Genomic DNA, 288,358 nt, shown 5'->3' on the forward strand with positions numbered 1-288,358 from the left:
CGGGAAAGGCTGCCGCAGTGTCCCCTGCGGGCGGCTTAGCTGGGCCCGGCTGGGCTTCGTCCCCCGCGCCGGTGCGGGCGGCTGTCCCCCTGCTGCCCGTCTTCCCCCGAGCCGGAGCCGGCAGGCGGGGCGGGGGGGTGCCCTGGCCCGGGCAGGCGGCGGTCCCGGGAAGCTCTCAAGGCAGCAGAGGGACCGGGGGCAGGTCGGCGGGCAGGAGCAGCGCCAGCGCGCGGCCGTGCCCTCTCTTCCTCAGCCTTGGGGCACCTTCAGCCTTTCCCGCTCATGTAGTGCCGATTTTTATCTTTTGTTTCACAGTACGTGACTGTCGGAGGAGAATAAAGGTTAATAGAAAAGAAAGCTGCCCCCGTTTTCTGTCTTGTCTTGACCTACACGTTCCGAAAAAGGCTGAGGAGCCTGCCCTAAACAACCCAAACTCTGCTGCAGTCTGAATGACCAACGCCACAGGAATATAGATCAAAAAGACAAAGCAGTACCTGCAAAGCAGAGAAATAAATTACATCTAGTATACCACCTAACGCACAGTATAAATACACTACTTAATCTGATGAACAAAATCTCAAGACCTGCATCCTGAGTTTGCAACCAAATCTCCAACTTTTGAAAAGTACACGCAAACGTGAAGGCTCACAGGGCACCTGCTGGCAGGACTTAGACAGAAATGACTGGAGCTCAGAGGAACATGCTCGCAGGTCAAGGCCCTTTTATCACCTAATTTCTGGAGCAAAGCTGCTGTAAATGAACATATGGCTTCTCCAGAAAATGGTACCGGTATTTTTGCTGCTGTAATTGATATATGAGTTCTCTGCCTGTTTGCGTACAGATGAATAAGTCATCTACATGTAGGAAGAAGCTTAGCAAAGGGTAATTTATGAAGAGGGCATGGGCTCACGAACAAGTCACTGGCATAGGCACTAGCTACCAAGTTACACCTTTTAATGAGAAGAATTAAAATTACCACAGGCAAAATACCTCTCTTAAGCCTGAGGAGATGACAACAATACCGTGACTTCATTAATTTGTTATTATGACTGAAATACTTTATTTCAGTGACTCTTACGGGATGTTTGCGGTCCAGTTAATCAATTAGTAGGCATTCAGCATACAACCGTAGAGGCTACAAAGTTAGCTTAAGCTTCTATCATTGAAGAATTACAGAGTTTTAATTGAAAATTCAAACCATACCCTAAGCAGACATTTATAAAGTCCACTTTAGGTCTACAAAAGTAAGGTAGCATAAATAACACTAGAAAACACTTCTGTAAGTGATAGAAAAGAGAGTGGTGGCTTGTGAAAAACTGAAGTAGTGCACTTCCTACTTCCAACATTCAGAGAGAGAAGACAGGATCCAGGACCAGAGGAGCCAGATGCAGTTTGATTTATGCCTAGCATAACTGGTTTTTCTGCTTGCTGTACTTACATTAACATAGCTACACAGCAGTTACAGAATCATAAACTGGCAAATTTTATGCTGGGAATTGTTTTCTTCTGATCTAAATTCCAACCTCTGCCGAGGGTATCTGGAGTGGATACAGTAAGACCCGTCCTCCTGTAGTTCAGTCTTTAGAAGTGGGGCAAAGCTTGTCCGTGATAAACAAACTGACAGTATTTCTGAAGATGTTATTTTCAGCTATTTTAGGACGTAAAGTGTCCTTTTTCTGTTAAAATACGAGTATTACCATGCATACATTTTTCTTTAGCATTATTTGTATCCCTGCCTGATTTACAAGATGTTTTCTGTAGAGGTTTGTGGAACGTGTGCGTGTGTTTGTTGTTTTTAAATTACAGGCCTCTGATGTGTGTGTTTCTTTGGGGCAGGTTCCCTGATCAGTCCTGTTCTCGGATCATCTCCTGGGAATCAGCTGTGCACACAAACACTGCTTTCCAGCCAGATCTAGCCAGCTCCAGTGGATGGAGTTGTAGCCTCAGAGCGTATCACTCAAGTACTCAAATCTCTAGTTTTTGTAATTATGACATGGTGTTCTCAACTTCTTCCAAAGGAGTTTAAAATATCTTTAAACAGAGAATGATTACAAATGGAAGCCTTGAAATTTTTTTTTCTATTTTTCAGTTTTTGCACTAGCCTTGTGATTTTTTTAATGCCTACAGTTGACATTCTGCAGATTGTAATATGAATGGCAGCTGCTTCCATATATTTTTAAAATTTATTTTTAATCCTAATCTGTTAGTCTTCTCATAATTTAACTTTTGGGATAATTTGTTGCTGAACTAACATATTGGCCTTATACTCAGGGAGAGTAGATTCAAGTGCAAGCTAATTAAGTAATAGAGATTTCTATTTCTAAAATGAAGTTGTTCTTATTCTTTATGAGAAACAAATGGTCTTGACTGGGAAAACTGTCACACTTTTGATGCTGTCTGTATTCCACAGAAAACTAGAGTGGGTTTAACCAAACAGGAACCACTGGAAATCCACATACCGTACACACAACGGTACGTGTACACATGTACAAATGGTGCCCTTTTCCTAATAAAATTCCTATTCTGCAACTTAGACAATATAAGCCCTATGCAGGGTCCCACAAGTCAGGCACATGAACCTGTTCAGAGGATGAGATCACAGAATTCGTGCCTAAATCGTTAATTATTTAGAGTATTTATTAATTATTTAATATTTAGAGTAAGGCTGAGAGCAGAGGCTATGGGGCAGAGAGGACACCGAACTCTTTACAGAATACTACCATCCTCCTGGCTCCCTCCCAAGCTTTGCTTACATGAAAAACATTCCAAACTTTCTGCCTGCCTGGTGGAATTGTCTACAACAGGAGTTAAACATCCTGAGATCTCAGATTGCTTCTCTAACCCTCTGAGCGGGCCAAATCCACAAGCCTAACTTGTCGGAGATGACATTCCCTGTGGCCCTGCCATTCCATTTCTGCATGTCCCAGTCAGCAGACCCACTAATTGGGATCAGAGGCCTGATGTAACAAAGCCCAAGTGCATGCAGTGGGAGCCTGATTTTGCACATACACATGCATAAATGCAATCCAAGTACAGGTTTACTGAGATGTGGGAGAAGGGATCACGGGACACTCCTTCCTCCATCTGCTCATCACTAACGCTGGCTGGTATCCTCCCCTGAAGTCGATTGCTGTTTCTATAGAAGCCTTACATATGTCCAGATGCAGGACTGAAGTGTGGTGCTTCGCTACAGACAGAGCCAAGCAGCCTGATGGTTATGGCCAGACTGAAGCCTAGTGCCTGAACCGGGTGGCATTTTTCCTGCTTACAGTAATCTGCCTCAAAGCCCAATCTTGTTAGCACTTGCACACAACTCTTAATTTATGGAGGTGTTCCCCCTACGTTGTATTTCAATACCAAAACACAGACGCATGCAGCCATCCAAACCTAAAGGCAGGTGCTCAAAAGCGTGTGGGAAGAGTAACTTCAGAGGGACTCAGATGGCAGATTTTTAGATAAGCGTGAGGAAACAGAAGCGAATACAGGGAAGCAATGAAGACAGACAAGGACACGGTGAGAACAGGCCCTGAGAGAGCATGCCCCTGAGAAAAGCTAGGAGGGGATGTACCTCCTCCAGGCTGAACAGTGGCTGAAGAAGGGGGGACTGGAGTGCAAGTAAGCATCCTCACTGTCCCTTGCTGTTTGTTTCCTTTTGCACTAGCAACTGTGCATGTCACCTGTAAACAGGATTGCATCCAGGAATTCCACTGCTCATTCTTCATTTCTGGTTTACTGCTTGAGTAAATAGAAACAGCGCTGTGTTTGCTACTTATTTGTGTTAGCCAACCTAAATTTCAAATCACCCTGACCTCTGTATTGAAATGGATTGATTTCATAAAATTCCGCTGTATTAGTCATTAGTTTCATACTTTGGAATCCAAATATATCCAATATATAAATCCAAATATAGCTCAATTCCTTTGTGGTTTTTTTTAAATATAAAACGTAACACATTTCTAATAAAACCATGGTACTCAACGATTCTACAAGAACTGTGAGACTACCAACGTACAAACCCCCCCTTGTCAAGGTAGATGATTAAACACTACCATGTTTACATACATTGTATGTAGCCAAAAGGTAATAAGCTAAAGTTTAACAGGGAGTGAACCACATCATAAATTGAAACTTAAATAACATCAAGATAATCTGGTATCTAGGAGCCTAGCTCTTGTCAAAGCATAATAATTTCTAATTAGAAGAAAAATTTAAATCTGTACACAAATAATGTTTTAGTCATGAAGAGGTAAAGTAGGTTCACAGCTCACTGGAACATGCTGATGCAATAAGCTATATATTGCATCAGAATTTCAATGCAAAGCGTTTAGCCAGCGTGCCTGGACTGATAGGACAAGCAGCCCATAGTCCTGATCCTGCAGATCAGCTGAGCTTCAGCAGGTCATCGAAGTAGATGTGATACATCAAGGTATTTCTAAGTCTGATTTACTTCATTTAAAGAAAGTTTTATCTACAAACTGCGAATGTCATTTGAAAATGAAACACACACCCCTGCTCCCCCATCTGTGAATATCATATTAAGCAGTAAAACATTCTGTTACTAGCACACAGGTACAGCGGCATGGTTTGTGAAAATCACGGAGCTATAGTAAAGGAGATCCCCACTATGCTGACTGCACTGCTGAAACTGTTCTCAAAGGGTCTATGATCACCAGCTCTATTAGAAGGCTTGAACTTGTGAATTAGCAAAGGTTGTGCAGTCTGCATTCTTGTGCATTAAAGCATTGTAATTCTTACTCTGATTAAAAATCACCCCCATTCTTTTCTTACCGCAGGTAGCTGCTGTTACTGGTGGGATACTGGTGATGGTGATAATGTTCAGGCTGGCTGTGCCAGAAAAGCATTTTGGGATGAGATGAAGCATTGTGTTCAGCTAAGAGATGATCACTGCAGTGATGGGAGAGAGGAGAGAGAAAACAAATACATACATTCAGATTAAAGTTGCAGTTGGGTTTCTCTCACACCTTTACATTTAGCTGCTGCCAGCAAGTTTGCGGGTTTCACCCTCTCCAGAAGAGGCAGGTATCTGAAGTCTTGGCTGGTCCCCATCTGCTTACGTGCTGCCCAGCTGCAGGGCTTTATTGCTAGCAGATGTGACACCAAGCACAGCTCAGACCTCACCAGCATCTCCACTGACATCCTCCCCTCCCTTCACATGGTCAGCGTCACTGAGCAGAGCTGTGTCTTACAGAGCCAGAAGAAAAAACCAATTTCATAGCACTTCTGCCTCAGAGGGGCATACAGCTCCCTCTTTACACAGTCCACACAGAGTACTTGAACACTACAACCTACATAGGCGTGGCTGACTGAAAAGAAAAAGAAAAAAGGTGGAATATACAATGACCTCTCTAAGGCAAGCAGGATGGATGCCTTCTCAGTAGTGTTTAGACTGTATTCCTTCTGCCTGTTCAGCCCGTGCATGTTCAAGTAGCAGCTACTACAGAACACAACTTCATAGTTACCTTCTTTCCATTAAAAGACATTTTAAAAAATTAGAATGCAAATACTGTCCAACTACAGGAAAAATATTTACTCCCAACACCCACCCACACCACCCCTCACACATGTGCTTTACAGAAAAATCACATTCGGATGCAAACCAGCTGCTTGGTGCTCTCATGTCTCAGTGCCATTTGCTTGCCTGGGTTTGCAGCCAGAATTGTATCATCTGCTTTAAAACATGCAAAATAGCACCGGTGGATCCTGCTAAAACCTTGAGGCTCAGAAATGAAAGGGGGCACAGACCCAAACCCCTCATCTGAGAACAGTTACCTGCAGAGGGCACCCATTCTGCTTGAAATAGGAAGGACTACCGACAAACAGTAGCAGTTTGCTGGTGGTTGATTTTTTGTTTTTTGTTTGGTTGTTGTTTTTGTTTAAAAAAAAACACCCGCCCACAAGCACCCATTGTTTGTTCCCTGCAGTTCATTCTATAAAAAGGTACTTTTAAAAGGTATTGCAATATTGTGACAACACGCAGGCTATGAAAATCAGAATATCGAAGAGCAAGGTTCTGGAAAACAAAAAAAGAATTATTTCTTATAAGAGTGATAGTAATCGGCAGCAATTAAAAAAACCTTCCAACAAACAACATGGTTTGTTTTTTTCATAGCATGAGACTATTTTCCCTTAACTTACCATTCCTATTCAACATCAAATACCACAAACAAAAAGCAAAGGCCAGAATAATAGTAGAAGAGGAACTGTAAATACAGAGAGAGAAAGAAACACCTGTGTGATGCTGTCCAGAACAGCAGACAGGAATTGGGACTGCTGGCCTAGTGATGCTAAGAGATTGTTCTCTGCCAAGAGGCACCTGGGTACCACAGGGAGGGCCATCATGACACAAACCAGCCTGTGTACATGAACTGATCTTTGCTCCAGCAAGGACGAGAGGTTAGTTCCATAGTTATTCTAGTTCCGTGTCTGTATGTAACTGTATGTAAGAACCCCCTGAGCAGAGGCAAAGGGCGGCATGAGTCCCAGTGATCACTGTTGCGTTTTTTTAATAATTAATTTGATTTCAGTGACTGCAGGAAGAGTATGTATCCTGCTATGTAGTTTGCTTGGATCTACTAGCAAGCTGTAAAATAAAGTAAGTCTCCAGCTCTAGATTTAGACAAAGGTGTTAAAATGCGTACAATGCATCGTAGTTGGAAGCCCCATTTCCCTCCGCACATCCCAGAAACTGCTTTCACCATCTTCCCTCAGGGCTGACCTGAGCCTTCCCTGTAGAAGGTAGGTGTCTTCTCAGTTCTGTGACTTGTATTTCTATTAAATGGAAAGAGCAACACCACGATTCCCCTTCACTTGTAGAGTTTTCAGTCCCTGCCACAGAGTGGCTCCCGCCTCCACCTGCATCCCACTAAGTTCACAGGGCTTCAAATTACCTGGCAGTCCTCTCTCAAAGTACACTGTTGCTTTTGACAGATGTTGGTTGTCAAAATGCAGGCAGGAACAGTGCAGGTTTGATCAGTCTTTTTTTGTGAAGTCCAGGAGACAACTTGTAAGCAAAAGTGATTTCCCAGACTAATGAGTAGCCTATTTTATTCACATACACACACCTCCCTACATATGTAATACTAAAACCTGCACTCCTGTTTTTCATCTTCAACACAGTGGACTTTGTTACTACCCTATTTGGAATTACTTTTGATATTTTTACATAACACAAACACAACAAACCACAAGTCCTAGATTTGTTCTTATGTCAAGACAGACAACTTGCTGCCATTGAAAATAAAAATAACCACCCCAGGGGAGCCCAGGCAAGCAGCTGCCAAGCAGGCTACTACTGCCCTGGGTTTACCCTGTGTGTTTCGAGCACGGATAGATAGCGAGCAGGAGCTGTCAGCCTTAGGTGCTTCAGTTCTCTGATTTTGGTCCTCTCTGCTGTTAGTTTGCCCAGCTGCTAACAAAGCTGTGACTCTACCAACCACAGCAGTGAGCCGTATTAAAAGACAGGAGAGTTGCAGCAAAAGTGCCCATTCACTCTCTTACATTCCTTTCCTTTTTCAAGTACTTTTAGTCTGTGTAAGCACAATAACTGGCTTATTGGCAATACCCAAAAAGCTACTGCCTCGAGGGGATGGGGTGTTTATTCGTAGAGGAGGGTGAAATGATGAAGGGTAGGCATCCAAGTTTCCAAGTACCGGCTTATAAAGACCTGTGTTACAGGTACCCAAACTCTTTCAAACTTGAGTGTGGCCACAAAAGCTGCTGCTACAAACCATCCCATCCCACTGCCACCACTGTTCCTGACGGCGTAAAAGCAGCAAAGCAGAACCAAATCTTGTGCACTTCCATGCAAAAGCACTGTGCAAGAGGAAAATTTGCCTCTTTTTTTATCCCTTCCAATTACTGACATGCTTAACTTACAGAGGCTTTGAGTTCCTGGCATGGAAAGTACTAGACTGAATGTGTAGGAAAGATGTTATTATTCAAACTGAAATTTAACAGTACAATTAAAAAAAAAAGGAAACCAGGAAATCAGTAATTTTTTTTCTCTTTACAGTCCTGTGTTTTGCTGATCTTTGTAGCCAACAGTATATAGGTAACACTTCAAGTACATTATAACTTAGTTTTTTAAGTCAGGATAAACTTCCCGGGTTACTTTTAATTCTGGTATTTTGACTCATGAAGCACTGCATATTCCCCACACCCACACCTGCTGCCCTTGACTAACCTCTAGACATAAAGGTATGTGGTTACACAATCTTGCAAGTTTGGGGACAAATAAGGTGAGTTTTTTACCTTGTGCTGTTTATTGTTAAGAGGCTATTTTTGTTTCTTGCTTTATGATCTGCCCAGTAAGTACTAAAGCAGATCTCAGCAAAGGAATATTGTATACACAAACAACAAAACATTATTTATTTAAAACAGCTCTTGCTCTAAGGCTTGTGTATGGCATGCAAAGTCCAGCCCAAAATTTAAGGTGGGGAGGCTGTATTGCTAATGCGTGGATCTGCACTGAAGTTAAGTACTTTAGCATATAGTGCCTGAAAATTTTTAATTGTTGGATTTTTCCATGAGCAGCATCCAAGATTAGGTCTGCTAAGGTATCATTCAATTTGATAATCTTTTTTATAGCAGTGATTGAACTCCTCACGTCATTTTCTTACTGCCTGAGAACATCAACAAATGACCTTAAATATTGCCATTATAGCTGGTTATATACACAGAAAGTCATCATTGCTCTTTGCTTTTAGCAAGTAAGAATTATACTACAGACACATGGAAAAGCTCAATCAGGTACCACACAGGACTCTGTAAATTCAGTGTTTATTCTGAAAATTTTATTTAAAGGAAGTTTGTGCTGTTCACGGATGATTCTTAGTTGTTCTTAAAAATACTAGGTCAGTTTTAAATCTGAAGACAGGTCTGTATTTATGCGGGAGCAATCCCTACATACTTCAGCCCTAAAACAGAGTATGGAGAGGAAAGCATTGTTATTTTGATGCATCCTATTTGGTCTTTGGACTCCTTCTGGTTGTGTAACCATTGCTACCAAATGCAAGATAATTTTGGAATGAAAACACCTGTCAAACCAGACATCAGTGGCCCTGTTCACCTAAATCGCTAACTAACAGTGAGGTATTCATGCCCAGATGATACTCTCTGCTTGGATGGGCTATGAATCCATCATGCATTTGTGAGAGGTGCTGACACATATTTCTAGCCCGTCTTTCCATGTACTTCTGAATACAAGCACTCTGTCTGTCCTACACACGTTGTTAGTGGGACACTTCATTGCCAGTGCCGTAACTAACTTAAACCCTGACAGGTAACGATCCCAGGCAAGAAAAACTTCCACAAGTGATCCACTGCTAAACCCGCTGGCAGCTCTCCACACATCTCCTAATGCATTAAGAGCTGACCCAGCCCAGTCCCATTGCTGTCTGGTCACCTGAAGGTGGCAAAAGTACGCAGTCATGGTGTGCTTAGCACAATAAAAGATAAGCAGCAATGCCTGCATGTTCTCCGTGTCCACCTGCCACCTTTATTCTGGATTGTTGGACAGTTTTAAGACACCCTTATCTGGGCCTGCTTAACACTGAACCACTGTAAGGACTGCTGCATCTACCAGTCCTTCCTCGGCGATACAGAGCAGGTCTGGAGAAGCATGGCTACAAAGAAAAGGGGAAATGGGAAAAAACATAAAGAACATTTTTGGTGGACCTCCTAAATTCCAGTAGAAATCTTAACAGCATGGAGACAATGCAGCACATCACCAGGTATCTGACCAGAATGACACTCTGCTTGATGCGTAACATCAAGTGCTGAGCACACTAAGTACTTCAACAGCTCCTTTGATCACTTTGATGAAATACATTAGGTATGTAGCTGACTCTGCTTGGACTCGCTTGAGTGACTCCTTGATATGAGGCACTCTGAAAACTGTATGTAATAAAGGAGAAATACAGATTGCTTCCAATGCTGAAGTGTCAGTTCACAAAAACTATAGGTTTGGCTTTTTCTGAAGAATGCACAGTATGCTCCTTTCCTCATGGGATCGATCCCCTTTTAAAAAACAGCCTGGAAGTCTCCATTGCAGGGTGTTCCTGCTCTGTAATTTATTCCTCCATAGTCATATTCCTCAAAACCTACTTCCAAATCTAAGAGGATGTCATTAAGGTGCTGAGGTATGAACTGAGGTATAAATGTCTTACTGACTTCACATCTTAGGAGACGGAGGCATGGTAGGGACTACCTTTGCTTTCTTCTGCTGCCTTTTAGGAAGACTTTAAGGCCTGCAAAGGAACCTATCACACCAAGATCATTTATAGGCCTAAGGAGATTTAGATGGCAACATTGCCTACAGAAAATTTTGATTTAAACCATCACATCGTACCCAAATCAAAACTTAAGTTAGCAGGTTTTTATGGGTGTGGCAAAGGATGGAGTCACATTTTTGTGTAAGATTTGAAAAGCTGTAAGGGTGAAGAAGTTTAAGTGTTTGTTATTTTGCTGTTCTGTGCTTGCTGTGTGCCTTGTTGGTAGCCTAAAAATCACTATTTCCGCTGCCAGACTGCTGCCGCAATGCTGGCTTCCCACATGTTCTGACATACGAAAGACAGCTGTTTCTCCTCATTCCTAATGGACAGAGTCCCTTTTACCTGAGGCTCTGAGGCAGCTTTTGTACCCTGCCAGACCTAACGTTTTCTAGCATTGGGCCGTCTTGGCTTTGTGGACAAAAATCCTTCAACATCCATGTTTTCCTCTTAACTCCAAATGCAGAAAGCAAGATATTCTACATTCCAAGAAAATCCCCTTCCTAAAAACATTACAAACCATGCAGGATTTTTAAGAACAAGAGCTGCAACCAACAGGGGGTGAAATATAGCATGTACACCATGCCTCTCTTCCCATGTTCTGCAACAACCCTGTTTTCCACTTCCTAACACGGTGGCAATCTCCTTCCTCACACGGTTCAAGCAGCAGTGGCTCACTGACAGGCTGGGGAGAAAGGGCAGCCTCTGATGGTACCAGTAACTACTACAGAGTAAGGTTTTAAACTGTTTCATCTGACTATTTCTGAACAATCAGGTAACATCCAATTAAGATTTCTCCTCTTAGGCAAACACAGGCTGTATAAATAGTGATGTGTGAAAACTCCTTCGGCAAAAGAGACAATTTTGTCTGGGTAAAATAGTTCAGTTGGTTAGCTGACCAACAGGGCCACCACAGCTGCCACCTGAAAGATCGAAAACTGTATCAAACACCTCAGAAAGTTTTCTATATAAAATACAACCACCTGTAATGGTATTTAGTATGGTGTAAAAACCGTTTATCCACTGTTTAAGTTAAGTTGTGCCTAAAGGACAAAACCCAGCAAGCCAGAAATGACCATTTTACCAAATCAGAGGCTTTTGCACTTGCATACTGTTAAAGTTAAATTTCACATGGATTATTTCAGATTAGCAGATAAATTCAGCATTTTAAAACATGCTAACCTATAATTCTAACTGAAACAGACACATCCAGCTCCCATACAGGCTCACACTTCAGCTGTTTAAACCAAGTTGAAATCACAGTTCCCTTGTCTTCCCTGGTATTTTAACATAAGCTACATATGCTCAGGCCAAACAAACTGTGCCAAGGAATGTGTTCCTCTGTCCCCCCTTCCCCATTACAGGCAGACCCTCAAAGCCCAGGACATTCATTCACTTCTACCAGAAGCTTCTGACCACGAGGTGTTCTTGGGGGACCAGTCCGAGATTCTTCCCCAACCTGATTTGTCTGGAATAGCGCAGGGAAGCTCCCACAAGGTACCCATGGGCAGAGAGAAACAGATGGCGAGGGAGTATCTACCCAGTCTAGTTGACTTCTGAGAACATCTGTCTACTGCATAACTTAAATCTACAAGTTTCTGGTTTTAGTGGTGTACACCTTCCTCAGACAGACACGCACCAGCTTTGAATCTAGCCTGACATACAGTTAACAGAACTGACTCCAGTACCAACTTTAGTATGGCTTTATAGAGGTCCAAAGATTTGCACTGGTGGACAGTAGCACGATCTAGGAAAGGAAGCACAACAAAATGGAGAACTTGTAAAACTTTGGTGCCCAAGTTAAAGTTTAGTTACCTTTCTACCTACTGCCAACAGTAACAAGTCTGGGTATCGAACAGTTATATGCAGGTATGTTGCTCTTCCCACTGACAAAAAAAGTGTTTTCCATGTTTGGCTATCCATAATTTTTTCCAATCTTGGTCCCTCAAGATATGCTTCATTAGGATCACTCATATCTACCTAAAATACATCAAGAGTTACAGAATTTTTATATTTGACAAAAATATTTGAAACTTTTGCAAAATAAGATTTCAAAGTTTCCAAGTGTTACTGTTAAACAGAAATTTACGAACATAGTTGCAATTCTATCCCAACAGAAATTACCTATTAGCAAAATTTCCTCAGCAGGCAACTTCTCAATAAATGCACTTATTATCCTAATCTCTTATGAGCAAATGAAGAAATGTCTTTAACTAGAATAATCCAGGCTGCACAGCTTAAGAGCCTTAAGGTCTTAAAATATACTTACATATATAAACATATACACAATATAGAAAAATAGTAAGTGAAGTGTCATTTTTTTCACTTGCCAGACTAGCACAGTTAAGTTTCTCCACCTTCCCATCTTACTGAAAATCTTCCATGTTTCAACAGAGAAGAAAGATTTTTATCTGTTTAAGAGAACATTTACAATAGACGAAGCAAATCTTTAAAGTAGGTGCTTTTAAGATTTGGAAGACTTAATTACAAAACATAAGGGGGAAAATGTAAGAAGCAGATGTAATATGGACTTCCATCTTACCCAGAAATAGGCTGGCAGCTGCAAAACTGATCAGTTTCCTGCTTTAATTGGGAGAAAACATGAGTTTTCTTTCTCCAGATAAACCTCCAATTCCCAAACTGCCCGTTTATCTATATCACATCTGCTGTGCTCTGTGTGTGTTTGCTATGTCCCAACCCCACATGGCAAGTTACCACCAGCAGCTGAACCATTCTCACTAGTCTATCACAGACAGTAACCGTAGTGTAATTCAGGAGCTTTAGTCCTCAGGATTCTTTTCTCTTTTATGACTGTTTTCAAAGGAACAATGTCATATTTGAATTCTTTTGCTGAAAATTAAAACTGTAAGCAGTTCAGGCTGCATTCTCAATAGGCTTTTTACATAGGTATGTCTGTGAATTTACTCAAACGTTTAAAGATTCATAGAAACTACTGAGAATATGCAAGTGCTTCCAGAAAACAAATGTTTGTTCCTTTTGCTCTGGGACTCAGAACACAAAAAATAAACACAACTCAATCTCTTCCAACCTTTATCTTCAAAGCCAAACAAGCAATCCGATGTCACAAAATTTACTTTATCAGCTCTCCTTTCAATTTACATTTACTACCCCAACTTCCTTACTAAGACTTCAGCTGAACATAATGTGTTACTCAAAATTCTTTAAAACAATTGACATCCAAGTCAAAGACATCCAAAATGTGCATTTCCTATCCTGATTCTCCATGTAGCTTGCTTTCCTTCTTCCTCTTTTTTGAAGCCCAAACCCAACCTTTACGAATATGTTTCAGTATTCAAATTATTGCAATAACCTATTTTACAGAATATTAGAACATAAAGAAACACCCTTTCTAAAAGAACAGCAACTTATAATTGTCCTAATTTTTCCCAGATCTTTATGCCAATCCATGAGAGAAACCACCTCCAGCAGGACCATAAGGCATGACTAATCATCACTCTAATTTAACTGAGCTAATGTCTATTTATAACGTAGGGTATGAAGGCAAGCAGCAGTGCAGTGGATCTGATAACTGGCTGCAGTGGAAATAATTTTGTTGCAAATTCTTGCATTCTGACGGCATGTAATACAAACGTATTCTGTCCACTCTAGCAGACCCATCTTTGTTGGAACTAGAACTAGTCATATCTTAAGTGAAATATTATTTTCAATATATTGCATTTAGACTTTTAATACCTGGGATACCCACACTTGGAACACTTAAAAGATGGCTCAGAAGCAAAACTGACAGACAAACTCTGGGTAAATATATTCCTCCCCCACTTCCTGCGGCAAAATTTTTCAGTCATATAGGGGACACAAACCCATTTCTTTCTTACCAACTTTTGTTTACACATAAACCACATTACGTTAATACAGAATATGTATTGTATGTTTCAATAACTTATTTTTTCAGTATGAAATAGCATCTTCAAAAAGATGACAAACAGCAGTCATCTTGAAATGATCCTCTGAAAATAAATACTGCCTGTAGGAAAAGCAGGAATAAGATACAGGACTATTGAGCTTAGAATTTGCGCAATTTTTTTTTTTTAAGTGACCTTTTGTGTAATCAAAATGTAAACTACAAGATTGTGGACTGAAAAATATTTTTGCAATATTAAAAAAAATAAAATTATAACAGTGTATAACATACAAATAAATGCAACTGTAAACATGAAACTTGCCTAGACGAAGGAAACTGGGTGTTCATAAAGATTCCATTCCATTTCCAAAAAACAGTTTTCTCTAGCATACCTATGTTCACAGCATGTTCTGAAATGCCAAGTCAGGTTTAGCAAGAGTATATAAAGAAACATCATTTGGACACACAAAGCATGAAGATTAAGATAAATTTTTCTTTTTAACCAATGTTGTATCAATCACATTTATAATTTCTTCTTATAGCATGTGATCAAATAAAACAGAAAACCAGAATGTATACATTGCTTATTTTTTAAGTAATGTTATGTACATTTTATTGCCAGTATATGCACAATGGTAAGCATAGAACTATAAATACACAATGTAATTAAACAGTAGAAAACAACAAAGATGTTACACGTACAAAGGAAAGAAAGAAGAGATACTATTTTCTTGATGTAGCTGCTAAAAAGGGCTAGCAACGTGTTATGACAGTCTTGGTTTTAAGTCTTTACATATATTTCTACAACTTTTCCTTCAAATAAATCTCTGCAATGGCATTGCTTCTTTAACAACCATGTTAGCTCTTTCTATTGCATTCACTTCAAACTAAAGTGAAAACAACCTTTCATGTAACTACAAGCATCTGACTAAATTTTTATTCAGTTTTGCTTTTCAGGGTTTCTAGCAAGTAAAGTGTGTAAGTAGTTTCTTATGATATTTGGCTGCAATGTTGAAGAAGAGTTTTGAATACACATTAAGTGATAATTTGGAAGAGAGAAAAAAAAAAAAAATATTTTCTGTAGATAGTTCTTCCACCGGGTGCTATACGCAGCAGCTCAGTCAAAAATTAGTCACCCTGAAGAGGTAGAGAGAATTTTAGCCTAGCATAGATCATCATCCTTGGCACCGCTATTTTCTCTCTTATCAGGATACACTTCCTACAACTAGACAACATCACAGTCAAAGGGGAGGGAAAAAAAAAAAAAGTCAGGAAAAAAAGTGTCACCATTCCTGTTTCATCCCAGTTCTCAGTTAAATTAGCTTGCTACTTATATCCAAGACATAAAAAAAGAAAAAGAAAAAAAAAAGAAAAAGACAACATTTAGGGACACATTTACTTGATCTTTGTTCTCTTTCCATTATCAAGTTCATAAATACAAAGAACCATTATTCACAATAAACTAACTCTTTTTCAAAAATGGAAAAACAAACCCTGGAAACATTTCCACACCTTAATCCAGATGGGTCTTGAGGATGCTATTCAAGAAAACCATGCAAATAATTTGGTGCAGCTTTCCCAACTCATCCAAAATATATATATTTTTTTTAAATTAAAAGGTGGCAAGATCAATAGCATTTGTGACTATTCCCCCTCCCCCCCATTTAAATTCAATGCAGAAAATCTTGGTGCTTTTAGGAAGGTAACGAATAAATAGTTTTCTGCACTGCTGTCAAAATCCCATGTGAGTTACAATACAAGACTACTTGTTCCAGCAATTAGGTTGAGAGGAAACATTCTAGTGATAAAGATAAATACATACTGAGCATGCTTGGGCAGAGCACTCCATTCTGAAGCATCCTGCTTGAAGAACGAAAGGTGACAAGGATGGTTCACGTCCATCAAGTGACCATTAACTCTGCTGCCAGAAAGCAGACTGCCACACTATCACCAGGTCGGCAATGCTACCCTGAAAGGGCTGTCTTCCACATTAAGAGGTACTGGTTGTACCAGTCCTCTGCTGCGCACACTAAATTCTTATTTATGCAACAAACATACAACCAATGAACAATATCACTTTTACAGAACTGGATCAATCCAGCTTTTTTTATAGGCATATTTCTCAATCTCCAGAATAACCCAAACAAGCTGTAAGAAAGATGAGGAACCACCAACACAGTGAACGAGTCTCACTGCAGTTCAGACTAGTTCAGCCTTGTTTCACATCACTTCTTGTTTCACATCACTTCTGGTTTCTAGCGAAGGACATGATACTCAAACAAAACAGCAACAAAAAAGTAATGTTATCTGCAGCTGAGTAAAAGCAACAGAATTTATATTTTAACTTCTGAAGCTTAAAGCATACCTTTTTAATTAGCATTAAAAAAATCTTTTTTTTAATACAATAACACTGGCAAAAGTTAATGGGAAGACACAGAGGATTTTGAACAGGATAACTGATGGATTAGATTATTTTTAGATTTTATTTCTGCTTTGATCAACTGATGTTAATACTGTTTTTCCTTGGATTTGGAATAATTCTATTGCAACAGTCACATGCAGGCTGAGGACAGCCGTTGGTTAAAGAAAAAAAAGAAACAAAACCAAAAAACAACAAAAGAAAGGGAAAAAAAAACCCCAAGGAAAAAAGTTCCAGAAGTTGTATGTTAAGAATTTTCCTTTCACTGAAGAGGGCCTTGCCCTTGCTTTAGGAAACCTGGTTAACTCTTGTCAGCTTCATTAGCTTTGTCCAGACATATCTGCTGTTGTATCCCCTGGTCCCGAGCCTGTTTGTGCACGTTTGATGTAAAGGTTCAATAATTTCATCTGCAAATTTAAGCCAGAAATTCACTTTCAGTATTTGCAAACTACAGACCACAGGAAAAAGTACAACAAAGGAGACATTAAACTATTTTCTTTTTCCCAAAAGCAAAATTGTATTTTACACAGTTGATTCAAAGGTAACATACTTGCCAATGAAAGTATCAAGCACAGCAAAATTTGTCACAAGAAACTGCTCAAGTTTCTTTAAGAATGTAAAGAAGAGAATTATCTAAGCTAGCTAGATAAAAATAGATGGAATATTCTCCTCAAGTTACAATGCTGTTCTAAATAAGGTCAGGTTGGTGTTTTCTTTCCTTTTGAGTTAATGTTGAGGTTTTAAACCTCTAGTTAAGAGTTGTTGGTGTAGTACTTACCAATTCGAACCTGCATGAAAAATGAGACAAGAAATACTGATAGGAAAAGCTATGTGGAGTATAGCCATAATCACTAACTACTACTGGGGATACAACCAGTGACTAAATCCATCGAACAGCAGTAAGAAATGTAATTTAGTATTTTTCTTAATGGTACAGTTCATACACTTGCATAAAGATCTATGGAATATCAGTTTTGAACATTTTATGATGAAGTTATATTAATCCTCATCGGGTTTCAGCAGTAGCCCAACATTCTAATTCAAGTATATACTTTTATGAAACTTCCTGGCAATTCCAACCAGAATGCAAATGCATACATGCAATTACGAAACAAGATCTCTTTAAATGGTATCTTTTACTTACTTTGCTGCCAGTGAGTTGACTGAGATGTGGTTTTAGTTCATCACCAATTACTGCATGAATGGCTACAAGGCAGAAAACACATGCCTTACGAACACTGCTCTCTGAATTATCATAACCCTAGAAAGCAATAAAATTAACATTAATACCTTATCAGTTAATGATTAAAAGCCTCAGAAAGCTATTTACTTATTTACTATAATAAATACATTGAAGTCTACAGTAAATTAATGCTAGTGTAGCCCAATGAAGCATTCCAACAAAAAAACAAACACGCAAATACACAGCATGCACTTAAAAAGCAGGCTGCTTATTAATCACCATTGATAATCATTTTCCAGACTGAAACTAAAACTCACACAATCCTGTTCATAAGTTACACTGAAAACAGAGCTGCTGTCGTGCAATAGGGCTGTACGTAAGAGAAATTGTTGTATATTATACAGATATTTACTTAAAGCAGAAGACCACTCAATTTAAACCTTCCTTACTCTGAAAGAAGCATTCTCTTAACACGTAAAGAATCTTTTGTTAATTCTGATCTCATTCCTTACTGATTTTATTTGTTTTGCCACTCTGCTAGTACCCCATTCCTGGCTGTTTCACTCACACCCGATTCTCAGAGGGCCCCTGCTATGCCTCTGCCTTCCTGCAGATGTACAAATGAATCACACTCATTAGAAACAGAAATCTGCAGAATCCAGCTGTGAAACTGAAGCCTTTATCCATCATGTGCAAAGTAATATATCTTGGCTCTTGATAAGGTGTACATACATTTTTGAAGACAAAGGAAGAGATATCATGATATCTTTCCTGTTTTACTTAACTTTCTCCAATCAAATGCTTTTTTCCTCTTGCCTCCCTTAAACCCCAAGCGATAAAACCCTATAATTATATACAACAGGTACAAAATGACTACAGCTTGGAAAAAGATACAAACAACAAAAAACTATAACTAGAAGTACGTACCAAGCTTAACTATAACCAGTACTTTATATCCTGCTGAGATTTCCTTTGAGTCCTAACTGGTTTTAATTTAGCTACCTGCCACTCAAGAGTTTGTCCCCACTGTCTGAGTTATTCTGGGTCAAAGAAGCCATCAGCTATCAGAGAAATAAAATCCTTCATGAGAGCCAAGTGATATTATTTTTAAAATGCTTTTGCAATTCTTACATATACAGTGTCTTTTTTTCTTTTTTTTTTTTATTTGTTCCTTCCCCCACCCCTTTTCTTTCTTCTCTCCTTACCTGTATTAGACCTGGCACAATCTCTGGTAAAAGCTGAGTAAGGGTTTCTTTAGATACTCTTTCTATGACTTTTGTCTGCATTTTGATTGCAGCCAGATTAATGGGGTAATCTGCAGTTTGGATAATTGGACAGAGAACTTTGATGCACTGATCTGGGCTAATGGAAGTCGCCAGCATGGAGGCAGCTTCTTCAGCAGATCTCACCACCTATTAAAAAGAGTAAGTAAAAGACATGGAAGAATGATTTACAGGAGGCTGTGGTCTGTTACCTGGCAGTAACGGTCTTGAACATAAAAATTTCCTACCAAGAAAGAGCTCTAAAATATTGTAGAAATATGTGAATGAAAAGCCCTTTGAAAATCTGTTTACAAGATTCCAATCGCTGTACATACTGTCCCAAAACAAAGACTCTTCCCAAAATTTTGTGGCTAATTATGACCTCAGCAACAGGCATATCAGTTTTTCAAACCTGCTTGTTGAATTAGATCTGGAGTTTCTCTGTTCTGCAAAACCCTCCAACTACATATTGAAGTATCACCACCTTTGTGAATCTGTAATTTCTTGTGTTGTTTGTTAGTGCTTGTTAGGTTAGTGATAACTGACAAAATACACTTTCACATTCATCTCAAAAACATTTTAAACACATGCCTAGATTGCTACTTCTAGAAGTCAGCCTAGCAGTTTTTCACTAGCCTCTAAGTTCGAAAGGCACTATGTCAAGACAGTACTTTAAGCCTGAAGAATATGCAGAAGCAGCAGAACAAGAGTAATTATGTAGGAAGTCAATAGCTACAGAGGCTTAGGACACAACAGAGAAAATCCACATGTGACCATAGCAGCACAGCTGTGGTGTCTGCCATCTAATAAGACAAACCGCTGTACAAAATCAGTGGCTTGTACTTCAACGGTGTACAAAAACCTCCATAACTGCTTCTCTCCATCCTTGTCCCCTTTACACTCACTCACATACACGAAACCAAGGGAAAGAAAAAACACTGTAACAGAGAAGGAAACACAGGGACAAGACACTGTAATAAATACAGTATATGAAACACATAAAGAGGGTGCAGGGAAAAGAGAAGTAAGTATCAGATAAGTGACAAAAGTTCCTCCCATGAGGAACTGCAGTCGAACTTCAAAACCTGGAACTCCACAGTAAGTTCCATATAGAGTAAGTGCCCTTGCTGGGGAGGGCAGGGAGAAGGATGTACTCATTTAATAATAAACCTGGACTCCTTCCATAGCATCAATGACGCTGATGTGAACTATTTAACATTGGGGTGGTTACTGTATTTGTGTTTCTTATATATACATGCATTATCCTTTATTGCGTACGTACGTACTACAAATACTTCTGAGTAAGATTATAGTTACCCTTCTACTTCTGAATGCCCTCACTGTTCTCAGCAACAGCCACCTCCTCCCTTGGAGATGTTCCTGTGTGTTTTCCCCTAACAACATTCAAAGCCATGCTCTCGGATGGTGCAGAGGTAGCTAAAAATAGAAAGGGTTGACAATTCCCTGCCATGCTCAGTCCCATCTGTCAACCATGAACCCTAACGAAATCCAAAAGCTTGTTGAGGAGCTCCAGGACACCTATATTTGGCTTAAGATAGGATACAAGGAAAAAACTCCATTCACCTATTCCTTGAAGAGCTATAGTAACATATCATATGTTACTGTGTCCTCCTGGATGGCACATAAGGCAATTGTTGTTAGGGCTGATTAAACATTTCAGAGCTCACAGAACTGCAGTTGTTTTGGTTTTGGTGGTGGGTTTTTTGTTTTTTTCATACCAGTGTTAACTAATAACAGCTACATGCTTGACTATTAAATAGATTACTTCCTCAGTAAGATCTGACTAGTTTCTCCAACATTTTTTGGACATGTAACAATTTGTCATAATCTCAAACAAATGGAATAACTGATTACTAACCTCCTTATGAGGATCCTTATGTGCTTCTAACGTCTTCATGATTGTGAGCTCTGCATAATTCTTAAACCTTGCTGGCTGGTTTCTTAGAATTTCTCTTAGAACTTTCAGTGCCAAAGCTCTAATTGCATGCTGAAGATATAATATTAAAATAAATGAGTTACATATCTTTAAACAGACATATGTTTTAACATTTGTTCAGCAGCTGGAAGTCTTTGATAAAAGAAAAATATCATATTATGCACTACACATATATACAATATAAACCTAGTGTTAACAAATAAAGCTAGAAAAAAAAATCTCCAGTTTCTCACTCCTCTTGATTTCTTTTTGCAGATAACTCAATTAAGTTAGCAACATGTTTATGATATACCACCTGAATTATCTGTGCTACCCAGAAGTTGCAAATAATTTTACTCTTCACAAGTGCTGACAAAATCTTCAGCATCACATCATGCACACACTTCTTTGAAAAATTTTTTACTATTTTTTAAGTTCATAAATATTAGTGTCTTTTTGATCCTCAGTGATTTCAAAACCATGACCCTTGTAGAGAAGAATTAACAGAACTCAGTCTCTTCACAGTGAGCATTATGGTATTTTAGAAATGTATTTTTAAATGCTTTACCAGACATGATCATATTTTGATATTATAGATTCTACCAGGGGCTATTAACAGATAAACTTTGGATTCCAGTGAAAAACATTTCAATTAATCTAATGTGTGGGAATCAACAAATAACACTTGAGAACGCAAGTATTACTGTTGATTCCTTTTCACTGTTAGGACACTCAGACTTCATGAAATTTCTACATTTCCAGAGCTTTTTTGTTTTTCAAGACTAACTGGAATTTGTGCCTTTCCTACAACCCATACAAATTTCAAAGATACTCCAAGTAAACCATGCGCTTTATTAACATTCTTAACTAATCTGATGTTACCTCTTTATCTCCAAGTGTTTCAAGCAGCAAAAGTAGTATTGTTTTGAAGTGCTCATCCCAAACACCAAAAGACTCTTCCTGAGTTAACTTCATGAGCTCATACAGGGCAGCCTTTCTTTCCTCAACTCTCTCGTTATGGTTTGATAACTCTTTCAGTAACTCTGCAACCAGATCAGAATGGTCCATGGGAGGCTCTGTCAAAAAGGAATACAGACACACAGTTCTCAGATCATTGCAAGTAAGTATTAGTGCCTGTTGTACAGCTGGAAGGTATTTTCTAGGATAGCTAGCTGGCTTTCTAACATGCTTGGTTTTCCCCAACTTTGTCTGCGAAAATTGCAATCTGGCTACTACTTTTTCAGGGCAGCCAACACTGCTGAACAAGCTTACGACCACCAAAAAAATGCTAGAACGATACTGCAAAAAAAACCCATAAGCTAGTTTATTGCAAGAGTTTTTATGCTTGCAAACCCCAAAGCAGTAAGAACTCTGTATTCTTTTAAATCTGATGTATACACAAAATGCCACCTTTCCCATACAACTCTTCCATCCAAGATGATAAATTTGATTTTCCTCCATTAGTATTACAGAACCGCTTAGACTTTTGTAAGCCATGGTTCCACAGCAATAGCTAGGCTTTTAACACAAACGGGAAAAAAACCCGCACAAGAATGCTGCTTGGTACAAAATAGCTGAAATAGAAGCAAATCAAGGCTGTTAGTCCCACAGAGACTCCCAACAGCAGTCATTATGAGATGGCTCTGGATTTTAGTTTTGATTACAGAGGATTTCATGATGATGGAAAAATGCATTAGTAACATGACCCATGTTTGTAAAAACTGGGCTGCAAATGGAGAAATCTGAAAACAGTCAAGAAACTTAGAAGTGGTCTTAATGAAAACTAAATATCAAGTTGTTTCCTTGATTCCATCATCAAGGCCCATTTAGCCTTTTAAGAAATAAAAGCACATGGCTTCCATCTTTGCACTGAGATTTTTGGATAAATTAACAGAAAGACAGATATATTTTTTTCTTCTGGAAAAAGTAGAAAATATTGGCATAAAATGCAATTGTTCCTGCACTGCATATTTCCTAAAATTATTCTGTTTATTAACATACAAAATATATTCTCCATAATGAATTTATTAGGTCATATACTGAGAAACCATAGCCCTTGAACACCTTAACATTACTGTATTCAATACCGTAACTTATAAACAGTGTACAAAACACCTGTACACAGAAACAAGTAAAAGCTGAATACCACATATCAAGTACTTAAAATCACACATCACTTACCTGAAAAATCACACTATTTTTGAACCCAACATTCTTATTTGCATTGTTTTGCATGAATAATCAGGAGCACAAGCACCTGAAAGCAGCAACTTTCTTCTGCAAGCACTTCTATTGCTTCTATATTAATGCTTTTCAGACTGTCTAAATGGATCATTAATGTTTGACTAAAGGACAGACTGAAATTGCATTAGGCAAGTTATTAATCAATACAGATGAGCAGAATGAACAGTCACTTTTACAGAAGCAAGATCATGACCAAACTGTGAGGATTACAGCTATAGTACATCCTGTTTTGGGGAATGCACATTGACACCTAAGTAGTAAAACTACCCATGCATCTGTTTTAATGAAGTTATTTTCACTATGGAAGTATCAGAATGAAAGAAGCGGCAACTTGAACATATGGAAGGAAGGGGTAAAGAGAGGAGAAGGTAGCAGCCATGTCCGTGCAGGAATAAGGGGAAGAAAGAAGCTCCATTAGTGGAGGATATAGCTGGAATTCCTGAAAAACATGAAGATAACCAAAAGGGATGTGCCTTCACAGCCTGTATTTTCCACTCCTCTGTATGACTTAGCACCCACTGTTTCATTTCCAAACATTCTCCAGATAATGAATAAGTACGAAAGAAGTCATATTCAATGTGTACTCTCAAAATGTCTTTTTCAGAAAGATAACAAACCACAAATGAGGACAAGCAAATGCAACTCCTTCATTTGAATTAATTAAGAATATGCATTAGAGAGATAAAATACTTGATGAAGAACAGCTCTTCTCAAACCAATCGAATAACATACTTTTAACAGGATAAACAGTGTAGGGGTTAAAAGGGAATGTGTAGGTACATCACGAATTTAGTAAAGATTTCCCTGCTGTCACCCACAGCATCTTAATACAGAAGCTATGCAAACATGGCGGCCAAAAAACTCAACCAAGTGGTGCAGACCTTGATGAATCACTTACAGGGTGACTGGATCCTAAATGGCTTTCTAATTAATCTAGGAGGGTATGAGTGATGTCCCTGCTCAGGACTGTGTAGAGCCTGATTTCTGTTTGATGCTTTTGTTAACGCTATCAAATGAATATGGAGACCACGTAAAATCTGCAGATGACATCAATTTAAGAGCACTGGCAAGCATTCTGGAGAACAGGATAAAAACTGAAAGTTATGATAAATCAGAGGAATGAAAGAAAAAAAGATTGTAAGACATAAAAGCAAAAATCTTAAGCCCCATATACAAAGCAGCTGGTAAACAGGAAGATGTCTGGAAAACAAACCATGGAAATAAGCAAGCTTCCCTGGAGAGGAACACTGTTTTTCAACCAGAGACTGTGCTGCTTTTAAGGAGTCTGGAAATGACTCAGAAAGCCAGGTCTCCCTATGCTTCGGATAAAGACCACCTCTCTTGGGGGGGCGGGGGGAAGTGTGCTAGTGGTTGGAAAATTTAGGCTGTTACTCTGAAAATCTGTTCACTGTAAAAAAACAGGCCACGTGGGGTGCAATGTGCCATCTCCTCCTCTGTGAATTTTCAACTGTTACACAAACCATCTGCAGAACACATGCTCATGCCTCAGTGCTGTTGACAGGACTGTAACAGCAGCTAAGGTTTCCCCATCCAGCCCTGTATTTCTGCATCCTTCTCCCAGTAACATGAGAGGATAGCTGGGAGTCCAGTAAAAATAAGGCTTTGTCATGAAGAGGTAGCAATTCTGTGGAGTTTCTGAAAATTAAAATCTTACATCCAATGAGTGCTTCAGGTTTATGGGTATAGCATGCAACTCCTAATTGAGGAACTGTGGGAACAAATTATTTTGCCAACTGTAGCTTTTTTCATGCAGACTTTTTTGAAGTTATCTTAAATGAAATTCTAGAAGTAACACACAAATGACAGAATGCACATGGTATAACTAAATACTAATGGTCAACACAGGAATGAATGCAAGTACTTTGTTAAGATCCATTAAAGAGCAGAACTAAATAATGCATTACCAGCCACGAAAACCTAATACTGGATGAGGATGCTTCACTTCAGCCAGTCATGAGGTTTTTTACAAACCCAGAACATGCTGGCAACAGCACAGACTGCATTTGATTTACTGCAATATCTAGAAATCTGCTGTCGGAAGGTATGAAGTAACTCACACCATGTAATAGAGAATCTTCATCATAAACTGGCTCTGTATGGGGATGCAAAGGTATTTAGTCACTCACATTTACATGACATGATTTGTAAAAACTTGCTCTCCCCTCAGTCTTTTCCAGATGACAGTAATTGCCCATATGCCATTTCACTAAACACTGACTTGGATTTGGTTTTAATGTAAACTTAAAAGCCAATTTGTAGAATATAGCTGAATAGAACACCATGTCAGGAAATAGCTTTGTTCTTCAACAGTTTCTATAACATATCTTTGCTGGATGACAGAAACAAAACAGTCAGAGGAGGGAAAATTCCTATGTCCCTCACTAAGAAATTAGTTTACTTAAAAACTGATTTAAATCTATAACTGAATATGAATTACCAACAACAATGAACACCAGATTATGAAAACTACCCAATATTCAAAATAATGATAGCAGTGATACTGTGGAACCTTCCCAAGATTTAGATACAAGAAATTACCCGAAGATCTACTGAGAAATATTTAAGAGAAGCTCTAAAAGCCTACAAAACAACATCCCAAGTTCCCAGATTTACATGGGCTAAATGAACCACATTCCTAGTAAAAGCTGGTGTTATTTTTTTTAAAAAAGACTGTTTAGTCAATAGAAAAGGCCAATGTCATGTTTCAAATACAAATATATTACTAACAAAATTTTTAATCTTTCACCTAATTCCCAAACTGATCTGATCCAGTTTTACTTTATTGCTGTAAATCTCTCCACCCCTTTACATTTCAATCATAAAGCAATCTGGTAAGTAAATTTACATTGACAGTACCGCTACAGCATATGCTACCAGAAGTACACAATGTAGTTCAGTATTTGTCTCATTTCTACCCTTAATCTCTACAAATACCAGGTAATCCAACAGTGTCACTCAAAAGGCTTACTAACAAAAATACACTAATTTGAAATACAGTATTCATAAAAACCTCTCAAAGAAGTGGCACTGGTGATACATATATTGCTAATAATAAATTTGGAAATGGAACTAAAAGATGGAAAAATCTCACCATTTTTCTTCTAGCACAGACCACAATCTGAAGCTTACCATCAGGAAATTGCTCTGCATCATCATCAAACATGGCTTCTTTCAAAGCAGATTTATTAAATGGACTGATACCATCAGAATAATTGTATGGGTTATAATCTCGTGAACGTGGTGAAGAGTGGGGAGGCATTGTGTTGAGTAATGATGTTTTGTTATCAAGAGCTGTTCGGCCTGTATCACTCACACCACTTCCTGCTCGTAGGTCTACTATTCCAGAAGCACTGCAAATCTGCAGAACAAGTATCATACAAGAATATGAAATACACACTTACACATTTCAATTAACTACATTAGTAATTCATTTATGTAGCAAAAACTTACAAATTCCAACAATTTCAAACTAGCCTTCAAATAAGAAGTCTTAAAACAGTTCCCTAAACTTTGCTTTCCTTCAAAAAACAAAAGTAGTAAGGTGTACATAGTCCAAAAAATATTCATGAACTAGAAACAGCTGTCAGTATTTTATCTCAGGATTGTGATGCTAAGTAATGAAAAAGATGTTTAAGAATGTACATATTTGGCAAGTTCAACAGATCTGAAAGCTGGAGTTTCATAGAAACAGAAGTTTAAAAGACTACATGTAGCACTGAAAAACCCAGAACATGGGTTGTATGGAATAAAATAAAATCTTTAGAAAAACATGTATTAAGGTGCAGACTTCTTAAAAACTGAACTCCAACTGTTTTGCAAGGTAATGAAATTTTTAAATTGCTAACATTTTAAACAAACAGCTAGTGCTATTTAGAATTAGCATTTACATTTCCTAAATGTGGTTCAAGAATAGGAACATATTTTTGTAAAGCTCTGCAGTAATTTAGGAGAAACGTCCCATTTCAGAAGTCCTAACAGACAAACCTACTGAAAAAGATGCTTTATCATCTGTAACAAATCAGTCACTGGCTTGGTTTGCTGATACCAAGATGCACCGAGTTTAAATACTCACTGAATCACCATCATCTTTTTTTGAATCTCGTTTTAAAGGCTCATTCATATCCTCCTGGGTACGAAAACTGAAATTCTGAATGGCTTCAGTGACTCCACGAAGAGAGCTGTATATATCTTCCGAATTCATATTTTCAGTGTCATAGTCAAATGCACTGTGGGCCACAGAGGACACAGGAATTCAGATGGATTTATTTTGTAACCCCTTATTTTTAAATAACATTAGCATGGAACTACCAAGACTTAATAAAACTATTATTTTTCTTGAAATACATGAAGGAGGAAAGCTGGCTCTCCATGTAACAAAACTGTATTACGGTGCATCTTCTAAGTGTTCTGCACTGACAGAGAAAGCAATGGCAGTAGCTAGGTAAGAGAAGGGCTACATTATGTAGCAACAGTTGCCTGAAGAAACAAACTTCTGTTCTGTTTTATGAACGTGAAACAACTAGGATTTTTACACCATCCTTTCATTCTGAAAGAAGTTCCAAAGTAAGGAGGACTGATAAAAGTCAACGGTTTTCAGAGTAAGTCGATTGCTAAAAGCAAAGTCCATTTTGCTGGCAACATTGGTACCACAGAATTAAAGATCAGAACATTTATGAACTACTACTTTTTTTGTCTCCCCAATATTGTCTGGTTTGATGACTTAGTGTGCTGGTTTTGGCTGGGGCAGAGTTAATTTTCTTCACAGTAGCTAGTATGAGGCTATGTTTTGGATTTGTGCTAGAAACAGTGTTGATAACACAGGGATGTTTTTGTTATTGCTGAGAAGTGCTTACACAGCACCAAGGCTGGTTCTGCTCCTCGCATCGCCCCACCAGCCAGTGGGCTGGGGGTGCACAAGAAGCTGGGAGGGGGCACAGCCAGGACAGCTGGCCCCAACTGACCAAAGGGGTATTCCATACCATATGAGGTCATGCTCAGCATAGAAAGCTGAGAAAGAATGAAGGGGCAGATGCTGGGAGCGTTTTCCCAAGTAACTGTTACACATGATGGAGCCCTGTTTTCCTGGAGATGGCTGAACACCTGCCTGCTGATGGAAGCAGTGAATGAATTCCTTGTTCGGCTTTGCTTGTGTGTTGCAGCTTTTGCTTTACCTATTAAAACTGTCTTTATCTCAACCCATGAGTTTTCTCACTTTTACTTGTCTGATTCTCTCCCCTATCCCGCTGTGGGGGGGAGCGAGCGAGTGGCTGCATGGTGCTTAGTTACTGGATGGGGTCAAACCACCAACACCCAGCTGATCTATTCTAACATATGCTAAAGATTAACACTTCCATTCCTTCTCTTGCTAATCCATTTGCCCTCTAAGGTGCACAGCCCTTCCCCACCTGGGGCCAGCCCTGGTACTTGTCAGACCCTTCAGGGAGGCTGAGCGGTTCACTGTATTGTCATTCTGTAGAAGGAGGGAGATTGCTTTTCAGGATCTGCCACCTTGTGCAAAATTCACTCTGTGCTTTTACTGTTGGGATTACAATTTGGGGTAACATGTAATGAAGCCTTAGGATGCATAAATGTAGCAACACCAGCAGACATTACCTTGGTGACAAAGTATTCTGTGATGTATTGGTTGGGGAAGTGAGAGGACTTGACCAACTTGCTGGGGAGCGTGGAGTCGGTCTTGTTAAAGGACTTCCCATTGATCCCTGGAGGAAAAAAGGTGAGAAGATACTGCAGTAGGACTTCAGCTTCCCTTCTAACTTATTATTGTATTTATTTTCTAGTGCCCAGAAACATTTTAAGAGCTTCTACTTAATTTCTTGGACTGGCTAATCAATTACTAGTAACTTCAATCAAGTATACCTTTGAAATTAGTACAGTAAAAGATAAACTACTCTTTAAAAAAGCACATTCAAACTTATTAAGTCACTTGGAAGCAATATAGACTTAGAAAGTATCATTGTCTGGAGGAAAAAGAAAAGGCATTCCATAAGGTGTGATACCTGCTACTAAGACAGACTTCTACATAAGATTTGGGTTGTCTCCGTTCCTCTACCAACCTTCTGGCTCTCACAAATAAGTCTACTGAAATGGACTTATGTTTGAAACACCAGAACTTCAAAAAGAATAATAAGAGAGGTGTAAATACCTGACCACTGTTGCCTGTATTCCGGAGATGATTATGGAGAAGCTTTGTGGCTCCATCCTGAAATGTTTTTGGTAAAGCACCCAACAGCATTGTAAACTCTGGAGTGTTGAGTTCAAAAAGGGAAATCAGCACTGACTGTGCAGCCTAGAACAAGAAAATACAGATTTAAGACATTGGACTTTCTAAAGTAATTTTATCACTAAGAGATGCTATAATGAGTGGTAATCATAAAACATGACTTAAGTCTTGATCAGGCTTGAATAAAGATCTTAATAAATGTGAACAAAATCAATTCGTATTTGCTGGAAAGCTGGAAGTTCAGACGGTGATAAATCCAGGCACACAACAACAAGCTTACACTTTACACAATCCTTTTAACAAGCAGTCTTTCAGAATTGTGCTCCTCAACCTCTGCAAACCCACATCCCTACTTACTACAAAAAGTACTGAAGGAATTTGCAAAAGAGCTTTTAAAGGGTTTGGCAAGTTGAACAAATTTAAAGACAGGAATGGAACACATCAGGCAGAAACAAGCCTGATCCTGAGTTCTGCAAGTGGTAATTACAGATGATGGATAATCAAAAACCCTAGCTCAAAAAAAGAGTATTTATCGCTTTAGAAATTGAACAAAAAACCAAACCAACCCCAAAAAGATAACCTCATTTGGAATGATACAGTCTTGATTCTGACTTGTGATCACAGCACTTCATATTCTTTATAATTTATCCTACAGCCAAACTAGTTAGTTAACATTCCTCCATCCCACTCTGCTTCCTTCGTGTTTTTAAAGATAGGCAAAGGTCATTAGAAATAATTTAGCTGACTACATATTCTAAAGATGAAAACTGTTAAGTATTGGAGTTTGCAGTTTACTGGATGTCACCTCCCACACCCTCAATTTTAATAGCTCATCTTTAACATCATCCTCATCCCACAGCATGCTTTACTAATATATATATTTTTCCTTTTTCATGAAGCAAAAAAAAAAAAAAAAAAAAAAAAAATCAGAGCTCTTTACTGGCAAAGCAACACAGTAAGTTACACAATGGTTGGGTTCCCTCTCGTAAAGGAATGTTGACTGCATGACTTAGTAATGTTTGTACAGTTTGATGAATATTCACTGGACAGTCTAACAAACCTGTCAACATAACAACTAAACACACACATGCAATGACGGGCTACAGATTCAACTCTCCAGAGTTGTTTAATAGTACAAAACTCTGTTTCTACGATTAACCGTGTCTAGTTTATATAGCTCACCATCAAGGTCTGCCATGCACTGGAGAGAACCAGTGCCCCATGCTAGACAGAATGACAGGCAGCTTGCTTAAGCAGCAGTATACTTCAAGCAAGTAGTTTAGAATTCTTTTAGACATTTATTTCCCTCCTTTTGCTTCCAGAGCAATGAACTGTAGCATTTTTTAATTAAAAGTGGAAAGCCAAGGTATGAGCACACATACCAGCACACATCTCAGTGTTAAGTTTAATGAAAAAAATACTAGCATGTTAGATTGCCACAAATTATCTCTGCACACTCGTGACCGGCTGTTTTCTTTAACTTTTATTCCTTTCTCCCCCAACAGCTTTTCCTTCAAGTGAACACCCTGAATGCCCTCTGCAATCTCCCTTTAATGTTTCTCTTTTCCTTGTTACTTCTTATGGTCACTCTTTTCAACAGAAATTTCCACAAAGCAAACCCAAAACAAATCCAGCAACTGAGCAAAGGCTTGGGAATTACCACTTCCCTTTTTCTGTCCTGTTACCCAAGTCTCCACTCCATAACACTGTGTCTATTGAAGCTGCCAATGAAACAACACAATAGACAGTTCAAGGTCGTATCAGGAAAGAAACTGTTAACATCAAGTCTGCCCAAAATGAAGCTCAACCTAAAGAATCAAAATTGATATTGACTCACAAAAGGTTTTCAACTATGCAATTATCTATTTTCTCCCTCTCTTCCTGGCCAAAAAAAAGGAGCATTTTACAGTATTTGCAGGTTTTTCTTTTCCTCAGCATAAGCTCTCTCTTGAGATTTAAGTCCAGTCATACAGATAACATCTTTAAAAGTCTGCAATAAGTATCAGAAATATTTTGTTTTGTTCTTAGAAGAACTCTAAGAACATTATAAATCTTCCCAGAAGAATTCCAATCCTAAGAAGAAATCTCAGTTCTCTAACATAGAATTTTACCTTCCAGAAAGAAGTCCCATATCACTGAACTGCACTAAGAGCGCCCAACTTCAGACTAATAAAAAGGATTTTTCATAATACTTAGTACTGGAAATGTTTTTATTAAAATAACCCCACCAACAAACCATAAATTACATAGAAATCATACTAAATGCTATAAACTTATTAAATAAATAAAATGGAAAAGGCTCTGATAGCAGGCAGTGAAGCCTGTTAAGGGAATGAAAAATTTTATACCATCAGAATAACTCTTGACTACTTATTGGTGAAATGTTATTTTCCAGAGTTATTAAAGGCTTTTGGCAGTCAGTTGCCTCTAACAGCTGTGTTATGGAAAGAAAAAATAAAATGAGAAAAGTTCATATAATTAAGGTGTTCTAGATTATTAAACTCACTGGCAATTCTTTCCATGATTCAGTTACTTATTGACATAAAAATGCTTATTAGAGATATGAACCATCAGATAAGTCAGCTTGCCACGTGTCTGAACACTAAAACTGTACTGATTTACAAGATAGTGCTGCTTCAATTCTCCTCCTGTTTTATGGTCTTATGTATGTCACTAGAACACGGTACTAGGCAAGAGAAGTTCACAGAATATAATAATCTATTACTGCCTTCTTGTATTCATGAACTTATGCAAGAGCCAAAAGACAGAAACATTACCTCTAATATTAACTCTCCTATGTTTTTTATGGCATATTACAAACTTTCCAGATATCAAGACACTGTGGAAGTTATTTTTATTTTTGTTCTTTTCACGTTACATACTTTGTGAGACAGCTCCCACTATTTTCTCTCAATTCTCTCCCACAAAACATCCCTCGCATACTTCATGAGACAGCTCCCACTATTTTCTCTCAATTCTCTCCACAAAACATCCCTCAAAGCAAGGAGGTTTTGGTAATGTTTCCAGAAATGAAGCTACCAAAACGCAAACTTAATTGAAAATAGCAAAGGAAATCTAAACAAATGAATTGTTGCAACTTCTCAAACCGTAGAAATAAACAGAGAAAAAGAAACAGAAGCGTTAGTTCTCTGTGTCAAAGATACTTGCATTTATGAGCCATAAAGTAAGTATGTTTGTTTAGCATTCAAAAAGTGTTAGCATGCTGATAATGGCAGCTAGGACAGAATGACCAGTAACAATTTGAACAGCAAAACTCTATTCCATCAAACTGCAAGCCAAATTCAAAGGTTTTTGCTTTCTGTAATTGTAAGGACTACTTTAAGAGACCCTTCCAAAGACTGCATTAGTACATTTTTCATGGTTACTCTGTATCCCTGGTGTGTCTACATAGCTCAAAATACTAATTTTCACTTCACAGCAGTTATGTGGAAAAGGGAGTTTGCACTGGAACTGCAACATTATAAGAACAAACCTTTGATGCTAACTTACTAAAGCACAAATCTTCCTTTGTTGAAGGGGTCAACAGTTATTTACCTATCTTTTATTAAACACGAAGTATTCAAGAAAATCCTGAGATTGAACCAAGTTTGCTACCAAACTCACCACTCCTGTTACAAATGCGCTATCAGTATCATGCAGCGTGGTCTCTGAAGTAATATTAACTGTATAGAAAACGCCCACTGACGAGATTCTAATACCAGATAGTGCTTGGAACAAAGTTATTCCTTCTATTATGAAGGATAATCTCAACATATTAACATACATGAAAATACAACCCTAACAGAGAGTTTCAAGATACGTTAATTTTAAATTTTTGCTTAAATATTCTTAAACTTATAATTTTTGCCAAACTTTACTTTCTCACTTCTGATACTTTATACAGAAAAATTAGGTGTGTTTGCTAAGAAGGATACAGAATTATCTTTTCTGTATGAAAGAATATGTTCATTTATAAAGAAAAATAGTATTTTTTTTGTTTAGACAAGAAATATTAGCTTCTTTAGTTTGCCAAGACCCTTGGAATAATCTAAGTACACATTAACAAACATACCTTCCTAACATCTGAGCTTTTAGGTTCTGTGGTCCAGGTGATGATTCGAGAAACTGCTAACCTAGTTTCACTTGAATTTACAAAATCTCCTGGATCCATCTGTTGTGCAAGAGTCTCTATGTATTTAAGGATTGCAACTTTGACCTGCAAAGAGAAATAAGAGTCAGGCGGACAATAAAAATGATGTGCTACAAGAACAAGTGTGCTTATAAAGTGTTCATTCTCCAAAATATTTTTTCCCCCCAATAAAACTAAATATCTTTTCAGCATTGATACAAAACTCTACGCAACAAAACAATTTATGAATGGATACAACATTTCAAGGAGGGAGTTATTCCACAGAAATTCAAATAGTAAAAGAAATCTTAGATTTCACTGGTAGTGACTAAAAGACACACAAATCACTGCATACGCAGAAGCTTATATTTAATTAACAGAAAACCAAAATGCTCAGATGATTTAAGAATAATTAGGATTTAAAAGAATTACTCAGAATTAAGAACTTTGAGTACTAAAATAAAAATTAACATCATCTGATGAACCACTATCAGTTCCCACTAATTCCTACTATGTAGTTAACACTCAGCATTCTTTTATGAAACTTCAGAGTTGAACAGTCACTATCTCTGGGGATAAGCCACGTGAATCTTCCCATTAAACATTAAAAACGTATGGAATAGAATTTCCACAAAAGACTTCAGAAGGGGTCACATGCACGCTTTTCCTTTGAAGATATTAAGAAGATAAGAGACACGGATTTACCAGGAGAATGGAAAAGCTGCTTTACTCCCTCATTTACCTGAGCATCATTCTCCTACTCCACTCCCTCCCTCTGCTTATGCAGAATTTGTTTTAATCATCCCAGACTGCAGCCCCCTCTCTAGTTTCTCCAAAATTGCACCACTGCAGAGCCTTGGGCAAAGGGCTATATGGCTGTATCTCCCCTATATATTTCTCTCCTCAACTCCTGCTACTCCAGAGATTTGTCATGCAACCCATCAACAGAGGTAGTGAACATTTATTCAGGCCACCTATTTGTCTTAGCTGCTTTTATTTCTGCTAGTAATTACAGTGAATCAGAAATACCTACCAGGAGGGAGACACCTATGTCCATCAAAACCAGAAAGAAAGAGGAGTTCTGGGTGTATTTTTAATTGTTCAAGGCTTGTTGTAAAACTGTTCTGAGCAGAGCTATTTAGAAATTCCCCTTGGTCATGAAAACTTGCAAGCTATTAAAAACTCAAGATACACTGACACACATATTAGTGACAGCTGATACATGTAGATTAATAATGAGTATTTCATTTTCACAGCAGCTGTTAAAGCTCGACTTCTCCAAAGTTATACAACAACCAACAGATGGAGGCTTTCATCTTATGCATATCAGTATCAACAAATGCAGTAAAACCCACACTATTTGCTAGATTCTTTCCAACAAAAAAAAAAACCCACCAACATTTCCGCAGCAAAAAGACTTAGGCTACGTGGTTTTCTAAATATGAAGTAATTGTTAAAATTTCTAGATTACCAAGTGAAACCACTACAACAGCATTATGTTTCACTGTTCACAATTTATGTATATATAATATCACACCTTACAAAAAATTACGTTTAAGAATTTTAACACTTAGAACATCCAAAGGAGTTTCTCCCAACGAAAAAAATTAAAAAATTCTGGAGTACTGTATCTGACAGCAGTATTATTTAGTGTTTAAACTACTCCCACGGAGTAAATCACAGACTTCTGGAAAGATGGAAGCTCTCAGGAGGCATCAGAGCAGTGAACAGAAGATGATGAACGGAGAGAGTTTGCACTAATACAGCTTTTCACAGTGAGGCAGATACCCAAAGTTTTACAGCTATTTTGAAAGACAGTATTTTTCACTAATTGCTTTTGAGAAAAGAAATTCTGGAAGGGGTACCTTTCTATGCTCAAATACCATGAGACAGTATTTTTATGGATAAAAACCCCCACCCTGAAGTAAAGTCCATGACAGCAGCAAATCTACTTATGATGTATTTCTGTTACTATTTCCAGTAACTATATACAGAGTTGAGGTTTAGAAATAAAATGTCTAACGCAACCCTCTTCAACAGACCACTTAGTCAAAAATTGTTTATCCCCTGTCTTGAAGAGATTGTGATGAAAGCAGCTCCAGGAACTCTTACAATGAGTATTTACTGTTAATTTGAAACCACTGTCTATGAAGTTGTTTAATACTGCCTGGACTTTGTACTCTTCTAGGCTGAATTTTTTGCACATTTGCTGGACTATAAACACTAAGACATTTTTCCTGTAAAGCATATAACACAAGCAGACATTTTGTTTAATAACAGCACTGCTGTAATAAGTGAGTCAAATAATAGATCAAACCTCAACAAGCACTATAACTCACAAAAAAAATAAAGACAAAAGAAACTGAAGTGCTTCATAAACAGCTTTCACAGATACTGAAACAATGAATTTTGGCACAAGAATATGTGCAACTACTTCCAGAGATTCAGGAAAATACTGTGAGGATGCTACACAGTCAGTGCCAGAAAGTAAATTGTTTTCCTGTCCTGTGAAAAATCCACAATTTACAGAGTTTTGTTTGCTGTATCAGATCAAGACAAAAGAAACATTTCACATAACAAGAAAAAAAGGAGAGAGGAATGCAGAGAAGCTACTTTAGTTAAACCAGAAAAAAGTCCATCTCTGGGATGGACTCATTTCCTGGGATGCAAGACACTAACTTAGGCTGAATACAAGCAATCATGTGAAGTGACTTTCAGATTGCCACATCCCAGGTGTATGTCCCTATGTTACCGGATACTTAAGAGTGACTGCCTATGCCATTATTTCACCAAACTATTAAAACATACACTGAAGATTAATTTTGAAGGGCACTCTAATCTCTGTGAATTTGTGTCATGGGTTGGTTGTTGTTTTTCTTAATCCAGAAATTTTAATAAGGACTTAGAAAAAAAAAAAATCTTCTGATCCACTGCGGCAAAAACCTTTGTCAACAAATCACTATTTTCAGAGGAAAAAAAAAAGAGTTCAGAAAGTTTTCATGAACTTTGATCACAATGTTTAAGTCCACTTCTCACTGAGCGTGAGCTGTTTGATATTCAACCCAAGCAAAATGAAAGTGATGATTTTAAGTCTATTTCAGGAAAACACCCATCCTTTGGTAAGCACATGCTCTGCACCTGCAAAAATAAGCTTAATTGATTATATCCTATCTAGAAACTTTGACTCCTATGCCCCATCCATACATTTGACCAAAATAGATATAAGCCTCTGGCACCACTAAACTCTGCTCTTCAGCAGTTCACCACACCTACGTGTAAAATTATACCAAAAGAAAGCAAGATAGAAGACTTCCAGAAATGGAGTAGTGGCCTAGGATTATTAATTAATCTGTTACACATCTTGGTGCACTGAAGATGGGATTTCAAAAAAATATTCACGAATGTGGGTATTAAATAGCTACTTCTGCAACTTATGTTCAACAACTTCACTGTCTGGATCCTGCAGTCACAGTTACCCCAAAAAGGTGGAAGTAGGGGGTAGGTAAGACTTTCTTTGGAAAGCTTACCTTCTCCTCAATGGTTACATACTTTACTGTCCCAAAGATTCATTTTAAATATTCTTGATTTTATTTCGAACTAACAGGTGTACTTCTATGGAGGCAGACATCTTTACTTCAGAAATTTCTCTCAAATACTGGAAATTATTTTCAGAATATCTTCCCAAGTGTATCAAATTTCTTAATTCCTTCTAGGTCACACAGTTAATGTTCTTGAACTTGGCCCCTGACTCAGCCTAGCAGGAGTCCATGTCTCGCTCCCAATCAACACTCTCAACTTTGAAACATGACTGATATGCATTTACCAGCTACACTACTGTATGAAAAAAAAAAAAAAAAAAAAAAAAAAAAAGAACATCTCAACCGTCAAATTCAGTTCCCTGGGAAGGAAAACCAAGTAAAACAAAACCAAGCCCAATTTGTTCCAAGGATTTATTTAAACAACAAACTGATTTTACTACCTCATTTGCTGTCTTCAATAAATGACAGCAGTCCCTTTTTAACACAGCTTACGAAGCAACAGTGGTCAACGTATCAACTGTCCTCAAAAGCTTAAAAATTAAGTTTTACTGTATTGTAGACAAAAAAGGCATATTCATGTGACTTTAGGTTCAACATAACTTGGGAAAAGTCATATTCTTGTGCAGTATCAAACGACGTAAAAATATTTCGTGCAGGATAGAGCAGAAAATGCCAGTTATCATATGCTTGTTATTTCCCCATTCACATCACTTGTAAATCTTCTTAGGATTTGATGCATTTATCCCAAAATCAACTCTCTTTGGAACTGTAAATGTACTACAGAATACATTTTTACTTTTCAGTTATACTGGGAAGCCTATGGACCATAGATTCTTATGTAAAAATGTGTGTAATTATAAAGCTACACACTGACTTCCGAAAAGCATAGCACAAAAGCAGTTGATTTTTAATATAGTAACTTAAGTTTATATTAATATAAAAATAATTGAAATTAATTCAAGACCTATCAGGCTGAACACAGGGGAAAAAAAAGAACTAGAAAACCAGGTTTGGGAAATCACAAACATAAAATTAGAAAAGACTTGATAGAGTGAGTTTGCATAACCAGCTTGATGTTAGGCGGCCACGTCTTTGTTGCTCATTTTTACTGTACTGTGGTTTTATTAGATCTCTCTTGCAGCAAACATTTTCATACTAGTGTAATGTTCAAAATTGAACATCTGCATGCTTAAAAGTTTCTCGCAAAGGTTAGTAGCAGCATACAAATGCATTCAAATAAAAATTATTGGAAACACTGTAAGAGTTTGACATAGGGTTAAGAATAAAGGCAATAATTCAGACAAAAACCTTTGAGCTCCAAAAAGAGCGAAGCTGGTCCTGTAGTGCTGGCTTGACTGTCTGAAAGTTTACAAAAACAAAATCCACTAATTGAAAATCATTTTTTTTTTTTTGAAACAGAACAAAAATAACAATCCAAATTCAAATATTAAGACAAGCAAATGTCTATCAATGAAGGTTTTTGTTTGCAATGTTAAGCCTGAAAAGTCTTACCTTCAAGCTAGGTGTTTGGGTCTGGTCAACAGTAAATCTCATTAAAATACTGAACTGGAGGTCATTTGGGAAAGATTCCCTGTAAGACAAACAAATCACATCGTGTTACGTGAAATTTTCTTCTAATACCTGTTGAGAGGCACTAAATAAACCCTCCCTCTTTTTCAGTAAAGAAAAGCTTTAGAAATTTTTTCTTTTAAAAGTACTACCAGTTTTGTTGATAGCGTATCTGACTTTCAGAAACATTTACCAGAATGTAAAGGACAAAATTCAAGAAATTCCTGCTTTGAAGCAATTATACCTAGAATAAGCGATATAAGTAACGAGGAAAATTATTATAAAGATATAGCAGAATTCCAATTCTAAATTTATGCAACCCTAAAGGTCTAAACCACAACTCTCCTGCAGACTCCTCTGAACAATCCTATTGTCTCTGGGTTGCCTCTGCTCTCCCCCATTGCACACTACAGGTATGACCCTCAAGGACTCTGATGGAGCAGCAAAGTGAAGTGTGGCAGACCATATTCCCTCTCTCCCTACAACATACACCATACCCCTCCCCAGATTTCACAGCAGATGTGCCACATGAATGGGTCCCACACAGACCTAGACTGTTCACACTGTCCCATACTTCAGACAATGGAGGATGAGAAGTACATCCCAGAGCTCCTCCAACTCTACTTAAAAATCCAGCTTCCATTTGGAAAGACAACTGGCCAGGGATGGGCAGCTCTGATGGCCCCCAAAGTCACGTAACATCATTTTGGAATAAAGCTATTAGTGAAGTCTGGGGAGAGCGGAGGGAAGACAGAAAACAAATCCATTACTGCCATAACTCCTTAAAAGCCTGCTGACACTAAGAGAAGAATATTGCAACAATATTTTTTTATCAAAATACTTAAGCAGGAAGGTTTACTGAAGTTTCACTATCTGTTATTGGCTCTGCATTTTTCTAAGAATCACACAGCACAATAAAAAAACCCCAAAACTTTAAAATAACATGAGGTTTGTTTTTTTAAAATAATTTTTTTAAGAACTCATTACCTTGTGACATCAAGTGCCTTCTGAACTTTTGCTTGTACAGACCCAAGCAAATCAGCACCCATTTTTTTCAACAGCTGTGTCAGCAGTACAAACAGCCAGTCCTGCAGATCTTCTTTATGGACCTGGATGAAGTCCACCAGTGTCTCCAAAAACATACTGAACACCTAAAAGGCAGAAGAAGATGGAAAGAGGGTAGGATGGGGCAAAAGAGGAAATGACACTGACATATGCTGAACTTACAAACAAAGAAGAAAGCAGTAAGGGAATCAGAGGCAGAGAAAGGCAGTGTTTTGCAGCCAAGCAGGAAAAAAAATAAAGGAGGAAAAAAGAAAACTCTCTTGCTTTCTCATTGGATTTTGATACAAGAGTACATTGGAAATGTTAGCCGACTTCTGTAGAAGTTTGACAATAAGGTATTCCATGCAGTTTCATCAAGAAAAGAAATGCTTACTGTGATGGCTGGCGCAACCTCAATTTTTTTCACTACAAAATTTTTTCACCCTTTCAAGCTTTATCATTAAGTTCATTTGCCACATTCCTCAAAGACTACAAAACCACTTTCTCTCTGAAACCAGAAAAGCTGCTTCAATTCTTTAGCAAAATATTCATTGTAAATATCTGCATTACTAAATACTGCAAAATCGTGAAAGCTGGCCAAGTCCTTTACACAAAATATTTGTGGAACAGAACAAGATTCTCCTGCTATTGCAGGCAAACACAAAATTATTCAGAGAAGGGAAAAAAAAAAACCCACAACACATTTCAGATTGGCAGGTGTTTAAAACACAGAAGTACTTTCATCTTTTCAAAAACGTATTATCCATTGTGTTCTTTTCAACAAGTAACATTGAATACAGTAAATACAAATAATGTTTAAAAGACTGCATTCAGTAAAGAAAAAAGCATATTATTGTATTTATGGTAACCTCAACACTCAGACCAGGAAAAAGGGCTTTTTGGACGCAAGGTGTGAACCAGGGCATGAGAAATAGGTTAACTTCATTTAATTAGCCTTTTTAGTATCTCACTGGTTTTATCTTTTTTTCAAGACTTCCAGTGAAATCAGGATGTATATGCTCCATACAGTGTGGACCACGAGTTTCCTGTTTCTCCAACAAGAAAAATGGGTGTTTGGCCTGAAAATGCTACCTTCACATCTGATACACACTCCAGCTTCAGCAGATAGCTAGGTACAGGAGCAGAAGTATTGCTATGATGCCAAGAAGGCTGGAGGGATATTGCCTCTTCAGTATTTATGAGATGGGTACGATGTTGGAAATAACTGCCGCACAGGAGGAGCTAGAACCCCACATCCTCCTGCAGCTGACCTGGCTTGTTGTCAAGCCAAGTTCTGCTGCTGTCTTTGAGAGCAGATGATCCCAAACGGCGATCGTACCTCTCACAGCTGCAGAAAGCAGCTCACAGAAGTGGGGCCTTTTCCATAGCACTGATCAAGTGTGGAAGAGTTGGTGCATGCTGCAGCATGCCTTCATTGCCGAGGAAATTAGATCTCTTTTCATGTTGATAATCAAGCCAGGGTAAGCAATTTTATACCATGAAGTGAAAAAAATCCACACAGGTATCTTTAAAAAAAGTACCTTGAAATTCACATTAGAAATAAAAAAAATTCAGGTTCTTTTTGACAAGAAAGATTGGACCAGATGATCCCTAAGGTCCCTTCCAACCTGGTATTTTATGATTCTATGATTCTTTCAGGATCTAATAAAGACCAGGGAGAACGTTTTAACAGGCATCTTAAATATTGAAAAGCTGTGTTAGAAACAAACCAATCCAAATCCTACTCAACATAAAAGTCCATCAGGATGAGCTACTTCAACTTCCCTTTTGGGGCAAACTAAATCAAAAATTGTTAAAAATAAAAGGCATCTAACTCCTCTTCTATCTGTCTAGATTTGTGTTCAAGTCTGAGGTTTACAAATTACCCTCCCAGCAGTAGGAAGAAATTTCTATGCTCAGGATTAGAAATCTCTATTTGGCTAAAGTGAAACAAAACACCACTTTGTGGATGCACAACTAGTGAGCATAATTATAAGACCCAGGAAAAACCAAACAAAAACCTACTTTCTGTATTGCAATAAGACAGTTTCTGAATTTCACGGCCCTAAAATAGGGGGAAAATATATTTGACTTAGGCAGACAACAAAAAAAATCTGATGCTATAAAGATTACACTGGGGATCTTAAAACTGTATTTAAGACCCTTCAAATTTAATTACACAGCTCAGCAGAATTTAAAAACTGTACCTGTTTCTTCAAGTTTGCAGACACTGACGCACATGCTTTTTTCATTAAAATGTACAAGGTGAACACACTGGTTTACAACCTTTTATTTGATGAAGCAATGTGGACTTATGACACTTCAAACACGTAAAGTGGTTTAAATAGAAATCATTATGAAGTGAATTATGAATCACTATGGCAAAAGTACTCTGAAGATGTTGTGCCAATGTTTTAGCTATTTAAAATACACATAACTGAGGACTAAATTGTTTTCAAGCTTTGTTTGAATTTAGGTTTACTACATGAACGTCTAGACAAAACTCCAATGAAAAATTGAGTAATTTTTTTGCATTTAAAAAAAATACAAATCATACCATTTTGTCTTAGGCCAAAGAATGAAGAATTTAAGAAGGCTGTAAGAGTATTTAAGGTAAAGGATGAATTTGGAATGGAAAATGAATTCAACCACCTATATGTTGAACAATGTATGTGGGTACTGCAATTTTTGCAGTTTCCATTTTTATGATGAAAATTACAATTCTGAAATTGAGCATCTAACATTGAAGTTTTAATAATTTGGCGGTGGAAAAAACAAACAGGTATGGAAATAATTATAAGTGATCTACCTTTAAAGTGAATTATTTCAGATGTGCCAACCACCACAATATAAAGCAGGAATGCATAACCAAACAATGTCAGTTAATTAGTAGATAAAGCACATCTCGAAACTTTACCACACAGTTTACATAATTGTAAGAGCATTTTATGATTGCAAAAGGCTTGACACTGCATGAACTCTTTGGGGAAGAAAAATAGAGAGAAAAAGGGTTAATTGCACATTCATGCAAGTAAGGTTAGGCTTCCAACAAATATTGAACCAACTTACTCTCTAAAGAGAGTTCCAACACAGGGGACAGCATGCAAAACGAAACAAAAACCAAACCAAAACAAAAAAACAACAAAAAAGGGAAAAAGATAAAAACACACAAATTAGTGGCCATCAATACAAAGTTCCTGTATGGAATATAAAACAAAATAAAACAAAAAAGGTAATTCAAAACTTTTATGATAGATTTAGTAATTTTATTGGGATACCGAATGTATTTTACAAGTAAGCACTTGGCATTTCCTTCAAATCATTCTCCCATTTTCTCCTCCAAACGGTATTACTCTTTTTCTAAGCAATGTCCTATATCCAGCTATCATGTTAAAGTAAACCTTTAAAATAAAAAAAAGTGATGACAGAGTAATTCCTACAGACACTTGGAAAGAGTCTAAGATGAGATTTATGTAGCCACACGTGCATGATAAGTAATTCACAGCTCATGAACTCTTTAATATTTAAAGGATCCTCCTGATAATATATTGATAACGTAACAGTTTTGCAACACCAAAAAGCAGGCAAGGTTTCAGTGACTGGAACAGGTGTACCACATATGCTATATAACACAGACCAAATTTTTGAAATCACAACATTATTTTATGTCAGAATGCCCAGTAAACAAAACAATTAACTAGAATAATGCAGTGTAACATTTCTAAAGGCTTAATGAAAAGATAAAATGCTCTTCTGACACATACAAATTAATTTTGGAACACTTTCATTATCTTTCCCTGGCTCCCTTCACTACAAAAACATCTCCCAGGTAGTTCTGATACACATGCATAGCTGCAATATTAACACAGCAACAAGCAAAATTAAACCAAGCTGCTAGTCACAATTTTGTCATTACTTAATATAAAACTCGGTAATTATTCAACACTTAGTTTTATTTCCTCTCCTCTGTTCTTTTTATGGAATGTTTCCTTCTGTTTCTCTTTAACTGCTTGGCTTTAGTCTTTCCTTCTATATTGCTGCAGTATGTGAGCAACTTTAATATCAAGTTGCTGTGTGCAATGCCAGTTTCTTCCAAAATACACTGCGTCATAGATAGCAGCTAAGTCACTTTTTCCAGCAGGAAAAATGAGAATAGATAAACACCAAGTTAAGCTGTCAAGACTTCCCATCACTCTGGAATTAATTTTCCATTGCAGCAATAAAGAAGACTTAAAAATATATAAAGTATACTGCATAATCAAAGCCAATTTTCAGAATTCTGCTGGGCAAAGCTGATACTTCTGAAATAACTACTTTGCTCTCAATTTTTCTGGGTTATCTTTTTATCAATTCTGAAATATGGATGCAAAGTGGGATGTGTTATACCCAACATAAAAGGTTAAGGTTTCTTCCAAGCAAGACTATAATGCAAAGAAAAGATTAAGTTACATATTTTTTACATGACACCACTGTAACTTTATTCAGCTCCTTACCTACCTGCAGTCCTTTTGCTACGGGAAATTACTGCATATATAAAGCTGTACTAGTAACCCTCTTCCCACAAAAATTCTAAAAATACTATCAAGTGTAGTAACTTGGAAAGATTTTAATGGTCTTAGAAAACAGAAGGGCTGTTCTCCTTGCTGTATCGTCCATACTGGGTCTTTACCTAGGTAAATGTTAATAAAACATCACATTTTCTTTTATACAGAAGCATAGTCTCTACCTTACCCACTGACTACTAACAATGATGTAAAAATTATTCAACAGTCTTAACTGCCAGTCCTATCTATGAAATCCAAGGATGATGATCATAAGCTATGATAATACAAAATACCACAGGAAAAAAAAGTACACGTTTGGTACAGTTCATCAGATTCACCACGTATGATTTAGACCACTTTCTTTATGATTTAAACTACTGCACCAAAGCCTTTCATTTTTAATTGAGAGAAAACCATTACTGATGTTGAAGTAGCCTCTGTAAACATGACTTCTTAAAAACTCTTACAAATTCTGAGCACAAACTTTTAAACGAGTTCAATGTCATTGAGATGAAACTAACCTTTATTTCAATTATCCTGCAAAAATGTGAAAAATTATCTTGTTCAAGATTGACAAACTGAATTGTATAAGCAGTTAACAGTATCAGATTTCAGTCCTAATTTGAAAAATTTTACATGTGCAAATATCACTGACATTTTACCGCAGTTGGCTTTCCATTAGTATCCATTTTCAAACATTTACTGGAAATAAGAAAAATCTAAACATACCTTACTGTGAGGATCAGCAAACATTCTTGTGAAGATTTCACACAACCTTTTCAACTCAACACGACTGTCAAAGTGACAACAATACATTAGTCAGCTCCCCTGCTAGTACTACCATAACACTAAATGCATAGCAATCAGTGAAATCAGATGTAGTACTGAATCAAATAATCTAGTAAAGGAAGTAAAGCATTATGTTTGAGACATGGATATGTAGCGTAATAGATTCAGTCTAAAATGAGACTTTTAACCTAGAAATGCCTCTTTAAACTAATTCATATATTATACCATTCCCAACTATTTTAAAAGAGCAAAGAAAAAGGTATTCTTAGTAGCTACCTATAGCTACTTCTGTCTTCTGAATACCCAACAAAAATAACAGTAAAAAATAAATAAGACAAATAATAAAGGCCTTCCATCAACACTAGATGCAAGCACTTTTAAATTGCAAGAATTCTCTTGCTTTTACATTCCATTTCTTAAACTGAGCTTTTTAAACAGATTCTATACACTAGTGCCCACAAGTGACAACAGCTTCCACATTCCTTCACTCATCTTACTCTCAGACACATCCCCTGCTTTCCCCAGCTTTCTGTATTCTTTAGAACATTAGCCGCCTTTCCTTCAACTCTGAAACAAAATGTTTTCCTATTAGCATGTTTTCTCACCTTAAAGTTCTCTGGTTCTTTAATAAATTCTGCAGGCCTAGAAGGCCTTCTTTTCTCTCTGACCAGTTGGAGCTAGCACAGCGATTTAGGACTTCAGCCACATCTTCTGTCTGTCTCATATATGTTGGTATGCTTCCATTCCTAGAGCTGTAGGACCTTTCTGAACAGGCACTTGATGCATCACTGTTGGCATCATCATCTGAGTACATTCCATAGGACTCGTATCTTCTTCGCACGGGCTTCTTCTATTGTACAGAAACCCGCCACATTAATACTGATTTTCAAAGAGACAGTATACATACCCATAATCAGTGTAAAGACCAACAGTTCAAATAATCAGTGTGACCCCTACTCCCTGCAATGATAAACGGTTCCAAGTGTTCAACAGGTCAAACCAAGTTAATAAAATATTTTATAAGTAGTATGGATTGCGTAGTATTCCAAATATAAAAGCAAAGCAAACGCAGAGAAGACATACATTTGACGAAACATTCAACTTAAGGTTTACTCGTGTAACTCCACAAAACTGCCTAAGAGTGATATAAAGACTGTATTGAAAGTTAGCGATTTCACTTAATAGCTTTACATATGTTACCAAATATAAGGATCAAGTCTAAACCCACATATTCTGTTATTTTAACTTACTTTGTATTGAGCATGTTAATAGCAAAACATTAAAACTATTGAAGAAGGAAAATAGTTTCTATACCTTAGTCCGTATGTCTCCTAAGAGCTGTTAGCAGTAAATTATTGAAAAGAAACAGAAATTGAGAACAGGAAGGTAAGGCATAGCAGCATTGTGACTATTACACTGTCTCCCACTGGACAACACATAGTCTTCGCGTAAATTTTGCTCTTAGCTCTCTGTAACTGATTAGCATCTCATGCATTGCCAAGAAGTAGTCTGCTAAGCTTCTATTTCCAGAGAAGTATTACGTATCATCTGCTGGCTGGTCACAAAGACTTCTCTGTCAAAATCTGTGTGTCTTATGCAGGGGTATTTGAGCATGAAGACTTAGCACATGCAGTCAATTGCTATCTAGGTATGAAACCTTCGTCTAAACTTTTATTTTCTAATCAACTTCATCTCCTTAACTTCACACTGGTATCTGAATGTTGTCATTGCAACAATTACTACGGCAATGTCCAACAAAAATGCTCATTACATAATGCAGAATCCCAAATCCCCTAAAACCAAAAACAAGCCAATAAAACAACATACAACATGCCAAAGGCCGGAGGGGGAAAAACAAAATATGCAGCAGCTCTATTTATCCTAAAAGGAAAAACACACACCTCTGCAAAATAACTCTGCCATTCAAATTTTGGAGTTGAAGCTAGTAGTAAAAAATTGGGTTCCATTGTCAACTCAAAACCCCAGCAGTGTAAGTGATTGTATTCCCCTTAATTACCATTGCCATTTGCACAGGGTTCTCATTTTTGTCTGTGGAATAACTTAATACGTATCCTAATACAAACCAGTCAATACACCATGTAATAAGCAAGCTTACTGTCAACAGAATAAACATACATACACGCTCAAGAGAATAAAGGAAAAGAAAAACCACAAAGACATGAGCATTTTTGAAAAGGGTCACCATAACGAAAAAAAAAAATTTTTTTTTAAAGAAACAGAGTCTGAAATGCCAAGGACTGTGCCAAAGTAAAAGCTATAAAAATATGTAAAGATCACCGCATTGTTCCATTTCTTGTATCTTATATTGGAACCAGATCTTAGGCAGAAGATTGATACCACTTTGGCTTGAGCAGTATTGTAACTGGCCAAGTATTTTTCATACCATAATAACAGTAATACAATCCAGAGGAATTTTTGTTTTTATATTGTATCTGTCAGGACTCTGCCTTTTAAAAACTTTGTTCTGAGGTGGGGGCTTCAGTCTATGATAAAACAAAAAGGCTGTTCATAAGTTTTCCATCTAAATAGAGCCATCTATACAGGACAACATACATTTCGAGCATGGCAGGCAACCAGGCATGAAAATACCACAAAATGTTGCTGTTCTTGATCCTTCTTTGTAATGACAGATTATCGCTAAAATACACAAACTAATCTTTCTCTAACATTTCCAGAAGCATTATGTTATTCTGGATCCAAGTAACACAAACAGTTTCTGTGAACAAACTTTATTGCTTCCACAAAGCAGGACACATTCAAGCCTCAAGAGTAGTCATCAGAATCATGAATTTCTCCTCAATTTATATTCTTACTATATACTTCAACCCAGCCGGATCTGAATCGGCATGAAGCTGCTAGAAGTACTTAAGATATTCTTCATGTGGCACCAGTGTGGATAGCAACCATTTTTCAAATTATAGCCAGAAACTTTTCATGTTGTATAGACTGTTTTTCTAGTGTTCCTTATTCCAAAATCCAGACTTGATTTCCAGTTTACTAACTAGCATTCCCCACCAATGCTGAGAACTTTTTGCAAGTCTGCAATATCAGAAAGGGGAAAAACGATTCCATCACACCATGACCTCTCAGGCATGATTTCAGAGATATCCTGATCTTTATGCCAGTGAAGGCACACAAATTTTGAACTAATGTGCCAAAATGATAGTATTAACCAAGAAATCAATAAATTACCAGACTAAGAACATGACAGAGTTCTTCAGATTTCTTCATTTGAGATGTTGTTTCTCTCTATCCAGTCATATCTGTCTATAATTAAAATTTTTAGAGTCTAATTTTTAGGTTTTTACTAATGTTCCAAATAATCTTTTCTTAGAACAGACTAATAACAATTTCCTTAAAGCATGAAATATTTAATGACATGCAATATATACCTGTATGTGTGTATATATATACTGCAAAGTATACAATACCTGATAAAAATGTACCTGATTCATAGCATCAGCATTTTAAATTTATTGAAGATTTCAGCTTGCTGATGTAAATGTCAGAACAGCAAAATACATGATGTGTTCAGTTTGGCTTACTGGGGCAGAGAGGTAGAGAAGCCAAATACACTCTCTTAAAGAACAGTAAAGGTTAAGAAAGAGAATGGCATAACCAGTTTTAAATTCAGTGTAACATTCTGAACAAAAGAAAACAAAACCTGAAGAATTATGAAATGCTACCTGCCAAGCCATCAGTTTATCTGTTCAGCATCAACCTCACATTGTCAGACAGAACAACTTTAAAAAGGAACCCAGGCTTATGATAAGCAGAGTGCTTTAGCTGTCACCATTCCCAGCGCTGACAAGCCTTCAGCCTACCCAAAAGTCTGTCTGGCTGTTGTGGGAAACTGCTAGTTAGTGCTACCTGCTCAATTTTTTTTCCCTACCTAGAAGCCAATAAAATAATGAATGACAAGTTCTTTTTCACTATAGACAGCAAACATTTTAAAGAGTCTGTATCCCACACAAGGTAAGTGAGATTCTTACCAAAGCATCTGCTACTGCCTCTTCCACGTCAGAACCTGTGTTCAGAACTCGCATAGCACTAACTGATGATGATAATCTACTCGACTGACTAATTCCGAAGCCAGTACCTGTTACAACAAGAAGAAAAACGAATAAAAAGAATTCAGTCAGAACAGCAACACATTAATACCACACTCACTAAAAAAACCCAAGCAGAAGAAAAGTAATTGCTTCATATTTCTAATAAATTATGTAGTGGCTAAAACAGTGGTTATTTTCATTCTGAAGTCTTTAGTGGTACAGTGAAAAGTAAGAAATGGGAGTAAAAAAAAAAAAGTCATATACAAACATTGTTATTCCAATATCACAGGGAAGAAAACCTCCACAAACAATAGTTTTAACTGAAAGAAACTTTTTTTTTTTTTTTAATTAATGTCTTCTTCGTTTTGGGTTTTTGTTTTCATTGAAAAAGAAAGTAAATACAGTAGGAAGGCTATTGAGAGTGCTGATTAGGAAACTACATGCATAAAGAATGCTCTACAAATACTTAAAAATGGAAAATGAAAAAAGTTCTTCAAGTAAAAATAAAATGATTGTTGTTAAGGAAGAAAAGGATTAACATTGGAGGGTGGGGGTGGAAACAAAATCTAACAACATAAACACATCTATCTGGATTATTAAAACCACAAAACTCAAATTAATGTAAATAACGCTTTTTCAAACTGAACTACATGAATAACCAAGTGGGTGGGGAAAAAAATCCAGGATGACTGCACAGATGACAGCAAAGTGTACTCATCCTTCACCTGTAGCCCCATAAACATCAGGAGCGTAGAGGGCACCAGTGGATCTGGAGTGGTGTCTGGAAGCTGCAATAACAGGATCATATAAACCCTATCTATTACTATGGAATCAAGTGCTGCAATAGTTGCTTAAATGAACAAGAGAATATTTATCAAAATGATTCAGCTTTAGCACGACAAAATGAGTATTACACCGAAGGAAAAAGCTCAGAGAAGTTGATAATGTAGAATATGATTATAGAATTATATAGGTTTATGTACACTGGACATTTCATGCATAATTTTTTTAATATAAAAGATTAAGAGCAGATTAAAAGCAAGTATGTTTAAGTTCAAAGAAGAAAAAATGCATAGACACACATGCACGCGTGCACACACACAAACAGAACCCTTAGAAATATCTAGAAAGTTCTACTGATACTGGTCTTCCATTGTAGAGTTAACTCAACTCTACATGGTCCAGAGCCAGAGTTCATGTACCAAACATTATCTGCATAAAGTGACTACTGCACAAACTTACTGTGTTTGCAGCTGACAATATGTATAAATGAGTTCTTGCCTATGTACAGGTAAGTCAACCTCAGTTAAAACTCAACACTATGTAGATGAAATTGAAAAGATTCAATTTTAATTAAAAATCTAAAAATATTTAATGCGATTAATATTTCACATTTTTACTCCTTTCATATATATATATATATACACGCTTTACTATAGCTCATTAATATTCTTCAAGTTATGGAAAGTGGAGACCAAAGACCCTTAAGAACTTGGAAGAAAACACGGTACCATTCTCCTGGCACTTGTATAAAACTGGTCTTCTAGAGATTCTGACTCATTTTTGCTAGTGTTATCTACCTTAAACCAAGTTATTTTAAATTCAGTGTGTTTTTAAACAATTAATCTTCTGTCTCCAGTTCATTTAAGTTAGAATTTTACAGCCACGCAAATGAAACTGATTTTGACAATTTCAACTTGAATTCCATCCACAGTGACATAAACCCCAGATATCAACTTCTAATTTAATAAATGTAAAAGCAAATATTTTACACCTTTTGGATACATAAAGTAGTATAAAGAGAAACCATGAATCATCCTTTAATCTGATTAACAGAGACAATTTAAGAGTCTGATCTGAACCAAATAAACCTGACACAGACCCGATCACATTTGGGGAAGCACACCTCTTTTAACTTGAGCAAACTCTAAAAGGATCCTGGAAAGTCTTGTAAAGGTCCTGGAAACAACACCAAGGTTTTTTTCCCCACATAAAGTTCTCTACTCCTTACATAAGGTACAGCAATGAATTTTTTTTCAAACTAAACTTGCATAAAGTTGTTTATCTAGGGAATTTTATTTTTTAACTAATGCTTTGTGAAATACTTGGTTCTTTACTTTAGAAAGTATGTCTCAGCATGGAAAAGGAGACAGGAAAGAGGACGTAAGAACTTAGGCATCAAGGCTGATAGAGTGAGCTTTAAATTTAAGCAATAACAGGATAAACCCTTCTATTGCTTTCCATCATCAAGCCCTGAAAATTAAAGATCTAACTAAAAATTCAAACTTCAGGCATATAATTCAAGATGATCCTCCCCCATATACATTTTAAATATGATGAATAAGGTAAAAGAGCGAAAGGAAGCACTATGTTAGATCACACATACCTCAATTCCAAAGCATATTTTCAAGCATACTCTTTTTACCCCTCAAATTGCAGAAATTGTGCAAGTATTTTTGTTTGATTTTTTAAAAGATTAATCAAAATAGGATTTTGAATGGATTCAAAATAAAAATTTCTTAGCTAAAATATTGAAATTATACTAATCCGATATTTATTGTTAACTATATGCAACAGAAAAATAGGTAATTCCGTATGAATTACAAATCACTTGCTTCTCAGAGTGGCTGTTATTTCCCAGTTTTCAGTGTTGTACCAAGACGTGAGATTACATAAACACTTCATACCAGTGTATACAGAGAAGAAATCATGTAGCATTTGGGTCATCTTATACCCCAAAGGGCTCAGCATTTCTAAGCAAAATTTTCTGTGCTGAGAATGAAATGCAATACTAATTACATTCCCCACTCCAACCCCATGTAGAACTGTCTCTAGCTACAAACACAGAACTGAATTTGTCTTATTTCATCTTCCACTTGTACCCTTGGAAAACATTAAATTTAATATTTTTGATAGAAGTTAGTACCATCCTATAAGACAAAACTGATCCAACAAAACAGTGAATGACATTCAAAATCATTCAAATAAGCAGCCATACTAGAAGGAATCCTAGTAATTTATTCCAGGTATAGCTGCTTTTATTTTTTAAACAACACTAGATTCCTATGTATGTTACTTTGAGATCTCTGTGCTATCAGATTATTAAACCTATTGTATTGTATATGTACTTGAATACAGAAATTAAACTCCATCAATTAAAATAAAACCTCAAGTAGCATCCATCCCAATGACTCATCTTATGGTATTAGTTTAATAGAGTTTTCTTAAGATAATAAGCATTTAATCAATACTAATCAGATCTCGCATGCATGCAATTGAAGTAAAACTGTAAGGTAGCAAAAGGAGCACAAAAAGATCTGGAAAATACCCTTGTTTTTAAAAGAGGGTAAGATATATGTGTACTACAATACAGACTGCCAGCTGTGTTTTAGTAAAAGAGACAAGTTTACTAACAGATCCTACATAATGTCTACTTTTAATTTAATTCCCCAATTAAGTAGCATCTGGGCAAATTAGCATTACTTATTGAAACAGCTTTCATTCAATTAATCTGTACTTTCCTAATAAAAACCATGGCTGATAGGAAGCATACTGCCCTAACAGATGACAATAGACTTCCAACGCTAATTAACAGTAAGTCAGGTGCCTCAATTTGAGACAGAAACCAGAGATTTACTGATTTCAGACTATATTTAACAGCTAGTATTACCAACTCCTTAACTGTACGCTACACTTGAACAAAAAAAAGAGGGACATACTGAAAAGTAGCTTAAAGGCAACACTGAAAAAGATCAGTTTCAGCTATCATCGTACGGAGACAGTTTTGTATCGCCAATCAAAAACACCCAACCCCAGTAAGTACAAAAGATGTTTATCAAAATTTACTACCAACTTTGACAAGGATAAATGGAGATGAGAAGCCTCCCTAATCCTAAACCAACAACATATTAAAGTAATTATAAGCTAACATTCCTATGCCTTATTGACATTTCAGGAACAGACAACAGCTTGACAATCTTGCAAAATCTTTTACATGTCAGGCCAATGAGCTGAAATACTAAGTGAAAATTAAACTTTTGCTTGTAGTTGCTCTAGACATGAGGGCTGAATGTAACTATGCATGTGTGAATGTTAGAAGTTTTCAACTCCTCTTCTTCCCTATGTAACAGCAGCTACTACTACAATTATTTAACACTTTTCCTACACAGGTTAAAAGCAAAGTTCAGAACTGTACTTCGTTCATTTGCTTGTATAGACTTTGCTACTCATTCACTTTTAGAAAATGGAAAGCAGCCTCAGAATACAGTTCTGCACCATCAGATTTACTTGCATTAATAGCAAAAATTTAAATATTGTTTTTTCACATAATGCAGTGATGACAACACAGCTAATGAGACATAAAAAGAAGCATACTTTCTTCTTATATACCAAAATGATTCAATGACTAGAGAGCAATTTTGAGTAAGAGCAGACCCCAGCTCTTGGTGCAGGGCAAGGCAGAGGATGACAGCCACACTATATTCTTGGGTCTAGCTGGTCAGTGAGAAAAATATTATCTAACTGCACCCAAGCAATGAGTGCTGTAATAAAAAAAGAAATACATAACTTAAAAAAACTTCCCAAAGGAGGAATTGCCCTTTCAAAGAAAGTATCTAGACACTGCATATCACACATCTTTCCAGACTTGGTATTTAAGTAAGACTACCACTAGCAAAGCACTTATTTTTCAAGTGTGCAACCCATTCACACATTGGTCAATTCTCCATCGAAGGAAGTGGTGAGTGAGCCAAAGGAAGGGAAAAATAATGGTGGCTGGCTACAAGCTAAATGAAGGAGGCATGGGTTCGTTAGCTGCAAATAATGAAGGGCAAAGACAGCCATGCACAACAAGGGGCTCTGAGTACTTACCAAGGGGTGGAAAAGAGCGGACAGGGCTTGTATCCCTGCTACTTTCACGGCTGGCCTCCCGACTGCATCCCTGACTCACACTAGGCCGAGGAATGCGGCTTCCTCGTGCTAGTATGATTCAGGGTGCAGACAAACAGCAGCACAGAAAGGAGAAGACATAAGAAAAGTTGCAGTTTTAATGCAATTCTGTTTTGCAGTAAGATCAAAGATGCATTTCTAAGTTAAGACTGACGAAATTATTTCCTTGCACAGCTAAAAATGGGGATTTACCAACTCTTTACAGAATGGCTGAAAAACCTCTTGAAAAGGACAAAAAACTGAAAAGTATTGATTTAGAATTTGTGCTCAAGATCAAGTTAATCAACAGTAATGCAAATGACAAAACCCACAGCTTTCTAAAGAAGGAAAATATAAAGTAAACACAGCTAAAGTCAAAATCAAAATACAGAACAAAACAGCAGCAATACCATTAAAATCAAGACTTTTCAATAACACTTTGTAATAAAAGTGCAATCAGGTTATACCTTGAGGTTTACAGGCATATGATATTCATTTTCTTATCCTAGAAGTATATACATGCACGCACACACACGCAGAAAACACACAAAAGTGATGAAGAAAATATTTTCAAAATGGTATCATGCTTTCATACAATGGACGTGGGTATTTTGGGGGTGGGGATAAGAAGTGAAGAAAAGAGAGAAGAAAGAAACGGAGGTGAGAAAAGAACAACTGCATTCTGACAGCAAAAAATGGAAGTTTCAGTTTAAATTTAAAACTTTTTTTGTATCAAAGACTAACCTCAGGAAACAGGTGCATTTGAGATTTTTATTGAGATGTATTCCAGGCTTATAATCCCCCTACAACTGAACGCAAGCTGTAGATATACAGCACTTAATGTAAGAAGGGCTATAAAGAAACCAAGAGCTAATCAATGATTCTTACCTACTGACAACCTAGAAGGACTAGCTTCTCTACTGCATCCCTGACTTCGTGGGATCTTGCTTCGTTTTTGTGCAGCTGCAGGATTCACTAACACTCTCTGAACTCCTGTGTTCATAGTGGAAAGTGTGGTTGTAGTCAAAACTCTTCCAGGAGAGCCAGATCTACTGCCAGCTGAAGGCAAAATAAATAAATATCAGTAACAGAAGATAAACAACCACGGTTAAAAAGAAAAAAAAAAAATTAAGTTAGAAAAGTGGTGGTAGACTGAAATGATCTGGAAAAACTTGCAAGGTAAAAATGTGAAATAGAATACCTTGGTCCAAGTTCTTGTAACACTACATACAAGGTAGATAAAATTATCAGTGCAAGGAGTACTTGGCATGTTATTTTGCACTAGGTATACTCAAGAAAACATAAATACTATTTCTAGTCTTCATGAACAGTTCCTAACATGTCCAACAGTGTCCCTAACATGAACATTGGTGTGTTCAATTTTTAAGATACATCATCCTACTAATCACATTTTCTATTAAAAAAGGTTAAAACTGCTAGGAAGCTAAAGGGAGCAACTTTAAACTTCAATATACACTTTTAAGATTTCACAATTAACCCAGCTCTTACAATGCAACCAATGTTGTAATAAAGTAACATAATTTTCCTAACATTTAAACTCTTCTTCCTTGCTTTTAAAACCATATGGTCTTCAAGCTCTGTTCTCTTGAGTTAAATAAAATGTCACTCAAGACACTTAAAATACTCAGGTTCATTTCTGTGGAGGTTACCCCACAAATTCAAAGAAAATCTTCAATTAGTTTTAAACAAGCTAAAAAACTGATCAAGACATATTTAAGTGTCTTACATTGTTACTAATCAAAACTGTACATTATGAAGTGCTGTAAATGTCCAACACATTGTACTGACTACCAGAAACTGGTCACTGATGCCTGATTTTGATATTTCAGTTACAGAAAATTTAAGTTCTAAGCCCTAACAATCCACTATTCTCAAGTTATAACCAATTTATACCAACAGTTGATGTCAATATATTGTTTTCAGCTGCAGAATTCAAGAAGTCTGACCAAATAAAAAGCAAAACAATTTTAACCAAAGGTTAATCACATAGACATAAAACCCTTTCATTAATCTTCACAAAATCATCAGGTAACTGTATGACCACAGCTATGCTATCAGATCTACAGACTTAACATGCAACATCTCAAGTGAGTTTCATGGGTTACTTACAAGACATTTTTAAAAAAATACAAGCTGATTAAAGCTCGACCATATGGGAAAAGAAACATAATCCCAAACAAAATAAAACATATGCTGGGTGGAAGGCAGAAAACTAAAACAATGTACCATGCATATACTTTCAGATTCATTGTTTGAATTCAAACTTGAAATGATTATTTAGCAAAATCCCTTTTCCAAACTATGGACCTATTCAGCAGAAATAATAAATAAAATACTACAGCCTGGAAAAAACAAGCGTAACTTCTACAGCAAAACAAAGTAGGCAAATTATAGAATTGCGGTGGTCCGCAAAAATTAAGGGTTTGGCACTCTCTTCATACAAGGGCATTTCAACTCAGAACTGACATTACTATGCCTTCTTGCTAGCCTCCAATATTTTATCTCTCTTTAAAACAATGGAAAACACTGTAAAAGTTTTCACTGTGCCAGAGACTTTCAGAAAATTTTCTTCAACAGGTCATAAACCTGAAAAACACTCTTCTCAGAATACACAGAAGAAATGCAATCTTTCATTCTAATACTCTTCTGTATAGTCTGACCTGCAACGTGTACCGCCATGGTGTAAATAAACCAAATGAAGCTTAATATCCTGAAAACGTTAAGCTAGTAACAGCATTAGCATACTGTTGGCAGTACTGCCACCAGTAGTAGATCTATGGAAACTGAACAATGAAAGGAGGATTACTGAAACAGTATTCTAAAGTGAGAAAAACATCCCATATCTCTACTGCCTTCTAAATAAGGATTATGTCCAATTAGGTAAATGCAGCACATGGAAAAAAGCCAGCCAGAATTTCTGCTGAATAGGGTCCTTAAATGAGCTATGTCAAACAGGTGATCAAACAATGATGTATACACAAATTCTGTAGACTCTTACCACCAATGGGGTTAGCAGACTGTGATCCTGAACAAGTGTAAAGGCAGGATTAGGGTAGGGGTTTATAATCCATGAAGAGGGAGGGAGCAGAGCAGATTAAAAAATGGATGGCAAATGGAAATAAGAAAGCTTTAGTCATTTCACACAGGAAAAAAGCCACAAGGGTGTTATGCTAAAGCAGTGCTTTTAAGTAGCTTCCACAGTTGAAGAATTAAACTCAGATGCTATGTACAAAGCAGATGAAGCAAAGCTGCACAAGCGAATTACAATTCTTCAGCTTTCTAATCAACAATGGGATAATACTGAAGAATTAAATTTCAATTAAACATGAAACTGTAGCCTTCATATTACTTTAAAAGAATATTACATTGCCAAAAAGGTTCAAGAAGTTCAACAGCTGAACAAAAATTACACACAAGGCCAAAACTTTTTTTTTTTGAGACAGACAGTAAAGGAACTGAGCTGCAGGTGCGGTGGATGACAAAAAAAAAACCAAAAAAACCAAAAACCAAACCAAAACCAACTCACAATGGCACAACTGAAAAGACTTGCATAGAATTTCAGGTTTTCCTCTTTAAAATTAACCTGACATAACAGTAAGAATTTGTTTCCATCCTGAATTTTTTTTTTCTCTGAATGAGGATTTAAATGCAATTTTAGCATACCTGACAACCAAACAGGAAGGGAGAGGAAAAAAATGGAAAAATTTTTTTCCATAGATAAGTCTAAAATAATGAGCTATAGACTGTATAGGCATTTATTTTATGTTACAATTTAAAAAATCAAAGAGGAAGACTAAAGGGCTTCTAAAAGCCTAAAAAAGTATCTTTTGTAAAAGCATTCAAATTTGCAAGTCTTTCATAAAATGATCTTTGAACAAAAGCACTCAATAGTTGTAACCCTAAATTTACGAAAGCATTTGTGTTATAGTGGTTTTCAAAAAACTAAAAGCTTACATCTAATATGAAGCTATTCTTCCACTATAAGCTGGGGAACTAAACCAATCCCCTGTATGGAAAGATCAAGCCTCCTGCTTCCTACAACACTGTGAAAATTTTCAGTCACATAAACATCACCCAGACAGCTGGCATACAAGTGTCTGACCATTCTCCTTCACCTGTCCATTTGTATTTGCCCTGTTTATCTTCCTTAAAACATCTCAGAATTCTTGTTCTCCCCCACTGACAGGTTATAATGAGCTAACTGAAGCCATCAGTTCTGAACAGAAGTAGTAATAAAAGGCTGTAAAGATTCATTCATGCATTTATTTTTCAGACAACAGATATAGACAAATCTAGTTATTTCAGTATCAATTCAATTTACCTCTTTAGACATTAATACTAAGCAAAAATGAATTCTCTTGGAAATAAATGGTCATTATTAGTGAAAGGAAACAGAAAAAGCTTCAGTTTGTTTCCCGGAATATACAGTCAGTTTTAATTAATATTACGACGGTGATCACAGTATTCTTGTCTGGCTACCTAAATTTAACCCCTCCCTCAAAGCAGTCTACCAAATGCCTTAAGTTTTTAAGAATTTACCAAGCCTGCTCAAAAGTATGAAGGTATTTTCAAAAAGCTTATTTCAGAACTTTTCCTACCACTTAGAAAAAGTGTTACAGATACTGCTTCCAGCTTTTCATAACAAGAAAAAGTGATTTGATGGAACTGTTACCTCACTTCCCTCTTAAATTACTAATCTCAATATTCTTTGCTTATGGTATAGTATAGTCATCTTAACACTGAAAACTTAAAACAAGTTTTGTACAACCTTTGTCACAGTCAATAACTAGACTATATTCTAGCTCTCGTCCCACACAGATGTGTGGGATTAAAGCACCGTCAAAGCAAAAATACTTAAAGAGAGTTTATCTTACTGGATTTTATTATTTTTGTATTTATCTGTTCAGATATTTTAGTTTTATTTCACAAAACCTGTGAGCATTGGCTCAGGTTTGATACAACTGTATTTGTTGGAAAAGGAAGTAATGCAAAACAACGAGAAGTACTCTTTAACAGGGATTTAAAAAAGCCCAAAAATTCTTCTACCTGCTTTTTTAACCTCTGAAGTTATTCTGTTTATGATAAATGCAGCCACTGCTATGAAGTGTTTTTGCCATTAAACACAGAATTAAGGGGTTTTATTAAAATAAAGTGGGTAAGGTTACTGAGAGCAAACTAGTTGTACTAGAAAATTCAAAATCTCTGTAATTTTATTTGGTTTATAATATTAGACCTGACAAACCATAGGACTGGTTCATTTAATTTTACGTTAGTTTTTCTTTCGTTGACTAATATCATTTCACTTCACTTAATTAGACAAAGATGAGAGTCTGAAAACACTACAGAGCTTAGTCAGATGATGTCTGTTGGAGACATCAGATGTGTGAACAAATTGCCATAGGTCAGCCAGTGCCAAAGAATGTGAGGTAATCAGGTCTTTTTGATTAATGACAGTGCTCAGCTAGATTGGAAATTTTGCATTTGCTTTGGCTTCTAAACACACACAGAAAATTACTGTGGATTAGCTGACATACAGTAAATTGCTTGTTTTAACCCTCTGATTCAAAATAAGCTAAGTAACTGATTATAAAGTTAGGGTCTAGTATTTTTACTCCAAAGAAGACTTAAGTGAACAGGAAGAGAGTATATATCCAAGAGCTAGAGCACTGCCTAGCTTAAAATGTAAATACATATGCCCGGCTGAAAAATAAAAACTTTCTGAAAAATAAGAAATCAGGTTTTACAGGTAACACTGAGGACACCATTCAGCCTACCTATTCTTTTGTATTACTCATCCATGTGTCATATGTAACTGACACAGAAGTTTACTGGTCTTTTGTGTTGGGGAGGTCAGAAAGGGGGGAAAAGAATGTTGAGAAGTTATAATTGAAGACAGAATTTAAGGGTAGATTTAACTTCCTGTTACATTATCTAATATAATTGGCAAGCTAAGAGCTAATGTAGTATCTTGTCCAGAGAAAAACAACATGAATTAGAAAAGCATGCAAATACCACTGACCCAAAACACTGAAAAAAATACCTTCATTTTTGTCTGGCGATGATGAACCTAAGGCACAGAACAACAACTCAGTATGTAGCTTTTTTAAAAATTAACTTTGACTGTAGCCATTGGTCAATGAATAAATATATGCTTAAACATTTGGCCTCTTTATCAGGTATAACTGTCAAACAGAAAATACATACGCTGAGACTGTGACACCACTTTGGTTCTACTCCGTCCTCTGGAATCTGTTTTAGAATTTCCAATACCAACAGAAGGTGTTGAAAGCTTTGTTCGTATACGACCTATAAAAAAAATGGCATTAAACCAGTTTTTCACAGTAATGTGGAAAGCAAAGCATCAGTAGCCATTTACTAATATTTTCTTAAGTTTCTGTAGATAAAAAAGCAGCATAGCGTAACTCAATTGGTGACAAATTTTTTGGGATAATTAGTAGAAATTTGAACACCTTGAAGGACTTAATAGTTGAGGAATCAAAATACTTCTCCTCTGATCTTACATGTTTCAGTAAACAATTTCTCTCATAAACACCCTGAGCTAACTAGTTCTTGCTTCCTACATAAATAGGTTGACTATATTAAAGAGAAGTTTATTAAATATAATAGACAATGCATATAACTAATGTTGCTGTATCAGGTACAGTCTTCTCATGATTACTTGTTACATGTGGTTGTAACTCTACTTTTGCTGTTATAAAACTACAAAAATTATGCTATTTTTTTAACAGGGTGCTGATGTTTCTTTCTAACCTAACTCCTTTTTAGAAATCTAAACACTCGCTTTCCTATTACTGAAGATTCTACTGCTTTCATGGCCACAGTCAAGACTTCTACAGGATTTCCCAAGCCTTTTATAGCATTTTGCGTAGACTACAGTACACACTTAAGTACTCCTCAGTGACAACATGATATAAGGAAATTCTACTCTCCTCAACAGACAGAAGAACTGAGGAAAAGACAGATTAAACTGAGTATCTACAACTAGATAAATTCACTTCTATCTAGAATGCTAGACCATCTTGGGTCTTCGGTTAAACCTTTCTGCATTATTAGCCATGTTCCTCATAACATCCAGAGCATTCAGTGGAATCATAAAAGAAAGGAAGACCCCAGTTGGATGAATTATAGGTAACTGAAATATTATTCATAATAGAAAATAATAGTTGTGTACTACATTTCCTCAGCCAACCTCTCAAACAACAGAAAAACAAAACAAAACCAAAGAACCATGCTAACCATAGTTCTTATAAGTTGCAAGAACAAAACCCAAAAAGCTTGTACAGGGTGGATCTAGCTCAGTAACTAATCCACTTCTAAGAACAACACAGTTGAAATATTTTCTAGACATGTAGAGTCAATATTTGACCTAGAAGAATTAGGTACACAGACTGTTATTTAGTTCTAGCCTCTTTAGGCTTCCCACAGCAGAATTTGGAGACCAACCAAGTTAATACTATTCATCCAAGTAGAGGGAATAGCCATAGATGAGAGTCTATAAGAAGAGAATCAGGATAAAGGAGGTTATTCACTAAACTGTTAGAAAACAACACACTAGCAAGAATGGTTAGATTTAACTAGTCCAAACTCTACTAGTTATCCCCGTGCAATGGCAATGTTTTCCCACTGAGTGCGGTGAGACTGCAATGCATTCAGAATTCGGCCCCACAGCCTAGGAATACAGAGTGCCACTATTTGAATACTATGTTAAATTACCACTTGGAACCTGCTTCGATTTTATCAAAGTAAAACCACAGTTGGTATGCGTGAGGCAAATGAACTGTTAACTCACTTGGAGTCTCTACATCCATTCAGTAATGACAGGTTTAAATGCTAATAGCATATTGAAATATGAATTCCCAAGTCTCAAAAAGATAAGAAATAGCAGCACCTGCTTCCCAGAGCATGAACGCATTCGATGAAGTATTCAGTGACAAGATTTGCTTTAAAAAACAAACGCAAAATTATAAAGCTCCTACATTTTCACACTAGAAATGTTAAACAATGACACTTCTACTGCAGATGAGTACTTGAGAATTAAAATAAAAGCAAAATAATTGTAAAAATACTACATGACAACCAAGTATTAGATGCATAAGCTGTCTGGAGTTACCAACCTCCACAAAGCCCCAGAAAGACCATACTCTACTTTTAAAGCTTAATTTGGATCAATGAAAATATGAAGCTGAAAACATTAGCTAGTCTAACAAAATATTTTCTTACCATCTTCAGAAGCTGTTCCTAAACAGAAAAAATAATAAAATACATGATATTCCAAACCATATTTTGTGTCTCCAATTCCTTTTTGAGATTAATCTTATGAATCTTGACAGATTTTAACAAGTCAAGAGGGCTAAAGCTTTTGTGTTGCAATTCCATTACTGAACTGAAGAAAAATTATCGAGAAACATCCATGCTATACTGTTAGTGATTTGTAAGAACACAATATATAGCACTGCCTCCCCAACTTGTTACGAAACCACCAAGACAATCAATAGAAAAAAAAATAAATCTACCAAATAGTCAATGAAATGACATGTACAGGTAAAAACAGACATTAAAAATATTTTAGTGCAAGCTCTTCTGAAAATAGAAAACAGACTATTTTGTTTTTCTCTAAGATAATATATAAGGACAGTGTTTCCCACACTGGACAGTGATAATCTGAGAGGAACTGCCACCAAGGAGGATTTCTCTGAATTAAATCCACGATTACTCTGAAGATCTACATGCACAAGATCAAATTTTTCTCAGGGAAGTGGAAGCAATACGAGTTTGCTGAAACTAGATCTCACTTGAGCAAGTACGCCAAGCTTAACATGGCTTGATTTATGACAAAATGAGGATTGGACAAATCTTTTTACAGACATCAGCACCTAGGAATTGATGGGATGCTATCTAAACAGCAGTCCTTCCTCTAAGTTCCTTTAGAACAAATCAGATTATGGAATAAAATATGTATTAATAGTGATAAAAATGTTAAATGCCTCAAAAAAAAAAATCTAAAGGTATTTCCATTTTCGTTTTCACTCTGTTGTTTCTGCCTTATAAGTGAACTACAACGATTAAAACTGTTAGTGTCTTTGGCTAGCCTGAACTTAATCTCAGCAAATCTGGCTACAGCTTTCTCATATTACACTACCTTCAAGGCACTATTTTTAAAAACTCCCTCTAAAAAATTAATTCAGTGTAAATTTCAATGTTTCTTCACAAAAAACAGTTAAAGTAATATGTATGTAGGAATTCAAAGTTTTCAAGATCAAATTTACCGGTCTGTGTTAAAAAAAAACAACCACAAACCCTAAACTAACTCCCCAAACCCACCATTATTCCAGAGCTGGATCCTGGAAGGCAGGTTCTATGCAACACCTAAACCAGGCTAACAGCCAGCTGCTCCTAAAAGGGGTGGGTTCTGCTTCTCCTTCCTCTCCACTCCTGTGCTACCACCTGGTTTGGATGGCTAAAGACTCAGTGTCAGGTCCAAAAGCTAAATAACAGAATACTATTCACTTTTGTTTCATGAAATCAGTTTTCTGGAGTTTGCTTGCCTACAGGGATTGATATTGAAGTATTACAAGGCATTAGTGAAAGAATTGGCAAAAACATGCAGCCAAGATTAGTGGAAAAGGAAAAACTGTTAGTTCCACACGGTGGCAGTTAGATCAGAGCAGCTGGAGAGCTAAGCTGTGTTCATTCCGTCTCACACATCATCACTACAAATATTCTCTAGGAAAAAAAAACCCAACCTGTTACTTCAGTAATTGCATAGTACTTCCTCCACTATTTTTAAAACAGGTATGTGGTACATAATTAGCTGTGACTATTGGTCTGAAGAACCGAAAAAGCCTGTACACACAGCCCTAAGAACCTTTATTGCTGGTGGCAATGTGCAAAACCTCAAGACCAAGTGATCAGCACAGACAGTTATGAATAAATCCTATTAAACATAAGGACATGTGATATAGAAGTAAGCAAGACAGACACTACTACACAAACTCCCCTCAATTTTTTAAAGTAGGCTTGCCATCTGCAATGCTCAAAAATGGTTCAAATTCTTCCAAGAATTATCTTTCATGAAATTGATCATCCATGCTTTAATTCAGGACTCTGGGTTTTAGAGATGCACCTTCTTACTGTTTTCATTTCATTCTACAATAAACATCACTCAATTCCAGTAAACTACTCAGTCTTTGAAATATGTACTGTTAATAAACACGTGACAAATTATTAAGAGGCAAACATAGCCCCAGCATTAAATTATAACTAGAATTATCAGGCATTGAGCTAGGACTCTGTCACTTTATTAAATGGGAAGCACTACTTACACACCCCCGAAACAGACAACTGCTATGAGAAGCCTTATTGCAGTTAGAATAAAGATATACGACCACTCCCTCCATGTGTTGTAATACAGTGAATTAGAAAAAAAGTAAGGGCTAAAACTTAGCTGGAATACTTGATAAACTATTTTAACAGGTAGGTCTTCTTAACAAACTATTCTTTAATAGAATTACATTGTATTACAGGATTCACAGGCACTTGAAATTATGTAGCTAGACTAGATTTTGATAGAGTACTTTTGAAAGAGATTTTTGTGTGTCTTTTTTTAAATCCTTAATTATGTGGTCAAGCATCTTCTGCTCTCCCATTGCTGTTCTGTAATTCCTCTGTAATTAACAGAGCTTTTTTAAAAAATAGGAGTAACAACCACATTTCGATAATTTTTTTTGTCACTGATACAGAACAATCAACAAAACCATCAACAAACACAGAAATAACACAAGACATATTAAGGCTTCAAGATTACTTAGGGGTTAAAGAAAACAGCACTGTATTTTGTTAATGAACAAATATATTAAAAATCAATAATTTTACATAAAACACTACCAAATATTTAACAGAATTAGAGGACAGACTAAACAATTTCTTACCATCCATCTTGTCAGAAGTATCCTCTTTGTTGAAAAAGCAGGCAAAGAAACATGGAAAACTTAGTGTGTTAGAATAAAGGTGTTCACAGCAGAGTCATAAAACATTAATTAAGGAAAATACATTAATATTAAATACAGCAGACATGTTTTATCTAATTCATGCATGTATAAGCTACCTTAAGTAAAGTTGGCTCCTCTCAGTCCAAGGTACAAAATTACAGAACAGGGTACAAGTACCTTGCACAGGGATGCTTAATCTCTCCCTATTACCCAGATTTGAGAAAACCCTTTCAGTAAAATATTTATGAACTGTTTCATGCTTGGTGTTAACAGTTACTAAAGCATCAGTATATATTTATATAATTAGTGAACCACGACATTTATATTTCTTATGAAATTTCCTCCTAAGCATGAAGCCCCACCTGGGGTAAGGGACAGGAGGGAAAAACACATCACAATAATGACAGAGGAAAAAAGGGAGAAAGTTCCACTCTGGTTTAAAAGCATTAAAGATTTACCAGTTCAGCTGGAAGGTAGTGCATACATATTCTGACAGTAACAATTTAGTGTGAGACATAATAATTATAACTCAAGTCTTCTTAAAAAGGACATCAATACTTAAGGATGTCAAAGATCGTTAACATTTAGAATAACTGAAGTAGAGAATGTCCTACTGCTTCTAGAACAAGCTTTTTGTAAAACAAATCATAAATAAGCAAGCAAGAGTTCTTCTATTAATAATAAAAAAGGGAAGAGACAGGTGGAAACAGCTATAGATTACTATGCTCATGAACTTGTGGTCCTCTGAGGCTCTAAATTTGGCAGTTGTTTAAGCAAAAGGTGGTTGTTTCTCTGTAAGTAAGGGTGAAAATAAATTCAGTCTCCAGGAGACAATGTTATATTTTTTGACTGCAACACCTGAGAATATGTGGAAAGCGTCATGGAAACACAGTAACATTTTCTAGGCATTCTAGTACCATGGTCAGCATTATCTTGACAATTCTGTCATTTTGAGTTTCCAAATATGGACTAGTACAAGCAATTCCCTTAACATGAAGAGAAGGGAGAAGTTCACAAATGAGCCCATTTTCTGAAACATTGCACTTGCTTGGATTCACACTCCATTCATTTTAAGGTTACTGTTTGAAAACTGAGAGGAAACAAAATTCTGAGGTGGATTCCATGGTTAATCCATAGCCAAACACACAATAGTCATGCTCTCTACATAGGTAAAAGGGGACAGGTATGTGTGATTTAAATTACCTTATCACTATTAAAAAAAACTGTTAGGAGAATGAGCCAAGATCAATCAAGCAGTACTGCTTTTGTGTGACGGTACACAAACTGTGGTCTCCTTCACTACTACTGCCCTCATACCAGCTGTAATAGGATCTAACTTTACGATACATTGCTAGTATCACATTTTTTTGCCATTTTAAACCACCATTGAGGCATTTACTAACAAGGCAGTCTTCCAGCTACTCAAACCGTTCAGAAGATTGTGACCTGGGCTTACCCTATTTATTCCTCTCCCTGACCCTCACTCACCAGATCTATAAACCACAGAGAATAGGCTATTTCTTTATTTCTGTTACTTTCCTGCACGAAGCCACTGCTATTTACTTCCCTGAAAATCTCTGTCCTTCTCAACCCTTGCTTACAAAATTCTGAGCATGAATCACATATCACTTAAAACATTCTGAAAGCAAACCAATCCTCCAATCAAGAGCTAGTTTCCTCTAAAGACCAAAGCAGTCCCTTTATTTCAGCAGCATGAAGAAGATAATTAACAGAGAAATTTCTCCCTTTGTTCTGTTTGATCTTTTCCTTCTGCCACCATGCTTGCTCTGTGTCACTTCTACTTCTCACAACAGCTGAACTCCAGCTTTGAGATTCACAGTATGTCCTACGGCACATCAAAACAGACCAGGCAATACTCTTACCCTGGAAATCATCACACCTATTTCAGGCTTTTAGGCATTACCGAGGGAGGAACTGAGAATTCCTCGAGCAATCAAGTGCATCTCCTCCGCCGAGCAAACTGAGCAGCCTAACTTCGGCGTTCCCCCACTACCCGGAGGGCTCTCTCGCTGTGGGCACTAGAGGGAGCCGAGCCCACACCTGAAATTACCATTTCAAACAGCAAGTATTCCTTCTGTCACCGTTGTCTACACTCACAAACTTAATCCTGAAATCAATGGTGTTCGAACCATTTCAAATAGCCCGTGGCAGGGGGATTGGAACTAGAAGATCTTTAAGGTCCCTTCCACCCAAACTGCTCTATGATGATAAAAGAACCAATTCATTTATAATAGTCATAAACTTAAAATTTTAATTTAAAAAAGCACAACCAAAAACTTTGAAAACCATAGTCTAAGTATATCCTAACATGTCCCCAAACACAAGGTAAATCAGAACTATATGGTTTCTCTGCCTCTCCTGTGATCACCTTTGGCAATACCGACATCAGGACATGTCTCCTTGGTGATCTAACTGGCACATCAGCTGAGAAGAAAAAAACGACAGTTTTGTGAACACTGAACCTCACTTCCCTCATTGCTACCCCTACAGTATGGATAACTTAAAAAGAACAAAAACATGACCATATTCCTTGGGGCTCCCCATCCAGCAGAAGTTCTAACATCTACCACCATTTGATATTACTACTATATAACACTCTTCTGCGCTTATCATTTATAGCACTTCATATCTAACAGCAAGTACTCCTATCAATGAAGACTGTCACCTAGATAAACATCCACATAGTTCCATCAACATGCTTAAAGAAGAAATCTATGAAGCCAATGTTGTATATTATTGTGTAAAACACTTCTGCATTACATGAAGAAGCCACGACTTACTGCCAGGATGTCTTTTCAGCACTGCTGTAAAATAACCAGCTAAAGAGCTGAGAAAAAGGAAAAATCAAGAGTCCTAATACTCATTTCACTACTGCTTCTAGAAATAAAAAAGCCATGATCACTATCTGCTGTTAAGTGTCGCCCTTTCCAATAATTGATGTTAACTCCAGATTAACACATTTTTAAAGAGCACAGTGTGAATACATTCTTTGCATTGGCATTCTTCCAGCACAAAGCAAAGCAAAACAGTGAAGTTGGTAACTAACTTCAGAACACCTGCTCTTTTGCAGTGTTAAATACTACTAAAAATGACCAGTATTTCCCCTTAACTTTTTGATCAAAAAAACTTTTAAAATATCTCACAGTATTGCAAAGATGTTCCCCTTACCTAGCGAAGCGTAAGATCCCGGGGGTAGACCAGCTGCTGATAAGCGCCCAGCTCCAGCTGTCTGTCCAGCAGCGTGGCGGGCCTTTGCACCTGCGGCAGCATTAACATCAATGTCACTGCGAGACCTTTGCAGAGTTCCTGGGCTTGGAACACCCTTGCTGCTGCCTGAAACTAGGAAATAAAAATTAAAAGTATTAGGAAATTAAGTCTATAATGAATAAAATGAATTGTATTTAAAAGGTTAACATTTTCTACTACTGCAGCATACCAGCAGAAAGTACAGAAAATAATGTAAAGAAGTAGAAGTCACATTAATACTAAAAAAAGTATTACAGAGTTAAGAAGGAAACTTAGACCTGGTGTTGCCATGAAATTCAGATAAAGAAGTTTATTTTACAGTAGTATTTACCTTCATTCAGCATGAAATTATAGCATTATTTAATACAAACTACATGTTCCCATGCTAGCACAAATTACATAATTTTGAACATTTATCCGATTTATTACATTACTGAATGCTTCACGAACACAAGGAAATTCACAGCATCCCTCATGATACTGAGGAAAAATAATATTCCCACACTTCAGCTAAGATAAAGCCAAAGGCAAGCTGAATGCATACCCTGAATTGCTTTAGGGTGTAATCTTCTGTAACGTATTTTTATATTCACCTCCTATTATTTACTCCATCTTAACTATTTGCTTCAGTTAATTTTAACTATTGGTTTATGTCTTCAAAACCTGACTCCCCCTTAACAGTTTCAGTATCCAGAAAACAAGCACTCTCAATTACAGGCCATTTGTAAAATGTTCAAATTATTTACTCTGCAAGACTTACAAAGACATTAAGTGAAAAAAAGAGCAAAGACAATTCTGAACACTCAAGATAAAATTAAACTCTTTGTATCGCAAATCTGCAGGTTTTGTTTTTTTATGAAGAGCAACAGCTACACAGAACAGATGAAAGGTAGAGTCCTTCATTTCCAATTGCCATAAGCCTAATAATCATGAACAGACCACAGAGTAATGATTTTCTTTGAGACTGTCTCATGACATAACTCCAAAGACAGATGATCAATTAATCGTACCAATACTTTGCAAATTATGCCTTATACTTGCAACAACTAAAACAAGACAAAATGTGAAGCGAGTATGAGGCAATCTTGGCTCCAGGTGCCATTTGTAGTGACACATATCATTATTTAAGGGTACATGCTTAAGACAGTAAAATTTTAAGCTGCATTTAAAACTTTTTATTCAAAGAACATGAAGAACAATCACCATGCACTGCACTGCAACTCCCTTACCTCTGCCTGCAAGGCTTGCTGGGCTGGCTGCAGACCATTTAGATGATAGAGGCCGACTGAAAAAAGAAGTCAATAAACCTGGTAAGTAAGCCTCATGTATCAGATCCAACACGAACAATAAAGAAGAGAAAAAGTGTTCTGTTCTTTTCTCCCCTTCAATCTTAGATGAACACATTAAATATGGAATGATAAGGAAAACACAATCATCTGTTATATTTTATAAAATTGCATCTTCATCACAAAGCATTAATCCTTTGATTGCTGATAGGGACACATTGCTAACACAAAGTTCAGGTATTCCAGACATGGTCACGGAACATTTAAAGTGGTGAGTACAAGGTTTTAACTACACAGCTCATCTTAAACCAGCCACCAGACAAAACCAGCAGGCCTCCATTTCTGAAAGAAATTATGTGAAGTGGTGTCTGCAGTAACAAGGAAAACAGGTGTACAACTCATAAGCCTCTTCCAGTCCTGCATCTTCCATGAACTGAGTTAAAATTAAGAAGAAAATTGCTGGAACTTCCCAGCAGCTTGAGTGTATTTCCTCTGTTTGAATGTTACAGGCTCCCACAATTTATGTAAGGAGAAGAATCCCATGCCTTCTCCACTTCGTTTTCTTTCAATTTCCCTTTACTGTTGCTGCAAAAATGAGTAATTGGTGAAGTGAAATATTTTTGTCTACTCAAGTTTAACTGTGAGCCCTTCCTTCTGCCTGGTTCAGAAGGGTAAAATGCAGTCAGAGGGACCAGGGAAAAGCAAGAGACTAGTAGAAGAAAGCATGGAATTTTATTCATTTATTCCCATCTACCCATCTAAGTATTTAACTGACTGGGAAGGTTTGTATTTGCTGAAATAGTTAGCTCAAATTACAGCTTGAGTCTAGAGTCTCAGCTTTAGTAAAAATAATCTGCTTCTGATTTCAAACCAAAAATCAGAGAAAAGAGATGCCTCATACTGTGTGTGCATTTATCTAAGTTATTAGCTCAGGTGCTCAATGACAACAGAGAGGCCAGCACTGTTAGACCTAACTCCTCACATGAGAACATGTATTTGCAGCTTATTATGAATGATAACTGCCTTTCTGACGTTACAAACTAGTGTTCTGGAGGTATTTTGCTGCAAGTCAGTCAAGGAGGCTGAGGCAGGACTCCTGGGTGCATCCTGACCTTACAGACTGCTCCGAACAGAAGGCCCAGACAACTGTCACAATCTATTTCAACTGACATTTCACTTAAGCGGTTTCATATAGGTAGGCACAAGTCACCATGTTTCCCTCATTCCATTATCCTCCTTAATACCATTTTTGATCAATGAATGATCTGTTAGAGCTCTAAGCTCAGAGCGTTGAAAATCATGGAGGATCAGACTTTTAGGAAAATCATACCCATATTACTTAGGTTAATCTCCACAGAGAGAATTCAGCATCTACATTAATAGCCAGAAATACAGTTTTGGGTAACACAGGGAAAATAACACGCATCTACAGGCAAAATAAGCGAAAAATCAATTAAAAATTAATTAGTTTGGAATATCATGATCTCTTTTTTACTCCTTCCTTTCTGTACTGTAGTACTTGCATATCTTGCAATACAGGAAGTAACACTTGAGGCTTTAAGAGTAACTTAAGATTATAACGTCTCTGTAATTTAGTTTTTAACATTTCATTACTAGTAACTCATTAACAGCACTTTGATTTTCAGACAGGGAATATAGATTAATTTAAACACGAGTAATTAATCTTTGAATAAACATTTGTTTGTGGAAAATGAAATGTTAGCAATAGCCTACATTACAATTCTTTTTAAAATGTTTTTTTATAATTACAAGTACCATAGGAAAGATAAGCTAAGCTTCTGGTATTTAAGACAGCAGTCAAAAGAACAACAAAAAAAAGTTAACTTCCAGTATGCTGGAAGCAGTCTCTGCTTTCAAGTCAAAAGTGAGCAGACAAGTTCTCTGGCTTTGGAAATGAAGCATCTGAATTGAAATGTTAACAGGTTTAAACACTTTGAGGAAGCTGTCTAGAATGTAAAGGGGGAAAAAAAAATCTTCTATTACTATTTTACATTTCTGCTAAAAAGCCAGTAGATTTCTTTTGCTACTGGTACCTAAGTGAATTTTAATTTATTCAACTCAGGATTGTCTATACATCTTAATACACCACAGACTGCAGCACAGACCCACCCTCTAGTAATTAGCACAGCTGCAAAATACTGCTAATAGATATTCAATACTGTGAAGACAGCAGAGGGAAAAAAAAGGCATCTCCAACCTGAATGAATCTCAGTGTCAGTGTGTCTCATACTTCCCAGTGAAAAGAGATAAAAAAAGGAGTAACACCATTATTTCTTTCCTGGATTTAATTAATTGCACCAGAATGCTGGACACCAATATGTGAACCTTGAAGATATTTTGGCATAACAGAGGCTTTTAAGGAATAAATAATGAATAAGAACAGCCTGCTAAAATCCAGTTAATGACTTGTCTTCATTTTTCACCTTGCCGGGGTAATACTGTCATATAGGAAAACAGAGTAAAAGACTTTATTTAGTAAGAAGTGACAAAATACAACTGCAGCCTTTATGTACACCACAGAAGTCTGGCTCATTTGCTTTTGAGAAACAGTTTCTATTTTTTTATAGGCTCAGAAACAGTTAAGCAATCCTTACTTGAGGCTCTCCTGTGAGCTGGAAGATGACCTGTCTGACTGAGGGAGAGATGCTATACTGCCAGAATTCTTCAAGTAGGTCTGGAGGCTTCTTTGATAGGGTGGCTCAAGAGAATTGTACAGAGTCTCAGCTTCACTAGGAAAATGATTTCTGAGACCCAGGTAAGCCCTGCAAAATAAGAGAATAACAACATGTAATTGCTCAGTATTTTCTTCAAAGTCAGGAAGTAAAGATTACAGAACGAATCAGCGAATGGAAGGCAATGAACTCAGACTGAAAATATGCAACATATACAATACTTATCAAATCATAAAAGAAACCAGTTACATTGGCTGAATTAATCTTTTCAAAATAACTTAAGTCTATCCTCTGAAGTTCTCACATTCACATACCAATTCTGTGTGGAATCAAGACAAATTCTCTTCTGGCCTAATCACCAGTCAAAGCACTGCAGTTTTTTAATGACTTAATTAAGGGAGGGGGATGATTCTGCAGCAGTATCAATCTTTATGACTCCCATTTCAGTAGAATCGTCAATTGCTGCACAACAGTATTAACTGTTTCAACTTTCAGATTGTCTTTTGCTAAAAGAAACCAGGCATTAATTCAGAACTCAGAACAGAAGCATCAAATTTTAACCTGCGTCCTCTTCTTCAGCCATAGTTGAAGTCACCCACCTCCGATACGCCTTCTATCACTCACGTAAAACATTCAATTTTTCAGAGCAAAATGTAGTCAAAACTCACTTTCTTGCCTCCACTCTTGCTTCTGCATCAGCATCATGAATGCCTTTCTTGATCGTTTCAACCAAGACAGCTGCATGCCTAGAAGACAGACATTCTTCATGCTATTTTGCTACTCCAAATTCAAAGTAGTAAAGTTTTACACTTCAACTAATATTTCTCTGAGTAAAAAACAGCTGAGATATGCTTTCTAAGATATCAAGTAAACAAACACTTAAGCATACTGATGACAATTGCACCATCTGTTAAAGGTTTAGGTAAGCTTCCTCCTTCAATCTAAAAGAATTATAATCTGCTTTTCAGACATACATATATCACATTTAAAAGTTATTTTTTTAATATCTTTTTTAAGACACCTACTTTCCTCAAATAGAAAAACCATTTCCCCTACTATATTAATAGTAAGAAAAATTAAAAAGTTAAGATTGGTAAATCCACTTTCCTGGAAATTCACCTCTGAACGCTTTTGGCCTATGAGTTTTAAATCTCAACAGATGCTCGCAAGAACAGCAAAACGCGCAGCAGAACAACCAAAAATTGTGATGATGAACAGATTTTAATTCAAGACATGTTTGAAGTTTTGGGGTTTGGCTGGGGAGGGGGGACATCGGGGATTTTTTTGTCTTTTTAAAATATACACATAGACACTCTGATATAAATCATGATGTCCCCATTGCTCCCTTTCTCAGGAGCACCTTCAGGGGTTGAAAGGTAACTGTGGAGCTGGATGACCGTGAAGCTCTTCAGAGTCTTCTCTGGAGGCCCCTTAATCCCTTTGCTCTTACTCCATTCTTCGAATACACATTCTGCAGAGCCGATGCATGTATTATTTTCCTGTCTGCTGGAGAAGCTACAGTGTGATCTTAATACTAGAAACAGCCCTCCAGCCTAATCCCACTTGCCCTCTTTTATGGTGAGTATCATCCTTTCAAGACAAAAGACAGATGCTTAACTGTGCATCTCTGCCACACAGCACACATGACTTAAGTGAAACTCTGCAAGCATGGTGCACATTGCTCATGATACAGAAGAAGAGGCAGAGGGTAAAGAAAGGAACCAACACAAAGTCAGGGCTGGAACACACAGCTCTCCTCCTCACTGGCACCTAACAAGCCACATGCCCTGCTGTGCTAGAAAGGTTGTCTATGCTGGAAAGGCTGGCCAACACTGAACAAAATCCCACTGAATGCTTTAATGAAAAGATTTCTGTCTTAAAACTCATCAGCAGTTTATTCTTGGGGAAAAATATACTGGCCCATACCTTTCCAACGAATGTGTTTGCCACTCTTGCAACAGCAAGTCTAAGAACTCAAAGGAGCGTCTAAAAAGACAGAAGAGTTATAGTTAATATTCATTTCTCTCATGTGTTTGCAGAATAAACAGTAACTTTATTCTTTCCCCAGAGGAAAACAAATACATAAAATAAAAGTACATTTATCTGTCAAATAAGGACATTGGTTGCCATATTGCAAAATTAAAATATTCTGTATAGAACATAAGTAAACATGCATGCTAACTAACTCTGAACTTTAAAAAAAAATACATGTGGTTCAATTAACCATCTGTTGCTCAAGTCATATTATTACACATGCTATATTAGTTAGCCCCAAAACAGCAGACAAAATTCATTAGTTTAAAAATTGTACCAAGTATAAAATCTTAATATAAAAAAAAAATCAATACTTTAAAAATTCAGCTGTTGAGTCACAACATAATATTCCCATAGCAGTGCACTTCTGTCACAAACACAATTCCCATCCTTTCACCTGTCACTACTGAGTATGTAGCATCAAAGAAAACAGGAGACCGTTAGCAGAAGGCTCTGCGTAAAGAAAGCAATCCTAAAGATCTGCTGGTATTGTACAACATTATGTAACTGCATTCATTATTAATTCTGAATTCTTGACAATTCAGTAGACAGCCATTAGCAAAAGGCGTATTTTATAATACATCTTCTGTAGCTAGATCCTGATAAACAAATCAAAGTGACACAAATTAGGAAGATGCAGATAAGTCTTCAAAAAGGTAGTGGACTCTGTTGCCTGGAACCACTTTTTCTGCTTATGTTGCATCTTTGACCTGATCTAGAGGGGCAGATTTAATTTTTATTCTACCCAAATCCTTTGGACACTTACAAGGCATGGCAAGAAACCCTGAAACACTTTGCACTATTATAACCAATCTAGTTTGTCTTTCCAAAGGAATGAAGTCAGTGTGAAAACAATGCAGTTTTGGCCACCTTCACTGACAGTCTCTGAATCATCAACTGCAGGACCAAAGCCACCTACTGTCTGATGTTCCTCAGCAAAGCTGTGGTAAGTGGAGACACTGAAGCCCTGTGAATTGTTTTCCAGTCAAACCAGAAGTTATGACAGGTCAGTTTAACCTGAGTTAATACCTGCTTTGGAGGCAAAACCAGCTCTGACTCAGAGCAAATAGATTAGATACTCAAGCTATTTCTTGCATACACATAGATATGCCACTTAAAAGACTAGCATGGGTCCAGAAACATCATCAAGTCCTTCCATGAGATTTTGTGCAGACAATGACACTCTTGTCAGAAACCAATTTTGTAGAAAGCCAACCCAAGTGTTAAAGTATCACGTTCTTGGAAGAAGCAACATGCTGAAGGTGCGCCTCTGTTGTTTAACATGACAAAAGATTGATCCACCATGTCCGATCTGAGGTAGCAGTCACTGTCGCAATCCCACAGTCCCCAGCATGGTAGGTTCATTATTTTGGGCACAGCATCAGACAGCCTAGCTCCACACGTTGAAACTGCACTGCACAAAATGTGAAGTCCTCCTGGCATCAGGAGAGCAAGGTGCTGGCACACACTGCACACACGATGCTGTAGTGCTTTGACAAGAGCACTATCCTCAGGGCCAGACCTGACAGGCCTAGTAACAGTCACTAACAGGCTCAGGCTGGTTCTTTGCTAGGACATCTGTATCTGTTTCATGCTCTCCCAATGCCTCGCAACACCTGTGGTGTTTGTTCTCATCAGACCAAGCAAAAGATTCAGCTACAGTTGGTTCCCTCTCCCCCCCTTCTGGTCTTAAATCAGAGGGTACTTTTTTCAAACAAGTGTTAGGAACATTTTAAATTAGAATAAATTCTACTGAAGGATACAGTGTACATCCCCCAGTATGGCAGAGTGTACCATTCCTCAACGTCACCTAATGTAACTTCGCTGAAGTTCATTTTTGTTGTTTACTGGATAACACAGTTTTGTGTATTCAGAGTTAACTGCCATAAGTCTTCATATCTGTTTATTTTCAACCTGAGCACCATATTTACAAAACCAACAGCTTTAATAATTTTCTATTCATAATGTACTCACCTTCTAACTGCAACTGATTTTGAGGTACAGTTGCTTGTTATTAAAGGTATGAGTCGTGGCACATGAGTATGCTAAAAAAAAAAGAAAAAAAAGACAAAGCAGTTAATGACAAAAGCATTCCTGAATTTGTACTGTACTAATTAAGTCAAACAGAATTAGCAACATAAACTGCAAACATTTACAACACTTACTTAAATGGAGAATACTATTAAATAAGAGACTGCTACTACCATGCCAATTGTTTAAGTGTATTTTTTTTCCAGTGTCATCAACAATCACATGACGATATGCAGTATTTAGCTGTCAGAAGTCATATATGAAGGCTCAAATGTAACTGTCTTCTCAAAGGAGTTGTAAGCTAATGTTATTTTAGTTTTGCCACAGAAAAAAAAAAAGCAATAGACATAGCAGTCTTAAAAATCAGAGTTACAGAGAAAAAACTGAATCAGTTTGAAACTATGGGTATTCTTTTAGGGATCAATACAATTAGTGCTACAAAGACAAAATTCCTTTTAATGCAAAATATGTCAATAAAATAATAAAAGCTTTGACATAATATAAGCAAGCTTATGTATATAATCGATATGGAAACACCTAACGTTCTCATGGGAAAAGAAAACTCTTGAACTTTTACTCTTGAACATTTAAAATGGATAAGGTAAACTACATTAAATCCAAATGCAATACTTAATTCAGAATTAAATCAGCCTTACTTCTACTTATCGTAACTAATTGTAGATACAAAGTATTAACAAATTAATTCTAAGTAAGAGTAACATGCTTCAAAAAATCCATTTTCAGTTCATTTCTTTATTCCTTTCTTGATTAAATACGTAAGATAACTTCTAAAACAGTCCCCAATAGTGTGAAACTGTAGGCTATAAAACACTGCTTTAAAAGTACAATACTGAGTAATTCTTAGTATCTCATGTATCATACTTTCTCGTTAGGTTATTGTTGCAGGATATAAGCACACAGATCACCACAAAAGCAGAGAGATCATTTTCAGCTGTCAGAGTATTGCTAACTTCAGAATTAGGAGGGAATTAATCAACAAATCTGGAAGAGCCTAACAGTTGCATTTGTTCATACTGATACACTTTTAAACAGGTTTTAGGGGTTTTCTTTGTGTTTTGCACAGCTTTCAATTGAAAAGTGGCACATGACTGTCAGAAAGGGAACAATAAGCAATATCAGGGGAAAGAATAAAATGTTTTTACAGATGGAGAAATCTGTATGTTCCAAGTCTCTGGAGCTACTGATGTCGTAATTTGTAGAAAATGTTTTGCAAAGGAATCAAAGCCTCGGGCTTGCTTTCATTCGGCTTTAAGACTGCACATTTCACTTATTATCCCTTTGAAGCTGTAATGATACATGTTTCCTCCCAGCCTGCATTGCAACTTGATTGCCCAACCTGAATCCCACCCACACCCCTCTGGAAAAGCTTCTGCCATCATCATACCATCTCACCATGACACACACACACCTTTTTTTTAATTGGTTTCCTGATTTACTAAGAGTCAAGAAAGAGAAAACAGACTACAGTATAAGAACTATCTGGAGAAGAAAGATTAAATCCAGTAAGGGAACAAAGATGACACGAAGCTCTTCAAGATCACTGGTACAATACAGCCTCCCACTTTTTACACAGACTCACCCTCACAGCAATTAGATACTGAAGCACCAAACAGGATGTGAACTGGCTGTCAGTGGATTCTGGTTGGAGTTTTTGAGCAAAACACTGACTCCAAAAGATCTAACGACTTCGGCTCTAAATATTCAACTGATTACACACTCCCTGACCAACTCTCATTTAGTCCAAAAAACCAAAGTCCAAAGGAATGTGGGGGTGCACTTCATTTAACTCTGATATTTATTTCTTTTTCCACCAAAACCTCAATTTTCTGTCAGAACACCTTGCATAAACCATTTATTGTTTAGGTATTTGAGCACTATGGGTAGGCTTGCTTCTATGCCTCCCATCTTAGTATGTTAAATTACAGCTAAGAACAACAGAAGTTTAAACAAAATCAGGGCAGCTACGGCCAATGCGTAGGCTTGTCTCCAACTGAACTGTACTAATAAAGCAAATTTAATGTAATCAGTGAATTTTTACTTCATGTTGCTTTTCTGGTGCTTGATTTGGCTACTGTAAACAAAAAGACAGGGTTTGTTTCTTACATGCCTGAGCTCGTCTAATACTACTGCAAATGGTACTCTTCAATTACAACTTTAATCATCCTGTGTGTGTTCCTCCACTCTCAACTCTGTGCCACTAGCCATGTCACAGTACACTGAAAGAGTCTGGAGAAAAAATGCCAATGAATTTTAGTCCAAATACTGATGGCAAAGGTAATGCAGATGTCTCTGAACATATTCTCAGAGGTATGGGTAGACAGAGTAAGTACAGATTCCAAAACATACATGAGAATGGCAATAAAAGGTGTGAGTGATTAAACCACTTAGGTTTCCACCAACTTACAAAATTAAAATCACGGATGAAATCACAGTGAATAGCAGTAAAGTGCCTAACATTAAGAATAACGCAGTTCTTAATGTAGAAAGTACAGGCAACCTCCCACTATTTTATCTGAAAAACAAAAATAGTAGTACAAGTTCCAAAAATCTAGCTAAGTATCTGGCCTCAGACACCAGTCAGAAGCAGATGCTTAAAGGTACAGACAAAAAACAGCTAGTATACAGCACTCCTCTCTTCTAAATGCTTTATCTTTAAGGACTCAGCTTTGAAAGTTCTTCAAACTGAGGATTAAAACCTGTATTAGGCTTTTCTTTCATGAACTTCTGCTTTGTGACTGATCCACATATGTCCAGCCTCTTCAACATTTGAACATGAACTCCATGGTTCCAAATTTTTTTAGTATGTTGGGGTTTTCTTGTAAAAATTCATAGTTTTGTTTGGTTGAGTTTTTTTAAAAAAATTCCTTACTAGCTTCTTAACTACTATCTGTCCTGGTTTCAGCTGGGATAATTTTCTTCTTAGCAGTTGGTGCAAGTGCTGTGTTTCAGGTTTGGGTGAGAACAATGTTGATAGCATACTGATGTTTTCAGTTGTTGCTAAGTAATGTTTACATTAAGTCAAGGATTTCTCAGTTTCTCAGGCCCTGCCAGTGAAAAGGCTGGAGGGGCACAAGAAACTAGGAAACTGGGAGGGGACAGAGCCAGGAGAACTGACCTGAACTTGCCAGAGGGATGGATATTCCATACCATGGGACATCATGCTCAGCAAAGAAAGCAGAGAAGAAAGAAGGGGGGGGAGGGGGGGGGAGAGGAACTTTCAGAATGGTGTTTTATTTCCCATGTAAACATAACACATGATGAAGCCTGGCTTTCCTGGAGGTGGCTGAACACCTGTCTGCCAATGGGAAGTGGTGAATTAATTCCTTGTTTTGTTTTGCTTGTGTGCACGGCTTTTGCTCTACCTATTAAACTGTCATTATCTCAGCCCATGAGTCTTCTCATTTTTACTCCTCCAATTCTCTTTCCCATCCCACTGGGGTGAATGAGCAGCTGCGTGGTGCTAAGTTGTTGGCTGGAGTTAAACCACAACACTAGCTTAAGCTCTGTCTTTTCTAAAAAGACAGTTACCCTTTGAAATACACTTGCCTTTTTACAGTTAACACATTACAAAAAGATAATGAAAACAAGACTTGCTTTTCATACCTATTCCTCCATCTTTACTACGGTAATGCTGCCAATTGGTTTCAATGATGATTAATATTTGTCCATCTGTGAGAAAAATTACTTCTCTATTAAAGTCTGATTTAAAATCCTGTATTTCAGAATTGTTATTATCTCTACTAAGAGCCACTACCTGAATATTCCTAGCAAGCAAAGTGAGAGAGAGACACCTACCCGAATAATGAATCTAATGGCTGCGCACCCAGAAGTCGCCATCACTTTGGCGCTGTTGGGAACCAGATTAAAAAGAGTAGGCACAATAGCTTCAGCGCCATGATCAAACTTGTTTCCCAGAACAGTTGAAAGATGGCTATTCAGGAAGAAGGAATAAAACTTGTTAACAAAAATTAATTTCTTAGTCTTACTATAACAAAGTTCACTGTACATTTTAAAGATTATCTTTCCAAACAACAGAATTTCTTAATTTCATGATTTCTAAGTCCTTGCCTCATTAGAACTGAAGAATTTGTAGAACATTTTTGTTACTTAGCAGACACCTGAAGAGGCTGAACACTAATAATGTTATTTTGTAATGAAAAACAAATACCATAATTTGAAAGGCTAGAATTCTCATGTCTACATAAAATGTAGTATTTCTGCTTTTCAACACTTAGAGAGTATATAAATCTAAATCTTATGGAAATTATTTGATTTTTTTTTCCTTTTGAATGCATGCAAAACTACTGAATTTATCATAATTAGCCAAGCATAAAACTTGACCCCCTTGTTCATTAGAAGTTATGGTTTCTATTTTAACAAATACACAAATACATGCAACACACAGTAATTTAACTGTCCAGTGGTGACAAAAAAATCCTTCTTCCGTACAGAGAGACTATAGAAAAAGAATTTGTAGTCAGCAGCAAATGACACAAATATATCTAACATGTTAGGGATCAAGAAAAATTCCATGCTTTTAGGCCTGGGTGAGGACATTTACACACTACATTTACACTACTCCTGACTTCATGTTAGGAAAGGTTAGCTTTGTTTTCTCAAAGCTTCAGTTTCCCTGCAGGGACAGCTGTATGCTACAACAGGTCCTCATGGTCTGTTCAGTCAGGACACCAGAATAGCAAGGGTGAACTCTGGGACATATCTGTTCACAAGGGCAACTGAAAATCAGTGGTTACATTAATGGTTACATTTCCCAGAAGAAAAACAAAGCCATGGAAAACACAGAAGTGGGAAAGACTGCCCTATAAATAAAAATAATGAGGGGTGTGTGTGGGTGTGTCGTGTGTCTTTGAATTTAATGAGCCCCACTATGATAAGGGTGAAGAACTTATTTCTGTTTCTAAAATTATCAGACATGAAAGACAGTACCTTAAAAAATGTGCAATGTTCAGACCACTATAGGGTAGCTTGCTTTGTTATTACAAGCAGTCACAGTAAAGTCCTGTGGCAGTCACCCAAGCATAAGCACTGCCAAAACCAGCCCCCAGTATTACAGTAGTACTTAAGGCAGTTTGTATTAGCTTGCACTAAGTACTCTGTAATGATGGTAACTTTTTCTTCACATACGATCTGTTACAGGATTATTGTCCACCTATATCACCCAAGAGAACAAATTTATTGAAATGTTTCTTTTTTTCTACAACTTCAGATGTGGATTTGACACTATCAGTCATAGTGTACAGCAGTCCAACAAGATAATCCTGCAACACCAATAAAACATCTGTAAGTCAAACTCATACTGAACTCTAGCATAATGTACACAAATGCACATAAACTATACTTACGCTACAGTAATGCATGCTTCTCTAACCACCTGGGATCTGAGATCCTTGGCTGACAGCTTGAAAGCACCATCCAACAACCGTAAATGCTGGAAAAATCCATCATACTGTGCAGCTCCAGCAACAAGCAATGACCGAACTTTCTTCAGCTAAAAAATTTAAAGCATTTAGTTTAGGGCACCACCAATATCCATTTCAAAACAAAAAAGTATCTTCATTGCACAAATGTACACAGGCATGACTTTACAGCAAAGCCTAACTTTGAAATAAATGGCAGTAATTTATAAAACTGCAAAAAGAATTTATTATTAAATTCTAGAGTTAAAATGTCTCAGATCCCAGTCTACAAATATACAAATGCGTAATTATGTTCATTCACATACCTGTTTCCAAACACCAAGATGCCATAAAACTGATAAAAAATCTAAATGCCACATACACACATTTTAATCCTGCAACTGAAAGTTATCGTAGCCACACATAAAGGTACCAATGCTAGCAGCTGAACGGCAGAATATATCATTTTGCATAAATGCCAACTGAAAACGTGAAGTGATGGCTTTTAGAAAAGCTTCCACTTAAATGTCAGCAAAAATGCATTTTTGCCTTTTTAAAATACTTGCTCAAACTTTTGCAATACAGAAATTCAAGTTTTAAAAATGAAAATGAGAATTTCTTCAGTTACCTAGAATTTAATTACTTCAAGAAAAAAACATATAAAAATATCTGGCTGCCTGTGCTTTATGAAATACACCCACCCAAACCTGAAACCAGATAAAAAGTTTACCGCATTAGTTCGTTGATCCCAATCATGTTTGTCATCTGAGAGAATTTCCCTGATTTTGTTCAACGTTTCTTCAAGTTCTCGACTAGAATAGATCTGAAATATTAAAAGGAAAAACAAAATCAGAAAATTTATATTGTTAATATCCCAGATAACTTGATGAAGGAAAATAGCTTTAGGAGACCGAAAAAAATATATTAATTATCAAAATCTTGTCCTCAAAGTTCCAGAAAACTGTATAAGAACTATAAATGGGCATTTTAAGGCAAATCTTAGAGGATATCGAAATAGTGAATATTAATTAAACGAAAAGCTGAAGAATCAACATTTTTCCTGAAGATTTCACCTTTCACCTTTGTAATGAACTAATAATATCCAGAATTTCATTAACTCAATTTTTTAAAAAATACAATGCAAGACAAGCTGAGATTTGAGATAATCTGCTGCAGTATTATTGCAATTCAATTTCATTTTCATACTCACTATTATAACAAAACTAAACCAACAGATTCCCAACAACTCTTTTGGGACAGGGACACACTTTTGCATTGCAAGAGTGCATGGCTTTATGAGGGCCTAACTAGGCTGCTAGTCAACATTAAAATAAAAATCTGTCTGAAAAAAATAAATTAAAAGCTTCAGTAGCTTCTACATGTATTAATACTCCAAGCATATAACTTATTAACTCAAGCTGTCAGTAATGTAAGGAGCAGTCTCCAGTCAGAGTTCTTTTCCCACTACGCTAACTCCAGCAAAACTGAAGCCTGACCCATCTAATACACATCAGTCACTATTTGGTAATACACTGATTAATGCATTTTTTGATAACTGTACACACAAACCAGTGGATTTCAAAAGAAGAAAATTTAAAAAAAAAACCTAATCATGAAAATATATTTATGTCACAAACTGACTTCCCTTCTGTTCTCCTGCACATAAGCCACAGGATGCTCTTTTCTGCTTCCGCTGCATATGCAATATCTCAAGTGGTTTTTTTTTTCCCTTAGACTGAGAACAACTTCGAGAGAATATGAAGCAAATTACTTAACCAGAAACTCAAGCTGAGCAGAGTCAGATATGATACCAGTTTGATAATACAAATACTTATTTTCAGCTAAATATTTCCAGGGTTTTGGATCAACATTTCTTTACATAAGCACATTGGGAAAAACTCAGTTGCCCATACACAGGTATCTGGTGCCATCTAAGACACATCGAAAACATTCACATGGGGCTGGCAGGTACGACTCAGGACTTCAAGGACACTCACACCCTTCTGGAGTGAAAGCTGGAGGCCAGCATAACAACTTATGTAGCACCTAAACAGTAGTGCCTGACATTTAAGTCCAAGACACAGTTTTTCTATGTGCAAGAACACAGAACATGTAGAAGAAACAATGACCAGTAAGTTAGGACACGCTGCTTTGCATGAATTACTGAAGAACTCTGACACTGGTCACTTGAACACACTGTTCTCCACGTATACATGCATCTTTTATTTTATTGTAAAAAGATTTAGGAATGTCTTTCTTCTGTTCTACAGTTAGGCTGAATGTCTATTTTCTATAAAGTATCTTATTTTCCTGTGCAACTTGAAATTACTATAAGGGTTACCCCAAAAGCAGCTAGTTTTCAAATTTCCTAAGCTTATTAAATTAATTCAAGTTACAGGAGACATGGAACCTTGACTACTGACGTTCCAATGCTTTAACAGAACATGGTGATGGAGGCCTCTACATTTCATGCTGGAATACTGAGGAGGTGGAAGACATCCATGTTCTAAAACACCTGCATATCTGGTTTGTAGGATAAACAGGGTAGGAACCACTTCAGAAACAGAGGAATTCGTATACCCAAGCCAGCTTCGCTACCATGCAGAAAACGATTTCTGAATCTTTTTTCTTTTAATTTGAAATTTTTATTATCACACAGCTGTGTAAGCTTTTCCAGGGTACACTGTGGAAGCAGCTTTGCAGTTCTATACAAGGGACACTACTGCATCCATAAAAACCAAAACACTATTCCTCACAATTAATGTTTTCTTCTTCATTAGACATCAATAAACATCTGATGTGTAACTTACTTAAAAAGAGTAAATGACATCATGAAAACAGTGGGTCCAAGTGTAATGTTTTCTACTCCACTGCCCACAAAATAGAACATGAGGTTTGTATCACTGTTTAATATACTTGTGTATACTGATAGTGTTTAATACTTGTTACACAACACTAATTTACTCCAACACTAATTCTACAGGTACTATACTATTAAGAATAAATATGTGTGCCTCAGTAAGCGTTTTTATTAAATTAAATTTCCATTACCAAAGAAAATCCTTATTCTTCTTTCAGAAGTGGAAGGAAGTAGTAACCGGTTAACTGAAGATGTAATTTCATACTACAGTAACACTAAATGCCGTCAGAGTTCACGACTCGATTCAACCTCCTCAGACTCCTCCTTCACCATCACCCACCTCACCCTGTCCTCTTTCCCAATTCAGGGATTTAAAGTACAAAAAACTAACCCTGGAAGAGGAAAGGTAAAAATCTCTCTGCCAACTCAACAGCCTATGCCAACTTATCACAAAGAAGTTAAGTGCAACAACAAGGGAAGCGGGATCATGCCTTTTGGTGGCAGCTGAGATCTGATCAATGCACAGTCAAAACCTAGTGTGAGGTTCTGGTCAAGGTACAAATAGTTTTTGTAAGCTTTCTCATTGAGCAGATCCTGAAAAATATGACATTTTTTCTGTTGTCCGCCTGTGTATCAGAGACCATGTACTGTTCTTACTGCCATGAGATTTAAACATGCTAGGTGACAGACAAACACAGAAGAGAAATGTACAATGGGTTTATTCCCACCCTACTTGCAAGCCTAGGCAAATAATTTAATTTTTCCTTTAATTACCTGGCACAACAGAATTGGATCTATGCAATTTCTGCTATTCACATTGGCACTGTAATGAGGAATTTACTAAGTGACATAATTTTACCTTGTGAAATTAAAACTAATTCCACTGAAAAAATCCTAATTGTGAAGGCTGTCCATACCCACATTAGTTTCAGAGGAATAAAAGGTAGTATTTTAAAAATTTCTTTTCTCCCTAGCCTTGATTAATCATGCTTTTACAAGGCCAAGATGAAATTCTGTGTTGTCAATGACATAATACATTTTTTTGTTTCTAAGTTCCCACATCAGCCTTTTATAAAAACACCTACATCTGTTTTGAAACAAATTTTAGCCATTAATGGGAGTTACTACTAAAAAGCTGAACACAGCATTTTCTTCAATTTAATCAAAAGCAAATAAACAGTTGTAAAAACATTATAGTTGTAAACTTAAATATGAAGGCACAATCCTCTCACCACAGAACTTCTCTTTTTGGCACATAGATCCATGAAATAGTATCTCAATACCACCCATCTTCTTCATAGACTGCTGTTATCCATTAGAGGGCAACATGCACACACACATCATTAAAATAAGTGCAACATCAAACACAGAAAACTTAAAAGCTCAAACACAAATAGAAGTAACAACTATAAAGATGAAGAGCACTTCCAAAATGGAGATTACAAACTAGATATGAGTAAACAATAAGAGATTCCTAAAAAATTAATGATGAGCAGTCATTGGAACTGGTTACTCAAAAGGCAAATCTACTATTGGAGGCTTTTAAAATGAGTTACACACCCCCACCCCCATCAGTAACCTCTTAATCCAGATGCACTTGAACTTGATTCAGAATTGGATCCGTTTTTCCATAATAGAGCTCCCTTCCTTACTTTCAATGAAGCCACTACTGGAATCCACAAATGCAATGAAAACAGAAAGACACAGGAATAGGCCAAATAATGTATGAAGAACTCCCTCTCTCCATTGTAACAAGTTTCCTTTGCTTTTAGAGTAACTTGGCAAATTACAGGTCATACACACTCTTCCTGCACAGGGTCTAGTACAGAAACCTCTCTCTTAGCAATTAACACTGTCTCAGAATGTGGGAGCTGCCTTTTTTTTGAAGGATCAAAGATTGTCCACAACCAGAAGCATGAAGTTGGACAGCAGGAAGTCATTAGATCTAAGGATACTTTAAAAAATGCAATATTCCCCCCCCCGCCCCGGGTCAGCAGGTCTTTCTTACATTCTCATCCATGCAATGAACAAGTTACTCTGGGGTCAGTTACACCTATCTCCCCTGCATCATCACCTCAACTTGGATAAGATTAGTGAAGACAAATATATGTTTCTCCTCCACCTCTTGCAGTTTAAGAATGAGCTACCTTCCTTGGTCATACAGCAGTCAGACAAAAGATCACATGTGCTGGTCAATGACATACAGGTACCCCACTGCTGTTCTTGCAATGTTATTAACCAACGTGAAGGATTAGAGAACTCTGCTTGCGAGTGCAAATACTAAGGCACTCAACTTGTTACAGGCAGCACGTTTTCTGTGCTGTGGAATATGGCTCTGTTCAACATAAGGGGGATAAATAGTATTAAGAGCTCCATGTTTTTGCCCTCCGAAGAATTTTAACACAGTTTGGAAAGGCAAAGAAACACAAAGCTCTTACAGGATAAGACAGATATTTCCTTGATGTGACAGGGATCATGGAGCTAGAGTGTTCCTTCATAAAAGCAGACAGTATTCCTGACTACAGAAGGAGATCTAACAAATAACTGCATTATCATCTTGGGAAATAAAAACAGAACAAAAGTATGTATCAAGCAAAGGGAGTCATACAAAATCCTTCTGGTGTTTGGGAACTATGGCTTACTGAGTTATTGGTTGTCTTTCATACCTCAGCTGCTCAAGGAAAACTTATTCAAACTAGGTCCAGGGAGAAACAACCATGTTAAATGACTCAGCTGTGTTAGGGTACCAAATATGTGCAATTCCCACACTTAAAGAACAGAAATCAAAATCCTATCTTTCAACTAAGAATTCAGAATCCAACAGGTTCATTAGTATTCAAAGAGGGCACTAGATTTTGTTTTTTGAAGTACTGCTACAGATAAGGACAAGTATGCTAGACACGTATCATTACAATTCAGACACATTTGAAAATACAATTTTTGCTTTTTAAATTATTTGCCTGTAGTATTATTATTACTTGATTATTCCCTGAAATTGCAGTCCCAAATTTTCGAATGTTATGGAAATCTTCTTATTATTAAAACATACAATTACATTCAGTAGCTTCCTGGAAAAGATTAAAAAAAGCAGTAATGGATTTTAGCTGAAACACAGTGTGATAATAATTAGTAGCACAGTGAAGAAAAGGTGGGGGTTTTGGTAACTAGCTGGAAAAAGTAAAGAGCTTTCCATGAAGACTGTAAATTCAGAAGGAAGGAAGAGTAACAACACTTGCTTAGAAGACTGTAAAATTACTTAAGTTTTAAAAATAGGCCAACACATAGTATTGCAAATAGCGTATTTCTGAAAACACAGGTATAACACAGCATCTTACCTGTACAGTAGGAACATCTGTAAATGCCTTAATAAAATCATCTTCATCCACAGCTCCAGCTCCTCCTTCTTTAGTGGAACCTAAATCAATGCAAAATACTATCAGATTTTAAACATTTAAACAGCATCAGATGTACGTCAACGTTTTCAAAGTGACGTAAGCATCTTTCACAACACCTATTTCCAAACATATAACTTGAGAAAATCCTGAATGTTCTGAAACATTCTGAAAAAACTGAAAGACCCTGAACTCTCATTTCACCATGAAAAGTTAAAACTTTCCGAAAATGAACAATTCTGAGTGGTTTCCAATTTGACAGAGTAAATGGTTTCATTTTATAATTCTACTTTTTGTGTTTAACAGGAAACATGTTTAGTATAACAATACTCTAGTAGCTGTTTGCATAGAATTTTGAGACCTGCATCCTATAACACCTATGTTCCCAAATAAAGCATGGAGTTTCAATTTACCAAACCAAGAGTTATTTGTTATTACATGAAATTTCTCAGGATGAATTTTCACCTTAATGTATGTGCCACAATTAATCAGCCCTGGAAGTTTTGGGGTCTTTTTTTCCTAAGAAAATAGATTTTAAAATCTTGCATAGTAGCCCTACATGTTTTATTTACTTTGTGGCTCCCAGTATTCTCATGAGGAGACAAGACCGTAAGATGTATTTCTCAGTCTCAAAGCTCCAAGAACCTCAACAGGGAAAGCAAGGACATGGTAAAAAATTTATTTTGGAACAAAATCTGAACTCCATTCATTGGCAACCTCCTTTTCAAGAGCACTCATCCCTATAGGTGTTCCACAGTGGGGCTTCCTGGACTGTATCACCTGAAAGAAGCCCCAAGAACTTCTCAGACACATTACTAACAAACTATCATACAAAAATGTTCTCTCTCCAAAAGCTTCCATGACAGCCATGCAAGTAGTAGGGCAATTACTTCTGTGCAAGGTAAATGACTGAATTATTCTCACTTAACAGGCAAAGATGCCCCAAATCCCAAGCAAAAGGATCGGGGGAAAATGCTAACAGCTAACCTGCTGGTTTCACTGGCATATGGTTGCCAAATTTCATTAAAATCTTGCGTAGAAACTAAGGCAACTCTAAAAAATAAAGTAATATGAAAATAGTGTCTGGATTTCACTTTCTTGCAAATATTAGGGTTACCAAGCAAGCCCCTTTTTTTTTTAAAGGGATGAACTCTATCGCTATCAAATCAAAGAACAGGTCATCAGATCCAGATGGTGCTATGAGCCTAGAACTCCAAGTACACAGTGAAGCTTGGCCGAATCTCTAGGCATCTTCAATAATCAAATCAGGTAATATGATAAGACAGGTTAACTACACAGAGATAATCAGTTCAGTAGAACACTTCCTTCTTGAAAGGAAAAAAATCTACAGCAAATGAGCACTCAGGAACAAGGGTCTTGCCTCAACTCTTGCAGAGTGAGGCCAACAGGATAAGATGGTAGAATGTCCTCCCTAACTTCTACAGCACAGCTGAAATGGAGGCATCAGGCATAAAACACAGATTTTTACTAACCACAGAAAAAAATAAAAACTGTAAGGAAAAAGCAATTAAGGCTGAGTGGTCTACAAAAAGCTAAGACTTCTTGACAAATCAAACTCTTTGGTGCCTCCACTCTTAAACATTTCGTGGTTTTACAGTCTCCAATCTATTTATAGTGCAGGGAATTATTTCTGCTGTGTTTGCATACTTGTGCATTTATTAGATCTCAACACCTCCATGCAGAACAACAGCTCTCACACACCTTTGTGGCTGCTTAGCATAAAAACACTGAAGTAATATCTGGACAAATTTGGCGCCTGCAGTACAATACAGGAACATATAACCGATTTTGTCAGCCTTAGCTCAAGGATACTGTAGAGAGATGCTGTATGTAACACACTTCTACAAGTGTATCTCCAACACCATCTGTCATAATTGCCAATGGCAGCCAGAAAGGAAAGAAAAAAATCACTGCCTACTACTACTCCATCCAGACAGTAAAGGGAACAAGTCCTTCCAAAAAGTTAATGAATGCCTGACCAGCTACAAAAAGCAAGAGGGAAATATCCTGTTTTACACACAGAACACACTCTCCCGGCACACAAACTTGTACAGGTCCTAAAAGGGAGAACGCCCTGGTCAGAGCAGAATTTTGGGGAGAGAAACCTTGCAAAGATAAAATTTGGCACAGGGGTACCATTCTAAACTAGGTGGCACAAACAGCTGTCTGGATGTTCAATTCATAACCTCATTTGTCCCTCCCAAAATACTCCGACATTTAAGAAAGACTTGTAGTATGAAAATAACCACTGTCAATACACAGTACATGCTCAGGAAAAGTGAATGGAAACAAAATCTGAAGTAGCCAAGAAGTTACCAGATGACGCAATTTTTAAAGGTTAGAACATAGTTTTTGTATTGTCAAAGAACTATTTTTAGATGTTTAAAATTATATAAACAACAGTTCATAGAAGTTTTTTGTTCTTATCACAGTAGTTAATAGTTTCAGTCAAACCTAACCCTTTGTGTCAAGTCACAACACAGTAAATTCCTACAAAGTTCATACTACACATTTCTTTGCAACCTGATAAAATATTAAGACTACAGTGATCCTGTGACACTAAAGGCAACACACACACCCCCCAATTAACAGTTTCTACAAGTCCTGTATTATTGTTCAGTTACATAAGCACCCAAACACCACTATTAAGGCAGTGAAAAAAGCACTTTGCATTACCATACATCACACTGTTCTGCCAAGGGAATAAACTTACAGAAATCCAGTATTAAAAACTGACGCACATAGGCCAAGAACATAAAGAGATAGAAAAATGTTTGGATTTCAAGTATTCACAGTACACTCACGTACACTATAAAGTAGAGATTAAAAGGGGTTGAAGTTGCCTTTGCTGAATAATTAGGTATTGTCATCTTTAGTCTGCCTTGAAGTATCATTTTAAAAATCGGAAAACAGCATGGACTACATAACAGATTTTCCAGCACCTTAACATCATTCAGTAACGAATCCTGAAGAACAGAAGAAAATCCTTTATCTAAGGAATAACAATTTATTACTTTAAAGAGAGAAGGAAGATGGACAGACTACTATTTAAATAGATTTTTAAAATCTATTTGACCTGGTCCAAGCACACAGCATTTCCCACCTTCCCCGATCTCAACAACAACCACCACTTTCCACTGTAATTAATATTCCCAAAAATTAAGAAGTTATCTCTATATATAGCACATTCACTTCTATTTCACTAATGTTTCTCCTCCTGAACTGCATGATGACATATGCACACCAAAATGAAGTGTGAAGTAACTATCTTCTCTTTTATGTTGTATAAAAGTCAAAAGTCTATACTGGCTGAGGAGGAAAATATTGTTCAACCTTTCCCTTCCCTATCTCTTTGTAGGTGTGCTTACCAATTCTGTTTAACAAGTCACTGTTTCTTTAGAGACTAATGAAAAAAATGACAGAACTCAATCTGCTGTTTCTCAATTCAGGAGAAAGTCTTTTACTATGCTAACAAGACACAGTAACAGTAACAGTCACACACATGGCATCAAATAACTTCTCCAAAGAACTCCTGCTTTTGTAAGGCTTGACTGTCCTCCACAAAAGCAGTACCAGCCCTACAATATTCTCATTTCAGACAGTACTGCCTACAGACTCAAAACTGACACATCTGACAGAGCACACATTTTGATAAGCTGTTTTGTTGTTGTTGCTTACCTTCTCAGACCAAGCTGTGATGACAAACTTCTATTTATAAGTACCTCTCCTAAGTGATGCCTTCCACTGAACAGTGCATGTTCTTAACCTCACCCACAGAACAAATAAACCTTTGACCAAGTACACAGAAGTTCAAGTACTGCATTTCTAATGGCAAGAACACTATAAATGATTGTAAGGGGATAGAACTCCACTGCATTTAACATCTTCAAGTGCTCAGCAGGTAACTAAAATTCAGAGCCTCATCAACTGTTTTTTTCTTAAATGAGCAATTTACTCAGCCTACTGAATCCAACTGGGCACCCCCCTCAGTTAAGACTCAGAAGAGAAAAGCATCTGAAGGAGAACAATCCTCACAAGACCTTTATCTGTGTTAGTTTTTATTAATAACCTTTATTTATTCTTATCCTTCAAGCACTCTTGTTAGGCAGACTCACAGAATGACCTGCAAGCCCAAGTTCCACTTCAGGAAGCTAGCAAGAATCCCCTGAACATAACACACAGACTTGATATGGAAGTATATTACAGCAGCTGAAGCACCTCTGAGTTTTACAGTGTATTTGTGGGTATTGTTGGTTTGGTGGTTTTCTTTTTTTAAACTGAAGTTCAGTAAGTCTGGGCATGGAGACAAAGGAAACAAATGCCTCGCTTCCTGCAGACCATTAACAGATGACATCTTCATAAGTTAAATTTAAGGTTTTCTAACAGTTTGTAGTTAGGAGGAGGCCCTAGGAGTCTTTTTTTGAAGAAAGTTTTTTTCCAGTTACAAGGCTTTAAGTTCAGCATTGTGAACAGCTCAACACCAGAAAGAGTACGGTACGCAAGCGAAGAAATTACCCAGTCTTTCGCAGAATCAGTTTGCTCATCCAGGAATTAATTCCTGTGGTTGAGTTCTTCCCCTCTTCTGACTGAAACATTTGAAATCTTTCCATCATATCACAATGACTTTGGAATGCTCATTTGCTCTACCACCTTGATGCTCTCCCTGCTAGTATCTACTGAAGGCTGTACACCATGGGATGACCAAACAACAGGACAACACTATATGGGAGAAGAACGATGTCCTGACAGCAATACTGGACTGGTATTTGTGTTGAGAAACAAAAGAAGAGTTTAATCAAAGCATGTTTAACTGTTTAATAAAGCATACAAGCACTGCTCTAAAAATACAAAAAACTGCTCAAATTGTATTTGGTAGCATGTCTTTACTAGTCCAGTTCAGTTTTTTTTCTACTTTTATAGGTCTTCTGACAAAAATTTCAGAACAAAATTTTCCCTGTGAAAAAAGGGAATTTCAAAACCGGTACAGAAACTTATAAGTAAGACAAACTCTTAAACTTAGTTTCACTTTTTTTTCTTAAACACTTTTCCCAAAACACTTCCCTAAAAAATTCCTAACTATTTTCTGATACAACATGCATCACAAATTAAACTTTAGTAAACTTTGAAAGGGGTACTGTTATACAAACATCTTTTATCCCTCAAATCTCTAACTGCATACAGTTAAGAGTATCTTACTGAGCAATGCATCTAGAGTAAGATGATGGGGATTACAATTTTCTTCTGAAAGAAACAGAAGCGCTACACCTGCATCTCAACTAATTCAAAAGCTTCACATATCTATCAGAATCTGCAGCAGACGATGCAGATCATCTGGGAATTAAAAAAGAAAAAAGTACTGTCACCCTTTTGGTTTTGCAGGATAATAAACAAGCAGCTATGAATTAGGAACTGACAGCTGCTTCAGCTCAGCATATGGTAAGTGGACAGGATAAGCTCAAGTACTTACTCAGCTTTTCATATAACCGGCAACTCCCACGTACTCCTACCCAATCTCCCTCATTCAAGCACAGCTGAGTAGTAAAATCGCAACAGGGACTGGCTAAACAGCGAATAAAATAAACTGGCCAAGGAGAAGAGTTTCAACAATCAAGTTCCTTGGTCTGCTCCACAGCAGGGCCATATGAACACCACACTAGCACAATCCAATGGATGGCTTGGGATACAAACAAGTTAGTGGAGACAGGGAAGAAAATTACTCTGGGCAGCTTAAACAGTACAGCTTCTGAAAGCCTAAGTATAGGCTGAAGGGAGTAGGGCAATACTCAAGGAAAATTAATTCAAGCAAGGACAAGTTCAAAGGCAACCTAGTGGAACAGACGACCTATCTCACCAACACTGGGGTGGGGTGGGAAATAATCTCAAGGAAGTGCTGATAGAAAAAAAAAGCTAATGCACCTATACAAGTTACAAATAAATTAATAGATTACAGCAAGCAATTTCTGGAATCCCCATCAGCACCCAAGACACAAAACCTAATTGTTTCTGAACAGTTCTTTAGCACAGTATTTGCAATGGACAGAGAAAGTGCTCAATAACCAAATTCTGTTCCCACTCCTAGCGGGCAGATGTTGCACAAGTCATACTTAATTCTTTATTTGAATATACATTCTACCATTTGTTAGTCTCTGAAACTGGGATTTTTCCTGAATCTTCTGTAGTTCTCAGGTAAGTCTTAGCAAAATCTACTTATTTATCCTTGGGTCAGGCCTCATTAGTGTTTGATACAACTGACAGCTTACTTTTAAAATGGTACCTGTTGGGGGGCAGGAGAGGAAGTTACCAGTGCTTCACGATCTGAATTAGCACCTCTGAGATGACAAAGGTGAATTTTAAGACAATGATTGCGATAAAGTCCTCTGTATAGACTGAATCTCAGTAGCTCAGTAAGGAATCTCATCATCTTTCCAGCTATCATGAGATTACTGCTACAGCTAACAAACAGTCCAGAATAACATCTTTTCATATGCACTTTTCACCACTCTGCTTCTGTAAAACATGAACCAAATGTTCAGAAAAGTAGTTGAAGTTTGAGAATCTCTGAAAATTCCCTTTACATGTTAAATCACTAGGTCATCTAAAGCAATTTGTTATATGGTATACACACACCTTGACATAATAACAGAATACAGGAAACATTGGTGGTGTTACCTTAATTCTATCAATGTTCTAAATGTTCTTACTTCCATGTTTGAAAAACTGCTCTTTGGATTTTAATTGAAAAACCTGAAGAAAAACCTCCTGCAAGACAAGCAAAGAACTGTTCTTCAGACTCAAGTATCTGGATAAAGCACAAAGGTGTTTTTTCATCAGGTGACTAATAGTCACTTAGTAGAGATGCCTTCAGGTTGCCTGCTTGAGTTGGAAAAACATTTGGGAGCAACAAAGTAGTAGCACCTGCTCCAGTGAAAACTGCTTCAGACAAGGTGCCTCTTCGTAAGTAAGTCTGCCTTATTTTTACATAGTTACACCGGTAAATCCTCTAGGATGGATGTAACCAGACTAAATAAAATGATTTAGTGTAATAACTTGTATGAAGTTCTGCTCATTGCATAAATTGTGCCAGCTTATGCCTAGTTGTTTTGGTTTAACTGTTAGCATCACTTATCAGCTTTGCTACACAAGTTAAGAAAGTGATCACACTGCTATTTGCCACAGCTCTGCCAAAAAAACTTTACAAGGCCAAACTATGAAAAGCCATAGGGATCTTAGTTTAGACATTCACCAACAATTCCAGCCGCCTTGTGTCCATTTTCCGAGAAAAAACCCAATTGTATCTGAAAACAAGTAATGCCCCATTCTAAAAAAACCTCTCTGTTATTACAAGCTTGTCTATATTCCTAGTGCTTCTGCAAGCACACCTTGCCTGCCAGAGAAACCTCAGAAATAAAACTCAGGAAACCACTGGGAGATTACCTTCTTGTGTTGCTCAACACATCTGTCTGATGGTAATTACCTGCATGCAGGAGAGAGAGGAGGGGGGAGAGGAACAGCAGAAGAAACACGTACCAGTCTCTTAAACCACTGCAGTTCATGATTTATTAACTTAAGCTAAAATGCCTTTGACTTAAGGTGAACTGCCTTTGACAAAAACACTGGGCAGACACTTAGTACCAGTAAAAACATTCAGTTATTCCAACACAATTCAATGAAGTTTTTTGAAATACGTTTCAGAAATAAAATATATTTTACAATCAAATACAACACTAAACCCAAATTATAGCCTTGTTTCTTCTTTTATTTATTTTTTTTTTAATGGCAGAACCTGAATGGACAAAGTTTTCAAGTTGTTTTAAACCAGCTTAGAAAACAATTCAAGTTGTAAGTGACTTAGAGCAGAAAAGCCTTTGCTAGAAAGCCCACTTTAAAGGAAACTGACAGATGAATTCTGCCATGTTCAGCCCCAGTGACTGACATTCATTCTGAACTGATCGGTCCACCTCAGTTCCTCCAACACCAAAAATCACTGCCCCGAGGCACCCAGAAAGTCATTCAATCTGAAACTGCTGCACAAACTGAATAAAATAGCAAAATGCCTTCATAATACCTTCTTTTCCTTACTTTACATGCCTACATCAGAAACTTGGTGGATATGGTTAGAGAACTTCCCCAGAAATCTCACCTCTATCACACCTGCTTCATTAAAACATTCCTCCTACATGCCAGAGACATTGCACATGAACAGAACTTTCTACCCAGGAAAGTGAGTGTGCTGTCTCTGCAGACTGAGATGCTAAGCAGACCTCTCCATACCAATACTCACACCAGGAAAGAACAGGATGAGGAGGGACAAGGAAAAAAAAAAAAAATCAGGAGTGAACTATGCTTACAAGGAAGAAGCTGGTGCAAGGTGTTCAACTATTAGGATAGCACATCTCAGTCCCTGAGGTGTGGCACATCAGTCAGGAGCAAATACAGGAGTCACGCAAAGAGGAAGCACGCTGTAATTCTTATATGGACTGAAGAGAATGAAGATCGCTGCACCAGCACGCATACTTTAAAATCTGGAGATGCTCTTGAGCATGAGAATTCCTTCGGAATTGTATATTGAACATTACATTCACCCAGAAATTTAGTCAGTAGTATTTGAAGCTGATTCCTAATACCGAATATACACTTCCAACAACTCTAGCCTCAATTCCTATATAGCACAGTTTCAGGGGTATAAAAGATTAATAATTCTACGTCTTATTTTCACAGGCATGCTACGGAGATCAATTCAATTCACACTTATTTGTGAAGAATGCAGAAAATATGACAACTATACAATAAAGAAATTAAGTCTTTTACTTAATACAAGGTTTGGATAGCTTATATTAGGTAAGACCAAACCCTGGGTGTGGAGAAAAACAAGCAGTTCCATAAGCGGCAAGAATACAGACATCCAAATTCTTTTAAGCGTATCTCACCACTGATTAATGTTGGTTTCTATTCACCTGGTAGTTCATATATTTGACTCGTGTACCACATTCATGCTCACACAGTAATCTTTCAAAGCACTCATGTACTTCTTTCCTCTGCTGGCACTCATTTTTCACAAATACTTAAAAGAACATACATGTGAGACCCTGGCTCATCCAGTTTCAACTGGCGAGTGATGCACTACCACAGTGAGTTTTAAAGTTAAGCTATTATGAGCATGACAGCATTAGTCTTATTTTCAGTTTTTAATATAGATTTCTATTAACCAATATTTACATTGTACTTTAACTTGTTCCCGGTTTTACGCCTAAATAGGGAAAATTGCACTAATTATTTTATATTACGCAAATTACTGAGAACATCCCAGAACACAAACAGTTCATGTGTATCATACATAATTTGTATCACAAAACAAGACCGGTTTGGGATGCTGTAATTTTTTGGAGTTGTAGTGTAATAGTTACAGAAAAATTGTGTTTTCATTACTGTTGTCACTTCTGTTCAACTGTGCATTCTTTTCTGAAACCATTTAAACAAAGACTTTATTAAGAACGCTAAGAACTAATGTTGCCTATAATTGTGTAGTTTGCAATGACAGTTTCATGTTTTAGTCTACACGTTTCTTATCTCTTACTCCTAAATTCAAAAGTGTAAAACAAAGCGAAAGTGATTTGATTTTACTGTACTGTTTTTACTGTACTTTTAAAGACATGTTTCAAGTAATATTTGCACCTTTGGTGAAAATTCTCTACTCAAATTATAAAAATATTAAAATTATAAAAATAATTTGCATCTTATGCTTCTGCATTTTCTGCTTCTTTATTTGAGAGTATATGCAATTGTCCAACAAAATGAAACAGGTTTAAGACACTTCTCCCCCTATCAAGAGGGAGCACGCCCGCTACCTTGCAAAGCAGCAATGCATGCGTATTTTGCATTGATTGTCTTTGATTTGTCTGTAACACAGCCACAGTCCACAAGGGCTCAAAGCGGCAGGGTCAGCTGATTTCAGCCCAGCTTTCTCCACCCTTCTCCCTCCTTTTCCTTCTGGATTAACCCATATGAAAATATAAACATTGATTCCCCTTCTTAATGCTCGAAAAGAATCACGGTTAGCAAACTAAACATGGGGTGAGTTGTCTTTCTTATTCTCATCACTGACTGGTACTACCACGACTGCAAGTACATTTGGGACTAGAATACAGGGTGGATATGTTAAAAGATCACACAGTGTGGTAAGTTCTTACCTCCAGACCTCAATTTCTGCTCCACTGTTACTCTCTTCCTATTTTATCCATTTCTAAGCTGACTTCTGGAGTATAAGCCCTTTGAGCAAAACCACCAGATACCGTATCATGCTTAAGCCAACATAATAAATCCTACAATCTAAATGAAGCTTCTAGAAATTAGTGCAAAATAAGCTAAAGTAGTATGAACTATCTGACAACTGTCCTTGGGTGACTCACAGAAAACAGAGACTAATGAACAGTAATTATGGATCTTACATATATTCCCTGAAGGTGTATGTATAGGTGTGTGTAGAGATACATATTTATTATTTATCATGTATGTTTATTTTCATTCAGATTCCTCATTAACAGTCCACCTGCTGAGGCTAGCTGAAAAGGAAAGCATCTCTCAGAGGAATGGAAACACCAGTGATTGGACAAGCATTTATAGTGGCCAGGGCGAACAGACCACTGATCATGTGCAAGGAAACCCTCTCCTGAAGTGCCATTCAGGCAGTAAGTAACACCAACCAACAACTCTCAGATAACCTGGAAAGTTGGAAGTCCCCCTACTTCCCTGAATTTTGGGTTAGGTTAAAATAGCAGCTGTTCATGACTGCAGGATTGCAACCCAGCAATTCCATGGGCAAGATCTCTCAGGATGGAAGTGAACTGACATTCACTGTGGGGGCAAGGAAGCAAACAGGCATTCTATAACAAATCCTGTAATTCAGAGTGATATCCAAGGCTGATCAGAAAGACAAAAAGGCTAAAATTCAGCTGGCACCTTGCAGAAAAATCCTTTAATTTCACAGCAACCTGGAACCCAAAAAGGTAAGCAAGTAGCACAGAACGCAAGGGATACTATGCCGACCAAGATTATCTCAGAGCAGTTTTATGTCCTACAAAGGGCCAATACAGAACAAGGAGGGTGGGGGGGAAATCCTCATTTGACAAATATGGCTAATACAGCACTTCGGAAATCACCTGCTGAGGGATACAGACTTAATAGAAGAAAGACTCCTGTACTTCCTTTCTGCAGAACTCACAACTTAAAACACCACACCTAGGCATTGATTACTATGAAGCCTTTCTGTGTGTGTGCAAGTAAACACAGAACTGTCTTCAAGAGTCTGAAGATAATCAATACAGCAAGCATGAGCTTACGCTGTTCCAAGTCCATTGAGTAACAGGTTGTATTCACAGTCCCACATTTATTGAAGCCCTCTTAACAAAAATGTTTCTTAATTCCAGTATGTAGTTTCAATGAGGTTAACTCCACGTGGCTAAGATTTCAGAAGGCAGTATCTATTTTTCAGTACATTTGTTTTATGCAGAACTTTCCATTTAAACTGTTTCCTACTAAAGCCTCTAAACACTTCAAAATGTCTTCCACCTGGTAATAGAGCCAAAAAAAGAAAATCAGTACCATTTTAATACTTCTCAAGGAGCTGTACTGCTATTATTGAGAATAAAAAAAAAAAGAATTAAGATACTGATAGAACACACTGTAGACAGATACACAAACTAAACTTAAATTGCCTAATGTTGAGAATAGCTTCCTACAGTTAAGAATACGTTCCTGTAGTTAAAAAAAACTTGTGGTGGTGTTATAGTTCTGACAGCCTTCTTTTGCTGAAACTGTTCAGCTGGTTCACCCAAGTTTTTCCAGTTACTTGATTTCTAAATAAAAGGAGGTATTTTTAATGTCTTTTCAGCAATCATCAAACTTTAGGGGGCTTTTTTTTTTAACTTTAAAAATTAAGACCATTCTAAAACTGAGGGTTATTTCAAATAATGCCAGCATCAAACCTCAATTTGGCACAGCTGCAGTCTTCACAGAGGACCAGATCCTTTGGACAGTTTAAGGAAAGAAGGCAACATCACCATTTTTATGTTGGATGGGGGGAAGCTTTTTGCACGCATGCTTTTTTTAATAGGAAAAAAATCAACGAACTCTGTCCTTGGAGATCCATTTCATATTTTTCATACCTGGCATCAACAACATTCTTACTCCAAAATATCTTTTTAAACAGCAGTTACAATAATTCTGACATTTAAATGAATAATATCCACTTTGGTGGTGGTTTGTTACTGGATGACTCATCCTAAAGCAACATACGTTGTCTCAAAAAGTGTAACAATGTTATTAGTGTTAAACACTAAGCAATGTATAGTAAGGCTAATAGGCTCATACATTATAGATTTAAAAAGCTAATGAACCAGATGTAAAAATACAAATCTAACTGCACAAAGTAGAAAGTCTGCCTTATTTCAAAATAAAACACTACAAATTAATGTTCCAGCCCTACAGCAAGTTAATATACACATTCATCATAACTGGGTTTCATCAACAAGCTTTTTCAAATGTCACATGGTTCTACCAAAATACGACCATTCCTACATTTAATCCATGTTAAGGAACAGTGACTTAAATTGACATTTTGGGAAAAGAAAGGAGGCTAGTCTTGATGAGGTAAAGTGAGGCTTCCTATTAACATCTAGATTACATAAAGCTTCTGAATAATATACAAGTGAGTAATTCCCTAGAAGACTTGGAACAGGGATCTCACATTTGCAAGAGAACCTGCCAAAGACCTAGAAGAGATGTTGAACAGCACAGGGACAAGGATACAGCTTGTTTGGCTCACATCCTCAGCTTAAGTCTTTTTCTACAGTAAATTATGGGGTCTCTTACAATCAAAAAGCTGCTTGCCATACTGCCAAGGAGAAGCCCACAAATATCCATTTCTGGAAGAGCATAACACACTCTCAAGTGAGAAGGCCGTGGAGCCAAGGGCTATTTCCAGAGGCTCTGCCACTTAAACGAAGAGCTGAAAGCAAGTCTGTCAGAAGCAAGCTCATCAGCTACGTATTTCCTGGCAAAGGACTAACTCAGGCACACGTATTGACCATGGAATAAAAAATATGCCAAACAAAGCACTGTTCCATTAAGCTGAAGACCTATCACTTCCCATTCATCATTAAGCAAGAAGGTCAGTGTCTGAAACACCTCCAAGCTGTAATGTCAGATGAGAAACAGCCTGCTGGATTTCTTACTCGGGGCAGTACACCACTGAGGCTGCCTGCTCTGGTACTTTTCTGGCAAGCTATCTTCTACAGGGTTAATCACACCTGTCCACAAATGCGCAAGTTCTACAAGCTCTTCCATCCCTATTCCCAACAGGAAAAGAAAATATCTTGCACAGTCACTCACGGCACAGGAGAGAGAATTCCAGCCTAAGTAGGCCGTTGCCATTGCTAATGTACAAACCTGTTTCACCTGCCTTCCTGGACAATGACTTTGCATTTCCAGTGCCATGGAAGCGCATTTCCTACACTAAATGGAAAGTGTGTAGCAGTGAAAAAATACCTTTTTGCATATTAGATAGGTGGGTGCTTTCACTTGAACAGAGCATCTGGTCAGTGGTGAAATTATCCATTTCTTCAATAAGAAACATCCCCATGGAGTATATAACGAAAAGCCAAGCACACATGCATCAGAGGTATAATTCAGCAAATAACAGCATGAAAGCAAGCAAGCAGCATGGCTAAGATGTTTAATTTTTCTTAGCCTCAAGACAGGAGAGCATCCACTCTCTTTTAGAACCAGGAAAAATTTCTACGTATTTTATTGTCATCTACCACTGACAGGAAAAGACGTCTTTCTAAAGCAATATCCTAGGATAAGGATCTCTAGAATATAAAAGGCAGCTTAAATGAACAGAACTTGCAGTAATCTCAGCCTACGCTCAACAATTTCTACCTGCACTAGCAATTCTGCCTGGTCACAGAAGCCTGAAGGGAAGAAACTGCAGCAAAGGACTGCTTCAGCTGCAGGTCACCGACAATGACTTTGGAAATTTTTGTGAAAAGGAAAGAAAAAGCCACACAGTTAATGGAGCTGCTGCTACTTTCTCCTCCAAGGTATGAAAGTATCAGAAAACTTAGGCAAGCAGGACCAACAGATGGCGGAATCAACAGATGGCAGAACCACAAGGTAAGCAGTTGTGAGCCCGAAATACCTGTAGCCAGTGCTTATTGAGGGAAGGGTGAGAAATTACATGCCCACTGATTATGGGCTTGGAATGCACTGGCAAGCAGAAGGATTTGGGACTGCAGAATATGGCAGAGCCTTAATAATTCAGCAAGAGCAGACAACTTCCAGAACCACAGCTTTGCTCCATAAAGATGTCAATTTTCAGGCTGGAGAAAAATCTCAGGTGTCCTTTAGGCAGGCACCTGCAATGCAGACCCTACAGAAAATGAATGCGAAAGAGCACCAAAGTTTCTTTGCAGCCATTAACACCCATGAGTCTCAAGGTAAGTGTAACAGGATGACCTAACTGGAGTCTTCACAGACCATGATTCTCTGTGGAATAAAGCTCTCTAAACACAGCAATTTGTCCTGTAATGAGTGTGCTTCTAGACACTTGCCCTGTTCATGTACACTTCTCTAGCAGCCATTTCTGACTACTGTCACATGGGATAGTGGACTACACAGACCTCTCGTCAAACCTAGTATTGTTCATATGAATAATGTCAGGGGAACTCCTCACTTCTGGAAGAGACCATGACTTAATTGACTTGTTTAAGAAACACTTTTGGCATCTACACTGATGTTCTTTATTAGGCTAGGAAATGCAGGATTTGTAAATACTACACAGAAGGGTAAGGCTCTCAGTGTAGATATTTAATATTTTTATCTGCTAGGAGTCTTGTTACTAGACAGAACTAGTTTAAACACCGGTAACCTTAAAAAAAAAAAAAGTATGGAGATGGAAAAAAACATTGAAAGATACAAATAATGAGCAGCAGGAGTAAAATGAAGACAAATACTAGCCCCTAAATGCAAACAGCAATAATAGCCTTGCTGATCAATGATGACATACTGAAAATGCTAAAAAGAAAAGATCAAGGTCCAACTCAAGGAAAACTTGAAGGGAAAAACACAAGAAAATTTAACTAGAAAGCATATCATTTTATGTCATGAAGCAATTCTGTGCACAAGGAGATTAACAGACATGTGAAAGTTTCTCCCTGGAACACAGCAAGAGAAAAAAGTAGAGGTCGCTGAGAACAATTGAAGACTGGAAGACAAATTTCCACCTTCTATCCATGCGGTGAAGAATACAAGGCATAACATCTCTCCTAAAAAATATTAAGGCAAAAATTCTCCATGGTCAAGCACCTGATCAGATGTGCACCTGCACAACCACACCACAGATGCACATATAGACAAGCATTAAAAGACCAATTTAATCAACATTATAAAGCCCAGCCAAACATTTAATGCTAAATTTTCAAAATTCTTACAATAAAAAAAGGAGGGGAAACATGCGCGTGCGAACACACAGTATTTTCCAGAGTTGAAAGGAGACACTATAAAACAAGGAACGACAAAAGTGCTCCGATTTTGGCATGCTTCGGTTTTGTCCTTATTTCATGTATTTTTTCCTTTTAATTTTTGAAGTTTGGCAATATAGAAGAAGGAAAACTAAATGTAATAATTTTGGGATTTTTTAATTTCCTTCACTACTGAATTTTTAGACAAACTGAAAAATCAGCTGAGTGGTTATTCTGTTCTTATTTCCCTTCCCCTGCTCTCCCATCTCCATGTTTTTACTGCAGAGCATGTAAAGTGAAAGTCTACATGTAATAACAATTTTACATTTTAAAAATTTAATTTTAATAAAATATTATTAAAATAAGCACATACTGAAAGAAACTGGAATCCTGAGCATTCAGTTCTGGTACTATGTATCTTAGTCTTGCAGGCAAAGAACGACATGCTTCAGATTAAAGGAGATATTATTATTATTACCTATTTGTGTAATAATAATCATAACAATAAATACTAAGAGTCAATTTCAAGAGGTAACTTCCTTTAGGAAGTCTTTTAGATGGTATGCTATCTATTTTGAGTTATACTATGGCAGTGTTGATCCCACCCTATGCAAATCTTTCAATTTATTAGGAATTGTGAAGATCACATTAGAAAAACAATAAACTGTCAAAAGATTGGCTATATCATTATAACACAAAAATACTTGAGGCAGCTTGTTTGGCATGTGCATTTTTTTTTTTGCATTTCCAAATTTTATCCTTGCTTTGCAGTTTGCATAAGGCAATGTTACATGAATAGGAACATGAAGAAATTACTCCTACAAAAATTCCTTACTGAAAGAATCAATTATTCATAAAAAAGCCATACCCGAAACATGATATATTTCCACTTATATATTTTTTTGAATGCATACATGAACCCTCAAAAAAGCTGTCACTTCTTTAGCAGTAAACACTTGCTTTTGTTAATTACCCCCGCCCTAAAAAAAAAAAATAAATATGCCTACTTCCATGTTTGAAGACTAGAATTAGTAAGCATCATTATTATACTGCTGTGAAGCCTACCAAGCAAAAAAACCCTGGCAAGGGTTTTGGCCCTCCATTTTTATCTTTCACAACCAATTTCACAATACTCTGGCAGTTTAAGAAATGATAATATACACTTCTGTTGTAATATACACTTCTGTTGAGATGTATGGTTAATGGGTAGTCCTTTCTAGCCAGTGCAGACCTACAGTAAAAATTTCATCCACACAGACCTACTACAGAAGCTCACACTGTACTTACATATGCAGTGAGGTGTGGACTCTGTATCACAGACACCCATATATTCATTTCACCACCACAACCGCTATCTCCAAATGTTAATTTTATTTATGAGAGGCCCTTACAAGCTAAATGTACATTCACAAAACCAGACATGTGCATACACCTTTACATGTGAATAATTATGTAAAACGGGGTCCTTTACTGTTCTCAGCTCTGCAAAAATACTGCAGTCATGAATTAAACATCACCTTCCAAAGTTCCCTGTTTTGTGCCTGCTCTGGCAAGGTTTCTGGGAACACCGATAAGAATCTTAATAGCTTTACATTACCTCCAACCTTAGGCCCACCAGCTGATCCTGGCTTTCTTGCACTGTTTGAAGGATTTCCTGGCTTTTTAGGTGCCGGAACCTTGAAGGCTGAAGCAGCTGATGATGGCCTATTTCCATCCACTGACTCTTCATCATCAAAGCTTTTGTCTAGAAAATGAAACATTAAATAAAAAGTACAACTATTAAAATGGTTGTATATTTATTTCCTAATCAACTGTTTTTCTTCACATGTCACAGAAATACACAAAATGCATAAATAAAAACAAATATTTATCACTTTGTCCTCTGTCTCTGACCTAGGAATAAAATGACAATGACAAATAAACAGCATTTTCTACATACTATGTTCCTATAAAGTATTATTTTGCTTTCATAATTAACCACTATAAAACCTGGCATAAAAATGAATCCTATGCACTCATTCCCACAAAAGGAAAATATCTGTGCACAGACTGAATATTTTTGCTGATTTCTGAATATTTTCCATAAAGGAAAAAGGGAAATGCTCAGTATAATGTTTTATCATTCCAGTCTACCAAAGGCAAATGCTTCTCCCTTTTCTTCTTTTACTCATGCATGCATTTTTTGCTACACATCCTCCTACAATGTGTCTAACCAGCACTCCCTATCTCTTTCCTTCCACCCAGATTTTTCAACTTACAATCACAGATCCTCTTGCAGATCAGCCGCCTCATTCCTCTGATAGCTCTTCAATCCCCTCACCCTAGGACGGACCCAGCACCTCACATGGCCACAGGCAGTAAATTCTCAATACTAATCAAAGATTCTATCAAAAACTGCTCGCAAACACCCTAGATCCACCACTGAGATTTGTGCCGGCATCTTTCTCTGCCTTCCCCGCACTAGGTGCCGCACAACCAATGAGCTGCAAGGTGACATCATCTTCTGGGAGCCACCGCCAGAGGAAAAGGTGAAAATTCTCCATGCAAATAAATTCATTCCCACACAGAGCATTTGCCACTATTTCAATCCTTCATTAAAAAAATTAGACGGGCAGACAATAGTCTGGGGTTTGTATTCCCCTTTCCTGTCATTTCAGGTTTGTGTATTTTTAATCAGGAAAGGAATTCATCCCTAGCGACTGAATAAAACAGTCTCAATACAAAATATTTAGCCTTCCAAAAAAACCACCAACCCAACAAAGTCCAACAGTACAACATAAGTTTCTCAACCCACTCATGGAAAACAGATTTATCTATAAGCTTGAGCATGGAAAACATGTCACCCTGTGGTTCCTGTAATAAATAAAATGGGCGAGGCTGAGACACAGCTGCACGACAGTAATGAAAGACCAATTTAGTATGTTATCTGCTCTAAAACCTGCCATTTCTAAAAAAAATTAAAATTAATTGCAAAGCTTTATCATCTCTGTAATGGTAGCTATTTACCTTTTGCTTATTCAGAACTTGCTCCCATGAAATGTCAACTATATTTAGTAATACAGCCTCCCAAAGGAAGGCACCTTTCACTAAAAGGATAAAGCAAGGTTTTGTCCAACAGCATTTGCAGCACTATCAAATATTAGAGAACACCCCGCACCTAACATGTCCGAGATCACTGTTGCTATAGTTAGCAAATTTTTCCAGCATTTGCTAAAAGCTGTGCATTGCACTAACAAATCTTCGTGATTAAAGACGCAGCAAACCAGCACAAGAAACATTTGGATGTATACTGACTATTTTCACTAACATCATTTCCTTCTCTCCTACAAAAACTGATTTTTAAGAGAATCTTGCTAAGAATAATCATGTCTGGATATGTAAACTCTCAGAATGGGGGGGTAGGCATCAGCTCCCCCCCCCAGCCTGTGCGTTGCCATGGAAACAGCACACCCGCTCAGCACACTGGCTGAGGCAGAATACATTTTGATTCCTGATGCTTTCACTCTTTAGTATCTTAAATAGAACCAGACATTAAGGTTTTTCAACAGGGAAAAAACACTAATCCAAATGCCAGATTAAGTGTAATGAACCAAACACTACAATAGAAGTGTAAATAGTAATACTGAATACCTAGGATACCTGCAACTTTACAGATAATTTTAAAATAGCATGAAGTAGTATCTTGTAGATTTTTTTAATAGCATTAACAGATCAACACTAACCTATGAATATGCTACCATAAAAACTGATCAAGAGTGAAAATATGCTTTTCAAATAAAAACAGTTTTGTTGATGCATTTTTAGATTTGATTAACAAAATAGGCTAGACTTTCATGTTACTATCCAACAGCACTACAATGCACCATTGATATGCAAATATTACACAAGAAGCCTTTGGAAAAAAAAGTTATTTGCAGTACAATATTAAAAATAGTAAGTGAGCATTTGCTCATTTATGTAAAACCTCCTAATCAAGGAAAACCTGAACAACCCCAAACAGCATACTTGGGAAACCAAAGGTTCACATAAATTAATTTTATTGTTACCAAGTTATTTGTCACGCAGAAGTACTGAAGATGGAGAATTGCAGAAGCTGCTGCATAACCGCAAAATGCAAAAACAGAATTTCAGAAAAAATGCAAATGCAAACATTCCCAGCTACTGACATGCTGTGCAAATTACAGGACAATACATTAAACAATGGTCTTGTTAATACTGTCAAATTACTTTGCCTACTTAAAAGAATTTTTTCCATATATTCAAAATATTGTTAACACTAGACTTAAAATCTACACTACAAAATAGTTTCAAACAGTTTCTTAGTCCACATAAAAACAAGCTTTAAAAAAAAAACCCAAACAATTTAAAATGCATTGTGTTTTTGAGAGACACAGAACTCAACCACTGATACATGGATGTTCTTAACTGGACTTCTCATTATTTATGTTACAACAAATTAAAAATTATAGTCGCTAAAAGTGTTCCAAAATTGTAGCACAGTAACATAAATATATAAAACTAATGGGTGAAAAGGATCTGTTTTAATTCTACTAAGGCTAAAATGATAATGCAGCTGAGTTTCTTCAGTTTTAGGTTTATTTGGTTTTAAATAAAACTCAAGAGGAAAATTTTGTACTGTCTTTTACAAAAACACCAGGGGTTTCCCCTACCCTTTTGGGCCTTTACACTTTTATTTCCCTAACAACAACATAACCCCAAGTGATCTCCAGGGACACTCCATTCTCAGAAAGATGCTTAATCGTATTTGTGAAGATCTGAAACCCAAAGTCTGTGTTTATAGCAGTTAATGAAACAAAAGCATTGCATTTGCTTCCAGTATGACGCGCTTTTCATGTGCTCTCATTCATGTGCAATGGTACACTTGTTTGTAGCTCCCATAAAAGCATTTCCATGTACTTCCACATACAGAACCCCAGCCCAAGGTTACTCCGCAGGGTATAATCAAGGTGCAGTTCTGCTCAAGCCAGCTGAGCCAAACTTGTTTACTACGTGCCTTTGGTTAGCCAATGGACCAGGTTGGAACATCCAACACCAAAAACGCAGAGGGTGCTGCTGATGGCTGTACCGTCAGTATCAAACTGTGACTGTAATGTTAGATTCACCCCATCTGCAAACAAAATTAATTTCTACAATAGAAGTCATAACCCTAAATATAATTGGTATTTCAAAACAAATCTGAAGGATGCAGATGCTTTTTCATCCTAGAATAGCTAGATAATTTTAATTCCAGGTGATTTTAAAGGCCAAACACTTTCAGCCTATCAAATTTTACATATGTAAATACACTTGAGAGCTGAGAAAGCACTATCCAAAACAACATTTTACAACAAAGCTCTAAGCTGTTAAACCCAGGAATAAATTGCTGTATAAATCGCTAGCAATGTACAGAACATCTTAAATGAAAAATCATAATTAATGAAAGACACTGAACCTCAGTTAAAACTCACAAGACTGTTCTTGTACTCTGTATTTTCATTTTAAATCGCAATGAGTAAGAAGAGTTTTGGAGGTAAACACACCCCACAGAGAAGAGCTTGGAAATCTAGTATTGCCAAAAGTTCCCAAAGAAACCTGACATGAAGCAAGTGCTCTCATTCTGGTACAAGTTCATCTGGAAGAGAAAAACTTCAAAGTGGGGGCAGGGGAATAAAAATAAATAGTTTTTCTTATCTTCAGAAAGCTAGAAACAGAAGATTCAACTTCCAAGCGCTAGAAGTTTTCTCTTCAAATGTAGGAAAGAGATCTGTACCCCAGAAGAGTGTTCTACTGGTACTGTGTAGCAAGTGAATTGGTATCAATGAACTGCTGTGCATTTCTACAAAACGTTTCACAGGAGTCAAAGGAATGTTTGTAAAAACCCACCAAACCAACCTGCATGACACATCAGACCCTAGAGTTCACCACACACACTTTCAAAACTTGGGGTTTACCTAAGTTAGTCTTAAAGATTAAATCCAGACAAACCTGACCAATGAGAAACACAGACCAAAACTCTGAACCATAGCAAAGGCTTAAATACTAAAATTCTTAAGAAACAAACTGCAACTTGTATGTGCTGTCTTTGTGCCTTGCAGCATTACTCTTGAGGACCAGATTACAAATATGTAGTATCTGTTTTTTAACTTATTCAGAGAAATCAAAGGATAAGCATTTAAAATCAAACTTGATAGTCAAAGAACATTCTGGTATTCCCAATGCTAAAAACTTCTAAACAACCTATTTACTGTGATTTTGCTATATAACAGTAAGGGTGATTACAGGTGTATCCAGAGACAAAGGAGAATCTAAAACTTTTCATATCTAGAGAGAATAATATTTTATTTTTCAAGAAAATTAAATTGAAACATATTTATTGTTACTGCAACTCAAGCCTTTACCTTAACTGGTCTTAAGATTCATAGAATTCATGTGACATTTAATATCTAACATCTTGGAAAGCACAGACAGTAACAGAATCAATCATCTACACAGCTGCAGAAATAGCTCTATATTCTACTCGTGCTACTCGGAAACAGCCCATGAGAAGTTAACTGATCTCAAAGCAGATCTCCAAGTAACACCACAGAGGGAGAAAAAAAACAAATCCCCTGCAGCAACACCGAACTAAAGCCGGCCATAAAGGCCAATATCAATACTCTATCAGCATCGACATCTTACGTTATCTACTAAGGCTGTTAATACCAACTTGCAGTAGTTTACATGAGATTGACAAATGTCAAACCAGAGAACATAGTAGCTTTAATAAAACTACTTTTAAACTTGGACTTTTGTTAAAAATGTGCCCTTCCTATATCCATTTTCCTTTCAAGTACTGCTAAGAGATACTAAATGTTTTGAACTACTGCTAACAGTTCCTCTTTCACATCACAAACTCTTTGTAACAACATGATTGCTAAATCGCACCCAAGCAAAACAACGACAAGCAGATGAACTCCTTACTTCTTCCAAGTCATTGCCACATCCTGCGCCTACCAAGACAGGGACTGCCAGTCTCCCTTCAGTGATTTACAAACACAGACTGCATCAATTGCTTGGAACATCTGGGACAGGATCATTAGCTCAATTCCAGATGAATTGGTACAGCCTACAACAATTTCTGTCAAGCATGAAAATGAAGCCGCAAGCACTACAGATGCATCAGGTTAGTTGATCCTCCTAATCCATACTTCAAGCCAATGCTCCACATCATTTAGTGAGCACTTTATCCCTTACACATCAGGCATTCCATACAGCCCGAATCTGTTTGTCCTGACACAAAAGGACAGGATTCATTTGCCTAAGCACAGTCATCTAAAACCAGTTTAGACAGTCCTGGGTATCCTGTCTGGCTGCCAGCTGACATTCCAGAAGGGCACTGATCTCTTGCAGGTCTCATGTCACACTTGTTTGCTCCGTGTGGCTAGCGTGGATACTGCAAGGGCACCTCAAGTGGCACTAGACGCCTATGTCTGAGCAGTGGAATCACACCTAGGATGCTTACATCCATTGCAAAGGCATAATTTCTGGGCATTCTCCCTGTGCCGCAGCAAGTAGAGGGATCTGGAACCATTAGGACAGAAATTCTTATTCAAAAACAAAAACCTGCTTCCCACAACGATGGAGCATGGTTTTTCAGAAGATAACAGACTGTAGTGACAGAAGTCAACAAGAAGACTGATTTAACTGACAGATTTAACTTCACTTCTGTTTCTCTTTGCACTCCTGAAAGAGGCAACTGTACCTATGATTCCGTGCTGGCAAACTGTTCTCCCGTTCTCTGCAACATATTCTGATGCTAATGAGCAAAATCTCAAACTCTTTATCAAAAGAGATGTCTTTTTCCACTGTAACCGGGGGGGGGGGGGGGGGGGGGGGGGGGGGGGGGGGGGCGGGGGGTGTTTAAAAAACACCCATGACAAAAGTGGCCATATACAACATAACACAACTTAGTTCAAAAAAACCTCAATGTACTAAAGGCAACTGTGAACCCAAACGGGTTCCTTCACATGACTGTTTTTCAGGCAGTTCCAGTGGACTACAGGTAATTAAAAAAAGGCAGAAAGCATAGTGAGCAGTGGCCACTATGAGTTGCCAGGAATGAGGCAAATATTCATCCGTTAAATTTATGCTGTTGATCCCATTTCAAATTCCAAGGAAGCTCCCCTAACTTTTCAGCAAGCAAAGCAGAGTACAGCTCTCCTACACTCCATCAATCAGCTACAACACAGTGAAAGAGGCTCACACAAGATGTGCTTTTTTTTGTGTGTTCTGGTGTTCTGGTTTGTGTTTTGGGTGTGTTTTTTTTAAACATGCATCTAAATGAATAGAGCAAAAGAGAAGAAGGGAAAACTGGAAAGAAGAGACTAGACCCAACACAGACTTTCAGAAAAGAAATATTTAGGGATGGCAATGGTACTTGCCACAATAATTATCCACATTTCTCACAGGCCTATTCTAATGATACTAATAATTTTATCCATTTCCCTCAATAGTTTCATGAAAGAGTATGTTCTGAAAAGATTTAATTCAGAAAAAACATAACATACTCCAGTATTATTTTCCTGATCCCAATGAAAAGCTACTCTTAGAGTTCATTTTACTATTGTCTGACTGAAAGATAAAATTTAAATACGTGTTCCAAAGCAAGCTGCAATGAAGAAGAGTAAGACAGGAAACTGAGCTAATTTTGCTCCCAAGCAAAGCTCTATCCCAATTTCTGGTTCTGGAGCATCTCCTTTAACCGAAGTTATTTTCTCATTTTTTATAAAGTTGAAGACAGTTTCTGCAAATCTTGCTATATTTTTTACCTTTTTGGCACCTGTAAAATTATTTCCACAGTCCAGGGAAGTTTGTTAATAAATAAATCAATCAATCCTTTAATCAGTTTTATATTCTTGCAATCTGACTTCCCTTTATTATACATTTCCCAAATGCTACTTAGAGCAACTTACTGAAAACTGGTGGTGCAGTCAATATTACTGTACTTTAGAAATCATCAATTTCACTTTATTTACAACTCTCCTCAGGCATGTTCAATACCCTTCTGAATCAACATCTAATAGTGTATAACCTATTAGTAACCAAAACACAATTTTATCAGTAACAGGGGAAAAGAAGACAGCCAGGGTCTCCAGATTTCATGACAAAACAACTGCTAAAATAGGATGCAAGATCAAATCGCAACTTTTTTGAAAAGTATTTTTCTTCAACAATTGTACCATGTTGCTGCTTTAGGCCACACTGCACTAGGGCCAGCACTGAAAAGTTAACAAGTAATGTGTCTTTTGGGCAGGGGGAAGGAAGGAAACACAGAAAGGACACAGACATACTTTCCAGAAGAAACTGAAGAGTAGCCATTTCTGACAATTTAAACACATTATAGGTTAAATCACTAGCATTATCAATGTCCATAGCCAAGCCAAACAACTGATGCCCATTGAGGAAGAAACCATTTGTGGCACTTGCAATACTTAACTCATTCACACAGAAACACTTAAAAGAATTTCATGATTTGATTCTTCAAATTACCAATTGCATCACACAAAGGCAAGAGAAGCAGATGCTAAGGACCATGCTCATTCACCTTTAACATGTGTATGTCACAGAAAAGTGCCATGTGATATACATCATATAATATCAATAAGAAGGTTTATAAACAGTGAGCTTAAACCGCGATTTACTATCAGAGGCTGACAGCGACAAGTTTACTTCTATCATCAGAGAAATAATTCTAGTAGCAAACACATTACTTTTTTAGTGTGGCCAACTTCTGTGTGTTAAAATGAATTTGTACACTTAAGATGTAAAATAGCAAGGCAAATTCACAAATAAAACACAGGTTCTAGAAGCAGAAGGTATAATACGAACACACAGCCAGTAAGATGTGAAGAGATTTGGTTTTCTAAATTTACTTTAAATCCCTGTAGTTTAGGAATTAGAAATAATATTAATCTCTGAACATGAAAATGTGTAGGCCACAGCACAGAATAAAAAGGGTTGTTAATGGTCTTTGAGCTCGCTGATCAACCTGTTCTCTAACTCACATATTCAGAAGTGGAGGCTAAGAAATTACAGCAAATTATCTTTATTTTCAATGCTGCAAATTCACTGTAGGTGACAAAACCTATGATTTTAAGACAACAGAGTCTCCTCAAACTGGACTTCTTATAGGAAGGACTTCCCAGATCTGGGAGTTCTCAAGTATCTGGTATACAGATCTCCTCTTCTTTCGTGGAAACATCACGCAATCCCAGAATAATACATACTGGCTGCTTCCCCTAACTGTTTCTGAAGAGTTTGCAAAAATTGGCTCAATACCACAGTTCTAGACAAAAATCATCTACATCAAAAAGTTTTTGACCTTGAAGTTCAATGGCTGTACTGTTTAAGTTGATTGAACTTTTATCATGTCAACACACAAAACAATCCACAGTGATAAAACTATTTTTACAAATATAAATCTACTTATGTTAATTGTTTAGGTGACCATGGAATGTCATGGAGCTCTTTGGTATTTGATGAAAAAAAAACCCTAATTTGAAAAGAGTAAGTTTCTTCTGCAGGTTAAGAGCTTTGTTCTTCATCCCAGAACTTCTCACCTTCTCTCAGGTTCCAACTATCCACTATTTTGGGGGCTTTTAAGAGTTTCTCAGTGGAAGGGAAGAACTTTCACATCAATTAAATACATGCAAAGCTGTACCAGAAAAATTTTAAACCACTAACCATGAAAATCTTGTTCCCTATACTCTATATAGCTGTGAAGCTTCTTTCAGTTTTAAACTATAGTTACTTCTTGTAAGAATCTACAGGCATAGTTGGTTACAAAGAATGTACAAAACCCAAACACAATTCTTCAAAAGTAAGGCACTTTTATAAGTACAATATACAGAGTCGAATTTCTGATTCAGATGAATACTACAGCATAATCTTCACCTCTGAAGGCATTTCAGACACCTGAAATGATCAAATTATAGCTTACTTGCTCATCAGTATTTACTACAGAAAGACTTTGTTAACAATAACATGTAACAGTAAGGGAAGTCTACTCCTATTTAATAGATAACATAGATGAAAATTAACCCTGCAAGGCAAATATCCAATTAGTCACATGAAAGAGTCTTGCAACATCTGTCAAATAAAATCCTTGCTAGACCTTAAATTTCTCCTTGGGCTGTTGGCAATTCTAATGTTTATTTTAAAATACACCTTCTTAAAAGACAAACAAAAAAACCAAAAAACCCCTAATATTAGCAATGGTCTGGAATAATCAAAGATGTTTCAAAATAAACACAGGTATCAACTGAAACACCAAAGGTGTTTTGTTTTGGTTTTTTTAAATGCAAACTTATTCTTGAAAACAAACGGACTCCAAATGCAACCAACACTTTTGGATGCCAGATTAAGCATATCTAGAAATCTTTTAATGTACTGGTGTTTCATGTTTAATGAAAACTGCCACCACCACCACCCCTGCACACAAGTTTCTCAGAACTGAACACCAAAAATTCATTGACAAATCAAAAATGTCATTTAGAAACAAGACAACAAAACTTACTTGTAGTTATTTTTCTAGAACATTAAAAAAATCGAAGCGCAGTTATCACTCCAGAATCTATGTTGGCTTTGAGAAAAATAACTCTATTTGTCATACATTTGCAGCTTTGGTTTTTAAGAAATGCTTGAATCACATATTTCTTCCTTGAATTGTTTTTATTCACATCAGTGTTGAACCTTGCTCTATTCATCCACTCCCTGAGTAGAAACTGTGTGTTTTCATATAGCCCTTGGCTTCTTTACACATTCCCTCCCTCACCCACTCAGTTGTTTCACTGTCCCTCTGTTCTTTTACTGCTATTAGCAACGGTACGTGCACTTTATAGACAAAACACTACTCAGAATCTATGTTAATCACTGGCAGTAGCATATGACCTTACTGTGAAAAGAAGCTTTGCACTGGTTTGGTTCTGAACAGCAATCGAATTCCAACTCATGCTATCAGTCCTTCCTCTCTCAGGCACAACTGAGTAAAGCCATTTCCCAAGCCAATGTGCCTCACTAACTGCTTAATAAACGGAAGAGGAAGGTTGCGGAGCAATTACAGGCACAAGAGCCAGTCCAGGCACAGTCAGCATGTTAAAAAACCAAACACCAGGCCCAAAGAAGAACAGAAAAGGGAACAAGTGATGCATTTCTGTTCCCCAGAAAAAACTTCAGCTACTATCTTTTTTTCTTTCCACTCAGGAAACAGCTCTGAATGGTACAAAGCACCACAGTTATATCCTGCTCAATTTCTAGGCCAGTGTCGTAATTGTTTTACTACCATCATTCACAGGACTCTGGGTTTAAAAAGCGTCCTCCAACCTACCAGAGGAAAGGAAAGTAAGAAACACACGTTGGAAATGCACATGCACTACAATTATATATACATTTTAAATCAAGCTCATGTCTCAAACATCACTACAGCCTCTGTAGCTTTAATATGCCCAATCTTTTTTTCAGTCAAAAGTAAAGTATTAAAGCTGTACAGCACCCACACAATACAGAAACTCCTAATCAGATTAAAGACTTAGGAAGACAGCCTTCCCTCAGAAAAACATCAGGGAATGGAAGATAATTGTTCTTGTGCTCTAGGACCATGCATCCATTAATGAAGTATTTCAAAAGAAGACAAACCCGTAATTTGTTATGCGTATGTAGTGAGACAGAAAGATAATTCCTATTCATAAACCAGTCACATGTGCTTTATCATCTGAAATGTGACAAGTATTTAAAGTCATGAAACATCTTTACATTGGATGCCATTTAAATAAAAATCCACTAATAAATTAAGAAGTAGATTTATCTAATTCATTGCGTGATTCAAAACAGCATACTCAGCATATACTAGTGCAACAAAGGTGTGCACCAAATATGTCCTCTTACAAAGCTGATTATATGCTTTTGGATAGCCCTCGAAATACCTTGTGTCTGGTACTGCAATATGTGTAGTACATCTTAAGAAAACCTGTATCTAATCTTCCCTTCATGGCCCCTCATAGTTTTAGGCAGGTAATTTTGTCCTTATTCTAATTACCTTGTTCAACTGGGAGCAAGACAGTCCCTTACCTATGAAATAAGATGACACAGAACAACAAACAAGGTAACAAAGCCCTGATGGAAGCCACTGAATTACAAACACTGAACATAACGCACAACATGATGCATCACACTGCAACTCTGTTTGCAACCTCCTAAACACTCTAATCTGGTTATCAAAGGATAAGGGCAGAAATGCATTATCCGCTCCAAGGAACAAGAAATCCAGAGCCAGGAACGGTTCCTGACTGGTTTCCTCAGCAGCCTCAGAACACAACTTGCAGGGCCAAACACAGACCCTACATTCACACAAATATGTGAAATGCCTTTACAAGTGAGATGGTGCATGCTTTCCTACTGGCACACATTCAGTACAGTAGAAGTAACAGTCCAATTGTTTGCTGGTCCACAAGCACAGCACTATTCCCTCCCCCCGCCCCAGACATTCTTCCAACACAAGATCGGAGAGCTTCAGACAGTTAATGTGGGAGCAAGCAGAAAATCTGGCTTTTCCCTTTAATCTTTACTTGGGAAACCAGATTAAGATTCAACTGTTAAGCAGCACATTTTATTTACATTTCTGCTTGTGCTCAAGAAATGGAAGAAAATTCCAAAAGGTTACAATAAGCCAGCGTCTTGCATTCAAGATGTTGAAATTACCACCTCTATATAGCATTTCCAAACACACTCTGCAATTTAGTAACATATCTAGGCTGATTGAGTGAGCAAACCAAATAAAATCAAATCTAAAAAAATCTGTTATCTGAGGTATTTGCACAACACCTTCCAGAAAATCAGCACAGTCTCACAAATAATAAACATACAGACTGGCCACAACGAAGTGACACTTTGTCAATGACATTTCTCAAAGGCTGTAGAATCACTAACCTTAAAACACTGTTTCTTCGAGGCTGCATATACGAGGAAGATGCACATGATATTTGCAAACCGAAAGACCATGGCAAAACTACACTAAATTCAAAAGAAAGATCAAAAGTTTTCTTAGTAGTAACTAAGGTTTTGTTTTCCCTAGCAGTTTCGTAACACGTCAGAAGACTGAATTCCTTGTAAATGTGGTAAGCGGTAGTTTTAAGAGAGACCAACAGCTACATAATCATCCTACACACTGTTAATTGTATCTGGCATTATTGCTCAAAGCTCCTACACAGAATGTCAGCTGACTGCCTGAACAGTACTTTGTTCTTAGTGTCTTTGTTAATGGCGAATTAAATTATACAGAAGAGAGCTCCGCAGCCACCCTCACTTCATAAACCTCGACCATTACAGAACCACAAAAATCCTATGGCTTTGCCTAGGGAATACAGTTATTTCTTAACATGCTACAGCTTGCATCCTTGATCTGCAAGGTACCACAATCCATGTTTACACCATGGAAAACAGAGCTGCTTCATAGGAAGGAAACAAAGGCAAAGAAAAACATTCCTAGGAAAAAAAAAAAAAAAACAAGCAAAAACACCCCCACAAAACTCTACAAGAAAGAGTACTGTATGTTTAGCTCTACAAAGACCATAACTTCCCTTGCATCTTGCAGTGCACAAACAAAAACACAAACATCAGAGAACTGCTCTAATATTTTTAAACTATACAGTCCAGCCTTAATTTCACTGCTCTGGTCACACCAATCATCTTTTTCGGTCCCTAACATATCAGAGTACTAAAGGAAAAAACACAGATTTCGGGACACCTTATGGAAAGGACTTCTCTCGGGACTCTCACTACTGACGTTTTTGCAAATTCTGATAAAATATGCACCTTCATCTGAAGTATATTATCTTTTTAAGACCATCTTCCCTGATGTTATTTAAAACTATATATATAACCATTTCTAAAAGCACGGCCCTCCTACTATATTCCTAAACTTGCTGCAAGTCAAACGAACACTTCTTAAGTTTCTCTGAAAATAATAACACATAGATAGAAACTCACCAAGTCATTAAGTTCAAAGAACCTGGCTGTCATGCAAAACCAAGAGAGGTGATAAAAATAAAACGTATGTCCGGTTTTTAATCAAAAGACCACAACATAGTGGATGCTGCTTTACTGACCTACTTTCCACTGGTTTGTGTAACAATACATTGTGCAGAGGAGGAAACGCGGTAATATCCCGTGTCTTTATTAAATATATATTCCTAGCCCTGGAAACGAGGCACTTATTTTGCGGCTACGCCGAATTACTGTGAATTTCTCCACAGAACGGCGCAGATGAATACTCGCTTGTTTACAGAGCGGTGTAGTAAATTCCGTCTTATCTTACCGAGCCGGCTAACACAAGTAACGCCGAGCCAAGGGGGGTACACAGAACGCTCACATGAAAATGCAGAGCGGAAACTGCCAGCCCTGTAAATAAGGAAGGTCAGGGCCCACGGCAGAAATCCGCGCCCGCCCGAAGATGAGAAGCGGGGCCGGAGCTGCTGCTGCCCGCCCAGGGCCGCCCCCGGCCGCAGCCAACTGCAGCGGGCTAAGATGTCAACCGCCACACAGGAGGCTCAGCGCGCGTAATGCAGTCAGACCTCGCTCGGGGAGGCGCAGCAAGGGACGCGCAGCCCGCCTTCCCCTCATCGCCGGGCATCCCCGGCCCGGCGGGCCCCTGGGGCCACCGAGCGCCCTTCACCGACCCGCACGATACGGCACCGCTCCCCGGGCAGCCCCGCGCCCCCACACGGCTACACACACACACACAGAGACCCCCACGTCCCCCAGCCGGGGCAGCGCCGCGCACTCACCGTCCCCCACAGCCATCATGCCGCGGGCGGGCGCGGCGGGTAGCGGCTCCCTGCCGCCGCGGCCGCCGCCCCGCTTCAAAATAGCAGTCCCGCCTCGCGCGGGAAGCGCCTCCCAGCCGCCGCGCCTGACCCCGGCCCGCCGGGCGCTCCCGCCGCGCTCCGCCCCGCCGTCACGTGCCCGCGGGGCCCCCTCCCCGCCCGGCCCGGCCCCGGTGGAGCGCGGAGCCGCCCGGCACAGCACAGCACGGCACGGCCGTGAGGGGACGCGCCGGCAGCCAGGTGAAGCTGTGCCCCGCGCAGCACGGTGCGAGAGCCTCGCCGCTGCCCGCATGGCGGCCGGCGCGCCGCCGGAGACAAGCCGACCCCGGGCAGCCGGGAAACGAAATAAAGCCGGGGGGAGCAGGGGCCGGCCCGCTCCCTGACCACCGCGTCTGCAAACCCCCAAAATTCTTCAGAGAAACAGCCGCCTACAGCGTGCAGGTATCGCAGGGCAGGGAACTGGAGCGAAGACCTACCCAAACCTGGCCCTTTTGGTCACAGCTCCTGCCCAGACCAGCGCTCTAAGCGCCATACTGAAGGTAGGAAGAGTGCAATCCAATAAAGCGGTTAAAAAAGAAAAAAAATAAAAAAAGGAGTTCCAATTTACTTTGTCTTGCCTAAGGAAAAGTTTAGGAGGACAAGGGGCACAGAGGCCGCCTGCAGGAGGCCAGCACAGGGCTCCCTGGTAACAACTCAGAAACCCACACCAAGTTCCTTAAAACCAGCAGAAGCATCACCTGCTTTCCCAGTGGGCTTAAACCGACCCCTGTGCTCCACTGGTCAGGGAATTTTCCTATTTAAAATTATAAACCGGCGAGAGCAACGGCTGAAATTTTAAATGCCGTGAGCTACATCCTGACCATTCGCACGGAGCTGCAAACGAAATACATGTAGCTCAAACCCCTGTATAGTCGTCATGGCTGTTACCACCAGTTTCTGTCTTTCCCACACTATATACATTCGTTCACCCTGTGCCACACTGCTGAGCTCTGTCAGAGCACGCCATCGTTGTCTCCACAGTGACTATCTTTCCAAAAAGAAAACAACAAAGAGAAATAAAAAACAAGTGCATGATGTGGAAATACAGACACACACTTGTACAATGGATTTTTATTCCCCCTCTGCCTCCTTTTTTTTAAGAACCTATACAGCAATGTGTAACTAAATGTTGAGCTGAGCTGTAACACAGCTCCCCCACAACCTTGATACTAACATCACTGTACCCGACCTGTCACAATTTATGTTTGTAAAGCTAACACTATGAGGCATACCATTAAAATGGGAAAATTACATGGGTTGAGTAGAGATGTGCGATTTCTCTTTGGCTCAAATCACTCTGCTGAATGAGGCAAAGTAGAGAGCTCAATATTACTATTATTTTCCCCACTTTTCTCTTAATTCCCTGTCTCAAAATTTACACTACTACCCAATACAGGAGTCTGTTTAAATTCTCTCAGAGAAAACAGTATTTACAAACCTCAGGCAGCAGAAACAAGTGCTTTTGCAGCTTTGAGATTGGCTGCCAGTTCTGTTTCCATAGAAATGAACATTCATTTGCTGAAAAATGAGGAGGTGCTTTAAAGAGACTTCTCCAGTCTGCAGGAACACATACATTTCTAGTCAAGTGAAAGGACAAAACAACTGTGCAAGATTTTGCTAAACAGGCAAACATCCCAATACAATTCTCTTAATAAGCAACATCATTATGAATGTAAAAAAACCCCAAGGTTTCCATAGCAGCTAATTCATTCACATAATTCACACTGAAGACATGATGTATGTTTTTACTATCCACATCTGAAGGCAACAGAAGATGGGGGAAGGGGGAAAAATAATAATAAAAAAAAAAGAAACCAAAGGCCAGATGGACAGGCAAGTTAGCAGCGTGGTATTATTTAAGCCTGTAAATCATCTTTATCAAGCAAAAGAACTAGACTCCCATCTTATGTAGCAAAAACTTTTTTGAAGCTCCTTACTACATCCTGCCCCAATTACTCCATCCATACTTGTTTCAATATGCTTCTCACCTCACCTATCCTTCAAGAAGATATCAGTCTCTTAACAGTAACGTGCTGCCCTCCTCCTCTTTACAATTTCACCAGGACTCAGACTGAAAAAAGTAAGATGGCAACACAAGACTAAAGGGACCGTTCACACTAGGTACGCTTCAACACAGTCACAGGGATAACAATATTAAATCTACCAGTGCACAAGACTGCAGGTGTATCTTTTCCTCTCCTCTCTATATTTCTCCCACATATCTAAGCATACCAATATGATGTTTTTAAAACCTGTCACGTGTTTTATGACGTTAACACAATTTTTTTAAAAATATGTATTTGTTTTGATTTTTTAAATACTTTTTTTGTTTAAATGGAAAACACTCTTGTATTCAGTTCATTTAAAGATGTGAGTTTTGAGGGTTTGGGGATTTCCCCCCCCCCCCCAATTACACGCTGAATAAAGAGACGAACAACTGACATCGGATTCTTTTATCAAACAATACTGAAGTCACACCTCTGGATTCTCAGAAACTAGGTCAACACAACAAATATTTACTACCATAGCAGTGTCACTCAGCACTATGAAGAAGCTGATTATCTTCCACTGCTGTGTTAGTGAGTCCTTCCCTACCCATCACACCCTGAAGAGAACCCTCATCAGTACAGTCAAGGTATTTGGGAAAGTAACTCAATCTGGCAAAAAGACAGTCTTTTTGCTGTAAAAAGGTCCACTATAGAGCTGCGCCAGTCTAATTATATTAAAGCCTGTTGAACAGTTCTTTGCCCTCTCTTCTCACCCCTCCCCCTCTTCCTTTGGAAACACAACCCTTCTCCCTCCCTACCTTCCCAAACCCTACCCAAAATATCCAAAGCACTAAAAAAAACACCCAAACATCCTCAACACTGTAACAGATGTATTTAGACATTACAGTCTGGCCTTTATCCAGAGATATTTGATAAAGCTAAAACAAAAGCTGGTAACAAGGCTACAGTAATTCAACAGTAACTTTAATCTACACGTGCAAGCAGTAAATATAAATTGTCCTTCAGAGAATAATGAAGGACAAAGCCAAGATAAAGCACTAACAGTGGAACAGTATCTTTTCAATAACATTAAAAAAATCACCTAGATAGATACAACTGATAAACTAAGTCCAAGCAAAAATACTGAAACCTACATATAAGAGGGATTCTGTCTCTAGGGTACCAAACCAGAATCATAGTAACTTTTACATAAAAATTGCCACTATAAGACAGAACTGGTTTATACTGTTGTACAGCAGTATTAATATCTGCACTTTACAGATGAGATAAAAATGGCCTTAAAAAACCCCTTAATCAACTCTCTTAAAATAGATACAAAAAGCTCAGATGTGCTAAACTAGTCTGGCAATGTTGTATTCATGTTTTCATATATATTTAAATTACTCCAATGCATTTATATTCCTTCACATGGTTTTTCTCTGTTCTCCTGAGAACTACCAACAGACAAAAATACATCAAAAATGCATATTTGAACCTCTTAAACCTATGCAGCAGTATTAAGTTTAAATGCTAAAGATAATGGTTTACCCTTCCACAATGAGTAAATTTACAATCTAACAGAACATTTATGCGACACATTTTTCCCAAAAATTAGTATCTTGGTTTTGTTGTTGGTGTTTTGTTGGGGTTTTTTTGTTGTTGTTTTTTTTTTGTTTTTGGTTTTGGTTTTTTTTTAAAAAAAAATTAATCCTTAAAAAAATATTTTAGGAGTTCAGAAACAGCAACATTTTATCTCAAAGCAGACTGTAGAATGGAAACTCTTACTACTTCAAAGGAAAGGTTGTAAAAGCACATTCCTTTGAACCTACAGTCTGGCCTGTTTTCACACTAACAGCAAAAGGGCGAGAATATTTTAAATGAAAATATACACCTGAATACATTAACAAATCATAAAAATTCCTCATATTTCTACTCTTACAGTTAACACTTTTTAGTTCTAGCAGGGCCACCTCTTTAGTCAGTATAGTTACTTTGAAAGGGAAATGAACATCAGAAAACCCTCCCCTATAAAAAAAGACCTATTGATTCCTTGCAGAAAACAATGAAGCTTTCAAAAAAAACTGTATTAAAGCCAGTGCCACAACACTTCTCTTGCCGTGCTGTTATGTAACAGGGTTTTTTTCTTAAACTATAGTTTTAAGCAAGAATGACGGCTCTGCTCTTGCATACTATAAAATATTATATCAAGAATGCATTAGGAAGCAGCAAGGATTCCCCACACAATATTTTCATTTCATGAAATACACCAAAAATAAAGAACTGCAACTCAGTAAAGTCTTAACCTCAACATTTCAGTGTCTTCAAATGGTGCAGTCACTCATTTCTATGAAACTCCAGGTATCATAATAATTACTCATCATTTTAACTGAGAAGAAATCAAACACATCCATCAGTAAATTACCATTTTCTTTTAGAAACATACTGTAAGATAGGATAGAGGTTCATCTGATCTTTTTTTCCCATGCACGAACACTTTGCAGCATTCTTCTATCCTCTACTGAGCACACATGTAACTTGTTAAAGATTCACTGCTCGTTTCCATGCAGTTTCAACACCTCTTCCAATTGCATTCTTACTGCAGTCCAGCAAATACTTCCAGTAACACAGCATAAGTTTCACTGTCTCATTTTCTTAATAGTTACATAGGTTTCTAGTCAATCACCTCAAATTAATAATGCTCATATGTATTTATCTAGTATTAATCTAAAGATGATTATAAATAAAAGATCTTTCGTACTCACCACTGACACTACTTAAAATCATATTTCCAGAGTTTCTTACTTCATCAAATTTTGCAAAGATTGTTTGCAACCTGTAAAGAACAACAACAACAAGAAAATACTTTTACATCTCTGAAACCTCCCAAGTTACTGGTAAAAACAGAAATCAGATGATCATCATATATAAAGCAGTAATACAGCATATAGAAAGGATTAAGAGTATCAAGAAGCAATTCCTAAATAACTCCTCTTCAGTTGAGCATCTTCACACAAATGCACAGAAAACTAAGTCAACTTAGCGAAGAACAAAACCGAGCATCATTATTAGCATGACTAAAAATAACTAAAATTCTAAAGTTCAGGTTCAGTAATAGTATATATTGTGTTCAGATGACTATGATATTACTCTGCACACAACACTAAAAGGCAACAATTTGAACTATGGAATGTTCATATGGGAAAAAAATAGGGATTACTATTTTATTTGTTCCGAGACAATTACTAGTTTTCCTCAAAATTTCCTCAGGTTTTTTATGAAAATATTTTTATTAGCACCTCCACAGGAAAAACAAACAAACGTATTCTAAACCTGAGGTACACCCCTCAGTTAGGTTCAACACAAACCACTGATTTAAACTCTCACAATAGAAAACACACTGCAAGTGGTTAACTACATGAAAACAGCAAAAAAAACCACCACCAAGAACACCCAAACAAAAAACCACACACACACACAAAAAACAAAAAAAGAAAAACCCAAACAAATCCCCCACCCTCTAGCTTTGCAATCTAGTCCCACAAAATAGAAAATGCTATTCAAGCAAGCAAGCTGTCAAAACAAACAACCATTTCTTACCACTTCTGCAGAAAACTCAAATAAAAGCAGTGGAAGTATCCCATAGAAAAAATGTGACCCACAAACTAACAAGTTTGCACTGACATAATACATTGTTCAGCTGCAAACAAGTCAGAACATCCTCTATGATTTCTCCAAAGACTCCTCTCCATTTCAGACTACTCAGAACATGGTAATACCTGTACCATGCATGTGATTTCTTAGCTACAAGACCAGCAGGACTGAATCCTGAACTTAAATGCAGAGCTATGAACTACAAATCACATGACAGTCTGCAACTCTCCGAACAGGTACAGTTCAGCTCATTACCAGCGCTGAAGCCTGTATTAGCCAATTCAACATTTGCTAGAAGAGCAAAAACTGAAAGGCTCCATTTACAACTCACAATCCAAACTATTTTAAGACAGACCAAGAAAAATGGCTAAGAACAGTGCTTGAGTATGAAAATTCTCACAATAAATAAAGGGGCAAAGTCAAGGACACACAAAGATTTAACTTCAACACCGCCTTATGCACACACCACTTTTACTCAATGACCCGTGTAGAGGCCGTGCGCTCTCACTGTGCACAGCCTACCTCCTCTGACACACTGCATACCCTCTCATGCACTAGTACCTCTTATCTAATAAGGAAGAACGGGATAAAATCATGAAAAGCAGACAGACAATAGTATACAAAGCCTGAGCCTTTGCCCCCACTTTCCAATTTTTTAGGCCTCTCAAGGTGTTATTTTTTACTTTTCAAATACTTCAAAGCTATCTGCTACAGAGCACGTTTCTCCTGGGCTTAACAGGCCCACAAACATGAACTACCCAGACTTAGCTGAAAATTCCACAAAAAGGCCTACTCTACTACAAGCATCTAAAGAAACAAAACTAAAAAAAAAAACCTTAATCATTTAAGTCAATAACCTTTAACACAAACCAGCAGTTATCCTACCATCTCAACTTAACTCAGAACTATAAGTAGCTCAGCAGTAGTTTGCCTGATCTTCCCCTAACGTACTTGTCAGTCTTCCCTCTGGAACCTATTTTATCCTCTTCCTTTTGCACCAGCATTTTGTTTACAGCCATTGCAGCCACAGCAAAATCATGTTGTGGAGTTTATGGAGGTTGTGGAGTCTCCTCCAGTGATATTCAGAACCTGCCTGGATGCAATCCTGTGCAACCTGCTCTAGGTGAACATGCTTTAGCAGGGGGCTGGACTAAATGATTTCCAGTGGTCCCTTCCAACCCCAACCATTCTGTGAAAACAGCTGAAATGGCAGCAATTCACAAATCTCAGACATACACTGCTTTAATATTAAGCCTCAGTCTTTTAATTAAAAGGTCAATTTGTAAACCAAAGGCGATTTATACTGAAATGGGGGTTTTTTTGCACTTAACACTTGAAACAAGTTGTTACTGTATGCTTCTTTGGTACTAGCATTTACTGACGTCACATGGAATCCCATTAACATGCTACGTGCTTTCAAACCTACCAAGCGAGAGGCTCAAACACCAATCAATACACATCGTAATGCATTAAATGCCATCTTGCTTTCGTAAAAGGAAGTTAATGCATTTACTTTGCATGTACCATAGGAAATATTTTTATTGTTTAACAGTGATTGCAGGTTGCCCTCAACGCTGCCAGATTCTCTACTAAACACTGCATTAACAGTTGGCCTGGTTAACAAGGAGGACTTCACACTACATCTGAAAGGCTGAAACTGTTATCCTGAGAGAAACTGAACAGGAAGACTAGAGAGATTAACAGATTTCCTTTAAAATTTCACCTTAATTTTTATATCCTGTTAGGTGGATGTTATGTATTTGGCACACATTTTAGAGGATTCAAAATAATAACAATAAAAAAATCATGCTTTTTTGAACTCAGTTTTCAAAAATGCTTTCCTGAGCATTTTAAATATAAGAGAAAAACAAAATGCTTCCTTATAAATACACTATAATAATACACACATTGACTCCCACTCTGGGCAAAATACCTGATAAACTACTAACTATGAACATTGAAAAATGTGTTTATCAGCAATGCATGCTATATAGTCAGTGTTGCAGGCTGGAGAACACAGTACTGCCACTCGTAAAGCTTTCAAAGCATGTCTTTATGACCAGAGGCACACAACATGCTATTTTGTCATAATTTTTAAAAAATTCCAGTAAAACGCAGCTGACAATATGGTCAAAGCACTACTGTAGATCTAGCCCTCTCTTTAGTACAGCTTACAGGAATTATAACTACAACCTTGCAGACTCTCGCAACAGTTTCTTCCTCCCTCTCCTCCTACTCAGCTCTTTATGCTACGGTCTTTCCACATTTCTTCACATAGCCACAGGCAGCAAGGCAGCATGGGCCAAAGTCTCTAAAATTACTGCAACTATGCTCAATTTAAGAATATTTACAGAAGTTCGACTTCTTGCAAAAGAGAACCTGGCCAAGAGGAATCCAAGAAAGTTTACAGGGCTGGGTGAAGACTGGTTTCGTTGTCATCACCAATGAGAAATGTTCTCTAAGAGCAGCAGCAGCACTACTCCTTTATCTCCTATCTGCAAGCCCAAGCCTGGATATGACATGTACAATCAATCAGTACGGTGATCCATCAATCCATACAAATACTATGTCACTAGTGAATAGAAGTATTATCTTCTTTCTCCAAAAAGGCACAGACAGGTCTTCTGCAACTTCACATACAGAAGGAAAAATCTCCATTGATGAAAGCCACATGTTCAGGACAGCGGGCCACTTCTGCATGGGCTGGGTGACTTTTGCTGCCTCAGTGAATGAATGAAAGTATGAGATCGCAGCACTTAAATGGGGGCTTTTGGCAACCTGCTAAACCCTCTCCTACAGCAGGCAACAGGTCTCTATCAAAGGATTAACATATTCTGGTGATTACGTTCAACAAGAGGAATACATGGCCTTCCCAGACAGCTTGAGCCAACATGCACACACATGGAAACACAGATGTTAGCGAAGAACATGAACTGCACTTCGAGACTGAAAAGCCATTATTTATGACCATGTTTCATAGAGTTTTGCACGACAGGCAGAGAGGGATGCCTAAAAGTTTGGACCTTGTGATGAAGAAGCAAGAAAGCACTGCTCCTCTGTCAACAGCAGGAGGATAAAGAAGATGAAAGGGTGGTAACTAGCCTGTTCTTCAGGTCTAAAGTGAGTCTAAAGCAGGAAATGGCCCATATGAAACCTTGTACTTTTTCCCCTTACTTCCCCCTTCCAAAAAAAAAAAGGTATTTTGCACAGACAGATGTCCACATCTGGCCACACAGATGGACCTCATCTACAGCATGAACTAGACAGATTAAGTAGAATATGCATACCACATAAAATGCAGTATTCAGAAACGCACACTGTAAAGCGCTTTAACATTTCAGGATATGAATTTATGGCCCTAGACATAAGTACTAAACAGATAACTCGTTTTATACATTTATGTTTCTCAAGTAACAGTGGAAAAAGTTGTCAGATGACTTCCTGAAAGATCTTAAAAAGCTTTTAACACTCAAAGTAAGCAACTGCTATCCAGAGCCACATACACTATTTCCATTCAGGGAAGATCAGTCACACAGAATCCATACTGTAACAAATTCAATTTGGCCCATATAGAACAAAACCTGTTCACTGTTCTTGGTTCACAGCAGAAGAAATGTAACATCCGCTTCCAGTATTCACAAATGTATTAACACCAATATTTACAGGCCCAATACCAAAGGCTGCCAAACGCCTTTGGCAGAGACTTTAAAAGAGAAAGCAACATCCAAATTCCCAACCGCTGACCTGATACTGATTTTTTCTGAAAAAGGAATGTGCTTCAGGCAAAAAGCACATTATTATTCTGAGATTTTTAAGTTAAAAAGTAACAAATAAAGAAACTCACTGATTTTATTTATAAGCGATCTCACAAATTAATCTCTATGAAGAATAAAAAAGCACTGAAGAAAAACACAGCAGCAGTGAGTAAGAGTTGAACTACAGAAGTAAGATCCCATCTTCTTTTACTGAGTACCTGGGCTCCAACAAGCCAAATAACCTTCTCTAGAAAAATGCAGTGTTCTCCACAAAGGCAAACCTACCAGGTGCAGATTACAAAACCTTCTAAGCCTACTATTATTAAATTACTAACTACATTTGGATTTATATAAACACAACATGTATGTATCATTGGCATATTTAAGGAAGTTGAACAATTTCTCAAAACAATGCTTAATTAACTTTCCTGCCTTCCTTTCAGCAGACATGAGCTCTTGTTTTCAGTGCTTTAGGACAGAGTGCATTCAAGCTGCAACACAGAGATCTCTAATGTGTAATTTGTTATGTAAACTAAACAAGCCTACATTCTATTAAATCACACACACACACCAAATACTGAATAGGGTTTTCTGCTCATATTTATGTTTATACACTATTTTTAATGCCCTGTCATATAGTGAAGTAGTGGCAGTGCAGTTCTTTAAGGCTGAACTCAACAACTGAAAGCAGCAGTGTCTGAACTACAGATTATCTGTAATACCTAAAACCCTTAAAACCTACCCAGACACACAAATATGAACACAGATTCCCCTCAAAGCAATGATATGATACACTATATCAAAGGTTTTTTTCTCACAGATCATAGCTCCTGCGTAACTGTATGAAAATTTTAATGTATGTAAGCTAAGGGAAAAATGACCAGTATGGGGGAGAAATATCTTAAACTAGGTCTGCCTCTGAAGGAACAACGGTCTGAGCTACCACAGAGCTAATCTGTCTTTCCTGAGCTTTGTTAACTACATTGTTACTTCTGTGAAAGATTAAGAAAAGACTACAGGAACTCCGCTTTCTCTTAGCGATTAATGGGTCTGAGACTAGCAGCCTTGCTCTCAACTCAAATCATAGCTGCCCGCTTCATCCACACCTGAAAATTGCTGCAGAAGACAAAGCACCGAGACTCAGCTCACGTAGTATTTTACACTAGCCTTGGCTGTCAGGTGCAAAACTGTTGAGATTCAGTGGCAACAACCCCTTTAACATGAACCAAGTACAGCCTTGCTTCTTTATGTAAATACAAATGATACAACTATGCTTGCTTTCAGATCAGAGGGAATTTTGAATTCAACTGATTCAGGCAGTTGAAAGGACAATTTGGCACCTACTGCAACTAAATTAGCAGCTGTTGATTGCTTTGAGGAGACAAAGTTCCTATGGTGTTTCATCCTATTTGGATCCCAAGATTTACTCAGTTTGTATCACATGGAAATGTGAACAGGATTAGTGTAGAACCTAAACTTACGGACAGACCCAGCATTCATAGTACAAACAAAGGCTGCTGTTTTCTGTATTTTTTTGCTCTTACTCTCTGTTCCAAAAGATGTCCAAGACTATCTTACTGCAAGAAGGACCTTCTCTGGTATGTTTCAGTTATCTGCTATGAAACCCAATTGTTGGAACTGTAGAATATGGCTTAAATTTCTTGGTAACCATATAATCTCTTATTAATCTACAATTATGACAGCCATAGAATAGAATAGAATGTGTACAATTTCCCATTCCCACAGGCAGGGTAAACTTTTATCCAGACAGGCTGAACTCTGCCTGGAACGTGAAACAATAAATTCAGCACCATTATCCTATAGTATTTTGAACCCTACAAATAATCATTAAAAATTTGACTTAAGAGTTTTTTAGAAAGGTCTGATGAGGTATAGTATCCATTCTTACATTCTCTCCGAGACCATATATTAGATACATTCAGCTTCAGCAAAATCAAGCAGCAAGATGAAGACTCGAAGTGGTGCATTCATTGATAAAGGGTTAACACATTTTAAAAGGCGCAAAATGTTCTAATAAAGAATATTTTAAAGATTATATTGTATAAACAGTCTTCCCCGCTAAGTACAATTTTAAGCTCTGTCCAGCTGTCTTAAAGAAATCCTTATAAAGATAACAACAAAACAATGGCTACTTTTATTTCATATAAACTAATCTACACACAATACAGACAAGCCTTTAAATATTGGAATCACTTTTCAGAAAAAGAAAGGACCAAACTATGCATTTTCAAAAATTCCTTGCACTTTTGTGTCCTGCAATGGCATGTGTAACAGTTAAACCAATAAACACTCCTCCTGAATACTCCTTCCTCACTGAACTGCAGAAAGGCAACTTCAGAACTGGTGAGTAGTTATTTTGAAAAGCACCTCTCACCTCATTGTAGCCCATAAGCAGAACATAGGGTGGAAAGGATTGGTCTGATGCAATTAGCAAGAAGCAAGGGAGGACAATTTTTCCATTTTAAGTATCTTCAAGAAAGCAGCACCTTGTTGATTGGCCATACTTTCACTGCACACTCACACGTGTATGCACACACGTGTCCTCTCTCAAACATGCACAATACATCGAAAGTATTGATTTAAGCGCTTTGGTTGAGACTCTTCTACACTGAGGCAGAACAGCAACTCTAAAGGAACAAGATGTATGTATTCAAGTATTTTTCTAGTTATTTCTCCACTGCATTCAGTATATATTTGCTTAATTTTGAAACATTTTTCTACTTCTGTCCAACTCTCAGCTTCTCTTAAAGTCAGGGGATTTCAACTGGTGTATGTAATGCTGCTGTTCACCATACACCTGTATGCCTCTTCCAAGCAGAAAACCCAACAGCAAAAGAAAGTCAGGAATACTAGTAACATCATGACAGAAGCAAAACTAACTAGAAGATAAAATAAAGCTTGTAATAATTTTAAAACAAATGTTTTAGTGAGTTTAGAGTTCCAATAAAGAACACAGAACAGCTCAGGATTACGAAACTAAAACAGCTAACTCACCTTCCAGGAGGAATTCCTCTCTTCGTAAGATCTATTCGTACTTTTTCTCCCACATGTCTATAAACTTCTACAATGGCTAGTATGGCAGCATCTCTCACCTGTGAAAGTCATTTGAATTGTTAATTTCAGGGCTACAGGAATGAAAACAACATTTGCTGACAACCCACCAATAGTCCAGTTTCTATCAACCTGCATGCCAACTCATTTTACAAAACAGTTGAAACAGTGAGGATAGAAGGGAAAGTAAATACAACTGTTATTTCAAGATGGTATTTGTTCCAAGTTAGAGCATCTCCAGATGGTAAATTAAAAAATCCTAGAAATAACAGCTCTAGAGGGAGTTTCTGGGACTGACACAAGAATAATACCTGTGGAAAAAATGGACTTTTTTTAGGACTGTCACAGTGGGCAACACTTCCAGAAAAGTAAGTCCTTGCTCTCGGTCTTGACACTTGATCTTGTTTTCATCTGTTCATACACACTGCGAGGCCCTACTGGAAAACTAAGGACCTCACTGCCCCCAACAGCAGGCCAAAGCGATCGGCACATTCTTTACTTCCTTTAACAGGAATTAAGTGGCATCACATAAGCACAAGAAATGGAGTAAGACAAGACAGGAAACGGGGAATGAACAGTTGAAGCAAGGAGATGGAGTGCCTCTTGAAAAATTTCAAACCATAGTCATCAGAATAGAAACTGCCAAAAATGCATGTTAGTAAATGCCATTATTCTCTATAAAGAATTACTGGAATGACTTCAGTATTGTTCTTTGTAACAGTTCGAACTATACTCACAATTGCTTGATCAAGATATGAACTACATCTTTACTAATGATCAACAAACAAGACAAATTCTTAACATATTTTCTCTAGAGTACAACAGGATTACTATGCTATACAGAGGAGACAAGGACTTTGCTGCTCCCTGAAAATAAGCAAAGACCTATCCTGTTTATTTGCCAATCTCCTACCAGTGCTACCCTTCTTCCTTACTTTTTTCCTAGCCTCTTATCTCAGACACAACTTCAGATCAAACAGAAATGGCTAAGATCTCTTGATTTAAGGTTCTCTGAAGTTCAGATGTCACCATCAGGAACTACATCTTGATTTTTCAAAGCAGAGGTTTTTGCTTAATTAACTGATTTTAACTACAGTTCTTGCATGTGTTCAAATCCCATTTGGATTCCATTTAGGAAATTATTACACATGATAATGTTAGTTAGCTTCAGCAAATTTGTCAGACTAGTACAGGTCTCATGCAGGGGGCCCCTTCTGGAGGCATTTCTTGTCAATAAGAATTTTTTTCCTTTCTTTCAACAAGCTCTGTAAGAAACAACTATTTTCAGTAATGACTAGTTTCAGCCTCTGAAGACAAAACCAAAGGGGCCAGTATATCACCACACGGCTGGCTTTGCAACTCCCATCTTCTAATGGAGGGACCAATTCAGAAGAAAATGGGTTTATTGTTTCTCATGGCAGAAAATAATGATCTTTTGTATACTAACAAGCCCATCGACTTTTCTTAAATGTCTACATTTATTTTGCTTTCATTCCTCTGTCAAAGTATAGTTGAAGTACTAGCAAGTAATGAAAGCCTTACCTGACTATTTGAGTCACCGAACACTGTACACAGATGCGGTACCAACTTGCTGAGGATTAACGGCTGTGCACCATAACTAAAAGAAAAAAAAGTTAAATGTTTATTTATTTTTTTTTTTTACAGAAAAACAGAAAATGCTTTATGCAGAAGTGAACTTCTAGCTTAGCATAGATAAAATACAAACTGACATCAATCAAGCTCCCTCTCTCTCTTACTAGTCCTTTGTCTACTTTTAAATAAGACAAAAATACTGTACCTTTAGGTTTTCTTTCAGAAAGCTCACAAATTGCTTGATTTTCCCCCATTTATTAATTTAATTGAATCAGACTTCCTAAAGTATTAATTTCAGAGAAAAATTGCACTCAGAAGGATAGAACCTTTATGTCTCCATAGAAACAAAAAGCTTACATGTTTAAGGTAGCAATAAGACACAAACACACTCCTTCTCGGGATCGGTAATTCTTGTGTTTAAAACCAATGACAAGGCGTTCCCAAATGTACTATGAAAACAGAAATAATTGTCTTTGATTAGCAGCAGCACAACACAATGTAATTCTACTCATACTTCATAATTACATTCATAACAGTTGAAAAATAATAAAAAAAAAAAACAAACACAAACCAGGAAACAGGTCCACTGGAAAAGTAAAAGCACTTTTCAGATGAAATTAACTACTAAAAAGCACAGTATGGAACAAAACACAGATTATTCTTACACAAAAAACAATTTCTAAAAAACATCCATCAGAAATCTAGTTGAGTATTTTTACTGTTTGAAAAACATCTCTTAAACACATGCAGAATTCTTAGAGTTAACACACATAAAACAAACATTAACATTACAAACTACTGACTCAAACTGAAGTTGCTATATTCTTTATCCTTCATGTTGTTTCCCAGAGAAAATTTCCTCTCACCCATTTTAGCTCATCCTTATCCATACTCCTGTTGCCCGCTTCTCCCCTACTTTTGCTTTAAATTAATTTCTTCATTTTTTAGTTATTTCTTGCCCATTCATTTTAAATCCTTTGCTTCCATTTTTGTTCTGTTTTCGTTTCTCCTTTTGTGCGGGTGCCACTTCCTGTACTACAACACTCTGGGCTCGCTAAACACTAAACCCTCATTTACCTTCTTGCGCACTCGTTTTTCATTGCCTGCCTTCAGCCTTTCCCTCCTCCGTTTATTTTTTTTTACCTTTCCATCTCCTTCCTGTTCTCTAGCTGTACCTTAAGAGTGCAAGAAGCGTAAACACGAAGCTTACGAGAGCAGGGATTCTCAGTGGTGTTTCAGAGCAGATGCACAGACTCAAACTGCAACTCGCCCAGCTGCAGCGCTGCCATTACAGCCGCAGCCCGCCAGCATCCAGCATCCGCGGGGAGCGTTGCCTAGCGATGGCTGCACACTGGCAACAGCACATTTTGCAGCCCAGACACCACCTTCATGCCTACCCCCGACTGCTGCAATTGCAACCTATCATGATTCCGTACAAATCTCCTAAAATCAGGATTGCAAAAATGTGCATATAATATTTGGCTTTCAAAAAAAGAAAAATCAACAAACCCACAACACACCACCTCACAGTTATTGATCAACAAAACCAGACAGTGTAAGAGCTGGAATACTGCATCCTCTGTATTAATGCGATAGCACACTTGATAACAGGCACAACATTTTCCAGTTAGAGACCTGCTTGATCATGATCACCCATCTGTGGTTACTTGTTTGGTTGGTTTATACCTCATCACATTTATAGAAAGCAAACCTTAGACAAGCAGGATATTGCTTGCCAAAACTGCACAGCTTAACAACAAAACCCAGGATTTTACAGAAGAAAACATCCTTCCAATTAACCTACTATTCCAGACAAATACAGGAAAAGGAAAATCTCACTGTGAAGTATACAAAAATACAGATAGAGAGGGAACTCTCAAGCACTGAAACAAAGTAGACAGAAAAGAAAATTTAGTCTTTCACTAAATTAACCCTACTCTAAAGAATTGAATTCTTCTAAACAAAGAAATTCAAATGGCTGCTTAGAAATTTCAACTCTCATGACTTGCTAGCAACAGTTGGTGTCAACCTCCTTATGTCCCATTCATGCATTTATACCACCTATATTCTTATTTTTAAGCTTTCCAACCCATAACCACCTACATCTAATCCTTTACAAAAAAACAAAACAAAACCACACCAACCAAACAAAAAGCCAAACACGGCTGAAAAAAGAAAAGGGACCTGGCAACAAGACAAACTATTATTCAACAACATACTAGAACAGACAAGATGAACTGATTGGAAAGGAACTTACAGGAGTTATCCCAGAAAAATTATTCCACCCAACTCTTCATGTTTCTCTGCAGCAAAGGGAGCCTAAACCTCTGTATTTCAGTGTTGGAGGCACAGGAAAGACTTCTCTGTTTTGGTCCCTGTTGTGAGGATGATTGATGCTTTTCATCCAAATTTTTAGTGACACATAAGCGATCCTGAGAGCAGACAACTGAAGCCAGGTTTCTCCTGCCCTAGGGGAGTTACCAGAAAAGCCATACCTTCTCTTACTTAAAGACACGATTCCTTGAACCCCATGGACCTTGTATTCTTTCTGACACTGAGTAAGCTTCAAATGGGATAGAAGCTTCTTTCCATCACCTCAGTGTACAGCTCCTCAGAAACTGAAAGATGGACCAGTAATCTACAACTCTTTCATGATGAGCATCTAGCACGAAGCAACAGTCGCCATATTCTTTATCAGCAATTGTTGAAATCAAAGTGTCTCCAAGATGCTTTGCTGCACATTCATCCAAATGTTACCATAAAGGCAGGTGTACCATGAGGTCAGCATGCCAGGCACTTGGGAGCATCCTGGGCACAGGAACAAGTCACTCACTAACTACTTGCACTTAGGCATGAAAAAAAGCTGCAAAGCCCCTTTATCAATGCACACAATCAAAACTTAATGTCGCGAAAAGGTAAAGGCACACCTTTGTGAACGACACTACTAGATTTAGATGCCTAAATCCCAGTCAGATCTGTGACCAAATAATGTGACAGAATGCCTCATGTCGGAAAGGAGATTAGTGTGTTTCTGTAGTGGCCTAACATGCTACCTGCTTTCCCTCTCAGGCATACAAAGCAACACAAAACAATTTTCTCACTGCAGATCGAGTCTGCAAAATCTTATTCCCTGCATACAAACATTCAAACCCTTATCTATGAATAAAGAAAGCCAGGAATTAGCATGCAAAAGAACCTCTTTTTTGTTCACAAAAAATAGGACGTTCACTATTAACTTCTGCACTTAATACCCTGAAACAGATTTTCTTCAGAAATTAAAAACTCAAATAATAAGTTCATACTGACAACCAGGTTCCTTTGAGTTTCAAATAACATCATTGATCAAACAATATAATCCTGTTAAACAATCCTACATTTTTCAGACTCACAGAGCAGAGATTTAAGATTTAGCACTTGGAAGCCACATAACAGAACTCTAAAAAGATTTGCTTAACTTAAACTTCAACCTAAGACAAGTCAGAGGGCAACTTGTCCCCACCTAAGTTTGTCCAAGGTTCACACAGCATGTTTGTCATACATCTAGAAAGTCAGATTTAAGTTAGAAAGTACCATCTCAACTGCAGGACTACTCCTACATGTTGAAGTACAAAGCTAGTTTTAAAATAAATTCAGAGTTAAATAAATTTAGTTATTCTCATTATGCAAACTCAAGCCCAGGAGGATGCTTCTAACATGATTTAATTAACAAAGTCCTGCCACATGACATGAAAACATCTACTCAGAATTTACCTATGATATGCAAAAACTGCAGATTGTACTGTGCCAGATTTTTATCTCTAGCTGAACAATGCATGAGCATCAATCCATTAAGAATATCCTTAACATTTACACCATTAACAGTCACCATTACTTTGTAACATATTCAAAGTCAAGATTGTACATAAGTCACAAGCTCACTGGAGGCCTCCATCTGTATCTATATTAAGTAATCATACCATGGGCGGTGCTGCTTCATCCATCAATTTCAATATAAGATTCTGTGCTTGCTCTCGAACTTGGTCTTTGGCATCTCCCATACGATCTATCAAAGGCAGGAGAACTACAAGAGAGGGGAAGAAGAAAAAGATTAAACACCCAATGAAGTTTTTCTAATACTTAAGGATATTTCCTGAAACAGATTTAAGATACATTTCTGAGTACGTTATGAGACTAACAACAAATGCACTGGATTGAAATTGAAGAAAATAGTACCTTCCAACAGGCTAAAAAGAAAGCAAGCTTCTTGCCTTAAAAACTGTATGAATTACTTCAATTTTATCTTCAAAAAGTACTCTAGTAGCTTCTGAATGTCTGTTTTTTCTGTAAAATAACACTAGGCCTGGTGAGTTTAAACATCAGCGGGATTTTGCTGTTTAATTACAAGTATTTTTTTAAAATCCTCCTAGTCACACAGTGTATTTTCTATAAACTTGGCCTTACTTCAGTAAGTACTGATACTGCAGTATCATAACAGTTACTATTGCATGATATCTGATGATTTCACATACTAAAAATCAGAACCCACTCAAAATGAAGGGACTTGCTAATTCTTCTCACTTACCCAGAGAGAAGTTTATAACTACATCAGATACACAAATTAATGTTATGCTATTTAGGAAAATTATCTGAATGAATGCCTAGATCAGCATTATGCAAGGCACCTTGCCATACTGGTTCCCAGTCCTCCATCTGGGCCTACACATGTGCTCGGTGAGGTTCTTCCCCCCCAGAGCTTTTGGTACAAGCCCTTCAAAATGAGGGGTGATGCACACCAAGTGTGCCGCCTTCTTTCAGGAAGTACAACTGACACGGGATCCGCACAGATGTCATCTCGCATGGGTCAGTGCTTTTAAAGTTACTGTAAGCACATGAAACACCAGCTAGAAAAAGCAGTCTCACATGCTACCAGTAACATATACCCGCCAACAGCTCAACCTTCTGCGTTTGCTTTTGTTTCTGATCTGATCCATGGTTTTCTAACAGCTGCAAGTATCAGTCAGGTAACCTAGGTGGAACTTACTCAACACAGTCCACCACACCCACCCAGCCCACCCTTCTGTTCCTGCACTTCAGTTAAGCTGGGGCTAAGCCTGCAATTGCCATACCACTTATTCCAAACATCTAAAGCTGACACAGTATTTACCTTGAGTCTCTTTGAGACTTGCTCATATTCCAACAACAACAAAAAAGATACAGTAACAGCTAAAATCACATTTGTCTGCACTTGGTGTTACATGTCAGAACACCTGAGAGTATTTTCCACTTGCTGCCTGACCTCTCTCAGCTGCTGGCTGCTATAAAATTAATTTTCCTATTCTAACAGAACAAGTAACTGTATCACCTGTTTTTTGAAAGGGAGATCTGAAAGAATTTTAACAGTACTTAATCATTTTACAGCAATAACAATTGAGCTGCCAGCAGAAGTAAGGGAACAGAACCAGTAACTCAGGAGATCTCCTCAGTCCTCTGTTCCTACATTAAATCCAGCAGCCATTTCTGTACCATCATTATTGCTGGACAAATACACAGCTGAAGTTTCAACCTCCCCTCCTGCTGCATCTGAACACTTTCTAATTGTTCTAATTATACATTTAGTTCTACCAGCTCTGGATATGCCACTGGCATCTTTAGCTATCAAATTTTTGCATTTTTCATCCATCTTCTTTTCCCATTCCCTGCTGAATAAATTATTACAGCTACTTTCATTTTACGGTTTCAAGAGAAGGATTTGTGTTTTTTTGTTTTGGGTTGGGGTTTTTGTTGTTGCTTTGGTGTGGGTGTTAGTTTTTTTGTTTTCATTTGTTTTTTTGAGGGATGTTTTTGTTTGGTTTGGCTTTCCTTCCATTTTATGAACGCAGAGGAAACATCCAGAATTCAAGAAGTGATTTTTGGGAGTACACAGCTGACCTCTCGTAAACATCCCATCACTCATACACTCACTGATTACGTTTTTCTTGCCAACAGTACTTTTCATTACTGTTTTCAGCACTTCTAAACTGACCTTTTACCCATACCATATGTTACGGGTGAGGTCTGCTACATTAACCTGACTGTTGGGCAGCTGAAGGCAACTCCGGCTTTGCAGAGAGGGAAACAACACAGCCACTGAGAAGCTGGTTCCAGTGGAGGGAAACACAGCGAGTGCCAGTCCTGCAGGAACACGGCTCCTTTGTGACTAATTAGCACACTGAGTCAGTTGACAGAGCTGCAGATAACAGGGCTCGACTCATATCACCAAGGCAAGCACAGAGAACAGCTACTAGAGGCTGCTGAACAAAGATGAGGTCACCGAGTTAAACTATGCTATGACGCAACCTGCAGACTTCAGCACACAAAACTACTGAACACGCCGCCAGCCTTTGTCACTTGTGGAGCTCTGACAGAGAGAGAACCTGCTGTGGGAGCTGTTAAAGGACCCAGATGTCTGCAGCCTTGACTTGTTTTTCCCCTAAATCTCAAGTTTCTTTAAGACCCCATAAGGTGGCATGACACATTTTGTTTGCATAAGGCAAATGAAATTAGGCTGTTGAATGCTGGCAGCCACCAGCTGGTTTTCAGTTTGGTAGGTCAACTTTTCTGACAAAATAAGGTCTAACAAGAAATTATTTGAAGTTGGTTGCCTGTTGATGAAGTTTCAGAATGCCCAACCAGAGGGGATCTTCACCAAACATATTTAAATCTGAATACCTAATGCCTTTGTCACTTTTCCCCCAAATATTAAAGATACATCTAGGGAGAGCTATAGTGAAAAACAGTTTAACTGCATTAGCTGTCCTTTATATGAATGAGTGGGAAACATCTTTCCAGATAACAATTCTGACATTTGGGACACTCAGGGCCATCCCAGCATCCTGTTTTGCTGATCAACCTTCTCCAAGCCTCCTGGCGTCTCCTTACTCCTCTCTAGTCTTCCCCACCAACATCAGAGCACAAAAAACTTGGAGTTATCATAAGAAACCTCATCTAAGCTCAAAGCAAGCAATTACAACTTAGCATCAAAAATGACAGTACAATACAGGCTTTCTGCATCAAGATAAGCTAGTGCTGCCACTAGAAAGCAGCAGCTTTGCCTGCTCACTACACCACATCCTGGTTCCCCCTCACAGCCCATACCACCCCTTGTATCAATATTTGTCTGTGTACAAAGTGAACTCAGGACAGAATTCAGGCATCCGAGATGATACACACGTCAATCAAAAGCATGAGCGAAGAGGTATGTTGGAACTGAGCCAACAGGAACTGCCTGTGCAGGTTTTTGCACCTTAGGAATCGTCTACTGGGTGTTTGCGCACTAAGATTCTACAAAAAATTTTTACCTTGGCCAGCTTTAGGAAGGTTTCTATCCCTACCAGGAACAGCAGAAGTCATACTTGCAATACAAAGGCACCCTTTACCAAAATCAGGTTTATGCTTTAGAAGATTACAGCACTAATATATCCCAAAGAATGGATGACCAGAAAATACATCACTAAGGACAATGCTTTTTTATTTCTCCAACTTCATTCCAAATACAACCGAACAATCATTCTGGCTGATACTTTTCCTTTGAAGTTTTATATGCTTTCTCATCAGCATTATCAAATTAGCAACCTTTTTTATGCTGCAGTGCAAATATATGCTTTTGGTTGTTTCTGGCATCAGTCTGCAAACTAGATCTCAAATGGATGTTGGAGGTAAAAGAAAGGTGAGTAAGGAGAAGTAGGACCATGCACAAAGTCAGTATTCACTGGTAGCCTCCTAACAACCTAACCAGTGAAGTATATAATTTGTCACATTCTGTACAGATTCATACATTCCTACTGTTTTATATTAACCTTATCCATCTTACATCTTCTATCGCCTAGCTCCTTTAATTATTTCTATGGGATTCTGGAAAACCTAATAACCTATGACAGATTACTTCCTTTTATTTAGTTCTGCTGATATGCAGAGAAACATTGCACTAAATTTAGGAGACACTGATTCCCTTTGCAGTTCCTAGGTATTCTTTGCAGAGCCAAGTTGCACTATACGCCATTCAGTTTGCCTTTATGCCAATTTTAGGATATTGTCAGTTTCCTTTCACTATTAGCCAATCCTAAGTTTTTCCTGCTAAGTTTTCTACATTGTTATGCCATAATTTTACAGGTTTTGATTACTAAAGAAAACTCAGAAATGTTAGTAAAAATATTCTATAGCACACATTAGTTCTACCAGATTTACCTCAAACTGGCTGGCTGTTTACATCTGAGCTATTAAATCCCTAACAGAGTTTATTATCCCATCAGTTTCTTTTCCATTCTTTACCTTCCTTCTCTTGGCTCAATAAACCTAAATAAATTTTCATTTACACAAATTCACATGATGATTTTATCACCACTAGCTGAACAGCAGATGTAAGAGTTAAGGCCCAAGAGTACGGCCCTGAAGGAGTAAACATTTATTTCCTCTACCAGGACAGATGATAAGCAAATCACAGAAGTCAGCGCCTCGAATAGCACCCAATGTATTTTTAAAAATCCTGAGCAGCTTAACTGCACGACGCCCCGCAGCAAAGAATGCCACAGGTAGCACGAACAATTTCTTTTTGTTAAACTTTAACAAGAGTTCCTTCTCTTACAACACAAGTATGGAGCTTTCCAGTTTGTATTATCACACACAGCTCCCTCTCTATTCTTTCTCTCTTGACCACTTACACTTTCTTTTTTCTAAGTGCCTATGTTATGTACACCCTCTCACACCTACCCATTTCTCAAAACCAACTTCAGATAGTCCATGTCTGCTCTACTGCAAAGTCTACTGCAAAATACTGAAAAAGCATTAAGCAAATAAGAACCTTTACCACGGAAACAACATCAGTGTTGGCAAAAATTTTATTAGTGAAGAACTCAACTTCTTAAGACATTAAAAGAAAAGGCTTTGAGGATGGAAACAGATTAAACCTAGGCAGCGATATCTTCCTAGTTTTCTCAGAAACCTTGCCAGCTCAGGCAGCAGCATTAAACAGCTGCCATTAGAAAGCAGGGCGGGAAACAGCTGCCTCTGCAATTAGGGCAGTCTCTGCTCTTCTGGATAAAATGCACAGGAGAGCAAGGAACCCCACAGAGGCTCCTACGGGGCCAGCAATAGGGCTGGTCTGACAGACCCACATGGCCAAGGACTACTTCTAAGCAAAGAATCATTAGCAGGGTCTCAGAGAAGGCCTCACTGCTCCCCTCCTCGATATAAAGCCCACTCCACAATAAGTTTCATCAAAAGCCAATTCAGACATTAATGTGCTTATTTGGGTCTCTCGAGGAGCCAACTAAGAAAAGCTCTGACAGGATTAGTGAGATCTGCTCTTCATCACTAGTAGTGGAAGGGAAAACACAAACACTTTACGATACGTTCCTGAGACCCTGACAGATTCATGGATTTAAGAGAACCTTCAAGTTCAAAGAGGTGTATTAGATCAGCAACAAAACTAGCAAGGTAGAGAATAAATGTTCATGTCATCATCTGATTTTTTTTTTAGCTCTGGCTAGGTTTTTACACAACTAGTATGAATTAGACCCAAACAGAAACCAAGGAAGGCTAGGATTTCTCTACTTTTATTTAATGGCACTTCATTTCTACGTGTCATACAGTGAAGTGCCCACAGACAGCATACAGATGGTATTCTAAATCACAGCCTATCACTCAGGCACGGATCACTCCAGATAAAATTCATTCCCACTACTAATAAGTTCCAGCACTAGCCAACCAGGACATAAAAAGCTTTAAAAGGCTGCACAAACATGGTTTGTTTGGTTTTTTTACATGAAAGCTTTAAAGAACCTGTCACCAAGATAAAAAAAAGTCACAGCTTAAATCAGCTATGATCATAAACTACACAGGGAACCAAAGAAAGTTTAAGGATGCTCTGAGATGTGGGAAGTTAATCTTTTTGTTAAATTTGAAAACATAAAAGCCGTTAAAAACTTCTAGAGAAAAAAAATACAAATAATGGAGTGTCCTCTAAAAGCCCTTTTTAGAAAGTCTTAAATAGCCAGAATTTTACTGTTTAAGAAAATCCTACAACAGATATCCAACACAACTTTTCATGAGGTCAATAAACAATAAAAGGAAAAAGACAGTATCAGACAAAACACAACCTGCGTTTAGATACAACGAAGTATCTTTGAGACAAGACTCTCTCCCATAACGTAAAGCAAGCTTTTCTATTTTTCTGAGCAATTCAATTTCTTCAATTATTTAATTTCAAAGTTTTATCTAGCATTTGAGATTGGCCGTACTTTAAGCAAACACATGGGCCAGATGATCTTGAAGGTTCCTTCAACCTAAATTATTCCAGGTTTTACATTTCTGTGTTCTGCAAACATTTGTCATCTGCAGACGCCACAGCATATCGTGCCATTAGTCTCAACGTTTAGATGAAATTAGTAAAAATGAAAAATAAGAATAAAAATCAGTCAGTTCCTAAAACCTGAAAAGGCAGTATTTTTCTACATGCCATATACCCACGGTAGCTCATTCTGAAAGAGTTCTTGGTTTTTATGGGGTTGAGGAAAGCATGTCTTCACACATCATTAAAGCCACTTACTAAAGAGTCACATCTTGATTAAACTGCATGTTTAAACCTTTTCCATCCAAATATTTTAATCATTAAGCAGGAAAAAAAGCAAAAATTAAGAATTTGGGTGTCACCTATCTAAATGCAGTCTTACTCAAGTATTTCCAAATTTTTGTACCATATGTTTTTAATGCAAATTCACTCAAAAAATGAACGCACACACCAAGTCCTTACAAATGATGTAAAATACATCAGGCAACATACTTGCATGCTTAATTATAACAATAAATTTGAAAAAGCATTTAAATTATTCCGAAGAATCTAATTTAAAGGTTCTTCTATCACTTCTAGAAGCCACCTGGGAAAGAATTTAAACACTTCAAATTGTTTTCGCATCTTCGTACATAGCACTACAACTATCTTCCAAAATTATTTTTGCCTACTAGTTTCTTTTTACAGTAGGAAGAATTTGAAACTGCTATTATACATACACCCACACACTTACATATGGAAGGTTGCGTGTAAAATGTGAATCTATATTCAGACTTACACATATATGTACATATCTGAATTTAACATGTGGATCTGTTTGGTCTTTTTAAAGTGACCAGTATCTTTCCTTTAATTTGCAGATAACTAAAATGTATTTTGCAACATTTTGTGAGGATGTATGTGAAAGTGGACAACAATACGATTATACCCTACACTAATGGGCAGTTCAATATATGCAGAAGAAGTGTCATGATATAACGCCACATTAAAACTAAAACAGATTCCATATATCTTCAGTATACTTTTTGTTTTCCCACTCCTTTGAAAATAACAAGAGGGCAAAGTAACATTCACTCCTCTTGGAAAACAAAATTCAAAGTACGAGTAGATACTTTTCCCAGAAACTATCATGGGCAGTCACATCTGCCCATAATTCTGATATTCTGTTTTATTCCTGATATATAGTATTTTAATAATTAATAACATCACCTGGGAAAAGATTCTGACAGGGTAATTATGTACCTCTTATGTAATCTCTTTTAATCACAGAACAAGCAATAGTTTTAAATACTGAAATATGTAACACTCAAGCACTCCATCTGCTTTATTTTTTCTAGAATATAGCTACATAGTCTTATCAACTAACACATACCCAGATATTTATTGCTTGCAAAGTGTTTTCAAGCATCTTCACTGGAAGTACTAAAAAAAAATCCCAAATTTGTGAGTCCAAGTGCCCAGAACACTGATGCCAGCTGCAGAGAGCGTGTAATGTGGTTAATCATAAAAGGATAACACCTTGGAAGAAAGTCACTGCAACGTTAGATTGTTGCCTAGGGAACTGAATTACGTCTCTTATCAGGCATTATACTTCTATATAAAGATCACTAACACGCTCTTCGGAATATTGAAAAGCATCTGTCCTACAACTATAGTATTGATTTTGCCCAAATCTAATTTATGGCATATACCTAGGCTGTAAAGATGGAAATAATAATGGTTTTTAGTTCTTAACAAAAAGCCTGTAATGCTTTTGGGGGTGAATATTCAGTCACATAATTTTTTGCTGTACTTAAAGAAGTCTATCCCCATCATAACTGAAAAGGAAATTTAAGGGGAGGGGGTGTATGGAATGTTTTGCCATGTTATACTTGGGTAATATGTTATTATACTTCCATCATTTATTGAGTTCTGAATCATGAATAAAAACATCTCAGGGTCACAAAAATATAATATTCTTTATTTAGACAAAAATACATTCAAGGTTCAAGGTATTTTTTGACAAAGTAGAGCTGTAAGAGTGAAACTTCACCTAGAAAATACGATTCCTTTTATTTTAAAAAAGGCAGAAACCAGATTAGATATTTCATATATACATCTTCCTTCACTGTACTCATGATGGAATCCTGATCTCCAGTGAGAATGGAAGTGCCTACAATAACTTACTCCAATAAATGAGAAGTTAACTGCATTTTCATAGAGTCATAGAATTGTTTAGCTTGGAAAAGACTTTCAAGATCGTTAACCCAGCACTGCCAAACCCACCGCTAAACCGCATCCCTAAACACCACATCTACATGTATTTCAAATACCTCCAGGCATGGTGATTCCACCACCTCCCTGGGCAGCCTGCTCCAATGCTTGACAGCCCTTCTGGTGCACTAATGTTTCCTAATATCCAATCTAAACCTCCCCTAGCGCAACCTGAGGCCATTTCCTCTTGTCCCATTGCTTGTTATCTGGGAGAAGAGACTGACCCTTCTCTGCCTACAGGCTCCTTCCAGGTAGTTGTAAAGAGCAACAAGGTCCCCCCTGAGCCTTCATTTCTCCAGGCTAAACAACCCCAGCTCCCTCAGCTGCTCCTCAACAAGACTTGCACTCCAGACCCTTCACCAGCTTCATTGCCCATCTCTGGACACGCTCCAGCACCTCAACGTCCCTCTTGTAGTGACGGGCACAAAACTGAATGCAGGATTCCAGGTGTGGCCTCACCAGTGCTGAGTACAGAGGGACAATCACTGCCCTCATCCTGCTGGCCACACTATTTCAGGCACAAGCCAGGATGCTGTTGGCCTTCTTGGCCACCTGGGCACACTGCTGGCTCATGTTCAGCTGGCCGTCAACCAGCACCCCCAGATCCTTTCCCACCAGGCAGCTTCCCAACCGCTCTGCCCCCAGCCTGTAGCGCTGCCTGAGGCTGGTGTGCCCCAAGTGCAGGACCCAGCACTGAGCCTTGTTGAACCTCGTACAACTGGCCTGGGCCTACCGGTCTGGCCTGTCCAGATCCCTCTGCACAGCCTCCTGCCCTCTGGCAGATCAACAGTCCCCTGCAACTCAATGTTACATGCAAACTTCCTGAGGGTGCACTTGATGCCCTCACCCGCATCATCGACAGAGACATTAAACAGAACTGGCTCCAATACTAAGCCCTGGGGAACACAGAAGAGGTCTGTAAAATGAAGAATCACAGTCAAGAAGATAAGAAATTATGGCTCTCCTCTCTGACAGAAGACCTAGCAAGCATCGAGTCATCTGGCAGCCAGTCCAAAACAAAAGCTTTGCATAATTAAGCATTACTACAGAACACTGTAGAAACAAACCAAAGGTCTATGCGAGTTCAAAAACTAACCAGGTAAAGCTGTAGGAAAACAAGGTGATGGGGTAGACACTGAAGATAACCATCTTCCTTAGCTGGCCCTAAACTGCAAGACTGCTGACAACTAGGGAGTCATGCTGAAGGAGTTACCACTGCACAGATCACTGTCAGACAGCCTTTGGTCTGACTTACTGGAGTCATTCTCAGATTACATTAGAAGCCAAATCTGTGGAGTTAAACATAATTTGGGAAATTGCTGGTTCTTTACATTTTGTTGAGGGAAGCAGTTTTCTTGCTCACCAGTGTCCTTTTAATTACTCTCATAAAACCTGGACTGTCCACACTCCCAGACATTTACAATGAAGTTTTTGTATTGCTTCACTGACAGAACTGAAAATTATCCATGTCTTGTTATGAGACTTGAAGGGACAGTTACCAACTGAAGAGAATGCATACTATAAATCACTCTTCTGAAAAGTCATCTAAAATAAAGATTGTTTTCTGCCTTCACTGAGACTAACATTTCAGTGTCTGTTAATCATATAAAAAAAGCTGATCACACACAACAGTGACTTGCATATTCAGCATAATGTACTCCACAGGTCTTGATTCTGCAGATGCTCAGAGGACCAACTTCACCTGAAAGCACTACTACTCAGCTTTTCTAAAACGTACTTCTGGAATACAGAGCTTCAGACATCCATTGACGTTCCACAGGTTTGATGGCCATCCAATGCCAGTCCTCATTCTTTTCTTCTTTTTTTTTTTTTTTTTTTTTTTTAAGATATAAATGCTACGGAGTCCTGGAATTTAAATCTTTAATTTGCTCTTAATCTCAGACTTCTCAACTACTGGGACCAGGAAAAGGAAGTGTTTTCAAACTATTCTCAAACAGTTCACACTTTAAAGAAAAAAGGACAGAAGAAATGAAAAAAGCTTTCTGACCTTCAACAAAGTTGCTGTGATTTTAAGTTCTACACACCACTAAAATATACATCAAAACAGAATAAAACTCTGAAGTCTAGCACTGTTTGTAGCTACAAATGGAGACTCTTCAGAATTCAGTATTCTGCATAACACAACATGCCTCCGGTTTCCTTACACTGTTCCAACACAAAACTAACCAGCCAAAAAACCCCCTTTGCAACAGATTTTAAGTTCTGTAGCGCTCTATTGCAGTAGTTCTACAGCATCCTGAAATATACTTCTAACAAATTTAGTTTGTAATGTCTCAAACTGTACCTCGTATTCCTAATCTTTCAAATTCTGATTTCTTAACTCTAAGAAGTAGATGCACAAAGACAAGGAAGCTTAACATTTTGACAATGTGAAATAGCTGTGGATGGGGGAACAGCATATAAGTTATTTCACATAAATTTTGGAAAACAACATTAAGCTAGAAACTTCTGTTAAAAATGACCAGTGATGTAACCCAATCAATGTTAATGCCCTAGTATTACTATCCTTTCAAGGGCAGCAGCAAAGTGAGTCGTAAACAACTGCTTGATACCCACATGTGTAGATCCCATTAATCTTAACTCCACTCAAAGAAACATTTCACACAAGATAGTTATTTTTTCATCCCATAAAAAGCTCAGGATACTAAAAGCCACAGTCCAGTTATCTAACCGGAGGTAGACCACATAGGTCTCTGAGACCACAGGCTTCAGCAGACATAAGGCTCTAAAGTTATCTGCAAATAAAACCTTCAATCTTTAACACAAGTTAAAGATAACACTTATGGTCCAATGTTGGTCCAATGTAATTTTTAGACAACTGTTGTGGGGAGTGGTAAGCAAGTACATAATACAGGAGTGGTAAGAAACTACACAGCATACAACTAATTGCTGAAAAGATATTTCTGGAACCTTTATAAAATCCCAACCACCACCTAAAAATCAGTGGTTGCATTAAAAACATTAATATTTACAAGTTAGTATAAAATTATTTGAATTTTAACACCAGCAGTAAAACACCTACCAATACCTTATTATTAGCTCAGAAAACTGGTTCCACTTCAGCTGGTGGGGTGTTGAAGTGTTTTTTATTTTTTGGTCTTAAGAAAAAGTTACATTTCACTTACCAGTTCCTATATAGGATTTAAAGCGTCCTGATAGTCTGTTGACAAAGGCACCTAAAACATCTAGTCCCAGTAATGCTACCTGTTGAAACAAAAAGATGAGACATACAAAACAGATTACTAAAGAATTCTTTAGAACATATTTTAAAGAAATCAGACATATAAATGCAAGCATACTGGAAGACTGTATCTTAACATAAACATAAATTAAAGTTCCAATTAGAAAGCTGGTAATTCCTTGAAAGCTTTCATTAAGACAAAGTTATCAGAATGTGTTTGGAATGGATCAAGTATATTAACATATACCAGAACAACCTGGATGTTTCAGTACTTGTCCTAAAACAGAAAGAAAATATTAGAAAGCCATTGTTTTAGTATTATCAACTACAAAATTACCAAAATTAAAATTAATAATGATGAGGACTAAGGAGTTGGAAGATGCTCTACCCCACCCCGCCCCTCCTGGATCATATATTAGGACTGCAGCTAGCTCTGTCCCTCATGTTCTTTAAAAGATTACTCCAGAGGTCTAACTCAGTACTAACTGAAAATCAAAATTCCTTTTGAACAGGTACCAGTAAAGCTTTAGGCCTTTCCTCCTATCATGTTACTAAGCTGTTGAAAGAAACAGAATAGAATGCCTTAACAACAACAATAAAAAAAAGTGGGGGAGCATTACCAGATTCAGAAGAAGTAAACAACTTAAAATGCAAAACTAACTAAGCTCCAAATATAAACAGGAATACAGACTGGGGAAAAAAAAACAAATGTGGTTTGAGGGGGGTGAGGTGGTTTTTGTTTTTGAAGTCTCACCTTGGTAAAAATAGTAGCTATATGGAATATTTAAACCTCCATACATCTAAGGGTCAGGCGCTTTAACTACAACAAAAATGGCTATTCATTCTACCATTACTGTTATTGCCAACAAAGAATCTGATCACTTGTGTTTCATAGAATCATAGAATTGTTTAGGTTGGAAAATACCTTTGAGATCACAGAGTCCAACGCAGCTGTGCCAAGCCCACCACTAAGCCACCTCCCGAACCCCGCATCTACATGTATTTCAAATGCCTCCAAGGTATGGTGACTCAACCACCTCCCTGGGCAGCCTCTTCCAACAGTCAACAACCCTTTCAGGGAAGAAATTTTTCCTAATATCCAGTCTAAACCTCCCCTGGCGCAACCTGAGGGTGTTTCCTCTTGTCCTATCACTTGTTACTTGTGAGAGACATGGACGCCCACCTTGCTACAGCCTCCTTTCAGGTAGCTGTAGAGAGCTATCAGGTCTCTCCTGAGCCTCCTTTTTTCCACGCTAAAGAACTGCAGTTCTCTCAGCCACTCAATTGTGTAAGAGTATTTTATTTGAATCGAGAGCACCTGCTGCAATAATGCCTGCATATTCCATATTTTTGTATCCCTCCCTGTGAATGGGTAAAGTTTAATCATCTCATGATGCAAGTCACGTTTATCTTTATCAGCCATTCAAGCAGTTGTCAATGTGGTGATGGCTCTTCTTAACTGTCTACCAAAGATTTGCTTAACGAATGCAGTAGGGGTTCTACTTCACTAATTAATGTACAAAAGCCACTTCAATAAATACTATAAATTTAAATATCCTGACAAGTAGTTTTGTCTTGTGATGTATGAAAACACATAGTTCAGATCACACAGGGTGAAATAAAGCTTTTAAAAGTTACCTTTCTAAGTCAGAGTAAGGCATGAGGCTAACCCCGGCTTTAAGAAACACAGAAGTAACAAACACTACTATGAGATTCTCATCTCTTTAACAGCTACTAACCAAGGACCTTTACAGATAAGAGGTAAGGGAACAGGTTACTATGGTCTTAAAGGAGCAATCCTCTACCCACAATGTGACAGTCACTCTTTAGCTCATATAAAGTCCTCCATGGTCTCCAACTTTGGAAAGGTAACAGTGTGAAATGTCGCAACATCTGCAGAGTGGGAAAGTATGATGTGAGCTCAGGCTGGAAGTAATGGGAAATCGGTCTAGCTAAAAATTTGCTTTCATTCCACATTTAAAAATTCTTAAGCGTACCCCTACAGAGTATGCCAGATAAACTACCCCTTACTGGTTCTGTAAATCAGTCTTAACATCTCACTGTTTTGATACACAGTGTTCTGAGTTTCAGCATGCCCCAGCAGGTATCATCCATGCAGTATTCAAGCAGCCCTTTGGAAGGAGACCTTAGCAACCGATAAACTGATATGAGGTTACATGAGCATAAAAGAAAAAAAGAAAATCACAAGTTGAGGCAGAACTGACATGCAAGAAAAAGGCTCCAAGCTCTCAGACACTGTGCAGGACCATGTACCCACACAGGCTCTCCCCTATCAACAGAAAAATCTCTCACCAGCATCATGGCTCTTTCCCCATCAGCTTCAATGAGGGATGTATTTCTTCTGGGATTAAAATCATTGGATCTGTTTCTTACTCTGCATCAAGTCATTTGCCTGCTGCCTAGAAAGAGCCTTTGTATGCTGGGATTGATTCATCAGCTCACTATTGTTTGATGCATTTAAACACTGCTTTTGAGGTTCACAGTAGAAAAGAAATTTTAGCTTATTTGAACTGGAGATGGTTAATTGTTGAGATACTCTTCAACAAGCCAATGTTCAGGACTGCCCTTGACTTCTCAGATCACAACAAAACTGCCAACCCAAATGAGAAATATTTCATCTGTTCTGGAAAGGACGAGACTCTTAAGTGAAATCAAGATGTTCCAACCAAAACACAATTTTGAATTGAGCCAGTGATTAGTAATTGAGGCTATTCCTTGCTCTGCAGCTTGTTCCTTTTCCAGCTCTCCTTCTACATACTCCTTTCAGTGCTGCCACTGCTTTTCTGTCGGCAACTTTCAGGCATTCAAGCCTTTGCTAAGAAAAAAAACAAACACTGTTCTTCAAACCATACCTGGTTAACCACGCATGCTTACTATTACTCTCACTTGATTCTGTAATTTCCCATCCGTGGGGGGAACATGTAGGGACAGGACACTGTCAGGAAACCACCTCTAGTTACACAAGTTCCCAAATGACCTTAATACAAACAGCCCTGGATTTGGCCACAGGGTCTCTGAACTGTATATGGAAAAACAGATTTTGTAGATCACAATCTGTGAACTAGTCGTAAGAATCTAATGCGGGGAATTATGGAGGTCACTATCTGAAACTCCAAAAGAACGAAGTTAAAGGCACTGGACTTCCTGTCACCATGGGACAGCTGTGGTATCACTAACAATCAACTGACAAACACGAAACAGCATGCCAAAACTACACCCTGCAAGAATAAGCATTGTTCCAGCACTGCAATGCTGGAACAAGACATAAGAAAAAAATCCCATTATGTTCTTCCCTAAGTACTGTCACAGCCAAGGCCAAAGGTGTACTTTCTCAGTTCTCAAATAAGCTCAAGCACCTTGCAAGTAGCTAAACATGAAACAAAACCATGTACATATGTGCAGTCTCTTCTGCTTCACTTCAAAGTTTCTTATTCCTACTTCTCTTTACTCATCTCCCTGAATACACTTCTCTCCTGTTTCACAGGATGCTCAATCACTTTTTTCCTGTTTTTAGTGCTTCCCATTCTAATTCTTTCCATATTGCTAACTTTGCTGATATCTACCCATACTCCATTCCCTCCCTTGACCCAAAAGCTTGCACAGATACCGAAAACTGTCCCTGGGATCCACAGGCAGAAGGAAGCTTCCAATTTCCTGGGCTGTTTCTTCAACCCGGGTGGTTCTTCAGTCCCAGCCAGGCCATCTTCAGACTCCTCCCTTGTACAAGAAAACGCATCGCTGCAATCCTTCCACTCAGCATCAGTTGGGCAGCTGCCCCTGCTGACAGCAGCCAAAACTACAGTCCCAGCTGCTGAAGCCACAACACATCATCTACACTTGAGACGTTTTAGCTCACAAGAAAGCATTATTTCCATTGTCTTGCTTCTTTCATCTTCAAGGTTACAAATGACACACTTCCAAAGATGTGTAGAAGTGTTTTGTTTAGGTTTTTTAGCGTATAACATACACTTCACATTGCAAGGAGGGAGAGAGGGGTGCGGGCAATCTAACTTAGAAGTCTTCAAACCCAGCAATTTGAGTTGCAAGTTGTTTAGCAAATGCAGAGCCTCCTCTATCTAAAAATGCAAGTTCAGTGACTCCAAAGGAATGTTTTGCCACTATAATTTGGACTACAAGCTAAGATTCTCCTGAGAGTATCAAATCTTTCATATTATTAAAACGCCACATCAGCTGCAACCCTCAACTGTCCCAAAAGGGGTATAGACTACCAAACTTCTTACGATAATCTTCCTGTCATAATCCTTTTGGATAGCCAACTACAAATCATTTCAGCATCGCAGTGCAAGTAACCACACTATCAGAAGATTACTGGATGACTCACCCATACTTATCCAGAGACTGATGAATGCAATTCAGCACTGAAAAGGCCTGGTTTCTTCAGAGGTCCTTCTCAACAGGCATGTCTGGGAGGTCCTTGTTACTTTGACCTCTCTTGTCTAGCAGCCAAAACAAGCTAATATGATGCCATCATAAAAATTTTAAAGCTTATTAAAAAAAAATATATTTTACTGGCTTTTCCCTGAGTTGGGAAGTGTAACATTAGACACACACACCCCCCTTAACTAAGAAACATTTACCCAATTTTGAACACCACATAGTGTAACACTCAAAATGGTTATCAGGAAATGTTTACAAGCTTTTGTTATTTCAAAATCTCTCATGATCTTCAAACCAATTTGAGTTCAGACTGAAAGCGCAATCTCCAAATTGTTCTGTGTTCTGTGGACAATAGCGACCAGTGTTCTAAAACGTGTCAGGTATTACCTCCAGCTTGATATGTTACAACAATACCTACAGTTTGCTTCATACATACATTAAACACGCCTCCCTTGACTACTGTCATAAATTTTTCATAGACATGTTCCAAGGATAGTAAGCGTAAAACAGGAGCATATGACACAGAGGCACCTGACATTTTAAGCCATTTTCTTTTTCGGATTGCATGGCTTAAAATTAATGTGCTGCAGTGGAAAAAGTTTGAAGACAGAGACTCTTTAAAAGCACGGCTCAATGTAAAGACAATTAGATGCATGATAGTTCTCTTCAGAATAGTTTCTTTTAAAAAGGCTTTTTTTCCCCTAAAGAAAATTGCACTTTAAAGTCTTTCTAAGCTTGCTAATGGTGCAAAACAAAGTAACACTTCATTTCAGGACCTAGTTCATTCAAAAGAGTATCATTCCTTTTGTGCCCAAGTCTCTTACCTCCTTTCCCACTTTCTCTTATTTAAATTGTATTAAATGTCGAGTATTTCCCATTCTCTGCTACTTACTCCTACCTCTGCACCAGCTCCTATACTATGAGGAGACAAGTACTCATGCAGCTGCATAGTAACCCGCTTTAGGCAACCAGACCAACGAATGAACAAGAGAAAGCATCTTCTCAGCCACATCTCGTCCCCAAGCCTGTTCACTGGGCAGCCTCACAAGCACTCGCATCAGTGCAATGAAGGCACAACACACCATACAACTCAGCAGCCAGGGAAAGAAACTGCTTAAATCAGCAATGTCAATAAAAATGCAGGTATGGCTCACAAATACGTAAATTCTACTCTGAAGGATGCACCTCTCCTCTTGCACGCTGCACAGAGCCTGGAAAGGTTCTCTGTTCACACCCTAATCAATCAAATCGCAGGCTAAAAGGATAGCCCTGTTCTCCCTCTTGACTTGCAGGCATGTTTGACCCGATGCACTTCAATCTCCTATTGCATCAGTCAAATCAACTTGTTGAAACACTGCAAGATGCATTCAATATCAACAAAAGTTAACTGCTTCAAGAACAACAGTGAGAATGCCTGGCCACAGAAGCAGCTGAGCTGAAGCTCCTTCAACAGGGACTAACTACAGTTAGGCTGGATTACACAAACTGAAGCTGCAGAACAACTGAGAACTATCAATTCCACCTCTGAAGGAGATGCCTGAGACTTTGTGACTGTATATTCCACGTACCTAATTAAAAGCTGGATAAATCTGCATTCAATTAAACTGAAAATTTGTTACAAGCATCCCTTGCCTTCTGGAGATCTGCTTGATTAGTTGGCCGACATTCAATTAATACATGAAAAAATAGTAATTATCACTCAAAGAAGAATCAAATCCTTGAGCTTGAAAACTAAAACTGGATTCATACATGGACAGGTTAAAACACATTCTCATTACATAGAAATAAGGGAAGTAGCTCCCACATAGCAGAGATTAAACAAACAATTGAAGAATAATGAAATTCACTCACAATCGAACATTCTTCCTCCAAACACACACATTTAAATTACCACTATTTCCTAACAAAGACTAAGGAAATAACAGGATCTGTACCGTAACTGAAAAATTAATGTTGAGGTGGGTCCTCTTCTATTCCATTTTTCTGTCCTGCAAGTCAGTTCTACAACTCACTAGAGCATTTGCCTTGTGTATCATATGTTGGCCTGTGTTCAACTTCAGACCCAAAATAACCCACACATTTTCTTCCTAAAGACTGCTACTTTATCACATGCCCCACATCCTGCACTTGCGCATGCAATTATTCTTACTGAAATGTCGGCCTTCACATTTCCAGCCCTGACCATTCTGTGATCGTACGGTATTTTTATTCCTGAACTTGCCTTCCCCCCACCCAATGTCAATATCTTCATCTTGTTTAATTAACTTTTAATTCTAGCTTCCACCTCACACACTTACATGTAGTCAACGTTATAAATGCTATCTCTTTGCAAAGGACTCAGACAAAACTACTAACCATTTGTCTTAACTATTTGCAAATACTTTTATTCTGGAAGCTGAAAGCTCCTCCTGCTGGCCTTTTGTTGAACCAAAACGAACCAAAATAAATACCAAACCAAGGAAATACTAAAATGCAACAATAACATACTAACTGGTATTTTCTTATATTTCAGTATTTAGTGTTGAGACAAACAAAGCTAAGAAAAAAATCTCACTCTACAGGAAGCATAGAATAAAAAATAATCCTAAGGATTTGCCTAAAAGAAACAGATTATCCACGCTATCAGAAATAGATACTGTGAAATCCCATTTTTTTCTTAGCACAGCAAACAATCTGCTGCTCTGACAAAACCAGCAATTATTTTCCTACTGCAGTTGAGGAATAAAGCATGCTAAAATATCAACTAAGTAACATTTGGTAAGAAATTCAAAGATGACTCAGTCACAAACATTACTGATTACTCTTCTCAGGTAAAATTACCCTGAAAAGCTACCAGAATTTTAGTCACAGGTTTACACTTCTTATCAGGTGTGATTTGCATAAAGAACCAAAAGGTGGCTTTACCACTCAAAGAAAAAAAAATTATGGCCGCAACTATCAATTTTGATGGGCTTCAAAAAAAACCCACAACATGCTAACAGAGGTTAGCAATTTATCTACATGAGTAGACTTGCAAAGCTCTACTTGAAACATACTATTTCTCCATCCCACACCTCTTTAGCAAAAGCTCAAAGCAGATTTCCAGATTACCTGAAGAATGGTTTGAGCCACCAGACTGTACGAAGTTAGATCATCTTATAATTAGTTCAAGTGACCATTGGGTAAAAGAGAGAGGTAAGAGATGTATCAATAACAACTCATGTATACACAGACCGGTTAACCCAGGAAAGCCGGCAAATATCTAACAGTAGTGATACCCTCAGAATAAGGCATTAATTTACTGCTTGAAGTTCACCCAAGAGTCTGAACACAAACAGTAGCACTGTTCCAGTTTTCTGAGATTGCCAAATCTCAGAGTTTGTGAACAAATACCAGCAGAATAATACCATCACCCAATTCTTTAATACTTTGCATCCAACCATCTGCTCCTTAAAAAAAAAATCCAGAATTCACTGCCCTTTTTTTGTTTGTTTTGTTGTTGGTTTGGGTTTTTTTTTTTGCACATCATCTGGGTACTACCTGGTGTTTCGAAGTTTTCAATAGTCTTTGGAAGCTACTTTATCACTAACTGCACAGACATACTGAAGTCCCCAAACTACACTGTTAAGGCCAGCCTTTAAAGATGACTCATCTCTCTCTCTCTCTCACACCCTCCCCGCATTCTCCAACCAACTTTCACTAGAACTCTATACCATTTGCTGATGAGTCAGTGCATTCTTAATCCCACTTTTTTGATTTATCAGTAACTCAAGCTGGTAACTGCATTTTCCACTTCAATGAGCTAGATAAACTCAGAAATTTTCCTATCTGCTTTCTTAGTTTGGAACTGCCAGATTGTTTATTAAACTACTACATACGGCTGCAAACTTCAGAAAAACAAAAGCACTATTTCCATGGCCAAAAATCTTTTTGAGGCAAGTTAATTGAACCTTGCTGCTAGCAAGCCCATACTTGTTTACTGAACACCTATTCTCTTCTCCCCCACTCGTTATCAAGTCTGCCAAATCAACCCTCCTGTTCCCTCCAGATCCTCTCCCTTCTGGTTAGGTGAAGCAGAAACCCTCCAGGGTGGCATTTCACAGCAAGTTCTCTCATGCACAGCACCGAGTCCAGCCTAGAGCTCCCAGATCGTGCATCCTCTCTCTCAGTATGGTCAGCAGAGTGCACTGAGCTTTCACATAAGAGGAAAGATACAGCACATCCAGGGCAAGTTACATTAGTGATTCCCTCATTATCCGTACCAGTCACCTACAGTGGAAACAATGCTCCCCCTCAAAACTTCCTCCAGGATTCCCTACTTCAATTCATATAGCTCAGCAGTTCCCATAAATAAGCTGGTCACCAGCCACTATCATTGCTCAATTACACAGCCATGTCAACAGGGAGGAATTAATGACTCTGGGACTTTGAAGACCTGCAAGACGTTTAGCAAGATACAGGAAGAAAGAAGTGATAAGCATAATTGCCCAAGTGCTCTACAAATCCACTCCTTAGCAGAGGAAAGGTAACCAACAATTTATTAAAAATAATCAAAACCAAAGATTACTTCAGTATTTTTCTTGAGACCAGACATAAGCCTGTGGTACTCATTACTTTATGGTATCGCTCAGGCCCTGAGCTGAATAACAAATTCAGATCTAACATTTAAACGTGTAACCACCGATGCTTGCGCAAGGTAAAATACAGAAGTAAAATGCAAACCAAAGCTTTTCAGAACACTTTTCATTTTCGTTTTGAAGCAGCAGATGCTGGTAGTTGCCACCATAGCCAGGAACACTAGAACCTATTGTGAGCAAAAACATCCAAAGTCTTGTCCATTGCAGTTAATATATTGTATATTAAACACGATTTTAACCGGAATGTTGAATGTATAGAGAGCCATAAGTAAGTGGACATAAGTGAAGAGGCAACAAAAAGATTTTAGTTATTATGCAAGCTATTTTTAAAATTCTTGGAATTTGTTATCATCTTAACCTCATCTTGCATGACTGAGGCTCATGATCTGCAGTGCTGCACATTCCTCATTCGTCCTAACAGCCAAGGAGTAAGCATCAACAGCAAGCAGTAATATCCCACATTACAAAAAAAAGACATCTTGAAAAGCTGATTTCCAGTATTGGTGCCCAACTTTGGCAATTTAAAAGTGCAGAAAGAAGCCTTCACATTACCCTGTTGAGATAAGTCCTCTTTAAACAAAAGGGTATTTTTCAAGACCTATCCAGGTTTCACAGTAATCAATTATCACTGACAACTGCCCTCAGATGAGGAATTTAAAGGCAAATAAATTACACTTGTACAACATACAGTTATTTCCTCAGGCTAATCAGACCTTTAATGACAAATATACTGAAAAAAAAGTAAGCTTACGCACAAATAGAGTTAAGCCTTATTAATTTCACACCTCAAACTTAGAAATGCTACGTGCAAAACACTAAGTAACACAGCACTGTAAAGCGAATGGAGAAAAATTAAGAAACCCCTGCATTCCACGAACATACTGCCCTTACAAGTTACTCCTACCTGCCTCCTGAGTCTAAGCAAATAGAAAAAAAAATTACAATAACCTCGCTACACGAGGTTGAAGGGCCCATAGTGCAAGTCAGTGGCTTAACAAGGCCGGAGGGCGAGGGACGGGCGACGGACGGGCGGGCCCGGCGGGCAGCGGCCCCGCGGCAGCGGCGCAACACCGCCCCCTGCCGGCGGCGGCGCCCGACACAGCCACGCACCCAGGCGGGGGAGGGAAAAAAAGATATAAAAAAATCGCTAATGCGAATACGATTGTCCTTGGTAATAAACTCCGTTGTCAATCGCGTTATCGGGTGAGAAACGTCAGAAAAATATATAAATACTACAAGAGACGTGGTACGGGCGTAATCACCGGTTTCCGTGTAGCTCAGTCTAAAAGTCAGCAAAAAAAAGTGAAACGTGAGTCATCATTGGGCTGCTGTAAATTTACTATGTAACTTCCCACGCACAGGGAAGTCACCTAAAGACGATATAAACAACTTCAAACTTACAATGGAAACCCCAAGAAGCAAATTATGCATTAAATGGTATAAGACGCAGGCAGTGTAATACAAACCCGGTGAAACAGCACTCTTCACGGCCTACAGAAAATAATGGCAATCTCATGAAACATTACACCCAAGCGCAGGGACCATGGGAGTGGTAGCGCAAAAAAAAAAAAAGAAAAGAAAAAAGAGAAAATCACCACTATCTTGTTTCAGAATAAGAAACACAATCCGAGTATGTAAAATAGCTGTGTGGTTTGGTGGGGTTTTTTGCATGTTATGTGCAAAAACGTTTAAATAACCACAAAAGCAAAAGCAAAAAACCAATTACTGCTTCTTTTAGGGCAAAGGACTAGAAACCAAGTTTTAACCAAACCTCCCAAAATTTCTGCATTTCCCTCAGGGGGGTGGGGGGATACAAGCTGTCATAAATGCAGTTTTATTTCTGCTCCTATTTAATTTAAAAGCAAACCGTGATGAATCATGGTGTCCCTGTGCTGAGCCTCGCCGCCCAGCCCTACCTTGAAATTGCTGGAGTTGACCCACGCTGTTAGCTCGTCGATCACTTTGTCAAGGCGCTGCTGGTCCTGCTCCAGGTCGGGGGACCTGGCCGGGTCGCTCAGGTATTCCAGCAGCTCCTGGCCGACCTGCAGCCTGCGGCCCACGTCCTTCTGCTGCACCTGGTCGCAGAAATAATCCATCCCGGCAAGCTCCATCCTCGGCCGATGCGGAAAAGTTTTTTCGGAGCCGAGCCGCGCCGAGCGGCCTCAGGGCGGGGAGCGCGGCCCGGGCAGGGCGGGCGGCAGCGGCTGGCAGACGCCCGGCGAGGCGGCGGTCCCCGGCAGGGCCGCTGCCCTCATGGAGCCGCTCCTCGCCTCCTCCGCCCCGGCCCCGCGCCCGGCGCCTCCATGCGCGCAGGCCGCCGCCAGGGGCAGGGGCCGCCGCCGGCCTCCTCCGCGCACCGCCCGCAAGGTGAGCCCCGCGCAGGGAGGGGAGCCGGGCCGCTCGCAGGCGACGGCGGGAGGCGCCTCCTCGGGCCGGGGCTTTCCGGGCGCCTCCGCGCCGCCCTAGGGGAGCCCGGGCAGGCTCCGCGCCGCCGCGCCTCCTCCCCCGCCGGGGAAGGGGAATGAAAGCGAACACAAGCGCTACAGCGGGGCGCGGGGGACCCGCAGGCACCGCCGCGGGCTAATGGGGTCCCCGCGGGAGCAGCCGCCGCCTCTCACTCTCCCCTCCGGCCCGCAGGCGCCCAGGAGCAGTCCCCGGGCGACCCCTCACCGCCCGCAGCACCGGCCCGTCCTCCGGGGGACGCGGCAGCGGCCAGGCCGGGGCGGACCTCTCATGCTCCCGACGCCGCGGCCTCCGGCCCCTCCTGCCCGCCCGTGGGGCGGCTGCGAAACTTCGGCCCGGCGGGACCCGGCGCAGCCCGGCTCCCCCTGCCGCGCCGGACAGGGCGAGACGCCCCGCACCCGCTCGCTTCGCTCCGCACCGCTCCGCGCCTTCCCGCGCCCGCCCGCCCCGCGGCGCCGCCGCCTCCGTCCCGTGGAAGTTGCGTCCTCGCGCCGCGGGCCGCCCCGACCGGCGCCAGCGAGACTGGGCGTGGCGCGCGACCGCCCGGCCCCGCCCCCCCCGCCCCTACCAGCGCCGAGCGCGCGCCCAGGCGGCCCGCCCCTCGCTGCAGCGGGAGAGCCAGCGGGCGGCGCGCGCTCACGCCGGCGCGCCGCGGGGCCTCGTGCGGGCCGTGCCTTGCGCATGCGCTCTCCGCCCGGGGGGGAGAGCGCTGAGGCGGAGGGGAGGGGTGCGGGGAGCTGGGGCTAGAGCTGCGGTCGGGGCCGGGGTCGGACCGGCCCCCCCCCCGCCCCCCCCAACCCGGTGGCCGCCCGACGGGAGCGCGGGCTCGCAGCGGTGGCACTGAGGTGGCTGCCCTGCAGTTGGGGGCTGCCCCAGCCCGAGGCGGGCGGCCCGGGCCGCTGGGCTGAGGGGAAGCGGGCGAGGAGACGCTGCGGCGCCGGGCCCTGCCGTGCCATCCCTGCCACACGCGGGGTGGGGGTGGCCGCCGGGTGGCTGCTGCCTGCCTGCCGCTCTTTACAGCGGCGGAGCGGCGAGGGGGGCAGGCGCTGCGGGACGGTGACAGTCGGTGCCCCGCTGCGGAGCGGGGAGCGAAGCCGCCGCCTTTCCAGCGCGGCCCCGATGTGAAGCGGTGCCTGGAGCCGCCCGCGGGCCGCCTGCCCGGCTACAGGGCGGAGAGACCCCGGGCAGCCAGCCCGGTACGCGGCTAACTGCGGCACCGCTAACGTGCGGGCTCCCCCGGAGCTGCTCACATTTAAAACAGAGGCCCTTCAGTGCAGGGGCTGTGACTTTGAGGTGGTGTTTCAGGGACACTTTAGGCAGGTCCAAATCCCCATGAAGTTAGAAGGGGGCACGGCCACCCTGCCCTGCTCCCTTGCTGCTCCTTGCCCTGGCAGCTCGTCCGTGTGGCCTCCCGGGCCTCTGGAAGTGCCGCTGTGGTTCTCACACGCAGGGAAAGGGAAGGAGAGGAGGCCGCTTTCCCCTCCTCGCACCCAGCCTGGTCCCCTGCGCCGGGTCTTGCTCCCGCTGACCTTTTTGGGTTGATTTAATGGGCTAAATGACGGAGTTGGTATGGGAGAGTTGGGCTGGCTCATAGGTCCTCAGAGCCAAAGCGTGGGGCTGGGGAGATGGCAAGTGTGACGTCCCCTGCCAATGGCAGTGTCCTGTAGTCGCTCTGATACTGGGAGGATTCACCTTATGCTGAACCCCAAGCTGCTGTTGACACAGGTGGTCCTTTCCTTCCCCTGCTGTCACCGCTTCTTACACCAGAGCTGATGTTTATTTGACTTTATGTAAACAATTCCAGCAGATAATTTCTTTATTTTTTTCACCCCAGAATTAGCTTTTTGCTGATTCAGGTTCCTAAATCACCTCACTCTGGGATTAAGCAAGTACCAAGCTGGAGAAGGGAAAGTAAGAATGGACAGCCAGAAGCTAGAGGGATGGAGACCTCTTTCAATGATAGCCATTGTGTCGTGAAAGCTCGGCTTAGTTTCAAGACAGCACAGTCTGTCTGTCTAGCCTCATAAGCCCTAACACTGGGCAAGGGTGAGTCCGCAGGACAGTGAGGTACTGCCTTTGGTTGCAGTATTTAGACAGGTATAAACTGAGTGAGGAGCCACGCCTGCAACTTGTAGTTTCACAGCAGTGTAAACCAAACTAAATTGGTGCTACAGTGGTCCTACTTTCCTGCTTCTCACAGATTCTACTTTCAGGAATTCTGGACTTCCTTTCTGCCCTATGCACTGACATTTGTGTGACCTTGCAGAGGGCTAGTTCAGGGAATCGATCTGGCAAAAAAAAAGAGATCTCTGTCCACAGGCACAGCAGAAGGCAAGACCACAAGCAGCCTTTTGTTGATTTTGGTGTGATGTGGCAAATTCAGGATCCCGTGCTTGATTGCTTCCTAGGCATTACAATAATGAAGATGGTTAAAAAAATTATAGATGCCTTTAAAACAGAAATGTTATGTATTGTACTTTGAGCTTATTACTATTTTACAAAAAGATTACGAACTGCTCGTGTTTTCACAATGGATTCCCCTGTGCATATATAAGGAACCATAATTTCGGATAGTTCTTGTCCTGTGCGTGCAGTGCCATTTATGAAGATAGGTTGTGAAAACTTGGTATGGAATTACTAATTGCTTTTATTGCAAATGGAACTCAAGAAACTGCTGAAATGGAAAAATAAATATCAGAAAAATAAAACTGCACTGTTATATTTTTGCAGTGCACTAGAGTCTTATTCACTGGTGTTTAAAGTTTAAAAAGTAAATTTCTTGCTGTGGAAGTTTTAAAATTAACTGTTTATCTGATAAGATTTGCTAAATAGAAAAGTACTGAGAAGATGGTACTGGACTCTTGGAGTATCAAAAACTAAACAGTTTCAGTCCACCAAAATTTCTGAAAAAAACCCAAGTAATTTAATATTCGCCTTTCATTGTAGTCTAAGTTAATGCTAATCTCTTCAGACAAAATCCTAAGAAAAAAGAGGAGCTAAAGCTCACAGCAATAGCTTTTCTAAATTTCTTTTGATTGAAAGCAAATATACTGGTTAGGTAATCTAATTGCTGTGAATAGTATTTAAGGTAGGAGAAGGGTAAAGTATAATAAGATACACACTTGAAATGTTGAAACTATTTTGTCAACCCAAAGACGACATCACAAAGCTATGCTAAAGGGCAAAAAGCCATGCTGGGATATGTGGCTTTCCCTCCCCCCCACCCCCCCCACCCCCCATTTCATGTAGTAAGTGTTTTCTTAGAAAATGCAGGAGGAAATAATTGGAGAAAATCAGACTCCTGTATTTCATCCTGTTACTACCTGCCATAACTAGTGCCTTTATACTGCCTGGACATTGATATAACACTAGAAAATAGGAATTCTGGTAAGATCAAGACAATTTCCTTTGAAATATTGGCATTGAAAAGAATTATCTTTTTGTGTGTGTGTGTGTGTGTGTGATCAATAGATGTTGGTTGATTTCTTTTCCTCTGCAAACAAATGGAATTTTGATTTGGTAAATAGAGTTCTGGATACTAATTTCTGGGGGGGGTTTAGCGAGGCAGGACTAGCACTTTAACAATGAATCTAGAGCAGTCTCTTAGCTTGGACAAAGGGCACGGTTTTGTTGTTAGATGTTCTCACAAAGTCCTAGTGGACTTTATACCTAGGGATGTGGGCTAGGCTCCAAAAAGAAGGCATTTTCATTCAAGCCAAAGATCTTTTAAAGCCTCTTATTCTCAGTTAAGGAGATTGCTTCCGTTGGAATGCAATCTTCTTTTTGATATGCAAGCATGTGAGCCTAAATCCACTACTCTTGTGTATTTGTACAGTGCATAATGTTTTGTAGAACAATTAAGCCCCATAATTGAATGCGGAATCAAAATTTCCTTCAGTCTTCTCAATATGACTTGCTAGTAACAAGAGCAATTACAGCAGGAGCTGAGGTAAACGACACTAATCCAGTGAAGCACATTTCCAACCTGAATTGCACACCAAACCTGTTTCTACGCCCCCATCCCATACAAGTGTGCTGCACAATTACCGCATGTAACGTCCTGTTTTGAAAAAGGCGAGAATTGTGCAGAGAAACAGTCTGGGGAGGGAGAATGCCATGCTCTTCATTCCTCTGGCTGATAAGAAAGTGCCTACTGTGTTTCAGGCCCTGTTTCAACCCTCTTTCCTTTCCTAGCAGTAGCTTTAACAGGCTAAGATATCATGCAACCATTTATCGATCTTCTGTAGCGGGCCTGTCTGTCATTCCAGCAGTAAAGCTGCATCCACAGACTGGACTTCCCCTTCTGAAAAATCCTTCCTACACAGAAGATGTAATCCCATCACTGAAAGACCCATAAAAATCCCTTTAAAACCCTTTGGTTTAAAGGTCTCTATCACAAATAGCAAGCACAGACCATAATAATAAAACCAGTAAATTTAAACATGAGTCATTCAGAAATTTCCCATAAATTACACTTGATGTAGCCTAAGTTGACACTGAAGAAATCTATGAGAAAGTTGTCCTTACATTCCTGTCGGATTCCTCAGCAGCCGGGACGGCACTTCTGCATCATGTTCCACTCTGGATGCCTTGAAGCAGATGTCCAGATTGTGCCTTGGATGTGGTGTCCTTCAGTCATATACCACCTCCTTTTAATGTATTCTTGAATAACCATAGGCTTTTATTTGTTTATAGGATGGAGATCGGTACATCGAGGTTTTTCTTAATACTGTCAGGATGTAAAGTACTGTCGTATTGTGCTATTTTAAGCAGAAATGTGGCAATTTTTTTTTGTTATCCATGTTGTATAAGTATTTATTTTACATCTTTTCTTACATTAATAGTAAAAGGGTGATGTGTAACTTTTCAAACTGAATTTATCACTGTTGGTAACTTAAGAATCATTTTAATTCCTCCCACTCAGATTGATATCAGAATAATGAAGTAATAAATATCTTCTGAATATAAATCAGTTAATTCATGAAAGAAAGTTCTTCTGATGATGTTGCAATACATGTACCAAGCTAGCTGAAGTATTGCCCATTTTCCTCACAAGGCCTTAAAGATTAAATTAGATGTAACTATATTAAAAATTTACTTGGTGAACTCTGCTACCTATTGGCTTGTGCCATGGATGTTCTTGAAATTGCATTTTTAGTACAGATTGATTTCATATGCTTACTTATAAAACAGAAGCTGAAACTAATAGTCCGATATTTTTCTTGTACATACTAAATCAATTTGATTACAGAAATGGGGAGTGAGGAGGGATCAGACCGATGCCTGATTATTGGATTACTCCAAGGCATTAATTTGTTCTTTATTGTCAAATATGTTTTAACATGTAGATACGGCAATTAAATAATTTGTCATGATAAATATTTTAGGATTAATTTGTTACTTTTCTTGATACGTCTGATACAGAGAAGAAAGAACACGTGAAAACCTGCGAGTAATGAAAAGTAGTAATAACAGATCAGGAAAGTAGTGTCAGAATTAACATGAAAGTGGCCTCTTCTCTTTTATCATGTTAGTCCATCATGTCTTCTGTAATTACTCAAAGCACTGCTATATGACTTAGTATCCTTTATGTCATTTTTGAACAGTAGCAGAGGTGTTTGTAGTGGCAGAAGTATTTTAACAGTGGTTTGTCAAGCAAGTGATTGCATCTGTTTTGTGCAGGAGGTTAGTTTGCTAGACCATGATCAATTGTACTGTTCCATCTTTAAATTTATGCAGTGGAATATGATATGCCAGTGTTCTGTGTAAACCCTTTGTATAATGTTGCTGCATAATAATTTTGTGTCATGTTGGAAAAATTCTGGGATGAAATAGCTTGACATAGTAGTCCATCAACACAAGATTTTCTAAATTGTTAAGAAGTGAATTAAACTTTTTAGTTAAAATACCTGTGAGAACTATTCCAATATAGATTCAGTTACCTTTGCATTGTCAGGCTGTTTGTAACAGCAGTAGGAAAGAACTAGAAAAAGATCCAAAATACTTGATTCATCTGACCTGAAAAGTAGAAACTAGCGAGCACACAGTGTACTGCACAGCAGTATCAAGGGACGTGTAGCTGAGTGTATTTTGGCTTTGGGCTGGCAAAATCTCTGTTCTTGCAAAACAAGTAATGGCATTTTCATTATCTGGGTGACACTTGCATGACAGTGAATGCACTGAAGTATGTGGAAAAACCATGCGGAATGGTATCCTTCTCGTTACACAGGAACAACTTTCCTCACCAGGCAGTGTGTTGATACACATCCTAGTAACACCGGGGAAGTGGCAGACTCTGCCCACATTTACCCACAGCAACCCACTTCTCACTGCACACCAGTTAGGAGGGAAGGGGAAAAGCATGAAACATGTATGAGCTGATCTGTTGGTCTGTGGTTTGGCTTGCTTTTTTTTTTGTTTGGGTTTTTTTTTTCCCCTGTTAATATAAACCCTGCTATACATAGGCCTAGATTCAGCAGTCGTTTATTACTTGAGTAACTCCTACATTACCAGTATAGATCCAGAAAGGTTTTCTCAGGGAAGAAGGAGCTGCAGGCTTCCTCCCTAAAAAGAGAGAAAGTTATCTTTACATACATATACAGCTTAATGCATACGGAGAATTACAGGCATATCGTTTAAAATGCTTTTTTTTCCTAAATAATTTTATGCATATACAATTGGGGTTTAAGCTGACTGAAGTTGTTGGCTGTTGCCTAATTTTGACATGCCTTTCCTTTGCAATTTGGAAAAAAAACCCTAAACAACCAACCAAACTTGTCCGGCTGCTTGAGAGCTCCCTCTCGTGGAAAACTCTCCCGGAAGGTCTGCGCACGTACTCCAGCCCAGAGGCACGTAGTTGAAACTTTACCTACCCTATCTATTCCTGATAACGCTTGTGCAGCAAAAGAAAGAAGCCGAGCTAGCAGTTGTTGCAGATCATATTTTTTGCTTGGCTGCCCACCCCTTCTCACACAGAAACCTGCTGGTTTGGTATAGACTCAAATACTGGTTGTTATTTGGGGGGAATTTCTGTAAATGAGTATGCATATGAAAAAAATGTAAGTGTTCTTTGTTCTAGGAAAAAAAGAGCCCCAAGTCGTGGATGGTTTTATTTTTTACCCCGAAAAGAATAAATGATTGTCCTCGTCTAGAATAGTTTAGAATCTCTTGTACCTGGGTTGGTGCTGCTGAACGTGCAGTTTAAAGCAGACTGTACTTACTGCAGCCATCAGCAGCTTTGACCAAATACCCACTATTACAGGTCTGTGCTGAACAGGGATGTGCTTTTAAAAAATTGCCTTGCAGTTCAGAACTGTTGCCCACTCCATGCAGGAGAAGTACCAAGGGTCTGGAAAAAGAGCTTCAGACATTCTCCGCCCCCCCCCCCCCCCCACCCCAAGACTTGACCTCCTGATTGTCACCTGGGAAAAGATGTGCATCTGCAGCATCAGAGACTAAAGCAGCGGCCACAAATCCTGCAAACCTCTTGTGCAACGTGGTGGAGTCACTGCAATAGCTCTTTGTGTCTCCTGTGAGGGAGGCTGAGTCACGCTTTTTGGTACCTCTGCACCAGCCAATACAAGGGAGTGTGAAGGCTGCTTCTAAGAATACAGAGGGTGTACCAATTCTCCCCATTTTCCTGCGGTTAAAGTGATGGCCTGTGCAGATCTTCCATGCTAGATTGAATTATATCCTTTTAGAATGAAAACTGAAATGAGATAATAGCCATAAATACAGCTGTGAAAACAACAGCGCTGTAAGTCAAGTAAAATAGTGGGAGAAGTAAGGTAGATGGTGGGGGAAGACAGTAAGTTTGGGTTTGTGTATGTGTATCTAGTGGGTTCTGAGGCAGACTGTTTAAATTAAATGTATTTGAATTGATAGTGTTTTAATGGTCAACAGATAGCTTGCTCTGTCAGGAAAATAAACATTTAGTCATATATAGTTAGCTAACTGGGAAGCGAGTAACAAAACCACATGAATCCAAGCAACTCAAATTCAGGCAATTTTCGAAAACTAAGGTTGGGTTCAGATCCTGTGACTTTGACCAGTACCAGGGACTTGGCTTGCTATTTTGCTTTTTTTCCTTTGCAGGAAGAGGTTGAGGTACTGATGTGATGTGTACTGATGGAATCTTTGAAAGAAAGCATGTGGAAGTAATAATTAATTGAAGTAATAAAAATGAGTGAAAGTTTATTGTAATTAAAATGTAATATAATTAAACTTAAATTATAAATTGTTATATAAACATCTATGAACAAATTTAATTTAAAAAACCAAAAAATGTTTCAAAGAATTATCCAGAACAACTTCTAACTGCTCTGTGATATTCACTGAACCCATGTAGAACTTCAGATTACTTCCCAACAAATTCTGTAGTTATTAATTTATTTGATGTTTGCCTTTTGACACATCTATATAAGGAATTTGATATTTGTTTACCCTAATCCATAAAGTTGCAGTTAGGACTTTCATAAAACAACATTTAGATGCCAATTTAGCAGTATTTTAATAATAATTAAAAAAAAATAAAGGTATTACACCATTTCTATATTCTAGAATGGAAATGGTTACAGAGCTGAATGTACAGATTTGGTACACAGGCACTTTGAACAGACAAAATTTCTTCGAGTGAAATTATGAATAGGGGTTTTGTTCCCCGTTTGGAGTCTCCATCTTCCCACTGAGACAGCTCACTTACCCACAGTGCAGGTCTAGGGGGCTCTTTCACTATAGACAAATCAAGAAACATATGTCCTAGTATAGGCAGCAATATAACTTTTTTCCTACAATCCCAAGTAGTATCATGCAAATTTGTGGCAGCAGAAGTGGACTCTCTTTAATCTGCTTTTAACTGGGTAGCCATAGCGTCTGTGATGCCTGTCATGAATTCCCCTTTTTTTTTTTTTTAATGTGTATGACTCACAGCAGAGGCATTCTTGTATTTGTTGCCAGCATTTAAAGACAAGGACCAGCCTATTTAGAAGTAAATTCCTATTGAAATAAAAATTTCTGTGTACGGGTATTTCTGCATGCAAATGTATCCTGTGCTGTGGATTTTCCAGAACATACACCTGGTGTGTGAGGAAGCATGTCAGTGCTCAAAGCAAGGACAGCCACAAAGCCCTGCCCCCAGCATGGTACCTGCATGTCTAAACCTCCCCCTACATTCACGCTAATGGATGTCACACCAGGCATGCCTAGGAAATCGAGAAGGTATGGAAGTGAGTGACTAGCTAAACGTCATCTATAACCAGACTTCTCGTTCGTTCAGTTTAGATACCTGCTTATGTTACACGTGTTGGCTGATTTTAAACTAGTTTAAATGCCAGTCTATAACCTGACCCTTTTGGAAGGAAAAGACTGTGCAACCGCAGCTAAAATAATATCAGTTTAGTGACGAGTAGCTTGTTTTGTTTAATAAAACATCATTCTTGGGTCTCAGCAATGTAACTTTTATTCAAGGATCCTGATATCCAGCAGATGTTCTTCTAGGTTCACATCGGATCCTGTGACTTGCACAGGGATCCCTGCGGCGAGGAGCGGGATGCTCCACAGCGTGGGCAAACCACAGCCGAGGCTGGCAACAAGACAGGCCAGGGCAGGGGTCCCACTGTGCCCCACGCCACAGCAGGGTGAGCAGAGCGGTCCCCTGGCAGTGCCCGGCGTCTGCCAGACAGGGCTGCGGCCACAGGGCAGGTCCCAGGCCAAGCCAGGTGCCTGACTCAGGAGGTACATCACTTGGGCGCGGGCACAGCCGCAAACAGGCAGGGGCCCAGGGCAAGAGCTGGAGCTTGAATGCAGCTCCCCCGTGAAGCCGGGAGGCTCCAGCAGGGCTTCGCACAGCTCTTCCTCACCCTCCAGCTTTTGGCAGACATCTGATCCAGGGTTACACAGCCACGCCACGTCAGTGCGGGCCTCCAGCACAGGCAGGCAGACCTCTGCTGGGGGACTGCATCCAGGGTCCTTGTACTGTGGATTTAATGGTGTATTTGTGGTCTCTGATTTGTTGGTTGCAATTAAAATAAACTAGTTTCTTACCTCCGTTTCTTACCTTCTCTCATTCTCTGAAAGGTAAAAATACATGTTTCTTTATACGTATGAGAACGGCAGTGTTCTTTTGTCTTGAATGCTTTAAATGTCTGGTACTGAATGTGAGAGAACTTGTATCCCACTTCTCACTAAGCTACTTGGTAAAGGAGGAGCAAGAGCAGTAGAACCAGTCCATCTGAACTACAGATTTAAATTTGAGATGGACCTGAATGACAACATTTAAAATTTCAACATAGAGTTTGATTTTCCACCCACAGTTCACTTTTATTTATATCTGTGGTTTTGCTGTGGACCATTACAAGTCTAAGGACTTGTTTCAAAACTTCAGCTGTAGACTTGGGCTGAGATTCAGAAATCCAGAAAATCCTGTTATGATGAAGCTTAGTGTGAGCCCTTACCTAAGCACAACTTCCCTGGAGTGCAGTGAGTGTTGCTTAAGTATGAACTTCCAAAATATGCCCAAAAATAGGAATGAAGCACGTCTTGGCAATGGCTACAATTCCTCAAATTTATGAAAGCAATCCTGGGACATGATGACATTTTTAAAACTAGCATCCAGTTATATGTATTTTTGGAAAAAAAATAAATTGGGACATACTTCAACAGAGAATGAGAATGTATTATTCTCTCCATCTCATTTTTCTGAAATACGTATGATGATGGGAAAGTGCTTCCTCATCATCCATTTTATTTCTTCAAGCAAACACGTCAGTCAATCAGATTTTGCTAACCGAGAAGACTTTTAGAGCGGTTGCAACATTCCCAGCATTTTGCAGCACTACTATCTTTTCCCTGGGATCCGGGAAGTTGCACGAAGACTGTGCTCTCTAGGTTTACTGGGACAGATTAGATCAGCAACATTTTCCTTCTTTGATGCAATGTAATCGATATCTCGATGCTGCTTCAAGAAATGCTAACTTGAGCCTAGAGAATGAAGCAGATATGCTGGCTATGTCTGTGCTGCATGTGAGGTTACTCTATCCATGTTCACATTGCAGACTGCAGGGTGCTTCCAGGCTATTACTGGGATGTCCATACATAGGGATTCACTATAGTTTGTCAGAAAAAGAAATCAGACCTTTTTGCTTTGAAAGCATTTTTGAGTACATATTTGTGCAACCTTATGTGGTTTAAAGATGCAGGTTTGTGCAAACCAAAAGCTGCCTCCAAGGCACCATTTCAGGAAGCATGGTATTTGTATGTCATGAAACCATATTCCTGGCCAGGCCTGGAATTTTATTCAAGCAGTGTTATTCAATACAAAATACTTCTGCTGTTCTTACTAGCGTAAGTTGTAGCCAGAGTCTGTCACAGCCAGCTCCAAGGAGTCCTGCTAGGCAGTGCTTGGGGTCCCAGGGTCTGGTGTCCAGCTGGTGTTGCTGGAGGAAGGTTGCAGCTGCAGGTGAAAGCAAACGTGAAAACATAGGTACAGCTGCGGTGGCTGTGCTTGTCCGCTACCAGCAAAGGGACGGTGAGGGCCAGCAATAGAATTCCTTCCTGACACCTTCTGTGGGAGAGCAGTGGCTGGATGTTTTCAATGTTGGAGTCATGCTCTGTTTCAGTGACAAAGTGAGGGGACCATTTTTTTGGCTCAGAAAGCAGGTACCCCAAGTGTTGCCGCAATTCTAAGGCTGCAAAGGGAAGGCAAGGGCCAGCAACAGAATTCCTTTCTGGCACCTCCTTCTGTGGGAGCAGTGACTGGACGTTTTCAGTTTGGAGTCACGCTCCGTTAGAATGAGGAATTGCTTTTTGCTTGTCATTGTCCATGCAAGGCAGACTGGCTCCAACAGTCACCAAGTGCCCAGCCTTCTGGAGCTGGGGTGTGGGGTGATGTCCTCTCTTGTGCTTTGTCGGTGTGATGGCAAAGTCCGCCTAGCAAACAAGACAGCTGGATATCCCACCTGTGTGGCAGAATATCTGAAGAAGCACATCACAGGTGAAGGTGAGTGGTGGAGGTGCAGGCTGCGGTGTGTCCCTGCGGTTGTCCTAGTAGCAGTGGATCAGCCCAGACCTCCCCACTGCACATGCCGGTGGACACGTGAGCAGGATCCTCTGCTAGCCTAACTAGGTTACTCTCTCAGTGCCTCTGAGCGCACATAAATAACTTGACAGTGGGCAGGACTTGACTCAGGCAGTGCACAGTCTAATACGGCGATGCAGCTGAGATCACAGAACCTGCACCCCAAAACACTGCTTTAAGTATACTCTGTACCTTCCATACCAAGACTTGATCATTACATGAAAATCCATGAACACAATTATCACAAAAAGTTTTCCTGAGCCATAATTGTGACCAGTAGTCCATGTAAACAAATATTTAATCCAAACAATGTTTTCCCACAGAGGCACACCCCACCAAAAGGTAATGGAAACTGTATCTCACAGAACTGGGCAATGGCTATGTAATCATTGCTTGAATCCAGACAGTCTTTATCAGCTTTAAAATGTGCCTGTAATCTCTCTTTATAAGCATATAGATCTCAGCAGGTGTTTTGCCTGGAGGGTTGTACAGCAATGGGCCTTCTGAGAGTAATCAAGCCATAACTCAGCATATGGTTTCAGTATGAAACTCTTACTGATATTTTAAATATTTCCAGCTCTAATTAAGTTTACCTACCATTACTTATTCCTGTTTAATGTACCACCATTACAGATCAATTGCTAATTGACTTTCTTTCCATAACCACTAACTAGCCATTGGTTTTACAAGCCCTGTTTTTCTCCCACTCTGATAAAAGTCCATTATACAATATAATGTGACTTAATTTCGAATGTATTCTGGTCACTGTGTTTTATTTCATGTGTCAGTAGTCATAAAGTAGAAAGCTGATCCGGCAGCGAGGAGAAAATCCAATATTAAATTAATACATAACAGCTTTGTACAGTGTAATCTTTGACACTGAGAGATGAATTTTGTCAGCATGGTGTTTGCAGCTGGTAGCAGATTAAAGAGATAACACTACTCTCAGGAAATAAGTCAAAAGCATGGCATGAATATTATTACTTTTAGCTTTATCTTGTGGCTAAAAAAAATGAGCCCCCTACCTCTTCTATCAGTATCCCCTATTTATTTAGGCAGTGCTGAGGGTAAGGGTGGAAATGCGATTTACATGGTGATTGTTTTTAAGTTTTTTCATTCTGTTCTATAAGATAGAAGGGGAAAAGTGCATATTGTTCCTTGATGGTAACAGTGTTGTGGGTTGTGCAGTATGGCATGACAGCTACCTCTGTGCTGTAATAAAGAGCTAATTGACTTGGGGCAGTGCTTCTAGAGACTTCTGCTCTGAGAAGTAGCTCTGCTGGGGCTACACCAGGAATCTCAGAACCGTGCATTAGATAAGTAACATTGTACATTTCCATCTGTCTCCATCTGTTAGCTCTTTACAATTGTATGTTGCTTCAGACAGCATTTTTTTATTTGCTTGTACAGTAATTCACGCAGTTACATTCTTCGTCTGCAGCACAGTAATACTGACAAGACTAGGAAATCGAGACAATGTCGGACAGCTTAGTTCTTTCAGGTGTAATATGGAGCAGAAAGCACATGCACGAAATCTGCATTTACCTCCGTTCTGAAGTTGCCACAGGCCAGTTTGGTCCCTGGAAAAATTCCAGCTACCCTAAGAGTTGCCCTGACTTGTACCATAATTGCTGTTTCCCGTACGTCTTTTCAGCACTGTGCATGACAAGTACTAAAGAACATCTCAGCCACACCTCAGACTGCATCCATATTGGCTCACACATGGGAAGATCTTTAGCAAAAACTACCAGTCTAGTAATGTCTTCATTTTTTGGGAAGACCTCTTCTGGTACAGGTGTTCTTAGGAATGTGAAGAGAAGTAGAAGGGGAGAGACAGGGGCAAACTACTGGCCACTACACGTTAATGAATTCTACTAAATCAGAAATCCCTGGTTCTTCTCCGGGGCCTGGCATGAGAGTTCTTCTGGCAAATAACTTCTCTGCTATATTTAGGGCAGGTCTATTAATATATAATTGCTTCAATTATTGTCTAACTTACTTAACGTTTACAAAGTGTTCCTAAATCTTTGCAAAGACACTTGCATGCATCTATAGTTATTTACTATTTATGGCAAATAAAACCAGACTCCCTATGTTTCTCATTGGACATGTAAAAGCCCTAAAAATTTTGCACTCAACGTAATCAGAACCCCCTGAGCGTGACGCTTTTTCACAAGTATTCTGAATCATCACCTCAGCTCGCAATAATTGCTCACAGTCCTCCGTTCTTCAGAGCATTCCCTTTCCCATTTCCCGAAGAGTCACAATTCTTAATTCTGTTTCCCTCCATATAATATGGCTAATATGCCATTCTCAAACACGGTTTATTATTCCATGTCAGCATATGAGAAAACAGGAGGGGAAATGAGTTGGAGCAAACGTTTTGTTTGTCAGCGATGAGATACGGTGTCAGCATGCTGTCACAGCCCAAGAGTGCAAATGACCGGGTACAACTATAGCACTTCTGAAAAAAATTTCTAGTGAGATCTTAAGTTTTCCTCTTTAATTTTTATCTTTGCTCTTAACAAATAATACATCACAAGTAAAATTTCCCATCTCTCACTGAGTGTTTTTTGGGCATGTGTTTTGATGTGCACGTATTTAGACCTTACCTGAGTTTTATACAACTGGAGATGGTTACCGTTGAATCACTGCATACATTTCTGGCCAGTAAAACAGAACATTTAAATAATTAGCATATAAACACTAGGTACATTAAATGAAAAGTCATACTGAATCATCTACATAGTAAAGAAAAAATTCTTTAGCTGCTTCATCCCTGAAACTAGGTACCTCATTAGTCACTGATAAACTGCCACGCCAAGCAGGTAATACTGGTAAGATCAAATTGGAAAAAATGACAGTCATGAGGTGGAACAAAACATGCCATGGGAAAATGAATTGACCTGCTGTGATGACTCACATCTAGCTAACGAATCCGAAGCACATTCTTTGAGCCCTGTGAAAACTGGAGGAAGCAGATGCTGGAAGCAAACACAGAGGTAGAGGAACAGAAAGGGAAACCCACAAGCCTGAGAGCAGACAGACACATGCACATCTGGTGTTACCAGAGTTACAGAAGGATGAAGGATTGTACCACTAAAGAAGCGGTTAGTCTTTGCTTTTACTTGGTGAAATTCACTTGCTGTCCTAAAGTGATTCCAAGGACAATTTAATGTCAGTTACGCCTAGTCGTTGTCAAACTCCTAGCTAAGCAGTTTGTAGGCAGTGCCAGCTGACTGCAAAAGTGACCACTGATAAGCCTGTCAATGCCTGGAAGGAGAATGGATAGCAGCTAAGCATTCATTTAAGCATAATATTCAAAGCAGGAATATACTATCTCGTGCTCCTTGAAATATCTTATTTGTGTATGTCAGCATCTCAGTATCTGAAAGGGGAGGACACAGTGTTAAGTTGCTGGGCACACTACTTCAAAAGGAACGCAACGTTACATTTTATACCAGTCAGTGTGAATGGAAAAAACATTGCATATACAAATCAGCTGAATGTCTGATTCCACAGAAGAAAACACCCATTAAGAAAATGGTTATTTTCCCCCTAAAAGTGACTCATTACAAAAATTTCAGTCTGTGTATTTGACAGTTAAGAATTTTGTGGACCTTCAGAGGGAACACCAGACAGAGGAACCTGAGAATTCATGAAGTATTAGGGATAAATTCTTGATCCTGAAGAACATAATTTGCACACTAAATTGCTTACAGTAACATTTTAAGTACTGGCATTAGTCAAGCCATGTCCAGATACTTCATGCCAGGATGAATCATTTATGACAAATAGTGCTCTGAAATCTGCCCTAATTTATATAGCTTTCGCAAAGGTGCCGACTAAAGTGCAGCCTCATAACACAAACTGGCTCATCCAGTGTCTCTCAGACTCTCCCCTTTAATGTCTGAGTCAGACTCTGTGATGTCCTGTGGATGTCCTACCACAATTAGAAGGAAAACTTGAGCCACAGTTCTCTCCTTTGATTAAAAAAAAAAAAAATAAATTAGAAAAAGGCACGTTTTGTAAAAATGCCCTTGATCAAATCATCCTCTTCCCTTCTTTGTGCAAAAGCATGCTGGTAATCCTGGGGTTTCTTGCCTGCTTGCACCACGTACGTTCATATACAGCCAGGAGAATGATGAAATAGAAGATTAAACTACATTTTTTGCATCTTACTTTTTGCAGACTGCGCCAGTGCAAGTTTGTCTATCATTTCTCCTTTGAACATTGCAGAGTAAGCATTTCTAGGAGGAATCCTCTAGCAGCATTGTCGGCAAATGCTCTCACCATTTCTTTATTCCCAGATTTTTGTGGTTGGACCAAACTTTGCAAAAGAGCTGCCTGTACTGATGTTTGTTACATTATGTAACAGAGAAACTTTGTTCTGATTCATGATGTTTGGAATGTGTAAGATAAAAACCTTATCTTATGGACAAGTTTAACAGCAGAACATGAGGATCTTCACTGCTTTCAGAGGTGAATCCCCTACATTGTTATTAGAGGTGGCTCTTTGTAAGCCTGTCAGTATGTGTGTTAAGGAGATGTTTTGAACAGGGAAAAGTCATAAATCCCTCCCTGCATGGACCACAGAACAACCCTTATCTCAGGGTCTTCTATCTTTTGTTTGATAGTTCCATTTTTCGGTAAGGTCTCAGACTGTTGTGCATTAGGGTGTGTTGTTCCCAGAGAAGGACCACAGCTGTTCTTCCTGGACTGCGCTCCTGGGGAGTGATTCATTCAATTTCCACATTATAAGGAGAAACCTTGAATTTACAGCTTTTAAATCAGGCCCTTGCTTTCCTCCTTACATGTTTGTCATCCCCCCTGGACCTAAAATTAGACCTTGGCCCCTGCTGTTGTCTCCTAATCCTGCTCCAGCAGTATGACTCTGCTCTGTCCAGCACGTAGTGGCAATTTTTTTTCCCTTGACTGTATGACGCTTTTACATAATATATTCCATCCACACAGTGACAACGGCAGTGTGCATAGATGGGGATACGAAGGATCAGCCCATATGAGCATGCTCCAGTGTACGCCTGGCATTTGATTCACCTTGGTTCAAACCCCCTCAACGTCACTTCACTGAGTAGGCAGAGCACTGTGCCTTGTTGCTTATCTGAATGAGCGACTAGGTAGCAAATAACCGAGCAAGGAGCGGAGAGCTGAGCTGCGCACTTTGGCAGCCAGTGCTGCAGGCACACGAGTAGAGACGCGTGCCCCCCGCCAAGGCACAGATGCTTCCCGCCTCACACAAGCCACAAGCTTGTCTCTGTTGGGGCACGTGTACGCAGCCCACAAGAAAAGGACAAAGCTGATTACTGTCTTCTCAAAAAACAAGACTGCTTTGTGCAGTAAAGGAGCTCTAGATATTTGAACCGTAACTTACTACAGGCTGTTCTCCACCTGAAATGCTGAAAATAAAACCGTTCACTGACAATAGAGAGGATTGCTTATGGTGTAAACCTCTCACTTGCTATAAAAAGAGTCCATTGAATGAAAGAGCTGAATTTCAGCAGTGTTTTTTAGTGAAATTTGCCAAGTGAAGGTATTTCTGTTGGGATCTTATTTACCATTCTGCTTGTTCAATGTAGCAAGAAGTGATGTCTCTATCCTAGCAAGCATTATGCTCTATAATGGCTGGCTACCTAATTCCCTACTTCCATCCAGACCTATTTCAAGTGATGTAAAATGATTTCTACTTGAATATTTTATAAGGTATTTTAGGATAAGAAACACTCCAAATAGCAAATACTATTGAAATAAATGCTAAGTCCATGATGACTTATAAAGTGATCTTCATCAATTAACCAGATCTCATTTCTTTCATATCTTCACTGTAATAAACCTAGTAGTCTTCAAATTATACACAGAGTTTTCTAGTCAAGCTTTGTAATTGTAATGTAATAAACAGGAAAGGGTATTTTTCCTGCGTTTAATATACAGGTAAAACCAATATAAAATTTAATTGCGTATTGTAGAATACCAACAAAGGACAAATATTAATTTATGCTTCTTTGAAGTCTACTCTATCCTTCGGTTTAAAAGGTATTTGGATTGACTTGATGATATATTTGGACAAAATTTTTTATAAAATGTGAAATACGATGCTTTAAATAAAGAAAGCAATGTTTTAAAGTGAAAAAATTAAGCCGTTGCTTTAGGTATACCCCATATTGCAATAATTAAGAGAGTCAAAGTTACCAAGTTATCTTTCATCTATTTTGTTACTTTCCATTTTTTATATATTTGCATTATTTAGTAATACAGGATTTACGTGAAAACTTTCTGACTTTCAAATCTTAAGGGGTAGCTTAATGACCAAGCTTGTAAGAGCAATTTGTAAAATACAAAACTTCTCTCTTCTGGAATGAATAAACAATAACATACTTGAGTTTCAGTTGTTTATTACTTTAAAATTAGAAGCAGTAAAAATCCAGCATAGTTAGGGGAAGGATATCTTGCAAAACACTTGGGTTTCAAGGTCATTAATCCTTTCTTCTTTTAACTTTTAATTAAAGCTGTGATAACATTAAACACTACCCAGCTACTGTTGGGGCTTCTGAAATCCTATGACAGTTGAAGAAAATATTCATAGCAAGAATAAGTGCAGTGTAAGGCAAAATTTACTCCATTATTACAAAAAGCAGACACTTGATTTTTCATGTGCTTTTAATGCAATATGACAGGTACTTTGTTTTCCATTCCTAAGGGTAAAAATTATTTAAAACTCCCTCATTTATATATGTAAAGTAGAATTAATGATTTACCAAGTAACATCAACGGTTCACACTGAACAAAGCTAAACCAAACCTTTTCCTTCTTTCAACAAACTTTTGGAAGAAGGCTCTGAACTTTTTTCAAACTGCACACCACAAACATTGCACCAAAACATGTTGATTACAGAGTTTTCACGCCAAAATCTAAGTCAAATATTCATGCGTGACTTCGGATTTTCCAGAAACTTACACACAAGGTTGGATTCAGAGAACAGCTATGCAGCCTGCCCACGATTAAATGACAATGATATTCTCTATTACATCCACCTCTTCTTATGCATAGTTGTGCCATAACCAATAGATGGGAAAGAGGGTGTAAATCTATACCCTCACAAACACTCTCATTCAGAGTAGAGTGGCCATTTTGGGGGCTACTAGTCACCTGACTTGTATCAGTATATCTATAGCACCGCACATTTGTGCTTTGCTCTTCATCAGGGTAATTACCTGTGTAAACATTGCCTCTTTTTAAGTAGAGAGTGTATATCTGGCAGCAGTATATGGCTGCACCCTAATACATGGTATACAGGACTATGGTAATATAGCTAAAAAGACAGCAGTTTTATTCAATGTGTTATAAACCCCCCTTTTTTTCATATTTGTATTTATACCTCTTGCACCTTCAGGTTTTGGGAAGCATTTTAATAGCCTCTCAGGTATTTCTTACGGAACTTAAAGTTGCTGCTGATTTCTATAAACTGTTCCACTTTGTAAATCTTCTAGAACCACAGTGATATGAATAGTATAAGCAGTAAAAATAATAACATTTAAAAGATCTTACAAATATTTTTGAGTGGGAGACAGTTTTACCACAGATTTTTAATAGCCTATATGAAAACATGTTAGCAAATGCTTTTAGGGCTTATTATGAAGACCCACTACTACCAACCACAATGTGGGACAGCGAGGAGGTGTTTCTCCCTGCTTATGCAGTGTATTTCAGTAAGAAGCACAGGCACTATCATTATGTGATCAGTAATACAGCATATTTCTGAAGCCTGCTGAGACTTGAGAGAAATTCTAGGCCACACTCTAATTGGCCTAATAGCTAATATTCTTGTAACATTTTTACAGAAAATATTGGTGGTTGGATTCCCTGTTTGCTCTGCTGTCATCCATCTACAATGCAGCAGGTAAAATTATTTACCTAGGTCAACAATTTCCAGGCTTTGCATAACCTCTCTCTCTTTCTTAACTCATTTAAGTTTGTATATTTTCACCTCTACTCTTATGCCCACTTCTGCTCCTGCTTGCCATTTATTTAATCTACAAGGTTCTTTTCTCGGCCACTAGCTATGCATGTGATGCCCTTATTCTAGATCATTCTGCAGCACCCTCTCCTCAAGCAAAAAAAAGGCCCGGTCACTATCCTTATTTAGCTTATGGTTGAAAGGTAACTGTTCTACTACTGTACACAAGTGTCTACCCTAAGTGTACCAACAGCATTGATTTAGACCTGTTTTGCCCCTTCTCCAGCCTCTCATTTCTTCATCCGGCCCTGTACCACATCTGGAATTTGGACTGAAGATGTGTTTTTCTTATAGCATTGGAACGGTGGGAGGATGGTACATTGAGCATGCTGGTGAATGTGGCTCTACAAGCACAAAGATGAGCATAGCCCCTGCCAAGAGGAGTCTGCTGGTATGCTGAGCATTCTGGTGAACGTGGCCCCAGAAACACCAAGATAAGGACAGCCCCTGCCCAGCAGAGTTAGCTATCAACGTACTTTCTGGTTCAGGTCCCTCCTCACCTACAAAAAATATAAAATCCTAATAAATACAAATGAAATTGAGGAAAATAGGATTAATATTTCCTCTAAATTTTGAAACAAAGGTAAAGGAGTGTCAAATTTGAAGTAAATGGTTTATGGGCTGTTAGGGAGAAATTTCATTCATAGATCATAAGAATTTTACATTTTCTTCTAAATGGCCAGTAGGACTAGGAGGGTTATTTAGATACACTGAGAGCTTCTTTCGACATACAACTTGTTTTCTGCATTCCCTCATTTTGGCAACTGATGTCACTCCTGAAACTCATGGTCAAAAGGTAATGGTGATGAAAGACTTGGTCCTTACCCTGTGTCACCAAAAGACTATGTTAGGAGTATCAAAATGAGGTTGAATCTGAGTGATTAAATGAAACTTTAGGCAAGAGGACCATCAGATTTAATTAAATGAACAGCTAGCTGCCTTATCACTTCTTCTTGCTGGTGTTTTATTTCCTTAGTATAGCATCTGATTGCTAAATAGTGGAATTACTACAGGACAACTCTTACACTATGGGTGAAGCAGCATGATCAAAATCTACAGAATAAAATACAGCAAATGCAGAGTAAAATCTTGCTTCAATGAAATATGTATGTACACAGAATTTACGAACAGAAAGCAAATATAAAAGAGAACATCAGAGCTCAGTGAAAGATCTTCTGTCTAAAATCACAGACAAAACCCATGAAGCATGCAGAAAAGCCAGTTTGTATACTGTAAGCAAATCTGACTTTTAGCAATGCTTTTGCAAAACTGCAGTGCTCTACATATACATAATTGTTGTTTCGTAAAAAGAGGAAAACTGGGGACATCTAATGATCTGTCTACAGCAAAATTACACGTATCAATGACCTTGGTAAAGATTAAATATGTCTGTAACTTGTTTATGCTGCATTACTTCAAACATTTTAGGGGAAAACTGTTTTAAAGTGGTTCCCTTAGACACTATCACAAATTTGTTGAAGAAGGAAGTATATATGGCCTGTTGTGTAAAGCACAAGACTCTGAGTCAGAAGATGCACATTATGCCCCCTGCACTGATAACTACTGACTCTGTGGCTCCTTCATCACTAAATTGGGAAATAGTACTTAACTAGTCAGAGGTAACAAGGAGACAAGTCATTACTGCTTGTAATTGCAATAATCAGCACAAAGCCTTCAGAGGAGTACTGTTCATTAAGAAATTTGTGGGAAAGAAGCAAATCACCTGTAATTGGAAGTTCTGGTAACTTGTTCTAAGACAAAGTGAAATTTCTGTGCTGTGCTGGTGGAAGGTTCAGGAATACAAAGTATCAGTCCTTGCATTTGTTAAGCAACAGCCATCTAAAGGTCATCATGGCTCTAAAGGGGAACTATGATCTCATAGCTGCAGTTTTTGCCCTTCCTTGTTCACACCCTTTCCGTGTTTATGACTGTTATGCTGGGAGGTATTGATGGCTTCCATCTTCCATATATAGATAGCCATGTATCTTGTAATGATGTGTAGGCTAACTATACCCCATAGGGTCTTGATGTTGGAAACAAAGGGAGCCAACTGCCCAGCTGACTGTATCTTAAGACTGGTCAGAATCTAAGCCTGCGAGGGTGAGGTTTTCCCTGGGACAGAGTGCAGTCAGTGCAAGGCTGACTCAAGCTAGAGGCCAAATGCTTACAAGTGTATATGGGCAATAAAACCTGGAGGAAAAAAAAGCAGAGTGGAACTCATACTCACATATGAGTAAGGCAGGGCAGCTTTCTGTATTCATTGTATGATACAAATCCCCCCCTCTCCCTTTTTTTTTTTTTTTTTTAAATGTGAAATTAAGTCAATTACTGCTTGGTTTTGATTGACCTATGAGTAATTGTGCCGAGTGTTTACTCAGCACAGGGAGGCAAGTGCACACTAAGGAACTGTTAACATATATATTAACTTTTTGTGAATATAGCGAAGGTTTGTAAAAGGAGCAACATGGCAAGGCCTGGAAGGATAACCACTTGGGCCCCACCAAAGGTGACTGGAAGCAGCAGAACGAGGACAACTCCCTATGCCTGTGCCCGGGAAGCCCGGCCGCTGTTGTCACAGCATCTCTGGATTGTACATAGGCACAGTTAATCCTGGCGGAGCTGCCCCTCCCAGCGGTGACAGGAGCAGTAAAGCCCGATTTCCCAGGCCCTACCCTCTTCCTCTTACGCCACCACTTCAGACATTCACCAGATGATGAAGATAGCTCTGTTTAGTATAGTAGGCTTTCAGTACAGAGGAATCGCCGGCTTCACTTTACAGCAAAACTCATGGCCTGCTGCAACGAACCCCTTTCACATAATTTAAAAAGCACTTTTACCACTCCTTTTCATGGTATCATCACCTCGGGGCTTATGTGAGAAGAAAACAGCAGGCTTACAGCTTTAGTTGTCTGCAGCAAGTGGCAGAAGAAAGGAGGAAATGAGAACGTGGGGTGAACATCACTCTCAGGTCTCCAGACAAGCAGGCCTTGCGGACTGGAGCTACGCAGGGTCGAGTCAGCAGAAAGCCAGCGGGACGCAGGTGACTGATATGTAATTACAGCAACAGGCCAACCTGTGCCTTATACTGCCAAGAGCGACACTTCGACATCTGCGACAGAGAAGCGTTTTACTTCATTTAAAATAGCTGTTCTTGGGGCGGGTTGCGCACGGGACCCTTTGCTCCCCTCTAACGCGCTACAAGTTCGACATCTCACCAACGTTCCAGTCGCCACTACTCCTACGGGCGCGCCACGGCCCGCGTTACCGGCCAGCCAAGCGTCCTTCACCACAGTTGGGCTCCGCGCCCGCGTCTCTCACTAGACAGCGCTGCCGCAAGGGCAGCACTCGAGCTCTCCGCCCTCCCCGGGCACCAGACGCCCTCCCCGCCCCACACCGCGCTCCTCCAGCACCCACCCCCGCCGCCGGGCCCGCTCCCCTCGGTAAAACCGCGCAGCTCCCACCGGCGGTGCCCGCCCCCCCGCCCCTCGGCAGCGGCCGCGAGCGGCGGGGCGGGCCCGGGCGCGTCTCCTCAGGCGCCTGCGCGGGGGGCGGGGACACGGCGCGGGCGGGCGCACGTGACGATCCCGCGTGACGATCCCGGAAGCGCGGGGTACGGCCGCGGCGCGGGCGGGCGTCGGGCAGGGGCCGTGCGGAGCGGAAAGGCAGCGCCTGAGCGGCGGTCGACGGCGGCGGCGGCGGCTGCCCGCCTTCTCCTCCCCCCACCCCCGGTACCCTGCGCGGCGGCCATGACGAACTTCATCTCGGTGCAGCTGAAAAAGGCCTCGGAGGTGGATTTGGCCAAGCCGCTGTGCAAGTTCATTCAGCAGAGCTACCCGGGCGGCGACGCCCAGGCCGAGCACTGCCGCGCCGCCGAGGAGCTCAGCAAGCTCCGCAAGAGCGCGCTCGGCCGCCCGCTCGACAAGCACGAGAGCGCGCTCGAGACCCTCCTCAGGTAGGGGCGGGCGAGCGCGCGCCGGGCCGGTGCAGGCCCTCCCCTCCCCCGCCGCGCCGCGCTCACCCCCCTCCGCCGCTTCCGGTGGGGCGGGCGCGCCCCCCCGCCCCAGGTGCGCTGTGCGGCCCCAGCGGCAGCCCTGGGCCCTGGGCGCGGCGGGGCGGGTCCGGGCGTGGGCGGGGCGGGGAGGTCGGGGCTGCCGGGCCGGCTCTGGCGGCCTGTGGGCTGCGTGCCCGCCTCGCCGCCGCGGGCCTGTCCGGGCGCCCCCTCCCGCGCTGGGGTGGCTGGAGGCGGCCCGGGGCCTTCGCCGCGCCGCCTGGCTCCGCGGTCCTGGGGTGGCGGCGGGGGGAGGTCCTGAGCCGAGCCGCTTCCCCGTGTTTGCGGCGTGCCGGTGCCGGCTGGGTTAGGGTACAAGGGACCGACTGTTATGCTTCTCAGAACTGATCGCGCCTGTGTTTTGTGTTACGTTTTGCTGTTTTTTACATTACTTTTGTAATGTCTGTAATATTTTTTCTTTTGTAATGTGATTTTTACACAACCTTACTGCTTTCTTGTAGGTTTTGCTGGGATTCTTGTTTTGGTGTGTGCTTGTTTTTGTGTTGTGTGTAGGTTTTTTTTTTTTATTGTGTTTTTCTCCCTTGTTTTCCTGTGTTTAGCGACTTACTAATGTATTTCCAAAGTCACATCCTCACTTTCTACCTAACGTGCTTCATTTACTATCAGAAAGTTTGCTGGTGCATCTCTTGTGCCGGGATTATTGCAAGTTACGTGAGCAAAAGATTGATCTGTGCCTTCTGCCCAGTAAACTGCATAAAGCCTGCTTCAGGAGCAACTGCTCCGACATCTGCAAAAGCACTCTGCCTTCCTTGTCTCTAGAACGTTCATGGATTGCGGTTATTGATTTACTGTGGTAATCCTGTTCTCTTTCTCTAGATTAGAATTATTTTGAGCCCGTTTCTTTGTAGCTCATCTACTCGCTGAGGTCACTGTGATTCATTCACTAGATTTAATATTGGAGTACACGTTGCTATTTGCAAAGCTGGGGTCAGAGATTTGCAGTACCAGAATATAGGGTTTTTTACCTAGTGGTAGGAACTTTTATCCCTCTTTTAAAGAAAAAATAAAAATAGAGGTCCTTTTTAGGATAAGAAGTATTTGTAGACGTGACACATTTCTGTAGTGTCATGAACAAACAGAAATACATCTGATGTTCACTAGAACTAACTTATAAACTTAAAAAAATGAAGAGGAATAGGAAAGAAGTGACTTATTTGTAAAATGAATTAGTGATGTTTTTTGAGCTTATCAACCCTTTGCTGGGTGTTAAGGCTGTAAAAGCTATGACTGTACTCGTGGTGTTTTACAGTATCTTTGTAGTTTCCTGGTCTATTCCTGTTTATTACTGTGTATGCTTTTGAAGGTCAGGTGCATAAGAAGCTTCTATGAGCTGAAAGAAGGACTCTGCTAGCCACACTGAAAGGCGTATTTTTATTTTCCCTTGGATGCTGGAATTGAGCTTCCTTTTCTGATGGTGCCAATCCAGTTTGTCATTAGTTACTATCTGGAATCCCTGCTTGGCCCAGCCATGTGATAGGACTTCACCCTATCTAACAGCTCTACGCTGCTAAGAGCAGGCTGCCCTCACTTCAGTTCTGGCCTTTCTCTTGCACCATTTCTGGAAGGCAAAGGGTGTACGTGGCTTTCTGAAGGTGAGCAACTTGAATGAGTTCAGTGGAAGGTCGGGTGAACATCAGAGCGGTTAGAAAGAGGATAAAAGTAGTGTTGCTGAAAGCTAAGGGGCTGAGCAGGAGCTCCCTCGTTCAGTGCCGGCAGGTCATTAAATTAATTCAAGCCATAGTATGCAACTTCATCTCAGGTTTTCTCTCTGAATAATGAAGGGAAACCACTTGCAACTGTGTAACAACAGTTTTCCTTTTGAGTCAATTCATATGCAGCAATATGTTTTCTTTGCTGTTGGATCAGTGATCTGCAGGTGACTTCAGGGGCCTGGGTGCTGTTGCTTACTGCTGTTGAAGTAGTCGGGAGGTGTTGAGTGTGGGCACTGCACTGGTGGCATCTTACATGTGAACACAAAGTGATATTCCTGCTGCACAGGAGCTTCTCTCATAAAACACCTGCATTTTTAATTGTATCGTTTGAGAATACCTGTTCCCTTTACAGTGGAAGTGAGTTAAGATGAATAACTGAACTAACTGTAAATTAGAGAAAATAAAACATTCAGTTGGATGTCTTCTGTTATCCCTAAAGTTATCAGTGGTTTGCCTCATGTATGACCATTTATATTCATGACAATTGCTGGAAAAGAAGTTTGTTCTTATTCTGTAAGAATATTCTGACATACATTCTGTTAATATTCTGTAAGATGCAGTTACTTTAAAAAGTCAGACTGTTTGCACACCCAGAAGTTTGAAGTATCCAGCTGAGCTTATGATAGAGCACAAGCATCTGAGTGCCTTGCATTTCCTCTGAAAATTCCCTTACCCCTCCAGCTTCCAGTATTTTCCTGTTGCTCTTTAAGAGTTGTATTCAGTCTTACATTAAAGTTAACTACAGGAAGATTTTTGCTGGAGTTTAAAACTGGTTGGTTAGTGAAGTAAGGTTTTAATTACAATGTGGATACCCTTTGCATACATTTACTTCTTTGTAGCTGTTTATAGACCATCATACGTAGTAGAGCAGTGAAGACCATTTAACTGTTAAGAAACGAGGGCTTAATCTTCTGCTAATTAATCTAGGATTTGCCCATGGTTTTGTAACCTTTAGAAGCCTTGTTTTGCTGAGTAGTTTACTGCAGAATTTTTCTTTTAATAAAGAAATGAACTTAGTAGCAGCCCCATTTCCTAAGCAAACACTGACCAGTGAAGTGCATGGTGTGCTGTTGTTTGACTTATGAACACAAATGCTCATGGAGAAGTATTTGATATACACTGTGCTCCTTTTCACTGGGTAGCTGGTAAAGACTTCAGCCTGCTTCCAAGCTTGCTTTTGTTTTGTGAGAATCTGAGTGCTCTGAAGGTGACATAGGTGAGCTTGGTACAGGTGTTTCCCCTTAGATTCTGTCATAGCAGATCTGATTTAGTGTGGTTTTGGTTTTTTTCTCCACCCCCCCTCCCCGAGTATAATTACAGCTTGAAGCGGTGCCTTGCTTCCTCTCTTAATATTGAGGATTGCCTCGACTTCATTTTCTTTTTCTGGAGGGATGGAATGGTGGTGCAGGTTAAATTGATCTAATTTTGCTAACAACTCTTGCAGTTCTTTTAAAAACATGAAAGGGGAGATGTCTCATTTTTATTTTGAATGGTCAAATTTTCTGAGGGCTGAAAGTTGCAGTTCTGGTTTCCAGCTGTGAGTTCGGGATGCCAGTTCTTACCTAGAAGAGTGAAGGCAGATCATGGACTCTTTTATGTTCTTTTGAAGGAGATTTTTCTTTATGATTCTTTGAAGGGGGAACAGGATTTGAGGTTCTTAATGCAATATGTATTTTAATTAAATTCTAATCTAAACCTTGATTTCCAACTCATTTGGCTGCTGTAACTCATTTTTACTAGAGTTTAGGAGGGTGTAATGCTGGTTTTGGTGAAAGATTGCAGTACTTCAAGGATTAGATCTGTGCTGCTGCTATCTGCCCTCCCTTTCATTGCTGTAGTAGGAGCTCAGGCAGTTGATGTATTGACGTGGTTTTCTGTAGTTCATCACTTGAAACATGCAATGCTCATCTGTGTGGTGTGGCAACTTCTGTTTGTGTCTTGGTAGTTCGATTACTGTAAACTTTGTTTTCCTAACACTGTTATGTTTACTCTCATCCTTCAGTGTGTAACTGACATGCACATCAGATGTGGCCTTTCCTTCGATACTTTTCTTTGTACTGCTAGTTTTATGATGTTTTGTGGTTAATGCCTTTACCACTTTTTTAAATGTTTAGTTTATGTATACCATTATTTTTATGTATCTTTAGCTACTGCTAAAAAAAACCCTAAATGATTTTACATGTGTTTGGTTGTGGTTTCTTTTTTTGGTCTGCAGAGTTTTAAAGACTTCTTAAATCTTGAGTAGGATTTCAAGTTCTTTAATTAGATGAAATGACATCGTATGCTTGAAATAGTAATCAGAATAGTAACATAAGTTCTGAACCAAACAAAAAGCCCTGTGTTGCTGGTATTCATTGATGTTAAATGTAGTAATGTGCATATTTGGGAGGAACATATCTCCTTGGCTTATTTTCCTTTTCTTTGTGGTTCTATTGACATACAAAGAATAGTCTGTTTGCAAACAGACGCTGCTTAGGCGCACCTGACTTCACAAGGACATTTAACAAGCTTTGCTTCTTGACTCCTCATGGCAGATAAGGACTAGGTGATGGTGAAATGTAGGAGGACAGCTCTGCTTTATTGTTGTCTTTTGGTTAACAAACTAAATTGAGGCGGGAGGAGGCAGCATGAAAAATCTCCATTTCTTTGTGATGCTGCATGCAAGTAACTTATGTTGAAACCAGGCCAAGGCAATGAAGGAAGTGAATTGTAAATGTATTGGTTGCAGTGATCTTCAGTGCAAGTTGTTTTCTGTTTGTGGTTGGCTGGTTTTTTTGTTCTGGTTTTTTTTTTTTTTTTTTTTTACTATACCTTTCACAGACTTTTTAAGTTGTTAAAAGTAAAAACTATTCTTGATTAAATTGCTGTCACAGATAACCTGCAGATTTTTTTTTTTTAATCTTGGGAACAATTTCTTTCAACTCAACTATTAGTGAAAGTCCTGCTGGGTTACTGTTGCAGATTATTGTAGTTTTTGATACGGTTTATTGTGTCTTAAACTGCAGTGGTGGCTCAGTTGAAGTCAGAAACCTGTAGTATTACATATGTTGGCAGATAAAATTCACTGAAAAATATGCTAACACTATTTTAATTGTTGTGTATGACTTCTAAAAAAATATGTATTGCCTGCAGAATGTAGGCCTTGTACATCTGCTTCATGTCTACATCAGTAGTGATGAGTATTTAATAACGTAATGTAAAGAAACAGGAACAATGTTAGCCCTGTTTCACAGACTGTGAAACTCATTATTACAAGGTGTTTTGTATATTGGAAATATAAATTCTTAAAAAAAGAATTTGACCAACATAATTTTGGGTGTATGCCCATATGGCAAGTGCTCCAAGGAGAATGTAGGAAACAGGCTTCACATGTTATGTGTTCTCAGCAGTTGGCAGACGTTTTAAATGTTTTTTAAACATTTTCTGTTCTGCATCCAGCCTGTCATGTTTAACAAGTGTTGCAGGTGTAGGGTACAACTCAAGAAAACTTTGAATTGCTCGCTGTTGCCTGGATAGATTGTGTGAAGGGACTGTGCTATACTTGTTGTATTATCTTTCTGGCATTCTTCCCTAAACATCTTCCACTGTGAGTAGACAAAATATTGGCACAGACAAACTTCTGGGTTTAGTTCACTGTGACTACAATATACTCTAATGAAAACCAAGCTTGCAACTAAAGAATTTGATCAAGGATTAGGTTCTCCAGTTGGTACTGTGCAAGGCAAATGGCATCTATTTTAAAGATGTTGACGTTTAAACAGATGAGTCAGGAATTGTAGGGGAGTGGAATATGATGTTCAGATCAAGAGACTGCAGTGTAGCTTGTTAATGTTATGTTAAATGCTGTACTTAATTTACTTTTGCAGCATGACTTCATGTCTGATGGACTCTTTGTCTCCCTGCATGTATTCAGGGACTTCTTTGTATGAAATTATTTTCTAATCCACCCTCTGTCAGAAAGTGGAATGGGTCAGCTTTGTCTGTGCTACTCTTCTACTTCTGAGACAAGGTTTCCATGTTATTGGTGGCAGTGTACATGCTACTGGACTTGTTTCTCTGCTGAAAAAAGTCCCTTTAGGCAAAATTTCTGTCTGTCCTGCAAGTCCTCCATAGTTACAAATGTGCTTCACAACTTATTTTTGCACTCTTTTCCTCATGTGCCAGTGTAAGAAACAGGACTCTTAATTTTTTTTATCTAATGGCTGTTAATTCCTTTTTTTTAGATACTATGATCAGCTGTGTTCAATTGAACCGAAGTTTCCATTCTCTGAAAATCAGGTAAGAGAACTTATCTAACTATTAAACTGAATCATGGCAGCAATGAGAGATGATTTCCAAGCCTGTACCGAACCTGCTAAACAGTACTTGTCTTGGGCAAGGCATTTAATCTCTTTGAGCCTCGTTTTCCTAATCTCTGTTTTCTGGTCGGTGCTCACACATAGTCTATACTGAAACTTGACCTCTAGTTACCATAATTGTCTTTATTTTGACTTTGGCTAGTGGTCATTGCAGTTTAGGTCAGAAAGGGCTGTGCTGTGCTGATTCCTCTTCAGCTCTCTTTTTCCAAGAAGTTTATGTCATACTATGTTCTGAAGGCATCTTAAAACATAATTTCTATGGGAAAACCTTTAGTAACGAGTGGAGTATGATCTTTGGTTTTGGAAGTAGAATGGATGTTGCATTCACAACAGGTAACAGAATATGCCACTTAAGAGCTGACCACTTTATTCCTGCCTTTGCTTCTACAAATGATGTAATTTTTGTTTAGATATGGTGTTAATTAATTTTTTTCCCCTACCATATTTCTTTAGAATCCTGTCTCTAAGGAGAAATTCAGTGTAACTGCTGCCTATTGAAATCTTCCTCAGGTGGAGACTGGAATAGAATTTTAGGCTCCGCTGTTTTGGTGGAAAAAGATGCAGGTTTTCTTTGGATGTGTTTACAAATAGGACAGAATTTACATTACTTTAATGACAAAGTCATTTGAATGGTAATGTTATGATTAAAAGAAAAAGTGTCTTTCAGACTCGCAGGTTACAAGTAAGGGATTAATTTTAATGCAGTTCAAACTGATTTGAGTTTTACATGTAGCTGCGTTTACCTGTAGCCAGAGCCAAGAACTGCACTTTGTTTTTTATCGTGTAAATGTTTTGATACGGTAATCGGAAGACCTTGAGACATGGAAAACTGGAAAGCTTTAAGAGCAAGTTCTGCAAATCTGTAAACTGTTCCATGAAAGGGAAGTAGTAGTCAGTGGAAGTGGCAATGAGCAGCTGTTGACCAGAGCTTCCTGTGCTAGTGTTCCTGCTAGAGGAAAATACATTATGAAACAGTACAGTGCTCTTTCTGCAGTTACTTCTTCTCTCCCCAGCCACTTTAAAATGAAGAATTTTGCTGTCTTTTCTGGTGTGATGCCAGTTGCCTTCAGCTAGTTTGACCAGCTGAATAAGGAATCAGATTGTGGAACTTCAGAGCCAATTCTGTGAAGCATTTGCATTGTCTATGAAATAGATGATGAAAGTGTAATACAAATGACACTGGTTTTACTTACAGTCAGGAAAGAGAATGCATTTCCTGATAATGCTGCTATTGAATTAACTTATTAAGATGAGTGAATTTTGGTATTACAAAATAGTTCCAAATATGCTAGTAATTTGGAACAGTGGAAACTGCCTGGTTGAGTGGTTCCCTTTTAACTGTGACTATACCAGACTGTTAAGACTTCTTGCAAGGGTAGTATCTTGGTTTGGAAATAAATCTATTTGTCAGTCAGAATATGAGCGAAGACGAAACGTTATTTTGAGAACTTCTGTCTTGTCTGCTTGAAATGTTTTGAGCAAACCAGCAGGAAGGAATAAAGGTATAATAAAATTTTAAGTAACTCTTGACAATTCCCTGAAATTTCCACAATGTTTGTGATGTTACAAGGAAATTAAATGTGTTATGCAATTCGAAAATAAAATGATAAATATGTGGATTTGGGATGTTTTCTGAAAATTTCCTATTTAATTCTGGAATTATAAAGATCTTTCTTTTTCACAACTTTCAGGTCTGTGTAACATTTACATGGAAAGATGCTTTTGATAAAGGATCACTTTTTGGAGGATCTGCCAAATTGGGTATGTGAATGTACAGAAAGTGCAAGTATTAAAGATACAAAATTTTGAGTATGTTTTTATATAGCTGAGTTGTTAATAGTCTTTCTAGTATTCTCAACATAGCTTTCAAATGAGTTCAACTATATTGGTAACAAATAACTCACTTTGACGTGGGTAGTGAATAAATGGGCAACATGGAAACAATTTCTATAAAATTGAGATTTAATATTAGTTTTCTGGAGGAACAAATAGATGTGCAGTCTGATAATAGGTGTGCTGTCTGCTCCTCCGACTTTTTCTGGGAGCAACCCTGACTGACATTAATCAAAATTGTTCAAGTTAACAAAAACCTACTACTGGAACTTAATGTTATACAGCTGCTCTTGTTCTAAATTAGTAAGATCCTCATGAGATGTGCTTGTGAGTGAGTGGGTCCCTTCCACAAAGAAGGGAGCTGGCTTCAGTAACCTAGTCTGCTATCACATGTTCTTCAAGAGAACAGAAGGATCTGCCTGTGCCCTGAAATTATTCTCCTATCACTTAATTTGAAAACATTCTCATACAGATTTGAACATGTAGAACGAAAAAAAAACCACCTGCGTTTGTTTCCTGCAAACATAAGGAATTTGAATCTATGTTTTGTTTTAGTCTTATAGGGACAATTCTGCACAGCAAATTGAGGATTATTAAATGGATTTGGAACACTTGCCAATAGAGAAACTAAGACTAAATACTTTTCAGTGAGGAGCTGTTCAGTTCCGTGTCATCATTCCTTACTGCTTCTATTTATACCTAAGTGTTCTTGACTAGCATTGCAAGATGGTCATTGCAATTTTGAAGCTCCAGACAAAGCCTGAAAAAAATGTTACATATTCTCTACTTAGTTTTCTTAAAGTTTGTTTCCTTTATATAGTTCTTCCTTAGCAACTACTGAGAATCTTTGTAGTTTTCCATGTTCTGAATACATTTGCTAAAGTTGTGCTTGTGTGAACTGTGTGTGTAAGAATGCACTGCATTCTTATGTGTAAGTAGATAGTACACAGCTTTCCTTGTTTTATTTTCTAACTGTTCTAAGTCATCCTTCTGGATAATTTGAGACCTTCCTGAAGATGCTGTGTTTTTTCTCAGAATTTGGTTGGTCCTGTCGTCTTTGGGGCTTGCACTTCATGGTGATTGAATCTTGTTTCGTAGTAAAGTTCAGAATATTATGACTTAAACATAGTCTGCAAATTGCCAGAGATTTATAATAACTGTGAGAAAAAGAATTGGTAATCATAATGTTGATGATTACCCTGAGAATTTGAGTAAAGGTGATGTTACAGCAGCTTGAGAAAGCTTACTTGTCTGTGCGCTAATTACATACTTGTCTAAGTAAACTGTGAGTCAGATGGCCAGAGATTTATGCAACAATCCATGTGAAATATCAAAGAAATTCTTACTGAGATGTGCATAATGCTCAGTTAACAAGCAATGGAATAAGTTGTATTTTGAAACTTTAAAGTAGATCTCAGGTGAAAGAAATTAACAAAACCAGTCTTTAGTATGTATCTTAGAGTGCTGTATTGTGGATTATCCAGACGCTGCTTTCCACATGAACTGTGTGTGTGTGTCTGTATTTCAGATCAGAATTAGCAGTGAGGTTTCTCAGTGTAAAGCTAAGTTTTCAGTTACTGAGAGAGCAAAATTTCTGTTGACTTCTAAGAGGAGGTGATCTTCTCTCCAGATGGAAAGTCAATGTAAAACTCCTTTGACTTCAGTGGGGCCAAGATGCAGTGATGTAACTTAAGAGTTCTGGCTCTCACTGTGGTGGCAAACTGTTTTCTTCCCATCTTCCCCCGAATCCCAAGTCTGTGTTGCAGGGGTAGCTGACATACTGTGGCTGCTTGAAAAGTGACCCAGTACACAGCATGGCGTGCAATCTGAAATATGTTGGCTTAAGTTAATAGGTAGAGCTATAAACAGATAAGTCTGAGGAAAATCTATATTGCGAAGCAGCTGTTCTTACTGTAGTAAATCACACTTGAGATGCCGTCCACAGTATAAAGTTATTCTGTATATAATTTTGTAATTCAGAAACTTTAAAGCTGTATTTTCTTGCCTTGTGTTTTAGTCTTTTGAACGATGTGTAAGTTGTACAAGATATTTTTAGAAAAATTCTGGAAAGTAAAGTACAGAAGAGGGATGATCTAGGTAAATTATGGAAACAAAATGGAAACACGGCATGCCAGATTCATGGCTGCTTGTCTGACAATTTCGTGCAGGTCAGGGAATGTTAACAGAAGCTTCAGAGATGTTAGATAAATGTGTAGCTGTGTAAGAAGGCTGGATGTTAGTGAAATGAAACACACGTGCCTCTTTAGTACTGTCAATGTTTTGAGGATAGCTTAAAAGTTTTATTTGTGTTTGTGAAATTAAAAATTCACTAGTTGAGTTTTCTGTGTTCTCCAAAAGGAGTGTCTAGACACTTTGACGGTAATGAGAAACTACTGTCTGCAGATAGATTTTTCCAGTGCTTGCATGTAGCCAATAACCTTTTGAAAGCAATTAATAGATACAAAATGGTTCCTGTTCAGGTATTACTGTTTCTAGAAGTGTGGGCTCCATCCTCTGGGACTGTGAAGTACTACAGGAGTTGAGTCTGGACAGGCTACACAGTTGTGTCGTGAGCACAAGATTTAAGTAAATGCTTAACTGCTTCAGTACACATAAACCCAAGATATTTGTCAACATTTTCAGTCTGAAGCAATAGCTTTGAGAGGTGAAAAAATTCCCTGCATTTCAATAGAATGTACAGAGCATGTACAAATCTTTGGTCTCAATGAGAGAAAGGTCGTTAATCTTGCATTCAAGATATGGTATGAACATGTAATTGGGCACTTACTGCGAAGTGATTAATGCATGGAAGTTCATATTTCAGATAATCCTTCAGTAATGAATGTATTTCTGTATCTTCAGGAGCCAAAAAGCTGTACTCTAAAGACTTTCAGATTATTTTGTGTATTGTATAGGTTTTCATACCACTTTTATGCCTCTTTCTGTAGTTCGTCATTTGAAAAATTTTGTGGAAGTACTAGATTACACTACATAAAGCCTTCAGAAGGGAGATGACTTTGATTTTATAAGTCCGGTTTGTTTTTTGTTTTTTTTTCTTGAAACTGTTGGTATCTTTAAGTACAGATGTGAGTAGTATTGGCCTCACCTAGGATGCTAGAGTACTGAAGTTTTTCTTACCAATATGGGTAACTGTGTGTCTTGATTGCAGCTCTGGCAAGCTTGGGATATGAGAAGACCTGTGTTTTGTTCAACTGTGGAGCATTGGCAAGCCAGATTGCAGCAGAACAGAATCTGGATAATGATGAAGGCCTAAAAGCTGCAGCTAAGCACTATCAGGTACAGAGGCTCCCTGCTTATGCCTAAAATACAGATTTATTAATCTTAGAACAGCAAATAAGTATGTCTCATTTTTAAAGCTATATATGCACATACATAAATATATATACGTATTTTTCCCCTCTTAAGTACAAAGGTGGATTGGTGAAATACTTATTTACCAGCTTTGAAGGATTGAATTCCATACAGTTCTCCATACTCCTTTCCCCAAGTGTGTTGGTAACTAATAACCTTCAGCTTGAGATTTAATAATTTTAGCTAGTATAAATTTTAGTTTCAACAAAGTATACAGTAATAATCTTCTTCTTTGTGGAATGCATTAAGGCTTCCATGTTGTTATGCCATTAGGTGTAGTCAATATACATTTACTCAGCCTGTTTTGATAAATGTCTCTGTGTAAGTGGCTTCAAGAACAGGGATTGTTTTTAGTGGCTATACAACAAATGGGAAACCACAGAGTGAAAAAGCTATTTTTTGTGTATTGTTGTACATATTATATTTGTAAGAGGAAAAAATATGTTTGGAAACATGAATGGCAATATACTATTTTGTTTTACTTAGTTTGCGAGTGGTGCTTTCCAACACATTAAAGACACGGTTTTGTCAGCCTTGAATCGTGAACCCACAGTGGACATCTCTCCAGACACAGCTGGAACTCTCAGTCTTATTATGTTGGCTCAAGCCCAGGAAGTCTTTTTTTTGAAAGCTACAAGAGGTATATATTTTTTGCTTGTATATTTGTGTTCATTAAAACTTCCTCAAAAACTTAAAAACAATTTTATGTTATTAAGAGCTTGCAAAGGGCCTTTCAGAAGTTTTTGTTTTTCCTTTACTGATTCTCCCGCCCTCCTCCCTTTGCAGGTTGTTAAACACAGGCTATGGATGCTACTTAAGGATTTGTCTAAGGTTCACCTGACAATGCAGTTGTCTTGTTTGCCTTTGCCTTTCTTTTCATGCCTAAACCCATTAATTTTCATCTTTACAAATGATTTTGCTGGTTTATATTTTTTAATTTTCCCCGTTTAGAACAAAAAGCCTTCTTTAAATGAACTGAGAGTATTAGAAATGGTGCACAGAGGGGTTGCCACTATTCCTCTCCTCTGTCAGGGGAGTGGTTTAATGAGAGTTTAGAAAGAAATGACTGTGCGAGGAGACAAAGGAGGTTTCTTAAGAGTTTAGGGGAAACAAATGGTGTTTTGATTGCTCTTAATTTCAACAGAGGAACTGTTTGACAGAGTCTGACTCTGACGATGCTCAGTTTATTTCAGAAAGTGAAATTCTGCAGGTTGAACAAAAAATTGTCCTTAACTGTTAAAGACTAATTGTGAAATACTGGTTCAGAGGCTGCATATTTTAATACAACTATTACAAAGCATATGTTTCAAAGAATTTTCCTGTGGAACAGTACTATCCTTAGTGCAAGATCTCTAACTCTTTGCTATTCTGTTTTGCTCTCTGTATTTACAAAAAGTTGTGCATCTAGGCATTACAGATAGCTAAAAGCAGAACTAAGGACATAGAGGTCACATGTGATTGCCCACCAACTGCTCTCTCTCCCCATGTTGTTGGGAATACAGTGGAGGAAGGTAGTGGTTATCATAACTGGGATGTTTCTTCCCTTCACAGGGAAGACATGAACATTCTTGTAGCCTACTGCTTTTTAGGAGAATCTCAGTGAGAAACTATTGTCTTTCAGCCAACTGATAAGTTATGTTTACTGGTAGCAGTTATTTTAGTATGTATTGCTTTGAAATACGTTTGGGTAACAAATGCTTGAAATTTCCTTCACAGATGGAGCAGCACTTACATATTTGTCATACAAAATGAGGTCTTTTGTCACCTTTTTGATTTCTTCTTACCCAAAACATGAAAAAGACAAAGCAAGGCTGATCCAAAAACCACGTGTGCTCAGTGAACTCAAGTTTTTTGTGACTACTCCCAAGACCAGAAGTCTGCCAGTGTTAGGAGGACATGAAAGTTAATAATCATCTGACTATAGAGGCTGTAGATTTTGCCAGATGTAGAGATTTTCCCTGGCTGGAAAGACATTTTGTGAAGTAATGTTTGACAACATGATTAGCTTCAGAAACCCATTTTGAAAGTGGAAATGCTTCAAAGTTTGATCTCACAACTCAAATTTAGCTTCTTGCTGCATTGGCTATTTACCTTACCTGCAACTTTGTTTTTTTCTTTTATGTGAGACAGTCCATTTAGTAGTTTACCAGCTGACAATGGTATTTCTGATAGCACTGAGTTTATTCACAAGTGGAAAGGAAGCAGAAGTGTTTGGCAGAAACCAAACTGGTCAGTCAAATCTAACTCCACTGCATAACCACACATCATTGCTTCAATTTCTGAGCCTTGCTTAATGTTTTAAGTGTCCCTAAATCTCCATATGTTCACTATTCCATGTCAAGGCTTCTATTGTAGTTGCAGTATTTTAAAGATACGTGGCTAAAACCTAACGCTTTTGGATGGTGAAAGATCTATCCTGAGCTGTCTGCCTTGACAAATGAGTCTCCTCTAATGTGTCCTTTGTTAATGGAAATTTAGTTAATATTAGTTAATATGTCAGGGTTGTTCTTGTCGTCCGTGGCCCCCGCCCCCCCCCCTTTTTTTTTGGCTTAGAGCTCAAGCTCTATGAAGGGAAGATGCAACTACCATACACTAGGTGGGGCTACAAGGACAGTCTAGTTAGATTTTACTTTTTTGGGGTTTATTAAATATTTAGTGCACTGGACAAAAACATTCTAGCAAAGGAGTTAGTTATTGGATCTCACAAGCTCCTTTCTCTCCATTTGTCATCTGGATTCTGTTCCACAGTGAAAAGATCTTTCTGGCATACTTTAAATGCATTTACCTCATAGAAGGTAAATGTATTGCATCGTAGCTTGTGCCTGAAGTGTTGTAGATACCGTGTGTGAATATGCTGGAATGAGAAGATCATTTGGAAATTCTTTTTATTTAATTTGGGCGATTAAGCGTACTCTGCAGACTTCTCTGCATACCCTGCACTCATGTTTATCATTCTGGCAGTGCATATAAATCACCCGAATCGGAGGATATTTTTTTGTAAGGGCAGTTGTTTAGAGTGGATGGCCAAAGTGCAAAGTTTGATTGCCTGCCTTCGCTTGAAAGGCTGAATTACTATTGCAGGCCAGAGATTATTATAAAAAGAGATAGATGAGCATGTTCCTGTTTTAACAGTTTTGGCTTCAGGAGCAGGGTAAACATGTGAGGCAGGGAATACTATTGCTGCTAGGCTCATGAGGCTTTGATATGAAGTAGTGGATGCCACTTGGAGGAACTGTGGGGTTTTTTTATGTCTAGGAATGGTATTTCTATGCTTGCTGTAAGCCAACGGTGGTATGGACTGCCACAGAAAGGACCAGTCCCTTCTCTTCTCTTGCACTTAAGCATATTTTGAGTTGGCTTAGAGAACAGATCCTGCTGAAAATTAAGTTTTTTTTTCCTAACTAGATTTCAGCTAGATTATTTGACTATGGCTGCACAAACGCTTGTGTGGCGCAGGGGAAGGGCTGGGAACAAGCTGCCAGAGTTAGTGGGACTGCAGCTTTTGTCGGCAGCTTGCCGTTGGTGTGAGATAAAGCATCACTCTTAATCCTGCATAAATGCCAGCAGCTGCCAGAAGATCTGTTGTACACCTGACAGAATCTTGAGCTTCATGGCTGAAGTAGAGAATCTGGAAACTGCTGCTGAATGTCAGGAGAGAAGAATGGGATCCCTCCTTTGAGCTATAATGTAAAGCTATACCCTTAGAATGCAGTTCTTTCTGTTTGAAGATGAAGTAATTTGCCTGTTCGCTTGTAGAAACTGATGATAATCATAACTGTTGTTTGTTTTCTCTCGCCCTCCTGCCAGATAAAATGAAAGATGGTATCATAGCTAAACTAGCTAATCAAGCTGCAGATTACTATGGTGATGCTTACAAACAATGTCAATATAAAGATACTCTGCCCAAGGTTAGTGACTCTCATGGAAACCATTTGGGATCTTCTGTTATTGTGAATAACTGTTATTGTTTACAATGTACTCGACAAAATACACCTAAAATGTATCCTCAAGAAAAGCTGACATATTGCTACATTTAAGGGAAATAAACCTGTAATTTGAAAAACAGCAAAGAATCTAGGAGGCAAAACATAGTGTGGCTTTTTTAAATAAGTAAAATCTTACTACATGAAGTGTGTTTACTTGCGATGCGTTTCTTTTGAAGTCAACTTGAAATGTTTGTGATAGCATTTAGGGATGCTTTCTTAGTACTTAATGCCTTACTACATCTGTTTTTCAAACTAACAACTTTCTAATGGGGCTTAATTGGCTTCTAGTTCCAATGTTTTCATGTGAAATATGCTGTCTTGTTGACAGCATGAATACAGTGGTACTGTTCACTTCCCTCTTAATGAAAAATATGTTTGGAAGTCGCTGTGTGTCCTTTGTCCTTCTGCCTGCCTTCTCCTCTTCCTGTGCCCCAAAACAATCTTGATACTTCAAAAATAAGCAAGTTTTCAATGTATTTGTTATACAGTATATATTCAAAGAGCATGAAAAAACCACCTGCTGCATCTTCCCAAAACCAACAGCACTCAAATGAACAGTCAAGGCTAAACCGAGATAATTCTGAAGTATCAAGTGTATCAGTTATGTTCATATCATAAAACAGTGGAGAACCTGTTGTACGGTGTTACAAGTGTAACAGGTGGATAAGATTTACTTCGATATTGTGGGACTCTTGAAATCTGTGTCTAGCTAAGTTGGAGATTGTCTTCTGTAGCGCTTCTTTCTGAACATCCCTGGGAAGCATCCCTTGTTGCTAATTTGCAGTTATTTTTCATTCACTAATAGCTTTCAGTGTCTGTCTTGTTAGAAAAAAACTGTGGAATATACTAGATTTACTAAAAATACATTAGAAAAGTACTAAAAATATTTTTACCATTGATAAATGGAAGTTGTTGATGTTTGGTCCTGTAACTTAATATGCAGTCTTCAGCAAATACTTGGGCAATTATTTGACTAAGGCACTTTTATTACCTCTGGGGGAAAAAAACCCAGGTAATGTTCATTTGCCCCTGCTGCCCTCCCTCCCCCCAGGTTTCTAATGCAGAATAGAATGATAATGGTAGAAACTGTATGGGTAAGGGCTACTGAACTAAAGTAAAAGTGTGCATTTTTATTCTTAAGCAATGAATTAACACAAATTACTTTGTAGGCTAGTCAGTGGCCTTTTGTATGTGTGTTTGAAAAAAATATTGTTTTTTTAAAGTTAAATTGGTATCTTGCTTGGCTGCAGCTTGATAGATTCTTCTATGTATGCACGTATTTCCTCTCATGCATTCTGTAGCATTTTACAGATTGGGGCTATTTCTCACTTAGGTATTATGTTTGTTTGATTCTGAGAGGCAATGAGATATAATAAAGCCATTGCTCTGTCTTTTGTTGTTGTGGACCTTTCTAAGCCATAGATCTGCTCCCTGTTCCAGTTGCCAAGTAATCTGCCAGTTGATTATTTGAAAGAACATAATGAGGTTTGCTGGTTCCGTGAGTTAACACCAGGTCTGAGAAAAGCTACATGTGTAGGAGTGTGAAATAGAGGCTGACTTGGGATGTCAGTCCAGCTGTAAGGCCTCCCAGACAGCTTTGTCTTCCAAATTTACCCCCTTTTTTTATTGGTTTTTGTTTTTGTTTTTTTCTCCCCCCTCATCTCTGGGTGGCGCAGTGGGTTTGCACAAATGTGAAGCAGGTCTTTATATACTGAGGTCTTTAAAACACCACTCTGGTTTTCCAGTTCTCCTTGATTTAAGAAATAGAACCGTAAGGCCAAATCCTTGATCAAAGACCATGCCTATACTGTGGGCTGCAGCATAATGTCTTCTTCATGTCTTGGTACTCCTGCAGAGATAAGTTTGTTTATATAAAAGCATGAAAGTGACTTTTAAATTGCTTTCTGTTTCAGTAGTTACTGGTCCTCTTTGTTCTTTGCTTTCATAATTGTAGTTACTTTCTTGATAAGCCTGCTGCTGTTCTAAATGTACTTTGTTAAGAAAACATACACAGAGAAAACAAAAAAACCATCCCACCCAAAAGGCCTGTCGTCTTCCCCCCGCCCTTGTCTTGGCTTTTTCTTGGGGGCATTTGGGTGTGTTCTTGCAACTATCCTTTCTAATACATGCATGCATTTCTAATCTTTGAAGTAAATGTTGGGACTTCATGGCTTGAATGTAATTTGTAGTTTATCTAAAATAATGGACACTAAGAATTTTGCAGCAACAGATAAAAAAACCAAACGCCAAAACTGGATTAATCAGTGCAAAGTCATGTGGTCTCAGACATTTACTTCTAATGTTTTAACCGATCTAAACCATTAATTGGGTGATTCTAATTTCCTTTTCTTCTTCCTTTTTCTTCCTGCATCCCATGTTGTCTGTGGTGGTTAATGTGGTTGGACTTTCCCCTGGTCAGTATTTTTATTTCCAGGAGGTGTTTCCTGTTCTGGCTGCAAAGCACTGCATTATGCAGGCCAATGCAGAATATCATCAATCTATCCTGGCAAAACAGCAGAAGAAATTTGGTGAAGAAATTGGGAGGTTACAGGTGGGTAATTTTCCTTCTTCTCTGAAAAATATGGGGAAGACTTTAAATCTTGAAAAGCTAGTTCAGAGTTCTAAAATTCAAGTAAGTAAGAATGAAATGTATTAAAAAATTGTAGAGCATGTTTATCATGTGAATCAAATTATTAGCAGTTGCAGTGATGAGTGGTATCTCTAGCTTTTATAAAGGTGTGTGCTTAATGATTTTTGGGCAATTTGATACTGCTTGACATGTTAAGTCTGTATCTTTGTTTGCATAGGCTTCATATCTTAGTATAGCTAATAAAACAGATTCTTAATAAATTTTCCTAAGTTAAGTTATTACAAAATCCCCAGAACGTTAAAGTTCTGCCTGGTCTATACCCAGCTCCTTTCCTGCAATCCTCATTTAAATCTGAATAATTTTTGAAAAATGTACAAACAATTGTATTTTTAGTCTTTATAAATTTTTTGTCTCTATCTGGTTTCTAGAGGGATTCAGATGTTGTAATGAGTAAGGTCCTTTCATGTTTTTAGTACAGTATGAAAGAAAATGGCTAAAAAGGAACTACTTCAAATCCCTTCGTCCTTAGAAAAAAAAAATAATGAAGTGCTGCTTCAACTGACTTTGTAGGATCTGTGTGCAATATCTGTTTACTGATAATGCAGGAGAGTTTCAAAATGTCAACATCTAAGTCTCTGAAGTTACCATTATGCATTTATTGACTTGGTGGAGGGTGGAGCTTGAAACTTTTTTGTATGCTTGCATGACAGTGAAGTGCCTATATGAACTTTTAATAGCAAGCTGTTGTATTAAGAATTATTAGGTGGTAGATGAAGGTGTATCTGTTCTTGAGTTTCAAATCTGCCTAGCAGACCTTCTTTTCTGGGACTGTACTGTAATAGGATCTTGATTATTTATTTTTTTTTATTAGTGCTCACCTGTGACAGGTCTGGCTATATCAAAGTTATTATCATTAAGTTACATAGTAAATCAGTTTGTGTCCATGATTTTTCCATGTTGTGTTAGAGGGAGTATCCCTTCAAGCTGAACAGTTAAAGCTTGGGTTGTTTTTTTTTGTTTTAGTGAAGCCTGAAGAGCTTCTTTACTCCACTATTACTTACTTTTAGCACTGCTTCATGAACAGCATGTAGTCAGAAGTTAAAATCCTGTGTCTTGTTTAATGCACTTAGTAAGATGAAACTTAATTCGTGTTCTCTACAATTACTGAAATAGTGCTTCCATAACTAGTGCAAATTAGAGGTTTAGTACCCTTTTTGTTGAGGCTTTGAAAAATTAAGTTGCTATAAAATAATACTTTATATTTCCCTTTTTAAAAGCTAGAATAAAGATGGATTAAATTGGGGTGGGGAGTGGGGCAAGATTAACAGAAATTCTTCCAAAATAAAGTATCTATGCACACCCCTGTTTCTTATCCCATTTTCTGTTTCTGGCAAGTGCTAGTTAGACTGTAGTATTGTATCAAACCAAAACCACTGTTGTGTGATTTATGGCACAATGGAAAGTGGCAAAAAAATCTCAGGAAACTTCAAACTTTACTTCACTTCTAAAGTAGCTCAAGTTTCACTTCAAAATCCCAAGAAGTTTGACTCTTTGAATTGTGGTGAGTTTATGTAAACCTCAACTGACATTTCTGCTTACTGTTTTGTTTTTACACATCCACAATACAAATGTGATCAGGATTGAACCGTTATGATCAAAGGACAATGTTTTGTCTTGCATCCCTCCTGCAGTAAACTGGATGTAGGAAAATCAGATAGGCTGAGCAGACAAACAGAGACAGCAGACCTTATATTTTATTTTAATTTGCAGTAGGAGTAAAGGATACTTTCTGTAACTTCTGAGCTGAAGGTTAGATGGATTTAGTGGCAGATGTGAAAAGCACGACTCTGGCCTCTTACTTTCTGAATGTGAGCACGGTTGAGAAACAATTTACAGTACCTGCAAAAGCAAGCTGTGTGTTTCATGGAACAACACGAAGATGGCACACAGTCTTTTTTTAAAAAATCTTGTTGTGAATGAGTGTTTGAAATGTTATTGCCTCTAACTCATGATTACTTCTTTTGGATTTTTGGGGAGACATAGTAAGGCTATTGTGAGATATTACTTGGTGACTGTTCTGTTTTTTGTTGTTGTTTGGTTGGTTTTTTTTTACCCCAGTGAACTATTTCAATGAGTAAAATCTCCTTTGTCCTTTTGAATAGGTAAGAGGGGAGCATATTTTCTTAAGGAAATAATAAATTGATCTTATATGTAGGCAGTAGTTATTTGGCTGACTGGGAAGCTCATATGTTTTCCTAAGTATATATGAAAGGGAGAAAGAAAAGTTTTGTTTTTAATGGTTTTTTTCTTTCTAATTTTTCTTAGCATGCGGCAGACTTGGTGAAAACAGTGGCATCTCGTTATGATGAATATATAAATGTTAAAGATCTGGTTGACAAAATCAACCGTGCACTTACAGCTGCCAAAAAAGACAATGACTTCATTTACCATGACCGGGTTCCTGACCTGAAAGACTTGGAGTCTATTGGAAAAGCCAGTCTTGTGAAGTCTACTCCAGTTGTAGTTCCCCTCAGTCAGAAATTCACTGGTAAGCGAAGAGTGTGGAGCGAACAGGGTAGTTGTTACCTTGTGAAATCCATGGCCACCAAAGTTTGTACCATGAAATGTAGGTGTTTACTTATGAATTGTTAAGCATACAGCAGTGTTTTTGAAAGTGACTTTTGTCTCTTCCACTTTGTTGTGCTACTACTTGAGGGTAAAAGTACTGGAAGAATAAACCACAGGTTAAAGATAATTATCTGCCATGTGCCCTTCTCTTAAAAGATTTTTCTCAGATTTTCTCTGCAACTCTATTTCCTATATTAAAGCAACCTTTTTAATTTCAGGAGGAACAGTAATATAAGGGAAAGGTATCATTTTGTGCAATCTTAACTAACCTGGTTGCTGCCCATCCATAAAGTTGAAAAATTTCAGTTTGTTGGCTGTACAGGGGAGTTGTGAAAAATGATCCTCTGTTGCTCATTTTCTTCTTTTAAAGAAGCAAAACTAGAAATGAAGCCTTAAGGAAAATCTGATTTGTAATCCTACAATTGTTTTAAATGTAATGCCTTTAAATTATTTCTAACTCATTTTCAGTCTTAAAAACTGAAATCTAAAAACCTTTAGAATTGTGTATATTTTTAAGACATCTCGGAGTAAGGGAGCATAGCTTAAACTGTTTAGTCTCTGTACAAAAGAGCTGCGAAGATGTTTGTTTCCTTTTTAAAGTCAGAGTGCAATTTGAGTAACTTATGCTACTTTAATTGCAGACCTGTTTGAGAAGATGGTTCCATTGCAAGTTCAGCAGTCTGTGAGCATTTACAACCAGAGAAAGGCAGATCTAGTAAACAGGCACATAGCCCAGATGAGAGAAGCCACAAATCTGGCGAATGGGTAAGTATGGCTTCTTGTTAATGTTCTCAAGGGGAGTTACAGAACAGCCTATAAACACTGGTTACCTTGCATCCTGCAGACATCCAGAATACAGCAGCGGACTTTTGTTACTGTATGGTAGGCTGGAAAACTTCAGCCATAGCAGGGTTATTTAGAACTACTTTTCTGCGGATGGTAAGATTGAAAGCTTATTAAGAACAAATAGTGTTTAATTTTCTTCAGTCTTCCCTCTTTTTTTTTTTTTCTTGGGAGTCTGACACTTGTTCCAAAAAAGTTCCAGCACGGTTAATCTAGAAGGATTTTCACATTCCAGTGGTCAGCTTGATTGTACCAGTGACTCAATACATGATGGTTTTTTCCTCCAAAATTTTGTGCTTTAAAATAAATAGTAATAAACAAAATTTTATCAAGCTGAAAGATAGGAATGTATATCAAGGCAGTTAGTTCTTTATCTACCAGATACTTAATTCTGAAAATGTCTGCCATAATTGTAAGAGCGGGAAGACTAGGATTTCTTTTAGCCTTTTAAAGAGCGTTGAAGCATATTTTTGGAGAGGTATAAGCTAGGAATAAGTTTAGAGTTCTCAGTTTTGTTTCCATTGTAATTGATAGTGTGATTGTTTGGATAGCAGTATTATTTACAGGATAAAGCTATGAGATAAAACTACAAACAAGTTGCTATTTAACATGTTGACTTTTTCAGTGTTTTGGCTTCTCTCAATCTTCCTGCTGCTATTGAAGATGTGTCTGGTGATACTGTTCCTCAGTCTATTTTGAACAAGTCTAAGTCTGTGATTGAACAGGGAGGAATTCAGACTGTTGATCAGCTGATCAAAGATCTGCCTGAACTGCTACAAAGGAACAAAGAAATTTTAGATGAAGTAAGCTTAGCAACTGTTGACACTAAAACATTCTTAAAAAGCACCACCGCTGAACTTTTTAAATGGCAATAGAAAATGTTTTGGATAATTGCACACATCTGTAACTTCAACAGCACTTCAAAAAGTGTTTAGTTCATACAAATGTATGTAGATGTTTCCTTACAATACTTCGTTTTTAAAACTGTTTGGAGGAGGGGAAGTATTCTACAGAAATTTGGGTGATTTGTGCCTGTTTTCTTATTTGCCAAATTAAATTAATAAAGGGATGTATAAGCATTCATTATATTTTCTACACTAGCTGTATATTTTGTAACTTTCATGTTTAGGACGGTTTAATGTATGTATCATTTTACTTTTGTAGTCACTAAGATTATTAGACGAAGAAGAAACTACAGACAATGACCTGCGAACAAAATTCAAAGAACGCTGGCAGAGAACACCATCCAATGAACTCTATAAGCCTCTAAGGGCAGGTAGATGTCATGTTTCATGGTTTTGATTCTGTGGATGCTCTAAAAATGTCCATTCTCATCGTCCAGCTTAAAATAATTTTCAGTGCGCTGATATTATCTTTAAATATACAGAAATTGCAGTATAGGAGATGTTATGCTGAAATATCCTTATTGCAGTCTGCACCATTATTTGGAGTTGAGTGATGATGTGATAGCAGAGAGTTTGTTGCTGCTTTTGCACCCCTGGAGTGCGCGTGCATCCTAAATTTTCAGGAAGCATATGTAATGAAAAATGGTTGCCCTCAGAAGAATCTGGTTGCAGTTACCTTTTAAAACAATTTAGTGTATTTTTCATTGGGTTTGGTGGTTGTTGTGTGGTTTTTGTGGTGTTTGGTTTTTTTTGTTATTTCCCATCAAGGTGTTCTTTTTCTCTTTAGTGTTTTGGGTTTTTTCCCCCAGTAATTAGTCAAATTGCTTTGTATCATTGCTATAGCATGTTTTCTGAGCACTTAATATGTATTATTTTGAAGCTAACAAGGGACTGATACCACTGCCTTAGTTTGGCAAAGTTACAGGGGTTTAAATCTGGGGGGTAGCTGAAACCAGTGTTCATTCATAGTTTTGTATGCCTTTCTGGAGAATTATCATAGCTTCCTAGTTTATGCACGATTTAAAATGTAACTTAGAAGTAAGTTTTATTTATGTGTTAATAACTTTGTAATGTGCAGGCTCATAATGTGTGAAGACTTGCTGAAAAATATCAAAACTGCTTTGGTGCAAGACTTGGATAAGACAAGTTTTGAAATAATGTAAACAAGCTTTTTTTCCTCCCACCACCAGAGGGAACCAATTACCATAATATTTTGAATAAAGCTGTGCAAGCAGATGGGCAAGTTAAAGAGCGCTACCAGTCTCACCGGGATACGATTGCACTTCTGTGTAAGCCAGAATCAGAACTCAATGCAGCCATTCCTTCTGCCAACCCAGCAAAAACATTACAAGGAAATGAGGTAAAGCATTGAAATATTTTTCTGTTTTGAATAGAAGTGCTGTTCATCTTAACAAGGTGAACTTACATGAATTGGTGTGGAAGCTAATTGCTGGCTGCTCTTGTATCTGTCACAACTGATACAGGTAGTAACTAACATGTGGAAAAGAAGCGTATTTTAAACAAAAAGGCAACTCTAAGTGTATTTTATTACACTTAGTGTGAGCAAGATCTATTGCCATGGACAGCAAGGCTGGTTGACTTTATAAAAGGAGTAATCCTTGATGAGTATTTTTGTTATGTAGGGTGTTGGGGTATAGTGCTCAGGTCTTGGGGCGATCAGGTAATGTAAAAGACGTGGCCCAGTATTTTAAATATTTCCACTTCCTTTCTGAGAAGGTCATGGCTTATCTATAGTGATGTGATTATTTTTTTCATTGGAGTGATTTGAAGGCAGTGTTTTTGACTGCTGTTTTTAGAATATACTATTGGAAGGTATCTGATCAGGTTTTTCTTACTACAAAGATTTTGAAATCTACTTTTTTTAATTCAGTGTTGTTAGCGGAAGGAAATCTTTAGAGGAGAACATAGTTTGAGAAATTCTTGAAGATCTTTGTTTTGTTGCATTTTGTTATGCTATGCCATTTTAAACACATTTATAAACAAATACTTATACAGTAGTGTTCCCAGCATCAGTGAGGAGTGATGAAAAAAGTAATAGGGTATACTTTTGCAGTGATTCCTCTAAACATGCTCACTTCTGACTATTTTTATTGCCTAGGTTGTTAATGTATTAAAAACTTTGCTGGCCAATCTGGATGAAGTTAAGAAGGATAGAGAACAACTGGAAAATGACCTGAAATCTGTAAATTTTGACATGACAAGCAAATTCCTGACTGCACTTGCACAGGATGGTGCTATAAATGAGGAGTCAATCTCTTTGGCTGAGCTGGACAGAATCTATGGAAGTTACACACAGAAAGTGCAAGAGTCTCTAAAAAAGCAGGAAGAACTTCTCAAAAACATTCAGGTACAATACCCTTATGCCTTCTTCCTTCCTCGTAAACTAAGGGGCAATGATTACTTCTCCAGTGCTTTCAAAATGTCACTTTGCTTTCTACTCTGTTTTGCTTGATAATCTGTTGTAGGCCAGTTGATACACCTTTACTCCTCTGATCACTGAAAAATACAGAGGTGTTTTTTGTGTTCACTGGAAAGAAAATGTGACTTGTCAGAAGACCCTCCCAGAGCTCCAGTGTAAATTCTCTTGGACCTTTTCTTGGCCCATTTCTGCAGATGGCTTTGCCCTTGAAGGAAGCTGAACTGGTGTGTTAAAAAGCTTTTGGGTTTATTTTGATTTTTCTCCTCATCCTATCTTAGTATTCTGGTAAAACAGGAGACCCATCGTTACAGTCTACTAGAAGACGTTTTGGGTCTCTGAAGTCCATTTTGGTTTATCTTAATTTCTGTTTATAACATGCTTGACTTCTAGCATGTGCAAAGCTCATCAAAGTAAAAATTAATGATAATTTCCCATTTTATAAATCTATTTATAAATTCAGCCTTGTCAGTAACACTGAAGACAGGTACCTGAAACATCTGGCAAAAAGTCTTAGTGCTTGGACAAGTGACAGTAGTGACGCGAGTATGGTTGTGCCTATTTGTGCATGAGATCACTAGCAACTTCTGACTACATCTTGGCTTGCAAGAATAAGGGGCTTTTCCAAAAGGGAAAAAATTGTTTCTAAATGACCATGTGGCCAGTGTTTATCAAGGATTTTGTATTCACTTGTTTTTTGACAATAGTATACTTCAAAATCTTGATGGATATTCCTTTGATATTTGAATGTCCCGGAGTTCAAGTTTGGCTGCTTCTGCAAATGGAGTAGTCTTTTTTTTTTTTTAATTTTTTTTTAAAGATTGCTTGTTTTGTTTATTTTCCCCAAAGAAATGAGATGATCCTTCTGTAAATTTTCCACTTCCCTGTTCTCTTAATAGCTTGCCAATGTCAACCAAATTTGATGTAGTACTTCTTAAAAATACTAAATTTCAGTGTGGTTTTATGAATATCAATGGAGAGTAGTACAGGAGAGAGCCTAATTAGTATAGTGTCTGGAGGAGAGTCTGCAGTATGAGTTTGAGAATTAGCTGAAGGCAGCAACAGAATAGGTAATTAGCTGATACCTACTGCCAGGGCGTTAATGTATGTATAGTTCTGAAATAGCCACTGCACTTGGCAGATGGCAAGTGTTGGGTAGTAGAGTGTGTCAATGGAAGGTGGGGAAAGGCAGGTATTGGGAAAAGGGGGTAGAAGCAATAAGAGGAAAAAAACCCCAAACATATAGAACTAGCTTGTGTTATTTTCACTGCTTATTTTTTCCCTTCTTTTAAGAATGCACATCAGGATTTTTCAAAGATGAAACAATCAAACAATGAATCTAACTTAAGGGAAGAAGTTTTGAAGAGCTTAGCGGTAGCAAATGATAACTTCGTGGAACTTGTAGCCAATTTGAAAGAAGGCACAAAGGTACGGTAATGCTTAAGGTTTTGGAATGACAGTATTTACACAATGAGATGTGAATAAAATCATAATGAAATTTGCAGACATGCTAGATGAGAGGCGCATTTTTGAGGATTTTACTGCTGAAGTGAGGTTGCTTGAGTTTTGAAGGTTTTGACAGCTGTGAAATGCTTCTTTGTTCTTACCTGAAAAGTAAGTTTTTCTGAGCATCGCTTGATATAAAATAGGAAAAGTTATTAATTACAGCTGAGTGACTGGTGCTGAAGTATCCAGATGAGCCAGTTTATCCGAGGAATTCTTTCGTCTGTTGTCCCATGGTATTTAATCATCTTATCAAATTTGTGTTTTATATACTGCTCTTGCATACGTGAGGAAACATGAAGAGGGCTTTATTCACCTTGCTTTGTTTGATCTGGGCTTCTGGAAAGTGCCTTTCTGCTTCTGTACTAAGTGCTTTGTGCTGGTTTATTGATAGCTCACTAGAGGAAGAAAGAAAATAAAACTCTGAAATGTCTATACAAATGGAATATGTGGAAGTGACTGAAGGCAGTAAAATCAAAAGGAAAAAATACCCTTCAAAGAAAATAGTTATCACCAGAAGTAATCTAGTTTTGTTCTGGTTTTAATATATGTTCTAGCTGTCTTAAACTAGTCTTACACTTAGACACATACAAATATATTAATAAAACCCCACAAATTTGTATGGTATTACAAGGATCGACAACAGCTGACTAATACTTATTTTTGAAAAGCATTAGCAAATTTAACTGCAATGGCATGTTCTGGGCACTGTTGTAATAGAATGCCTATAACTGGAATAATACATAGAAAGATGCTAGCATAGAGTCTGAAAGTATTGACTGAGCGTATTATGTATTTTTTTTCCTTAACTAGTTTTACAATGAGCTGACAGAAATCCTGCTGAAATTCCAAAACAAATGCAGTGACATTGTCTTTGCTCGCAAGACTGAAAGAGATGAGCTACTCAAGTAAGATTTTGATTTTTTTATTTAAGCATTGTGGGAAGGGTGAAGTATTTATCAGAAATTCATCTTTGGGGACATGTTTATTATGGTACTTGATGAAATGAGAAAGGGAGGATAGGTATGTAAAGACTGTCACCTCTTCTTTGCCTTAGTGCTAACCCCGCTCTCCCCTCCCCTGAAAAACTAGGAAAGTGGTAGGAGAAATAAATGGAGACATCTACTTTGAAGTCTGCTGTTCCTATGTATATTTCAGCATTAATTTGTTTCATCTTACCATGATTTCACTCTCTCTTTTTGGCATGTATTTGATAATTATTTTATTATTTGAGGAAGTTATGATTTCTTCACCTTGCTCCTGCTGTCATTTCAGTTTGAGAAATGAGACAAATACTTGAGCATACGATTGCCTTCCGTGTGCGTTGTGTGGTGGTGGGAAAAACACTGGTGTTCCACCTCTTTTCTGTAGTCTTGATCTGGTGTGATATTTTGTCACTGTTTAGGTATGTGGGCTGCCTGCATTGCAGGGGAGAGGCAGATTTTGTCTGCATGTGAAGGAAAGTGCCTAATGATGTTGTTGACCTCCACATGTGATAAGGCTAGTACAGTGTGCTTCAGCCCTGATTTTCAGGCTCTCCTTTCAAGAAGTAAGCATAACTGAAAAGGTTTGCCTTTTAGCAAAGCACATAGCCTGTTATAAAACGGGCTAGTGGTTACTGAATTTTCAGTTGGTGAAACTGCAGTTGTTCTGTGTATGTACCATGCCGTGAATAGGATGCTCAGCCCTCCCCCAAACTTCATTTTTTCTAACTTCATCCTTTGTAGAACTGTTCTTTTTCAGTTGGGCATCGTACTTGTAAATTAATTCTTAGTGACTATATACAACCCCTTTTACCTTTCTTCCACTTCATGCAATTTGGAAGCTGTAGGCTGCCTAACCAAGGCATAGGCCTGACTCTCTCACATGTCCAGTATGTTAGTGTTCCCTGAAGCTGTAGGTTTAATGTTGATATAACCTGCCATGCTTTCTTTTACTGCCTCATGTGTTAACTGTTCACTCCCATGAAACCCTGTCAAGGTTAGGGGCAATGATCAGATTTGGGATATTGGCAAAATGTATTTCTGTGTGCCCAACCCACAGTTTGAGTAAGTAAAATGTGTGTTTTGCCCGTTCACCCCTGCTCCCAACTACAATAAAAATACTGCCTGTGGGCTGCATCTTCACTTAGTGAAAATAAATTTGTTTAGGTGGTGTCTCATTTAGAATTAGAGATATATCCCTGCCCCTCCCCCATCCCCAGTAAATGCCCATTGGAGAGGATCAGTTGTAATAGTGTTTAAGGCTTCACATTTAAAGTGTTTGGTCACTTCGTGGTCAAAATATACTTCACTCTGAATGGCACCACTGCTCTGTAAGTCTTTGCAGTCAGATTTTAAGTCTTTGCAGTATGATTTTTAAGAAAATTGTTATTTCCATCCCTTAAGTCAGGGGTCCTCAAACTTTTTAACCAGGGGGCCGGCGGGCGGATGAAGTGGCAGGCAGTCATCTGCGGCTGCTTGGTTTCCGCCCCCAACCCCGGGTGGGAGGGTTCTGTAAATACCGGGGGGGGCAGATTGAGGACCCTGGGGGGCCGTATCCAGCCCATGGGCCGTAGTTTGAGGACCCCTGCCTTAACTAATCTCCTAAGATGTTAAGTTTTGGTTTTGTTAGTTTCAGTATAATACAGTGTTGAATAGTTACTCTGCTTTCTGCAGGAAATAGGTTGAGATGCACATACGCATATGTAACAGAGCATGAAGGCAGTATTTTCATCTTTTTCTCCATCATTCCTTTTTACTGGAGGGGTGACTGTGCAGACAGTTTTCTTAGAGTTTTTGTTTCAGTCTTGTTTCTGTGAAGTTTCTGCAGAGGTTGCTAATTTTGTGATCCTTTGGAGCTCACCTTTTGTGTGCTATGTAATAGGAGCCTGTAGCTTGTTGCTAACTAGACAGACTGTGTACCTCTGTCAGTCTCTCCTGTATTCTGTTTTAGAAAGCCAGGTATCGAGTTCTGTTACATGCTGTTTACATATAATTTTTATGCAGAACTGTCTGAAATTTTAAATGCTTCCTGAAGTCTCTCTGAAAAATCTGCCCAATCTCAAATACTGAATCTTTGCATTGAGAACTGCGCTACATTCCTCTCAATATGTAACTTAGAACTGCTTCCTTGGAGTTTTCATGACAAGCTGACTGTAAAATTGTTATTTAATGGCAGCTTGTAGTGCAACATGACACCAAAGCCTCCTTGTATCTTATCAAAGTAAGATACCAAAATACCTTACCAAGAGTAATTCCAGCACTAGAGGTAACTGAGTAGAGAACTTGAAAGCTTATGAATGGCTAAGATATTCAGATTTTTTGCCAGGGTTTTTGTTGATATTTATGTTGACTGTGCTATAAATATTGCAGACTATCTAGCAGACTTTTTTTTAAACAGTATTATCTAATTTAGGGCAATCTACAAGCAATTCAACATTGCTTTTCTTCTATTATTGAGCATATCTTTACATGTCAAAGTTCACTGAAAATTAGTGAAATTTACTTATATCCTTTTCCATAGCTTTGAGGTTTCCTTAGGTTCTCAGGAGAGCTTTCGAATTGCTAAATGTTCTGACTATTCTATAATTTCTGATCCCAAAGCTTTTGGCTAGTTCAGTGATCTGTACACAGTATTGAGTTGGAACATGAAGACATTACTAGACAATAAATGTAAGCAGTTAATCAGAGGGTTGGCTAGAAGATTGTTTCTGTGGAAGTGATTTGGACTCCAAATTTAGTTTGAGCTAGCTCAGTGATTGTGCTTTAAATACTAGATTTACTCTGTTTTATCTTTTTAGCTTAGCTTGCTGAAGTGTGTAACAAAAATTCTTAAAGCTGTGTGTTTGCTTGTTTGTTGTTTTATAGAGATTTACAGCAAAGCATTGCTAGGGAACCCAGTGCTCCCTCTATTCCTCTGCCTGCATATCAGACCACATCAGCTGGAGGAAGTAAGCCTGCTGCATCGTCAACTCCTACTCCAGCACCCAGAACCATGGTGGTAAATATAAGCTATGGATTTGATGGGTTGAAAATAGCAGGTCCATACTTTGGAACTCCAAACTGATATGTAATTTGTGTATATCACTCCTTAATATATTAGTGTATTTGGAAATGTGTTGAAGTGAAATAAAGGGCAAAGTCTAGAGACTTCGCGGAGAGGTACCATTGGTGTTGATAACTTATAGATTTGAAATGGAAAGCTTACTGCTTTTTTAGATCGTTCACAGTATTATCTATATAGGCTAAATATAGAATATCTGTTTGAAATGCAAATAAAAATAAAAATCAACTAATCATATAACCACAGCTTTTGATTCCCAGACTTCCAGAAAGAAGCTGCAGCTTAATTCACTTTCTCTTGTTAGGGGACTAAACCACAGCCACCAGCACGGCCGCCGCCACCAGTGATTTCTGCAGCAAGCAGTTCCTCTTCTGCATCAGCACCCTCTGGAACAGCTGCAGCTCCTGCTGCTGCTCCTGGTCCTACTCCTACTCCAGGAGCCAGTGCACCTGCAGCAGGTGCTGCACCTACACAGGCACAGGGACCTCCTTACCCAACTTATCCAGGTTTCCCAGGGTAAGCTATGGGAATACTGAAGCAGTTGTTTGTTATCCTGTTAGGTAAAAGCACTTGTTTGCATGTGACACTTTAAAATCAGTTATTGTTGCAATTGAAGATGGGTTTAGTATTTGAAGCAAGATGATTTTGTTTTTAAATTATGTAATTCTAATTGGAATAATTTGCTGGATACCATTTGTGGGAGGGTTCATTTTAAGTTTTTGTACTTCGGCTTTTTTTTGAAGAAGGGAGATAGAACTGCAGTTTCTTAGCTGTGATTTGCCAGCCCTTGCATAATCAGTTGGTGTTGTTTATCTCAAAAGTGTTGGCATATCTCATTTCTCAAATCTTGGTATCTTGCTAAAGATGATGAAAAATACAGAAGAAAATTCCAGTTGAGTAGTGTGCTTTCTTCTGATGCTTTTTTCCATCTTTCTGGAGTCATCATGAGGAGTTGAAGGCAGTTGCTCTCTCCTCCAATAGCAGGCTCAGCAAATGTTAAAATACATGCAATGATGTTAAACATAAGAGAATCAATTTAGATTAGTTCTGCTTCCAGCATGTTGCTTTTACTTCACCTTCTGTCTGCGTTTTTGTTCCATGCATTATAAGGTTTTTTCATGTTTGATGCTTGAAAGTTACCACACTTTCTGCTGTAAAAAAAGGAAAAGGAAAGCAAAGCATTTGTGGTGATTGCATGCCTTTTCGTATCTATTAGTGAGTTATTTGCAAAGTAACATCATCAGTGTTTTGCAGCTAAATATGCTTTTTTTCCCCTCCACCCCACACAGGTATTGCCCTATGCCGATGCCAATGGGCTATAATTCATACATGTATGGCCAGTATAGTCTACCGTATGCACCTGCACCTATGTATCAAAACCCTGGACAAGCACCATATCCGGCACCTCAACAACCTGGATATCCTTTTCCTCAACAGCCTTACTACTCTCAGCAATAATGTATCTGCAAAGAAGCTATGCTTGTTAAAATTTGGGAGAAATTGGCAATAAGCATACTAAAACTTTTAGCTTCAGTTAATGTACCATACTGAACTGTATGCAGTCTATAACTCCTGTTTATTGTTAGCTGCTCAGAAATGTCTAGATGAGTTTTTTGATTACACTAAACACTTTGAAAGATCTGCTGCAGTGATTTAGACTGTAGACTAATGCCAGAATTAGTCTAATTCAGTGGTCTGAAACTGTACACTACATGTTGGCTAGACCAAAATATTCTTTGCAAAAATCCTTTAAGTAACAGATAGGTTCAGATGGGAAAAATGAAGCAGTGCGTGCACTGGGTGTGATATATTCTACGGAACCATATAGCATTTCCTTCTATACTGTATTGGTTTGTATTTTTTGAGTTTAGTTAAAATACGCTATTTTGTCTAATAATCAAGGCCTTGTAAATCGTCAGTAAAAAATAAATTACTTAAGAATGGTTTAAACACTTGGCATTCTCCTTACCATAAAAATGTTTTGTGTGTCTGTAGATTTTCATTTGTCTCTTGACTTGCATAACATAAAGATACCTTCTCAAGTGTTTAGCCTTACAATTGAATTTCCACCTCAACCATTTAAATGTTGGTAGATTAGGTCTTGTAGGTAGAATTTTCCTATAACTTTGAAGTGTATTGGACTAAAATATATATATGTTACAGTTCTAAAAGAATAGTTACATCTCCAGAATACTACTTAAAAGAAGGGAGATCAGGGTCCCTCTTACAGGACCAGTGGCTGGTTGGTTTAACCCATGTTTTCCAAAGAAATGTTGATCAGAATTGTGTTACAGCCCAAAATAAGGCAACTCTTGATAGTCGGAACTCTTCAGATTGTTTTTAAATGATGACTTTTTTCCTTGAAAAAAGATCAATGTATTCCCTCAGGGAGCTTGTTATCAGTGGAGAGTTTGGTTTTTTTTTTTGGGGGGGGGGAGGAAATATTATCTTGTAAATTAAAGGACATTGAATGTTGATTTTTGGATCCATCTTCTCAAGGGTTTAGTAACCGTACACTGCATTTTGCAGTAGATAAAGAAGTATATAAGTTTGTAGTTAATGGCTTTTACCAAATATTTGCTAACCATATTTCAGTCTTTTTTTCTTCCCTCCCCCCGCCACCCCCACACTTGTCTAGGCAGAGACTGTCCATTCCTTTAGCCCTCAACATGAGTTACTTGTTTCTGTGGGACCATTAAGTTTCCTGAGTACTTCATACAAAATGTTCTGGCCTTACAGAAAAGTTGTCACAATAGCTATGTTTAATGTTACTGCTTTGTTTTTCTATTTAAGTGCCTGATTAAAATATCGAGGTATATTTTAATGTAGGGGTTTAGAGGGTGCCAGCTATAGCATCTGGGTGGAAACCTCACTGGAACTTGAAATACTTTTCTTCGTAAAGAAAGCAGCATGCGTATCCATATGAGCTCCTTCCTTTATCTCTCAAGTTGTTCTTGCTATGTGATCACTCTGTTTATTTTGTGAAGACTACTTGTCTTTAGTACTCCCTGACCCCATGGAAAATGCGAATCACAAGGTAAAAATAAGCATCCCTCGTAGAACATGAGTATCTTAATTCTAAAGAAATGTATTAACCCTGTAGAAGCTTGGTGATGTGGGGGAGCAGGATGAAGTAAGGGAATACAGCACTGTAGATAAAACTGTGCCCAAGGACAGGTGCTTTGCATTTCTGTATAAACATTGCTGAATGGGGTGGCACAGGAACCTCTCCAATTTTTTTCCCTGGATGAGAATACATGAAGCAAGTGAGGACAATGAGAAAAAGCTAGGAAGGTGACTGGAACCAACAGTCAGAACCTGCTTTTACTCCTAACTGCAAAACCAGTAGTTTTGACTGTGTCAATGTGAGCAAGTGCAAGCCTAATACAACCTTTTAGGTTCTAAATTTCTAGTACGATAATGGCCTGTTTTCAGTTTGCACATTAGACACATTTGAGCTATAATTTGAGTGTAAGTTTGTTTCTAGTGCCTCAATTTATAAAACTTTAATGCTGTATAAAAAAATGTAACTTGGCTCAGCATAAAGATTCCTAGAACTGAAATTTCTTATGGAGTCACTGTTAGAACATTTTTTCCAGTTGTGTTACTGCTTGCTTTAGTCTGCTGTTATTTGATTATGTATAGAATTCTATGCATTATGTTCAGCTTTCACCAATTTTTTTCTCTTCCCCTCCCTGCCCCCCCCACCCCCCCTCTTGTTTTTAAAGAGAACAGAAAAATCCAGAGACATGTATGTGTCTGCTTCTAAGCATGCAGCTGTTATGACTTTGGTTGAAATGTTATCTTGTTCTTCTATAGTTTATTAAAAAAAAATCAGTTAGAAAACCTGATTTCCTGGTTTTTCTCTTGAGTCCTTTGGTTTCAGACAAGTGTTATTTTGGAAAGGATGGACATGAATTATGGGCCCCCAGGTAAGTTTGTGGTGTGGTGAAGGCACTCGGCGTATCTGCTGCTGTGTGAAATGGTAGCCTGTGTGTATGGGGGTGCTTTATGATACAGCTGCTGCTCTGTAATAACAGTTGTGTTCAAATCCTGGTAGTTGTGTTTTATTTCTAAAGCTGATGTATTTCCCTTTGATTATAGGAGGAGGAAACTGTAAGGTCCTTCTGCCTTCAGAAACTTTGATTCAAAGTTTTGTTTTCACAAACTCACGTTAGGCTGGGTTTCGTATGACTCGCAGCAAGCACGAGTGTGCTGGGCACAGTGATTAGAGGCTTGTAAGGGTGGTGAACATTTACCAGCAGATAAATGGCCCCCATAGGCAGTTGTTTTTTTTTTTTAAAAGACTGTATAATACTGTGCTTATTGCAATTGCTGTGTGGAAAGAAAAATTTGCAGTCATGTCCTTTTCAGAGACTTTGAATTCAAGCATTTATCTTGCGTAAAAGCTTTCAATGCAATTAATGAGAAAAACAAGTCTTAATGAAGCAGACTAATTAGTCATCACTGAACTACCAAACTATTGCAGGGGTAGTAGGTCTTTCCTCATTTTTTTCCCTGTTTAGTGTGGTTTCAGCCCATGTGAGAAAGTGTCTTTTTTCCTGACCACTAATTTGGTATTGCCAGCTAGCAATGGTTCTTTCGCTGTTGTGCCAAATAGGATGTACGATTATTTTCGGTGCTTTTAGTGCTGATCTGTGGGGTCTAGTCTGAATTACACTGAATGTAGCTCTTTGCTATTTCAAATTACCTTGAGGTGGTATTTGGACCTTGATGTTCTGAAACTGTCACCCATTGCCAGGTAGCTGAAAATGTTTTGGAAAGCAAGTTTTTCCTTTGTGTTAGCTGAGAGATGTACTCGTTTCTTACTAAAATGTGTTGGGTTCTAAAGTGACTTGCATCTCAGAACGTGTTTTGTGGTATGTGTTTATCCTGACAGAACATAAAAATAGATGATGGATGAAGCTACCTCAATTTTGAAGACTTCATTATGTTTAGTTTAAAAGAAACTATTCTGCAAGTTCTAGCTTTTGAAAAGATGAACTATTAGAGCAGAGCAACACTCCAAAGTGCTCTTTTGTATTATTTATGGGGAGGATTTGGGGCTGCTTTTTGTTGTTGCTTTTGACTAGCATTAGCCACCTGCTAGCTTTTTAGATTGATTACAACTTTTGAAAGATACATTTAAAATTATCAGTGTTCATTATTTTTTTAGAAAGTTGACATCCTGTTTGTCATGATAGTTAAATACTGCTAGCTTAAAAAAAACCACTTTTTTTCAGCTGTTCTAAGTACTTTCCCTTATACTCTGATGTTCTGACAAATAGCCAAAAACTTTATACTCATGCTGAGATGTTTCTGGTTTGGACTCAGATTTAGAACTATAGTAACTTGCACTGGCATGCATGCAGCTACTGTTAATCCTGAGTGATGACTTTAGTCTTGCATCGAATTCCCTAATTGAGTGTAATAGTCCCCGATGGTAACAACTATTTTGGTTGTTGTATGGTATGTGTTTGTTGTTTTTTTTTAATGAAATGGAGTGATATTTCTAAATCCTTGCAAGAAGCTGGGCACCAATTTTATTAACTAGGTTGTAAAGAAAAACTTACTATCAAGTGTGAAAGAGATGACTGCCATTGCAAAAGCAGCGCCGGGTCTTCAGCACAAATTACAGCTGCTGGTTCCTTTGGCTCTTTCGCCTTACACCCACTCAGCCACCCTCTGTGGCAGTGCCCGCTTGTGTTGACACCTCCTGCTCACGGGGGTGTGGGTCCAGGCCCCGTTTGCCAGCCGGGAGCGGCGTGTGGCAGGGCCGGCCGGGTGCTGGGGGGCTGTGCCTGTGAGCTGTGCCCCCGCTGCGGGGAGGCTGGCGTGAGGAGGAGCCGCATGCGTGCGGGCCCTGACACCCAGCTGCCCTTGCACTGGTGGGTGCCTGTTGTGTACCTCCACAGCTGGTGGCACCAGGGTGTTTGTGTGCTAGAGTCTTGGTTCTGGCTTCAGGGTGGGTGCGCTGAGAGTCACGCTGGAACCAGATTTGACCTCAAGTAACCTTTGGCTTAGAATGACCTTTCGTCTGTAACACCTCTTGTTCTGTGGCCTGAAGTAACCTTTATCCCCTGACCTTGAGGATCCTCTGTCCATTGACCTCAACTAACTTTTGACCTTGAGGATCCTTTGTCCTGTGACCTCAATTAACATCTGTCCTCAAGCAACCTCTGTCCTCTGACCTCAACCTTTGACCTGGAGTAACCTTTCGCCTCAGGTAACTTCTGTCTACTGACCTCGAGTAACATTCGATATAGATTAACCTTGATCCTGTGACCTCAAGGAACCTTTAACTTTGAGTAACTTGTGACCTTTTACCTAGAGCAACTCATGCCCTCTGACCTCAAGTGACTGTTGACCTAGAGTAATGCATGACCTCTGACCTTGAGTGACCGTTGACCTGGAGTAACCTCTGACCTCAAGTCACCACTGTCCTGTGACAGAGGCCACATGAGCCTGGTTCTGGGAAGTTGCCCTAAAAGTAACCTTTGACCTCTAACCTCAAGCAAGTGTCGCATGCTCTGTGTGTCAGGCCCGGGCTGGCGCTGGGAGCCCCTCAGAGTGCCGGGGAGCAGCGGGGCTGCGGGGGACCCTGGGGCCATGGCACCAGCTCTGTGCCATGGCCGAGCTCGGGCCCCTCGGCCACCCACAGGCAGTGGGGCCGCCCTCCGGCTTTGGTGGCTGCTCCGCAGGGCTGCACCCCCGGGGCCCAGCGAGGCAGGAGGGCTGTCACTTGCCGAGTGTGAGTTAGGTTGTCCAGGCCTCACAGACTTCCACAGGCTGCCTGCCTGGGGCGGCTGCTGGCCTGGGGTGGTGGGGCGCCCTGTGTTCGGGCTGGGATGGTGGTCACACCTTAGTGCTGACGGTCGCCATCGGTCCGCCTGCTCGTGGCCTGTGCTGCTGGGTGCGTACGTGGCGGGTGGGTGCAGCTGGGGTTATGGTGGGCTGCCTCGCAGCTGGAGAGTGAACTGCCTGAAGAGCCTGCATGGCTCTTGTTTCTCCGCTTTATAGTTCCTGCTAAGGATTTTTAAGTCTCCTCATTGTCACGCCTTGTTGGACCTCTTAATTTTTGCCGGTTTAAACTTAACTTTTCCGAGTTGTACACTCAAGTAAGACGGGGCCGGCCCGCGCTGTTGATGTTCTCGGGCTGTGAGCGGCGCGGGGGCGTGCGGCGGCGCGGTGCGGTGTGCGGATCCTGCAGCAGAGGGCAGGCTGAAATCGTGGAACCGAGAGATGCTCCACGTTGCCAACAGATCTTTCTGGTGCGACTGCATGCAAAAAGACATTTCGAGTTCACGTTGGCGGAAGGACAGACAAATCGCTTTTAATTAAGCGTTGCCAATTTTAAGTCCACGTAGATATCCTGAACGCTCCCTGGTTGGTGACCTGGAGCCTGAGCTGTAGGACCAGCTGAGAACAGGGACAACGACGACAGCTGCCCGTGTCCGCCATTCTGGCCAGCTGCACACTGGACTCGGAGCGCTGTGCTGCGAAGGTGAAGGGATAGGTAAGACTTTGTAGTCATCCTAAACTGCTTTATTGCTCTGCAGGAGCTATGTGGCTTTGGGGTATTTTCTACCTTTAGTTTACAGACCTGGACGGACTCTTTCTCCATCTATCCAGTGTGATTTAAATCACCTGCCTTGTCTGATGTGGTAAGATGGCTCCTTACCTGGTGCAGTGCAACGTTACCTGGTTGGGCTTCAACAGCAGCTGCAGTGAAGTGATGTTGAAGCGAAGCGGATGACGGGTGGTGTTATGACCTGTTCTGAGAGTGGGAGTGGAAAAAAGGAGCACGTGTTACCAGCAGGAGAAAACAGTGTCGGCAGTAACAGCTCTGTTGCTGTGGGGCAGCTGCAACACCACCAGCAGATGTTGTACCGGGGGATGGAAAACGCTTAGAGAGGGAAGTTGTCGAAGTGGGAGGAGAGGAGAAAGAGCCAGGAGTAAGTGGAAGGAACCCTCAGGGACAGCAGACGGTTGAGGAAACGGGGCTTATCAAATGAGTTTAGTAAGAGGAGAAAGCATGGAAGAAAGGCCTTAGAACTTGGACAGCACGAAGTCGTAAATCAACATTTTGGGTGGTGCAAGGAAAGCTGAATTCAAGTTGAAAGGGCTTAAGAATTAACTGAAACAGAAGAAAGAACGATGGTAGTAAAGGGAGAGGGAACAGGAGTTTTAGCTATACAGGCAGGGAGAGAGAGTTCAGAAGAGGCATTTGAAGATGAAGGAGACTAACTTCTTCCCCTCCTCCCTGGGTGTGAGGGAAGAAGTAATGGTAAGGAAAGGAGTTAATCCATAAGGTGATTTGGGGAGCTGGATGAGAGCTAGGGGATTAGTGATGGGCAGAGAGGGTCTTCAGAAGGGAGGCGGGAAGACAGAGCAGGTCAGGTGGATTTGACTATGTTGGCCTGCAATGGGGAGTTAGGTTAGGTCTTAGAAATGAGTAGGATCATCCATGGAGTGACCAAGCTGAGCAGAGGAATCGAGGTAGGTGCTTACATGCCAGTCTCCAGTGCTGGAGACAAAAAGGGGTGATGTGAACCCCACAGCCTCTAAAGGAAAGGAGAGACAGCAGGTCAAGGTGCAAGAGCCTGGGAACTGGAGGTAGACAGGGATATCTGAAAGCAAATGGAGTTTCTTACGTAAGAAAGAAAACTGGCTTTTTTCTTTATTCAGCCTCTTGCTGCCACTAGTTATGTTTCATTAGCAAAGGAGCGTTTCATATTCTATTAGTAAACTTTTCATTGGTCAGTGGTTTCCAGCAAGTATTAATTTCCATAAGCAGGAAAGTAGTATGTGATCTAGTGCAGAAACAGATGTAGATCCAGGGGAAAAAAACTGCCTGGTGTGTTGCTGTTTTCCAGAGTTGTCATATGGCCACGTTGAAACACTTTTACTTCTTGCTTTGAAGTAAACAAAACTTCGCAGTGCACTTCCAATCTCCAAATGTCAAGGACTAACCGGAGTGCTTGGCAGTCTCCTAGCGCTAGGTGTCATTATACGGAAAGACATAAGAGAAACCCCAACCATCCAACGCGCGCTGCACTGCTGTTAAATCCCTGCATCCCGACGGCATCATCAGCTTCGCGTGGAAAATTTTCAACAGCTTTGTTAAGGGTCAAGATGAGATGATGCAAGCTGATGGAAGAAAAAGTTTTGCTGTGCTACAGAAAGAGATTGCTGTGAAAACGTTAGAGAAGTCCGAACGCTACCTGTAAGTCTCTAGGAGACAGTTTTCTGGATTTAGAGATTATTTCCTCCCTCCCATCCTCCCACCACCTTTGGCGATGTTAAGCATGTGGTGTTTCACCACAGGGTTGTCAGTGGGGCTTAACAAGGGAGTCTCTCCACTCCATCCCAATTTTCTGTGAAATAACACTCCATGCCCGTTATTCTTAATTTAAGGGGCACAAAGGCAGTAGGTTGTGTGAAATACTAATAGCAATGACCTACATTATCAGTTAATAACTGTACTAGCATAAAATATTTCTCCTAGTATTTGAAGAGGAGCTTATGGCAGACATGGAATTCTTGCCCTTCTTCCTCTCTGGACAAGGGCCACCACTTTGGATAACTGTTCAGCAAAAGCAAAGTGTCCTGAAGGTGACCACGCTGTTGGAGAATTACTGGTTTCTGCCGCCGTGTGGAGCTGGCAGTAGGACCTTGAATATTATACATGCTGTAACAGGCTGGTTATGGCAGCAGAGTTGTGTGTCCACGGTGAATTTACCTGGACTAATTTCTTACCCACTGTGGCTTCATGGTGGCTGTGTTTCATGTGGCAGCCCATCCACCATGGAGAGGAAGTGTGAGGAGGTGAGATGAAAACTCAGGGTAATACAAGTAGTAATTAGTAACTTCTTGTGCCTTGGTATACCATTCCCTTGGGCTGCGTTCGCTGTCTTTTGGAGTAGTGTGAGGAGATCTGTTCCCTGCACAGCTACAATAATATTAGTATCACACGGCACAGAAGATATGCTGGCATTTGGAGAACACGCAATACATTTCTACCTGTTACTGAATGTTACCTGCACACAGGTTATTAAAACTCTCTGCTTGTGTAACAGGAGGTACAAAGCCCCTGTTGTGAAGAGGATAATTGAAATACTGCTCAACAGCCATACAGGTCACTTTATTTACACCCATGGTAATTTTCTTCTTCTAAAGAATTGGTTAATACAGGTCACTGTTGTTCTACGTAGCTAACCTTAACCACGGATGACTTCTTAAAGCATATTCAAGAGGAGGCTGACAGGGCTTTGTACAAATATCCTACACATAAACTAGCCCCTAAAGCTTTTTGAGTAAATGCAAGTTCTCCAGCTTAGCAGGTGTCTTACTCAACCAGTTCTTCCATACGTGCTCTGAGTGATACCTGTTGTGGAAACTTTGCTTTGTATATTGTGCATTAACACTGTGGACAGGGTAGACCAAATACAAATGGAAATTTGCGAATGGGATGACCTTGAGTTCTGGTTGAGAGCCACAAATTAAGGGTGAGAGAAAATTGGGCTCTGTGGGAAAGCATCTGGTGTGTGTCTCTGCTGACAGCCTGCACTGCAGCAAGCAGAGAAATGGCTGGCAGTTCTTGCAGAGAGCATATTAGAGTTTAGAAAATGTAGTAAAAGAAGAGAAAAGTATGGGTTATACACTTGCATGCTCCTGCGGCCTACTAGGGTGCAGTCTTGTGTAACTTCTTGTAATTGGGTTACAAACGGTGGCAAAGGGGCATAAAAGCTATGAATATGAAGGTATGTTAAAGGATTTTATATCTGCCCAAAATGAGGAATGTAGTGATGAATGCTTAGCCTTTCTCCCTAATTTAGCTTGATGATCTGACCCGTCCTTTTCCTTACATACATGGCTGTGAGAGGCAGCACTGTAGCTTGTTTTGAAGGAATAAAGAGATGGGCCAAGCTTGGCTGACTGCTTCATTTTCTTTCTCTGAAGGGTGCAGGTGGCAGGGCAAGGCACTCCAAAAGATGGACAAACAGACAAGACAGATGTTAGTTATTCTGTTGGCATCCCAAACCTTCAGGCAGGGTGTCTTGTATTTTGACAGTCTCTAAACAGGAGCCTTGATTTCCAAACCCAAGAACACATTTCCCACAGATCTATGCCTTGTGGCAGGCAGTGTGTCAAGGTGTTTGGTGTCCAAGAAAGTACGAGCTTTCATACTGGAGCACCTTCTGGAGATGCAGCAGTTGCAGGGGTGGCCTCATTCTCCTCTCATGGATTCTCTACTGTTTAACGAGATTTCTTTGGCCAGAGAACTTACAAGATCACTCATGCTTTCACATAACTGCATCTAATTTTCATTGGAACCTCAGCTTTGCTGGCAAATTTGTTCAAAGTTGGTGGAGGCCAGGAGAAGAATACAGAGGTACATACACATGTGTACATCCACTCACTCCCGTGCAGGATGGCAACATCACACAAGTGCTGTTTCCATGGAAACAAGGCTAAAAATACTGAATAATGGAAATTAGAAACTCATCCATCAAGTGTTTCCTATCCTGGACAAGGTTATTCTCATCTATATTCTCTGTCAGCATGTGTCTTCATGGGTTTCTGAAAGACTGTGGATTTTGTTTTGTTGGTATTCTCTTCCTCTTACAGGCAGAGAAGGACCCTCAGCAGTAGCCTCTGTTGTTATTCCTTCTGAAGAAAAATGCTGCACTGCATCACTATGTGCTGCTGAAGTACCTCAATAAGATCAGAAATTCATGTTAAGGATTCTTCCCCTGTGTTGGTTGCTCTGTGACCGCATCCCACAGAATGCAGCCCCTGGGGCAGTGAAATAGGTAGCCCAAAGCAGGCTGGTAGTTCTCGGTCTTTGAATTGGGGCAAGCACCTGCTTCATGCCAGCAATGGGAGAGTCGAAAAGGCACAATAGATGCTACTTATCCTTGCCCTGCAGCTCTCCCCAAAGGGGGCTCAGGACAGCTGGGATCTGAGCCCATGGTCTAATGAACACCAGCAACTGGCTCTATGTGCCCCATGCCCTACCCCAAGCAAGCTGCCACAGCCAAACAAAGCCTTTAGGAGCCTATAAAAGTGCTCTTGCAATTTGCACGTAAGTGAGACACTGCACTTCAGAAAATCTTACATTTTATTTCATAAACATAGGCATCTGCTGCTAATTAAAGTAGCAACATATAATTATACCCTTTCTTATTAGTAGATATGGAGTCTGACAGTTGCTTAGATACAAAATAAGCAACTACAGATAGTCTTCTGCACTTTAACAAGCACTGGGAGCTGGAACAATAGAATTGTAAACTTCTGTATTATCGTCAGTAAATGTGCCTGGGAAAAATATGTTTAATCTCATTGGTAGCTTGTAATTTTAGCTGTAAGGTTCTTCAGTCACCTCTCTGCTCTTCTCCATGAAATACCAACCACAAACTTTACAGGGAGAGGGGAGGATACTTCCTTGGGAAAAACATTAGATGGAGGGAATGACAGTGCAGTTAACATCCACCATTTTGCTGAAACCCCATTTTCCAGCTTTTTATTTCAAATGAAAGTAAGTTTCTTCTTATTGATTACAGAAATCCAGGAGCTAGTGCAGTTATGTCGCAGTTTAACCCTGGCCAGCAACAAAGCCCCATGCAGCCGCTCGCTCACTCCCCTGCAGGTGGGCTAGGGGAGAGGACTGGAAGAGTAAAAGTGAGAAGACTCAGGGGTTGAGATAGAGACAGTCTAATAAATAGAGCAAAAGCTGTGCACGCAAGCAAAGCAAAACAAGGAATTAACTCGCCACTTCCCATCGGCAGGGAGGTGTTCAGCCACCTCCAGGAAAGCTGGGCTCCATCATGCATAACAGTTACTTAGAAAGAGAAGTACCATAACTCTGAATATCCCTCCCTCCTCCTTCCCCCAGCTTTCTGTGCTGAGCGTGACCTCATATGGTATGGAATACCCTTTTGGTCAGTTGGGGCCAGCTGTCCTGGCTGTGTCCCATGCCAAACCCAGACAAGCTTACTTACAGGTGGGGCAGCGTGAGGGCCAGAAGAGGCCTTGAACATTCCTGTTTTACTAACACTGTTTCCAGAACAAATCCAAAACACAGCCTCATACTAGCTACTATAAAGAAACTTACATCTGCCCCAGCCAAAACCAGCACTGTAGACTGGCAGATAAATAGGAACATACAGCATGCACGTACCGTAGCTAATATCTTTTAAAGGCAGATATTACAAAGTGTGGATTTGGTGTTTTTTTTACAGAATTTTTCATGGGTTAATTTCGCAGACAAAGCATTCTGGATGCGACAAGATGGATCTACAGCTTTCCTAACAAACTCGCTATTGCTTCTTACTAGAAAATTCATGATGCTACATTGAGAGATCACTTTTCTTGCCCCAAAGAATATGTCAGCCGTATCCCGAGAGGCACATTTGAGTGTGTGACCTTTTCTTTTCTCACATTCTGCTAATAACCCCCAACTTTCTTTGCTCACAAATCCAAACCTTTGTTGATACACCTACAGTCTCATTGCTCTTGTTATTAAACTGTAGGGAATGTAATCAGAGCAGTTAATGCCACGATAATCCTCCTGATCTGTGAGGTTATCTCTGAAGATATCAGAAATGATGCTGCCTGTAAAAGGGATGATGTATGTTCTGGTTAATTCTAAACCAGCAAACCTTTGGAGGAATGCACTGAGCTAACCTTCAGGATGCTGAAACACTTGAAGCTGCAATGAGATTTCAAACGCCTTTGTTATTGACTATCAAAGGAGTTCAATATTTCTCAGTGGAAGTGGCTAACTTATTCCTAAAAAAAAAAAAGAAAAAACCCCCTCATTTTGGACAAGGTCGGTCTTTCTTCTATTGCACTGTTTTAAGAGACCTAAACAAAGGGATGAGGCTTGTGGGGATACTGATAGGGCTTGGGTGGCGGGAGCTGCCCCGTGATCGCTGCAGCTAGCCTGGCTCCTCTTGGACTGAAACCGCAATATTTCTTCTGTGGCCAGTTTGGAGAGTTGGGGATTGAGCAAAAATCCAAAGTTTATTCTTCACTTAGTTATAGCAGCTTTACCCCAATTTAAAGCCCCATTTTGTGGAAAGCTGAAGGAAAAATTAATGTGCAGGCAAGCAGCTGAAACTTGCTCCTCAACCGAGCTGGTCTGCTGCCAGGTTACCTGTCACATCACCAGTAGGGCAACTTGCTTGCATGAGGAGATAATGGGATTTTTTTCAGCCACCTGCATAATTTCTAAGGTCTTACCTCCCAGGGTTAGATGTGAAATGACCCTCCTGTACAAGAATCTTAATTTCTGATTTTTTTCATCCTTCCCAAATACATGATAAGGGTTGCCATCTGTGTTAACTAGTACTAAATATTTTAGCCAGCAGGGTGTTGGCTCACTTCTCAGGCAGGAGTTCGGATTCAAGACAGAGGTGGTTGTGTGGTTTGTTGGTTATAGCTCCCAAGCAATGTGTCTCCCAGGACACTGCCCTGGTGCGCACAAGTCCAGGAAACAGGTTGCTGGTGGAGGGTGGAGAAAGATGGTTTGCTTACCACTGCCTGTGCAGCCTGGTGGGGTTGACAGGTTGGCAAAGGTTAGGTGGGTGAAGTGAGGCTGTGTAGCATACTTGGAAATTACTTTTATATATGCTTGTTACTGTCCTTGATTTAAAAAAATAAATAAATGGAGTGGGGGGTGGGGGGGGGAAGAGGGGAAAAAAAGAACAGGAAAAAGGAAAAAATACAAAATGGAGAAAAAAAGATGTTTCTGAGCCTGATGCAGTCACTGAGTGTATACATTGTATAAGTACCGTGTGATGGGTGAGTGTTGGTGGGTTTGGAGCACCTCTCCCTCTCTCCGGATGGCCTTTTAGTGTCAGTGGATTGTTGCTGTTCCCTCTCCTCTGAAGCATCAGCAGTTTTAGATTCTGCCTTATTGTTTTGGCAAATGTGCCTTTTAATAGCTGGCATGAATACCTGATCAGCCTACTTGGTGCTTTCCAAGTTGGGCAAATCAATAGCACGGACAGTCCTGAAATACAGATAAAAATGCTTTTTGGTTCAAAGTTTTTGTGCTATGGACAGCATCAGGATGCAAGAAGATAAAGGCAAAGGCACCTTTAACTCTTGCTGTGTTGGCCCCTGGAATCTGAATCCCCACCTCCTTCCAGGCTGCATGTGAGCTAGTTGGTTTGCTCTGCACTGTGTGTCTCCTTACAGCCTGCTGTGACCTCACATAAAGGAGGACACACAGATCAAAAGATACCAGTGCACAGAGATGTGGGGAAAGCATTATAAGAAGGTAAAGTGCTGCAGTGAAGAACTCTTAACATCTTTTCCCATCTCTGTTTTTGCTACTGGGCTATTTCCCTTTCCCTTCCCAGCGTGATACAAATTTGATCATCTCAGTAACATTAATTTGCCAGATCCACCTCTCTGAAAGACTCCTGACAAGAGGGCTGCACTATGAGCTCCTGTGCTCTCTTCCTCCTCAACAGATTTTTCAAATATTTTGATGTGGCTTCAGAAGCTTGCTTCTTCTGCTGTTTTTATTTCTCAGCACGAACTTCGTGGTCCCCAGAGGTAGATTCAGAGTTTAAAGGTAAGCGAAATGCAGCGTCACCGCATACGCTTCAGGCTGTTCCACATGAAACACAGAAGCACAACAAACCCTTCACCTCTTCCAGATATAAGCAGAGCCCTACTTCCTGTCGGACAAAGTCGTGCAGTCGTGCAGTAATGTCCTCAGCATAGCCAGCTGAGTTGGCTGCTCACCCTTTTGGTCTGTGGGCTGTAAACAGTTATGCGAGATGTCAGTTAGAAACTTTCCGATGAAGTTGCTTGTAAATTCTGCCCCCTCCAGAGCACCACGGAACCTTTTCAGGAAACCAAATTTCAAACCAAAGTAATCTAAGAGGTTGCCTATCACAGTCTTGCTTGACATTTTGGCTTCAGGCAAGACATGCAAGTGTATTGGTGTGCTGTGCCAAAAATCTATTTCTCTCTTATTTTTCTTGACACAAAACATCTTCTAACCCAAGCTCAAATTACCTAGTGGCAATACAAAGGGATTGTGGGCGTTTGCTTTGTGCTTGGATGCAGTACAGGCTCTACTGTCAAAAAGTGAAGCTCACGTGCGGTAAGAAAACCAGGCTCCACTGAGCTTTCACGGACCCCTCGTTATATCTCCGTTTCTGTAGTCTTCAGTTCCATCACCTTTTTCTGTAATATTTTTAATAGTTTTTTTAATGTAGCTTTTTATTTTATTCAGTAAGAGATCCTCCTCAGCTGATGGGCCTCTTTTCAGACAATGCCTCAGGTATCTCACGTAATAGACCTCTGTGAGGCTGGAGATGTCCTGTCCAGTGGTTCAGTGTTCATTTGCCAGTCACCCTGCTGAGGGTTTTACTACTTCAGCAGCACAAGAGCAACAATTAGACCTCATCTTTCTTAAGAAGGTCTTCACAGCACAAGAAGAGGCACTTCCCAGCCATCTGTAGCAGTCAGGCTGCAGGAGAAGGCTCTCCGCATGAGCAAGTGCTTCCCAGGGAGCAGCTGGGGTGGGAATGTTGCTCCCAAGGCCCAGATCTGTGAGGTTTTGGTGCAGGCAGGTGTCTGCATGTGGCTAAGGAGGCAGGGGCTGGGTGGGTGAGGCTCTAGAGGGAGGGGTATGGGTTATGGCACCAGAATAGGATGGGAGGGCAAGGAGCATCAGTTTTGCTCTCTCGAGGGGGCACGTGGGCTGGCGTAGGACTGGTACCACTTTGTCCTATGATCACTGTGGCATGGTTCACCGTGGGGGACAGGGGCTAAGCACGTTCAATCAATACCAGAGCAGGTATCTCTTATTATGTGCAAGTTACAAGTTACTGCAGATCCAGGAGCGAGTTCCTAATGCAATATGCATGATCTGGGAAAGAATGTAGCTGAGAGGTGGAAAGGTGATCCTCTAGCTGCAGTGGGTGTCGAGCACCAAAGTACCAGAATGGCTTCTTATGTCCCCATGTGGGCTGAAGCAGTATTTGATTTGAACTCTCACAAACGCACAGAGCTCATCAAAGCTGTAAATGCAATCAGCCTCTGTAAACTGACTAGCAATAAAGGAGGAAAACTGGGGATCCAGGATCTGCTTTGAAGCTTCATCGTGTCACCTTGATAAGCCGCAGGTGTCACCCGTTGCGAGGGAGAGCCTAAAACAGGGTCTCCTTTAGCAGACAGCTCTGTTCAGGCCGGCCAATACTTACCTGTTGCAGTTCAGGGATGTCTGAAAGGTACAGCTAATTGTATCTTGATGCATTGGAAACCTCTAGCATCCACAGTATCTTTCCTAAAAGGTGTCTTGGAAAAACCTTAAATAATTCCTTGGCAGAAAATTAGATTTCAAGGACAGGTCAAGTTTGCCTTTATGCAAGTCATGCTTTTCTTCTGTGGCTTTACTTCCAAGATGTTACTCAAGAATTTGCCCCATTGCTTTTCCAGAAGCAAAAGGTTTTTTTCTACAAGGTTTGTTGGTTGTTCAGCCTGAACTTCAGTGAGTCTGACAAATCTGGGATGCTTTTGCTTCAGTGGACTAAAAGATACCCAGATAAACGCTGTTGCACTGAAAACTGTTTTGGTGTCTGCGGTCCGGGCAAAATGGAGAAACATCCATATTGTCACAATGGGGTCATGTTGTTCCCTCTATAAGAAAGAAAGTTTTTTTTCAGAGTATAGGTTTCGACAATTTGTTAGTCACCATGTTTTTGAAAAAGAACCTCCAGTTTTCCTGATAGTGCTCTTCCTGTGCTGTCAACAGTGTTGCTGAATCAAACATCCTGACACCATTATGACAAGCTATACGTAAGACCTTAAAAAAAACATTCGTGTGTAGGCTACAGGGGAGGTGAGAAGCAACAGAGACTGTTTTTCTGACTGTATCAGTGTGTTCAAAACTCTGTAGTTTGTATAGCCCAGCTGGTCTCTGTTCATACCTTTCCCTGTTGGCTTTCTTCTTTTTCTAAATCTGCTCTGGGTATTCAACATTGGGTGTCTAGTCCCAGCTCAAGTTACCAATGCATGTGGCAGTTCTGCTGCTTGGAGCTGTACTGGTGGTGCTGAGGAAATCCAGCACCCTGGAAAGACTGCAGTGACACTCGGTGCTTCCTCTGCAAGCACATCCCATCTACCATGTCGTTCTGTTTTCTAATTCCCTTCAGCAGGCATTTTGATTCCTGTGTCATACACTTCTGACTTAGACCACGTTTAAGACCTTTCAGCTTCACCTCCTGTTTCTCCAAGTTAGATTTTTTTTCCTTGTGCATCCCTCAAAGGCACTGCTTTGCACGAGGGCACCATTCAGTGTGCAATACCTCATTCACAGATTTTCCCAGGCACTCTTCTAGACCCAGCCTGTAACAAGGGAATTTTTTAAATGAAACAGGATTGCAACTTCTGTGATACGGTATCTGTGGAGTTGACTGAGCCTGCAGAAAGCTGACAAGAGATGATTTCTTTCAACCGTGAAGCCTTGAACCGTGAAGTTCACAGCATTGCTCATCCTTTCGGAACACTGTCATAATTTGATGGATTAATCAGGGTTACTTAGCAGGGATGCTTACCTGGCAAGACAATTCTCGAGCTTTTGTGCCTATTGTATACAAAACTCAAGGCCAATGAGCAGCTGTGTCTGGCTCAAACAGCACTGTTAAACTTCAGTACCAAGACCTATGTGAGTTTTACGTTTCACATGTGTGTTTTTTTTCTCCTTTGAGGATACTGCCGATACTTTGTCTTTGCTGAGGTACACACTTCATTGTAACCTGCATTGTTGCATCTGGTGACATTCATAGTGTCTTTTGCCCCAGAAGCATTGAGCAGACATGTTTTCTATCTCTGGTATGTATTTGTTATTAACAGTCCAGTGCATGTCAGCATTATTGTTTAGAGGATATTTGTGCTTTAAGCCCTCTGGGTCAAGTTCTGTTGACAGCTTTGAAATGAAACTTTCTGCCCTTCCCCAGTAAGTCTTGAATCTTTCTGAAGTCTCTCCCAGGAGGTGATCAGCTCTCAGACACAAGACTGGGCATCCATGTGTGTACCAGCGTCCTGAGGCTCAAATGCTCTTTGTCCTGAGGAAAGGTCGTGAAACACCTTTTGCTAATGAAGCCAGGGCCCTTGCTTGTGTTGGCTGTGAGATGGCAAAGACAGGACCCTTATGGCTACCTGCATGCAGCATGCTCGGGTTGGACTTTGCAGCTTGTGATTCTTCCTGCACCCCTCTGTGTGGCAGCCTGATGTTCAGGTTTTATTTTTCTCCCATCTTAAAGAGAGGAGGTCAAAAGCAAGCTAGCTTGCTGCTTTCTTTCCTGCCTGCCCTGGTCTGTGTACCATGCCCTGTGCTTTTGGCACCTGCCTGGGCAGCTTGTGTTAATACTTTGATTTTAGTTTGCAGCCTTTGATCTACTCTCCTTTAGCTATTAATCATCTTATCTCATTAATCAGCGAGACCGCTTTTCCCCCGAGAGGAGATGCTCTTTCTCTGCTCTGTTTTCCCTCATATTAGTGCTACAACATGTTCACAGTGCCTGAACTTAGGTCTGCAATGTATTTTTTGCTAACGTGTTGCATACAGCAGAATGCAGCTTCTCAAATGACATCCATCTGCAAATGGACTTGCTTCTGAATAAAGTCTCATGGCATCGAATATGACCATGCCATAGCCATGTCAGGACTGAAGTGAGGAACGTGGTTTACAGATCAACAGGGTTTATTTCAGACTGGAGTCAGCCACTTGTGAAGCAAATAACGCTTCTGCCTCAGATCAAGTGCTCAGACTAGAAAATGCTGATCTCTCTCTTCTGTGACTCACCTGGGGCTGCAGGTTCAGCCTAATAGCATCTTATTCCTGCTAACAGGGATCTTCAGAAGCTCTCCAAGTGGTGGAAGGCTTGGATCACCTTTTAGCCCTGTCATGGTTTAAGTTTAACCCCAGCTGGCAACTAAGCACCACCCAGCCACTCCCTTACTCCCCTCCAGTCAGATTGGGAAGAGAATTGGAAGAGTAAAAATGAGAAAACTCTTGGGCTGAGATAAAGGCAGTTTAATAGGTAAAGCAAAATCTGTGCACCTGCAAACAAAGTAAAACAAGGAATTCATGGTGTTCAGCCACCTCCAGGAAAGCAGGGCTCCATCATATGTAACAGTTACTTGGGAAGACAAATTCCATAACTCTGAACATCCCTCCCTTCCTTCTTCTTCTCCCAGCTTTATATACTGAGCATGATGTCCTATATGGAATATCCCTTTGGCTAGTTCGGGTCAGCTGTCCTGGCTCTGCTCCCTCCCGGCTTCTTGCGCACCTGCTCGCTGGCAGAGCTTGGGAGACTGAAAAGTCCTTGATTTAGGGTAAGCACTACTTAGCAACAATTAAACCACCAGTGTATTCTAATCGTTATTCTCATACCATATCCAAAACACAGCACTGTACCAGCTACTGAAAAGAAAATTAAGTCCATCCCAGCTGAAACCAGGACAACCCCAAAAGAGCTCCAGCAGATCAGGAGTGAGCGATATGGTCTGACTACAGCTTCCAGACTAGACCTCATGTCTGTTTTGATAAACCCAAAAGCAAAGGCTTAATCTTTTTTCTAGGCATCTCCCTACAAATTGTGTTCTGTTAATTGAAAGCCCTTTTTAATTAATATTTTTGGACTGTCCTTATTGAATAGCTACTAATTAATGTTTGCTCTATTTTGGCTTAGTACCCAGTATAAAATCTCTTTTTAAGTGTTGTGTTTTTTTGATTTTTTTTATTTAAACCATTGCAATCTGGAGAGTTTTACACCTTCTAAGTGTTTTGCTTTTTAACTGTTCAGGTAGCTTAAATATATATATATATTTAATGCTTTTGTTTTTTTCCTTTTTCTTTTTCCCTGTAGTTCTGCTGTGGTCTGTCCTGGAAATATCCTGAACTATAGATTTCTGCTCTGTGCTAATTTTGTAAATGCCATAAAGTCTTCCTGCTTCCACATGAAGGTTTTTTTTAACCTTCTCTTACCCAGAAAACAAACAATTTCTGGCTGCTGCAGAGTAATTCAGCCTGATCTCAGCCATGTTGTTTCAATACAGCTATCTCTTGGCTTGCTAAACATTCCATTGCTAGATGTGAGGTATTTTAAAAAGTAAAATTTTAATAAATTGAGTAATTACTCCCTTTTTCATAACAAAATAAAACACATACAGCTTCTTCCAGCAATGAAGTGGTGCAATGAAACCTTATTTTTCTGAGTTACAAGTGGTCTTCTCCACTTGCACCCTGCTGGATGTCCACCCGCTCACTCTCCCCTCCTGCCTGCGCTGTGCTGTGATGCTGCTTGTGGGAAGCCTCGACCTTCCAGCAGCTGACCTTGCTGCAGAGCTGGGGACAGCTTTCGAACTGGAAGCGGTGGGCACCGACAGCATGATGCCCGAGCTGATTCACCCCAGGGCTTGTACCATTATGCTGACATGACCCTCCAGGCTTTGGAGGGTGCCAGCCCAACACCTCCCACTGACAGGGGGCAGCTGGAGTCAGAGCCAGTTTGGGAGCAAGGACAGGCGACCCCAAACACAGTGCTTTCCACATCTAACATTTTTCCTTTGCAGGTACCCATTTTTCAAGCCCATCCTGCTGCACAGGGTAACGTACCTTATGCTAAGTAAAAGTGGGTCTGGCTGCTCCTGCGGGGATGGACTGTACTGCTCTGCACTCCTCTGATTTAGGGTCACACTGACGCCCATCCTGAACCTTGCTAGATCCTCAGTTGCTCCAAAATCTCCAGATAACTATAGATGCAGGGAAGTTCTTTCATTTCTAGTTGTCAAAAAGATTGCAAGGCCATTTTTTCTGCAGATGGATGTGAGCTTGCCCTAACTATCCTTTTCCATCTTCATATTAAATTACTTCAGCATAATTCTACACGGGGCTATGCCAAGTACAGCATACAGGAAAGTTAATAATGGAAAAGCAAAGAAGTTAAAAGTAAATCTGGAGGTTTAAAATTCATTCATGTTAATAATGCAAACCGCTGCTTTTTAAAATTCCTTGCTATGTTTTTTACAGTGCTATTTCAGAAATCTCTTGATAAAGTAGGCTAAAAATCAAATACAACTTGTAACTTTTAAAGTTGCTTATGATTTTAGTGGTGAAGCTGCTGGTGTCCATTGGTTCAATTATTTGCGCAGAGACCCTAGGAGCATGGGAAAAAAAGGAGGGTCATGTAATTCCTTTTGTCATTTGGTTGCTTGCAACACCACTACAACACACTGCAACACTCAGTAAGGTTTCTCTGCTCATGGCTTGTGAGTGTGTTGCCAGCTCCAAATGCTGTCCTAGCATCAGGTTTAAAAGAGAAGAACCAGTTTGGTTCTTCTCACCCTCTGCTTTGAGTTTTGAGGTTTATGCATGAATATTTTCTAAGGCCTGGAAGGCTGGGTATTTTCTCTCTTTCTTTTTAAAAGGTTGTTAAATTTCCCATGGAATTACCTGACGTAAAAAACCTGAAGAGACAGAAGTCTCTGAATATTTGGGAACAGTTAAGCCCTGGCATGATGTTGGATGCTCAGATAGGTAGGTATGAAGGCTATTGGCACACAAAGATTTCTCTTAATGAGTTTTCATACTGCTAGCACTGCTCAAAAGCTGTTCTTCATTTAGTGGTACTTAATGGACTCATAGAGCCTTTGATATGAGGCGATTTGGCAGATTAACATTGACTTAGAGCAGTTTAACAGTTCTTAGGTACGTTCACTGAGCTGGAAATACTTAGCTGGTAAAGTGTATATGGAAGAAAGGAACACATTGTTAATATCATTAAGGTACATTTGATTAAAAAGAAGGAGAAAAGGCTTGGCAAACAGAATTTGCTGCTTCTAAACACCAGAACAGATAGAAGTACCAGGCCAGTTTCGGGGAGGTGAATTTCAGTCCTTGAATAAAGCAGGTTGGATGGATGCAGCTGCAGCCAGCCAAATAAGGTGGTTCCCAATCAGCACTCGTGGCAAATGCAGGACCTCCTGCAGCCATGTCTGCAAGGGAAGCCCATGGCCAGTGGCTCACATGGCCAGATCAGGAAGATGGTCTTTTTCTTGATGCCCAACTCTGAAAAGCAATGGATTCTGCTTTGTTCGGGAACCTTCTGGCTGGTGACCATGGGCAGCAAACAAGAAGCACCAGATGGAAGCAATGCCTCTCCCCAGGACTACACCAGCCTCTTAGCCCCTTAGTGGGCCCAACTGGCCTCACCTGGGGTCTTTCCCTACCCCTGACCATGCCACAGGAGCCCCATTTCAGCTCACCACAGATTGCCTTCTGGTTGTAGCTGTTTTTTTTGCTGCTGTGAGTCAAGCAGATTGTAAGTCTGATGTGTGGCTGGTGGGGGAAAAGCCCTCCTGTTGAGTCACATGCTTCAGAAAGGGGATCCCCTTGCTTTCTATACTCCTTCTCAGAGAGGAGTCTAGGTGTGGCTGGATCCAACCTGAATCTTAGACCTGATCAACAGTTTTAGATCTAAGTGGAATATATATAGTCATCAGAGTCAATGTTTGCCTGTCAGAGCTCACTTTAAGGACTTTCACTGAAACAGTTTCACAAGGTTGAAAGAAAACAGATGATTTATTAAGGCTACAGACATAACAAGTTTGGAATTGCCATTGATAGATGTACTTACTGCAAAAAAATTGACCTTATGTTCAGTGCTTTGTTAACAATACTGTCCCAGGGTAACAGCCAGTGTAGTCAGAGGCACAGGTCTCACCAAAGAGGCATCCCTGCCTGGGGAGGAGAGAGGTCCAGGCCTGTCAACCTGTCCCGTAGTTGGAGTTCTCATCCTCAAAACAGAGGATTCTAAAATACCAGGTTTATACTCATGGTGAGGTGGGACTAAGTCAAGATGGTGTGCCGATGTGCCCTTAACAAGGATTATCAATTCTGGAAGGTCAGTGGGACCCTATGGTTTAGAGTGGAGCAAGAGCAGAAGGGGGATTCAGTACAGATTTATGGTCCAAATTTATGGTACAGATTTACAGGGGTCTTCCTGGCTCTTAATGAAGCAACACCAGGCTGTGAGGCCCCCGCTTCTGCCCAGTCATCATTCAATCAGTTTGCTTGTTAGATGCACCTGCTATCTATTTTGTGAGACAGGCATGCTGCTCCAGTCAACCCCCTGCTGATTCACGGTACCTTTGGTGATCAGCGCCAGCAGCTCTGGTGTCCCACAAGAGGTATGTGTGGGCATGCTGTCTCACTGGGTGCCTGGGTCTGTGCTAGAGCTAATTCTAAGATGGGGGGAGAAACCTGACCAAGCACGTGGTAATTGGAGGCTGTTGCTGGCGTTTGCACTGCTCTGACTACCTGGCTGGTGCAAACCTGTCAGTAAATGCCTGCATGGGAGCTGCCTGTCCCCCAGAAAAACTTGGGCTGAAATAGCAAGTGTTGTGCTGCCAGCAGCCGAGACCAGCTGAGTTCACACGGTCTCTCAAGGACGTCTCTGTGGATGACTCTAACAGGGTAAATGAGATCACTCTCTGAGAAAGGTCTAGAGATCCCTGCAGGAGAGGTGGGAATGGGTGCTGTCTTTCTCCCACCTACAGAATGACAGTGCCTGCAAGTCCAGCTGCTTACAAAGGGTCTGTAAGCCCCCAGTCCCCTTTGCATTTGCTTTGTAACTCAAGGAAACCTGCTGCCTTACTTTTCCCTGTTGATCAGGCTCTCTCGGCCCTGGAGCTGGTTGTTCTTGGGCAGCTCAGGTCCTGGCTATGGCAGCAGCGCAGGGTTTCACCACAGCTTGTTATTTGTTTCACAACATTAACAGAGCAAGTTGAAGAGTTTGAAAGGAAAGGGGACAATTTCTTCATTTAGGGGCGCTGGTAACTCTGGGAGCCCTTTCAAGCCTCATATTTGCCATCCACTTCCCCAATAGGAAGCCTGAAGGAGCAAAAGTAATCTATTTCCTACTGTTTAGCTGTATTTATTTTCCACTGCCTGCCTCTCTGCCTGCAGCACCACTAATGTTCCCAAAGCACCTGAAGTCATTTATTTTCTACCTCTGCCTGTGGCAGTGGTATTGCACCCTAGAAGGTTTTGCTTGAAGCCTTCTGGGCTTGCTTTAGGCATGTGAGAGAATAAATAGACTTAGGAACAGTATGTGTTAAATCCATGGTGGGTGTCTAGACTGCCAAGGTTTGTGTATGTTTTCACTTTTAATAAGTGTACATAGATATATTACTAAGTATCTGGTAGACAAACATACTCTAGATGCTGCAGACTTGCTGTTCGTATGGTCCTCTCAGGAGCCATTTGAACAGCATCATCTTCCCTTTATAAACACCGTAACATTTCTTTAAAAACTTAAATTACTTTTGATGGTCTCCATTTAATTAGTAAAATCCTTGCTATGTTTGTCTAGTTTTATGAGCTTTCCTGGGTCATCCAAAGTCCTCTGTGAATGAGGAGGATGCTTTGTCATTGCTGAGGCTGTTCAGGTCTTACTGCTCTGAACTGAGCTATGCATGTACAGATGAAGGCTTTGGTGTTTGGGGGAGACCAACTGAGGAAAGGGGCCAGTTAGCTGTTGTGGGTTTTTTTTTGTTTTTTAAGAATGATGAGGTTCAGCATGATTAAATGACTACAGACTTCAAAAGTAACAAGACTTTCATTCTTCTCTATGATTATCAATGGCTGAGAGTCAAAATGGGTCTGTTTATTTCCATGACTGGTTGCTTAGGAAGTGTCTGGTTCATGCTTTGAATAACTTGTGTTTTCCCCTCCTTCATGCCCCCCAACTTCTGATGATCTTTTGCAGATGTACCTACACGTACTTTACATTTTGATCAGCTGTGTTCCCTTACCCCAGGTGCCATCACTAATGTGACCTGTAGATTTTCACTGGCAGATTACTTGGCTGTTGGCTCAGTCATTAAAAAGAGAAAAAAAAAATTGCTAGCTTCAAGGTGGGGCTTGTTAGCAGGGCTGCTGCCCCCAGTTTCTAGCCAGTCTGGCCTTTAACGGTGAGCCTGCAAGGATGGAAGGTCTGAGGAAGGGGCATGAGAAGGTAAGGTAAGCCTGTTTTATTTCATTTAGGTGCTTTCCTTCTTTCCCCTGTATCTTGCTAGCAAAGGCACCTACTGCTTGTCTGACAGCTAGCTTAGGCTCAAGCTGGAAAAAAGGCTCATGAGGTATTTAAAACTTCAGTAATTTGAGCTCCCGTGTAGCTTCCCTACTTACCACAGGGGAGACAAATCCTCTTACCCAACTGTCAAATAAGCCCAGCAGCAAAGCTGGTAGCAAGCTGTGTGTGACCGCCTGGTCTCTGCGAGAGCATGCTTGTCCCTCTCCTGTCTTAGAGACGTTGCTTGGACCTTCATGGGCACTCTGACACTGAAGAAGTCCACTTCCCTCAGCAAAGTCCTCAGAGGTGGCAAAAGTGGTTTGAGCAATTGATACAGTTTGAAGTTACAGATGAAAAGACGAACTTCTCATCAAATAATTCAAGCTTTCCTGTAATGCTGTTGCCCCCAGGCTTGCTCTCCTGATGGCCCTCTGTTGGCCTGTGCTCACAGGGGTCACAGAAAAACTGCTTTATTGAGGAGGGGGTGGAGAAGGAGAAACAAAAAAGAAATCAGTCTAGTGGGGTTTTTTTTGTTTTGGGTTTGTTTTTTTTTCTTCTCCTGAAATTGAAAGACTTTGTTTTCTAGAATGTCATGTTAATCTGGTCTTGCTATGGAGCAAATACAAATATCAGGGAAAAAAGTTTAATGCAAACCAATGTTTTATTGCTGTGCAATAATTACAGAGCATCCAGTCTGTGTTTAACGTGCTATAAGAGGCCATAAAAAATAAGATTCCTTTCCCCTTTCACTGAAGTTACTCAAAAAGCTATGAAATTAAAAATAACAGCTGATTCTTATGATTTTTCCTTCCTGGGGGTTTATAAATATCTCAGGTATTTTTGTTTTGGACTGTGTTTGACATTCACACAGCCCAAAGCAGAAGGCATATGTAAGATGAGTAGCTCTAAAATGCCTCTTTCGGAACATTTCAGAGGCTTCTGAGCAAGCTCTGCACTGAGGCATAATTGACAGTATGGCATCTATCCTACATATCTTAAAAGTTAAATTTGAAATAAAAAAAAAAAATTTCTCCAGTGCACTTCCCCAGGTCATAGTCCAAATGCCGCTGTTGGTTATCAGTGTGGGCTTTTAGAAAAGGCACCTTGTCAGGAGATGAGGAAAGGCACTCCACGAACTTTGCAGCCCCTCCGTTGAGTCTGCACCAGAGCCAGCTGCTCCTCCGGGTCCTGCTAAGACCCGTGCAGGTACAGCTCATAGTGTTCACCTCCAGGAAAAAGCATATTTCTCAGTCAAGAAGGGTGGTGTTGAGAGCTTTCAGAGCTCTGGGTTGCTCACCTTGAGTGAGGTCACTAGCTGCAAAGCAACCAGGCATCCGGTAGGAAAAACCATTCAGTAAAGCAATTATTTCAGAATTTGCCAAGGCTGGGCATTTGTCTGCCATTTAGTCAGCACCCATCAGGATAGCAACTAATTGAAGCCAAAGGGACCACTCATGTTGGAAGCTACTGGGAAATGTGAGTAATGTCAATCCTATTTGGCCTTTAATTAGTCATTTACAGTTCATTTCAGAGCTAGAGAGCTAAGGCTGGATTCACTGCTCCTGCTTACGGGTTCCTTGTGGATTAATTTGTGGTGCCCACAACAGGTACGAAGGACTGGTGACCACAGAACTGTTGGTGTCCGCAGGTGTTTGTACCATTCTCCTCCTTCCATTCATCACCTGAGAAATGAGAATTTTTCTCCTTCTTTGTTACAAAATATCTGTGGTCTCTCAGGTGCCTCAAATCTTGCTGATTTCTCTTGCCTGCTAAATTACTGCAGCTTTGCTGCTGGTTAACAAGCCTGGCTACCTCCCAGCTGGTTTCTTTGCTGGTCGTCCAGCTGTTAATCTGACCGGGAAAGTGCTATGGAAGTCTGTCATAATGTAGGGTTTGCTTTTCTTTCTCATTCCTTATGTTGGTGTAAATATTTGATTAAGGTTGAACACCTGAAGTCTGTGGGAATTAAAATTCTTGATTATTGCCCATTAACATCTATGCAGGGAGACTGGTTCTCAACAGGGCTGGATGGAGATTGATGTTTTATTTAATTATTTTTCTTACTGCTGGGTTTCTTTTAGGAATATATCTTCCTGTTGTTGTTTGGTTTGATTTGTTGTTCTCCTGTGTATTTTAACAGGTAGGCTGACTACTGTGGTGATTGATGTCGAAAAGTGTTGGATGGGAAGATAAGTTTCTGTGCACCCTTAGCATAAGTCCCTTGAGGTCTGAGGGCTTTCCTGGGTTCCTGTGCTCCTGCTGTTGTGACTTGATGTGGACTGCTGCTATGGCATTGCCTCTGCTCATTAGATTAGACATTGCTGTGAAATTGAGAGGTGGTTTACTGTTTATCAGCTTCTCTGTTACTCTCATGCATGTCTTCCTGCTGTGTAAAAGCTCCCCACAAACTTACACTAGAGTGTCTTGGCTTTGTCTCCTTATTTCTGTTTGTGCTTGGTGTAAGCAATTACATGTACTGTAATGAGTAACATATCATTTGATGGATCCTGCCAAGAAAAGAAGCATTTTCATAGTTCTGGTGTTTTTTTTCCTTTGTTTGTTTTTGTAAGTTGGCTTCCATAATTTCAGTCCCTGTCTGTTCTGGGAAGAGAATCTTCTGCATGAAAACGTACAGCAATACATCTTGCTGTACCAGTATTGAAAGCTAGTCTCATCTTGACAAGGGTACACGTGCTCCCTTTAGAAAATGTGACTAGGACTGAGGAATCCATTTTGGTACCTCTGGTCTTCTGCATTGCCACTAATGAGTCATCAATGGGACGTGCTCTTGTTTGAGGTTTAAGCAGGCACAGCTTCAAAGGAAAGCTGCTGCTACACACACAATGACATCTAGAGCCGGTATCACGCGAAAGGTAGCGAATGCTTGTTGTGTGGAGTGGAGTGGGACCGTATCGGGGCACCTAAGTCAATGCTGAGCTTAAGCGCAGCAGCAGCAATCAACTTGAATATGATTACTACAAAATGTGCTTTTTCCCACCAGATCTTCTCAAACAGTGTGGACTGCCAGACCTAAGGGTGGGAGAGGAGTTGATGAGGGGAGATGGGCAAAGGAAAAGGATGTGAATTTTTTTCTATTTCTGAAACAGAAGCATCTGGATTTAGATTCTCTCTAGAGGCCTTATCCTGCAAAAATAAGATCCACGACAGTACAGGGTTTAGATCATCACCCAGCTCCAGTTTGCTTATGAAACTGGGAGGTTTGGCTTTCCTCTGTCCCCAGCTCCCGCAGTCTAAAGCTGCTGAAGAGTTTCATAAGGATGTGTAGCTAGTGTTATCCCTGTTAAGGGGGAGAAAAATGAACTACAAGAAGTCATATACTTGATCAATTAGTAGATTGGAGCTGGAAAAAGAATTATGCCTACCTGTCCTCAGCAGTTTTCTGGTTGCTGGATTTATTGAGCCTATTCCTCTTGACTGAAATGTACATCTGAATATACAAGTTTTCATGCTGCTACTTAATGTGAGTGAAGAAGAGAATTTAAAAATCAACCCTTTTGAGGAGCGAAAATTTTCAGCCCTTCACTCTTTCACTTTTCTGCCTTTTCACTCTGTTCTCTGAGCTGTGAAAGCTTTTAATTTCTCTGCATTTGACTGCCGCCCCTGAGGACATGACTCATCAGCCAAGGGATGGACACAAAGTTTGTGTTCTGCGATTTCTTTGTAGGGACACATCTTTCCTGAGGCAGTTCTACTTTTTAAGTAGCAGGGGGCTTTAGTGAGTAGAAGAAAGGTGTTTTTGACTGGGAATGATAAAGGGTATCTAGCAAAGGCTTCTAAGAAAAATGCTCCCCTAAATTCCTTCAATTGTGTGTTAATGGGACTTTGTGTCAGTGGGCATCCAAAGGTAGAGTTTGGTCTGTGGAGGCAGCACAAAAAGCTGTGGGCATCCTAGAGGGCCTTCTGCCCCTGTATTGCTCTGAGCTTGGAAGGGTCACCTCTCTGCTTTTGAGCACAGTTCCAGAAAGAGATAGATAGATTGTATTTATACTACAAATAAAACTGGGGTATACCTGGACTCTGACACAGAGCTCCATGGAGAGCTTCTAGCAGTGGTTTTCCCCATGCAGCCATTTAGTCTTTACTTTTTCCCTTAGGTTGTTCCCGGTATCATGGTGTCAGGATGCCCCAGGAATTTTTGCAACTTCAATTAGCTCATGCACTGATGTATTTCTTTTTTAAATTCTAGTGTGGTCATACCTGGCTTTATAGTCTCTGTTCCACCCCAAGGAAAGCACAAAGACTTTTTTCCAAATAAGTCAGCTAAACTGATTGACAAGGAGTGCTAATGTCACAGGAGGAGTAGATGTTCTGGTCCTAGTGGATTTACAGCTGGCATGATAGGTGCAGTTTGAAGAGTGTTAATGAAGGAAATGGAGAATAGGAATATTAGACTGGAGGACAAAAATAATAACAGCAACTTTTCCTGGTTTTCAGACCTAGGAAGGAGCCCACCAATAATGAATGTCGAAACTTGCAGACATGACATGTGTAATTGATATGGTAAAGGTGTAGTAAATTGATATGTTGACTCTTAGTCAAAAATGTGGTTTTTTGGGTGATGATGTGTGGAGAAGTGAAGCACTTTGAAATGTCCCTCACCTTCAAACCACTCTACTGACTGCTATGTGAGGGAGAGGTTGGTTAAGAGTCCTGTGGAAGGAAAGCTGCTCAAAGCCACTTTCTCTTGATCTTGCCAAATGGGTTAAGTAGTTTTCCTCTCTAAACAGATCAGCCCTAGAAATGTTTCTTTCTTGACTGTCTGCTGGTTTAGGGCATCATGAGAAGGTATTTTACGATGTTAATAAGTGAGTTCAGCAAATGCATATTATGTTTCTCAAAGCCTTTCACTACCATTGAGGGAACTTCGGGTATTTTGCTTTTTCTATTAAAGATGACTACAGGTGTGGAGGAATCTAACTTCATAAGCCCATGAACTTAAAGCAAACAAATGAATCTTCTCTCGTTTCCTGTGGCTTTAATCTCAATAGGCTTTGATGATATGAGAACAGGGAAAGGACAGCTTGTTGTGATGGACAGTTTAATCTTACCTGCCTGCTGGTAAAATACACTGGCTGATCTAGAGAACTGCAAAGTAAAAATTGCCTTTTTAATACTGATTAATAGTAAGGGAAAGGGAAAAAAACTTAAGGAAATATTACATCTTAATTGCATCCTGTTGGGATCAACAAATCTGATTTATCCTTGAACTTCTGCTGTTTACTAAGTCTCTCAACCCCACAATAATTATTCCCTTAACCCTTAGTAAGTTGGTGACATCTGTGGCACAGCAGTAACTGTGTAACAGCTTGATAATGGGACTTTTTTGTCCATGCTTATTATGTGACCAAAACAATAAGCCAGCTAAATGTTTGATTCTTCTGTGACTTTGTAAGCAAACTCATAATCTAAATGATGTCTTAATGCAAAGGGAGGTTAGATAATCCCCCTAGTCCCTTACAAGAGAGTAAGGCGCATTCCCTGTTACTACAGCCTCTTTGACTGTATAGAAAAGGGATAATAGGGGAATGGACTGAGAATACGTAACTTGACTTAATCACAGAACTGTATGACTGGCAGTGACACTTTAAGAGTTTGTCACACCTGGACCTTCGTTCTGTCCTAGGAAGAGGCAGGACCCTGATGAGAACTTCTTACTGTGCCTTGTCTGTCTATCACAAGGCAGGGCTGACTCTTAACCAGACTTTCAAGCTGATCTGACATACAAGAGATTAAAAGTCCTGCAACCTGTCAGCTGATGACCAAGCAGCCTACAGGTGCCACGGCATGGTGATACATGGATAGATGTTGTTTAAGGAGATCTAACATAGGAACACAGAATGAAATTGAGTCTAGACTGAATATCAGGCCAAGATTTCCCAGCAGTGAGGTCTAACAGGCTGCAGAATACTCCTGGGAAAACAGTAGCAGAAATGCTGTAACGTATGGTTTCTCTGTAAGTGTTCAAAAGACAAAAACTTCCATATGGCCCTATAAAGGGTTGTACTGTGCCATTAGGAATGAACTGGCATTGCTTTGGCAACAAGTGCTGGCCAGACCCAGGCCAAGCTGGCTGTGATGGGAGCCACTTGCTTTAGGAGCATCTTGCTTCCCTATCTGGGCAGCAAATTACATGTTAGTTAATTGATTGCAGTCTAAGGAAGGGCCTAAACCTGTTTCACAAAGGTGGATATCACTAGTTTATCCAAGAGGAGGCTGAAGTTCATGGGAACTCAAAAAGTATCTTGTTAACCTGTCCATCTCCCAGACCTTGCTCTGACCTTCAGGCATGCTGACCCTGATCCATCTGTGGCATCGCTGGTGACAACTCAGTTCAGCCTGGTTTCAGCATGTTGTGCTGAAGCTCTCTCATAGTCAACCAAGCCCACTAAGTCCAGGGTGGTGGCCTGCCCTGACAGAGGGGACCTATTGCCTTTGCCTATTAAGCCTTGTTTTAGATGGTTTATTCGAACTTCTACCCTGTTTAGCTGATTGACCGGGTACCAAGCAAAAATGAATTCCAAATAAAATATAAGAATAAATGCAGTTTATTCTATTACAATATAATAAAGGAAAATAGCATGCAATATGATAAAAGAAAACAGTCCTAGTTATTATGCACAATATGATAGAAGAGCAATAGGAGCGAAGCATCACATCATTACTGCAAAGTATTACAAAGACTAAGAAAAACTTACATCACCAATTACCAGCTTAACATCACCCAGGCCCACACTACTGCTGGGAAGCCCCATTGCAGCTGGCACCAGGAGCCTAGGGAACGGAAAATTCCTGCGTGGAGTGTCCACTTACAGGTGAGGCTTCTGGCCCAGTCCTGGAGCTTGCCCGCCTTTATACCCAGTGAAAAACAAAAACCGTTCACACACCTGGTGTACATAAACTTTTAAGTTTAGTCTAAGCGCAGACATGTGCCATCTCATGATTTGTAGGGTGCACATGCGCCGGGGACGCTGGCCAGATGCCTGAGCGTGGTGGAGTTACCCTCATGACACAGCTGCACACGGTATTTATTGTCTGGATGCTCCTGCTGGTATCTTGCTTGTTCAGGGGGCTCAGGACAAACACCACCTGCCCATTAAAGTTGTCCTTGAGCTCCCTGAGCTTGCGATACCTAATTAAAGACAAAGACTTTTTCATAAGCAGTAATTAATTTATAGATTTTCAGCACACTCCAAATCCCAAATGCGAATCACGTAAAACAGCAGGCTCAGTTACCTGTCCCATGGGAGCAGGGCAATGTCAGAGGCGTGTGGTCGTGCTCAGTGTGGCCGTTCCTGGCTGGCACGCAGCAGGCGCTGAGAAATGGCATGGGAGTTTCGCGTTTTGAACAGCTAGGAATGGATAGAGGTTTGCTGTGTTTTGGGGAAAATGATCCCCTTCAGAGGAATGGGATCCACTAACACTACGGCGTTGTGTGGAGGGGGTGATGTTGGCATCTGAACCTTCTGTAACACCTGTGAGAGGGTCACTGGCAGCTCCCCAGTGAGCTTGCTGCTGTGAGATGGGAAAGGATGACTGGGTCTTGTGGTCTAAGTGCAGCTTGTATCTACCTTCTGCAATTGTTTTATTGAACCTGGAAGGGCAGACATAGAGGGCGTCCCTTTCAAAGAGCGAAATGGGGCTCGTTTGGGCTCAGTATGCTTAAGAGGTGGAATAAACTTAAATGCCCACTTCAATTTTGTTAGGAGGAATCCCATTTGCATATTATACCATTATTAGCAGAGACAACGGGACAAACATTGGGATCTTGTTAATTATGGGCATGTTAATGATATATATTGCTGCAGTCAAATAGCATTGCAAGTCTATTTCTTGTCTTAATTTTGTGCTGTGCTGTTTGAAATGTTAATGAAGCCAGAATTCTCAAAGGTCATCCTCTGAATGCATCGGGTTTTTTTTCTGTTCTGTTTCAGAATTATTTAAATGAGGTTTTGTTCCTAATGTTGCTAACAATGTTAACTTTCCTGTTTAATTAACGAAGGTGTGGAACGTGTCTTTGCCTTGGTCAGTTAAATGAGGAAAGCTCTGTATTCTCCTTTAAACCATTCCTTGGCATTTTCCTTCTGTGACATGTGTCCTGTCTCTCCTCCTTCCCCCAGTAGCCCCTATGTCTTTCTTTTCATAGGCTGTGTGAAAAAACAGTTAAAAAAAAAAAGTCAGAAACAAACCAAAAACCAGCGTAAAAGTGCAAATTTAGCAGAACTGAGCATTGCATTTCCCGAGGAGCCATTTATCATTCTTGGAAAGTTTTGATTCTTTACAAATAATAAAGAAAGACTGGTAATTGCTGTTTTCAGCTAATTGACAGAATTGTGTCGTGAAAAAGGGAGAATTTCTGCATTGCCTTTGCTGATGACACTTGAAGGTTGTTTTAAACTTTCCATTGCTACTAAATTAAGAGACTGTCCCTTGTCTGTGTTCATCATTAATTCAATATGTGGGTTTTTCATTTGTTTTTAATACCATTAGATGACAGGAAAGTGGCAAGTGTAAAGGATGTTTCCATCGATGCAGTTTGTGTGATAAAGCTCTGTAAGTTTGTAATATTCACCTTAATATTGCAAAGTAGTGCCTGATTCAGCTTGTCCTTTGTAATCTTTCTGCTGGTTTCACTGGAAAGTAGATGGAGGCTCTCAAGCATTAGGTGCTTTAATGCATAGCCCTCCATCCATCTTCCTAGGTGAATTTAATGTCTTCTGTCCTGGCCCTGTAGCTGTTCCGTAGTTATTAAACACACAAACACTCTTTGCGTAGCTTGTTCAATTTCAGAGTTAGTTGATGGTGGAGTTTTCAGCTCTGTGAAGCTGATGCCAGCAGCTGTGTACTGAGAGGGTGCAAGGCTTGTAAGGTACCCAGGGGGTGTCTGAGGAGGTTTCTGGGTGCCCAAAGCCCTTGGGCTTCTTTGTGGGGGGACCAGGTGGCAGCAAGGGCTACCAGCTGCTGGAGGAGACAAGATGCTGGGTGACTGCAGCTTCACCAGCCAGACTGCTTGCCCCCAGGCCTCTGCCACCGGTCAGAATCTACCTACAGGGAGTTCAAGCAAGGGTAACAGCCCAACAGAAAGCTGTCCTCTGTGTCTCCTGTGGCACTAGCACCCACTGGGATTGATGCAGCTACTGAGACAGAGCTCCCAAGGGAACATGTAGCCTTCCAGGTCTTTGGCTTGTGGGTTATGCCAGGGGTTTCTACTGGTGTCTGAGGGCAGTAGCGAGAATGCCTGTGGGAGGTGCACCCAGGTAGAAGAACTGCTCAGCTTGGTGGCTGAGCTTCAGGAGGAAGTGGACAGGCTGAAGAGCATCTGGAAGCCTGAGAAGGAGATGAACTGCTGGAACTACACTCTGCCCTCTCTGGAACAGTTGTCTCAACTAAGCAGAATACATGGCAAGAGGGATCCTGCACCCAGTCCCCACCAGTAGTGACTTGAGGTGAATGGATACAAGTGTCTGCTTGGGGCAGTGGGAGAAGCTCCTCCTTGTCTAACTTGGCCTCCCAGGTGCCCTTATACAACAGATAACAGGCTCTGGAATTGGAAGGATAAGGATGTGATAAGATGGATGATGATACTTCTATACTAGAGATGTGACTGAGATCAGGTCAGCCTATGCCCCACTTCAAGACCACCTCTGCGAAAAAAAATATGGTGGGTTATTGTCATAGGTTGCTCCTTTGAGGGGAACAGAGGGCCCAGCCTGCCAACCAGACCCACCTTTTAGGGAAGCTTGCTGCCCCCTTGGCGCTCAGGTTAAACAAATTGCCAGGAAACTTTCTAGCCTAGTATGTCCCTTGGATTGTTATGTTATTGCTTTTTCATGTGGGTACCAATGAAGCTGTGATAAGAAGTCCAAGGGGATCAGAAGCAACGTCAGGGCCTTGGGGAGATTGGTAAAGGGATCAGGAGCACAGCTGGTACTCTTTTATCCTCCTAGTGGTAGGGAATGACATAGAAAGAAACAGGTGGACCCAGTTTATCAATATCTGCCTCTGAGGCTGGTGTTACCGGCAGAATTTGAGGGTTTTTGACCATGAGGAAACACTAGACCTGCTGGGGACTGAGGGGATTCACCTTTCTCAACGGGGGAAAAGTTGGTGGGGCAGAGTGAAAGAACATTAAACTGGGTTCCAAGGGGACAAGGGCTAAAATCAGGTGGGTGAGGGATGGTGTGTTAGTGAGGGCTTTCACTCTGCTCCATGATGTACTGAGTATGCTGGAGCACGTTTGAGATGTTTGTTCACTAATATGCACAGTATGGGGAATAAACAAGATGGGAGTTAGAAGCGTTGGCTCAGTCCCAGAGTATCTGGTGTAGGTGAGACTAGTCCTGTGACTGGAGTGCTGGGATGGACAGTTATAGGCTCTTCAGGAGTGGTAGGCAGGTCAGGCAGAGGGATAGCATTGTTTGTAAAGGAGAGGTTGGACCGTACAGTGCTTGTAGTTGGGTCCATAAATGCTGGTCGTTGTTTAAGAGCCATCTCTTAAGAATGCAGGTGCAAGCAATTCCAGTGTGTCAGAAATCAAGCAAGCAGGGAAGAAGGCCAGGTTGGCTGAATGGGGATCTCATTCTGGAGCTTAGGCAGAAAATGAAAGTACATGGACTTTGGAAGCAAGTATGAGCTACACAGGAGGACTACAGAGATGCTGTTTACCACTGCAGGGGGAAAGCATATACGACCAAAGCTCAATTGGAGTTGAAGCTTGCCAGTACTGTGGTAGATAACAACCAACTCTTTTTAAAGTATGTTAACAGCAAAAGGAGCACTAAAGAAAACATCAGTCCATTACTTGATGAGGTTGGTCACCTCACAAATAGGGATGAAAATAAAGCAAAGATGTTTAATGCCACCTTTGCCTCATTTTTTTTTTTAACACCAATGATGGACCCTGGGACCCCTAGAGCCCTTAGTTGGAGAACTGCAGCTGGGGGAGTGATAAGCTCCTGGCTGATTTTGAAGTGGTACAGGGTTTGCTGCTGTAAGTGAATTGCGTGTAAGTCTATCGGACCCAACAGGATTCATCCCAGGGTACTGCAAGAGTTGACCAATGTTATTGTGAGACCTTTCTGTTATTTACCAATGGTCTTCGCAATCTGGAGAGGTCCTAGTTGACTGGAAAGTAATAAAGGTTATTCCAATTTTCAAGAAGGGCAAGAAAGAATACCCTGGTAATTATAGGCTTGTCAGTCTTACTTTGCTGCCTGGTGAAATTATGGAGAAGATTATTCTGGGAGTTATTGAAAACACTGCTTGAAAGACAATGCAATCATCGGTCAAAGCCAACACGGGTTCATGAAGGGAAAGTCATGCCTTACTAAATATCCTTTTATATGACAAGGTTATCCTCCTAGTGGATAGAAGGAAGGCAGTGGATGCCATTTGTGTGTTTTCTTTTTTTTTTTTTCCCTCTCCTATTTTTAGCAAAGATTTTGTTACTTTTACTGTTTCTTTTACAATATTCTTCTGGACAGAAATGCCCAGCATACAGCTAGGCACGTACACCTTATGATGGGTGAACAATTGGCTGAAGAGTTGTACTCAGGGTTTTAGTAAATGGGGTAGCATCTGGCTGGCAGCCAGTCACTGGTGGTGTTCCTCAGGGCTTCGTTTTAGGGTCATTTCTCTGTAATGTTTTTATCAGTGACTTGGGCATAGGAGTTGAGTGCACAGTAAGTTTGCTTATTATACTAAATTAGGAGGAGCTGTTGATTCCCTCGAGGGTAGAGAGGCCTTACAGAGAGATCTTGAGAGAGTGCTGGGCAATCACCAACTGTATGAAATTTAACAAGGACAAATGCTGGATTCTGCACGTGGAACAGAGTAATTCTGGATGCATGTATAGATGGGGGGACAAGAGGCTGGAATGAGCCCCTTCAGAAAGGGATCTGGGGGTCTTGGTTGATGGCAGACTCAATAGGAGTCAACAATGTGCCCAAAGGACCAACCCTGTCCTGGAGTGCATGAAGCACAGTACAGCTAACTGGTTGAAATAAGTGATTGTCCCACTATACTCAGTACTGGTGCAGCCTCACCCCAAGTACTGTGCACAGTTTTAGGCTTCACAGTATAAGAAAGGTATAAAAATATTAGAACGTCTCCAAAGACAGGCAAAAAAAAATGGTGAGAGGGCTAGAGGGCATGACTTGTAAGGAGTGTCTGATGATACCAAGTCTATTCAGCTTAGAAAAGAGGAGGCTGAGGGGTGACCTCACTTGCTGTCTGCAACTTCTTTGGGATGGGGGCAGAGAGGGAGGTGCTGATATTTTCTTTCTGGTGTCCAGTGATAGGATGAGAGCAAATGGCTAAAAGCTGTGTCAGGGGAAGTTCAGGTTGGATGTTACGAGATAGTTCTTCACTAAGAGGGTGGTCAAGCACTGGAGCAGGCTTCCTGGGGAGGTGGTCATGGCCTCAAGCCTGTTGGTGTTCAAGGAGCATTTGGACGATGCTCTCAGATACATGGCTTAACTTTTAGGTTGCCCTGCATGGAGTTGGGAGTTGGACTCAATGCCCATGGGTCCCTTCTAACTCGGGGTATTCTATGATTCCATGCTGTAACCTGTTTCCCAGTTTTTGACCTCTGGTGGGGTAAAACCCAAACTGGTCGGAGTGGTAATATGCAGTTCTAATAACTGGCTTAATCAAAACTGAAATGGAGGGAAAGAGCACAAGGTTTTAACTGGGTATTTTAATCAGTTGTACTTGTGTGTACTATAAACCTATGCAAGGAGAGGCAAGCCTGAGATCTTCTGAAGTAAGCTTGTTATTTTTCATGTAATTTAGATGTAATGATCATACTGCATGTAGAGGGCAAATGTGTGAGTGGAATTTTACCTGCTCCTAATACGAGCAACACCGAGTTTACTTCTTACTTGTCCCATGAAGGTGACTTTGGTCCAGTTCCTACATTTCTCATTCTGCTACTGAGATTGTCAGTATTTTTTACCTTCACTGCCTAGGGCTGGAGAGTTCCTCAAACATTATTTTACAGCACGTGTTTCCACCCACATCTCTAAATTTGCATGTTAGAGCACTTCAAGGGCAGCTTTCTAGGCTGCAGACCCAATTGTCATTCAGGTACAGAGGACACTTAATTAAGCCTCTGAATGAGGTTCAGCATGTGCACAACATGCAACTGTTGCACAGGCGCTGCTGGTTTGTCCCTGTGTAGAAGATGGGGACATATTTATGCTGTGGCAAGCAGGTCTGGATACTGGTAGGAGAGTTGTATGGGAGGAAGTCTGGTATTTGTAGATCAAGAAAACCCACTAGCTTGAAACCAGAGTTGTGGCCACACAAGCCTCTAATTTAACACCACTACAGAGACCGGAAACTTCTTAAAATAATAGCGCAAAGGAAAGCTGGGTTTTGCTTGTGTCAGCTGTAGGCAAGCTCATTCTCTGAGGATGGTATTACTGGAAAATATCAAACAAGAATGCTGTTGGACTTGGCAAAGCTCAGGTGACAGGTTTGAGGGAATTGCTGCCCATGGAGTGCAGCAGCGGAGCTACCCCAAACCCTTTTCCTGATGCTGTAGGGGGGAGAGGCTCTTATTCTCCCTGCTTCTTACTGCGGTTTTCAAGCAGCAGTTGATGCAAATATTGCTCTCGGCTTAATCTGCAGCTGAAGACAGACCAAAAAACCTACAGACAGACACTGTCCTTTACTAACTATTAAATGAAAATGAGGGTTTGGAAGAATTCATATGGGTGTACATCTTGGACTAAAGTTTATGATGCCTCTACTCACAAAATTTAAAGCAGTATCTCCCCCTTTCCCCAAAAACAATAAATGCAAGGAAAAAGACAAGGTGAAGTGGCCTGGGGGGGAATCCTCAAACTACTGGGCAATACCCTCTGCAACATTCTTAGTTTGGGAGGTTAACCAGTTTGGCTATGTGGATGTTCACCACACCGTGCAATTGTCCAGCTGGAAATTTTTTTATCATTATAGATTTAGGCATGAAGTCCAGCCTCGTACCCAAAGCGCTAGCACATCTATCAAAATGCATTATGCTCTCTATGGCTTTTTATTTTATTTTCTTCAAATAAAGACTATATTTGGTTTCATATTAGAAATCAGCTTTGGAAGAAGATTGATGTTTTCAGCAGATTTTGGTATTTTAAGATATATACTAGGCACAGAAAAGTGCAGAGGGAAAACAACATGACAGTAACTTTTCTCATGTAGCCCAAACAGTTAAATGGAAGTAAAGTTCTTTGTAGTTCCCTGGCAAAAAATGTCTTTTTCTTTTTTTTTTTTGAGGTGATTATGGATTTTTGTGGGAACTCCTTGCTAATCAGGTTTAATGACACTAAACCCAAATCAAATTATAGTTATTTTCCAAGGCTCTGTTGGAGACATGCCACATTAACCCAAAAGAACAAAGCATAGAGATGACAACAACAGCAAGAGCAACAGTAAAAAGAAAAAAAGGAAACCACAGAGTAGCAGGATTTTTACCACCTGTGGCTCTGCCCCTCACACAATGACAATGGCACAGCACTAGAGGAACAGGCACCGGTAAAACAATTGATAAATAACATTGTCCTTGAATCTTCTGGGAATCTAAGGGACTTTGGAAAAATATTTACTCTTAATTTTATCATCTTTATTACGTTGTCTAGCTGATTAAGCTAACAAAAAAATGTGTGTTGTAGCATCACAGTATTTTATTATAATATCGTATTGCTGCTTGCTTGCTAAGTCTCACCTTCTTCAGTTGTTTGGTACCACGGGTTATGGCTGAGCCTCAGTTATGAGCTCAAAAGCTGAAGAAAAAGTTTGGAGACTGAGGGTTGAAGGAAATGTCTACAAGCAACCGATGGTGGAATCTCCCACCTCTGGTGCTGTGTAAGGCTTTAGCAGATGGGCATGAGATGATGAGACTAGATCCATTTTAATGACTGTGTGGAGGACCAAAAGATGCAGCTCTCAGCAAGTCCCACCCAGCTGGGAAGGCATTTGCTTCTGATCTCCACAGATCTGTGTCTTCTGAGGACAGCGTATGCCAACAAAATAGTAAATGCCAGTGTGGGTTGCCCACTGTCTTCCATACCCTTTTGCATTTGCTTCTCCTCTATATGTGTAAAAAAATGTATTCCATATTTTGTTGAGGCAGAATAAATGGCATGTAACGAATTAGACACTGGCTCTGTGGGAAAAGCGTTGCTTTGAAAAATCAGTAATAATGGAGCCAATTTAAAAAAGAAAGGTGTTGTTCTTCACACCCCCCCCCCCCCCCTCAAAAAAAACCAAAACCAAACCAAACCCCAAAAAACCAACAACCAACCAAAAACCACCCAACCTCCCCTCCCCCGGAAGGTAATACAATTTGCATGTTTTTCTCTTGACTGGATAATAATTTTGGAAATGCATACAGGCTGTGCTACAAATAAAGTGTTGATAGAAATTTCATTACTGAGCTAAGGAAAGGATATGATCAAGCTGGAAATATCTAAACATTCATACATGGCGCATATTAATATTAGTCCTGGTAAGAAAATAAAATAACACACTGACACATTTGTATCCGTTGTGCTATTTTGTCATGTACACTTACTATTTAAAACCCTCCTTGTCATCCTTAATATATTCTGAGGGCATAAGATAAATTACATCATGAATTTCCTTGTGCTATAATTTTGCTTACTAGCTTCCATAAAACATCATGAGAACTTCATCTGTAATTAGTATGTGAGTTATTTGCGGTTTTGTAAAGCACTAACCAACTGTAACTGTTGTCTTTTGGCACTACAGAACTCCCAAAAATGGAGATGTGGTCTAGGATATCATCAATCTTTCCTTTGTGGTTCAGAAAAGGAATCCATTTTCTTTGATAAAAGACCCATTGGTCTTTGTGATCTATAAATCATTCTTTCAAAAGAAGCCCTTTGAAATACCAATTCAAGGTAGTCTTACAGACTATTACTTTATAGCTTTTTCTAGAGATGGAAGATAATCCTTGTGCCTATCAAAAAGGAAGATCTGCACTATTTTTTATTGAATTCTGCAACTTTAGTGGAAGTTTTCTAAAGGCCCAGTGTTGCCATCTCTAGTCTTGTGTAGTGCGTGAAGCTAGAGGGTTTGTGTCAAAATAGCATTTCTTTAATGTCCAACAGAGTCTGAAATAAAGACAGGATCCTATTGAACTGTTCCTTACAGTGCTGAAAATCCTTTTCCCCATTAATAAGAAACATTGGCATTTTGTGTGTGTAGTTTTGTTTGTTTGGTGGTGGTGTGGGGTGGTTTTCAATAAAGAAAAGACCTGATTTTCCATCGCTGGGAAAACTGCTTTAGGGACCCTGATGAAGTGGCTGAAGTTTGAACATATCTTATGTTCGGTGGAAATACTTGATACTACATGAGCCTGTTCTGGATGTACCTGCCTGTACTAAGACTATGAACCAGTACTGGATAACTGTGTGGGCCTTGGTGGGAGAGATGAAGAGGAGGTTGCTGGTGTCACTGTGTCCTCACACTCCTGCAGCTGGCATAAGTGTGTGATGTGGTGGGTCTTTTGGGTTGTTTGGTTTTTTCTTCTAAAAGCACTCGTTTTCAAGGGGTTTTTTGTTACTTTGTGAAGGACAAAAACTCTTCTTCATGTAATATGAAACTGCAGCCATAACCTTAAGGAAAAAGCCACATACTGTAAAAACGCCTAAAGAAATGGCCAGGGGAGGCAATGGAGCAGTCACAGGGTGGCTGCATTTCAGTGGTATAAGGAATGAGCAGTCCTTACACATACAGGGTTTATTATTCCTCAGAGGCCTTCAGGAACTTGTTGTGCAAACTAAATAATAATAAACAATGTATCTCTTTTACGTAAATAATCCTTTCTGTTTCTAATATACTGGTTTATTCCCACAGTGGCATATCATTTACAGTATTTATCTCGAAGTATTGTTATTGATCTCTATTGTGCAAAGGAAATGAATTTATCTGCATGAAACTACATTGTTGGAGAGGCACTCCATGGCTGTATTTACAGTTTTCTTCTGTTAGGTGATTACACTGTATTGTTGTTGTCCTATTTTTATTTTTTTCCCTCCTCAATTTATGTTTTTGTTGGCCAGCTCAGAGCAGCAGGATGTTTGGTGTGGGCTGTGAAACAGATTTAAGAAGTCAGGGGTACTTGTAATCCAGCCCTGACTTGTTCAGTCTATAACCTGCCTGTGGAAATGATATTGTTTCCCTTTTTATAGCTTTCTCACAGGGATATCAATAATCTTTAAACACTTCCAAAGAAGTGAGGATGGTCATTCAAAGAGGGGGGAAAGTTGGTGGTAGGGGAAGCTTTCTGAAATTACATCCTTAGTAAAGCTAAATACAGTAGTCCTAAAGGATGAGAAAGGGACCAAGATCTGATTCTAGCTGGAGGCCACACAGGAGGGATGCGGTGTTATGGTAAGTTTGTTCCTCAGCCTATATTCCCTGCCGTGAGGAAAATGTGCGGATCGAAGGCTTGTTCAAAGAGCGGAGCCTTCGCCACACAGTTGTCTCATCTGAAACTGTATAACAAAGAGTGAGAAGCCTCTTAGATCTGATCCTAGGATGAGGGGATAAAAGAAAAAGAATCACACTTCTATTTCTGTTCACTTGTCCTTCACAACATTAGAAACGGGGCGGTTGTTTTTTAGATTTCAGTAAGTCAATTATTCCTTTGCTTTTTACTTGGCTTGTATTATGGGTGGTGTCAAGGTAACTGACAACTACCAAAGCTTTGGTACTGTTCCCATGGGTTTTTTTCATTCTTAAAAAAGGGAATTGAACAGCTTTTGTGAGACCCTGCATCCCAAACTGATCCTTCAGAAGACCCAGACCAGCCAGGTGCATCTCAGCCCAGCTGCATGGACTGGCTCAGCAGCCTGTTCCTGTGGTCTGAGGGGAAGAGGAGCCTCCCAGTGATTTGCATTAGGAAAAAAAAAAAAAACACCTTGATCTCAGCAGGATGTTGGGGAAGGAGTTTGAACTCAGGAGAGTTCTTAAAATTTGCCCTTAGAGTACCTTTTGTTTTTTCTTATGGAGCTCAGATGCCAGTTTGTTTCTTTCCTCTGGATAAGTCAGAATTACTGTGGAAATGTACTGGCTTCGGCTTCTTGTTTGACTGCCATGAACAAGGAAATCCGTGTCTCCTTGCCAGTTGTTCAGCAGAACCAACTTGCTTGTTCCTGGGTGGCTGAGTGAATTGGATTTTGGAAGGATGCTTTGTGTCTTTGAAGTCTTTTCTGGCTAAATATCATTAATCTTCAGAGTGATTCAGTTATTAAGGTAACTTGTGGCTTTCTTCTGTTCTTTAAATCCTTTAAAGGCATGATATGGAAAAACTTCTTTGCCTCAAGATTATCCAGTGTAATTATAACAGTGTCACTCAACTTTAAGTCCTTTATAGATGTTTTTTTCCTCTGTCTTGTTAAAATTTAAATCCATGATACAATGGGAAAAGGTGTAAATTATTGTTCATTTATTCTGTATCTCCCCATACCTGTATTCCTAAAACTAGCCAGCACCTCTTTTTGGTTTTGTGGCTTTTATGATGTGATATTGAGCACAATTAGTTCTGTGAGGGGTTGCTGTCTCTGGAAGGCTCTGAGGTACTTTCCACTTGTATTAGGTTTACTAATTGCCCTTGTAATATATGAAATCCTTGTCTAAAGGACAACTGTGCAATAAGGCAGTGCAACTGGGATGTCAAATACGAGTTTACCAGACACCACTGGGTATGCTGCTTCCTTTACCTGTGTGTCCCTACTGATGAAAAAGGGAAACCGCTTGTTAACCCACCTCCATAAAAGCCTTGTTCCTTGGAGGGCAATACTACCACGTTATTAGTGTCTAGTGTTGGTGTTGCCCCATTCACTCCAGGGTAAGAGACAGACTGGAGTGAGGCCAGTGGAGGGCTATTAATATGGTCAGGGGGTGGACCATTAGACAGACTGTGGAGGCTGAAGGACATGGGTTGGTTTAGCCTTGAGATGGCCAAGGTGGGGAATCTAGGGATCTATTTGCAGCCTCTCCATTCCGTGAAGTGGGGTTGTAGAGAAGACTGAGTTTTCTCAGGTGAAAGGACAAGAGGCAATGGGCAGAAGTAGCTCCAATGGAAATTCCTGTGGAATTAAGGGAAAATTCTTCACAACAAAGGGTGCTCGAGCACAGGAACAGGGCCCAGGGAGGCTGTGAACTCACTGACCTTGAAGACTTCCAAATCTTGGTTGGCTGAGGCTCTGAGCAACCTGGTCTAACGTTGAAGGTGGCCCTGTTTTGAGCAGAGGATGGACTTAGATGACCTGTGGATGTCTCTTCTAACCTCTATTTTTCTAGGATTATTAAAATTCAGATTTATTTTTTTTTCTTATAAAAAGGCTAGCTGCTTTTTTCAGCTAATACATTGTCTTTGCTGGAATACTTGTCTGTGAATCCTTTTGGTCCTCAACTAGGAGTTGAATATATCTCATTGATCCCTCAACTCCAGCTTGAGCTGTGACTTTCCAGGCTATGTGGAACATTTCCAGTGCTCAGGCTGATAAAGAATCTGGCTTTTCTCTGCTTCCATGCTTCATTTGGTTGTGGAGAAACTTAATGCTCCGTGAGACTAGTGTCTTCCTCCTGCAAATACCTTGGTTTGGTAGAAAGTTGACTGAGAAGTCATGGGATGCTGTTCATCACTTCAAATTTTATTCATTTGAGTTAATACTGTTTAAACACCATTCATTAGAATTTGGATTGCTAAATGTGACATTCCTTCATGCCTTGTGTAACCATTTATCGTCATATAAAGAAATAACCATGTTGTTCAGTAGATCTTAATAGCCATTTTTAAGTCTAGAAGGTAAAAGAAGATTTAAGCCAGTCCTGTGCTAGCTGCATATCTGTAATAATTGTTTTCCAAGTATTTAATTTGTTTTGGTTTCCTTACTCTTTGGACTTGTCTGTTATTGTTGAAATATGTCTGTCTTTATTGCCTTGTTTTTCTATCCTTCTCGTAGCTCTTTGTTTTTAAGTATCACAATTTATTCCTCTATCTGTGCAATCACAAAACCTTCTCCTAGTTTCTTTTTCAGCAATATAACTGACTTATTCATCACTTGAACCTTGGAAAAGAGAGTTTGAATTGTAGCCTGCCAGATCCATAATCCACATAATCTCCCATTCTTTGTCAGAAGTCGCAACTTCTTACAAATTGCTGCATACCTGCATGGTGTTTTGCTTGCTTTCTGTTTGTGCTGATTTCCTAGCAGCTTTCACCATTCCTTAGTTGTTGTTACTGTAGTTTGTTCTCTCTTCGGTTTCCTCACTTCTACAAGCATTTGGTATGCCAGTTGTCCCACGTGAAGCCTCCAGCAGGCCCACTCTTGTCTAGCAAATACCTGTTCCCATGACTTCATGAGTTATCTTTCACCTGACAGTCTCCTAGGGGGAACTCTTTCCCTGTACCTTCATGAGGAGAGGTACCTGGCTGGATTGCTCACTTGCTGAAAGAATTTAACAGAAAGCTGTTATTTGCAGACATTTTTCCTGTTGTGTCTGAAGGACAGAGGAAGACAACTGAGCTTTCTCATGAGCCTGCCAAGGCAGTTTAACAGCAGGTAGTCATGCAAAAGTCTCTTTTTGAGGACAAGAGTGCGGTCTATAAAAAGACATGTTTGCACTGTCCAGTTTAATTTGCTTTCTTTGTAGAGCAAAAGGATCAGGTTTTACTTTCATGATCTTGAAAACTGTAATTTTGGTTTGACAAAATGCCTGGAAAATATTGGGAAAGGCTAAACAGTGGTGCTGAATGTTCTTCTTATGTTCAAGCTTATACAATTTTTTTTGTCAGTTTGATTGTCCTAACTCAAAGTCCATTTTAACATTTCTTGGAGTTTGGGAATTGCCATACACTGCCAGACACATGGTCTGGCTCATAATCTCTTTCTCCAGGAATACAGGCAAGAATGCAAAGTTGCCTGTAAGCCGGTTCTGAAGTGCTGCTTTTTCGGTTCACGTCCTGAGACATGAAGAGATCACATCCCTACCATTTTCAAATGGTTAGTGTGTGCTTACATTGTCCTTTCTGTTAATCTAATGGCATGGCAATGCTTTCCGCAGCTCAGCTATGCACCAATTAAGGCTTTATTTCTAGAGTATACTTGAAGGTTTCAAAAATACAAAATCTAATTATTATAGCTGCGCGACTGAGGTAATGGAGATCTTTACAGAGGGCCTGATAGTGAAATACAGGGTTAAGGAGCAGGATGTCAGCAATCCATCAAAGGACTAAGCACGGGCTGTGGAAGATCTGTATGGCTCTGTACAAGGAGAACATATGGCTGGGAAAATTCAGAGTATAACATCTGGAGGTAACAGCTCATAATGTGAGCCGTGTCTGTGGTGCTGCTAATCACTGAAGTTTGTCAGTATGCTTTTCGGATGGGGAAAAATAATTAACCATACAGGAAGTGTATCATACGTGATAATCAATAAAAGTGTGCAATACAGCATACTGATAACATGCATATGACACAGTCCATAGCTTGGGTTCTTTGCATTCAAAGTGCTGGAATGTTGGGCAGCATTGCTGGTTGTGTAATTGCCAGTGAGGTAATGTCTTTAATATAAACCAAATATAACAGTAAATTCAGTATTTAATTGAAACGTGGTAAGTTAAAGTTGAGGGAATCAGGTTCATTGAAAGATATGGGATAAGAAATGGCTTCAAGAGCATTAAACCAACCAGTGGGTGATCAGTTGTGTTCTGGGGTGCAGACAGTGCTTTTACAGTCCTAGCAGTCACAGTCTTCAAAATTCAGATACTGCTATGAACAGGCAGCAGATTATTTTTTTTTTTCATTTAAAACTTATCACCTATTTTTTTTTTTTTTCTAGTCATTTTTTCTTCAGGAGAAATGATTTGGGTACCAGCTCTATTTACCTATTATGTTTGTCATATGTATAGGTCCTTTACCCTCTTAATTTTTTGGATAGAGGGGCAATGTCTTTCAGCTGACTAGGAGCTTTTCTAATAAGCCATTTTGCAGGATGGGAAGTGCTGCCATTTAAGTCAGCGGAGCTGCTCTGTCACAAAACTGCTTTTATATATATGTTAGGAATCAAGTTAAAGGAATTCTGTCAGCTGCTTGGACCAAACTTGTTCCCTGGTTTTGGACTCATTTGCTGCTTCATCTTTGTATGTCATAATTCTACAATCAGGCTTTGAAATCAGAGAAATTTCTGGAGCTTTTGCAGATTCAGTTTCAAGAAGCTCTTCGCCAGTCTGAGTAGGCGTTTCTTATATGGCTTAAATTATATTCACAAATAACTTTTCTGTATGTGTATACCCCCACTGGCTCTGTGCCTCAGCATGTACCGTAGTATTACAGATGGATTCACTAAAATGCCTAAGTATTCATTGCTGACATTTATTCTGTTTAATTGAAATAATTTCTTCACCTTCTAAACTTAGCTTTTATGAAACATCAAAACTTTGGAACATTATATTTTCAATTATTTATAAGTCTTACAAGTTATTTCTTAATTTCTTGTTTGGTTGTCCCAGAACATGTTTTTATGTGAGGATGTATTGGTATAATAGCATGCCCTTCATCTTGAGAATGCTGCCAAACTTCTAGTTTCCTAGAAAATACATCTTCTACGAGCTGTAGGATGAATGTACAACACAAATTGCTCTGTTAAAATGCATAGACCACAGTGACGTTAGGCTTTTGAAACAGGAGTGTGTTCAATTAGTATGTGCTGCTTTGTGCTGTAATCTGTCCACTGCTGCAAGTAACCTGGCATCTGGAGCTGTCTAAATGAGGATTTCTTTGTAACTCAGCTGCGTTACAACAACACAAAATGCAGGACACATCCTGTCTTCACTTATGCTTTTTCCAATTTACTGAAATCATGGAGGTTTTCATGGCTGAACCTGAGCTTGATTACCTTAACGTACTGATATATAAGCCTGCTAGACCATGATACATCCATTCTGTGAGTTGCAATTGAGCTGGAACAAAGAAGAGGAGGATAAGGTTTATTGACAGAACACCATGTTCTGTGTTCACAGACTTCAGCACAGTCTTGTATTTTCAACTGAAACATTGCTTCCCCAGCATATAGTTGCTCTCTGGCTGTCTCCACCATTTGGCATTCTAACGTCTAACAGTGCCTTCGGTGTGTTAATACCAGCAGGGTCACTCTGTAAATGAGTCTGAGGAAACATCTCTTTCCTTTTTGTTGCATTTGAGGGGGAAGAGAAAAACAAACCAAACTGCTTCTGCAGCATAAATAGGTTTTGCATGAATGAACAAACCCCAAAGGGTGTTGAGTTTGTGAAACATGGGAATCTCTTCCTAGATTCCTTCATCTGCAGTCGAGACACTGAGGAAGAGCAGCCTGGTTACATCTGCTTGCACAAGTCCCATGTTTCTGACAGCTGCAAGGGCTCCATTTTTTTTCAGATTAAAAGGCTATTTCCCCCCCCACTGCCCCACCCCCCTTGACTTTTTAAACTTAATTTGTCCAGCCACCTACTTGGGAGGGTGGAGACAGCACTGAGGTGATTTACAAGCCAGAGTCCTCAGAACTGTAAATCTTTTTTTTTTTTTTTTTCTTTTTTCCGCTCATGATGAAATGCACATCTCTTGGGACCTCTGGTTGAGACATCTGTTTGATTTCACTGATTTCATGTTCAGTGTAGAAGTTCTCTCAGTTTCTGGGACTGTGTTCTTGCTAAACAGGAGTGGTTTTTTTGGGTAGTGTTATAATTGATGATCAGTGTTGGAACTAACACCTTTGCTGTGGGCTGGGCAAGAGAGCTTCAGAAGTAGCACAGGTTTGTAAGTGCAGTAAAAAGCAGCAGTGTCTTCTAAAATAAAAAATAATTTGCGGGAGTTCCTGTAGAGATGTCTCTTTTCTTGATCTTCATGTAAGCGCTCAGTGTTAGTGTTCATTAAAAGATTTAAGTGCTAATTGTCCTGTAGGTTCCTTTGAAATAGGTTTGACTTTTTTTCTTATTCCCTTAAAAGTTTTTAACATGCATCCTACACTTTCAATGAACAGCTTCATATTTATTAATGCATAATATGTCCCAGAAATCAGTTTCACGGATTCTCATCCATTGGTCTGCGCTGTTTTTTCTGTTGTTTTGCAGAACAGATGTCTTTGAAGTCCCATTTTGTAGACTCTGGGTGATATCTCTGTCTGACTTTTCTGAAGAAGGGCGAGAACCTATCAGTTTTATTATTTAAGATTGAAGGGTGCATTAGCAGGAGCCAGAAACCTACTGTCTGTGTGGATATTGAGTTCTGTTTTTCAGAAGCTACCTTTCATTTACACATTTTAACTCTTAGAAATTAATTTAATGGTCAAGAAAGGACCAACAGCATTAATTAAAGCAATATTTAAGGTAAGGTCTATGTAGAAGTGTGAGGTCTGTAACCATAGATTATTTTCTCCAAATAAATCTAAACTGGAAATGTTATGCCTCAAAGGCTTACAGCGTGCAAGCCTGGTGCAAAGACTAGATTTATCTTGATATGTTGTCAAGCAAGCGTCTTCTGTCCTGCCATTTCATGTCTGTCCTGCCCCTAACAGTACTCATAGCTGCCTGTCCTGAGGCACTAGCCTCTGCCAAATACAGAATACGTTGATTTGCATTTCTGCTCTGTGGCATTATTGAAGGCGATGTAGAGGGATGTAAAGCTAATATTTCTTACGCCACTTCAGCCACAAAATGCTGCCCGTATCAAAGCAATCTAGTGGTCTTGTCAGAAAGCAGGCAACAACTGGGGCACAAAGACGAACCTTTTCATTGAGGACCTGTTACTTTAGCTGGCATCCAGGAATGATTTAAAGCCTCCCCCAGCCAAACACATCCAAATCTACATCTGGAGCTGAAAAAGCACATCTGCAACCAGAAAGATTTGCATCTGCTATGGCACAAATCAGGAGATAAGCACCAAAACCAAGTTGATCAGCAGTGGATTATACCTAATCTAGAAATATTTAAAGCAGAAGCCTAGAATTTGCATTCAAGCAAGAAAGTGAGAGACATGAGAAATTCCTGGTGCTTAATCCTATGCTCTGGGCATGAAGATGACTAGAAGTAGTTCCCCTGAAGCAGGCTAGTCTGGGTGTGCTGATGGAGAAGCTGCATTCACAGACTTCCCTCTCTATGGACTGGGACAATTTAGGTTGTCTACGTATCAAATCGAGCAGCTTCCTGCCATTTAACAGGAGTTTTCGAAGTCTTAGATTAGTTATGTCCTTGTTCTTTCTGGGGGTGAAATCTCTGTGCAAGCCCACAAGCAAGGCTCTATTTCATTGTTTCACTGCAAAATGTTGCCTACAGCTTTATGCCTTTTCCCGGAGTGTGTGAGGTAGATTATGGAATCTGTAATGAACAGCAGCACTTAAAAGTTACCTAAGAGGCAAGTCGCATATTGGCACTGTGGAGAACTTGAGCAAGCATCACGCAGCCACCCAGAGCAACTAAGTCATCGCAGTGCTGGAGCACGAACTGCTGCGCTCTGTACAAACAGTTAAGCAGGTGAGTTAGGATTATCAATGAGCGTAGGCAATTTGGGAGTACAGAAACCCCTGCATCAGCATCTCTAAGACAGGAAAAGAAGTAGAAGCCTCAAGTATGGAAAAGTTTTATAGGTAGGCAGTACCCCCTTGCTTTAATCAAGACTACAGGAAAAGAGCTGAAGGTGACTTGTAAGGGTCTGCTGCTTTACCAGGTGTAAAAAGAGGCTTGAAGCTGGTATGTGTAATGGCATAATAATAACTTAAAGACCTGAGAGAAGAGAGGCCACTGTTGATACTTGCTAGTGAGGAAGAGGAAGCTACAGCTTCTGGATGAGCAGAGAACTCCTGACTCGCTGAGGGTAGGTCTTAGTTCAGTAGGAATCCATATTAACTGAATACAACCCCTTTCTCCCTGCTAAGCAGAGGCTGACTGAACATTGCAACAAATTTCAGCCTTTTCCTGGTTTGTGTCTTTAATAAGATTGTGACTAAAGGGAGCAGGTCGGCATTGTGACCATTCCCAGAGGATACAGTTCAGAGGTGCAGCCTACAAAGAACAGCATCTCTCTTATCATAAGATGTGTCGCTTCCGTTCAGATACGGATTCTGACCTTTGTGAAGCCCCAAGGAAGATCTGTTGAGAACTCTGTTACAACAAGTAGATACACAGTGGCAGAATTTAGTTAATATTTAGCATCAGGAAGCCTTCATTAACTAATGAAATCAGTGCCGAAGAACAAACAGGAATGGAGACTTGAATAGCCCAGGTTCCCCTCTGGAAAGGAGAGTGGTGGTGATAAGTGAAAGTCAGGTAACATGCTTTTTATATAGAACGTAATTTCTACATGATGTTCTGAATACAAATGCCAATACCTGAGTTGCTTTTCAGGCTGTGCCTATGCTAGATAACCTCATTTTGATGAGACCCTGGTAGTTGCTAGCACTAAGATTGGTGGATAGTTTATGCCTGAGGGAGTCTTCAGATCTTAGCGTTTGGGCTGTGCGCTCTACATGCCATGTGGCTGTCAGCATTCAGGTCCATGACCTTCTTCTGACCGATGCATACCATCCTGTGCTCTGGAAAGCATATACGTGCACACCTACTACTGCACAGAGTTCATACAGAGGATACATGAATCACATAAACTTCGTTATTGAAATCTGTGGTCTTTGATCTTTGCGTATTTGTTCGTAAATATTTTGGTATAACTGTGTGCTCTGTGCATGTTTGTGTCTAGTTTATAAGTGACAAAATCTGATCTCACTGTTTGCTTGCACTTGTTTACTTCCAGAAGGTGATGTGATGTAGGTGCTAAGAGAGGTACATCCATTGTGAAAACCAAATGAAATGACCCAGATGTGCTTGTATACTTTATTTGTGTGATTAAAGTTTTTCCTGCTGCATTACTTTCAAATCAAGTTTGCAATCGGGTAATAGGGCAATGAATGTTCTAAGTAAAGCCTAGGGATGCTTATTAGGTAATCTCTTCATAACACAGTCATAGCTTTGGATGGTACCTTACATGACACTTGTATTAGATGGCCAGTTAATGAAGGACAGGCAGGTACTGTGAATAAAAACCTCAAATCCAAAGCAGCCTTTAAATCTTAAGTCATTAGAAAGATGAGTCCTGAACTTTCATGTAATCGTTAGCACCAGGGCAAAGTAGATGGAGCACACTGTGACTCTGCAGATAGTAATCAACAAGTGTAAATAGTCACTTAAGAGGCAAAACAGGAGAACTGCAGAGGTTTGGTTAGTGGTATTTCAGGTTGCTATAAATACTTGAGCATCAGGGTGATGGAGAAGAATTGGAACAGTTTTTCCTCTGATAACGAGTCATGCTGAAATAGCCTTTGTTTTTCCTGGTAAATAACTTCAGTGTTCAAATATGCAATTAGGGTGTGATTGTTTTTTTCCTTTGAAAAGAGTGATGTATTGAATCCAATTTCAATGTGCAACCAAACAATCCTAATATTTTTTCCAAATCAAAATGACCCTACACAAACTTGCAGATGACTACTAGAAACTTGCACGTATGCAGGAAAGCAAATATTTGTAGCCAGTAGAAACACAGACCTGAATGTGCAGGTGTGGTTACATTGTCACATGTGAAGTTCTTGTGTTTTATGGTTGAGTGTGCATTTTTATCATGTGCATGCATTGCTTTTCCTTTGGAACACCACAAAAATGTCTTTTCTCCTTTCTTTCTCAAAGGAAGATCAAGAAGTATGTGACCTATTGGCATATCGGCATTTATACAAGGCGGTTCTTCTAGGATAGAATGCTAATTAAACTTGAATCAAAAAGTACTTGAACTAGAATTCACCACCTAGTGATGGGTGAAGCGTATAATATGGTGTAAGTAATAGTTATCATGCGAAAAATGGAACCTAAGAAGGCTAGTCTCCTGTGGTGGGAAACACTCTGAAATTCCACAGACTGAATGTGAAAAGCATTTTACAGGGGGCAGTGGGTGATATGTTGATCTTCATTTCAGTCCCAATGAAGACGGAATTATCTACGCTGCAATCTTAGCCACAGACAGTCCTACAGACTCCCCCCAGACCTTATTTTAAAACCATTATGGAAAATGGGGGAAGCAGCTGAGTGTCAGTAAGCAAAGGTCATTGAATCCGGATCCACCAGTTCCTGGGCAGCTGTGCAATACAAAGGTGGGGTTTCATTACCTGCACAGTCTCCACTATTTTCAGGGAAGAGTGAGCTTGCTGTCCATGTAATAGTAGATGAGGGAAGGGGGAAATTTCTTGATAGTTTTAGGCTGTTGGTTTCTTAGACACTTAGGACTTTAAGGAAGTATTTACATTTAAGAAATTTCAGCTGTAGCCCCCTCTTTAGAGTGTGCTATTGGCTGATGGTAGATATCCTTTCTCTTCTTGGTGTGCTAGCCCCAGGGAACCCCCTTGTAGTCCCCAGTCATTGTACTGCACAGGGGATTTCAGTGCTGGACTTTGATTGGGGGCTTTAAATTTACTGGCCGTATTCTTGAAACTTTCTTCCTGGGTCTGGACTGCATTTCTCCTCTGTGTCTGTGGCAGGTGGGTTGCACAGCTGATAATGACAGTGTTTATCTGTGAAGCCCTGGTGCAGGATAAAGGCAGCCACAGAAAGTAAGGTTGCATCAAAGCAAAAGCAAAAGTTTGTTGGGCTGTACAATCCCCACAGCAAGTGTTGTCTGCCTTGGACGCATCCCATGGATAGGTGACGGGAAATCAGTTTCCACGTTCTTTGCTGGACTAGTTGTTATGAGTGACCTTACAAAGCTGTATTTCAGGAGAGCAGTGGGTTCTTTTTCCTATTTCCATTTTCTTTTCTCCCCTGTTCATTGAACTTTTCTGACCGTGTAGAATGCAGTGTATTATCGCTCAGACCTATCCAGCTCTTACAGCCAGAAAAATATAGTTCTCACACCAGTTGCACTTGAAGGAGAATGCTGTTTGTGCTTTACAACTTATTATTGTTGAAGAACTTAATATTGTTGACTATGGAGCAGCCTTGATTAGTTTTGGTGTAATGCAGACAAATTCTTTAGAGAAGAGGAGATTCATGTGGAATCAGGATAAATGTTCTTAATAGGCTTTTTCATTTGACCAAGCAGCAGTAATAAACTTGTAATTGTTGTATGTGTATTTCCAGACAAGTCAATAATTTGCTTCCAAAGCCACTCAGAATTACATGTGACCACTCATAATGAAAAGGTTTGTTCTGGTTAATCTTCAGCACGTATCTTTTAATCTCTTGTTGACAATTGAACTATAATGCCTAATGTGGCTCTTGAAAGGGACACTCTTGTTATGCTTTGCAAAAGAAAGCGTTGTAGTTTTAAAGTGGATTAAATTAAACTTGACAATGCTGCTGTGAAGAGAGAAAGTAGGGAGGAGACCAGGATCCCTGAAGTCATCACTGGAAAGCAGCACAGCTTTTCATCAATGCCCTGGTAATTTCACTATGATGAGGTATGGGCAGAATCTAAAGAAAATGGCGTAAACTCCCACTTAGCCTCAGGCTCTTTTCCTTAAGTTAAAAAAAGTCTGTGAATCTGCATAGATTTAACAGAGCAAAATATGTTCCTTTTAAGCACCTTTTTGTGGGTCTCATTTAACCAACTTCAGCAACACACCCAGTTACCTGAGAGGGATGCTCTGGGTACCAGTAATGCCAACCCTCTTATCTAATTTTGTTACTTCCAGTTTATAAATTGTCTAGTAAACTTACAAGATAAGAAGGCCAGAGGGAAATGGAAAATACCGTTCCTTAATGCTCAGGACTTGCAAAACTGTTCTGAGTTGTTGGAAAATTTGGAAGGCGTGCTTCCTTGCTTGTGAATGTTTTTGAATGTTTTGGTCTTTAATGAAGTCTGCAGAATTCATGGCATCTTTGCAAGCCCCCCAGAGCACCTGGCTGTTGTCAGGACTTGAAGCAACGGTCTTGGTGTGTCTGGGTGATGGACAACTGAGGAGAAGTCTGCTTTATACAGGAGCTGTGGCCTTGCTCCTTGCACCAGCCCTTTGAGTCTTAACGGGCAAGATGTTTTTGAGGTGGAGATGGGAGCCACAGAAATTTCACCTAGAACTGCCAACATTAGGTTAAGAGGGACTCATTTGGGACTGAAAGGTTTAAAGGGTTTGTAAGGATCCTTATGCAGTTGTAGTAAAGAAAACCACGCCTGGGGCCTGCCCCAAAAACCAGAATGAAGGTTTCTGGAAGCTAGTACAGAGCACGCCTATATGTTCAGGTTTGGGGTTGGGTATTTTAGGTATGCGTAGCATCCGCATTCTCATTATGGAGAGTTATGGCTTGATTTGCTAGCCTGTACGTCCACAGGAGATTTAATTTGAAATTACCAGATAGCCTACCTGACCTCCAGCTGTTGTTCCAGGTATGCCATATGGCTGTCTCTGATACCAACCAGCCGTTGATATTCTCTGGGGTGACTCATGCTTTTGCATCAGGTTCAGGACACATCTGCTCCTTGGAGAGTAAGGTGGGAAAGGCTGTTCATGCCCACTGGAGGCTGAAAGGTGTTGGCAAGATTGCTGCTCTTTGGAAGTTTCTTTGTGGAAGGACAACTCGGTTCACTGTGGTTTGTAGTTACAGAAGTTGTCTGAAAGATAACTCTGCACCAGTGATGCTGAATTCCTGACTAGGCTAGATGCCCTTTGGTACTGAGCTGGGTAGTTGTGTTGCCTTCATTATTTTGATCACTGCGTGCTTTTGACAGCTGTGTGATACGTGGGTAGATCCCAGTATGACGGCCACTGCAGCCATTCCCCCTTCTGAGCATGGTGCCTGTTTGATTCTTGTGAAGCTCAGGCACTCTCTTTATTCTGGCTTCTGAATGGAAAGGTTTTGTATGCCTCTTATGTCTGCAACTGGGCTTTGGGTTAGATGTTTTGTGCTCTCAAGAACTCTTTCAGGAGCTGTGCAGAGTACTTTGTGTTAATTTTTCCTTCTCTTGGGACTTTTGGGTGTTTGGAAAAATCATTCTTGCTGTATGGGAGAAAAACGCGAGGCTGGTGGCTCCTCAGCACATCAGCTGCAGTCACATGTGGTTATTAGCTGCAGTTACAGATAAAGATAACTTGGTCTTTTTTTATTAAAAATATCACAAATGATGAGAAAGTTAATAAAGGAAAAACTGTATACTTGCATGTACAGTAAGAAGATTTGTAATCTGTATTAATGTTGTATTAAGAATCCCCACAAGCAAATTGTAATGTCTTGTTAATAGACTATCTTAGTAGGAGCAAGGTGAACGACAGACATAAAAGATCACTTTTTCAGAACAGTAATTATATGTAATGAAAACTTTGACTTGATTTCTTGATCACCTTAAAGTGTGCATCTTGATCCCTTTATTACTTATGCTGTTACCACCAGAAATGCAGTGCGGTTAAACATAAAGTACCTTCAGAAAATAAAACTTTACTGAAGTCTTATATGAGCCCTTGATGTTGAAATATCTTTATTACCAGTTTATAGACACTTAAAATGTCATTGACCTATAAGGTTAACTGCTTTTGTAACTTCATTAAGCCATTGTACACTTATGTCTAGAGTTATATGTTTCTTCCACTTTAAATACTCTTACATATGTTATAGAAATTAACAAAACTTTTTTTAAATAAAAGTTACATCAGCCTTTAAAAAGCTTAAATCATATCTGGCTTCTGTTTGCTTACTTGCAGAGCCGTTAGAGGCCTAAATGTAAATTATATTGTAACGTACTTGATGCCTTACTAAAATAAAGGTCTTGTCATACTCAGCTGTTATCCCTGTTCTCATCCTTGTACCATTCTGCTCTTTTAAGTTGAAGAGAGTATTTATTGCTCTTAACAGCTTGGGTGTGAAAAAGGAATTGTAGGGAGTCCTAAACAGATTCATTTATTATCTACTTTAAAACAATAATGAAGGACTGTTATGCCTTCGGTATAGGTAACTAGGGGAGGGAAAGAGATCAGAATTGAAAAACTGTGAGGTGGTATAATGAGTTGTCATGGCATACTGGTGTATAAGCATCAACGTGCTTTGTAGGGGCATTTGTCTGTGTGTAGTGCTCCTGAGCGAGGCGTGCAGGGATGGTGTTTCTCATTGCCCACAGGGCAGCTTGGCATGCAGTTACCCGCTGTATACTCACAATAGCTTAGCAGAGTGCACAAAATGCAATTTGTGGATGCGTAAAAATATGTGCTGAGAATATAATTGCTCAGGAGCGAGTGTACTGATCACTTGGCTCAAATTGTTTCTTAATCGAAACACAAACCAGCTCCTCTTTAAACTTCAGAATACTTGAAATCATGTCTGGTAGGGAATACATAAACTGCATCTTTGGGGAATGGTGCATCCACTATTTTTTTGGCTAACAGATGCCATTCAGATTAACGAATAAGGATTGTCCACAGCATCAAGATCTGATGAGGTTATCGCATTCTTCTAAATTAAAAAGAACTTGACGATGACATACATCAGATGTTATTGCTGCACATCTAAATGTTCATTTGTTAGCCCAAGCAGTAGTTCACTTTTGCACAGCTGAGGAGCAACTTTATTTCAAGATCTGACAATAGTTCAGCAGAGTATTTGACCAGGTTTGTATACATAAATTACTTCAGTGGCACTCAAAACCCTTTGTTCCTCATCTGGAGCTTTCCATCTTCAGAACTTTGTGTCTTTTTTGGCCCATGGTATGTGGCAGGGTAGTTTCAAGTTGAAAGTTCTTCTGGTAGATTCACAGATAGGCATGTTTCACCTATGATTTTGTTAAATTAGACTTATGTCTGAGTTTTTAAAATCCAGTTCTAATTAAACCTATATCAGATCTGAGGTGTCTGGACCTTGAATTTTTCACTTTTGTATTATTACAGAGTAGGGATCAGTCTTAAAATCCCAATTTTGATCTTTAATGTTTGGGATGTGTTCAACACTAGACTTTTTTGTAACCTTGCCTTTGTGGTCTTAACCACAGTGATTGCACTAGTGGCTATGTTATGTAGCTAAGTATAAACACTCTGTATGTGGGTAATACCTGGGCTTAACAGTTTTCTTTGTTCACAGCCTTACTAGGCATAGCAACAGCTCCTGTGTGTCAAAAGCTTTGTCTAGGGAATACCTTTAGTGTCTTTCTCAGTCAACTTCCTTTTACCACAGGTATTCCCAACAAAACAAAAATATTTTACATGCTTTTTTAATTCCCTAGCACAGAAGTTGGTCACTCTAATTTTTTTTCCAGGCCTTGAACTTTGAAGAGGTCGATTTCCTTATTGTGGGTTTTACAGGAACAAATAAAAAGATCAGGAATAAAAATGCCGTCACCCCACAGTAGTTGTACATTAACACTCAGTGAGTTACATTGACTTTCTGAGCTGTTTCACCACTACAGCAGTGTTTTTCAATGTTTTGTAGGTGGGAGTCAGAAGAATCTTGGTCTTTTTTTTCTAATAGTTCATGATTTAGTAGAATCTAGAAATTATGTTATGATGCTTCCATAGTGGGACATGAAAAAGGCTACAGATCTGTCCACACCGGGACTTAGAGCTCTGTACTGAGTGGTGCTAACCCATAGAGGGGGAGTCGTCCTGTCCACACTATTTCTGGCTCATAAGAATTCAGTTTACTTTTAACACCTTTTAGAAAGAAAAATTAAGGAACACTTATCATTGCTGCATTTTTCCTGAAAGTATCCAGTAGGACAAAAGCCCAGGGAATTTAGTTCATTCCCAAGGTGGGACAGAATCAGTGGAATCCCAACCTGTGTTCACATTTGTTGATGAAGGGAGGCAGATGCTTGGGGATGCAGAAATTGCACTTGGAAGAATCTCTGAGAAATACTTGTCTCTGTAGATAGTCCTTTGGACAGGCCTATACATATTCTTTGTAGAAAAATGCTGTAGCAACCCCTTCCCTTTACAAGCTCCCTTTGGTAACATTTGCTTTGAAAGGTACAATCTGACCTTGCTTTGTTCACATACACACATTATTTCTAGTTTAAAAAGTCCGCGGTCAGTAAAAGCAGTCACAAGGTAGGATTCATCTGCCTACAACTGAGTTTCATTTACAGTCAGTGGATATCAAATCAGGACAGTCAATAGATTCTGGAGTGTAATTCCCGCTATCCTAAAGCAGCGCTTAAGCTGGCCAGATAAACCATGCCCAAGGGGCTTCTTTCTTTCTGCTGATTTTAGAGGGAGAGTGGGTGGCTGCCTTACAGTCATCAGCCCCATAGACACTGCAGTTTGGTGACGTGTGTCCCACCCATGGTGTCAGTGGATTGTGGTTCCTACAGCGTGGCGGCCTCGCTTACGAGGCTACAGCTCTGCCCTCCCAAGGGCTGGGCTTTTCCGCAAGCCCCGGTGTCAGAACTTACTGGGATGAATGTGGAGTTCCCACGTGTTTTCGAATGCTGTACTTGTTCTAAAAGTGACATGCAAAAATTGAAACATTTGAATTTACACAGAGTATAGGAAGGGAGGAGAGGTGCTGCAGGAGTTTTTTGTGAAATGGGCCTTTGAGTGCAAACCAGAGCAAGTTAATGCTGTTTTGGGCGGGAGCTGGGTTGTGTGACTTCTAAAGGCCTCTTCCAGTCTAGTTTATTCTGCAATCCTTCTGCCAAAAAGCCTTTCTACTGCGTGATTGATTAGTGCCAGATTTGGAAGCAGCTTAGACAGCTATCCAGATCACTGAAGAGCTTGCAGTCTCAGGTGTGGACCCTATCACATTTTCTGACTGACTGCTGAGGCCAGATGAGGAGGTCTGATTAGCTTTTCTTGCTGAGATAAGGATGGACCTTTGTAGATACACAGAGTATTGCTTTGCAATACTATTTTAATTTTTTCACTCTCCTCTGCAATGAATTAATATATAAATCAGAGTGGAAGAAGATGTTTTTCTGTTCTGCTAGGAAAACTTTATAAGACTTGGCATGAGTATTCTGGAAGTCTGAGCTAAAGATGGTGAACATATGGGAAAGCCCAGGGGGAAGTATACGGTTTTAGTTTTCAAACCTTGCTCTTGGATTGTTACACTAATGTAGTGAAAGACCATTAAATGAGCTGAGGTTATTAAACCCTAAAGGTTACTGAGTCCTATTGGGGATCGCATTAAAAATGTAATTAAACCAAGTCCAGATATTTTAATTTCTGGCTGGAGATTTATGCAACATAGCTGATCCTTTTTCTAGTTCTAAACTTTATTGAAAATGGGCTTGTTAATTTGCTTACTTCTTCTTAGTAGCAACTGAATAGACATTGTTTAGGCCCACTTGGCCCTAGTAAAACAGTTAGTACCAATATCAATGTCATGGTTCAAATCATATCATATATCTGGGAAGATAGATGCTTGTGCACTGTTATTAAAGTCTCAGCCCCCCAAAACTGTGCAAAGTCTGCAAACAGCTATCCTCTAAGGCTCTGCCTGTGTATTGTTCCAGACGGTCCATTCCTGGTGTAATGGTCTCCATTATGGTGTGAGAGGGAACAATAGCATAAACTGTTAATTCTGCTTATTAGGAATATGGGATTACAGTTATTAATATGGGGTTGTTTCCATCTAAACTGTTCCAATTTCTTGTGACATGAACTAAAGATTTTAACTGCCTAATTCTAAGAACACTACATATCTTATAGAAAAAAAATCCCCACAGCCATTCTGAAATCGCAAAGTTTTGTGGATTTGACTTAACTTCTAGTGTCAGACTCAGTTGTTGGAATGGTCTCTCTTCTACTTGTGTCTGACTAGCTTAGCTGCTCTTCATTGACCATTTGGCTCTACAACATGTTTTCCTCACGTGTATAGCTGGTCTAAGTGATTCAACTCCCTGGTGCTGCAGTTTGCAGGTATGTGCTGGAAAGTTAACTACTGAAATGACTTGGGTTAAAACAATGAATCCTCCCTTGCTCCCTCCAGTTTATTTCTTGAACTATTTCAGTGACCTGTTTGACATCATGGTTTCACACAAACCAGCACATTTCTGTGCGAAGCATGATTTGAGTGTATCCTGTGGCTGCTCTGGAGCAAGGGATTTTCCCCCCTGGTGATACCAACCTTATTCATGCAGAATATGTGGAAATCAATTGAGAAAGCGAGGGAATAGCTGTTTGCCTCTGTGACTTATGCACACACTTACTGAGTTCGGCTGACCCAGGATGATCAGGCATGGTGGCAGGGTGCGGCTGGGGACTGTGAAAGACATGGGTTAAAATCCTCAAAGTCAGGAGAGAGACTCAAACCGAAGACTACTATGCCTTGGATGGTTGCTCAACTATTGAAGAGAATGGAATTGTACTACAAAAAATGTAAGTTTTGAATTCAGAAATAATTCTGGGATAACTGAAGCTGCCTTTTTAGGAGAACTTAATACTGGCTCTTAACGTTTTGCCTGTTACACCTGTGAGAACATGAAAAAGAGGAATTGTAGGACAAGGAAGAGGATGAGGAATGTTTTTGGGGAGAGAGACTCGTTCTGTCTTACTATCCAGCCATTGGATAAACCGGGTAACTGTGCCTGAGACAACCAGGGTAGAGAAAAAACTCTCAAGAGATCTGCTTTCCTGCTAGAATGTATTTCTGTTTGGAAGTAGTAGTAATGCTTTACAGACTGTAGGCAGGCTGAGTTAAAAGTTGATTCAGGGACTGAATTCAGGCAGAACAGTTTGTGTGCAGAGGAAGGAGGATGTGAACCTTTCTTTTTGCTGCTGTGGTAGAGGTACACCTTCTTGGGCTGTGTAGGGGTGGGCTACTTAGGTGAGTGACTGTGTCAAATTAGGGAAAAGGCCAATTTCGGATACTTTTGTCCCCTCTATCAGTTGTCAGACTGTCAGACACACACACACACCACCCCCTCCCCCCCCAGCAACTAGACAAGTGGGAAGCATGTGGTAATGTGTAACAGTAGCCTTGATATGTAGAACAGCCTGGAGAAACTAGCTCAGCAGCAGATCTCTATGTGGGAGTCAGCCAATGGTCCCACATTAATTAATGAGGTGAGGAAAGAAATGGAAATGCTTGTTCTCCAAGTTCATTCTGTACTGAAGATTGTTCTGGAAAAACTTCTCAGTAGATTTAATGGAGATCTACACTCCTGAAAAATATTCGTACATGCGGTTCTGGGCTATTTGAACAGAGGTCCCAAATATAGAGCAGGGCAAGTGGTAACAGGTTTCCCCTTGTTGGTTATTTCAGATTTTATTTATTTCTTAGTGAGTGGAAGTCCCATGGAGTTGTGGGCAATATTTGAGCCAGTTATTCTCCTGCCCTCACTAGGGGTGTCCTGCTCCCAACAGGAGTGTTTCCTGAGGAAGAATTGATGAAGAAATAGGGGATTAAGGAACCTGTTTCCCCCCAAGGAGAGCAACTCTGTTAGTTTTGTCTTGAAAAGATGCATGTTAGCACAGGCCAATACATGAACTTATTCCATATCCAAAATGTTTCCTTAATGTGGACAATGTGCCAATGAAACAAAAAAAAAAAAGAGGGGGAGGAAGGTGGTGATGGAAGACAAGACTAAGCAGCTGTATGTAAAATATATCCAGCTGAAAGGGTTAAAGGAATAAAGTGAAAAGCAAATGTGCTGTGGGCAAGAGGAGCTATTCTGAGTGAGGTCAAAACTGAGTGGGGAACAGGTCATGAATGCATGCTAGAGAGGGTTGCATTTGGAAGGTGCTTGGATGGGTTTTCTCTGCAGTGAGGAGAGGCAGCAGCTAGTTGTGACTCTGCTGTTAAAGTCAAGTTTTGAACTACTGCTTCTTGCATAAGAAAGATGCAACAAGTCCTCCCCAAAATACTGGCTGAGTGCAGAATTGGGCTTCCAGGGAGTGCAGGAATAAATCAGTCAATTGGCTCATGAGTTAAAATGAATGGGAAAGTGGGTCAGTATATAAAGTCAGCACCCCATGGCAGGTCACGGCTTTGCCTCAAGTAACCGCAGCAATTCTGCGCACTCTCTGCAGGCTCTTATCTGCGTGGTGGGTGGTGCTGGCAAGATAGGTGTAATGCAACAAGGGCTCCAAACTCCCTTGTTTATTAATGCAAAGCTTTATGTTGTACCATGCTCTTGTTTGCCCTTGCACACAGAAACACACAGTTTCTGAGTTGTTGCTGTGGTAGGGGGATGAGGAGTCCCCTTCTGCAGTCTGCTGGGCTTGGGTGAGTCGGGTTTTGTGCTGCCAGGACTGTTGCTCTGTCTGGTGTGCGGTTGTTGCTGGAGTTTGGCTAACTATGTGGTGTTGCCCTGGGCTGTGGGAAGCATGGTCCTTGCACAGAAAGCTGTCATCTCATGCCCTTTTGGGGAGGGAGGGAAAGCACTGGCTGCTTTCATTTGTGGTGAGAAAGAGAAATTGTACAAGACTTATTTTATGGAAAGAGTAAACCAGTGGTAAAAATGTTGGTGCTGACTGCCAATAACCAAGTTTAAGAGACTGTAACATACGGGACAAAGCACTCAAAATGTAGAAAGTCCAGAAGCAGTCAAATGCAAAGCAGACCTAAATAGTCAAAAGCCTGGAAATTCACAGGTAGGAAACTTGTGAAGCTTTAGCTTCGACTAGCAGTGTAAGGAATAAAAAAAAACCCCAAAAAACAAAAACCAAAACCAAACAAAAAAGCCCCCAAAACTTTAAAACATTCCTCATCTCACCTAAAATCCTCCACAACAAACAATGCTTTCCAGTTTCAGGTGTTTTTGAAAATTAGCGGGACCATAAATATTCTCATACAGCACTCTGAACTGTATCATTAAACCTTTCAAAGAGGAAAAAATTGTATTGTGTGATGACTTAATAATGCATTTCCACGCATCACATTTCATTTTAATTTCTTTTAAATTTAAACTTAAATTGGAATTTCTTTAGCTGTATGATTCTTGTTTGAGGGATTATTAGAATATTCCTGTAATGTTTTTGCCTTCACCGTACTGCCGTAATTACGGACTAATGTAGGTTTGGTCTAAAGTACAGAATGGAAGAGAGCTAGTGCTGGAGTTTGAAGGTGCTTGGAATCGCATGCATATTTAAAGAAGCCTCCTCTTTGGTAAAATTGTTTGAATAATGCAGGGAAGGTACTCCTATGTTTTCTTACAATTGGTGGGGAAAATGCTGGATGAAATGGAAATATTGTTCAGTCAGTCCTATTGCCTCCCACTCACACACAGTGCTGAGCTCAAGTGAGAGCTCCAGGAACTGCAACTGGTTTTATGGAGTAAATGGGTTTCCTTTTATCGAGCTTATTTTCTCAGCTTTACAGACCTAAACTTAGTGCCCTGCTGTTGATGTCGTTTTAAAACCTATCACTTAGGCATTTTAAAATCTTTGACAGACCAATTATAATTAACATGATGGGCCTAAATCGCACAAGAATTCTCAGCTCTTCTCTCTTCTCTTGAAGTATCTGGTATCTCAAGATGGAAAAAAAAGTAAAATAAATACAGTCTCTCACTTCATAAATTTTTAGGGTACTTTAGTCTCCCACCTTGTAATAATTATATCTTCTCAGATATTTGTGCCCTTAGTTTTTCTGCTAGTTGTTTCTTTTAGGCTCAGTACCTGTGGGACCAGAGGGCTTTAGCGGTTGCAAATACTGTGTTGAACTTTGAATTATTCATCTTTTCTCTCCTCTTTCTTCTTCTAAACTAGCATAGGCTAGGTGGTTCGGGGTGAATGGGACGCAGAAATTCTCAGCCAAGTGATACCTAAGAGGGGCAAAGATCCATGTGAGGAACGTCCATCCATCCTTTCCAACAAGAGCTGTTTCCAGACCCCAGGAGCCCTGGAACAACTGCAGCTATGTATTCCAGTGATCTGGAAGGCAGCAGAAAGATGAGCCTTACCAGAAAATAAACCTGTAAGCCTATAAAACATTTTAAACGGGCAGCTTTTTGGCTGTCTCTGCATATATTCAAAGTCTGTGCTGTTTGGTGATACCTCCCCCACCCTTACCAAAGGTTTTGTTGCATTGCTGGTTGCTTTGAAACTCTAGCAGAGCTCTGCCATGGTACCAGACTTAATCCGAGGGCCAACAGACTGGTCTCATTTGACAGCAAAGTCCATGGTCACCTAAGTGTTCACTGGTGTCATGCCCAGATAAATCCTCGTATGGTTTTCCTCAGAAGAAAAGTTGGCAGTTTTGTCAAAGGCCATGAAATGGGAATCACCAAAGCAACTTAAATGGGAGCGTGTTGACTGAAGAAAGGAGAAGGTTCCTTCTGGGACTGGGGGAAGGGCAGAAATGAAACAAATACTTCTTGTAAATGTTATGTGCTGGGAAGAGGTGGAGAGAAACTCTCTGCAGGCTTGGCTCAATGATGAAGTTAGAATGAAGTAAGCTAGAGAATGAATTGTATAGGCGATTGTATAGGCAGACTCTGAATTTTTTCATAAAGTTTCCTGTGTGCCATTAATGCTGTTGATATGACTCCCAATTTTCCCTTACCTCTCCAGAGGTTTGCTGGATGCTTATTACAAATTTTCCATAGATTGGGAGATCTAAGAGTTTAGTTTGAACTCTATTCTAGTGGAATTTTTTTACAGCCATGTACTGGCATCTAGATGGTGGGTTATTGTAGTTGTTCTCTTTTTTTTTTTTTTTTTTTTTTTTTCTTTACTGTCTATTTTCCTATCTGTGTATCAGTCAGTTTGTGATACTGTTTGATCCAGCATTATTTTTCAGAGTGTCACTAAGAGCAATGAGACCTTTGGAACCAGAATAAGTGGAAAACAGTTTTCCTGTTGTCCACTGGATACAGAAACATGACAGCACCTACAAAAAGGCAATATATAAATCATAAGCAGAATGTGAATTTGTTGAAAAGGATCATTATAGGCTCCTTAGGTTAGAACAACTTGATGTTTCCTTAGAGTGGAGACCCTGGAAAGGTATTGAAATTTGACAACTTGATATGCTTGATGTAAAAAGAAGATGGATGACTTACTGGAAGTCATGCATGGTATTTTAATATTACAGCTTTGTTATGGGAGGGAAAAATCTAGTGGCTATTTCTAAATGACTTCTAACAGTGACCCGTGCAGTCTACCTTCTTTTAAGTACACAAGGGATTTCTCACTGTAAAGAGTGCTAAGTTTGCATGCTTTAATTTAAAATCTTGCTTAAATAGAATTTAACTGAGACCTTAACTCTCTTGACATTAGACATAATTATTAGGCAAAGCAAGTGCTGCCTTTTATTAAACTAACTGGTAGAGACGGAAAAAGTAGGCAAGCTCCTGGGCATACAAGGATTTGTCTGTTATTTCCACCTCTCCTAGTCAGTCTAAGAAAAAAAAACACCAAAAAACAAAACCCACCACAAAAACAACCCCAACCAAAAAAAGGTATTTTCTCTTTCCATTCAAACTTTGTCTTGCTTATGTCCTCAGATCACCGCAACTCCATCAGCACTGAAGTATATGTTATTATTAACTATAACTTGTACTGTGGTTGTGCCATACAAACATATATATCGTAAGCAATGGGTCCTGCTGGGAGAGGCTGCAGTCTAATTGGAAAGCAGACTCCACTGTGAAGTGTAACAGGCATAAGAGGAGGGAGTACCAGGGAGAAATTATCAAAAAAATTGTGTTTGCATAGGTCAGCTCTCCGTACAACTTGTTCCAAGGAGCAGGCACATGCTGCAGTACACTTCAGAAGTTGCCAATAGCCTCTCCTCCTCCTTGCCGGCAATAATTTAAAGGCTTGATGGTAAAATAGGCAGCTTTGAAGGACAAGTTAAGGGTTGTGGCTGGAACTGATATAACTTAGGAAGTTACATGTTAACTTCTACTAGATTCAAGCTTCTAGTGCTAAGCTGGCCTCTGTCCTGTCACAGACCTCTGGAAAATGAAAGCTTTTGGAAAGCATGGCAAGTTCAGACCTACCACTTGGCTCTTGAAGGAGGCAAAGAGCAATTTAAAAAAATTGGTCTGAATTGGAGTTCTGAACAACCAGAAGGTGTAAGAGATTCAGGTTTGATGTTAATATAAAACTTCAGCTGATGAGATGGTTGAGCCTCTCTCTCTTGCTCAGCTGGTAATATAGGGCTGAAGGTTGCTTGTATTTTCCAGCTGGGATTTTCTGCTTTAACAGAATTTTAACTGGTGCAACTATTGTGTAAATGGTATCTCTGCATTGCTCTGAATCCCTGATGCACCCTGGGTGCAAGTAGCATTTGTGGCTACTGTGTCTTATTCTCCAGCTGTCCCTGGTCTTGTGGTGCGGTATCCGTTGGAGAAGGGTGCAGATATCCCTGGGCAGTTGGAAAGCTGTAACAAGCAGACCTTGCTGTAAAAATTATTCTGGTTTGCAAGAATAATTTTTTCACCTGCATTGTTCTGAGACCAGATTTTCTAGACTAAAATGAAATTAATTAGCCACATTTCCAATGAAAGTATACCAGATCTGCTAGAATGGGGGTCTAATACGTACTATTCAGTATGTGAATCAGTAAAAGGAGGTTAAGTCTCTCAAAAGCCAGTTACGTTGTCTGTACTGCCCCATGCTAGCTGACATCACCTTCTAGCTAAGCTTAGTAAGGCCTTCTGCAAGGGTGGGATGTGTAGTGCTTGGCCTCAGAACTAGGTCTGGATCTGAGTAGGCAATGATTTATATCAGGGTTCAACCGATGTGTCACCCATTTCTGTGAAATATTTATATTCCTAAGAAGAATTTTATCATGGGAGGATTTCCCAGCAGGTTAGGCACATACCTATGCCACCTTCATTTTTCATACTCTGATTTAACTGGGTCTATTCAGGAAATGAGTAACTGCTACACTGTCGTGATTTTTGCTTTCTCTTCGAATACGAGTTTAGTTGCTGCCTGTGAAGTTCTAACCCGAATCTGATAAAACAAGAACAAACTCCTGCCTTGGACTATAGGTGAAGTTGAATCTTGACTTAAATCGCTTTGCATGATTCCTAGAATAACCTGCAATGTCTCCAGCACCACAGCTACTTAATTTCAGTAGGTGGTGACTTCTTGCAAATCAGCAAAAAGTCCCCTGAACTGTTGAATTCAGACCCCATGGCCCCAGTAATGCTATGCTGTTCTGGCAAACCATCCTTAAGGCTGAAGCAGCACTTGGAAGTCCTGCTGTGAGGGATGTTCAGTCTCTGTTCCTGGGCTACCAGCTTTCTAGAGCACGTGTTTACAGGGGAAACGCTCTCCAGATTCAAACACTTCCAGGCTGTTGTACTCCCAAATTTTTCACTTAGGGTTAAAGGGCTAATGAAAGCATTTTCAGTGTCTTCCACTTGCTAATCATTGTTATCTGCAGCCCTGTTTACCTGACGGTTTCAGAAGGCCCGGAGACTGAAAGATATTTGAGGCTATACTGCCTGTGAATGATCTGTCCCACATCTGCTGGATGTTGAACTTTGCCCAGTTGCTTTTGTAAATAATGAAAAAATAGAGCAGAGGAAAAATATGTAGGTTTTGAAGTAATTGTGATTGTAACATTTGCTTGTAAAAATATTTCTAGTGGTATCTGTAACAGCAACTTTGGATCTTTACTTTCCTAACATGCTCCAAAACATACTTTCACCTAAGATGTGTATTGATTATTTTGGGCAGGGCTATTTTGATCATATGTTCATTTTCTATCATTGTCTCTTTTTTTGTTTGTTTGTTTTAGGGAACCTTTTCTGCCAACTATGATCATTCACATAGTCATTAAAAAGAGAATGAAAATTGCTGAGACACAGCTGAGATCCAAGAACTATCTAGTACTAGTATTGTATCGCAATATGAAGCAGTTCTCATCAGCTACAAAAATGCTGTAGCTTGGTTTTGGCTTCCCAAACTTACCTGTATTACTCGAGGAGCTCAAAAACACAAGGCTGAGCTAGGCAGAGAGCGGTGCAGATGAATTTCCTGCACACATTTTTTTTTTTTTTTTAAATGCAAAGCCTATCCTACTTTGCAGCATAACTCATTTTTCATCTTTGAAGTGTTTCCAGAGCATTTGCTTTTAGTCCCAGAAAAAGAAGCATTATGGAAGTCATATCTGAGAAACAGAGGTTGAGGGACTTGCTTCAGGCCACAAAGGGAGCTGGTATCAGGGCTTAAATCTGGTTTCTGGCATTCCTGTCAAAGGATTTGAAGACCTGTGCTTTAAGTTTGATTCCCACTCAACCCAGTGTTATGGGCCCCCAAGAAAAGCCAACTAAAGCCTATGTCTACTGGTTTTGTGGGGTTTTATTGTGTGTGTTTTTTTTTTTTTAACAGAGCAATGTCGATATTTTGTTGCTCTGCCTCCATTGCATCAACAGTAATGCAAGTTTCAGTGCTGCATCAATGAAAATACGAGGTGTTTGTCAGACGATGGCTTAGCGCTTCTCATAACGACATCTCCACACAAATGATAATTCAACAATTCTGTGTTCAAGTTATCTGATGGTGACAAAATTTTCCGAATTAAAGGAATGGGGATAATTAGGACTCTTGCTAATCATTCTGTGCATTTTTTTTTTCTTAATGAAATGAGATTCACATGGATTAATTACTACCTGCTATAAATAAATGTTGCGAATGGCAATCTGCATTGCCGAGGCAGAGGGTAGCTGTCGTTTAATATATCACAGCTTTCCACGCACCTGTTCGCCCGATGCTGTTGCCATAGGAACCACACTTTATAAGAGAAGCTCTGTATAATTAGCATGGATCGAGGTCTATATCAATCAGAATAATTTGGAGGAGTACGAAGAGCCCAAAGGAGAAGGCAAAGCTACTTGTCTCTGTAGGGAAGGTATCAGACCTCTGCTGTGCGGTAAACAGCAAGGCAGTTACTGGAAGAATTCAGCAGAATTATCAAATCTAAGGGAGCAAAATTATACAAAAGACAGAAAACTTTGTCCCCTTAGTTTTCATTATGAAACCCTGTTAGAATAAGCTTTGAAAAATGAACAGAGGCAAAATAAAAAAGACTCTTGTGTAATTAACTTGCAGGCTTTGTTGCAAACTAAGAAATTTCATAGGTTGCACTAGTGGCATCAGTCTGGGAGTCTGGCAATGATGCATGGTACTGCTGGTAATGCACAGCTGTACCTTTTGGACCTTCTTCTGACTGTATCAAGATAAGAAAAATTAATTCTCTGAAACAGATGAGAGAAGGATAGTAACTTAGGTATTCCCAAACTGCTGTTTTGTAAGCCCCCATGCCTAGTGTTTGTTGCTTTTTGCCTAAACCTGCAAGACACACGGCAAACCTACAGATGCAGTTATCCAGCCAGTATGTCATCTGCAACGCAGCAGATTAAGGGTAGAACAACAGGTTTAACTTTTTCTTCCTTCTTGTCAGCTGGTGTCAGAAATAATACTTTAAGGAAAAGGGCTTAATAGTTTTGTAAAATGCCTGAAATTGAAATATTGTTTAAAAAAAATTTGGAAGAGCTCTCTGTATGTGTGTCCACGCACAAGTAAGTGACTAAGTGAGTGAATCTTCTGCTAATATTGTCTTGGCTGTGAGTCTCAGCTGGATGCGATAAAGTATTAGTGGAGTGACTGCAGTGCAGGAGCTTAAACTGTAGCTATATGTGAAGCAGTAACTTTGAATCCAAGTGTGAATGTAGCATTATAGGATATGTTGATAATAAAGGTTGATAAAATGAGCCATTATGACAGCTCAAAAGGAAAAAGTGATGAAAACTTAAAAACACCCCATCCCTGGTAGTGTTCAAGGCCAGGCTGGATGGGATTTTGAGCAACCTGGGCTAGTAGATGGTGCTCCTGCCCATGGCAAGGGGGCTGGAAATTGATGATCTTTAAGGTGCCTTCAGCCCAAACTGTTCTGATTCTACGATCTGTTCTCTTTGGCATTAGTAATGTCAAGTTTCAAACATAATGGGTAGTAGAGGTATCCAACTAGAAGACTTCTGGTAAAACAGTAATTACGTGATGGGGTGTAGAATGTGTATTGTTTTGGGTTTTGAAGGTGCAGTTACTGAAATCCTTCTAGGTTTGAATGATTTGTAGACCTTATACAACAGACAAGTTATAGTTTAGTTCTTGGATGACACTGGAATAGCCTATGCTACTTCAGTTCTGTAAGAAGATCATGGTAATCTGTATTGGGCAGATTGTGAGGGGGGAAAAAAAGAAAAAGCGTTAAAATCACAGATTGCTTCAGTTCATTTCCATGGTATTTTAGTCCATGTACTGAAATCCTCACTTACCCGCAGGATTTTATTCAGGCAGAAGCTTGTTGCACTGCTGAGTGCTGCACTAGATTGTGGGCTGGAGAAAATTCCTTTGCTACATGTAAGCAACAAATCTAGATGAGAAGGTGAGGTGCTTCACCTCTGCTGATCCTTTGTACTGGATAGAGAGGCTTCTACCTGGGCTGTATCTGCTATTGCATGGAGGGGGGACGCCTCTTGGGCACAAGCACAGCTTTGGATGCAGCTGTCACAGAATGCAGGAAAGATACCTCTCATAGCTGCTGCTGTGGGGGAGCAGGGCAGAGACTTGAGTCCTGGGTCTCTTGACCAGAGGAATGTCCTCACTGCTTGGTTTTGGAGCGGTGCTGTGTCTGACTCTCTTCTTCCTCCCCGTTGAACTCCTTCCTGCACAGTGTCGCAGCTTTGACAGTGAAAGCAGTGCATGCTCTCTCCCAAAATGGGTGGCTGGGGTGCTCATCTTGAAAAAGCAGCTTTGAATCCCTTTACTCTGAAGAGGGACTCCAGAAAGGAGAGCCATGGGTGCAGCCTCTCGCAGCTTGTGCTCACTCCAGCCTGGCTTTACATCAGGCCAGGACTGGGTGCCGCCACTGCTGTCCTGGGCAGGCTTGGAGGAACAACGGAAGACGTGACAGTTTTCAGTTAAAAAAGAAAGTGCTTAAGGAGTTTAACTGCTTCCAGGGGAAGGTTGCAAATGAGTGAAGTCTTTTGGATTGTAACTTCCAATCCAAAGGAGGAAGGCACCTGCTTTCAGCAGAAAATCCTGCTTTTAGGAGCAA

The 288,358-nt window shown here is 39.5% G+C and overlaps 2 protein-coding genes and 1 long non-coding RNA gene across 35 annotated transcripts; 1 reads left to right on the plus strand and 2 right to left on the minus strand.

The window, feature by feature from the left end:
- Positions 1 to 14,645: 14,645 nt before the first annotated feature.
- CLASP2 (cytoplasmic linker associated protein 2) lies at positions 14,646 to 161,365 on the minus strand. Of its 30 annotated transcripts, XM_055803402.1 has the most exons (41): positions 160,323 to 161,365; positions 149,316 to 149,394; positions 137,570 to 137,673; positions 133,971 to 134,062; positions 133,563 to 133,638; positions 131,964 to 132,061; positions 124,305 to 124,375; positions 105,256 to 105,402; positions 88,066 to 88,145; positions 82,601 to 82,693; positions 81,817 to 81,962; positions 80,249 to 80,384; positions 76,376 to 76,446; positions 74,294 to 74,353; positions 73,036 to 73,113; positions 72,290 to 72,457; positions 69,618 to 69,673; positions 68,311 to 68,481; positions 65,062 to 65,085; positions 62,354 to 62,371; positions 60,317 to 60,418; positions 54,980 to 55,150; positions 54,035 to 54,142; positions 49,891 to 49,953; positions 49,106 to 49,212; positions 46,407 to 46,430; positions 45,698 to 45,939; positions 45,033 to 45,096; positions 39,703 to 39,866; positions 38,659 to 38,737; positions 38,455 to 38,505; positions 33,551 to 33,694; positions 29,401 to 29,544; positions 28,851 to 28,957; positions 27,310 to 27,463; positions 26,367 to 26,595; positions 21,855 to 22,048; positions 20,916 to 21,044; positions 18,980 to 19,186; positions 17,736 to 17,852; positions 14,646 to 16,998 (listed from the first exon to the last, which is right to left on the minus strand). In XM_055803402.1, exons 1-41 carry the CDS (start codon positions 160,515 to 160,517, stop codon positions 16,912 to 16,914), a joined length of 4,650 nt encoding a protein of 1,549 aa, XP_055659377.1. In that variant the 5' UTR covers positions 160,518 to 161,365; the 3' UTR covers positions 14,646 to 16,911. The 30 variants fall into 30 exon arrangements, with proteins under 30 accessions (XP_055659377.1, XP_055659378.1, XP_055659380.1 ...); XM_055803403.1 differs by lacking the exon at positions 62,354 to 62,371; XM_055803405.1 differs by lacking the exon at positions 46,407 to 46,430.
- A 7,765-nt stretch (positions 161,366 to 169,130) lies between these two features.
- Positions 169,131 to 184,525, minus strand: LOC129784498 (uncharacterized). Its single transcript, XR_008747299.1, has 3 exons — positions 184,389 to 184,525; positions 175,555 to 175,605; positions 169,131 to 170,841 (listed from the first exon to the last, which is right to left on the minus strand). It is a non-coding gene; the product is annotated as an uncharacterized LOC129784498 (long non-coding RNA).
- Positions 184,526 to 184,580: 55 nt separating this feature from the next.
- Positions 184,581 to 219,105, plus strand: PDCD6IP (programmed cell death 6 interacting protein). Of its 4 annotated transcripts, none has more exons than XM_055804517.1 (18): positions 184,581 to 184,926; positions 190,979 to 191,033; positions 192,805 to 192,874; positions 196,116 to 196,243; positions 196,805 to 196,958; positions 200,126 to 200,226; positions 202,724 to 202,855; positions 205,220 to 205,442; positions 206,164 to 206,287; positions 206,991 to 207,168; positions 207,530 to 207,641; positions 208,461 to 208,630; positions 209,390 to 209,638; positions 211,001 to 211,135; positions 212,024 to 212,118; positions 215,059 to 215,188; positions 215,559 to 215,770; positions 216,544 to 219,105. In XM_055804517.1, the coding sequence occupies exons 1-18, from the start codon at positions 184,721 to 184,723 to the stop codon at positions 216,710 to 216,712; spliced, it is 2,643 nt and encodes an 880-aa protein (XP_055660492.1). In that variant the 5' UTR covers positions 184,581 to 184,720; the 3' UTR covers positions 216,713 to 219,105. The 4 variants fall into 4 exon arrangements, with proteins under 4 accessions (XP_055660492.1, XP_055660490.1, XP_055660494.1 ...); XM_055804515.1 differs by having other exon boundaries at positions 184,582 to 184,926; positions 215,059 to 215,191; XM_055804519.1 differs by having other exon boundaries at positions 184,582 to 184,926; positions 202,739 to 202,855.
- The last annotated feature ends 69,253 nt before the right edge of the window (positions 219,106 to 288,358 follow it).

This window comes from Falco peregrinus, chromosome 5 (assembly GCF_023634155.1).
Source record: "Falco peregrinus isolate bFalPer1 chromosome 5, bFalPer1.pri, whole genome shotgun sequence".
Lineage (NCBI taxonomy): Eukaryota > Metazoa > Chordata > Aves > Falconiformes > Falconidae > Falco > Falco peregrinus.

Bases quoted from the DNA above. Each gene is read 5' to 3' on its own strand.
- CLASP2 (XM_055803402.1), bottom strand. From the start codon at position 160,517: ATGGAGCTTGCCGGGATGGATTATTTCTGCGACCAGGTGCAGCAGAAG. The intron at 80,385-81,816 runs GTAAGTATAGTT...CTTCCTGAATAG, and splicing joins GAAGCATGCATTACTGTAGC to CCATCTTTCAACTGTTCTGG. The intron at 39,867-45,032 runs GTATGTTTAGAT...TCTGCCTTTTAG, and splicing joins TTGCTGATCCTCACAGTAAG to GTGTTCAGTATGTTTTTGGA.
- PDCD6IP (XM_055804515.1), top strand. From the start codon at position 184,721: ATGACGAACTTCATCTCGGTGCAGCTGAAAAAGGCCTCGGAGGTGGAT. The intron at 208,631-209,389 runs GTAAAGCATTGA...TTTATTGCCTAG, and splicing joins AAACATTACAAGGAAATGAG to GTTGTTAATGTATTAAAAAC. The intron at 215,192-215,558 runs GTAAATATAAGC...TTCTCTTGTTAG, and splicing joins CAGCACCCAGAACCATGGTG to GGGACTAAACCACAGCCACC.